Raw genomic sequence first — 251,889 nt, 5'->3', positions numbered from 1 at the left:
TGGACCCACCGCGACCCTGAGTTGGATGAGCGGTTACAGATAATGAATGAATGAATGAATGAACAATTAATCTGGGCTCACTTTCTGATTGATAGATGCATATAAATGGTCCAAAGGTGTTTAATAAAATCTATTTTGTTGCTCATTCCAAGTTCTACTGTATTGTCTGTGGGTTTAGAAAAGCACTGTGTTTTTGCAGTGACTCTTTGAATATGTGACTAAAGTAGTTTTTTATAGTAGTAGTAGTATATTTTATCTTCTGATAATTCTAATCACTAGTGTGTGTGTGTGTGTGTGTTCTCTGACCATAATCACTAGTGTGTGTGTGTGTTCACTGACCCTAATCACTAGTGTGTGTGTGTTTGTGTGTGTGTTTGTGTGTGTGTGTGTGTGTGTGTGTGTGTTTGTGTTCACTGACCCTAATCACTAGTGTGTGTGTGTCCACTGACCCTAATCACTAGTGTGTGTGTGTGTGTTTGTGTTCACTGACCCTAATCACTAGTGTGTGTGTTTGTGTGTGTGTTGACTGATCCAAATCACTAGTGTGTGTGTGTTCACTGACCCTAATCACTAGTGTGTGTGTGTGTTGACTGATCCAAATCACTAGTGTGTGTGTGTGTGTCCACTGATGCTAATCACTAGTGTGTGTGTGTGTGTTTGTGTTCACTGACCCTAATCACTAGTGTGTGTGTTTGTGTGTGTGTTGACTGATCCAAATCACTAGTGTGTGTGTGTGTGTCCACTGACCCTAATCACTCTTGTGTGTCTGTTCACTGACCCTGATCACTAGTGTGTGTGTGTTCACTGCCATGGATGGGTAAAATTTGCATAAAACATGTCACTTATTCACTTCATCAGAGTCACTTTAAGAACCCCTGATCTACAGGATTTAATCCCATAGTATTTCCATTACACAGATACTTTCACAGTAGCTGCAGAACAAGCACAAACACAAGCTGAATCAGGTTTCTCTGAAGTAATGAAGCACAATACTATTACTACTACAACTGAATTAAAATAATAATATAATCTATTAAAATAAAATCCTACATATTTAGAAATTAAGGAAGTTCTATTATATTGATTGCTTGTCTGTGACAGTTCCAGGTTTACTTTTATCCAGAAGAAGCAGGAACAGGATCCAGAACCTGAGCCCAGTGAAGCCCAGTGTGTGTTCATATTTAATGCGTTGCTCGTTTTAATTGCTTTCTCATGACCTCTAGTGGACAACTGCTAGAATGCCCAACAAAATGTAATTCATAACTCTGTATAAACATACCAAAAAGAGAAGGCTTTAAAGAATATATCCCATGAAAGATGTTTAGTTTGTGTCATTTGCCAGTACAGATGATATAAACTGTAACAAACAGCAGATTCTCCTCTTTCACTAAAGGATTTAGTCACATCCAGCCTCCCGTCCAATCTCCTCCTGGATACTTTACTGTTTTTGCTCACAATCATTCGTAGGGAAGACAAATCTGTGCAAAAACAAAAGTCAAGTAACGTGCAGTGACTTTTACAACCTGATGGTGTCACAAAACAACTTTACAGCCATTAAAACAGAACCAGAAAGAACAGGTGTGAAGATCTGTCAGTGAATTTAACCACAGTGACCCTGGAGCTGAGAACCCCTGCAAGTCCTGGTGATGTATCTTTGATTCTCATCAAAACTGGTGCAAATGCAGGGGGCAGCTCAGAAGAATCCTGAACAGAACCAGTTCAAGAACCAGATTTAATTTGGTGTAAAAGCGCTATAAAAGACCACTACACTGAATTGTCATGTCGGATCAAATGACAGACTAGAACACAAGCAGGCTTCATGAGTTCTCACCCAGTGTAAACCTCTCAAAACCTCAAACATCTCCAAGACGAATCCACTTCCAGTTTTGATCTGGCGTCTCAAGCCAAATAATTGACTGCCAAAACACGTTTGTTTGAAGTGTCCTCTACTCCTTCACAATTTATGATCAGATATGTCTGTGAAACCTGATGATTTGCCAAGGAGGAGTTCAAAGAATTCATAAAAAAATATGTGAAAAACACACAAAGTCCAAAATGGCTGACTTTCTGCTGGGCGGAGTCATTAGTACTTTACTAATCCTAAAATGTGTGTAATAATGTCAGTTGTGTTCATAACAAATTTCATGACTTTCTACACTACTGTATTGTGATCTGTCAGGGGTTTAGCTTTTTCCCGGTCTTGCACTTGTGAGTCCTGAGCATGTCACATGATCAGGTTCACAAGTGTTCCTAATGTGTTCTTCTTTATAAGCTCCCTTGGTATTCTTAGTGTTTGTTGTTAGTTGGAGTCTTGTGTTCTAGAGTTCATGTGTGTCCATGTCATCATCATCATCATTTTCTTTTCCGCTTTTCCATTTCAGGGTCACGGTTGTCCATGTTATTAAATGTCCAATTCTGTGTATGCCTCCATCCCCTGTGTTGTCCTTCACTCAACTAGCTTAATGTTTCCCTTTGGTTTAGTGTTGCATCACAGATAAACTAATTATCCATCATTACATTATATTTTAAGTAATTGTCTATTCCTATTGCTAAGCTTTTGAACTTTAAACCCCTCAAAACACTATGTGAATTATTTTAATTTGTGCGTTCCAGCCAGACTTGCAGACTTCCTGTGGGAGGCGGAACTGCTAACCTGGTGCTTCCTAGTGCAGCTGCGTCAGAAAGACATATCCCACAGATATAAAATTGCAGGTATGGAGTGTGCCAGATGCTGAGAATGGAGGCAGATAACAGGTCTCAGCAGGTGAGTAGAACCCTCAGTCTTCCCTCAGAGATCCCTGGTCAAAATATCAGGGTTTATTGTCATTTGCACAGTGAGGAATCAGGTTTCTGTGTACAATGAAATTCTTTCTTTGCTTCTCACCAAGAAGAATAAAAAAAAATATATATATATATACACACGTGTGCTACAGTTCAGTGACAGTGGTGTGTAAACATGTAGACAGTAAAGTGCAGGGTTATTTCTGAGGTAGGTTCAGGAGCCTGATAGCAGTGGAGAAGAACCTGGTGTGAAGAGTCCATGCTGGGGGTGGGTGGGGTCTTTAAGGATGGAGGTAGCTCTCCTGTGGACTCTGTGGTAATAGATGCTCTGCAGAGAGGGCAATGGAGTCCTGGTGATCTTCTCAGTGGTCTTCACCACTCTCTGCAGGCATTTACGGTCCATCACAGTCGTGCTGTCGTTCCACATGGTGATGCAGCTGGTCAGCAGGCTTTCAATGACACAGCTGTAAGAATTGATGAGGACTTTGGGAGACATCCCAAACTTACCCAGCCTCCTCAGGAAGTGCAGCTGTGTGGTGTTCAGTGTCCATGTGAAGTCCTCACTGATGTGGACGCCCAGGTATTTAAAGCTGCCCACCCTCTCCACTTCAAGCTCCAGGATGAACAGTGGCTGATGAGGTCTCCTCTCTTTTCTCATGTCCACTATCAGCTCCTTTGTCTTGTCTGTGTTGAGGGTGAGGTTGTTGTCCTCACACCATGACACCAGCCTGGTCACCTCCACCCCATAGGCCGCTTCATCTCTGCCAGGGATGCATCCTATCACTGTGGACAGGGCATAGAGGATGGGCTGAGGACACATTCCTGTGGAGTCCTGGTGTAGGTGGTGACACTGGCTGAAGTCTTGTTTCCAACCCCGACGGACTGGGACCTGCCAGTCAGGAAATCCAAAAGCCAGTGGCAGAGGGTGGGGTGCAGGCAGAGCATGGACAGTTTGTGGGGGCTGACCGTGTTAAAGGTGAAACTATAGTCCACTAAAAACATCCTGATGTAGGAGTCTTTGTTTTCCAGGTGAGAGAGAGAGTAGTGGAGGGCAGCATGTGTGTGTGTCTCTCTCACTACCTGCTGCACCACTGTGCCATATATATAGGCATCAAAATGTGGAATAGGTTTCTTCACAGTGATCGTCAAAAGACCAAATAGATAAACTGATGAACTAATTGAAGATTTCTTGGTGTTGAGATTCCCGCTCTAAGGATGAGACACAGCCTATGGACTCTGGCCAATCACAGGGGACCTTCCTCTAAGCCCAAGGTCCAACCAGAACATCTGTTACTTCTCATAAGGGCGGGGTGAAGGACTGTCCCTTAGAAGTCACAGTCCGGAGCTCAGAATATATTACGCTGGAAATTTCTATGAAAAGTAACGTCACTAAAGCCATTTTGCAACTTAATAAATGTTTGTTTGTTTCTTTATGGCCTCTAAGGGTGAGTGTGTGAAGCTCTCTAACCTCACTGTCCTGTGTAAAATCAATACCTTTGGAAGGGCAGTGTGTTTGTAAACAGTTTATCAGCATTATAGCAGCACGTAAACAAAACATATCACACAATGAGTGTAGTTAGTCTTTTATATCAGCAGTGAATGATGTTTATTCAGAATGCCCCTATTAACAGACTGTTTTTGATGAAGGCAGACCCTCTTACCACATTAGAGTTGAACTACTTTTGTACAGATGTCACAGACAGAACAGGAAAGGGTTTGAGGAAATGAAAGCATTGAGGAACCTCAGAGAAAATATATGTGGTAATCTTGCACAATTGAGAATAAACCAATTCAGAAATTAACCACAGTTTCTCTTTCACACAAACAGTTACATGTGTTATGTATTTTGTAAATATAAACAAATTTATCATAAAAACAAAATTAGATTCATAAAATGGATGATATAAAGATCTGAAAGTCTCATCTTTCTTCTTCAGAAGTGAAAATATTCCGTGATGCATTTCCCCTTTGTTCTGCAGGTGTTTTAAACATCTCTTCTGTTTATTCGGATCATATTGAAACATTATAGCTTTCTTCAGCCTGCTTATGAACTTTTATGTTGATAACTGAGGTCAGATCTATGTTCTGAAAAACACCACCACCCCCAAATAACCCCAGCACTAAAGAGAGCACCGTTACACTGCTCCACAGCCAAAGCTTATATCCTTCCACCTCATGCTTAAAGATCCAGTTTACAGGATGCAAGGTTCATAACATGGAATTTATTAACTTCTTTTTTCTGTGATGTTATACTACTGTCGCTCTGTAAAAACTGGAAGTTCAACTTTCAGAGCTGCTGTGATTGTAAATTGTGGCAAACAACTAAATACAACACTGTTCAGGATTTGAAGAGTCGGCAGAAACCAAGGGAAACAACAAACTCGTCTGTAAAAGTCCCTGCTGCGTCTTAACCACTTTCACCAAGAGAACCAGTGACGGAGCCAGAGTCGTGTTACATCATCAGTGTCTGAGGGAACGTTAATGTCACGATGAGAAGGACAAGGAGGTGAATGTTCACACAGGGAAAGACAAAAGCACAATCTGAAAATAAACGCAGACAGGTCACAGAAACAAAAACTGAAGAGAACTTGGGCAGGAACAGACATCTACAAAAACACACATCTACACACAAGACATTAAACAGGAGACAAAACACTGGATGAGAGACTGAGCAGGAGATAAGAGAAAAGACCAAAGCAGAAACAAGACTGGAGCAGAGACAGGAGATGAAACGGGATTGGACAATGGACAGATGACTGAAAGAAAGGGACTGGACTGGGCAAAGGAACAGAGACCATCACAGGAACAGGGACAGAGACAAAGGTGGGAACAGGCAGAGTGATATAGACAGAGACAGGAACTAAAACAGGAATGGACCAGGTACAAACCTGGTAGACTGATAGGAGTCTGTGACATAGACTGTGAAACCAGCCTGGACACAGCTCTGGAAGATGACCATGGGGATGACACAGGAATACGAGAACCGCAGGAGCCACAGTCACTGGAGCAGAAGCCAACACAGGAGCAGAAGTGGTGGGAACCACAGCCACAGGAGCAGAAGCAGCGGGTGCCGAAGTCACTGGAGCAGAAGTGGCGGGCACTAAGGTCACTGGAGCAGGGACAAGCAGCAGTCCTGCTGCGACTCCTCTAAAACAGGGGCACAGCTGATCGAATGGCAGGTGCTGTAGCTGCTTGAGGAGCAGGTGCTGGAGTTGGTGAGGGATTGGAAGGTCCAATGGGTGCACACATGACCCAGAAATCCCTTGATAAAGGTTCCTTATGATATACGACTGCTGTTAGCCCCACTTCTTCTGCCCCGAGGCTTGAGGTAAATAACACCAACCCTCAATGCCCCCCACAATTTCCATTAGTTACAACAATGAAATTACTTTGTGCAAACGAGTTTAGATTTGAGCTTTTAATGGACAGTTTTACCAAGGAGTGAGTGTTGTATCCTGATTGGTGTGCTTGTTTAATTTTTTGATGTTGTTAAGTATTTTGTGTTGTAAGATGGTCTGGACATGGTTTTGTGTTGTACACGGTCTGGACTAATTCTTTTGTAAGAAAGAATGCAGTAATCAAAAGCTCCTTTATCTTATAATTTATTCCAAAAGAGAATGCAGACAATAGTCATTTATAAGATGAAGAAACATTGCATTGTCACACAACATAATAGGGTTTTCATGTGTGGTATCTGAAATGAAACAAATGCTCATCATACAATTAGTAAACTACTTACTAGCATTCTCAATATATAACACACATTATAAACATGTAACACAACAGGCTACAACACTACACGGGCAAGCGTTCATAAAGTTTGATGCTAGTCACTAATCTGAGAGATACATGTTTTTCATTGGACAGAGACGATATGCAAATTACAGTTTTAAATTAGAGTTGGTGAACTGATAACAGGTGAGTTTATCATGATCATTGTAGGAGCGTCTACTCTCTTACATACTGTTTATTGTAGGAGTATGTAGTTTAGAAGGCAGGCTCTGTCTTCAGTGATTGTGGATGACATGCTCTGACAGGACGAGCAGAAAAAATACATCCCACCGTCACAGGGCACGAGTTCACCTCAGCTGACGTCCAGAAATCCGTGAGAGCTTTGACTACACTGGTGAAAGACAGAAGTCATTTATGCATTGATTATTATTATTTTTCCCCTAAATTCAATCACCAGCATCTCTTTCAGTTTCATGATGCTGCTGCTGTGAGTGTGAAGACAGCTAAGACACGTGACTCTCCACTGCTTCTTTTCAAACTGCTGCTAACATAACTGCACCACAGGAACTCAACACACTTGAAGGAGAACACTAACAGCCCAGATGTGTTGCTCTGATTAACAGACACCCACATATTCCAGCATCATGGTGAATGGTGTGGGGAGAGGGAGGGGCAGGGGCAGGAGTTTTTCCTGATTAAGATATGATTGAATATTAGCTAATGATATAATCAGAGCAGAGACACCACAGGATTATGCAGTACAAGACTGGAGTTGGGAGTCTCTATATTTTTTTTGAAATAGACTTCTGTATTAGTGGTGCCAAATGTTTCTTCTGGTTTAGGCCCTCCCTTGTGTTATGGGCTAAGTATCAAGAGGAAATATATAAATTAAGCAGTCAGGCACCTGCCACATACACAGTAAGAATCTGGAATTTTGTGAGTGGATGTGGGAGTGAAGCAGCACTGTGAACAGCCCTGTCCTCTTCCCTCAATCCACGGCTTGAGCAAGGCACCGAACCCACAACTGCTCCTGCCGCTCTGGGTGTGTTCACAGCCCCTAATGCACTAGTGTGTGTGTGTGTGTGTGTGTGTGTGTGTGTGTGTGTGTTCACTGCCACAGATGGGTTAGATGCAGAAGACACATTTCTTTGTACGTTGTACAGCGACAAATAATCGCACATTAAATTAATCAGGTCATTTCTGCTACTGTTTCTCAGCCAGATTCTTACACTTTTCTACGTCATGAGCAACAGCTTTTGGAGCTTGATGCATGTTCCTTGTAATTTATCTGTTGAGATGATTTTGAGCCGTAAATGATACGAATCACAGGCTTTATCATAGTGTCTCAGTTTTTGCTGACAGTTTTCACAAGAGACTCACATCAGAGAATCAAATGAAGCAACAACCACAGAGCAGAGTGTTTCAGAAAAGTCCCCACTGGGATTAGACCCCCTTCACTGTCAGCCAATGGCAGAGCAAGAGTCCTGATGCATTATCAGTCTCTAGGAAAAATGAAAATGGAGCATGGCATAAAGTAACATTAAGTTTTAGATAGATAGATAGATAGATAGATAGATAGATAGATAGATAGATAGATAGATAGATAGAACTGTATACAGTGTGTTTCATAAACATGTGAATATTGACTTTCAGAAAAAACTTCACAATGTATGAAATCAGAGAAATACTGCTGACAAATCAAAGGTCATTGAAATCAGGAGATTTCATGTGAAGTTCATAGCCCTGGCCCTGTTCTACAAAAAATGTTCTGGGAACTAATTACATGGCACTGGACAGTCATTAATAATGATGTGTTGGTAAATATAATATTTAATATCTTTTAAAGGTAATGTCTGTGATCATGGGGAAACTCAGTTCTAAGCTCAGAGTTTTTAAGGTGGAACAATGTGTTTTTAAGGTGGAACAATGTTTTTGAGGGGAAAAAAAATGACAGTTTATGGTTAAAATGTAAATTATCTGTAAGTTTTTTATTCACAGTTTGAACTCCCACAGAAAGTCATTTGTAACTGGAGTTGTTTTTTTTTGTAGCTCTGTCGCTAATGCAGTTAGCCATCTCCTGAGTCTGGAGACATTTCCACCTTAAGTGAAGACACCTATTACCCCCCTATGGAGCAGGAATAGAGCAACATCCTCATCTTGGTTTGTGCTTTTCAGCGTTTGGAGTCTCACCATTGTCTAAAAAAGTGTTTTTTGATTATAATCATGAACTACACCTTTAATGAAGTCTGCCTTTATTCAGAAGTGGCACTTTTAGGTGCAGATGAAGCAAACTTTACTTGACTGTCTCTAGATAAAGAAACTATTCTGTAAATGTTTCTGATTATTATTAAAAGCAGACAACATTGCTCTAGTGAACATTGTTAACTAATGGTCTGCATGCTGGACATGACCTTGGAATTAAAAGTACAATTTGTAGAAATAGTAATTAAGAAGTGTTTATTGAAATCAGTGAAACACAAATATGTAAAACATTACTTCTTAATGTTGGACAAATAAAACAATAAACATTTTTCTGATCATAGCCTGATTCCTAATAACAGTAAAAAGCTTTAGGCTTAATAATAAAGGAACGGTCTGGTATAATTTCTCAAGAAATAACAAATATATCCGCGTTTAATGATTAAATATAATTATTTTCTAAAATCACACTCAGTCTAGTTTTAGTTTTTGTTCATAAACATAATCAGCTCTAGTGAGAATTTACTGTAAATGATGGTGAATACACTCTCAGAAATAAGATACTGTACAGGTATATTATTGGTCACTAAAGGTACAAACCAATGTACCTTTAAAAGATATAGCAGTGGTTTAGAGTCCAGATGTGTTCCCTCAATGTAATATTTAGAGAAGGTAATCTTTCATTATAGAACTGTGTAAAATAAAAGAACATAATAAAAGTCCTGGAGATGAAATGAGGCGAATGAAATCAACACAATTTTAAAATCTACACTTTAATTGGAATATGGTACAATGATGTTCCCTAATTGAAGGTAATTAAGGGTACAGAATATTTTCTCTTGAGGGTACAATCACAGGGACAGTAACAGGCTCCAGTGTACAATAAAATCTTCTAAAACAGTCCATTAACTCATTAAAATCCTCAGAGTCATTTGCATTGAGCCACCCCCAAAACACACTCACCTTCACGTGAAGAGAAGAAAAATCAAACCCAGACAGAAAATTGTATTTGCTTTTGATGGTTTCATAGCAATAACAGAGTTGATATTATCTCTCTGATACAAGTGATTAAAGCAGTGTAATGGACTCCACTGGTCCTCCACCTCAGTCTCCAGCTCAGCTCCAGAACCTGCAGCAGTTCAGAGAAAACAGCTCAGTGTTACACTCACTTTAACTGATCACTTCAAACTGAAGATTAAAACCACAGTGCAGCTCTTACCAGCTCTTAACTCGGCACCAGGATCCGCCCTGAAACACATTAATAATCACACAGTGAATTATATTAATACATTAAACCTCCAGATTAATGAATATCAGTTAAACTCTGTGTGGTCTCCACTCACCTGAGGATTTCTTCTTGTAGTAGATGAATCCAGCAGCTGAGAGGATGATCCCCAGCACCAGCCCCGACGCTCCGATAGCGATCTTATTCCTGTCAGACTCAGGGAGAGAAGGATCTGAGGAAACACAGATGTTTAATATTTGTATTTAATCTAAACTACTTCTGAAGAAATCAATGTACACAATATTCCCTCATCTGCCTTCGCATGCATATAAACTTGAGTGACGTCCCATTCTTAATCCACAGGGTTTAATATGATGTCGGCTCACCATTTGCAGCTATAACAGCTTCAGCTCCCCTGGGAAGACTTTCTACAAGATTTAAGAGCGTCTTTATGAGAATTATTGACCATTTTTCCAGAAGCGCATTAATGAGGTCAGACACAAAGCATGAAATTGTCCAGAATCTCTTGGTATTGTGAGGCATTAAGAGTTCCTTTCACTGGAACTAAGGGGCCGAGCCCAACTCCTGAATTTGCATTTACTCCTAAATGAAAAGGCTATTTCCAACTTGTGAGTGACTAATAATTCAATAGCTGCAGCTGTAGAGAAGTGTGTAATATTAGGGACATGCCCCAAACACAGGCCAGTAGTTCTACTTAAATGATGCTGTATCACTGCACAGGCCAAAAACAAAGCAGAAACAAGATTTGAAATCAATAATATCAGGAACTGTAGCAAAAGTAATTCATTCATTCATTGTTCTTTGGGTAATAACTTTAATATTGTATTTTTAAACCTTAAAAAATGATTACTGCTCTGGTTCAGATTTTTCATTAACATGCCGTTATATTTACAGTCTACTTCTCACCCAAGCTTTATTTCCACTTTAACCCTTAAACCACAGGTACTCAATATACTCCACCTCAGTGTTCACCTATTTATCTCTAGAAAAGGTCCATCAGAACTTTTCAACGCCAGTGTTTGAGGGTCTATGCCACTTATATAAAATAAAAATAGATTCAGTATTTATCCCAGGAATCTGGTTCCTTCCAATTTTGTTGTACTATGTATACTGTGTATGCTGTGTATAATGACAATAAAGTCTTTCTATTCTATTCTAAGCTTTATATTTTGAAATTATTCGCTCATGAGTGAACTAGTGAAGCTTTGTAAGAATGTTTTGTTTCTAAGTGACAATAAAGAGACAAACCTGCTTTGAGCATCACTGAGTAGCCTCTGGGTGGAGTTTACATGTTCTCCCTGTGTCTGTGTAAATAAATAAAACAGCTGACCTAAGACCATTATGGACCACCAGAGATTATTCAAGTGTGAGAAACCCCTTCGTGAAGCACTTCCTGAACTGTACTATGTATTCAGTAATTGTTCACAAGCACATCCTGGATAAATTGCTGCTCAAACAGCTCATGAGCATGAAGTGGTTCAGTATTAAACAGATTTTAAAAGTTTTTAATAATCTCATTCTGTCCTCACCCCAGTCGTAGACCATAGGTTCTGAGAAGCTGGCATGCTCCACCACACAGGAGATCTTCTCTCCAGATCTGGGGGTGTACTCCAGGTAAGAGTGGACCTGGTAGTACCAGTCTCCATCAGCCAGCTCCTCAGTTGTGGTCACATCAGTGGTAACTTTTTTACCGTCTCTCTGCCAGTACATATCAATGGCTGGAGGGTAGAAGTCATACGCGCTGCACATCAACATGGACATGTGCGCACCACTGGGCTGCTGTTCTGACATGAGTTCCACCCTCGGCCTCACTGCAAGACACCAGAGATATGACCAATACCTTAAGAAGATATTCATATTTGTGTGTTATTATTAGTGCAATCAAACAGAACAGGACTAAATAGACAGGTATTTTCAGCAAGGCGTATTCTCAGATGTCTTTCGTAATCTCAGTGAACCAACTGATGATGTGATTCCTAAAATATATCCACTTTGCACAGTTCACATTCAGACAGTGTTCTATGTGTGTGTTCACATTACAGAACTGTGTAAATTAACCCAAATTCTCACTGGATTTTTCTGATACATTAAGATATCTGATACATTACATTATCCCTTACATTTAATATTTTACACATAATCACTTTTTTTAATGTGACAAATTATATCATTAATGACTCTATGACTGTCTCCTGCTCTATATGCTTTAGTTAGCATTTTAACTCTTCTGATCATTCCTAATTACAGACTGTAACCTGCAATCCCAGAACTAACATCCATGAAGGTCTAATGGGTTAATTAAAGGCATTGTCCATTCATTTTTAAAATCTAATACAAAACTTTTATAAAATATGTTAAATATAAAATCGTGCCACAGAGTAAGTGCTTACCACAGTGTTATATTCAATAAATATTTTCACAGTACAGAACTTTAATAGAGTTTAAGAGCTCTTAAGAATTCATTATAAAAGTCTTATATTAATTAAGTTTGCTCTAAAATGACTGAACAATCAATTGTGTCATAAACAGATCATTTGTCGTTTAGTGTGACTTCATAAATATTTTGAAGAGAAAACATAATAGAATTATTTAAATTCTTTACTCTTGCAGTAATTTGACTAATGGTCCAACAAGGTCTGACGGTGTAATTGAGAAATTTGAGAACCACTGATTTATACTGATGTGATACCACAGCTGGGGTTAGTTGCCTTTAGTTCAATTTAAAGCACAGTTTCAGGAACAGGGTCTTTCTGCTCAATGCTACTACACTGAACTCTACTGAACTGAACGTGTAATTGGCTCATTACGTTTTTCCACATATTTAATTTTATTTTATTTTATTAAAAGGTTAGTGTACAAAATTAATGAGTTCATCTAAGACTGGAAAATTATAAACATAATCTTTAGAGATAGTTATGTTAAAACTACTTATGTGATCTGTTAGTATTTTTATCATCCGCGCCAATGAAATAAAAATTAAAACAGGATGAACAGAAATCTTTTAAGCAACAAAACCAATGATCACATTTAGTGTTATTTGTTTATAATTCATATTAATCTTATTAATTGTATTAATCATCTGGATTTACACAAGTCAAGCTGAAAGAGAGAAAGTGAAATTTTACACTAAACTTATTTTGTAAGATTAAGGAAGAGCAGAGTGGTGTTAAAGTGTGTGTTAAAGCTATGTTCAGAGCTGAGTGTAAATGAACGGGTCAGTGGTGGTTTAGTTGTTTCTGAGCTGCACTGATTCATTCTCACCTGCCTTCATCAGAACAGAGGAGAAATCAAGCCCCAGGTTGTGTTTGCAGTAACTCTCCAGTGTACCTCTCATCTCCTGTAGGTAAGGAAGGCTGTTCCAGTATTTTGCTTGTTTCACTCCGAACTCAGTGAAGCCGACAAACTCCCCCACAGTGCTGTTAAACCGTGCATACGGATCCTTATTGAAATAGCTTGTCCTTATATATTCCACATCGGTCAGATCTGATGAACTGGTGAGACATTCAGATGTCCCATAATGATAATATCCACCTGTCAGCGCTGGAGAGAAAAAATAAATATTTACAGTAACAATTAAGTCTGTGTAAGAAAATCATATAAACATGTATACTGTATTAAAGGCAACATCTACAATAGTGGGAATATGCTGTTCTCTGGTTTGTTTATGTCCAGAAGTCTTTTAAAGTTGAACAACTTGTTTGAGGAGAAAAACGACTGTATCTTGTTGGTGTCTGAAGTGTAAATTGTCTGTAAGTGTTTATTCACTGTCTGAATTCCCACAGAAACTCATGTGTAACTCGAACTGTTTAGTTTTGTAGCACTTTCGCTCTGTGTTTACTTTCATGCAGTTAGTTCTCTCCTGAATTTAGAGTCAGTTCCACCTTAAGTAATGTAACTGTAACAGCAAAAATAAGTCAGTGTTACCCCCCTATGGAGCAGGAAAAGAGCAACATCCTCATCTCTTTTTCATGATTTTCATCATTTGTATTTGCCATTTTTCTTTCGTGAGGAGAGAGAGAGAGAGAGAGAGAGAGAGAGAGAGAGAGAGAGAGGAGAGAGAGAGAGAGAGAGAGAGAGAGAGAGAGAGAGCATGTCTTACAGTGACACTTTTTACCCAAATACAGTGACTGGGACTTCATAAACTCATTAGACCGTTTTCCAGTGTAAACCGACTGGGGAGCAGCACATGGAGAAGAGATGACCTCTTATTTTTACAAAAAGTAGCTTTGATTAAAATTTGTTGATTAAAATCAACAAATCACATTGTGCAGATGAATTTGTTCCCTTTGTGATTCAGAGAACTCTGGGACACATTTACTCAGTCATAAGTAATAGCTACGATTAGCATTATTCTTAAATTTGTTCAGAATTTTTATTAAATGAAAATATCTATAAACTTATAATACATTTTAAACTAATTTAAATTAATCTTTTTTACATCAACACAGTTCCACATTTCAGATTAATTACATTTGCCAGAAATTACTTCTTGAAATATATAATGCATAAATACACCTTTTAAATCCAGTCTTCACCAGTTCACTTCAGTGTGTTCTTCCAGACGCCTCTCCACACACTGATAACTTCACTGATAACTAACCGTTACAACTGTATTCATGTTTATTTTATATGAAGTTTTTAAAAGTTCAGTGCAAAGCACATTTACACTCCAGATAAATGTCTGTGTGTTACACACATATAATTCAAATAAAACTACTCAGATAAGTATAAGTATAAACCCACCTGTTCTGACGGTCAGAGTCAGGAGGAGCAGCAGCTGCAGACTCAGGTTCATTTTCACCTCGATCTGTTTCCAACAACTGAAAGAGTTTCAGAGAGAGAGAGGGTTCCAGTTCATACACACAGCTCAGTTCATCAATCAACCACAGTCTAATACACCACTTCATCACCGGTTACTAGGCAGAAGCAGAAATGCATCTTTCCAGGCAACTTCATAGTTAAGTAATGACAACTGCCAAAGCTGTGCACAAATCTGTGTAATATTGAAAATAAAAAAATCTTCTGTTATATTAGCGTTAACCTATTATGTTAACCTACCTGTTATGTACATGCGTGTGTTTAACATTTTTAGAGCTGTTGACTGTGACTGAGTAATAAACTAATGCAAGGCTGTTCCATTTTTCAAATGACACTTACAGTTAGGAGTCAGATTCAGATTCAATTTATTTGTCACATACAAAAAAGATACACAAGTACAACTTGCAGTGAAATAACATTCAGTCTGTCCACTCACCCAAACAGGGGCTGGGTGTGCGCAAGGAGTCTAGAAATAACTGCATCAACATGGTACTAAACATCAAAGAAAACATTTTTTTGGCAAAGCTAGTTTTCAGTGTTGTTAACTAATTAGTTTGGTCTTTATTTCACACCATACAGCTTGAAATGGGTGTTAGCCTCATTTTGTGTCATGCCCTCATCCCGTCTGGTCTGTTTTATCAGCACATGGTTTGTTTTGTTGTTGTTTTAGTCCCGCCTTTGTTGCGCCTCCTTGTTTCCCTCGTTATTTGTCTCAGGTGCGTCTCGTCTGTGTTTTGTATTTAAGTCCCCTTCCCTCACTTCCTGTTGTCCTGGTAATGTTTTGGCCCATGTTGTTCTTTGTATTGTTTGCTATGTTCAAGTTGTACAGTTTCTATCCATGTTGTTCTCGTGTTTGATTCCAGTTGCTTGGTTTGTTAGAATCCCTAGTTATGTTGTTTCTGGTTCTTGTTCCTAGTGTGGCAGATTGTGTTTTATTTATTTCCATTTGATACTGATGTAAGGGTAATGTCAAGGGTTAATTGGGGGATGTCACTGTAGCCCTATAAGAAGGGGGAGTAGGAGGACTTGGTGATCAGTTTGACCTGCTTGGCTCCCCCCCCTTTTCCGGTGAACTTGACCCTCCTGTTGTTGGCTTGGCGTGGTGGATTCAGGTACAACTGCAACGATTTGTGTGTTTTAATTATTTTAGGTTGGACCATGGGTGTCGGTATATTTTTCCTTATTTGTGTGGGTTTACAATGTGTGGAGTAATGGGGTGACTTCTGTGTATTTAGTAGTGATTGCTGTGGGTGTTGTGCCATGGTCTGAGGCCTTCAATCATTCTCTGCTTCGCATCGTTGCTGTTCTGTGCTTTGCATCTTCGCTATTTTGCTGCTTCACAGCTTAATTACAGGTAGGCATGTTTCCTCTCTAAGAATATTTCCCGTCGTCTTTTGTATTTACATTCTATGTTTCGTTAGAACCATCACACTGCCAGCTGCTCCACCTCTTCTATCGGTTGTCGCACTTCCGTGCTGACAGAGATAGATAAACTCCTTTTAAACGGAGTTTAAACATTCTCCTAGTTGCTCCTCCTCTCGTGGTGCTGCTGTTTTCTCCACGTCTTGGCTAAGTCGTGCTGCTGCGCTGTATAGATTCGTATCACTTGCGGGTCTGTTAAATTGTGTTGTTTGTTTTTGTTTTTTTCTTTTTTTTGTTTTGTTTTCAAGGCGCAGTTTATTCTACGACAGTTGTATTTCTTTTGGAAATTGTTGATTTTCTTGTGTTAAGTTTTCGTTCCTATTGTTAGATTATTTGTCAATTTTTGGGTTTATTTGGCGGGTTATATCCCAATTTCGGGCTTGCCCATTTTCTTTTCTTATTTCTTTTGTTTTATTCTTTAAAGTGTATACTACCCTTATTGATTTTCATTTGTTCATTTTGGTTTTCTTGTAATTGGTTATTCCTTGTGTTTGTCAATTTGTTATTTTTTTTTCTGTTCAGGCCTTCTCTCTTTCTCTCTCTCTCTTTCTCTCTCCCTCTCTCTTCTTTCTAGTTGTGGCAGCTAGTTTATGGCACCTTGTTGTCATTTTAAAATAGTAATTTTGAATGATTTTTAATGAATATTGATGTATTAGTGTAAATGCGGCGGCTGAAGTGTTTTAGGGTAATGTTTGAATGTGTACTGAAATAAATTTTTTATTGTGAAAACAAAATATTGTGTGGACCACGAGCCTCTGTCCCCAACAGACGAACCTGGGTTGCCTGGCTAGTTTACTAGTCTTATTTCCTGAGGTGAAATTCCTCAGGTGGCGTAGTCGGACTATAATCAGAGTATTTTTTTATATATATATAACCCATTCTGTTAGTGGGTATTATCCCTCTTATGACCATTAGGGTGTGGTGATTTAATGGATAGGAGGTAGGCCGCGTCACAAACTGGCGTAGTCGGCAGGATTTGTTGTGTTGACAGACTTGTGGTTCCATTTCCATGCATTTTTATTAATATTTTGTCTTTTTTTTTTTTTCTTAAGTGTATATAGGTGCCGGTGGAGATAAAGCAGCAGCACCACATTAGGATTGCACATCTTGGTTTGTGGGCGTTAGTTTCTTTAACTCTGGTAACTTGGAGTAAGCCCCGTGCTGACTATGGAGGAGGAAATGCAACAGCTTAGGGTACTTGTAGCACAGCTTCAGGCTGATAACCGGCGTCTCCTTCAGGAGAATGGTGCTTCTGTGGCGGGTACTAGCCCACAAACTCCCTTAGTTAACGAGCCTCCTGCAGTGCCTAGTCCTACTATTGAACGACTGGTAGTCGTTCCTAGAGAGAGGAAATGCCCTTTGTTTAATGGTAAATCTGGCATAGGTATAGTTGAGTGGATAGAGGAGGTACAAGTGTGTATGCGTGCTCGACACTTTTCCGTCCTTGAGCAAGCTTATTTTATTTTTGACCATTAAGAGGGAGAAGCACGTAGAGAGATAAAATATCAGAGTAGTGTAGAGCGCAGTGATCCCACTAAAATATTTGAGATTTTAAAAGAATTGTATGGTTGTACCTCATCTTATGTCACACTAGAGCAGGCCTTTTTCTCTAGACGGCAACAGGTGGGCGAGACATTATTGGAATTTTCATTAGCTTTAATGGCTTTGATGGAGCAGGTGAAACAGCAGGCACCTGCTGGCACCCTTGATGTGGGAATATTGCTCCGAGATCAGTTTGCTGAGCATGTTTTGGATGTTTCCCTTTGTCTGGAACTCAAACAATTTATTCGCCAGCGGCCTAGTACTACCTTGTTGGATGTGCGAGCAGAGGCTATGCGCTGGGAGAGAGAGGGTTTACCGGGTGGGGCCAGGGGACGTAGTTTCTCTTTGCCGTCAGCTTATGGGGTACAGTATGGCGTGCAGGGGAGTTCTCCAACCCCAGTAGTTACCCCTCAAGCATCTGAGTTGGGAGAACTGAGGAAGCTTTTGAAGCAACAGCAGGGTCAGATTGATCGGCTAACTCAAGCTTTGACTTCTTTGCAACAATCGTCGAGACCAAATCGGCCCTCTCTTCCTAGTTGTGTTATATGCCGTAGGTGTCAACAGCCAGGCCATTTGGCGAGGGAGTGTGAGGGGGAGCGTGTTAGTTCCCGTACTTATGTCCCTTCTGGTGCTCCCTTTAATAGGGCCAGACCCTCCTCTGCTGCACAGTTGGAAAACTAAAGCCCACTGAGCTGCAGAGCCAAAGCTCAGAGGTGGATAATGTGCACCGGTTGATGTCATCTTGTCCTACTATTAGTGTCGATTGGGGGAGTAGCTGTGATCTGCTTAGTGGATACTGGGTCCATGGTGTCCACCATAACGGAGAGTTTCTTTTTGCAGCAGTTTCAGCCTTGGGGTCCCCTATATTGGTTGCATTGAGCTTGATGTAGTTTTGTGTGGGAAGGTTCTCCCTAAGTGTGGTATTCTGGTGGTTAAGGACCCACCTGGGGCATCTTCTTTAGCTCCTGGTGTTTTGGGCATGAATGTTATCAGTCGCTGCTACCAGGAATTGTTTGTAGTGCATGGTCCCTCTTTGTTTAGTTTGCCTTTGGTGTCTCAGGCCCCAGGTCCTGTTTTAGATGCACTGCAACAATCTCGTCTGCCCTTCAGGGCTCAAGGGATTTCTCTGGCCAGGTCAGGGTTCGTGGTTCCCGAGCGATTCGTGTGCCAGGTGGGGTTATGAAATTGGTCACCAGCACTTGTCCAGAGTAGTTCTTTGGTGAGGTGGCGTTGCTGGAGCCCCCAGTGGGTTGCCAGCAGGGTTGCTGGTCTCTTCCTGTTTGTTACCAGTGGTCCGAGGTACTGTTTATGTTCCTGTGGTCAATGTAGGTAACACAGAGGTATTGTTGTATCCTCGGGTCCTTCTAGGCTCTTTGAGTCTTACATGTGTAATTAGCTTACCTTTTGGGGTTGAGGAAGAGAGGTTTACTACAGCAACTGTGTCTTCGCAGGCAGCTGCTAATTCTGTACAGACACAACTGGAATCGCTGGACTTGTCGATGCTGTCAGAGCAGGAACAGAGTGAGGTTCAATCTTTGTTGCAGAAGTATCAGGCTGTCTTTTCTGTCCATGAGAGTGACTTGGGTTGCACAGATCTCATCTCTCATGATATTCCTTTGTTGGATCCCTGTTCGGCAGCGCTATCGTTGGGTTCCCCCTTCTGAATTCGAGGTAGTGAAAGCCCATCAGTTGCTTGAGGCCCAGATCATACGTGAGAGCAGTAGCCCATACGCATCTCCAATCGTTTTGGTTAAGAAGGATGGGAGCTTGCGTATGTGTGTGGACTATCGCCAGTTAAATAGTAAAACTAGAAAGGATGCTTTCCCTTTGCCTCAGATTGAAGAGAGTTTGGATGCTTTGTCTGGGGCTCGTTGGTTTTCTACCTTGGATTTGGCCAGTGGCTATAATCAGGTGCCGGTGACTGAAGGGGATAAACCCAAAACAGCTTTTTGTACTTCTTTCGGCCTCTTTGAATGGAATTGTATGCCCTTCGGGCTTTGTAATGCCCCAAGCACGTTCCAACGTCTCAAGCAGATGTTTGGTGACCAACAATGTCAGTCCTTACTTTTGTATCTTGATGATATTGTGGTAATTTCCTCTTCTGTTTATCAGCATATTCAGTGGTTGGAGGTTGTCCTTGACCAACTCCAGAGGGAAGGGCTAAAGGTTAAATTAGAGAAGTGTGCCGCCTTTCAGCAGGAGGTTGGGTATTTGGGGCATGTGATTTCGGCCAAGGGGGTTTCCACAGACCCTGCTAAGGTTGAGGCAGTGGCTCAGTGGCGGCAGCCTCAAAACGTGTCAGAGCTGCGTTCTTTTTTGGGGGTTGCCAGCTATTATCGGCGTTTCGTGGAGGGTTTTGCCCAGTTAGCTGGCCCTCTCCATAGGTTGGTGGCAAAATTGGCTGGCACCAAGTCTAAAAAGGGGTCTGGTCCATCTGTGGGTGAGGCATGGACACCTGAATGTGAGCGTAGCTTTGAGGCCTTGAAGGCCAAATTGGTTTCCGCCCCAGTGTTGGCCTATGCAGATTTTTCACGTCCCTTTATCCTGGAGGTTGATGCTAGTTATAGCGGTCTAGGTGCTGTCCTTTCTCAGGAACAGGATGGTTGCCTTAGGCCAGTGGCCTATGCCAGCCGTGTCCTGCGCCCGACTGAGCACAACATGACCAACTTTAGTTCCATGAAATTGGAATTTCTGGCTCTCAAGTGGGTCATGACAGAGAAATTCCGGGAGTATTTGTTGGGTCACCGGTGTGTTGTCTTTACCGATAACAATCCCTTGAGCTATCTTCAGACTGCAAAATTGGGGGCTATGGAACACCGTTGGGCTGCTCAGTTGGCCTCTTTTAATTTTGAAATCAAATATCGGTCAGGTCGAAGTAATTGAAATGCAGATGCCCTTTCTCGGCAGTATGTTTTGGGGTCTAGTTTGACAGAGCAGGGTTTGCCTGGTACCGCTGTTCCTGCTTCTTTGCAGCAGGTGTCGGGTTTGGACAGTAGAGTGCCGGTCAGCCAGACCTTAGTTTCAGTGTTCCCCAGTTTCTCTCCATCAGATCTTTGCCAACTTCAGGTGGCAGATTCAGTGTTGAGGGACATCTGGCATTTCTGGAGGGAACAAAGGCAACCCACTCCAGAAGAGAGCTTTCTCGACCAGTGTTGGCCCTGTTGCGCCAATGGGATAGATTGGTGGAACGAGATGGGGTATTGTTCCATAGAGTGTTCCATCCTGAGGGAGGTGAGGAGAACTTGCAGCTTTTTAGATTTTACAATTTTAGAGCCTACAGCAAATGGGCTGGAGAATGTATTGGTTATGACTGATGTGTTCAGTAAGTACACAGTGGCAATCCCAACTCGGGATCAGCGGGCAACTACAGTGGGGCAGGTTCTCTTGGCCGAATGGTTTTATAAGTTTGGGATACCCAGTCGAATTCACTCTGACCAAGGTAGGAGTTTTGAGAACTCTGTTATCCAGCAGGTTTGTAGTTTATATGGGGTGGATAAATCCCAGACTACCCCATACCACCCAGCTGGAAATGGGCAGTGTGAGCGGTTCAATAGGACTCTTCACAATATTTGTTGCGCACCCTTCCTGTCGCGAGGAAGCGGAATTGGCCTTCTTGTTTACCCCAAGTCCTGTTTTGCTATAATACTACTCCCCATCAGGGTACAGGTGAGTCGCCCTTCTTTTTAATGTTTGGGAGAGAAGCTAGACTCCCGGTGGATTTCCTCCTTGGCAGAGTGTCTGAGCCAGTGTCAGGAGAAGTGCATGATTGGGTGTTAGAGCATCAGGCCCAACTTAAGGTTGCTTTCGATGGTGCCCGGGAGAAATTGTTGCAGGCAGCTGGACGTCGAAAGGAGCGTCATGATCAGAAGGTGCGTGAGGCACCTCTGCAGGTGGGTCAGTTGGTGTACCTGAGGGATAATAGCTGGAGAGGCCGGCATAAAATTCAAGATATTTGGAGTTCTGTTGTCTAACAGGTGTTGAAGGCACCGGCTGGGCAGGGGGCTGTGTATACCATAGCGCCGCTGGAAAATTTGCAGCAAGTAAAACATGTACACTGGAGCATGTTAAAGGCCAGGTTACGTCCAGTGTCTCCACCTTCCCCTTCCAGTGGGTCTTCCCCCGCTCCAGTTGTAGTGGAGGGTGATTCAGTTAGTGATGATGACCTCTGTGTGTGGGTCTCTAAGTTTCCTCATGCTGTTTTAGCTAGCCCTAGTGGGTCCTCGGCAGGTCCCGTGCCGAACATCGATATCGAGGTGGAGTCCACTGGGGAAGATTTTGTGGCGGGGCTCAGGTTGGACCAAGCTTTAGGAGTGATGAGCTCCCACCCAGTGGCTTCATGCTCAGGGGAGCAACCTAGTTCCAGTTTTGGGGATTTGCGGCATACTACACGTATCACAGCTGGACAGCACCCTAACGTTCATCATCTCCCCAGATCTGTTGGTCCACTGGGTATGGGTTCTAGTAATTTGGTAAGAGTGGTGTCTGGTGAGCAGTTTGCTCCTTTTAGGCAATGGGACTAACAGTCAGCACTGTTATTGTGTCTCATCGTTGGGGCGCAGATTTAATAAGTGGGGGCAGAATGTGGCAGATTGTGTTTTATTTATTTCCATTTGATACTGATGTAAGGGTAATGTCAAGGGTTAATTGGGGGATGTCACTGTAGCCCTATAAGAAGGGGGAGTAGGAGGACTTGGTGATCCGTTTGACCTGCTTGGCTCCCCCCCCTTTTCCGGTGAACTTGACCCTCCTGTTGTTGGCTTGGCGTGTGGTTTGGTGTGGTGGATTCAGGTACAACTGCAACGATTTGTGTGTTTTAATTATTTTAGGTTGGACCATGGGTGTCGGTATATTTTTCCTTATTTGTGTGGATTTACAATGTGTGGAGTAACGGGGTGATTTGTGTGTGTTTAGTAGTGATTGTTGTGGGTGTTGTGCCATGGTCTGAGGCCTTCAATCATTCTCTGCTTCGCATCGTTGCTGTTCTGTGCTTTGCATCTTCGCTATTTTGCTGCTTCACAGCTTAATTCCAGGTAGGCATGTTTCCTCTCTCTAAGAATATTTCCCGTCGTCTTTTGTATTTACATTCTATGTTTCGTTAGAACCGTCACACTGCCAGCTGCTCTGCCTCTTCTATCGGTTGTCGCACCTCCGTGCTGACAGAGATAGATAAACTCCTTTAAAAGTTTAAACATTCTCCTAGTTGCTCCTCCTCTCGTGGTGCTGCTGTTTTCTCCACGTCTTGGCTAAGTCGTGCTGCTGCGCTGTATAGATTCGTATCACTTGCGGGTCTGTTAAATTGTTTTGTTTGTTTTTGTTTTTTCTTTTTTTGTTTCGTTTTCAAGGCGCAGTTTATTCTGCGACAGTTGTATTTCTTTTGGAAATTGTTGATTTTCTTTTGTGTTAAGTTTTCGTTCCTATTTTGTTAGATTATTTGTCAATTTTTGGGTTTATTTGGCAGGTTATATCCCAATTTCGGGCTTGCCCATTTTCTTTTCTTATTATTTATTTTGTTTTATTCTTTAAAGTGTATACTACCCTTATTGATTTTCATTTGTTTGTTTTGATTTTCTTGTAATTGGTTATTCCTTGCGTTTGTCAATTTGTTATTTTTTTTTCTGTTCAGGCCTTCTCTCTTTCTCTTCTTTCTAGTTGTGGCAGCTAGTTTATGGCACCTTGTTGTCATTTTAAAATAGTAATTTTGAATGATTTTTAATGAATATTGATGTATTAGTGTAAATGCGGCGGCTGAAGTGTTTTAGGGTAATGTTTGAATGTGTACTGAAATAAAATTTTATTGTGAAAACAAAATATTGTGTGGACCACGAGCCTCTGTCCCCAACAGACGAACCTGGGTTGCCTGGCTAGTTTACTAGTCTTATTTCCTGAGGTGAAATTCCTCAGGTGGCGTAGTCGGACTATAATCAGAGTATTTTTTATATATACATCTCCCATTCTGTTAGTGGGTATTATCCCTCTTATGACCATTAGGGTGTGGTGATTTAATGGGTAGGAGGTAGGCCGCGTCACACTAGTCTTGTTCTTTCTTCGATTCCTGTTTGCCCTAGAGTTCGTTTGTGTTTGTTTTGTATATTTCGTGTAAATCTGTGTTATTAGCGTGTGCGTCCGCTCCAGTCAGTCCGCACCCTGTGATCCCTAACAGAATGAACGACCAAACAAAGGACGCAGCTAGCACGGACTATTTTTTCAAAGAGACGTTCATGACAGTACAGGAGTCTCTAACGGTAAAGGTGGGGAATCAACCTGCTACCCTGCAGTCCTATATGGGAGTTCCCCCCAAGTATGAGGGGACTTCAAAGGTTGAGGGTTTTCTGCTCCAATGCCGCTTGTACTTTACCTACCTGACTGTTCCTGCGCCACATGAATTTATCAAAGTAATGTTTATGAGATCCCTTCTCAAAGGGAGAGCATTGGAGTGGGCTGATCAAGTGCTGGGAGAGGGAGCCCTGCATATTACGGTGGAGACTTTTAGCGAACTATTGAGAGCCAGATTCTCCCGATTGACTCCAGAGGACATCTCCGCAGGACCCTCTGCTCCCGAGGACTACCCCCTCAGGTCCGGGGAAATTTTTGGGGGGGATTAAGGGTAGGGGCTGTTAGCCTCCAACCTCAGGACAACAGAGGTGAGGATAACAGGGGTGCACCTCTGGGGGATCTCATGAGTGCACCCGTCAAACCCCCTAAACCCTTAACAGCTCCATTGCGGGACGTCGTCGCAGGGCCCCCTGCCTCCGTGGACGTCGCTGCAGGGCCTCCAGCCCCTGTGAAAGCGGCTCCCCCAGTCCCTGTGAAGGCGGCGTCCTCAGCCGCACAGGCCCCGGAGAAGGCGGCGTCCTCAGCCGCACAGGCCCCGGAGAAGGCGGCGTCCTCAGCCGCACAGGCCCCGGAGAAGGCGGCGTCCTCAGCCGCACAGGCCCCGGAGAAGGCGGCGTCCTCAGCCGCACAGGCCCCGGAGAAGGCGGCGTCCTCAGCCGCACAGGCCCCGGAGAAGGCGGCGTCCTCAGCCGCACAGGCCCCGGAGAAGGCGGCATCCTCAGCCGCACAGGCCCCGGAGAAGGCGGCGTCCTCAGCCGCACAGGCCCCGGAGAAGGCGGCGTCCTCAGCCGCACAGGCCCCGGAGAAGGCGGCGTCCTCAGCCGCACAGGCCCCGGAGAAGGAGGCGTCCTCAGCCGCACAGGCCCCGGAGAAGGAGGCTTCCTCAGCCGCACAGGCCCCGGAGAAGGAGGTTTCTACGACCGCGTCTGCCCCTATGACTGTGGCTACGGCCGTTTCTGCTCCCGTGACTGTGGCTACGGCCGTTTCTGCTCCCGTGACTGTGGCTTCGGCCGTTTCGGCACCCGTGACTGTGGCCCCGGCGGCTCTTGGTCGTGTCCCAGAACTGTGCCCAGGCTGGTTCCTCAGACTTCCCCTCAGACATTTGCCAGTCCTGGGCACCCCCATGTTATTTTGGTTCCCATGTCAGTCCCTGTCCTAGTTCCTGTCTCTCTCCTTGTCCCTGTACCCATGTCTGCATTTGTCTCTGTCCCAGTCCCTGTCACTGTGTTCATTTCTGTCCCCGTAAACGTTCTGGTCCCTGTTCCACTGCCAAGTCCTGTCCAGTCACATACCCCTGTCCAATCTTCTGTCTCTGGTTCTGTCCTGTCCCCAGTTATGTCCCCTGTTTCGTCACCAGTCATTGCTCCTGTCCGGTCCTAGCACCCAGCCCCAGTCCAGTTACCTGTCTTGTCTCAAGTCCCATCTCCTGTCCAGTCTCATCTCTGCTCCTGTGCTGCATCAGTCCCCGTTTCAACCATCTGTCCTGCCTCTAGCTCAGTCCCAGTACCTGGCCTCAGTCCCGTCATCTGTCCTGTCTCACGTCCAGTCCTTGTTCCCTTCCAGTGCCTTGTTCAATGTTAAGCACCCCGTCCAGTCTCATGTAACCACTCCCGTTCAGTCTAGTCCTTTCCAGTCCCAGGTCCCGTCCCCTGTTAGTTCAGTCTTCTGTCCTCGCTCAAGTTCTGTCTCCAGTCCATTCTCTTCGTTTCAGTGCTTTGCCACCCGTCTATAGTTCTTTTGTGTCTCCGTTTCTAGATTCGTCACCGGTTTCTCCCCTTTGTCAGTCTTCTGTTCTGTCCAGAGTCTAGTCTCTTGTCTCAAGCCTCATTTTCTGTGTCTGTTACTGTCTTGGTTTCCCTGCTCCCTCCTGCGCCAGCTTCTGGGGAATCTAGGTTACATGCCCCGGGAGTTGCCCGTTCGGGAGGGGGCATCTGTCACGCCCTCGTCCCATCTGGTCTGTTTTCTCAGCACATGGCTTTGTTTTGTTGTTGTTTTAGTCACGCCTTTGTTCCGCCTTGTTTGTTACCCTCGTTATTTGTCTCAGGTGCGTCTCGTCTGTGTTTTGTATTTAAGTCCCCTTCCCTCACTTCCTGTTGTCGTTCATTTGTTCTTGGTAATGTTTCGGCCCATGTTGTTCTTTGTATTGTTTGCTATGTTCAAGTTGTACGGTTTCTATCCATGTTGTTCTTGTGTTTGATTCCAGTTGCTCGGTTTGTTAGAATCCCTAGTTATGTTGTTTCTGGTTCTCGTTCCTAATCTTGTTCTTTCTTTGAATCCTCTTTGCCCTAGAGTTTGTTTGTGTTTGTTTTGTATATTTCGTGTAAAATAAAGTCTGTGTTATTAGCGTGTGCGTCCGCCCCAGTCAGTCCACACCCTGTGATCCCTAACAGTTTGTCTGGATTTACTGTGAAGAAAATTAAGTATTTTAAAATCTCTCAGTCAGTTCTGGTACATCACATGACGTCAGTGAATGTTAGTCTGGTCACCTTCAGCTGTATTTGTCACAATAAATTGTTCAGTTTTACATTCATTTTGTTATGTTGAGGCCTTGTGTTAAAATAAAAATAAAATAAAAATGTAATAAGTTTTTTTTTTTTTTTTTTTCCCATAATGACGAAGTGAAAACAGTTTTTTTTTTTGAAAATGTGTTATAAAAGAAAAAAGAAAAATGTGCATGGACATTTAGCTTTGGGGACCTCCCATGTCTCTTGATCATCTTTGAGATATCTCTATGCCATGATTGAGTCCAGCTGTGGTAAATGCAGTGGATTGGACATTATTTGATAAGACACACACTATCTATTTCAAGTGTTTATTTTTTTAAATGTTGATGATTACGGCTCACAGCCAATGAAACCCTAAAGTCATTATTTCATAAAATTAGAATAATTATCAGAAAACACCTGCAATGGTTTCCTAAGCCTTTAAATTGTCCCTTAGTCTGGTTCAATAGGCCACATAATCATGGGGAAGACTGCTGACTGACAGAGGTCAGAACGTAGTCACTGACTCCCTCCTGCTGTATCTGAGCACATGGAGAGTTGAGTGAAAGGAAAAGTGTGGTAGAGAACGGCGCACCAGCAACAGGGAAAGCCTCAGCCTTGAAAGGATTGTGAAGAAAAGGCTGTTCACAAATGTGGGGGAGATTCATGAGGAGTGGACACTGCTGGAGTCAGTGCTTCAAGAGCCACCACACAGACACATTCAGGACACAGGCTACAACTGTCGCAGTCCTTGTGTCGAGCCGCTACTGACCCAGAGACAACGGCAGAAGAGTCTCACCTGGGCAGAGGAGAAAAAGACTGGACTGTGGCTCAGTGTCCAAAGTCTAAGTCTAAAAGAAGTACACAATCCAAGCTGCTGGAGTCTAGTGTGAAGTTTCCACAGTCAGTGGAGCCGTGACGTCTGCTGGTGTTGGTCCACTGTGTTAGATCAAGTCTAAAGTCAGCGCAGCTGTCTACCAAGACATTTTAGAGCACTTCAGGCTTCCCTCTGCTGACAAGTTTTATGGAGATGTGGTTTTCATTTTCCAGCAGGACTTGGCCCCTGTCCACACTGCCACAAGTAACAAGGTAACACTTTAAATTACAGCCCACTAATTACTAGGTAAGTACATAGTAAATTAGTAAAGGGCATGATACTAGAATTATATGGTTATTACTGAGTGTCTTATAAACACTTTACAAATAAAGCACGAATCCATTGTACTTCTGAGCATAATTATAGATTAGAAAATTTAAATTACGGCAGTTTATGTAAGTGACTATTACTGTCTTTTTTTATAAATAAGGAATGCAGCTTCTATTTTGAATTCTCTGTGTTTCTGAATGTAATTATAGCTCCTTTAACATTATTCACAGTGCACCTACAGAGAAGGACAGGGTCAGATACTTTCATTACAGAGACTAGCAGAGTTTCACTGTGCTTTGATTTACCACAGTCGTCATCATCACACACTTCAGAGATATTTTACACTGTTTAGCCGATATGTGATGGGGCATTGTATGAACATCGCTGACTAATTATAATTTACGTTCCTTATTTGTAAAGTATTTGTAAGATACCAGTAATAACCGCATATTTCTGTATCATACCCTTTACTTACCTTTATCTTATGGCTTACTGAACAGGTACATGCTCTGTACTCACCCAGTACTTATTTTATCTTACGGCTTACTGAACAGCTACATACTCTGTAATTAGAGGGCTGTGATTTGAAGTGTTACCAGAATCTATAAGGTATTGTCAAGAGGAAGATGAGAGACACCATACCCAGTGAAGATGAGCTGAAGGTCTCTATAAAAGGAACCTGGGCTTCCATAACACCTCAGCAGTGTCACAGACTGATCACCTCCACACCACGCTGCACTGAAGCAGTGATTCATCAAAAGGAGCCCAGACCAAGTACTGAGTTCATACACTCTACATACTTCTCAATAGAACAACATTTCTCTATTAAAATCAGTTTTAAATTGGTCTTATATAACGTTCTAATTTTCTGAGATAATGGCTTTTGGGTTTTCACTGGCTGTGAGCCATAATCATCAACATTTAAATAAATAAAAATTTGGAATAGATCACTGTGTTTGTACTGAGGGCGGCACGGTGGTGCAGCAGGTAATGTCTCTGTCACAGCTCCAGGGACCTGGAAGTTGTGGGTTCAAGTCCAACTCAGGGTGACTGTCTGTGAGGAGTGTGGTGTGTTCTCTCTGTGTCTGCGTGGGTTTCCTCCGGGTGACTGTCTGTGAGGAGTGTGGTGTGTTCTCCCTGTGTCTGCGTGGGTTTCCTCCGGGTGACTGTCTGTGAGGAGTGTGGTGTGTTCTCCCTGTGTCTGCGTGGGTTTCCTCCGGGTGACTGTCTGTGAGGAGTGTGGTGTGTTCTCCCTGTGTCTGCGTGGGTTTCCTCCGGGTGACTGTCTGTGAGGAGTGTGGTGTGTTCTCCCTGTGTCTGCGTGGGTTTCCTCCGGGTGACTGTCTGTGAGGAGTGTGGTGTGTTCTCCCTGTGTCTGTGTGGGTTTCCTCCGGGTGACTGTCTGTGAGGAGTGTGGTGTGTTCTCCCTGTGTCCGCGTGGGTTTCCTCCGGGTGCTCCGGTTTCCTCCCACAGTCCAAAAACACACGTTGGTAGGTGAATTGGCGACTCAAAAAGTGTCCGTAGGTGTGAGTGTGTGAGTGAATGTGTGAGTATGAGTTTCACTTTTTGAATTAAATTACAGAAAAAAATTAACTTTGTTATATTATAATTTATTGAGAGGTATTTGTATATAAAATGAAAATTATCCCCCTTTTTTATTGAATCAACACTTAAATGTATTTTTTGTCTATTTTACATTTGAATTTAACTGCATATTGAACTGCAGATTTCTTTCCAATCATCAGCTTACAGAAAAACCCTTAGTAAACAAAGACTAATTTAACACAGACACACTATTAGTCTTTTATTTACTTTAGTTAAAATATAAAATAATAATTTTAGCTCATGATATAACATTAAAATATGTAAGAGAAAAACATCATTTAAGTCTCAGTTTACTTTAGTAGGTTTTTAATGTTTGTAGATGTTTGATGACATTAGACTGTAAAACTGAATAAAGATTAATTATAGAACATTTATCAAACTGCAGGGTTCAGAGAAACACACAATCACATCACTGACAGTTTACAGTTTTAGTCTAATTCTCAGTTACAGTTGTTTCCTTTGATGAAGAAGAAAGTTCCCACAGCGACTCCCAGCAGTCCTCCAGCCAACCCCACTCCACAGAACACAGACGCTCCAACACTGGGGAGAGACACCTGTACATCTGTAACACACACACACACACACAGAGTTCAGTTGCAGTGAAGATGATTTCTGGCAAATTAAACATTACAAGAACATTACAGTAAATGCCTGATAGCAAGGACATTACACCTCACATGAACATTTTACATTTTAAGCCAGATTTGAACTCTGAATTTTCTGATACAGAACAGAAATGCTGCAGCGTTAAAGATGAAATGGAAGAATTAAATTGAGGCCTCTGCCACTTTATGGGCATTTTCGACCACTCACACACTGAGCCAGCGTCTGAGGCAGGTCACTCAGGAGGCCGGTTGCAGTTGAAGGAGAAGAAGGAGAGCAGAGCACCGATCTAGAGCGGGTAAGACTGCAGAGCATAGAACAGTCGAAGCGGTTTGCAGGCACGACAACTGCTGAACGTAACTTCAAATACCAGGCAGTCCCATAGCTGTTTAGCCGGAGAAAGGGAAAAACAGGAGGCTTTGTGGGCTTGATAATGGCCGAACACGGCTCCAAATATGGAGATCAGCAGAAATGACCCAGCGCAGAGGAGGAAGCTGACGTAGCGAAGCTGAACCAAATGAAGCAAGTTTGTCCGACGCGGAAATGATGTGAATTTGCGGGGTATATATAGGACTGAGAGGAAGAGTTCTGGCGTGGTTCTACTCCCCAAATTATGTTATTACATAACTTCAATTTGTTTTCTCTCACACACACACACTTTAAAATAAACAAAAAAAGAAAAAGAAAAAAAAGTATAATTTCCAATTGAAAATAATCTTTTGCAATTTGAGCCAAATCACTATGGAGTGAATTTTGTGTCAAAAGTTCTACAAAAGCAAAACTAAATCTGAAAGCACAATTCCTAGAATCAGGAGCAGAAAGTATATGTTGTGAACGCAAAACAGAAAAAATATATCTAAAGAATATTTTTAAAACACACTTGGTTACCTTTTTGCTCTTTGCAGTTATTTGACACTGATTTTTGTTTGTATTTTGCCAGTCTTTACTTTCATTGTTTAGGTTTTTTTAATTGAAGGCTGGCGGGGTGGGGCGTGGTTAAGTCCCAGAGGCGGGTTCAGAGCACCCATCAGTGACCAATGGAGATTCAAGGTGAACGCCTTCCTCTAAGACCCTCCCACACGTGAAATTTGTTTCAGATTTCAGAAGCAAAAAAATTAAACAGAAGCAAAGAAAGACTCCAGAAGGAAATTTAAAAAAAATCCTAAACATTGAAAGCAAAGACTGGGCAAAACAAACAAAAATCAGCATCAAATAACTTCAAAGAGCAAAAAGGTAACCAAGTATCTTTTAAATATACAGCATTCTCAACATATACTTTTTGAAAATTCTCTCCAGAAAACAGTCCCGTCCCAGCTTTATTCCCAGGTCAGGTCTGTGGTCCGTTTCAACACCTGGCTATGGGCACCATCACTGAAATCCACTAACAGACACAGGTTAATAATCAGGTGTAACTCTCACCCCATGTTTTGGTCATTGCTCTGTCCAGGGCTGTGTGCTGCACACTGCAGGTGTAGATGTCCCCCTCCTCTGGAGTGAAGCTCAGGGTGGAGATCAGTTTAAAGGTGCTATCTTCAGTGTTAATGTAATATCTGCTGAGATTGGCTTCATCCGTCACATTCACATTGTTCCTGGTCCAGGACACTTCCACATGTGGAGGGTAGAATCCAGTGATGTGACAGATGAGGGTGTTTTTAGAGCCCAGCTGTACACTGCTCTTGGTGTAGACTGAACTCTGAGGGGCAACTAGGAGTAAAGTTATTCATATAATTATTTACAGAAGTTAAGAATTCCAAATGAATTCAAATAAAAACAAGTTCAATAAAATATAGGCAACATAAAGAATACATCATGCTTGTATTTCAAAAGCGGTTACAATGAATAAATGAATATTTTGCATTTATCAAATTGTATTTATTTATAAATTATAGGTAGGAATCATATAAAAGCTATAACTCTCATCATTCAAAGCAAATCACATTCGCAAATTAAGACATTTAAAGAATATTTTATGTAAAAATATTAATAATTAATCGATATCAAATATGAACATTAAAATTTGTATAAAATATTTTAATATGATTTTAAAATCCCAAGATATGAATACAGTGAAATCTCAGGTTTAAAATAAGCTTGACTTTAATATATGTAAATATATCTGTTTATTTACAGCTTACATACACAAGGTACACATTCTTTTAACAACAAATAAATTCTCATTTTACTTAAAGAAACGCTAAGATTGGTTGGAATTGTTTGATTGATTGTTTTTTGGGGTAATTCATTTTTACAGCACAGTCCTGAAACCAAGAGTGACAGGAGGTGTGGGGTAGGTTCCACCCTCCTCCAAATGTTACATAATGAAGTTTCTGCAGTGCTGAGCCTGTAGTAGCACCAACAGAGGGTCTGTTCTCTCTGTTACAGCATCACAATGATTCTGAAGATGTAATGTTATTATTAAAATATTATGTGTTCCTTAAAACCTTAAAAAACATGTAAAATACAACTAACAGCTATTAGCTTTTTCCTGTTACACATTACATAAATAAAATAGTGTTTGTTTAGACAGATTTGTTAAGCATTATACTCTCTACACTCTATACACCACTTAAGATATGAAAACTATGTAATGCATATTTTTAAACAAATCACTAAATACGAGCAACCCCTCTTTTGTGTCTCTATGAACATTTTAATCATGGTCATTTTATCTCTTTAGTATTTAACAGCTTAAAACCAACAATAAAAATATATATATTATAAAACATGAAGAAAATACCACACAGAATTACACTATGATGTACTTTTGACAGGTTTTAGTTGCTATGTTGTTGTTAGGCTGTTGCTAAGGTGTTGCTAGGTGGCACAGGGCCCCTGATATATGTCTGATTTACTTGTGAGAACATTGTGTGGGGTAGTCACGCTCATGTCTCACCTTTGGGTATTGAGGGGTAATTATAACCTTTTATACAAACACCCAAGTTGTTTCTGCAGATTTCCATAGTATTAAGAGCCATGTCATAGGTTCCTTCTACATAGGAGGAGGTCGGATCTACGAACTGCGGCAGAGTCATCACTCCTTTCTCCAAACTGAAATCAGCGTGCCACTTTTCTTCTCCATCGAGTCCATAGATCCCCTCTCTCTCTGAGTCCGAGCAGAACGTTAATGCGAGATCCCGGTGTTTCACTGGAGAGAGAGAGAGAGAGAGAGAGAGAGAGAGAGAGAGAGAGAAAGAGAGAGAGATATAGGGGCTTTTTGAACAGCGGCAATCTGTCCATGTTTTTCATAAATACTGTATTACCGCTGTACTATTCATTCATTATCTGTAACCCTTATCCAATTCAGGGTCGCGGTGGGTCCAGACCCTACCTGGCATCATTGGGCACAAGGCGGGAATACACCCTGGAGGGGCCACCAGTCCTTCACAGGGCAACACAGACACACACACATTCACGGACACTTTTGAGTCACCAATCCACCTACCAACGTGTGTTTTTGGACTGTGGGAGGAAACCGGAGCACCCAGAGGAAACCCACGCAGACACGGGAAGAACACATCAACTCCTCACAGACAGTCACCCGGAGTGGGAATCGAACCCACAACCTCCAGGACCCTGGAGCTGTGTGACTGCGACACACTACCTGCTGCACCACCGTGCCACCCTCCACTGTACTATATTTTATTAAATTACATTGTCACCTGAAGTGAAAGCATCTTATCGGTTTAAGGTCTAAAAGACAGTCTCATCCTCATTACCATATTTCTTTCATATGTCCAGATGTCTCATTGTTAGTTATGTTAAAACACATCTGCTGCAATTGATTGGCTGTTATGTCCTGTGTTTAAAATAGTCTGCTTATTTAGGACTTCTATATTTGTCTTACACTGTAAGAATAATTTATTCCTGTTATTGTTAATCTTATATGAAATTATCTAATGTGATTTTTATTTATAAAAAATGTATTCGATTGTAAAAGTCAGTCAGCGTTATTTTGATCACAGGTGTGAAGGGAAATGAAGTGTAGTTTCTCCGGACACGGTGCTAAAATAAAGACCTTAAAAAGAGAGCTGTAAGTTCCCAGAGTTTCAGCCGCACAACAAGCCCCTGCAGGAGGGACTGAGACTATGGGAAGCCGAACACCCAGGTCGTGCAGCGCTGTCCAGTTAGTGGCGCGGGTGATTGGTCCTCGCTGCGCCATTCAACTGAGTACGTCGATTTGGACCGACTTTTGAGGTGTTCGGCTTCCCATATGATAAACATGAACTATGATAACCGCGTTCTCTGTTTAAGAGCCGTGGAGCATCTCCTCTGTCTGAGGAAACGAGCGAAGCTGTCTGTCTCTAACATCCGCCTTAACCTCAAAAACACTGGATAAAACGCGTACCGTATCGGTCCAAAACACAACGCAGCTTTTAGAATCTACATGGTTTACAACCCCAGTCCCGTCCCCTCACGCTCATGTATTTGAACTTTATTTGATTGTCGTTTCTAAATTCATTGTTCTTTATTTATTTATTCATTTACATTTTATTTTTTAAATTTAATTCATTTATTTTACATTTTTATTTAAGTTAATTTAGTTCCTACATGTAATATTTCTTCTTTATTTAAACATTTGTTTCTTCATTGTTTTATTTATTGTTCATTTGAAGGTTGTTTCAATTCATTTTTAACTCTGTGTGTAAGTCTACATATTATACTTTATTTATATTAGCGCGAGTTTAAACCGCCTAATGTCCCTGTTCGGGGCTGACGCACAGATAGGAGCCTTACCAATCCTCACAGGAATTATGTAAAATAGCCATGGCTCCTAAGATATAAACAGGACAGTTGTGGGAAATGTAGGGCTCTGAATTGGATCCAGTTAAAATAAGTATTATATTTTGGTGTCGTTCTGTTTAAACGACAGCTATGAGCCGTTTACCTCAACACTTACTCGCTTAATAATCAATATGTACACAGTGTGATCAACACTGGACTGATATCTTTTGTCTTTATGGACTAAATAAGGCCATTTTACTTCATGTGCAGTTACTGTAGTCATTACCAGGGCTGAACATTATAAGAGTTTTGGAAAAAGGCAGCTAGCTTCCACAGAGCCCCCATTGCATTAATTAGTTATTTGTGCGCACGAATTACTGATTGTTTCACTCGAATTAAATAAAACGAATTACCAATTCGTTCACTCGAATTAACTAAAGTGCGCAAAAATTGCAATTCGTTCACTCGAATTATGTTTTATTTTCTTTTACCCACGTCCCCTCCAGGGCTCGGCAATGCGCTGATAAACAACTAAAGAAACAAAAGTCAGTGACAGAGTGACAGCTTTCCAACAGTGGAGGGCATCACAAGTGATGCAGAGGTAGCTGTTTTTCTACTAGACGGGTAATTATATCATTTATCATTAGTTTATCTTTTTGTGATGTGTGTGTGTGTGTAAAAGTCCATTGCCGTTAGCCAAAATAGCTGCTTCTTTGTAACGCTGCTAACTATCTCTCTTTATTTCTCATTAGTAATCTGTACTGTTTGAGAGAGTGTTGGTTGGTCGTGCATTATTCTCTAAGCAAATCTGTCTCATCAGACTTCGAAATATTACCACCTTTGAGTCTGTAGCACTGATTTTTTTTTGCTTCATAATTCTGCATCTGAATATAATTTCTCTTGAATTGAACTCGTGATTTTTCAAAAACACGTTTTCACTGTTATTATTCAAGGTTAATAAATTCAGATAAAAAAATTCAAACAATATATTTCGAAGTTGCTCAAATTTGACAGACGAACTTCAGACGCCAAAATACAAGTTAAAATAATTAGCAATCTCTTCATCGTCAGGACATCAATAGTCTGTTATATTGTGTCTTTAGTGAAACTTTCAGTTTTTTTGAGACACTTTGAAAATAAAGAGATAATATCCACGGAAGGAAGCTAGTTTTTCCACAGTATGAAAGGTGTGTTCGTACAGAATGCAACTACTGCAGCATTTAAGGTGAAAGAGATGCTGCACCTCTAAGGTCTGGATGGTCCTTTTCATCATTAACATGAAAACAAGCTGAAACCTTAAACGCACATTTTATACATTTCATATTCACCTGCTTATAGTATAACGCTTCAAAACAGTTGACATAGTTTCTATAAACTTCTCTCTCTAATGTTGTCCCTGAATTTAGTGTGATTAGTTGATTAGTGTGTGCTGCAGGCTTCATCTTCTAAATATCTTTTATTTACAACACAATGAAGTTGGTCAAATTCGACAGACGAAATTCAGATCCCAAAATACAAGTTACAAAAAAATCAGATACACATCCGAGACGAAGAGTAATCAATTCATTTGGATTTTCTCTCACAGTGGGGGAGGGGGATCAGTGACCATGGCATGGGTGACTCATAAGTGAGAATTTTCCACTGATGTGAAGGCAAACATTAGGTGTTTAGGAGACGTATGCTGCTATCTAGACAATGTCTTATCCTGGTAAGTCCAGGGTTATTTCAGCAGGAAAAAGCCAGGCTTCGCTACAGAAACTTGTCTGTGTAAACACAGAATGTTGTGCAGGACTGACCTGTCTGTGATTTAGATCTGTCTCCTGTGGTCATCGTAAAAAGAAGAATCAGGAAACACAGCCACTGACCGTTGAGCAGCTGACGTCTTGTATCAAGTGAGAATGAGCCAAAAGGAGACTTCAGATAGAGAAACTTTAAAATAGGAATCCTCAATTCCCAAATGATTAAACAGTGTAATAAAAAGGAAAGATGATGTGACACAGTGGTAAATTCACCTCAGTCTCAACTTTCTGGAGTGTGTTTCAGGCTTCAAATTTTAAATGATTTAAAGAGTAAATACTAAGTTACTTTCTGAAATCAAGGTGTTTGGTGAAAACATTGGAAATATGTTCTTTGTGCTGTATCAGTTAAATAAAGCTTTAAGAGAATGAACACATCACAGAGTCATGAATTTGCTGTGTTTTATAAAAATGTCCTTTTCTGGAAAAGGGCTTTGTACTCTCCCTCTGTGCAGTGATCTTCAAAAGGAAGATAGTTCACACTGTTACTGTTTCTCTCATCAAACAGAAATCACTAACACATTCTCTGATAGAAAGAATTATAGAGAGGGTATGTGGGAGAGAGACAAACAGAGAGAGAGAGAGAGAGAGAGAGAGAGACAGAGAGAGAGAGAAAGAGAAGAGAGAGAGAGAGAGAGAGAGAGAGAGAGAGAGAGAGAGAGAGAGACAGACAGAGAGAGAGAGAGTGCACTTTCTCGCTGAATACAGAACATGGCACAATGTTATGTTTTTATGTAAGTAATATTCTATTCAGCACAGTGTTTACATGTTAATGTTTATACTTTAATCCAGGCTCCATCTTTTACTGAAAATAATGTCTATCTATTTATTTATATTAGATGCATGTTAATGTTTTCCTACTTCACTTTTATTTTTATTCTTTTGTCTCTGTTTTAATGTTTGAGTGCAGTTTTATAAGTGTCAGTCTTAATGTGATGGTGATGTACAGTAAAATACAGAGTAATAAACACTACACTCTATAATAATTATAAATAATGAACCAAATCCAGCTCCTTCTAATTACACTCAGCTACAGTAATAACACAGTAATTACACTGTAATAAACTGTTCATTACTGAAGAGTGAAATATTAATGTTCTCACCTGCAGACACAGTGTAGAGCAGAGCTGCGCAGACGAGGATTAAACACAGCTTCATTGTGATCAGCGCAGAGGACACACACTCACACAGGAGAGAGTCCAAACTGAACACAGTCTCTCTCTCTCTATCTCACACAGCTCAGGATCATCAGCCAATAGCAGATTTACTTTGACTCTGACTCTGCAGTCTCCGGGTGATGTTACTTTTCAGCCTCAACTCGAACTCACATGATCATGTTTATATTTCTATACCATGAGCACTACAATTCCTCCAGTGTCACAGTAATAAAGTGCTTTATTTATTTATTTATTTATTTTTTACATAATTAATCTAGGGGCGGCACAGTGATGCAGCAGGTTAGTGTCGCAGTCACACAGCTCCAGGGACCTAGAGGTTGTGGGTTCGATTCCCGCTCCGGGTGACTGTCTGTGAGGAGTGTGGTGTGTTCTCTCTGTGTCTGCGTGGTTTTCTCCGGGTGACTGTCTGTGAGGAGTGTGGTGTGTTCTCCCTGTGTCTGCGTGGGTTTCCTCCGGGTGACTGTCTGTGAGGAGTGTGGTGTGTTCTCCCTGTGTCTGCGTGGGTTTCCTCCGGGTGACTGTCTGTGAGGAGTGTGGTGTGTTCTCCCTGTGTCTGCGTGGGTTTCCTCCGGGTGACTGTCTGTGAGGAGTGTGGTGTGTTCTCCCTGTGTCTGCGTGGGTTTCCTCCAGGTGACTGTCTGTGAGGAGTGTGGTGTGTTCTCTCTGTCTCTGCGTGGGTTTCCTCCGGGTGCTCCAGTTTCCTCCCACAGTCCAAAAACACACGTTGGTAGGTGGATTGGCGACTCAAAAAGTGTCCGTAGGTGTGTGTGTGTGAGTGAATGTGTGTGTGTGTCTGTGTTGCCCTGGAAGGACTAGCACCCCCTCCAGGGTGTATTCCCGCCTTGTGCCCAATGATTCCAGGTAGGCTCTGGACCCACCGCGACCCTGAGTTGGATGAGCGGTTACAGATAATGAATGAATGAATGAATGAACAATTAATCTGGGCTCACTTTCTGATGGATAGATGCATATAAATGGTCCAAAGGTGTTTAATAAAATCTGTTTTGTTGCTCATTCCAAGTTCTACTGGATTGTCTGTGGGTTTAGAGAAGCACTGTGTTTTTGCAGTGACTCTTTGAATATGTGACTATAGTAGTTTGGTATATTTTATCTTCTGTGCAGGTGTAGTCTGTGTAATATTAAGAAAACTTGTCATTAAATCAGACCATAAATACTCTACTAATGAACTTTAAAATATGGTTTAAATTACAGTTAATCCCTTAGCTCTTAATCAACTCCATTGTGTGACATTTATTAGTGCAACCAGTGTTTTATGAGGTCAGTTTGATGAATGGATGGATCTGTGGATGGAGGGATAGGGTTTGAGTTTGTAAAACAGACTGAACAGAAGGACAGTGCGAAGAATAAACACAAAACAAGGAAAACATAGTGAGACTGGTGATTCCCCCTAAAAGTCACATCATTATTATTTAAATATTCTTTTAATAAAAATAAAATGTTAATATTTTTATTAACAGTGGAATGAACAGTGTTGAATACCAATTAATTTAAGCAGTTACAAGTTATTTCTGAGTAATATTAAGAACACACACAGCGAAGTACAGAGGTGGAAGCATCTTCATCTTCTAATCACCCTAATCACTAGTGTGTGTGTGTTCACTGACCATAATCACTAGTGTGTGTGTGTGTGTGTGTGTGTGTGTGTGTGTGTTCACTGAACCTAATCACTAGTGTGTGTGTGTGTGTGTGTGTTCACTGACCCTAATCACTAGTGTGTGTGTGTGTGTTCACTGACCCTAATCACTAGTGTGTGTGTGTGTGTTCACTGACCCTAATCACTAGTGTGTGTGTGTGTGTGTGTGTGTGTGTGTGTTCACTGACCCTAATTACTAGTGTGTGTGTGTTCACTGACGCTAATCACTAGTGTGTGTGTGTGTGTGTGTGTTCACTGACCCTAATCACTAGTGTGTGTGTGTGTTCACTGACCCTAATCACTAGTGTGAGTGTGTGTGTGTGTGTGTTCAGTGACCCTAATCACTAGTGTGTGTGTGTGTGTGTGTGTGTGTGTGTATGTGTGCGTGTTCACTGACGCTAATCACTAGTGTGTGTGTGTTCACCGACCCTAATCACTAGTGTGTGTATGTGTGTGTGTGTTCACTGACGCTAATCACTAGTGTGTGTGTGTGTTCATTGACCCTAATCACTAGTTTGAGTGTGTGTGTGTGTGTGTTCACTGACTCTAATCACTAGTGTGTGTGTGTGTGTGTGTGTTTGTGTGTGTGTGTGTGTGTGTGTGTGTGTGTGTTCACTGACGCTAATCACTAGTGTGTGTGTGTTCACTGACCCCAATCAATAGAGTGTGGCTGTGTGTGTGTGTGTGTGTGTGTTCACTGACCCTAATCACTAGTGTGTGTTTGTGTTCACTGACCCTAATCACTAGTGTGTGTGTGTGTGTGTGTGTTCACTGACCCAAATCACTAGTGTGTGTGTGTTCACTGCCATGGATGGGTAAAATGCAGAGGTCAAAATTTGCATTAAACATGTCACTTATTCACTTCATCAGAGTCACTTTAAGAACCCCTGATCTACAGGATTTAATCCCATAGTATTTCCATTACACAGATAATTTCACAGTAGCTGCAGAACAAGCACAAACACAGTCTGAATCAGGTTTCTCTGAAGTAATGAAGCACAATACTATTACTACTACAACTGAATTTAAATAATAATATAATCTATTAAAATAAAATCCTACATATTTAGAAATTAAGGAAGTTCTATTATATTGATTGCTTGTCTGTGACAGTTCCAGGTTTACTTTTATCTAGAAGAAGCAGGAACAGGATCCAGAACCTGAGCCCAGTGAAGCCCAGTGTGTGTTCACATTTAATGCGTTACTCGTTTTAATTGCTTTCTCATGACCTCTAGTGGACAACTGCTAGAATGCCCAACAAAAAGTAATTCATAACTCTGTATAAACATACCAAAAAGAGAAGGCTTTAAAGAATATATCCCATGAAAGATGTTTAGTTTGTGTCATTTGCCAGTACAGATGATATAAACTGTAACAAACAGCAGATTCTCCTCTTTCACTAAAGGATTTAGTCACATCCAGCCTCCCGTCCAATCTCTTCCTGGATACTTTATTGTTTTTGCTCACAATCATTCGTAGGGAAGACAAATCTGTGCAAAAACAAAAGTCAAGTAACGTGTAGTGCCTTTTACAACCTGATGGTGTCACAAAACAGCTTTACAGACATTAAAACAGAACCAGAATGAACAGGTGTGAAGCTCTGTCAGTGAATTTAACCACAGTGACCCTGGAGCTGAGAACCCCTGCAAGGCCTGGTAATGTATCTTTGATTCCCATCAAAACTGGTGTAAATGCAGGGGGCAGCTCAGAAGAATCCTGAACAGAACCAGTTCAAGAATCAGATTTAATTTGCTGTAAAAGTGCTATAAAAGACCACTACACTGAATTGTGATGTCGGATCAAATGACAGACTAGAACACAAGCAGGTTTCATGAGTTCTCACCCAGTGTAAACCTCTCAAAACCTCAAACATCTCCAAGACGAATCCACTTCCAGTTTTGATCTGGCGTCTCAAGCCAAATAATTGACTGCCAAAACATGTTTGTTTGAAGTGTCCTCTACTCCATCACAATTTATGATCAGATATGTCTGTGAAACCTGATGATTTGCCAAGGAGGAGTTCAAAGAATTCATAAAAAAATATGTGAAAAACACACAAAATCCAAAATGGCTGACTTTCTGCTGGGCGGAGTCATTAGTACTTTACTAATCCTAAAATGTGTGTAATAATGTCAGTTGTGTTCATAACAAATTTCATGACTTTCTACACTACTGTATTGTGATCTGTCAGGGGTTTAGCTTTTTCCCGGTCTTGCACTTGTGAGTCCTGAGCATGTCACATGATCAGGTTCACAAGTGTTCCTAATGTGTTCTTCTTTATAAGCTCCCTTGGTATTCTTAGTGTTTGTTGTTAGTTGGAGTCTTGTGTTCTAGAGTTCATGTGTGTCCATGTCATCATCATCATCATTTTCTTTTCCGCTTTTCCATTTCAGGGTCACGGTTGTCCTTGTCATTAAATGTACAATTCTGTGTATGCCCACGTGCCCCGTGTTGTCCCTCACTCGACTAGCTTAATGTTTCCCTTAGGTTTAGTGTTGCATCACAGATAAACTAATTACATCATCTTTTAAGTAATTGTCTATTCCTAGTTCTAAGCTTTTGAACTTTAAAACCCTCAAAACACTATGTGAATTTTTTGAATTTGTGCGTTCCAGCCGGACTTGCAGACTTCTTGTGGGAGGCGGAGATGCTAACCTGGTGCTTCCTAGTGCAGCTGCGTCAGAAAGACATATCCCACAGATATGAATTTGCAGGTATGGAGTGTGCCAGATGCTGAGAATGGAGGCAGAAAACAGGTCTCAGTTGAGTAGAACCCTCAGTCTTCCCTCAGAGAGCCTTGGTCAAAATATCCTGTTGGATTACAATAGCCCAAAGGGTTTATTGTCATTTGCACAGTGAGGAATCAGGTTTCTGTGTACAATGGAATTCTTTCTTTGTTTCTCACCAAGAATGACAAATATATATATATATACACACGTGTGCTACAGTTCAGTGACAGTGGTGTGTAAACATGTAGACAGTAAAGTGCAGGGTTATTTCTGAGGTAGGTTCAGGAGTCTGATAGCAGTGGAGAAGAACCTGGTGTGAAGAGTCCATGTTGGGGGTGGGTGGGGTCTTTAAGGATGTGGACTCTGTGGTAATAGATGCTCTGCAGAGAGGGCAGTGGTGATCTTCTCAGTGGTCTTCACCACTCTCTGCAGGCATTTACGGTCCATCACAGTCGTGCTGTCGTTCCACATGGTGATGCAGCTGGTCAGCAGGCTTTCAATGACACAGCTGTAAGAATTGATGAGGACTTTGGGAGACATCCCAAACTTACCCAGCCTCCTCAGGAAGTGCAGCTGTGTGGTGTTCAGTGTCCATGTGAAGTCCTCACTGATGTGGACGCCCAGGTATTTAAAGCTGCCCACCCTCTCCACTTCAAGCTCCAGGATGAACAGTGGCTGATGAGGTCTCCTCTCTTTTCTCATGTCCACTATCAGCTCCTTTGTCTTGTCTGTGTTGAGGGTGAGGTTGTTGTCCTCACACCATGACACCAGCCTGGTCACCTCCACCCCATAGGCCGCTTCATCTCTGCCAGGGATGCATCCTATCACTCTGCCACAGTGCATGGACAGGCAGAGCATGGACAGTTTGTGGGTAAGTTTGTGGGGGCTGACCGTGTTAAAGGTGAAACTATAGTCCACTAAAAACATCCTGATGTAGGAGTCTTTGTTTTCCAGGTGAGAGAGAGAGCAGTGGAGGGCAGCATGTGTGTGTGTCTCTCTCACTACCTGCTGCACCACTGTGCCATATATATAGGCATCAAAATATGGAATAGGTTTCTTCACAGTGATCGTCAAAAGGCAAAATAGATAAACTGATGAACTAATTGAAGATTTCTTGGTGTTGAGATTCCCGCTCTAAGGATGAGACACAGCCTTTGGACTCTGGCCAATCACAGGGGACCTATAAGCCCAAGGTCCAACCAGAACATCAGTTACTTCTCATAAGGGCGGGTTGAATGACTGTCCCTAAGAAGTCACAGTCCGGAGCTCAGAATATATTACGCTGGAAACTTCTACGGAAAGTAACGTCACTAAAGCCATTTTGCAACTTAATAAATGTTTGTTTGTTTCTTTATGGCCTCTAAGGGTGAGTGTGTGAAGCTCTCTAACCTCACTGTCCTGTGTAAAATCAATACCTTTGGAAGGGCAGTGTGTTTGTAAACAGTTTATCAGCATTATAGCAGCATGTAAACAAAACATATCACACAATGAGTGTAATTAGTCTTTTATATCAGCAGTGAATGATGTTTATTCAGAATGCCCCTATTAACAGACTGTTTTTGATGAAGGCAGACCCTCTTACCACATTAGAGTTGAACTACTTTTGTACAGATGTCACAGACAGAACAGGAAAGGGTTTGAGGAAATGAAAGTAATGAGGAACCTCAGAGAAAATATATGTGGTAATCTTACACAATTGAGAATAAACCAATTCAGAAATTAACCACAGTCTCTCTTTCACACAAACAGTTACATGTATTATGTATTCTGTAAATATAAACAAATTTAGAATTTTAAACATAGAATTAGATTCATAAAATGGATGATATAAAGATCTGAAAGTCTCATCTTTCTTCTTTAGAAGTGAAAATATTCCGTGATGCATTTCCCCTTTTTTCTGCAGGTGTTTTAAACATCTCTTCTGTTTATTCGGATCATATTGAAACATTATAGCTTTCTTCAGCCTGCTTATGAACTCTTATGTTGATAACTGAGGGCAGATCTGAGTTCTGAAAAACACCACCACCCCCTACTAACCCCAGCACTAAAGAGAACACCGTTACGCTGCTCCACAGCCAAAGCTTATATCCTTCCACCTCATGCTTAAAGATCCAATTTACAGGATGCAAAGTTAATAACATGGAATTAATTAACTTCTTTTTTCTGTGATGTTATACTACTGTCACTCTGTAAAAACTGGAAGTTCAACTTTCAGAGCTGCTGTGATTGTAAATTGTGGCAAACAACTAAATACAACACTGTTCAGGTTTTGAAGAGTCAGCACAAACCAAGGGAAACAACAAACTCTTCTGCAGTCCCTGCTGCGTCTAAACCACTTTCACCAAGAGAACCAGTGACAGAGCCACAGTCGTGTTACATCATCAGTGTCTGGGGGAACGTTAATGTCACGATGAGAAGGACAAGGAGGTGAATGTTCACACAGGGAAAGACAAAAGCACAATCTGAAAATAAACACAGGCAGGTCACAGAAACAAAACCTGAAGAGAACTTGGGCATAAACAGACATCTACAAAAACACACATCTACACACAAGACATTAAACAGGAGACAAAACACTGGACGAGAGACTGAGCAGGAGATAAGAGACAAGACCAGAGCAGAAACAGGACTGGAGCAGAGACAGGAGATGAAACGGGATTGGACAATGGACAGATGACTGAAAGAAAGGGACTGGGCTGGGCAAAGGAACAGAGACCATCACAGGAACAGGGACAGAGACAAAGGTGGGAACAGGCAGAGTGATACAGACAGAGACAGGAACTAAAACAGGAATGGTCCAGGTACAAACCTGGTAGACTGGTAGGAGTTTGTGACATAGACTGTGAAACCAGCCTGGACACAGCTCTGGAAGATGACCATGGGGATGACACAGGAATACGAGAACCGCAGGAGCCACAGTCACTGGAGCAGAAGCCAACACAGGAGCAGAAGTGGTGGGAACCACAGACACAGGAGCAGAAGCAGCGGGCGCCGAAGTCACTGGAGCAGAAGTGGCGGGCACTAAGGTCACTGGAGCAGGGACAGGCAGCAGTCCTGCTGCAACTCCTCTAAAACAGGGGCACAGCTGATCGAATGGCAGGTGCTGTGGCTGCTTGAGGAGCAGGTGCTGGAGTTGGTGAGGAATTGGAAGGTCCAATGGGTGCACACATGACCCAGAAATCCCTTGATAAAGGTTCCTTATGATATACGACTGCTGTTAGCCCCACTTCTTCTGCCCCGAGGCTTGAGGTAAATAACACCAACCCTCAATGCCCCCCACAATTTCCATTAGTTACAACAATGAAATTACTTTGTGCAAACAACTTTAGATTTGAGCTTTTAATGGACAGTTTTACCAATGAGTGAGTGTTGTTTCCTGATTAGAGTGCTTGTTTAATTTTTTGATGTTGTTAAGTATTTTGTGTTGTAAGATGGTCTGGACATGGTTTTGTGTTGTACACGGTCTGGACTAATTCTTTTGTAAGAAAGAATGCAGTAATCCAAAGCTCTTTTAATTTATAATTTATTCCAAAAGAGAATGCAGACAATAGTCATTTATAAGATGAAGAAACATTGCATTGTCACACAACATAATGGGGTTTTCATGTGTGGTATCTGTAATGAAACAAATGCTCATCATACAATTAGTAAACTACTTACTAGCATTCTCAATATATAACACACATTATAAACATGTAACACAACAGGCTACAACACCACACGGGCAAGCGTTCATAAAGTTTGATGCTAGTCACTAATCTGAGAGATACATGTTTTTCATTGGACAGAGACGATATGCAAATTACAGTTTTGAATTAGAGTTGGTGAACTGATAACAGGTGAGTTTATCATGATCATTGTAGGAGCGTCTACTCTCTTACATATTGTTTATTGTGGGAGTATGTAGTTTAGAAGGCAGGCTCTGTCTTCAGTGATTGTGGATGACATGCTCTGACAGGACGAGCAGAAAAAATACATCCCACCGTCACAGACCCACGAGTTCACCTCAGCTGACGTCCAGAAATCCGTGAGAGCTTTGACTACACTGGTGAAAGACAGAAATAATTCATGCATCGATTATTATTATTTTTCCCCTAAATTCACCAATTACCAGCATCTCTTTCAGTTTCATGATGCTGCTGCTGTGAGTGTAAAGACAGGTAAGACATGTGACTCTCCACTGCTTCTTTTCAAACTGCTGCTAACATAACTGCACCACAGGAACTCAACACACTTGATGAAGAACACTAACAGCCCAGATGTGTTGCTCTGGTTAACAGACACCCACATATTCCAGCATCATGGTGAATGTTGTGGGGAGAGGGAGGGGCACATGTGGCACCTCTCAGGAGGTTTGTAAATGACACAAATCACAGGCTTTATCATAGCGTCTCAGTTTTTGCTGACAGTTTTCACAAGGGACTCACATCAGAGAATCAAATGAAGCAACAACCACAGAGCAGAGTGTTTCAGAAAAGTCCCCACTGGGATTAGACCTCCTTCACTGTCAGCCAATGGCAGAGCAAGAGTCCTGATGCATTATCAGTCTCTAGGAAAAATGAAAATGGAGCATGGCATAAAGTAACATTAAGTTTTAAAGTGTTGCTTACAACTGTATACAGTGTGTTTCATAAAAGTGTGTATATTGACTTTCAGAAAAACTTCACAATGTATGAAATCAGAGAAATACTGCTGACAAATCAAAGGTCATTGAAATCAGGGGATTTCATGTGAAGTTCATAGCCCTGGCCCTGTTCTACAAAAAATGTTCTGGGAACTAATTACATGGCACTGGACAGTCATTAATTATGATGTGTTGGTAAGTATATTATTTAATATATTTTAAAGGGAATGTCTGTGATCATGGGGAAACTCAGTTCTAAGCTCAGCATTTTTAAGGTGGAACAATGTGTTTTTAAGGTGGAACAACAGTTGTTTCTGGTTGAAATGTTACTTTTTATTCACTGTTTGAATTCCCACAGAAACTCATTTGTAACTCAAGGTGTTTTGTTTTGTAGCACTGTCGCTAATGCAGTTAGCCGTCTGAGTTTGGAGACATTTCCACCTTAAGTGAAAGTCACCTATTACTCCCCTATGGAGCAGGAATAGAGCAGCATCCTCATCTCGGTTCGTGCTTTTCAGCGTTTGGAGTCTCACCGTTGTCTAAAGAACAATCAAGATACCTCTGCATCTATGAAGAGAGAGAGAGAGAGAGAGAGAGAGAGAGAGAGAGAAAGATACACTCTGGTTTTTTACCCGTTTACAGACACTGTGGCTTCATAAACACATTAGAGTGGTTTCCAGACTGGAGACCAGCAAATGGCAAGGTAACATCTTCTGAATTTTATAAAAAGTGTTTTTTGATTATAATCATGAACTACACCTTTAATGAAGTCTGCCTTTATTCAGAAGTGGCACTTTTAGGTGCAGATGAAGCAGACTTTACTTGACTGTCTCTAGATAAAGATACTATTCTGTAAATGTTTCTGTTTATTAATAAAAGCAGACAACATTGCTCTAGTGAACATTGTTAACTAATGGTCTGCATGCTGGTCATGACCTTGGAATTAAAAGTACAATTTCTAGAAATTATTAAGTATTAAGAAGTGTTTATTGAAATCAGTGAAACACAAATATGTAAAACATTACTTCTTAATGTTGGACAAATAAAACCATAAACATTTTTCAGTTAAGAGAAACCTATATTTCTGATCGTAGCCTGATTCCTAATAAGAGTAAAAAGCTTTAGGCTTAATAAAAAAGGAACGGTCTGGTATAATTTCTTAAGAAATGACAAATATATCCACGTTTAATGATTAAATATAATTATTTTCTAAAATCACACTCAGTCTAGTTTTAGTTTTTGTTCATAAATATAATCAGCTCTAGTGAGAATGTCCTGTAAATGATTGTCAATACACTCTCAGAAATAAGGTACTGTACAGGTATATTATTGGTCACTAAAGGTACAAATCAATGTACCTTTAAAAGATATAGCAGTGGTTTAGAGTCCTGATGTGTTCCCTAAATGTAATATTTAGAGAAGGTAATCTTTCATTATAGAACTGTGTAAAATAAAAGAACATAATAAAAGTCCTGGAGATGAAATGAGGCGAATGAAATCAACACAATTTTGTGGCAACACAATAATGTTCCCTAATTAAAGGTAATTAAAGGTACAGAATATTTTCTCTTGGGAGTACAATCACAGGGACAGCAAAAGGCTCCAGTGTACAATCAAATCTTCTAAAACAGTCCATTACCTCATTAAAATCCTCAGAGTCATTTGCATTGAGCCACCCCCAAAACACACTCACCTTCACATGAAAAGAAAGAAAATCAAACCCAGACAGAAAATTGTATTTGCTTTTGATGGTTTCATAGCAATAACAGAGTTGATAGTATCTCTCAGAGACAGGTGATTAAAGCTGTGTAATGGACTCCACTGCTCCTCCACCTCAGTCTCCAGCTCAGCTCCAGAACCTGCAGCAGTTCAGAGAAAACAGCTCAGTGTTACACTCACTTTAACTGATCACTTCAAACTGAAGATTAAAACCACAGTGCAGCTCTCACCAGCTCTTAACTCGGCACCAGGATCCGCCCTGAAACACATCAATAATCACACAGTGAAATATATTAATACATTCAACCTCCAGATTAATGAATATCAGTTAAACTCTGTGGGGTCTCCACTCACCTGAGGATTTCTTCTTGTAGTAGATGAATCCAGCAGCTGAGAGGATGAGCCCCAGCACCAGCCCCGACGCTCCGATAGCGATCTTATTCCTGTCAGACTCAGGAAGAGAAGGATCTGTGGATAACAATTGTTTAATATTTGTATTTAATCTAAACTACTTCTGAAGAAATCAATGTACACAATATCTGCAAAAGTATTCGCTTGTCTGCCTTCGCATGCATATAAACTTGAGTGACATCCCATTCTTAATCCATGGGGTTTAATATGATGTCAGCCCACCATTTACAGCTCTAACAGCTTTAAAACTTCTGGGAAGGCTACCACAAGGTTTAGTAGAGTGTTTACTGGAAGTTTCCACCCTTCTTTCAGAAGCGCATTAGTGAGGTCAGACACTGCTGTTGGACAAAGCCTGGCCCTCAGTCTCCACTCTGATTCACCCCAGAGGTGTTCTGTCAGGGTGAGGTCAGGACACTGTGCAGATCAGACAAGTTCTTCCACAACAAACCCACTCATCCATGTCTTTATGGACCTTGCTTTGTGCACTGGTGCACAGTCATGTTGGAACAGGAAGGGGCCGTCCCCAAACTGTTTCCACAAAGTTGGGAGGACGAAATTATCCAGAATCTCTTGGAGTGCTGAAGCATTAAGTGTTCCTTTCACTGGAACTAAGGGGTGAGACCAGCTCCTGAAAAACAACCCCACAGCATAGTCCCCCACCCTCCACCAAACTTTACACTTTGCACAGTGCACGACTGAACATGATGCACAGGTGGAATCCTATCACAGAACTATGCTGGAATTCACTGAGCTCCTGAGTTTGAATGTTTGTAGAGGTAGTCTGCATGCCTAGGTGCTTGATTTTATTCACCTGTGGCCATGGAAGTGATTGAAACATTTGAGTTAAATTATTTGGAATACTTTTGAAAAGGATATTTCCAAGTTTTGAGTGAATAATACTTCAATACGTGTAGCTATAGAGAAGTGTGTAATATTAGGGGCGTGTCCCAAACACAGCCCACTACTTCTACTTAAATGATGATGTATATTTTGTTGTAAAACATTCAGACCACTGTGGTTTTTCTGAGCAAACAACCGGCCAACTGTCCGTGTGGACACTGATGGAGGACTGCTGAGCTCCTGCTCCATGCTTCAGACCAGCTGCCTTGGAGCTCGACATTGAAGTTTTCACTGACTCCTAACTATTATCACCAGTAGATTGACCAGAGGATGGTAGGTCCCCCGTGTGAGCCTTGGTTCCTCCTAAGGTTTCTTCCTCATTTCTGAGGGAGTTTCTCTGTGCTACTGTCACCCCCTGACCTCACTCTCCTGGGGGCTTTTACATTCTTTACATTCTTTACATTTCATGTCAAAACGTTGTCTTTACTGGAATTCTGTGAAGCTGCTTTGTAACAACATCAGCTGTAAAAAGCGCTGTACAAATACATTTGATTTGATGACAAGGCGGGACTCAGGCTGGGTTTGGGCGGATACAAGGGAGGAGATAGGAACAAAACAAAAACAGAGCCATGTGCTCCTTAGCATGTGGCAAACAAGGAAACTGAGACTCAGACAGAGCAAGAACACACGAAACAGTGCAAAAGTGTGACATTTACATGTTATTCCTGTGTCTGCGGGGGTTTCCTTCAGGGCCTCCTCTTTCTATCCACAGTCCAAGAACATGTGAACTGGTGACTCCAAAACTGTCCTGGTGAATGAGTGTGAGTGTGAATTAATGTCTGTATGTGTGGATATGGATGGTCACTCTATTCTGGATTATTCCCAGAGTCCCACCTAGTTGAGAGGATGCTGTGCTCATTTGGCAGCTGCTTCTCACCTGTGTGTGTTGACTGAGTGACTGAGTGTTGAGTGGAATGGTGTTCTGTGCAGTGTTGATGGTAAAGTGTCCTTGGGTATTTAGAAAGGTGCTATATAAGTTTAACAATAAATAAAAGAAGTAAATAAATAAAACAGCTGACCTAAGACCATTATGGACCACCAGAGACTATTCAAGGGTGAGAAACCCCTTCTTGAAGCACCTCCTAGACCAGGGGTCGGCAACCCGCGGCTCTTTGATCCCTCTAATGCGGCTCAGCTTTTGAAAATAATGAATGAGTATTTAATTTAAATGTATTTTATTTTGCTTCGTTCATTTTTAAAATGTAATTCTATGAAGATTATGGCGATCTTATAACATCTAAAATATTTTAATATTTAATATTTATTATTATTATTATTTTCATTACTACAAGGACATTGAGTATTTTACTTAACCTTCAACCCATTGTCTTTTTCTTCGGAGTTAAAAATGTTTTGTTGCATGCAGAAATGTTATTTCATTTTCTCTGCTGTCGTTCATTGATTTCATAAATGTAACACAGTATAGTTTGTTTATACAGAGCACAAAGGCAAAAAAAAAAAAACCTGTTATGCGCAGTTTTATTTCATTTAAAATTTCAAAAGGGTTTTGTGGCTCCCAGTATTTTCTTTACTGTGTGAAACAGGTCCAAATGGCTCTTTGAGTGGTAAAGGTTGCCAACCCCTGTCCTAGACTGTACTATGTTAAATGTTTCACAAACACATCCTGGATAAATTGCTGCTCAAACAGCTCATGAGCATGAAGTGGTTCAGTATTAAACAGGTTTTATTGGTGTGTAATAATCTCATTCTGTCCTCACCCCAGTCATAGGTCATAGGTCCTGAGAAGCTGGCGTGCTCCACCACACAGGAGATCTTCTCTCCAGATCTGGGGGTGTACTCCAGGTGAGAGTGGACCTGGTAGTACCAGTCTCCATCAGCCATCTCATCAGTGGCAGTCACATCAGTGGTAACTTTTTTACCGTCTCTCTGCCAGTACACATCGATGGCTGGAGGGTAGAAGTCATATGCGCTGCACATCAACATGGACATGTGCGCGCCTCTGGGCTGCTGTTCTGCCTTGAGTTCCACCCTTGGCCTCACTGCATAACACCAGAGATATGACCAATACTTTAAGAAGATACTCATATTCGTGTGTTATTATTAGTGCAATCAAACAGAACAGGACTAAATAGGCATCGTAATCTTTCGTAATCTCAGTGAACCGACTAATGATGTGATTCCTAAAATATATCCACTTTGCACAGTTCACATTCAGACAGTGTTCTGGGTGTGTGTTCACGTTACAGAACTGTGTAAATTAACCCAAATTCTCACTGGATTTTTCTGATACATTAAAATATCTGATACATTACATTATCCCTTACATTTAATATTTTACACATAATCACTTTTTTTTAATGTGACAAATGATATCATTAATGACTCTATGACCGTGTCCTGCTTTATAAGCATCAGTAAGTATTTTAACTTTTCTGATCATTACTTTCCTTTTGAGTTACAGGTTCATTGTTTCAGCAGCAGAGAGTACTTATGATCATTGGTAATTGAGAAAAATTTGGTGATCCTAAGTTGTTGTTTTAGTACATTAAGCCACGTTAAGCATTTTTATTTTTTTAAATGCTTATTTCCCCCTAGTTTTATATGTTCATAAATGTTTAATTGTGTATAAAACATTCAGTTTAAGACTAATAATTTAGTTAAATATAGTTTTAGAACAACTTTGTGTAATGCACATTACAAATATTCAAGCAAAATATAGGATTGATGTGTTGTACTTGGAGGCTTTGATATGATAATAGAAGGTACTTGGTCTAAAAAGTTTGAGAACCACTACTTAATACTGATATGATACCACAGCTGGGGTTAGTCGCCTTTAGTTTAATTTAAAGCACAGTTTCAGGAACAGGGTCTTTCTGCTCAATGCTACTACACTGAACTCTACTGAACTGAATGTGTAATTGGCTCATTAGGTTTTTCCACATATTTAATTTCATTTTATTTTATTATAAGATTAGTGTACAAAATTAATGAGTTCATCTAAGACTGGAAGAGTATAAACATATAATCTTTAGAGATAGTTATGTTAAAACTACTTATGTGATCTGTTAGTATTTTTATCATCCGCGCCAATGAAATAAAAATTAAAACAGGATGAACAGAAATATTTTAAGCAACAAAACCAATGATCACATTTAGTGTTATTTGTTTATATAATTCATATTAATCTAATGAATCTTATTAATTATTTATATTTACACAAGTCAAACTGAAAGAGAGGGTAACATCATTAAAAAGTGAAATTTTACACCAAACTTAAGCTCTATTTTGTAAGATTAAGGAAGAGCAGAGTGGTGTTAAAGTGTGTGTTAAAGCTGTGTTCAGAGCTGAGTGTAAAGGAACGGGTCAGTGGTGGTTCAGTTGTTTCTGAGCTGCACTGATTCACACTCACCTGCATTCTCCAGAACATCAGAGAAATCAATCTTCAGGTTGTTTCTGCTGTAACTCTCCAGTACTCTCATCTGTTACAGTGTTCTCGCGTCTTTTAATAAGAACAAACTTCAGTGTCACTCACCTGTTTTATCCAGAATATGAGAGTAGAATGTTGGTAGGTTGTATTTGCAGACTCTCTCCACTTCACCTCTCATCTGCTGTACCTCAGGACAGCTTTTCCAGTATTTTGCTTGTTTCACACCCGTACTCACTGAAGCCGACAAACTCCCCCACAGTGCTCTTAAACCATGCATACGGATCCTTATTGAAATAGATTGTCCTAATATATTCCACATCGGTTAGATCTGATGAACTAGAGAGATATTCATCTATACCATATTCATAATATCCACCTGTCAGCGCTGGAGAGAAAAAAGAAATATTTACAGTTACAATTAAGTCTGTGTAAGAAAATCATATAAACATGAATACTGTATTAAAGCAACATCTACAATTGTGGGAAAACACTGTTCTCTGGTTTGTTTATGTTCAGAAGTCTTAAGGTGGAACAGTGTGTTTGAGGAGAAAAACGACTGTTGTTTGTTGGTGTCTGAAGTGTAAATTGTCTGTAAGTGTTTATTCACTGTTTGAATTCCCACAGAAACTCATGTGTAACTCGAGCTGTTTAGTTTTGTAGCACTTTCGCTTTGTGTTTACTTTCATGCAGTAATGTGTCTGCATGGGTTTCCTCCGGGTGACTGTCTGTGAGGAGTGTGGTGTGTTCTCCCCGTGTCTGCGTGGGTTTCCTCCGGGTGACTGTCTGTGAGGAGTGTGGTGTGTTCTTCCTGTGTCTGTGTGGGTTTCCTCCGGGTGACTGTCTGTGAGGAGTGTGGTGTGTTCTCCCTGTGTCTGCGTGGGTTTCCTCCGGGTGACTGTCTGTGAGGAGTGTGGTGTGTTCTCTCTGTGTCTGCGTGGGTTTCCTCCAGGTGACTGTCTGTGAGGAGTGTGGTGTGTTCTCTCTGTGTCTGCGTGGATTTCCTCCGGGTGACTGTCTGTGAGGAGTGTAGTGTGTTCTCCCTGTGTCTGCGTGGGTTTCCTCCGGGTGACTGTCTGTGAGGAGTCTGGTGTGTTCTCCCTGTGTCCGCGTGGGTTTCCTCCGGGTGACTCTCTGTGAGGAGTGTGGTGTGTTCTCCCTGTGTCCGCGTAGGTTTCCTCTGGGTGACTGTCTGTGAGGAGTGTGGTGTGTTCTCTCTGTGTCCGCGTGGGTTTCCTCAGGGTGACTGTCTGTGAGGAGTGTGGTGTGTTCTCTCTGTGTCCGCGTGGGTTTCCTCAGGGTGACTGTCTGTGAGGAGTGTGGTGTGTTCTCCCTGTGTCTGTGTGGGTTTCCGCTGGGTGACTGTCTGTGAGGAGTGTGGTGCGTTCTCTCTGTGTCCGCGTGGGTTTCCTCCGGGTGACTGTCTGTGAGGAGTATGGTGTGTTCTCTCTGTGTCTGCATGGGTTTCCTCCGGGTGCTCCGGTTTCCTCCCACGCTCCAAAAACACACGTTGGTAGGTGGATTGGTGACTCAAAAGTGTCCGTAGGTGTGAGTGTGTGAGTGAATGTGTGTCGCCCTGTGAAGGACTGGCGCCCCCTCCAGGGTGTGTTCCCACCTTGTGCCCAGTGATTCCGGGTAGGCTCTGGACCCAGTGCCGCCCTGAACTTGATATGGGTCACAGACAATGAATGAATGTTTGTACTGAAACTGAATGTTTGCACATTTTGAAATGACTGAAATTTACTTTGTGATAACATTATAAATTATTGAGATGTATTTGTATATAAAATGAAAACTGTCCCCTTTTTTAATTGAATCAACACTTAAATGTATTTATATGTCTATTGTACATTTCAATTTAACTGCATAATGAACTGAAAATTTATTTCCAGTCATCAGCTTACAGAAAAACTCTTAGTAAACAGAGATTAATTTAACACAGACACACTATTAGTTTTTTATTTACTTTAGTTAAAAAAATTATTTTAGCTCATCATGATATAACATTAAAATATGTAACAGAAACATTATTTAAGTCTCAGTTTCCTTTAGTAGACTTTAGATGTTTGTAGATTATTGATGACATTAGGCTGTAAAACAGAATAAAGACTAAATTACAGAACATTTATCAAACTGCAGGGTTTCAGATAAACACACAATCACATCACTGACAGTTTACAGTTAGAGTCTGATTCTGTTACAGTTGTTTCCTTTGATGAAGAAGAAAGTTCCCACAGTGACTCCGAGCAGTCCTCCAGCCAACCCCACTCCACAGAACACACCGGGGAGCTCTACATCAACTTCTGTGAGACACACACACACACACACACACACACACACACACACACACACAGTTCAGTTGCAGTGAAGATGATTTCTGGCAAATTAAACATTACAAGAACATTACAATAAATGACTGATAGCAAGGACATTACACCTCACATGAACATTTTAAATTTCAAGCCAGTTTTGAACTCTGAATTTTCTGATACAGAACAGAAATGCTGCAGCATTAAAGGTGAAATGGAAAAGTTAAATTGAGGCCTCTGGCCTCTGGACATTTTTGACGATTCACACATGGAGCACCAAATCATACTAATTACTGTGAGTAGAGAAGAAATCCAAAGTGAATCAGAATATTTCGTTAACATTAGTATTAGTGACTGTAGAATATCTTCACATGCAGCACACAGTGCTGAGGGTCACTTCCATGTAATAATCTGAGTCTGCTCTACTGCAACTTCTTTCATCTGAGGTGGATTTAACACACACTTTGTTACACACACGCACACACACACACACACACACACACACACACACACACTTTAAATTAGACAAAAATAGAAAAAGAAAAAAAAAGTATGATTTCCCATTGAAAATAAACTTTTGCAATTTGAGCCAAATCACTATGGAGTGAATTTTGTGTCAAAAGTTCTATAAAAAACAAAAATAAATCTGAAAGCACAATTCCTAGATTCAAGAGCAGAAAGTATGTGTTGTGAATGTAGTATATTTAAAAGATACTCTGTTACCTTTTTGCTCTTTGAAGTTATTTGATACTGATTTATTTGTATTTTGCCTTATTTTATCTTTATTTTCATTTTTGTGTATGTTTTTTGGATTGAAAAGGCATGAATGCTGGCGGGGTGGGGCGTGGTTAGGTCCCAGAGGCGGGTTCAGAGCACCCATCAGTGACCAATGGAGATTCAAGGTGAACACCTTCCTTTGTTTCAGAATGTTTATGTTCAGAAAACATAAACATTAAAAGCAAAGACTGGGAAAATACAAACAAAAATCAGTATCAAATAACTTCAAAGAGCAAAAAGGTAATCAAGTATCTTTTAAATGTACTGCATTCACAACATATACTTTCTGCTCTTGATTCTAGGAATTGTGCTTTCAGATTTATATTTGTTTTTATGGAACTTTTGACACAAAATTCTCTCCATAAATCAACACCTGGCTTTGGGCACCATCACTGAAATCCACTAACAGACACAGGTTAATAATCAGGTATAACTCTCCCCCCACGTTCTGGTCAGTGCTCTGTCCAGGGCTGTGTGCTGCACACTGCAGGAGTAGATGTCCCCCTCCTCTGGAGTGAAGCTCAGGGTAGAGACCAGTTTAAAAGTTCCATCCTCAGTGTTTATGTAATATCTGCTGAGACTGGCTTCATCCGTCACATTCACATTGTTCCTGGTCCAGGACACTTCCACATGTGGAGGGTAGAATCCAGTGATGTGACAGATGAGGGTGTTTTTAGAGCCTAGCTGTACACTGCTCTTGGTGTAGACTGAACTCTGAGGGGCAACTAGGAGTAAAGTTATTCATATAATTATTTACAGAAGTTTAGAATTCCAAATGAATTCAAATAAAAACAAGTTCAATAAAATATAGGCAACATAAAGAATACATCATGCTTGTATTTCAAAAAATATTTTTGTAATATCATTTTCATTTAGGGGGCTACACAGTGGAGCAGCATGTAGTGTCTCTGTCAGAGCTCCAGGGTCCTGGAGGGTGTGGGTTCTACTCCCGCTCCGGGTGACTGTCTGTGAGGAGTGTGGTGTTACATAAGCGGTTACAATGAATGAGTGAATAATTGAATAATTTGCATTTATCAGATTTGTTTATTTATAAATTATAGGTAGGAATCATATGAAAGCTATAACTCTTTTCATTCAAAGAAAATCACTTTTGCAAATTGAAACATTTAAAGAATATTTTAGGTAAAAATATTCATAATTCATGGATATCAAATATTTACTCATTCATTCATTATTTGTAACCCTTATCCAGTTCAGGGTTGCGGTGGGTCCAGAGCCTACCTGGAATCATTGGGTGCAAGGTGGGAATACGTATTTTATAATAAAATATTCTAATATGATTTTAAAATCCCAAGATATGAATACAGCGAAATCTCAAGTTTAAAATAAGCTTTACTTCAATATACGTAAATATATCTGTTTATTTACAGCTTACATACACAAGGTACACATTATTTTAACAACAAATAAATTCTCATTTTACTTAAAGGAAGGCTAAGATTTGTTGGAATGAAATCAAGGGCGACAGGAGGGGTAGGGTAGTTTCCACACTCCTCCAAAATTTACATAATGAAGTTTCTGCAGTGCTGAGCCTGTAATATCATCGACAGAGGGTCTGTTCTCTCTGTTACAGCATCACAATGATTCTGAAGATGTAATTTTATTGTAAAAATATTATGTGTTCCTTAAAAGCTTAAAAAACATGTAAAATACAACTAACAGCTATTAGCTTTTTCCTGTTACACATTACATAAATAAAATAGTGTTTGTTTAGACAGATTTGTTAAGCATTACACTCTCTACACTCTATACACCACTTAAGATATGAAAACTATGTAATGCATATTTAAAAAAAATCACAAAATATGACAACCCCTCTTTTGTGTCTCTATGAACATTTTAATCATGGTCATTTTATCTCTTTAGTATTTAACAGCTTAAAATACCAACAATAAAAAAATAAATATTTTGAAACATGAAGGAAATACCACACAGAATTAAACTATGATGTATTTTTTACAGGTTTTAGTTGCTATGTTGTTGTTAGGCTGTTGCTAAGGTGTTGCTAGGTGACACAGGGTCCCTGATATATGTCTGATTTACTTGTGAGAACATTGTGAGGTGTAGTCTTGTTCATGTCTCACCTTTTGGAATTGAGGGGTAATTATAACCTTTTATAGCAGATTTTTATATCAGAAACAGCTCCCTCATAGGCTCCTTCTTCATAGGAGAACGGATCTACGAACTGAGGCAGAGTCATCACTCCTTCCTCCAAACTGAAATCAGCGTGCCACTTTTCTTCTCCATCGACTCCATAGATCTTCTCTCTTTCTGAGTCTGAGCAGAACGTTAATGCGAGATCCTGGTATTTCACTGGAGAGAGAGAGAGAGAGAGAGAGAGAGAGAGAGAGAGAGAGAGAGAGAGAGAGGAAACTATATAGTCACTTCTGGGTCAAAGGAAGGTCTATCCCTACAAAGAGACAAAGGGTAAAAAATGCCACTTATGGAACACACTTTATTTATAAAATGCAGAAAAATACAGCCTCTTTGCCACTTGAACGCTGTAAATGATGCAGAAATGCTGCCTTTTCGGCCGTAACGACACCAGGGTTCAAAACGTCATTTTTAGTGCTTTAGGACGGCATTTTTTATGCCGTTCTTGAGCCACTCTGACCGTTTTAAAAGTAGTGTGTTTTAAAAGCCCATCAATCTGCACACTATTTACCCAAACACTGAGTGAGAAGATCAGCCCTGCTCCATTCACTAAAGCCCTCATTCATCTGCTGATAACCCTTCTGTGGATGGAGTCTGTTATTCTTTAAACATTTCTTTATATATCTTTTAACTTGCATGTTAGAGTGTTTAGATACAATACAAATCCTTCTCAGAGCTTTGAGTACAGGGAAGTGCCTTTAATTTATGCGATCTTTCGTCTTTATATACTTCACTAAACAAGTGGATCACTCTGGATCACTCTGAGGGACAGTGAGTGTAATCAGTGAATGCTCAGGTGTTTTACCTGTAATAAAGCTAGGGTAGGTGATTTGTCTTAAAATATTTTTGTTATATTTCTCAAAATACTCCTAACATCCTGATGGCAGCCAGTAAGGTTAAAGATCTGATGACATAAAGAGAGAGATCTGTTGTGTGTATAAGCCAAAAAATAGCACAAATTTTAAATATTTCATCCAATCATTTCTTTCGGACTGAAGAAAATGATTGAACGACTTCTCGGCCCAAAATCCATGCCCTCACACTGGATTGTGTATTCATTTGCGCATGAGCAGCTACACACATACTAGCACCACTGAGCACTGGAAAATGGTAGAGAAACCAACATGCGCTAGACAACAACTAAGGAAACGAAAGTCAGTGGCAGTGATGGTATTCAATAAAGAGAAGTTGGATAAAGCCAGAGGACAAACCAGAGTAAATATCGGTGAAGCTTTCCAATGGTGGAGAACTGTAGAGCACAGAAAGGCATGGCAAGTGATGCAGAGGCAGCAGTTTTTCTACTAGACAGGTAAATACATCATTCATTCATTCATTATCTGTAACCGCTTATCCAGTTCAGGGTCGCAGTGGGTCCAGAGCCTACCTGGAATCATTGGGCGCAAGGTGGGAATACACCCTTGAGGGGGCGCCAATCCTTCACAGAGCAACACTCAGACCTACGGACACTTTTGAGTCACACCTACCAATGTGTGTTTTTGGAGCGTGGGAGGAAACCGGAGACCCCGGAGGAAACCCACGCAGAAACAGGGAGAACACACCACACTCCTCACAGACAGCCACCCAGAGGAAACCCACACAGACACAGGGAGAACACACCACACTCCTCACAGACAGTCACCAAGAGGAAACCCACGCAGACACGGGGAAAACACACCAACTCCTCACAGACTTATCGAACCCACAACCTCCAGGTTCCTGGAGCTGTGTGACTGCAACACTACCTGTTGCTTCACCGTGCCGCCCGTAATTATATGATTTATGATCAATTTATCATGTGGGATTTGTGTGTGTGTGTGTGTGTGTGTGTAAAAGTTAATTGTAATAGTTATGTAGCCAAAATAGCTGCTTCTTTGCTTTGGGCATGGCATCAAGCATTTCTGGATTTAAATCCAGAATAGAAATAATAAATAATAATAGAAATAAAACTAAAACTGAGCTTCAGGGCTGAAAACAGAGACAAACCTTGGGTGAATCTAAATTTCTCCTTCATTCCACCCCTCCTCTTTCTTTCTCTCTCTACATTTTCTTTCTCTGTTCTGGGTTTGTTCTGTCTGGACTGAAATGTTGATGAGCCGAAGAGAGCTGGAGAGCGAGCGAGAGAGTGCGAGATTGCTAATGCTTTTTGCAGCAGTGATTTTTAGACCAGGTTTCAGGAACCCTGCCAAGTCTTGATTGGTCCTTGGGGCTTGAGGGTTGCCCTGTCCTACTGCTTATTGGACGTTCTTTAGACCAGAAGCTCCCTGGAGTAGTGACATCATATTTTATTTATGACAGTTGACAAGACAAAGACTTAAGGAAGATTCCTGTTGAAGGAGTGTCCAAGATTTCTGAATCATACATACATACATACATTTTCTTTTCCGCTTCTCCATTTCAGGGTCGCGGTGATTTCTGAATCATGCTCATGCAATATAAAAGATTATATGTTAACACGAAGTAATATCATTCAGACAAAATGATGTTTTGCATCATTCTGAAACAAATAACACATATAGCATGTGAAACTCTTGGTGGTTTCTAAATGAAGTTCATACAAAAGGTAATTTTAAACATATGATTATAATTCCAGTTTTGATTGTCCAACTGGAATTAGGTTTTGCAACATTGTTTACCATGTGATAAACTTTTAAGGAAATTAAGGGATTAAGTAATGTTTGATTCATTTAGTTTTAACAGCCTTTATAATGTGTGAGTGGAAATTGAATTAAAGTTGATATCATGTGAATCTTTGCGTCTCTCTGCATTCTACTGAGTGGAGCTGGTCTCATCATAAATAAGCATATTGTCGTTTTTATGATTCTTTGTGAAGATGTTTTGGGGGTGAAAAGAATGACTGAGAGTTATGAGAGCTCACTGATAGTGACCAGACAAAATTTCTGCAGATTAGATCCCAAAAAGTCAGATTTCTTATTAGGAATTAATGCACATTCATCATACTACACTACAATGGTTATTTCAGCAAGAAAAAGCCAGGCCTCATTTTGTACATGCTACAGAAACTCGTCTGTGTAAACACAGAATGCTTCTGCAGGACTGACCTGTCTGTGATTTAGATCTGTCTCCTATGGTCATCATGAAAACCAGAATCAGGAAACAGAGCCACTGACTGTTGAGCAGCTGACGTCTTGTATCAAGTGAGAATGAGCCAAAAGGAGACTTCAGATAGAGAAACTTTAAAATAGGAATCCTCAATTCCCAAATGATTAAACAGTGTAATAAAAAGGAAAAGTGATGTGACACAGTGCTAAACTCACCTCAGTCTCAACTTTCTGGAGTGTGTTTCAGGCTTCAAATTTTAAATGATTTAAAGAGTAAATGTTAAGTTACTTTCTGAAATCAAGGTGTTTGGTGAAAACATTGGAAATATGTTCTTTGTGCTGTATCAGTTAAATAAAGCTTTAAGAGAATGAACACATCACAGAGTCATGATTTTGCTGCATTTTATAAAAATGTCCTTTTCTGGAAAAGGGGTTTGTACTCTCCCTCTGTGCAGTGATCTTCAAAAGGAAGATAGTTCAAACTGTTACTGTTTCTCTCATCAAACAGAAATCACTAACAAATTCTCTGATAGAAAGAATGATAGTGGAAGAGAGAGCGAGAGAGAGAGAGAGAGAGAGAGAGAGAAAGAAAGAGTTGGTGTGACAATGAGAAGAATTGAGAGACTGCACTTTCTCCCTGAATACAGAACATGACACAATGTTATTGTCACATCCTGGCCCTGTCCTGTCTGTTTTCCCCACCATGTGTTCATGTAGCACATGGCTCTGTTGGTTGTTGTTCCTGTCTCCGCCCTAGTCCTGCCTTAGTCCTGCCTCTGTCCAATTGTCTCCAGGTGTTCCTCATTTGTCTTGTCCTTATATACCCATGTGGTTTAACTGCTCCTTTGTCTGGTGTTGTGTGTGTAGATGTGTGTTTCTGTGCCTCTGTGTCTTTCTGTTTACAGGTATCTACCCCAGTTCACGGCTCTTCCCTGTCTGTCTTTGTTTAGTTCGGTTGAGTTTAATCCTGTCTGTATTATGTCTTTGTTAATAAATTCGTCCTCCCTGCTCAGCCGTGACAGAACACCAGACCATTATAATGGACGTAGCAAGGAATACGTGGGTTGTCTGTACCATTCGTCTGACCCCCTTTCGCTCTGGTCCTGGCACACCCATCGGATATGTGGAGAAGGAACCAGCGCCTTCCAAGGCTGCAGAAAGCATGAAGGGCAGCATGCTTGAGTCTCCCCCTCGCGGGAGGACTACCCCCTCAGGTCCAGGGAAAATTTTGGGGGGGCGTTGAGGGTTGGTGCTGTTAGCCTCAAGTCTCAGGGCAAAGGAGGTGAGGCTAACAGGGGTGCATTTCGTGAGGATCCTTGTTCAGGTGACATCTTGGATTTCCTCATGAATGCGCCCTTTGGATCTCTTGAACCCTCAACAGTTCCAGCACCTGCCCCTCGAGCAGCATGTGCCCTTCGAGCAGCCCAAGTTCCTGCCTCTGTGGATGTTGTTGCAGGACCTTCTGCGTCCGTGGAGATCGTTGCAGGACCCACTGCCTCTGTGGACGTCGCTGCAGGACTGCATACTGCTGCTGCTCCAGTGTCCGCGGTGCCTCTAGCCGCTCCTGATCCAGTGAAGGTGGCGAACCACGCTGCTCCTGTTCTCGAGGTGGCAGTATCTGCTGCTGCTGTTCCTGCAAAGGTGGCAGTCCCTGTAAATGTCCTGGTCCCAGTTCCCTTGCCTAGTCCAGTCCAGTCTCCTGTTTTGTCTCGAGCCCAGTCCCTGTTCCCATCCAGTGTCCAGTCAAATGTCCTGTCCCCTGTCCAGTTACATGTTCCTGTCCGTCTAATATTCCTACTCCTGTCCAGTCCCAGTACTTGTCTCCTGTTTTGTCATTAGTCCAGTCTCCTTTGTTGTGTCCAATCCCCATTCCAGTTCAGTGTCTTGCCTCCTTTTTTCCAATCCTGTCTTGTCTCCATTTCAGTCCAGTGTTTCATCTCCTCTTGGTTCCTCTTGTCAGTCATTTGTCCCATCTCCTTCCCAGTTTGGTTCTGTTTGGTCATCTGTTTCTGGTCCTGTCTTGTCCCGTCTCCTGCTCCCCTTTGTCAGTTGCCTGTCCAGTCTCTATTCTAGTCTCTAGTTCAGTCCCCTGTCTGAGTTTCTGTTCTGTCTAGTTTTCCAGGCTCCTCTCCTGCGTCAGCTCCTGGGGGGTCTAGCACTAGAACTACCAAACCGCTGCCATTTGGCAATTATACCTTTAAATCCCAAAGAACTGCCATTTGGCAGGTGTGAATAGCTCTTCTTGCCTCCAGTGTTATGTAAATGAGGCCATTACATTTGCAAGGAGACACTCTACTACAATCTACACTCTTCTCTGCAACAAGTTGGTGAACCCCCACCCCCCAAAAAAGTCAACATTACCAGAAATTTAGATTCAAGGTAGTTTTATTGATATATGCACAGGAAAGAAACATTTTGCTTTGTTTCCCTGTACAATAAAATAGTAATAAAGGAAGTAATAAAAGATAAAAATAAGCATGCAACAATATGATAACAAAAGTATTCATAAATAGAAATGTAAACTATACAGAAATATAAACTATGCTAATAAGCCTATTTACATACAGTCATTGTGCAGTAGTGCACTACATTGCTTGTTGTCAGACTGGTATGAAAATCCAATAGACTCACCACACTTGTAAATTGTCTGAACACACCTGGCACTGCCACAACATCTCCTTTCTGCATTTGCCACATGTGAACCTGTCGGTCTTCCGGCCGAGCAATCGTTTTGCTAGTGGCAATGAGGTGAAAAAAAATTGTCTGTGGTAACGGTTCTTCCTTTGTCCATAAATGGTTCCATAAGCTTCATCACCACATTTTCTGATAGTTTTCCCCCTTGGGATGACTGGAGTCTTTGCCAAGATATGGGATGATGTTACATACATACTTGGATTTCAGGTCACATGCCACCCAGAACTTTATGCCAAACTTGTCAGGTTTTGTTGCAATGTACTGCAGAAAACAGCAATGGGTCTTAGTTGGAAAAAGTTGCTCATCTATGGTGATATGCCTTTCTGGGTTGTAAGAAGTAATGCAGTTGGCAACGAAAGACCCCCAAACATTGGAGACTGCAGCAAACCAGTCATTTGCAACTCGTTCACTGCGTATGTCCTTGTCATTGAAGCGTAGGTGCCGCATGATGTCCTGGAAGGCGGACAATCCCTCGCAGGATGAGGATTGCAATGAACGCCATTAGTTCAGGGAGGGCCATGAACCAGTTTCCATGCTCTGTCTGGCGTGCATGCTGGACAGTCCACTCCTGTATGTTCTGAAGCATTTCCAGAGAGATGAAACAGAGGAAACTCTGTAAGCGACTCGACACTTTTCTTCTGGCAAAAGCAGTTGGCTCTCTATCCATGGGATTGCATTTGATTGGGCTGTGATGCAGAGGTCTTCTGATCTGTTCTTCATGTGTGGTGACATGGATTTTTATCCACATGGAGGTTGATACATACATAATCATTATCATCATCATTCACGTGATCACCCACCACACCCATCCCTGTTCACTGTTACCTCCATTGTGTATATTTGTAATATTGTACTATAGTGAGAAATGTTTATTCTATTTTATTTCACTCAGCATGTAGCCAGATAGGCTATTTACTTTGGTGCAGTTTATTATATAAAGTTTATGCACTTTATTAACAAGTTTTCCTATATCTGCAGTCATCTTTCTCTTTATTCTAAAACTGACACAAAGACATTTGAACTATAATTCCAAAACATCTCAAGTCTGCCTCCTTTGTACTAATTTTGGATTGTTTTCTCACTGATGATTGGTCAAAATAACTAAAGTTCAGATTTTTTAACCATTATTTTAAGTAATTTTGTCTTTTGAAAAACTGCCAATAGGTAAAGATATGTTTACATAAATTTATACAAAAAACAACCCTCAGCTACTTGTAAAAAGCACATTTTTACTTAAACTTTTTAAAACCCAAAGTAAAAGAATCTTATCAGGACATTTTGTCTTGTTTTAAGTCAAATTATCTCACCCCATTAGCATTTTTTTTCTTGACAAGTAAATATGATTCAAATTAAGATAAAATACTATTTTTGAGCAATTTTTACTTAACTGATTTTTTTATTTATATTTTTCAAGGTTTTTGTAAGTTTCACATCAAATAATATTTCATTAGATCAACGAATATAAACTAAAAAGCTTAAATAATTCTTTATTGTGTGTATTCTAAATAAACAAGTTTTATTTCATCATATTTTTAAAAGATTATAATAATAATTGTTATTATTATCAGCAGCTGAGAAAACTGCCAAAGTACCAAAATATTTTTTATTTGTTGAGATATTGTCCATATTTGCCCTGAACTAAACTCCTGAAAGTCTGTGCCTGCTGTGACTGTCAGAAATGTATCAGTCAACATAGTTCACACTATCACCCATCCCCCCCATTTAGCACCTAGCAGTGGCTTAATGTACATAACAAAAGATGGCCTAATGGGATGCAAATTACCCCAGCACTGCCATTTGGCAGCCTCTGGTAGAAAAAGGGGTCATATGAAAATCCTGGTAGTTCTAGTGCTAGGTATACGCACCACGGGAGTTGCACGTTTAGGAAGGGCCATCTGTCACATCCTGGCCCTGTCCTGTCTGTTTTCCCCACCATGTGCTCATGTAGCACATGGCTCTGTTGGTTGTTGTTCCTGTCTCCGCCCTAGTCCCGCCTTAGTCCTGCCTCTGTCCAATTGTCTCCAGGTGTTCCTCATTTGTCTTGTCCTTATATACCCATGTGGTTTAACTGCTCCTTTGTCTGGTGTTGTGTGTGTATATGTGTGTTTCTGTGCCTCTGTGTCTTTCTGTTTACAGGTATCTACCCCAGTTCACGGCTCTTCCCTGTCTGTCTTTGTTTAGTTCGGTTGAGTTTAATCCTGTCTGTATTATGTCTTTTCTGCCCATGTTTATTCTGTTTATATCTTGTTTTCATTTTGTTAATAAATTCCTCGCATTTACATCCGCCTCCTTCGTCCTCCCTGCTCACCTGTGACAGTTATGTTTTTATGTAAGTAATATTCTATTCAGCACAGTGTTTACATGTTAATGTTTATGCTTTAATCCAGGCTCCATCTTTTACTGAAAATAATGTCTATCTATTTATTTATATTAGATGCATGTTAATGTTTTCCTACTTCACTTTTATTTTATTCTTTTTTTCTCTGTTTTAATGTTTGAGTGCAGTTTTATAAGTGTCAGTCTTAATGTGATGGTGATGTACAGTAAAATACAGAGTAATAAACACTACACTCTATAATTATTATAAATAATGAGCCAAATCCAGCTCCTTCTAGTTACACTCAACTACAGTAATAACACAGTAATTACACTGTAACAAACTGTTCATTACTGAAGTGTGAAATATTAATGTTCTCACCTGCAGACACAGTGTAGAGCAGAGCTGCGCAGACGAGGATTAAACACAGCTTCATTGTGATCAGCTCAGAGGCCACACACTCACACAGGAGAGAGTCCAAACTGAACACAGTCTCTCTGTGTCTCTCTCTCTAACTCCCACAGCTCAGGATCATCAGCCAATAGGAGATTTACTTTCACTCTGACTCTGTCATCTCCGGGTGATATTAGTTTTCAGCTTCTCTGAGCCCCTACTCTCAGCAGGACAGTCTCTCAGAGCATTTACTCACATTATCATGTTTATATTTCTATACCGCAAGCGCAATCACTGGGCACAAGCCGGGGTCACACCATGGATGACTGAGCCAGTCTCTTCACCTGAGCCCTGTTCAAATGTGTGGAGTGACCTAATCACTAGTGTGTGTGTGTGTGTGTATTCACTGACCCTAATCACTAGTGTGTGTGTGTGTGTGTGTATTCACTGACCCTAATCACTAGTGTGTGTGTGTGTGTGTTCATTGACCCTAATCACTAGTGTGTGTGTGTTCATTGCCCCTAATCACTAGTATGTGTGTGTTCATTGACCCTAATCACTACTGTGTGTGTGTTCACTACCATGGATGGGTAAAATGTAGAGGGCTAAATTTGCATAAAACATGTCACTTATTCACTTCATCAAAGTCACTTTAAGAACCCCTGATCTACAGGATTTAATCCCAAAGTATTTCCATTACACAGATAATTTCACAGTAGCTGCAGAACAAACACATGCACAAGCTGAATCAGGTTTCTCTGAAGTAATGAAGCACAATACTACTACCACTACAACTGAATTAAAATAATAAAATAATAAAAATAATAAGGGCGGTACGGTGGCGCAGCAGGTAGTGTCGCAGTCACACAGCTCCAGGGGCCTGGAGGTTGTGGGTTCGATTCCCGCTCCGGGTGACTGTCTGTGAGGAGTTGGTGTGTTCTCCCCGTGTCCACATGGGTTTCCTCCCACAGTCCAAAAACACACGTTGCAGGTGGATTGGTTACTCAAAAGTGTCCGTAGGTGTTAGTGTGTGAGTGAATGTGTGTGTGTGTCTGTGTTGCCCTCTCCAGGGTGTATTCCCACCTTGCGCCCAATGATTCCAGGTAGGCTCTGGACCCACCGTGACCCTGAATTGGATAAGCGGTTACAGATAATGAATGAATGAATGAATATAATCTATTAAAATGAAATCCTATATATTTAGAAATGAAAGAAGTTCTATTATATTGATTGCTTGTCTGTGACAGTTCCAGGTTTACTTTTATCCAGAAGAAGCAGGAACAGGATCCTGAAGCTGAGCCCAGTGAAGCCCAGTGTATGTTGATGTTTAATGCGTTACTCGTTAATTTCTTCTTCATGACATCTAGTGGACATCTGCTGTAATGTCCATCAAAAATGTTATTCAAAACTTCTCTGATTTAATGTATTCATAACTCTGTATAAACATACCAAAAAGAGAAGGATTTAAAGAATATATCCCATGAAAGATGTTTAGTTTGTGTCATTTGCTGTTAATCTGGTGCTTCCTAGTGCAGCTGTGTCAGAAAGACATATCCCACAGATATAAAATTGCAGGTATGGAGTGTGGCAGATGCTGGGAATGGAGGCAGAAAACAGGTCTCAGCAGGTGAGTAGAACCTTCAGACGACCAGTCTTCCCTCAGAGATCCCTGGTCAAAATGTCCTGTAGGATTACAATAGTCCAAAGGGTTTGTTGACATTTGCACAGTGAGGAATCAGGTTTCTGTGTACAATGAAATTCTTTCTTGAAGTCTTTTCTTCTCACCAAGAATGGCAAATTATATATATATATATATATATATATATATATATATATATATATATATCAACCTAATATCAAGGCTGAAACGTGCCTATGCTACTAAAAGACCACACCAGCTAAAGCGTACATTTACTACAAACCGGATTCCAAAAAAGTTGGGACACTAAACAAATTGTGAATAAAAACTGAATGCAATGATGTGGAGATGGCAAATGTCAATATTTTATTCATAATAAAACATAGATGACAGATCAAAAGTTTAATCTGAGTAAATGTAACATTTTAAAGGAAAATTATGTTGATTCAAAATTTCACAGTGTCAACAAATCCCAAAAAAGTTGGGACAAGTAGCAATAAGTGGCTGGAAAAAGGAAATTGAGCATATAACGAACAGCTGGAAGACCAATTAACACTAATTAGGTCAATTGACAACATGATTGAGTATAAAAAGAGCTTCTCAGAGTGTCAGCATCTCTCTGAAGTCAAGATGGTAAGAGGATCACCAATTCCACCATTGTTGCGCAGAAAGATAGTGCAGCGATACCAGAATGGTGTTACCCAGCGTAAAATAGCAAAGACTTTTAAGTTATCATCGTCAACCGTGCATAACATCATCAAAAGATTCAGAGAATCTGGAACAATTGCTGTGCGTAAGGGTCAAGGCCGTAAAACTCTACTGGATGCTCATGATCGCCGGGCCCTTAAACGTCACTGCACCTCAAACAGGAACGCCACTGTCAAGGAAATAACAGAATGGGCTCAGGAATACTTCCAGAAAGCACTGTCAGTGAACACAATCCACCGTGCCATCCGCTGTTGCCAGCTGAAACTCTACAGTTCAAAGAGGAAGCCATTTCTAAGCAAGCTCCACAAGCTCAGACGTTTGCACTGGGCCAGGGGTCTTTTAAAATGGAGTGTGGCAAAACGGAAGACTGTTCAGTGGTCAGATGAGTCACGATTTGAAGTTCTTTATGGAACACTGGGACGCCATGTCATCTGGACCAGAGAGGACAAGGATAACCAAAGTTGTTATCAATGCTCCGTTCAGAAGCCTGCATCACTGATGGTATGGGGTTGCATGAGTGCTTGTGGCATGGGCAGCTTGCATGTCTGGAAAGGCAACATTAATGCAGAGAACTATGTTCAGGTTCTAGAACAACATATGCTCCCATCTAGTCGTCATTTTTCAACAAGATAATGCCAGACCACATTCTGCAGCAATCACAACATCATGGCTACGTAGGAGAAGGATCCGGGTACTGAAATGGCCAGCCTGCAGTCCAGATCTTTCACCTATAGAGAACATTTGGTACATCTTAAAGAGGAAGGTGCGACAAAGAAGGCCCAAGATGATTGAACAGTTAGAGGCCTGTATTAGACATAGGAGAGCATTCCTTTTTCTAAACTTGAGAAACTGGTCTCTTCTGTCCCCAGACGTCTGTTGAGTGTTGTATGAAGAAGGGGGGATGCCACACAGTGGTAAAAAAATGGCCTTGTCCCAACTTTTTTGGGATTTGTTGACGCCATGAAATTTTGAAACAACATATTTTTCCCTTATAATGATACATTCTCTCAGTTTAAACTTTTGATCTGTGATTTGTGTTCTATTCTGAATAAAATATTAGATGTTGGCACCTCCACATCATTGCATTCAGTTTTTATTCACAATTTGTTTAGTGTCCCAACTTTTTTGGAATCCGGTTTGTACGTTAAACTTTATATGTGCCCCCTAGCCTCTAAGGCCGCTTGGAAAACGGCATGCTGAACCAAAGCATTCAAGTAGAAGATTATTTAACCTTTTTAGTGGAAAATTGTGTTTAGAAAATTTTTGCAATCAACTGACATGCCACATGTATATAAACACAAATAAATGCAGTATACAAAAGCACACACACACACACACACACACACATATATATATATATATATATATAATCATGCATTCATTCATTATCAGTAACCGCTTATCTAATTCAGGGTCGCGGTGAGTCCAGAGCCTACCTGGAATCATTGGGCGCAACTCCTCACAGACAGTCACCCGGAGGGGGAATCGAACCCACAACCTCTAGGTCCCTAGAGCTGTGTCACTGCGCCACCCTACACATTTTTCCACTAAAAAAAGTGAAATAATCTTGGTTCAGCATGCCGTTTTCCAAGCGGCCTTAGAGGCTAGGGGGTGCATATCAAGTTTAACGTAGTAAATGTACGATTTAGCTGATGTGGACTTTTAGTAGCATAGGCACGTTTCATCCATGATATCAGGTTGCGAATGATGGTGGAATGATGGAGTGATGGAGGTATGGTAGAATAATGGTGGAATGATGGTGGAATGATGGTGGAATTGTGAAATGATGGTGGAATGGTGGAGTGATGGTTGAATGGTGGAATAATGGTGGAATGGTGGAGTGATGGTGGAATGGTGGAATGGTGGAGTGATGGTGGAATGGTGGAATGATGGTAGAATGGTGGAATGATGGAGTGATGGTGGAATGGTGGTGTGATGGTGGGATGGTAGAATGGTGGAGTGATGGTGGAGTGATGGTGCAATGGTGGAATGATGGTGGAATGGTGGAATGATGGTGGAATAATGGAATGATGGTGGAATGATGGAATGATGGTGGAATGGTGAAGTGATGGTGGAATGATGGTAGAATGGTGGAGTGATGGTGGAATGGTGGAATGATGGTGGAATGGTGGAATGATGGTGGTATGGTGGAGTGATGGTGGAATGATGGTGGAATGGTGGAGTGATGGTGGAATGGTGGAATCGCTCGGGTTTTCCTGTTTACTCATTTCCACTGTTATTTCTATATTTATATCTGTTTTTATAACCTACTAACCATTCATAGATCTATCTTTTAGATTGTCTCCACAGGAATATTCATTACAGAGGCACTAAAACTGCCACCGGACCCTGGAGTAACGTTCTTGGTGTAAGTTACTAAAATCAACTAAAAGTGGTAAGTACCTGCAATTCCATGGCTACTACTGGCTTTTTTGCCTGCTCAGAGTGTGGCATGTTTAGTTTAACCCCCTTTTCCACCTCTAGCGATAAAGATAGTGGTTGTGTTTGTACTAAGTGTCAGCTAGTTAGCTCTCTGGTGGATAAAGTGGACCAGTTAGAAGTGCGCATCCGGAGCTTATTATTAAGGGATAAACAGCGAGATTCAGTCTTAGCAACTCCGGGTGCCTTAGGGAGAGTTAGCACCCCCACGACTCCGGCGTTAGAGCCCTCACAGCGGGGTGAATGGGTGACGTCTCGGCGTCATAGCCGGAAAGCTAAGGCTGATGCTAACGCTGAGGCCAAAGCTAGCCCACCGGGACACCACGCTCCTCCGATTCGCGTGTCAAACAGGTTTGCCCTGCTCAGCGAAGCACCTGCTGAGGAGCCTGTTAAGAGTGCTCTGGTTATAGGAGACTCTATTGTTCGACACGTGAAATTAGCTACTCCTTTAGGGGCGCCGGCAGTAACAGTTAGCTGTTTATCGGGAGCCAGAGTGCCGGATATTAGTGGCAACCTTAGACTGTTAGCTAATAGGAGATATTCGAGGGTAGTCATTCATGTAGGGGCCAATGATATTCATCTGCGGCAGTCTGAGGTAACTAAGGGTAATATTACAGAGGTGATTAAACTGGCCCAGACGATGTCCGATGCCGTAATCTGCTCTGGCCCCATACCAATGCGGCGTGGCGACGAAGCTTACAGCAGACTTTGGGCGTTAAACTGCTGGATGTCCAAGTGGTGTTCCGAAAATCAAGTGGGCTTTATAGACAATTGGTTACGTTTTGAGGGCAAGCCTGGTCTTATAGGTAGGGATGGTATCCACCCCACGCGGGAGGGTGCTGCCTTACTTTCTTGCAGCATAGCACATAGTCTTTTAGTTAGTCAGCAGAGTAGTGTAGATAGCTGCTGACAATCCAGAGCCAGGACCAGGCCGCAGACAGACAGGCTAAACCGACCGTCTGCGAACTGTCTTGAGACGTCACCCAGGTTCAACTGTATTGAGACTGTGTCTTTCCCCCGAACTAAATGTAAAAGTAGAAAAACAAAATCAGCCTGTTTCAGCAACCTAATCAATATTAAATCATACACAACACCTAGCAGCAACACCTCAGAAATAAAATTTGGGTTACTCAACATAAGATCACTAAACTCAAAAGCACTCATCGTAAATGATATTATAAGTGATCATAAATTCAATGTTTTCTGTCTCACGGAAACGTGGGTTAGACCAAATGAATATTTAGCACTAAATGAAGCCACCCCCCTAGGCTATAATTATGCACATAGCCCAAGAATATCAGGCAAAGGAGGTGGAGTATGTGTAATTTATCAAAATACCCTAGAAATTAGTCTTAAACAATGTAAAACCTTCTCTCCTTTGAGGTTCTCTCCACTATTATTACAAATCCGGTCACAAAAAAGGACGCATTTTTATTATGCAACATTTACAGGCCACCAGGGCCTTACTTAGAATTTCTGAAAGAATTCAGCGATTTTGCTACAAACCTAGCGGTGTGCAATCTTAAAGTTATAATTGTAGGAGATTTCAATATCCATTTTGAGAAGGAAAGTGACCCACTAAAAAAGGCATTTACCTCAATCTTAGACTCTATTGGTATTACTCAAAATGTAACAGGGCCTACACACTACTGCAGTCACACTTTAGACTTAGTTCTGACACTAGGTCTTAACATTGACAAAATTAATATCTTACCACAATCCTCAGCAATCTCCGATCATTACTTAATTTCATATGAGCTACGTTTTAGCCATAATATATGTAAGAACCCTCGCTATTCTACAAGGCGTATAATAAAACCATCTACCGCCCTACAATTTATAGAAAACCTACCAGAACTATCGACCCCAGTTCCAACTCCATCAGACCCAATGGACCTAGATGTACTAACTGATTACCTAGAAAATACCTGTCGATCTACTTTAGAAAAGGTAGCACCACTTAAACATAAAAGTATAAGACAGAAAAAGCTCGCACCATGGTATAATGATAAGACCCGTACTTTAAAACAAACATTACGAAAACTAGAGCGGAAATGGCGATCAACCAAGCTTGAAGTGTTCCATTCTGCCTGGAAGGACAGCCTTATAGAGTATAGAAATGCCCTCACTAAAGCTCGCTCAGCATATCTGGCCTCGCTGATCTCCCATAATAAAAATAATCCGAGAGCACTGTTTAGTGTGTTTTCTAGAATTACAAAAAATCAAGCAGGTTCTGAACAACTAATTCCAGCAACTCTCACCAGTAAAGATTTTATGGACTTTTTTAATAATAAAATTGAGAATATTAGACAACAAACTCAAGCCACACGATCAAATCCATCCTGGCTGCCACCCGATGTGAATGATATAAAACATAATATGACTGTAAAAGAAAGACTTGAAACCTTTTACCCACTCCCACAATTAGAACTAGAGAAGATTATCACCTCTGCAAACTGTACAACTTGCACACTTGATGCAATTCCCACAAAGTTGCTCAAAGAAGTACTACCAGCTATTATTTGTAACGGGGGTGTGATGAGTAGATTTAGGGAGGCGGACACACTCGCTACAACACGGAATTTAATAAAGAGATAACGAGAAACGAAAACTACGAAAACATTTGGGAAGAGCAGGAAACAGGGCAAGAGACCGAACGAGGCACGAGAAACAAGAAACGAGAAACAAGAAACGAGAAACATGAAACCCAATACACAAAGAAACAAACCCACGAAAACAAAGAAGCAAGCAAGCAAACAAACAACCAAACCACGAAAACAAATGAACAAAATGACCGATACCAGGAAGTGAGGGAAGAGGGCTTAAATACATGAACTTAACAAGAAACAGCTGAAACGGATAACAAGGGAAACTATGAGGAGGCGGAACAAAGGCGGAGCTAGAGTGAACATAAACAAAGCCATGTGCAGAGATAGGAAAACAACAAACAGACAGAGCCACATGGAAGGAGGAAAACAACCAGAAAGTGTCAAGGTGTGACAGACGCCCCCCCCAAGACGCGCAACTCCCAGAGCGCGAAAAACTAGACTCTCCAGGAGCTGGCGCAGGAGGGGGCCAGGAGAACAAGACAAAAATGAAACTAGAAAATTTAGGATGGAACAGGAAAAGGAAATGGTGATACGGGACGGGACTTAAACGGACACTTGACTGAACTAGAGAGAAGAGACGGAGAACGAGAGAAGACAGGAGAAGATAAACGTGACAGGACTTGGGACAAGACGGAAGCGGAAACAGGGTACTGACATTGAGACTGGATAGAGGACTGAAGAGGACTAACAGGGAACTGGACATGAGGCAAGGGAACTGGGACCATGACATTAATAGGGACTGACACGAGTACAGTGACAGGGACTGGAATTGAAAGGAAGGCAGACAAAGGCACAGGGACAAGGACAGAGACAGGAACCAGAACAGGGACAGAGACAGGGACAAAAACAACTGGGTGGTACCCAGGACTGGCATGTGTCTGTGGGACTGTCCAAGGTGCCAGCCTGGGTACAGTTCTGGGGATTGGCCTCGAAGTCCTTGGGGCCGGAGCCACAGTCACAGGTTTAGAAATGGCCGGAGCCACAGTCACTGGCGTAGAAACGGCCGAAGCCAAAGTCACGGAGATAGGAGCGGCTGAGGGAGCCGTACTCACGGAGACTGGAGAAAGTGCGATGACGTCCACGGAGGCAGAGGAATCTGCGACGTCGTCCACGGGGACTGGAGAAAGTGCGACGACGTCCACGGAGGCAGATGAATCTGCGACGTCGTCCACGGGGACTGGAGAAAGTGCGACGACGTCATCCACGGAGGCAGGCGGAACTGCGACGACGTCATCCACGGAGGCAGGCGGAACTGCGACGACGTCATCCACGGAGGCATGCGGAACTGCGACGACGTCATCCACGGAGGCAGGCGGAACTGCGACGACGTCATCCACGGAGGCAGGCCGAACTGCGACGACGTCATCCACGGAGGCAGGCGGAACTGCGACGTCGTCCACGGAGACAGGAGAAACTGTGACGACGTCCATGGAGGCAGAGGAATCTGCGATGTCATCCACGAGGGCAGGAGAGGCGGGCGTCGCTCTCACGAAGACAGGAGAGGCGGACGCCGCCTTCAAGGAGAGCTCCAGGCGTGTCATGAGGCCTGTTAGCTTCTCCTGGAGGTCAGGAGTGAGCGCAGAGCGGTGCTTAGGAACTGGGGTCCTAGCGACGACGTCCACGGAGGCAGAAGAATCTGCGACGTCGTCCATGGAGACAGGCGCGGCCGGAAGCGCCGCGCTGAGGAAGACAGGCGCGGCCGTAGGCACCGCGCTCAGGGAGACAGACGCGGCCGTATGTGCTGCGCTCATGGAGACAGGCGCGGCCGGAGGTGTTGCGCTCAGAGAGACAGGCGCGGCCGGAGGTGCCGCGCTCACGAAGACAGGTGCGGTCGGAGGTGCCGCGGGCACGAAGAGAGGCGCTACCGGAGGTGCCGCTCTTCCAGGAGCCGGAGCGACCGGAGGTGCCGCTTTTACGGGAGCAGGAATTGAAACGCCCAGCGAGGCAGTTGCTCGTGCTGCTCTCCGAGCACGAGTTGTGGATTTAGCGGGTTTGGGCGCACTCTCGAGGGACTTCTTTGAACTTAGTTCCCCCGGAGATGCGCCCCTGTTAACCTCATCTCCCATGTCCTGTGATCTGAGGCTAACAGCCCTTGTCCATAACGCCCCCCCAAAAATCTCCCCGGACCTGAGGGGGAAATTCTCTGGAGCTGGGGTTCCAGCCTGCTTTCTCCTCCGGCTCCGTCGATTCCCACTGGAGCAATCACTCGATTCATGAATCGAGTCTTCTGTTCGGGGAAAAGGAACCGCACCGGAGATGAGCTGCAGCCGTTGGCTCCATTCCGAGGCCGCTCTTAACGCCTCCTCCACGGGATCTTTGGGGCCTGTGCGGAACGGAGTCCGGCGAATTACACCTCTCCTAAATGGGTAGTCCGTGTTAGCTGTGTCCTTATTCAGATCGGTCATTCTGTATCGGGGGTGTGATGAGTAGATTTAGGGAGGCGGACACACTCGCTACAACACGGAATTTAATAAAGAGATAACGAGAAACGAAAACTACGAAAACATTTGGGAAGAGCAGGAAACAGGGCAAGAGACCGAACAAGCCACGAGAAACAAGAAACGAGAAACAAGAAACGAGAAACATGAAACCCAATACACAAAGAAACAAACCCACAAAAACAAAGAAGCAAGCAAGCAAACAAACAACCAAACCACGAAAACAAATGAACAAAATGACCGATACCAGGAAGTGAGGGAAGAGGGCTTAAATACATGAACTTAACAAGAAACAGCTGAAACGGATAACAAGGGAAACGATGAGGAGGCGGAACAAAGGCGGAGCTAGAGTGAACATAAACAAAGCCATGTGCAGAGATAGGAAAACAACAAACAGACAGAGCCACATGGAAGGAGGAAAACAACCAGAAAGTGTCAAGGTGTGACATTATTGATCCTCTTTTAACTATAGTAAACTCATCCCTTAGTCTGGGCCATGTACCCAAAGCTTTTAAACTAGCAGTTATTAAACCTATGATCAAGAAACCAAATCTTGATGCTAGTACACTGTCTAATTACTGCCTATTTCTAATTTGCCATTTCTGTCCAAGATCTTAGAAAGAGCTGTGGCCCAACAACTTAGTTCATATCTACATAAGAATCATATATATCAAAAAATTCCAATCTGGATTCAGGCAACATCATAGTACAGAGACAGCTCTAGTCAAGATAACAAATGATCTTCTTCTTGCCTCTGATCAAGGCCACGTATCCCTGTTCGTGCTTCTTGACCTAAGCGCAGCCTTCGATAAAATAGACCACAATATTCTCATAGAAAGGTTAGAAAACATGGTTGGAATCACAGGGACAGCCCTATTATGGTTGAAATCTTACTTAACGGAACGTTATCAATTCGTAAAAGTAAACAATCTAAATTCAAATTATTCTAATGTAAGATTTGGAATTCCACAAGGCTCTATTTTAGGACCATTGTTGTTTACATTATACATGTTACCGCTAGGCACAGTTATAAGAAACCATGACATAAACTTTCACTGTTATGCAGACGACACACAATTGTATATTTCAGCCAAGCCCGATGACAAACACAGATTAAAGAAAATAGAGGACTGTGTAAAAGACGTGAAAGGCTGGATGTTGCGAAACTTCCTCCTTCTAAACAGCAACAAAACAGAGGTCCTGCTTTTGGGTCCAAAAGTGGCAAGAAATAAATTATCTTGGTGTCATAATTGACCTGGATTTATCATTTGATCAACACATATGTAGTATCACTAGGACAGCTTTTTTACATCTTCGCAATATTGCTAAGATTAGAAATTCCTTATCCCTTCAGGACGCAGAAACATTAGTACATGCCTTTATTACTTCAAGGCTTGACTACTGTAACGCACTACTGTCAGGATGCACCAGCAGCAATTTAAGAAAACTTCAACTAGTTCAAAATGCTGCAGCTAGGGTCCTCACTAAAACTAGAAAATTTGAACAAATCAGCCCAGTTTTATCATCACTTCATTGGCTGCCTGTTAAATTCCGCATTGACTACAAAATTTTGTTATTAACATATAAAGCTCTACATGGGCTTGCTCCTGAATACCTTCAAGATACAATTTCCTATTATGAGCCTCCACGTTCACTCAGATCACAGAATACTGGATTTTTAATTGTTCCCAGAATTCAGAAGGCCTCAGCTGGGGGAAAAGCCTTTTCTTATAAAGCCCCCAGACTCTGGAATGATCTTCCAGAAAATGTTCGGGACTCAGACACGGTCGCAATCTTCAAATCTAGGCTAAAAACACATTTGTTTAGTTTATCTTTTGGTAGCTAATGCTCCCCCATAGATAAAGGCGGCAGATCCGGGGGGTCCATGGACACAGGGAATTATAGTAAACTGAGACGCTGGTGCTGTCGTCCCGCCGCTTCTCGCGATCACTCAGGTTTGTTGACGGTGGAGCGGAGGGATGCCAGTGTTTCAGGATGCTCCCGTGTCTGTGTGTCCTCCTGGTTCTCTCCTTTTAGTTAAAGCTGTCATAGTCAGATCTGCCGGAGTCATTAGCCACACTCTGGAAATGTTCATATTTTCTGCTTTACAAACACAAAACAGTTCAAAACTAATTCCATCCCTTTACATCTTTCCGAGTAAACAACTGCCCACCTGTCTGTCTGGACACTGATGGATGACTGTCGAGATCCTCCTTCACGCTTCAGACCAGCTGCCCATGCTCCAGCAACCACCAAGTGCCTTGAAGCTGTCCCTACACTGAAGTTCTCACGGACTACTAACTATTATCACCAGTAGATTGACCAGAGGAGGATGGGTCACCCCTTGTGAGCCTTGGTTCCTCCCAAGGTTTCTTCTTCAGCTGGGGGAGTTTTTCCTTGCCACTGTCGCCCCTGGCTTGCTCACTTGAGGGTTTTACATTTGTTTTTACATTTCATGTCAAATCTTTGTCTTACGGGAATTCTGTGAAGCTGCTTTGTGACAACATCAGTTGTGAAAAGCGCTATATGAATAAATTTGATTTGATTTGATTTGAATGGAAGAATAATGGTGAAATGTTGGAATGATGGTGGAATAGTGGAATGGTGAAGTGATGGTGGTATGGTGGAGTGATTGTGGCATGGTGGAATGATGGTGGAATGATGGAATGGTGGAATGATGGTGGAATGGTGGAGTGATGGTGGAATGGTGGAATGATGGTGGAATGGTGGAGTGATGGTGGAATGTTGGAGTGATGGTGGAATGGTGGAATGATGGTGGAATGGTGGAGTGATGGTGGAATGGTGGAATGATTGTGGAATGGTGGAGTGATGGTGGAATGGTGGAATGGTGGAATGATGGTGGAATGGTGGAATGGTGGAGTGATGGAATGGTGGAATGATGGTGGAATGTTGGAGTGATGGTGGAATGGTGGAGTGATGGTGGAATGGTGGAATGATGGTGGAATTGTGGAGTGATGGTGGAATGATGGTGGAATTGTGGAATGGTGGAATGATGGTGGAATGGTGGAATGTTGGATTGATGGTGGAATGGTGGAATGATGGTGGTATGGTAGAGTGATGGTGGAATGGTGGAATGTTGGAGTGATGGTGGAATGGTGGAATGATGGTGGTATGGTAGAGTGATGGTGGAATGGTGGAATGATGGTGGAATAGTGGAATGATGGGGGAATTGTGGAATGATGGTGGAATGGTGGAATGGTGGAGTGATTTTGGAATGGTGGAATTATGGTGGAATGATGGAATTGTGGAATGGTGGAATGATGGTGGAATGGTGGAGTGATGGTGGATCGGTGGAATGATGGTGGAATGATGGTGGAATTGTGGAGTGATGGTGGAATGGTGGAATGATGGTGGAATGATGGTGGAATTGTGGAGTGATGGTGGAATGGTGGAATGATGGTGGAATGATGGTGCAATGGTGGAAGGATGGTGGAAGGATGGTAGAATGGTGGAATGATGGTGGAATGGTGGAATGATGGTGGAATGGTGGAGTGATGGTGGAATGGTGGAATGATGGTGGAATGGTGGAGTGATGGTGGAATGGTGGAATGATGGTGGAATGGTGGAGTGATGGTGGAATGGTGGAATGATGGAATGGTGGAATGATGGTGGAATGGTGGAATGATGGTGGAATGGTGGAGTGATAGTGGTATGGTAGAATGATGGTGGAATGATGGAATGGTGGAATGGTGGAATAATGGAATGATGGTGGAATGGTGGAGTAATGGTGGAATGATGGTTGAATTGTGGTGTAATGGTAGAGTGATGGTAGAATTGTGGAATGATGGTGGAATGATGGAGTGATGGTGGAATGGTGGAATGATGGTGGAATGGTGGAATGATGGTGGAATGGTGGAGTGATGGTGGAATGATGGTGGAATGGTGGAAGGATGGTGGAAGGATGGTGGAATGGTGGAATGATGGTGGAATGGTGGAGTGATGGTGGAATGGTGGAATGATGGTGGAATGGTGGAGTGATGGTGGAATGGTGGCATGATGGTGGAATGGTGGAATGATGGTGGAATAGTGGAGTGATGGTGGAATGATGGAATGGTGGAATGATGGTGGAATGGTGGGGTGATGGCGGAATGGTGGAGTGATGGTGGAATGGTGGAATGATGGTGGAATGGTGGAGTGATGGTGGAATGGTGGTGGAGTGATGGTATGATGGTGGAATGGTGGAATGTTGGAATGATGGTGGAATGGTGGAATGATGGTGGGATGGTGGAATGGTGGAATGATGGTGGAGTGATGGTGGAGTGATGGTGGAATGGTGGAATGATGGTGAGTAAGTAAAAGTAAGTATTTATAGAGCACATTTAAAACCAAAGTGCTTCACAATAAACAAAAGAAAAATTTGCACCTTCTAACCACCAGCATCACAGAAAAACATACAGTGACACAGAAAGATATACAATAACACAGCTCCTAATCCAGAGATCCACAGCTGCCAAATGCCAGACAGTAAAAGTGTGTTTAAGCTTGGATTTAAAGACAGTCATAGATGGCGTGTATCTTACATCACTTGGAAGACCATTCCAAAGTCTTGGTGCAGCAACAGTAAATGCACGATCCCCTTTATGTTTAAGACGAGATCTAGGAACGGTCAGATACGATTGAGCTGAAGACCTTAGAGCTCTTGAGGGCACATACAGGCAAAGCATGTCCACAATGTATGCTGGTGCAAGTCCATTTAAGGCTTTAAAAACCCATCAATGCCATTTTATACTGGACTCTGTAACGCACTGGGAGCCAATTTGGTGGAATAGTGGAGTGATGGTGGAATGAACTCGCCGTGTGAACAGTGGACTCTCTTGTGGTCTTCAAACACAGACTGAGACCCATCTCTTTAGGACCCATTGAAGAGAGCACTAATCTAAATGTGCACTATAACAGACTGTTATTGCACTTATACTGCACTCTTTTTAGGTTTGAGCACTGAGTAGACGCTGTGTATTACACTCACTATGTTTAGTTCTTTCTAGGTAAAGGTTCTTTCAGCACTGGCCCTTGTTCTGGCAGCGTCTCTGAGCTCAGGGGAAGATTGGACGCTATTTGTACTAGTGAGGATACACACTCTGTCTGAACACTAAGCATTTTGTGAGTCATGACGTGTATTTCATGCTCATATTATATTAAGTGCAGTGTTAAGAAATATTTCACTGTTCTGAGATCTGAGAATGAAGTATTTGGAGTGAGCAACATTCCTAAAAGTTTCCTGAGAAGACTCTCTCTCCTCAGTCCCAGAACAGGAGACAATGTAAACAAAACCTCTACCATTCACATTCTATAAACAGAACCTGACCATTATAAGTGAGCACTTTCAGACTGAAGGGGGGAGGAGGACGTCCTTGTGGCTGGTAAGATGCTGTTTTTTTGTGAAATAAAAATGTATTTAAAATTCTAGACAATGTCTGGCAGAGAATCTTCTTCATCATCCACATCATCCCAGAAGAAATACACAGTCGTTCTGGACAAGAACATCTGCTAAATGCACTAAAAACACTTTTCTTAGTGACATTTAATGTAATCCTACATTTTAAAACCATTTATCTGTGACAGTTACAGCATGTGACTATAGATCAGATCAGTCTGGAAACTCTACTCTGTCTAAACTTGTTTTATTAGACATCCAATGACAGGGCAGGAATATTACTGCATCATCAGTAATACGGAGGAGAATAAAGTATCTCTGAATAATTCACTGTCAGAAACTTCCAGGTTTGTTTTAACTGTGTTCTTTGGGTTTCTAAAGTGGACAATAATATTTTATTGATATATTCCTTTTATAGAAATCTACATTTCCGTCACCTCTCTCCACACTCAGACTCCCCCAGTGTTTCACCAACCTTCATAAGTCAACAGAGCAAAGTCTACACTGTTAATGTTCAGTGCTGTCTCTGACAGTGAATGTGAGTAAAACTGAAACCCTGTGATAACAAAAGACACTGACAGCGTGTTATTAACTCAGATTAAGAAACTTAAAACACAGAAATTAAGAATTTTTTATTACAAGAAGTAAAGAACGTAAAATTTCAAGAATTAATTCAATTTTCAAATATTTAAATGCACTAATTGCTAATGAAAATAATAAGAAATCTAATTTAGTAGACGCTGATCTCTTTAAACATAACAGTGAAAAGCATTAGATGCCTTAAGAAAAGAAAGATATGCTTTACTCCTCAAGCAGAATTAGAACATTTTAATAAAACAGAGGCTGATCTGTGTTTAAGATCAAAACCTGATTCTTATCATTATTTTATAAAATTACATTCAGTGTAGCTTTAGTTTTGAGAATATGCACAGTGACTGATCACGTCTAAGGTGAGAATGTTCTGTAAATGGTGCGTGTAAAATGTCTGCAGTGGTCAATAATTTCAGATCAGTTCAACTCTTAAACTATTCATTAACTCATAAATGTCCTAATGATATTTTCTACTGAAACACCCCAATCACACCACGCCTCACAGGAAAATGAATTAAAACAGATCAAACACATACTCAGACAGAAATGGGTATTTGCTTGTGATGGATTCATAGAAATAACACAGTGGATATAATTTCTGGGAGTGAGGTGATTAAAGCTGTGTAATGGACTCCACTGCTCCTCCACCTCAGCTCCAGAACCTGCAGCAGTTCAGAGAAAACAGCTCAGTGTTACATCACTTTAACTGATCACTTCAAACTGAAGATTAAAACCACGGTGCAGCTCTCACCAGCTCTTAACTCGGCACCAGGATCCGCCCTGAAGCACATTAATAATCACACAGTGAATTATATTAATACATTAAACCTCCAGATTAATGAATATCATTTAAACTCTGTCTGATCTCCACTCACCTGATGATTTCTTCTTGTAGTAGATGAATCCAGCAACTGAGAGGATGAGCCCCAGCACCAGCCCCGATGCTCCGATAACGATCTTATTCCTGTCAGACTCAGGGAGAGAAGGATCTGAGGGAACACAGATGTTTAATGTTCATATTTAATGTTTAGATTATCTGAAAAAATTATCATAAAAAAGTTATCAAATGTATGATTGTGAACATTGAGCTTTTTTAAATATGTCACTGTTTTACTGATTTATCTTCAACTTATTATATTTACAGTCTGTTTACTTTAAATTGCTGTTGTATTTTTTCTTAAACTGAATCTCCAGTACGTCATGAATGAGAGATAATCAGGTTTCTCTGCATCAGTTTTCATGTTTTTACCTTTATGTGACAGGTAAGAGTAAGTCAATTTGCCCGGAACTATTACCCCAAACACTAAGTGATACAGACAAACCACCCCCCTACATGTACACAATTATTTTATTGGGTACCCTTCCCCACTCACAGGGGCCTCAACTAAATGAGCAGAGACAGCAACGAAGTAGAGGGCAAAATCTCAATTTATTAGAAACAATAAAAGAAATCAGAACGAACGCAATTGCTCAAAACAAAAAAAAATACAAAAAAAAATAAAGGTCCAAGTTACCGTGGTAGTCACGCTGTTCCAGTGGGTGCTAATAATAATAAAAAAGCTATACAATATGAAAATCACTCACACCACACTACCTTCAGCTTGCCAGACCCACGGCAATACAGTGAATTTTTGTAGTGGTATTAAATTTCAATCAGCTTCCCCCCAATGGCAGCCTGGACAAAGAAATACAACATTAATGTAAACAAGCACAAAAGATAAAACGTGCAATTGTTTATTCTATTTAAAACACTAATCTGCCCTCTTTCAGTAACACATGGAATAATAAAAAGAAAAACCATCCAAGGTTATTACAGTGACACAAGGAGCCAGGCACTTCTCACGTGAACCGGTCCTCACAGCGAAGCATAGAGGATCAGAATAGCAAGACAATAATAAAAACAAAACAGCGACTGGTGACAAGGTAACCTAGAGCAATGGAATAAAAAAAGACAAGGTTAGCCTATATCCCATTGCTTCTCCCATGCAGAGTTAGGCTCTCACACATGCTCACAAAGCCCTCCATTACCTTCGACCACTCAGAGGTAAACCTACTAAGCTTTCACTGGGGCTGTTCTGCTTCTGCACATGCTATGCCTCACTCCGCAAATCCCTGAATCTAATAAAAACACAAATCATACCAACATAAATAACCCTACACTTTATGTGCTTAAAATTCCCAAGTACTAATTAAAATAACTCCCGCCCCAGACTTTATTATTGCACAATAAACATCCATTAAAACATTAAACCATTACTACAATACTGACCCAGTCCCACGTCACTATTTTGGCTCCTCAGCAACCAATACCTCGTCGTCACACCACACCAACCACACGCCGTACTTCTGAAGCTCTCAGGTACTACCTTGAATCTATAGAATGTTAAACCCGTGGGTCAGATACCTATGCATAATTTCAATATGCTACGAAATCACTAAGCGTACACTTACACCGCGGAAATCCCGATGCGCTGCCTGACCTGTGCAACTGGTGTCCATGATACCAAACAAACACAAGTGCGCAAGACCGTTTAAATATGATTACCCAGCCAATCAGTGCGTTACACCACCACCGCTATACTACACAAACCCAAATCAATTATGTCACCTTAGCGGTGAGCACTTCACTCTGCCTCACTGGTGCCACCATAAAAAGGGTCCAACAGGAAACCAAACAGGGGTCGACAGGTCTTACCTGTCACATCTATCCCCCCACAAGTTTGTCCACATCACGTGGGCAATCTCACTGCCATGGCCTAAAAACAGCTTGAGTTGACACTACCGCTAGCTGAGCTGTAGCCTCCACCTCTTCCCCAATATTTGGTCTTACCACTGACCTAGGTAGGTGAAAAGGATTTGTGTGCCGGCCTGCTGTACCCCTATGAGACCTTTTAGCTGACTCGGATGGTAACCCTGTTACAGACGTCTCTCAAACTGGCAGTCTAGTTAACTCTGTCCAATTTATCAGTAGTACCATGTTCAATGTCCTTCCCGTTGCACTACTTAACCCTAACAATCCCCCTGGTACCTCTGAAACAACTTCTTGTAATCTTTGGGGTGAGGGGGGCAAGGATCGTTCCACTTGCAGGGCCTGTGTAGAACTTACCTCACTCCCTTGAGGCAAGGGTGCTCGAGTGAGCACCAATGCCTCAGGCAAGTCATAATCTACCTGTACATCTTCCATAGGACTCATCTCCAATAGCCCTGACCACCCACCATTATCAACTGAAGGACTCCTCTGGTTCTGCACTGGTAACGGGAAGGGGGCGCAATTCTGACTGGTGAATATGTAATTCTGTTAGGGGACCATCAATTTGCCTCACCTTATACAATGTTCCTACCTCATCTAAACACTGCACTACCTCAAATATTTCAGGACCCCATTCATCCTGAATTTTTTGACGTCCTTTGGGGTGATTGCGTCAATAAACTCTCGTACCAGGGGAAACAACAGGAAGAGGGCGAGTATGCCGTGCTCTATATGCAGCGGCAGCCTTCAACTGTTTCTTTGCATGAGAGAACACACCAGCCAATCTCTCCCGATGTTCTTGTATCCAATCTCCCAACTCTTCCAAACCAACAAATTCCATTTCCCCCCCAAGCAATGAATCAATTGGAAGATATGGTTCCCGTCCAAACATCAACTCATAGGGTGAATGTTTGGTAGATTGATGCACTGTGGTGTTATAAGCAAACACCACTGTTGACAGGTGCTGCAGCCATCGTCTTTTTTCTCCAGGGGGCAGTGTCCTCAACAAATCATGCAACGTTCTATTGAATCACTCACATTGTCCGTTCCCCTCAGGATAATTAGGACTAGACCGACTTTTCTCAATGCTATATAACAGACACAGCTGTTTCAACAATGCCCCTTCAAAACTCCGCCGGTCTGAGTGAATCATTTTAGGTACTCCGTATGTGTAAAGCCATTTTTCCACCAAGATCTGAACCACTGTGCTTGCCTTTTGATCTCTTGTTGGATAAGCCTGTGCAAACTTTGAAAACACATCCGTGATAATTACCACATTCTCACGGCCATCACTAGACTTTTCCAATACAGTGAAATCAATAGCCACTATAGCTAATGGCTGTGAAGCCAATAGACTTCCCAAAAATGTCCTTACCTTAGGTCGAACTGCTTTAGCAGCTATGCACCGGCCACATTCATTACACTATTTCTCTATATACCTCCGCATCCAAGGCCAATAACACCTAGATTGGACCAAACTCACAGTACAATCTATCCCCTGGTGGCCATGATTATCATGAAGTGCACTGAGCACTTCTGAGTGCAACACCTGAGGTAGCAAAAGTTGTAAGCGCTCTCCCACCCTAACTGGGTTCCTAGATACTCGATATATACTCCTTCCTTCTCCTTAATGCGATCCCACTGATGCATTAACTCTAAAACCTGCCTACCCAACTGATCCCTCCATCTTTGATGGAAACCTTCCCCGCTGCCAATACTGCATAAAACTTTTTATCACTGGGTTTTCCCCTTGCAGTACAGCCAAATCTACTTTACTCCTGGCTGGAACAGCATCCAAAGGCTCCATTGAGGCAACAATCACCCCCAACTCCTGACATTCTTGTGGGACAGTCACCCCGCCGGCCACTCCTTCCATACTATTGAGAGTTGGAGGAAGTGGCATACGTGACAATGCATCAGCAAATGTATCCTTTGCTCCAGCGCGATAAATGATATTAAAATCAAATAATGCCAGCTGAGCAGCCCAACGCTGCTCAACCGCCCCCAGCTTTGCAGTCTGCAGGTAACACAGCAGATTGTTATCAGTATATACAGTAAAAGAGCACCCTAAAAGATATTCCCTAAATTTTTCTGTTATCGCCCACTTCAGTGCTAACAATTCCAGCTTCACGGCTCTGTAATTATTCATATTGCTCTCAGTAGGCCTTAGACCTCGGCTTGCATAAGCAATCGGTCTCCTCCCCTCTGCGCACTTTTGAGACAATACCGCACCTAGACCTAGAGAACTAGCATCCACCTCAAGGACAAATGGTCTGGAAAAATCAGCGTATCCCAACACAGGAGCAGTCACCAACTTAGATTTTAGGGTACTAAAAGCTTGTGCACAATCTGTGTCCCAATGATCCTGGACTGACCCTAAACGGCAATTCAGCCCCTTCTTTGGCTGCAATTTAGCAACCAACCTAGCATGCTTAGCAAATATCTCGACAAAACGACGGTAATATGTTGCAAACTCCAAAAATGAATGAAGCTGAAACAAGGTAGTTGGCACCCTCCACTCAGCTACAGCTGCAGTATGATCTGGATCTGTAGAAACACCTGCTGCTGAAACTACATGTCCTAAATATCTTACCTCTGTCTGAAAAAAAACAACATTTACTTAACTTTAATTTGAGACCATTCTGTTTCAGTCGCTGCAACACAAGCCTTAACCGCTCCATGTGCTCTGAAAAAGTTGAAGAAAACACCACATCATCCAAATATAACAAAAGGGACTGAAATCGCTGATCACCAAAAATCCTCTCCATTAACCTTTGAAAGGTCCCTGGGGCATTACATAAACCAAATGGCATATGTTGGAATTTGAATAATCCAAATGGAGTACAAAAAGCAGTCTTGGCCTGATCCTTAGCAGCTACCGGAACCTGGTTGTATCCAGTAGCCAGATCCAAAGTTGAGAAAAATTTTGCTCCAGCTAGCGCATCCAATGACTCCTCAATCCTAGGGAGAGGAAATGCATCCTTACGAGTCTTTGCATTAAGCTGCCGATAGTCTACACATAAGCGTATAGACCCATCTTTCTTTTGGACAACCACAATCGGAGAAGAGTAGGGGCTACAACTCTGCTTCGCTATTCCACACTCTTGTATCCAATTCTTGTATGTGTGCTTTTACCAAGTCATATTGCGACGGTGGGAGCCTACGATACCGCTGCCGCACTGGAACATCATCCAGTAGTGGGATCTCATGCTCGACAAGGTTTGTGCTCCCCAAATCTCCTGTCTCTTGGCTAAAGACAGTTGCATATTGTTCAAGCAATGCCTTAGCCTCTTGCTGCTCTGCCAAGCTTAAATTAGGCCAGGAAATATCTCTTAAACCTTCCAATGATGAGCTTAGTGCTTCCACAGATTGAACATACACTAGTGAACCATGGCCATCTTCTTGCTCAATAAAAGAAACTGGGTACTGGGCTGAACACACACTGGCCATGCTAAGTTGTCCTAAAGTCACCCTTGACTTTAACCACTGATCTTGATGACCAACATTCACTACTGGAACCATCAGACTACCCTTCTCAACAGGCAGCAACACACTAGGAACCAATAACCCTGGAGGCAGATTCTCTCCTTGGCCCAAAGTTTCCAGTAAAACTGCATGTATACAAGATGCCAGGCCTTCTGCCAGACTGCAGGACCCCTCGGAATAACAGCTAAACCTATATGGGCCCGACTGGATAAATACTCTAAAGTTTGGCACTCAGAAAGGGCTGACCTCCACCCTGGTGCTGCTGTTTGCAGAACCGGGGACTGAAATAGCTGATCCCCATGCTCCTTATAGCAGCTAACCAAGACATTCATGCCCAAAATTCCAGGTACTAAGCTCTTTTTCTGCTGAGTGAATGCATCCCCTGAATCTTTTACTACCAAAATGCCTATATGAGGTAAGAGTTTTCCCAACACCTCTACATCCAACTCCACATAACCACAATATGGAATCTCTAATTCATTTGCAGTTTTAAGACACAATCCCCTACAACACTGAAGCTGCTTTTGTACTCGAGGCTGAAAATATGAAAAAAAAAAGCTTTCTGTAATGGTAGTTACCATTGAGCCTGTGTCCAAAAGAGATGGTACTACTACCCCATCTATTATTACATTAACTATTGGACATTGTCCCACCAGCTTTGGATTAACGCCACAAGTCCTATCTAATCCTGAGCCCCGACAACCCTCATCCAACATGTGGCTCTACATGCTGGTGGGAATTAGTTTCCCTGTGGCTGCCCTTGGGGGTTAGATCTTCCAGCTCCCAATCCCTCTCCCACAGGGGTTACTGGCAGCCCCTCTGACCCAGGACAAAACCTAGCAATATGTCCTGACCTATTACACTGCCTACAAATTGGTCTACCATCAGATTCAAACCTCAACTGCCTCATCTGATGGTTGTTAACCCCCAACCCCTTACTGGTGGATAATTAGCTAACTGTTTAAAAATAGCCTCCAACTGACTTTGCTGTCTACGTAAATACTCCTTTACTTCGGCCATTTCACTAGAATTGGTAGTATTAACCACCGGTGTGTCATGCCCAGCCTCCCATTGGGAATCACATGAGAAAGCCCTGCTACGTGCAGTAGCCCCACAATCCCCTTCTGCTGTCCAGCGCAACGCTTCACCCCAAATTGTCAAAAAGGATGTGTTAGGATCACTACGAACCAAACCTTTTAACTCTCGAAGCATACTATCCCTTACATATTCTATAAACTGATCCTTAACCAAGTTGTCAGCATTAGCGCCAAACCCTGGACTTTTACGCTTTACTACTTCCATCAATGATAACAAAGCATGTGAAAACTCCCGCAAAGTTTCTCCCTCGCGCTGTCACCTTTGAAAAAACTGCTTCTGTGCATCTACATGAGATTGTGCACATCACAATCTCATGTAAAATCACTCACACCACACTGCCTTCAGCTCGCCAGACCCACGGCAATTCAATCAGCTTCCCCACTCGACAGCTTCCCACCAATGGCAGCCTGGACAAAGAAATACAACATTAATGTAAACAAGCACAAAAGATAAAACGTGCAATTGTTTATTCTATTTAAAACACTAATCTGCCCTCTTTCAGTAACACATGGAACAATAAAAAGAAAACCATCCAAGGTTATTACAGTGACACAAGGAGCCAGGCACTTCTCACGTGTACCGGTCCTCACGGATAAGCATAGAGAATCAGAATAGCAAAACAATAGTAAAACCAAAACAGCGACTGGTGACAAGGTAACCTAGAGCAACGGAATAAAAAAAAGACAAGGTTAGCCTATATCCCATTGCTTCTCCCATGCAGAGTTAGGCTCTCACACATGCTCACAAACCCCTCCTTTACTTTCGACCACTCAGAGGTAAACCTACTAAGCTTTCACTGGGGCTGGTCTGCTTCTGCACATGCTATGCCTCCCTCCACAAAATCCCTGAATCTAATAAAAACACAAATCATACCAACATAAATAACCCTACACTTTACCATAGTTATGCGCTTAAAATTCCCAAGTACTAATTAAAATAACTCCTGCCCCAGACTTCAGCTTTATTATTGCACAATAAACATCCATTAAAACATTAAACCATTACTACAATACTGACCCAATCTTGAAAGTCCCACGTCACTATTTTGGCTCCTCAGCACACAATACCTTGTCGTCACACCACACCAACCACACGCCGTACTTCTGAAGCTCTCAGGTACTACCTTGAATCTATAAAATGTTAAACCCGTGGGTCAGATACCTATGCATAACTTCAATATGCTACGAAATCACTAAGCGTACACTTACACCGCAGAAATCCCGACACGCTGCCTGACCTGTGCAACTGGTGTCCACGATACCAAACAAACACCAGTGCGCAAGACCGGTTAAATATGATTACCCAGCCAATCGGTGCATTACACCACCACCGCTATACTACACAAACCCAAATCAATTATGTTGCCTTAGCGGTGTGCACTTCACTCTGCCTCACTGGTGCCACCATAAAAAGGGTCCGGCAGGAAACCAAACAGGGGTCAACAGGTCCTACCTGTCACATTTAGAAAGGATGAAGGCCCATGTTCAGGTGCTCACCACTAAGTAACGCTGCTTGTTTATTGTTACTAAATAATTTTTCATGCCTGGACCACACCCAAAATTGCACTGGAGACAGGGCTGGAGAAGAATGGGGAGGAGCTCTGGGAGGGTTTGCTGTAAACATGGATAAATTACCTCCCTGTCACTCAGCAAGAGCACCGTCAGGGAAGAGAGGGAGGTGTTGAAAGAGTGCCACGTTCATCATTACAGGAAATGGAAGGGAGACAGGAGGATACATAGTGTAAGGAATGTGTAGGAGGATTTTCAGGTGTCGTCCTTCATCCAAATATAAGAAGTTATGTTTTAACTTCATCAGCAGATTAAACTAAAAACCTCAGCATGAAATCATATGGAACACTTACTATGAGCAATACGTTAGCTATGTGTTTTAAAATCAGTAACTCACTGAAGCATTGTGGGAATGGGTTTTGTTTCTTGATACAAGGGGTGTTAATGTTGCAGGACTTGTTTTGAAACTGTTTTAATTCATGATATTTAATTAATGTATTTTTTCCCTAATGTTGTTATAAAGTGCCATGAATAGTAACTACAAACTACTGACCCTAAACCACTTACAGGAGAGACATCCCCTTCTTTAAACACCTCTTGAAGTGTATGAGAATCCTCACATTACCAGAGTCTCTAGAGTCTGGTGGCTTTTGCCACTTAACGTGTCCAATACTTACCTACTACAGCAGGAAAAGAAATTTGACCGAGAAGCAAAAGGACCAAACGCAAGTCTGCAGTTTTGGCCTGACATGTAGACATCATGTCAGACCAGTCCCAGAGCCCATAGAAATACAATACACAAAAGTGCAAATACGCTGAGATACAGCCAATCAGAACGCAGCTGATAGAATCCTGACAGTGAGGCCAGATTAGCAATAACCAGACTCTCTGTCTACTTGTGGGTGGAGCATCTGTGGCATCCTGACAGTGAGGCCAGATTAACAATAACCAGACTCTCTGTCTACTTGTGGGCGGAGCATCTGTGGCTGAGACTGTGAATGAGTAATCAAACACTACACTTCTGGTGGAGTACGACGTGTTTCTGTGTTTTTATGTGTTTTAATGGTGTGTAATAATCAGACTCTGTGTCCTCACCCCAGTCGTAGGTCATGGGTTGTGAGAAGCTGGCATGCTCCACCACACAGGAGATCTTCTCTCCAGATTTGGGGGTGTACTCCAGGTGAGAGTGGAGCTGGTAGTACCAGTCTCCATCAGCCAGCTCCTCTGTGGAAATTGTAGCAGTGGTCTCCCTTTTCCCATCTCTCAGCCAGTACACATCGATGGCTGGGGGGTAGAAGTCATACACACTGCAGACCAACATGGCCGTGTGTCCACCACTGGGCTCCTTTTCTGCCATGAGTTTGACCCTTGGCTTCACTGCAAGACAATAGAGCATTAACAAAACGTTCATATTCATGCATTCATCACATTTTTCACCCAGATACTGCCTGAGAGGTCAGTCCTAGACACACTGAACATGATTAAACACTCCTGGTTTACTGAGCACATATTCTGAAGTGTTTATGATTGTTGATATTTTTGCTGGTTATATGCAAAAGTGTGGGTCCCTCTGGTTAAAAGAGTTTATTTTAATACAATAACTGGACTGAACGACACATTTAACGCATGAACACCATTTATTTGCTGAGATTATTATAATGGACAAAAATGCTTTGGTCTCTCATTGGTTATTATAGTAAGTAAGTAAGTAAAATTTTATTTATAGAGCACATTTAAAACCAAAGTGCTTCACAATAAACAAAGAATAAATAAATAAAAAAAATATTTATTTGTAAAGACTTATTGAGGTCATTAGCCACACTCTGAGTCTGATGCTAATGGTCCCAGAGAGGAATATATAACAACACCCTTAAAATGATGTTCTTAAAATCATACTCTGTGAGGTGACCACAGCGGCCTTAAATGAAATAAATTCAAGTAAAAGTTTTATTTTTCCCAGTGTAATAGTAGTAACAGTAAATCACTACCTGTGTTCTTTGCTAGGAATTAGCACATTGGCCTTGTTATCACTTAACCACTCAAATTGACTGACTGATCTTTTACACAAGTATGTAACCAAGAGTAAACCTGGCAATGATGCTGAACATGGCAGCTGTACAGTCTCTCCTATTTCTGTGTATTCTCTTTATTTGTTGAACTGCTCAGTTCATCCTGTGTAAAATTATGTTTAAACTGCTTCTTTACAGGCCTGATATGCAACAGGTACATACTCGCAGAAAAACAGTAAATTTGGTAAATATTCACTCAAGTGTAAAGTACCTTTAATCAGGGAACTTGGTTGTACCGTTTTCTATATTACATTATATACTCACAGTGATCCGTTCTTACTGATGTTTGCTTTGTTTAGAACTAGGAAACTGAAATCTCATATTTGGGTAATAACAAGTTTTTGCTGTAATACAACACATTACAAACCTATCTATAACACTGCTGTAAGGATAATGATGTGAGATTTTTAGAGCTTAATTCAGAATTATTAATAAGTTTTAATTTAGCTGTGGCTACATTAGCTATTATTAACAAATTGCTACACCATTTTACAATATAACAATACAATATAACTTAATTAAATAAATGCCCAATTTTAATTTAGTACTACATTCTACGTTTACTGTAACTAATCAGTATTCCCTCAGCAGTCCAGTGAATCATTGTATTACTGAAGGGGTTTCTGCTTTGTATTCTGGCTCATCTATAAGCAGTTTTATTTTTATTTCATTATCACCCACATCCAGTCTTTATTTTCACAAACTCTGTTCAATTATAATTCACACTCCTCAAATTAATGCAGAAGTATAATAAACATCTTTTATAATCTTCTTTTCTTTTGGAAGAATCAGTTCCCTTCAGTTTTAGATCTTAAATGTGTAAATCAACAAATAATCTCCTTTACTTCAATTAAGTTAAATTAATTATTTAATTAGAAAGAAATTACTTAAACAGTAGAATAAAATGAAACACTATATGCATTTATGCTCAGTCGGAATAAAGACCTCCATACCCACTACACAATGATCCCACAATGATATATATATATTGTGGGATAGCTGCTGCTATTGTATTTGAGGTAGAACTGCGCAATGACTTCAAGATAAGAAGTATTTAGTGAGTTACGAATGGGTCAGGATACTCTTAATTTATGAATGAGTTTAAGTAATTTGTTAGCTTCGAAGAGTTTGTAAACTCTCATAAATTTAAGAATGTTTTTAAATATGAGGATATGAAATACTTGTTTTGGGAATGTTTTGGGAAACCCACCCCAGATCAGTAAGAGCTGATAAACAGGGTTTGATGCCCTGCTCAGGTGAAGCACAGATCAGAGAGTTGATGGGTATTGTTTAATACTTGTAGCTATTGTGTTGGTTACAGGGTGCAGTCATTTGACAATATCAATTTTATAAAAATATCAAAGGATTTGTAATAATATTGATAATAATTCTACTAATAATAATACAGGTGAGGTGGATTAGGTCAGAGTTTATCTGAGTCAATTAGTATAAACAAGTTAAACTAAAAGAATTAAATTTAAGAATTAAAACTTAATCATTTAATTAATAATTATATATTGATATCACTGAATTAGAATTTATCTTCATTAAAATCAGATCAGTGTTAAAGTGTGTGTTAAAGCTGTGTTCAGTGCTGAGTGTAAATGAACAGGTCAGTGGTGGTTTAGTTGTTTCTGAGCTGCACTGATTCACACTCACCTGTCTTCTCCAGAACAGTGGAGAAATCACTCTTCAGGTTGTCTTTGCAGTATCTGTCCTTATCAGCTCTCAACTGCTGTACATAAGGAAGGCTGTTAAAGTATTTTGCTTGTTTCACTCCGAAGTCTGTGTAGCCGACAAACTCCCCGACAGTGCTGTTAAACCGTACAATTGGGTCCTTATTGAAATGATAAGTGTAAATAAATTCCACATCGGTCAGCTCTGATGAACTGGCGAGGCATTCCCCTGTCTCATAATTATAATATCCACCTGTCAGCGCTGGAGAGAAAAAATAAATATTTATAGTTACAGTTAAGTCTGTTTAAGAAAATCATATAAACAGAAAACTGTTTCTCAAAGAACTGTGCAGAACTTTATTTTTTGCTTTAAATCAAAAATATTTATATCGGCATAAAATATAATGACAAACTCAGTAAAGTGATAACTTTAGATAAACAGATTCACAGTTTAAACAGTTTCATTTTAATTGCTGTAATACAATTTATGTGAAAAATACACATTTAAATCAAATATTTGTGTGTTCAGTTCTGTGTGATGAAGTCGATTCTAAACACACGGTAAATTTACTAAAATCAAGCTCTATTTTAATAATGTTTATCATAGTTTACTGTTGCGATTTAAAGTTTTAATCCACTCCCTCCATGTATCACTGTAATGTTTATAACCTCCTCTTATTTAATTCTAATAATTCTCCTTAAATAAGTGTAAATATAAACACACCTGTTCTGATGGTCAGAGTCAGGAGGAGCAGCAGCTGGATCATTTTCACCTCGATCTGTGTCCAACAACTGAGAGAGTTTCAGAGAGAGTTCCAGTTCATACACACAGCTCAGTTCACCAACCAATCACAGTCTGATACACCACTCCATCGCCTGTTACTAGGCAGAGGCAGAAATGCAACTCACGCTGGATGTGTTCTGAGATTAAAACAAATAATAATTTAAAAAAAAGCAAAGAAAGAAAAAAAAATGCAAATGCCAAACTCAGTGTGTTTTTGTACTGTGGGAGGAAACCGGAGCACCCGGAGGAAACCCACACAGACACAGAGAGAACACACCACACAGACAGTCACCCGGAGAAAACCCACGCGGACACAGGGAGAACACACCAACTCCTCACAGACAGTCACTCAGAGCGGGAACCAAACCCACAACCTCCAGGCCCCTGGAGCTGTGTGACTGTGACACTAACCTGCTGCGCCACTGTGCCGCCCAATAAAAATAATATCAGCTAATAATTAAATAGGCTATAATATAGATAATAAATTACTGGACAATGTCTGTATTTTATATTTTGAAATGTTTTGCATATAATTTCATCCTTAAGTATTTTACCAACTTCTAATAAGTTCTCAGATGTAAAAGAATTTATAGGTATTTGCTACAGATGGTGTTGAATGTGGACTTGCTTTTCCCCTTCTGAACTGGATGGATACTGGATTACTATGGCAAGCCATTTCAGCATTAAATAACTTTCATCTGACTATCTTTAACTAGTAACAATTACCCATTGAGCAAAGACACATCCAAGAGACGTCAAAATAACGTCTTTTTCAAACATTCAAAACACGTCCACACAGAAGCCAGAATTAAAGTTTTTGCAATGTTGTTTTAAAATGTCTTTTAGACGTCTATTACTGATATCCAACTGATGTCAATAATGGACATTTAAAATACATTAAAAAACGCTGTAATATTGATGTCTGTATGGAACGTTTAAAAGACCTCCACAAAGAGTTCAGAAATATAGTTTTTGCAACGTCTTTTTTAAACATTCTTTGTACGTTCTTTATTAACATAATTTGAACATGAGTAATGGATGTCTATAAGATGTTTTAAAAAGATGTCACAAAAACTTTCATTCTGAACTCTCTGGACTCTGTGGACATGTCTTTGCTCAGTGGGATGCAGATGGAAGCGCCGATTCCAGAGGATTAAACACCTTCACTGAAGTGATGGTGCTAAAGCTGTGGTGGACTTTTAAGCAGAAAGCATGAAACTGACAACTGTCTTTTGCTCAGAGGGGTATTTAATTAAGTGTAAAATGAAGAGAAACAGTGGACACTCAGACTATACTCAGGGGTAATAATAATAATAAGTTATAAAGTTATATAAGTTGTAAGTTTATATAGCACCTTTCACAAACCCAAGGACGCTTTACAGAGTGTTGGGGCGGGGTTTGACAAGGATAAAGAGAAGAGGAAAATTTTAAGCAGAGATTTAAGGGAAGACAGTGAAGGACAGAAATGGAGCGATTGAGGCAAAGAGTTCCAAAGACTGGGAGCAGCTGCACTAAAGGATCGGCCACCCATGGTTAAGAGTCTGAGAGACAGTAAGAAGTCCAGTGTTGGTTGATCTAAGTGTGTGAGAGGGACGGTAAGGGTGAATCCGATCAGAAAGATGAACCAGAGCCAAGCCATGTAAAGCTTTAAAGGATAGAACAACAATTTTATATTTTATCAGAGAAATGACATGGAGCCAGTGTAGTTGCTGGAGGACAGGTGTAATATGTGAAGTGTGTTTGGTAGATGTAAGAACCCAAGCTGCAGGGATGTACTGGAGACGGTTAATTAATTTGACAGGAAGACCATAGAAAAGGGAGTTACAGTAATCGATTGGAGAAAATAAAGGCATTGATCAACATTTTAGAGTCAGTATCACTAAGCATGTGGTGTAATTGTGCAATGTTACACAGATAGAAAAACGCAGTTTTAGTGATAGACTTGATATGAGACTCAAAGGAGAGTGTAGAATCAACAAGACAGACAAGGTCTTGAATAACCTGGACTGGCTTGATGGCTGCACCATCAATGTCAACATGTACATGAACAGGTACATGAAACATAGCAGGAACTTTTCTCACATACCATAGGCATATAAAGAAATGTAGGTATACCAACAACCAACGTGAAATATCATGGAAAACACACAAAAAATTACAAAACCTTTCATTAAAAGTTCTGCAGAGAAACACTTATTTTAACTGTTTTACAAATATTAAAATAGCTTGAAATTGTTCAAATGTAATATCTTAACAACAGAGCACACTGTCCAGTTCACAGCTGTTAGATCGTTTTAATCTGACATTCTTTATTCTCTGAGATTCTTTACATTATATATAAGTCATTATTGGTCGTGTGGATCTGGGAGCACACAGGAAATATGAACCAATCTTATATTTCAGTCTCACCTAGGCACCCATGTCATCTCCTACAAAAATACTTTATACCCCCCCAAGTCCTGTGTCATGAACCCTCACAAATATCTGGCGTGAAGAGTTTCAAAGACCATAAGCTGGGTTTCAATGGGCACCAATTTTCTGCTGGACTTCTTTTGCTCCTGCGAGATCTGGACACTTGTGATTTAGTTGTCTTCCAGCAATGTGAACAGTGGACTGGAACCTGTAAAGTGGGAGTTATTCACATAGTTAATCCTGTGACCATCTGTTAAACGAGTCTCTGTTAAACAATGTTTCAGTATAATTTCAAATTCAGGATAGATGTCAATGTTTGGACTGTTATTGCTACTATACTTGTGTGTGTGTGTGTGTGTGTGTGTGTGTGTGTGTGTGTGTGTGTAATGAGACAGAGAGATGACAGCACTTATAAATAACATCCTTACCCAGTCACATGAAAGACCCAGAGGTCTGGGTTAAAGTTTATAGTCTGATTTGCAATAAAAATTCACTCACCAGCATTTTGAAGGGCAGCTGCCTTATATTCAGAGATGTTTGAGCCCCACATTTGGTGCCAGATAAAGTGGTGGATTCATCTGTAAATCTGTAATCTTTGATTATTCAAAAGCTTCTTCTTATCACAAGTTTATTTAAAGCTTTAAATTAGCTTTAACTCATACTAGCAACCATAGACATATAAATGCAGATACTACATTGGTCATTTCTCTGTGGAGTTATGCATAAATAAGGCCATCATATTTGTCAAGACAAGTTGTTGATGCTTATGAATATCACTCAATAAGTAAAATGGCTAACAATAAACCACCGAACTATCAGTCTATTTCCAAGTGATTTTGTTTGTTTCAATTGTCAGACATGAATATAATTATATGGTGCAGCATGTAGTGTTGCAGTCACACAGCTCCAGGGACCTGGAGGTTGTGGGTTCGATTCCCGCTCCGGGTGACTGTCTGTGAGGAGTGTGGTGTGTTCTCTCTGTGTCTGCGTGGGTTTCCTCCGGGTGACTGTCTGTGAGGAGTGTGGTGTGTTCTCTCTGTGTCTGTGTGGGTTTCCTTCGGGTGACTGTCTGTGAGGAGTGTGGTGTGTTCTCTCTGTGTCTGCGTGGGTTTCCTTCGGGTGACTGTCTGTGAGGAGTGTGGTGTGTTCTCTCTGTGTCTGTGTGGGTTTCCTTCGGGTGACTGTCTGTGAGGAGTGTGGTTTGTTCTCCCTGTGTCTGCGTGGGTTTCCTCCGGGTGACTGTCTGTGAGGAGTGTGGTGTGTTCTCTCTGTGTCTGCGTGGGTTTCCTCCGGGTGACTGTCTGTGAGGAGTGTGGTGTGTTCTCCCTGTGTCTGCGTGGGTTTTCTCCGGGTGACTGTCTGTGAGGAGTGTGGTGTGTTCTCCCTGTGTCTGCGTGGGTTTCCTCCGGGTGACTGTCTGTGAGGAGTGTGGTGTGTTCTCCCTGTGTCTGCGTGGGTTTCCTCCGGGTGACTGTCTGTGAGGAGTGTGGTGTGTTCTCTCTGTGTCTGCGTGGGTTTCCTCCGGGTGACTGTCTGTGAGGAGTGTGGTGTGTTCTCCCTGTGTCTGTGTGGGTTTCCTTCGGGTGACTGTCTGTGAGGAGTGTGGTGTGTTCTCCCTGTGTCTGCGTGGGTTTCCTCCGGGTGACTGTCTGTGAGGAGTGTGGTGTGTTCTCCCTGTGTCTGTGTGGGTTTCCTTCGGGTGACTGTCTGTGAGGAGTGTGGTGTGTTCTCCCTGTGTCTGCGTGGGTTTCCTCCGGGTGCTCCGGTTTCCTCCCACGCTCCAAAAACACACGTTGGTAGGTGGATTCTGACTCAATTTCTGACTCAAAAGTGTCCGTAGGTGTGAGTGTGTGAGTGAACGTGTGAGTGAGTGTCGCCCTGTGAAGGACTGGCAGCCCCTCCACTGTGTATTCCCACCTTGCACTCAGTTATTCCGGACCCTCCGCTGCCCTGAACTGGATAAGGGTCACAGATAGTGAATGAATGAATGAAAATACCCAGATTGATTTAGTTATGCAACCTGCCTTGGATGTCTGTAAACCTCCAAAAGTTAGACATCCAGACAAGTCCTGATGTACAAAAGGGGTCCTAGCCAGTTGTTCAGATAGTAAACATGTTTTGCACGTCCACAGACGTTCAGCTGAGGTCCTATAAATGCAGTCACATGATTTAATATTAACACTTTAAATTACAGCCCACTAATTACTAGTACAGAGTACAGTGTATGTACCTGTTAAGTAATATGTACAATAAAATAATTACTGAGTAAGTAAATTGTTAAAGTAAGGTTATTACTGAGTCTCTTACAAATATTTTACAAATAAGGCACATAACTACATTCTGAATCCTCTTATACTTCTGAGCATAATTATAGATTATAAAATTGAATTAAAAGTCTGATAGTTTATGTAAGTGACTTTTACTGTAATTGTTCTAAATATTTTGTTTACAGTGCACCTACAGAGAAGGACATGGTCAGATGGAGAAATGGTCAGAACTGTCATTACAGACACTAGCAGAGTTTCACTGTGCTTGGTGCTCATTAGGTTCAGGATGTGATTTACTATTCTAGATTTAGTTTAGAGTGGGGAGGATGTGTTGTCTTCGTTTTTAATTTGTTCACTTTTTCTTGATTTTTCTTTTTGTAATTAGCTTTTTTTTTTTTGGAGGGTATTCTGTTTGTTGTGGTCTTGATGCACAGTATCTCATGTACTTTTTTGTAGAGTCCTAGCTATGCCTTAATTATTTTACTGTGTCCAGGTGAAGTTGCAGTCATGTTATAATCCAGCTCCTGCATTGGTGAGTCATTGTAATCTTATTAAGTGTCATTGTTTTTGTATTACCACTGCTCTTTTCTCTCTCTCTTTTTTTGTATTTTTTTTGTCAATGTTTATTTAGTGTTATTTAATAAATTGGTGTTTTCATTTAAAATCCTAATCTCACTGTCCTTTTGGTACAGACGAACCAAGGTGTCCAAGTTATTAAAATTCTCTGGGTGCAGTTCTCAGGGTGGCGTAGTTGGCTAGAGTTAAATTAAATTAATGTAAAGTTTAAACCACTTCTATCAGCCACACAGGGAAAGTTAGAGACTCTGCAGGTGCCCACATGATGTGAATCCCAATCATGCCCTTCAAACAACCATAATATCTGCAGGAGCTGCTCTATTAACTACCCCCCCTATTCTATTCTTTATTACCCCCCCCTACCACACCCTCCCACAAAAAAAGTATTGTCTAGAATGATTGTTGTTGCGTGATGCACAAGCGTAAGGACTAAAGTTAGTGAGAGCCTGCTGTGATCAGTTTGGTATTAGTTATCACCATTACTGGAGAATATATCTTTTATTTCTTTTATTTCTACACTCTGGCTTATGTATTTTGTTGTTGTGTTTGTTGTCTGATCACATGGTTTTTAACAGTAACCCCTTTCTGACTACAGTATTTGTACCAACTTAATAGAACTGCACGCGACTCCTACAGGTGTTTCTGGAGAGATATATGATGGGCTCCTCTGTTCCCATACGTTTAAACATAAACATAATTAAAAATGATGATGGCGTCCCAACTTTGTTGGTGTGTGGTGCAGACATCTGTTTTTTAAAGACACTTGAAATCTTTAAGCTTAAAGATGTTAAAAAATTAAACAGAAGAAAAGAAAAGTACAATAATGATCATGATGTATATATTTAAGCTTAACACATTTATCTTACATTTGTTTATTTAACCTTTGAAATTGGGTTCTTTATAATCATCAAGTAGAAAAGCTCTTAGAAAAGTTAAAAAATAAATAAAATAGTATAGTAATAAAATAATAATAGCAATATAACATTGATGCAGTTGGCAGATTCTATCACTGTTTACTAAGTTAATCAAAACATTCTGAATAATCATCATACATCACAACATTAAAGAGAATAACAGCTTTTAAATCTCAGTTTACTGAAGCAGAGGAGCAAATAAAACATGAATACAGAGTATAGAACAATTAAAGATAAAATACAGGGTACAGGATCTCATCAGATTGATCCACACAGATCCTGCAGTGATGAGTTTACAGTTAGAGTCTGATTCTCAGTTACATTTGTTTCCTTTGATGAGGAAGAAAGTTCCCACAGCGACTCCCAGGAGTCCTCCAGCCAACCCCACTCCACAGAACACAGACGCTCCAACACCGGGCAGAGACACTTGTACATCTGTAACACACACACACACACACACAAGTATATTAATTAATTATGTTTATGTACTCCTCTTGTTCTGGCATTTGTTTTTTTTATTTTATTTTATTTTATTTTATTTTTTTTTATTATTATAGAAAGGCACATTGTGTATGTTACGGCAATTGTCTAAGTGCAACCAGGAAGGAAGACCGATTCTCAGGCCCAAGGAAAAATCAGAGTAACAAAGACACAGAGTCAAAGATTCTCTCTAATCACTTCCTTTATTGAACAAAATCAAGTCATATATAGGACCTCAGTCACGTACACCATCAGCATGTCTCATTCCATTAACCAAAACATTCCCTTATTGGTGCCTCATTATCTCCAACTTTATAGTTTGCTAAGGAGAAATGGTGAGAATGTCCTTCTAATCTGCTCAGCGCATTCCTCCCACAGGTCACCGTAACCACACAATGCAATAAGTCCCTTTACCTTCAAGCACTAAGGCCTATATAATTTAGTAAGAATCAACCAAGATTAATCAAACCCCATATATTTTATGTCATTAGTTATTATTAATCATTACTCATTAGTGTTAACCTACATTATTCCATTACATTCCTCCCTTTTTATGATTTAAAAACTTTAATCATAATATTGCTAAAAGAAAATGCAAAAGATAACATCAACCATAGACTAGCTAAGCTTTCAGTCTAGGCATCATAACTCATGCACTTAAAAAAACATATTGAATGATTACATGTGATATGATTACATGTCAGATTATTATTTAAACTTATAAAATCATAAAATCAACCTGAAATCAGCATTAATAAATGAAAAGTGAATAAATAAAAAAATAAATAAATGGAAAAATTTACTCCTCATCAAATGAGGCATGGAGTGACTGGGGCATTTCAAGAGGCATCTCATCCAGTGGATTTTTCTCGGCAGCAGGGTCAAGCTCCATGTACACATCTGCACTCACCATACTGAATTGCATACCAACAGCTCGTTCAATGATTTTGATGATCAGGCTTCTGATACAGGGAGTAATACAACATCCGATTAGTGCTATTACTAATAGAGAAATAATTACCGCGACAGCCAGCTTCGGCACCAATGCTCCCCATTTACCAAAATAGGAATCAAACCATGCCATCCAGTCATTATTTACACCTGAAAATTCATACAACTCCTCAGTAAAAGTTGTTAACTCTTTCATTGCCTCAGTGAATGACCCGTTTGCTGCTGTGTGATTAGGAATGAAAGTGCAGCAGCGATCACCAAACATGTGACAGACACCTCCCTTTTCAGCCAAAACCATATCTAGGGCAATTCGGTTCTGATATGTCATTTTTGAAGTGTAATGCAACTGTTTCCCCAGAATTCTCAGTGTGTCCCGGGTCATATTAGCCAGACGCTGTTGATTATACCATATGGAATTTATCCAATCCACATTTTTGTTCATCGTTACCCTCAAACCGTTACCTGCTGCTATAGGGTTTCCTTACTTTAAATTCATCGGGGACCCCACGTCGTATGCCTATTGCATCTAAGTAAATCAAACGGTCCCCCAAGAAATCTCTCTTCGCCCTGTGAATCACCTTTTTAGTCGGAAGGTTAGACAATTTGGATTCAGGAAAGATAAGTGTTTATCTCCGCCAACATAACCAGAGCACATGTACCTGTCCAGTTTGAAGGAAGGGTCGATCTAAGACAACCTCCGTCACCACACCGCCAAAATATGTCAGCCCTTGGTCTCCATTGAGTCACCAGGAGCGTGTAGTGTGGGGGATAGAGAGTATACATGTTATGAAATGTAGTTGTGTGATCAGACCCCAGTTGAAAAATCTTTAATTTTGATCAACCACCCACATGATGGAGCAATGCCCTGGAAAATGTCCCACTTCTATCGCGCAGGGGCGCAAGCGGTTTGCTACGACACACATTACATCTTTTGACAAGTTTCTAGTGTAACACTCATATGGAGCGTTCAAATTGTCAACATAATCATCTGGGTTTTCAATCATCTCTGTAGGGGACAACTTTAAGAAGGACTTAAGCCATGTGGGACATTCACGATATATAACTGAATAGTTGAACGTTTCGGAGCCAGCTGCTAGAGCACAATCTCTAGGACACAAAGCCCCCCTTTATTGACTGATCTAGGATGTCTTCATCCATACACATTTTACCTTTATTCCCCTGCAGTAAGCATTCTATCTTTAATGGATGTGGATGCATTTTTCTCATGTATTTGGCACAAGTGGAAGCATTGTAAGGAAACGGCATGATAATTGGAATGTCCCATGCCCCCATACAGACATAACATGATGAATTTGTGGCTGTTGTGACAGCGTATTTAGCTTTTTGATACCAAAGATTTGTACCTGACCGTATGGTGCCGCTGGGATAGCCTGAACCTGGAAATGACCCAGCCACTGCCGGTGCCAACAACATCACCCAAATGATTAACAGTTGGTAATCTTTCATTCTTGCTTCACGGTGTCGCTGTCGTCCCTCTGTAAGGTTGGTGCCTTTTTGCAGTGTGACGCGTCAATCCAGGGTGCGCGTCCCTCGACCTTCACCACAGTTTCAGTAGTGAGCAGGACTTGGAAAGGCCCCAACCACCGTTGATTCTTCCCGTGCTTACACCTGTGATTCTTTATCACCACCCAATCTCCTGGTTCTAGAGAGTGTAGCTTCCCCTCCAATTGTTTAGGCTAAGCTGCTGCTGCCTGTGAGTGAACAGAACGCAAAATTGTTAGTAATTTCTTACAATAGGACAACATGTGATCTTCCAAGAGTCTCATGTCGTCCACGTGGCCTGGTGGATCCAAACCCCATCTCGGTGGCCCGCCAAACAAAACTTCAAAAGGTGTTAAACCAGTTTTGGTTCTGGCTCGCATCCGCATATACATCAAAACCAGTGGTAATGCCTGCACCCAATTGAGCCCTGTTTCTACACAACATTTCTGAAGCTTGCTTTTGATTGTTGCATTCTCTCTCTCGACTGCCCCTGCACTCTGTGGATGATATGCACAGTGTAATTTCACATCAATGCCCAATTTCTCTTCTAGCTAAGTGAGTGCTCTGCTGATAAAAGCTTGTCCATTGTCACTCACAATGCGTCGAGGAATACCCCAACGAGGAATAATGTGCTGAATCAAAACTTTGGCCACTGCCTGAGCGTCTTGTTTGCTGGTAGGGAAACATTCAACCCATTTAGAAAACATATCCACTACCACCAGACAATACCTTATCCCCTCACACTGGTTGAGTTCAATGAAATCCATCTGTAAATGTTCAAATGGCTCATTGGGTGGAGGATGTGCCCCTGGTGTTATTTTAATGCCTTGAGCTGCATTGTGCTGGGCGCATATGAGACATTTTTCACAAAACCTTTGTGCAAAAATAGTGAACCCTCTTGTGTACCAGATTCGCTGTACTGCAGATACCATAGTCCCTTTAGATGCATGATCTTTCCCATGAGACAATTTTGCAAAATAGGGAAAATAAGCAGAGGGTAGGCAAGGCCTACCATCTAAAGCTTGCCACATTCCGTCCTTGAAAAATCAGCCTGCTTTGCGCCAAGCAGAACGCTCTGTCTCTGAGGCCTGTGAGGTTAGTTCTGTGTGTGAGAGTGTGAGAGGGTGGGGCTCCGGAACACAGGATTTCTGGAAAAGATAAAACATTAGGTCATTACCAGCTGCTTTTTTTTTTTTTTTGCTGCTTCATCTGCATCAAAAGCATTTCCTTGTGCCACTTCTGAAGTGTCTTTTGTGTGAGCCTGGCATTTAATCACAGCAACAGCTTTTGGTAACAGGAGTGCTTTTAATAATGCTGCCACCAATGTGTGATGTGAAATGTGTTTCCCTGTGGATGTCAGAAAATTCCTGTGGGACCATATCATTCCAAAATCAAACACACAGGAATATGCATATTTTGAGTCAGTCCAAATATTCACAGTCTTACCCTCAGCCAGTTTGCATGCTTCTGTTAGAGCCACCGATTCAGCTGCTTGAGCTGAGAATGACCCTGGCAACCTGCCAGAACACAAACACTCATGCAGAGACACAACAGCCAACTTGGTTCTTTCCACAAGTGTCATAGGACGCTAACCCATCAACAAACAAATTTAGATCAGACTTTAAAACAGATCTCCAGGAGCAGACCTGAGAGATGGCTGTCAAAAATCATGAGGCTCTCCATCATCCTGTGTAAGGAGCAGGCTCTGGAATTGTGCAACACTGAGTAGTAACATTCAGCAGTTAAAGCAACAAAGCAACAAGTAACCAGCGTGCAGCTGACAAATGACATGTTTCCTGTTCTAACAAAAATCATTAACACCTCATGATGAACCACCAACATAATTTTTTTTTTTTAACACCATGATATCTCTGGAAGTTAGGATCGCCAGTTTTGCTGGAGAAATATGCACCTGTGCATATTAATATTAATTATAAATAACCCCATGAGAACACAACAATGCAACATTATCTTCATGACATGCTTCAGCATCAGACAAACACACCAACAAATGTGCACTGCCTCCTGGAAAATAAATCCTTAAATCAGCCTTAAGGGCTGCATTAGAAATGATCCGTGATTCTGCATAACCCTGAGGCAATAGGGTCCATGTCCAATTTACCCTTAAATAAAAATGCAAACCAGTACTGGATTTCTGGGTGCACCGGAATGCTGAAGAACCATTCACTAAATTAATCACAAAAATCACAAAAAACTGCTGTTAACAGGTTTAACAGGTACCTCAGATAAGACTATGTGCTGATTTGGAACTTCTGGGGAGGGTGGATGAATCTCAGGATTAATCTCAGAATTTACTGCCTGCAGGTCTTACACAAATCTCCACTCTCCAGATTCCCCTGAAGCACTAGAGTTTATTATTCTTCACCAAATAAATTAGGATATGAACCACTGATTTAGGGCGGAGAACAATCACACCAGCAGTGACAAGCAAATTGAACACTGATGTGATGCCCTCAATAGTGACGTGCTTGAGCGGCTTTTTCGGTTGATAGTCCCTTTTAGGATTAACTATTACAGGTTGGGCGCATATCATCATCCCCAACTTCATTTGCACTTTGCATATCAGCAGTCTGGGACTGCAGCCAGTTCCTCAGGAGGAACCGAAACCCATACACAGCTCTGGTTTGTGTGTGTGTTCATGTCAATTGAGAAAACAGGAACCACAGCTGTGTATTAGATGCGGAACATTTCAGAATTTTTTCACCCTTTCAGAACTTTTTTATTTTTTTTTCACACCTCCTCCATGATCCCGCCAATCATTCAAGGAGGTGCACTTGCACTGCCATGGACCCAGATTTCTCCACCCATCCTCAAGAAGTTTAGACAGTGATATATGAGGCTCAGAATGCAAAAATATACTTCTCTTTTGAACAAACAGTTTAAACAGTTGCTTTTGTGAGGGTGAGAGGACGATCTGAGCCACGGAGTGACAATTTTCCCCACTAGAGATAAACAAGCTTTAGCTTTTCACTTAAAACCCATCAAATTCCTTTATCAAAATCTTCATCAGGCCCTTCGTGCATGTGCACATTGCGATGAAGGTCCTCTACTGACATGACATCGACTCAGTCTGTAAGGAGGTCAGTGGATTGCAGAAATCTAGACTTAACAGTGGACAGTAAATCTGCTGATAAAGCCAAGCTTAGAAAACAAAAATGCATGTGAGAAAGTTTCCCCTGTTTGTAAAGAACACTTTAAAAGTTCTGTGACAAATTCTGTGGTTTTGGTACCTGATACACCTATTGATGTTATCGCCTTCCATGTAAGCTGAGGCTTTTCGGGGAAGTGTGAAGCTCTAAGAGTGAATGTAGTGGCCCCTGAATCAACTAAAAAACTAAGCTCTCTCCCTGCCACTGTCATGGTTATTCTAGGCATGGCTGTGTAAGCATTAGTTTGTGTTAATAATAAAAGTTCACTTATAGTTTCTGATGTTCGTCCAGGCACTCCATCCCCGTCCAGCTCCTCCACCCCCAAGGCCTCCTCTCAGTCGGAAGGCTCCATTGCTTGCAGGGCTTGTCTCTGGTCTCCATGTCTGTTGGGACACTCTTATGAAGTGATCAGGGCTTCCACAGACGAAACACCCTGCACCTCCACCAGCATTGCCATGGCCTCTTCCGCGTCCTCGTCCTCTGCCTCAGCCTCCGCGCCGTCCCTCACCTCTTTGATTGTGGTCTGATGCCTGCTTCCACAATGCCAGCTGTGCATCAACCAGTTTGCGCTCCTCCTTTTGTCGTTGTTTTTCTTTCTTGGCGTTCAGGAGTTTTTCTGCATGCGCTGCATACTTTTCCACCTCTTTCAATCGACCCACGTACACATCTAAACAGTTGGTTTCAACACAGGCGTAGATCTGTAATCTGTAAAGTCCATGGTCTGAACACCTGTCCGATGGTCTTACCCATCGGAACATCAAGCATCGGCATGCTAAACTGGTTCATGGCCTCGACTAGGCAGGGAATCTCGTCCTCTTCGTCGTTGTCCCATGCTTAGTAACCTCCCTTTTCCTGGCTTTGGTCTTTACGCTTGGCTCTGTGATGCTCTCAAACGTGTTTGGAGAGGAAGAGCCTGGGAACAGTGGCTCTGCTTCCTCATCAGTCTCGTCCTCCTTTGCCCTTATCTCTCGCGCTGCCTGGATGGGAGGGTCCCTTGGCGGAGTCTGCAGCTGTTGTTGAGCGGTTGGTTGTGTCTCGGCGGGTGGAGAGAGTGCAGGTGAATGCGGAGGAGGAGGAGGTGCTGAGGGCTGCACTGGGCGATATGGATTCACGTCCAGGTCCCAGTTGATCTTCGGATATAGGCCGTACTCAGGAGGGGGTGGAAGGGCCAGAACAGGCACAGGAGTACATGGAAGAACAGCACAAACATCACAAACATTTGCACAATGGTTAGATATTGGTGAAATAGCACAAACATTTGATTTAACATCTTCATTAACTTCTCTCTGCTTTGCATTTCTGTTATTTTTTCTGAATTCTTTTATCTGCTTCTCCCTTCCACATTTGTAGCGCCTGCCGGTCTGCTACAAACGGCTCTGGAAGTTTTTTTTTTTTTTTTTTTTTACAACACCCCATAATTGTATTTTAAAATAAATCCCAAGGTAATTGAATTAATTAATCAAAATTGAAAGAAAAAACCCTTATATATATTATTCTATATTTTTATTATACCAACCCCAGGTCTCTTTTTTTTTTTTTTTTTCTGTTTCTCTCATAGAAACTGCTCTTGGTTATCCCATAGAAACAAACCTGACATCACCTGTATGTTCCTCTCTAGCGGACTCTTTCTAAAGGCACCTTACTCAATAGAATGTCCTGCCCTAGGAGCTCGTCAGCTCTGGAAACATAAAATCATCAACACCTTACCAAGGTTCAATCGGTGTTCCCTCCTGGTGTCCCGTTCCAAGTTCAATATCAGCGGTGCCGGTGGACCCGAAACAGAGACACCTCCCCACTCTGGAGGGTTCTGGTGGATGGCTGGATTTGCTCTTTTCAATCCGCCTTTTTTCCCCGCTCGGAAGACACCAGACACACAAGATATCCCGGACAACGAGCCCAGCAATTGCGGCAATTGTCTAAGTGCAACCAGGAAGGAAGACCGATTCTCAGGCCCGAGAAGATATCAGAGAAACAAAGACACAGAGTCAAAGATTCTCTCTAATCTCTCTCCTTATTGAACAAAATCAAGTCATATATAGGACCTCAGTCACATACACCATCAGCATGTCTCATTCAGTTAACCCAAACATTTCCTTATTGGTGCCTCATTATCTCCAACTTTATAGTTGCCAGGGAGAAATGGTGAGAATGTCCTTCTAATCTGCTCAGCGCATTCCTCCCACAGGTCACCGTAACCACACAATGCAATAAGTCCCTTTACCTTCAAGCACTAAGGCCTATATAATTTAGTAAGAATCAACCAAGATTAATCAAACCCCATATATATTATGTCATTAGTTATTATTAATCATTACTCATTAGTGTTAACCTGCATTTTTCCATTACAGTGTACAACACATTAGACATGCCTACTGTGGATATGCATCTTCATCCATCCTGTCTGTAATCATGAATCCAAGCATTGTCTGTAAGTAGATGCTATTCTTAAATGCTAAAGTTATATATTAGTGGACTATTTGTTATTGGAAAGCTTAAGTTGTGAATTTGAGTGTTTATTAACTTCCTGGCTGTGAAGTGTGGCCTCTGCAATTGAGTTTGTACAGTATATTATCTCTATTGTATATTGTGTGTTCACGTCAATTGAACCTTTGTGTGTTGTAGTTTTACTGAGTTCCTGGTGCACTTTTCCACCGAATGGCAACAGCAATAAACTAATTCAAATTTAAGAGTGTTTGGACAAGTTTATCTATCTGCCTAGCTGAAGAGGCTGTTCAAGTGAGGGCAGAATACCCCTAGTCCTGAACATGCAGCAGGGCTTAAAGGAAAACTGTGTAGTATTTCTACCTTGAAATTACAACTTCTAAATGATTGTAATGTTCCACTGAGCTTTAATACGGAGAATTGTTTACTGCACTAAGTAACTTCTGAATCACGGGGTGAAGGACTCTCGCGAGAGAAAGGGGTGATGCTTAACAGCATATAGCTCACAGGTGGATGGTTGCCTAGCTACAAGAAGAATCTAGCTCGGTAATCACAGTGTTTGAGTGAGCGAGAAGTGTGATTGAGAAGTTTGGTGCAAGGCACAGCAACATATCTATTAAGAGGCAAGCTGTGGTGACAGCAGAGAATAACAACAGGTCTGCAGACACAAACTCCAGTCCCAGCTGGCCAAAGGCTGTGTATATGGGTTGAGCAGGTTTTGTTTACTTTGTTTACTTGCTTGCATCATGCTTTTATGGTTCAATGGCAGTATCGCCTGAGATATTATTATTACATTACTTGAGAAAGAAAAGTTGTGGCATGTGATCAGCCACTGGGGTAAAGTGCCATGAATATCACTTGTCTTATTTGGGTGCATATGGTAAATGTGTCCTTCGAGCCCAACCATAACAGCTGTTTGGTGGGATTGGACTTTCTGCTAGCTGGGCGTGGCAGGTACACTCTTAGAAAAAAGATTACAGTAGAGATATATTATTGGTCATTTAAAGGTACAGCAGTGGTGTTAAAGTCCAGTTGTTTTCCCTAAAGGTTCAATACATTCTCTTCTCCAGAAGGAGAGGGGGGTCTCTGTAATCTTTCATTATACAACTGTGGAGAATAAAAGAACACAATAAAATCCTGGAGATGAAACGGGGCGTATGAAATCAACACATATTATGATCTACAATTACTATATAATATAAATATGTACCTTTGACACTACCACCACAACAACAGCCAATGGGTACCACCCTGACAGAGTACTTTTTCTGAGAGGGTACAGAGGAGACCTCGCTTTCCCCGATTTTAGGAAATGGATGAGACTTTGCCCTGAGGATTGTGTCACTGAGAAGCTGGGCTCCTGGAGGGGAAGCTACATATCCTCTTTTGCAGTAGTCATAAACATGGAGTGGGCCTTTAGGGAGCCTAGGACTGATGTTTTGCCCTTCCCTCGCGGAAAGGGACCAGCTTCTACCTGGTCTACTGAAGTGTTGGTTAGCTTTTGCTGTTTGTTTCTGTTTAATTTAAAGTAAAATAATGTACTCACCTGTTTTGCCAACGCCACAACATTGATTCATTTAGAATTTATTTATGTTTTCATTGTATTAACTATCAGTTTTTAAATTATTTTTGCTATTCGTGTTGCTGTGTGGATTATGCAGCTATAAGCATACACTAACATCAACCAATAAACTTCCTCTAACCATGATAATTCATATAAAATTAAGACTAACTGGGACAAAGGACCTGTGAAAACATTTGTGGGCATATCAGGGTGCACTGGGTTTAGAAAGTTCTTAATCCATAAGATTTGCTGAAGATATTATAAACATGAACACAATCCCTGACTGGGTCTAATATTAGATTCTCTCCACACCTGGCAGACACAGCTGGAATAGTTCTGATTAAACATTCCCCAGTTGAGCTGCACAATCCATAAGTGCCCTCCACCTGGTTCACATGCTTTATAATGATTTACTTATGAAACATATAAGGATCAAAATCACCTTCACTTCCACATGTATTGTTAAACAGTCAGTGCTGGGAAGTGAAGAGTCTACAGTTATCAAACCTACAGTTAAAATTATTGTTCTTTTGCAAAGGAAGCAGTGTTAGTAACTTTATTTTGGGGTTGTTTCCTGAACCCTTCTCATCACAGTGTTAATTACTCACCATGTCTCCTCCACATCCCCAGCAGTAAACATGGTCTAAACATGCTTTTTGTAATTTATTTTAGGTAGTTTAAGGTTCTGTATGAACTCCTCCTGCAGCTCCCTGACGTCTGTTTCATTCACCAAAACGCATTAACTGTCTGTTTTCTGTGATTTTCTCGATTAATGTGTTACAGTTAGATCTGCTGCAGTCACTGACCACATTCTGAAAATGTTGACATTCTCTGAACTCTGTAAATCCAAATACACAACTAATTACATCTCTCTACTCTTCTCTGAGTAAATGACTGCCCACCTGTCCTACCTGACACTGATGGAGGAGTGACTGTAGTAGTCTCATGCTACCCACCCCAGACCAGTCGTTCACACTTCATCTACTGTATCCATTACAAACTACATTAAAGTTTATATGGACTGTCATTAGAAACCCTCAAATTAATGCTATTATTACCTATTATTATGATTATTATTATTAGTAGTAGTATTGCCATTAACTAGTATGCTTATATCAGTACACCTGAGTATAACAGACATATGCAGTGGCATTGTGAGGTTTTATTAATAATCTATAAGTAGTTTTGACCAGAGGAGGATGGATTCATGTGCGTCATTTAAATATATATATATATATATATATATATATATATATATATATATATATATATATATATACACACACACAGGTGTAAATCTCACCCCATGTTTTGGTCAGTGCTCTGTCCAGGGCTGTGTGCTGCACACTGCAGGAGTAGATGTCCCCCTCCTCTGGAGTGAAGCTCAGATGAGAGATCAGGTTAAAGGTGTCATCACTGTTAATGTAATATCTGCTGAGACTGGCTTCATTCGTCACATTCACATTGTTCCTGGTCCAGGACACTTCCACATGTGGAGGATAGAATCCAGTGATGAAACAGAGGAGAGTGTTTTTAGAGCCCGGCTCCACTTCATCCTTGGGGTAGATGGAGCTCTGAGGGGCAACTAGAAATAAAGTTATTCATGAATAATTCATCAACATTTAGATTTCCAAATTAAAAACACAACATAGGTGTAATCTTCAAACCTCTTTACAGAGTTATCATTAACTCTTTTCATTCAATTGCTTATTATTCAAGAATATGAACCATGTCTATAATTATTCAATATTGGGCTTATTTTCAGTTAAAACCCAAATCATAATAAAAAATGTAAGGTTTGAAAACAAATTTATGGTAATAGTTTCTATGAATACTATGTCTAAGAATCTATAAACGCATCCAAAAAGAGTTATGATCTTTTAAAGAAGGCATAATGTTCATGACCACATTTATAATGCATAGCTAATTTATAAATACATCAAATGTAATAGAAATTGCACTATGAACTGTTAACATAATTCAGTCATACAATTTGTATTCTAAATAAAAGCACAATGCAGTGATGTGTAAATCTAAACCCAATATTAATTATAAATATTACAAAAAAAAAGACTATTTTAAATGTTGAAACTCAGAAAGTTAATTGATTTTTAAAAAATGTATGCAAATTTTGAATTTAATGTCAGCAACCCTTTTGGGGGAAAAAAGTTGGAACAGGGTTGTCTTTTCACTGTGTTCCTCAGCTCCTCTTTAACAGCACTCTGTGAGCATTTGGGAACTGAGGAGACCATGTGCTGTAGTTTGGAAAGTGAACTCTTTTCTGATTCTTGTTTGTTACAGGATTTCAGCTGCTACACAGCTCAGGGCTCCGTTGCAGTGTTTCTGTTTCATAAACACCCAGTTATACTCAGCAGGGGACAGGACTGGATAAGTTTAGCTCCCGGACTCTTTTACTAATTAGCCATGCTGTTGTGATCCATGCAGAATGTGCACTGACCTCATCTTACTGAAACAAACAAACAAGGCCTTCCCTGAAAAAGACTATGTCTGGATGGCAGCATGTTGCAGAAAAAGCTTTGTGTATTGTTTATTATTATATATGTTTTTTCCTTTCACATTTCACCAAATCCACATTCAAATGTAGCTGACCATCCACAAATGTGGTAAGCATGCGAACAAGCCACCAGTAGGTGGAACTGTGGTTTTTGTAGGTGTGGGGCCCAATCTCACAAATTAGGGTGAATCCCATTTCAGTGGTGACTGCTTCTGGTCTGCAGTGATATCAGAGAAGTGCTTCTGGACTTTAAGGTAGTTAATTTAGGGCATCATACACCTTCAAACAGTCTTATATTATCTTCCACTCTCATCTGTAATCTCTCTGTAATAAGACGCTAAAAAAGCTTCTTATTCATCAGCTTTTTGTTCAAAAGGTACAAATTAAATTTAAGATTTTAAGACCTTTTTAACACCTCTTAGAGACAAAATTAAGACAACTTCAGCATATGGCAAAAAGCACACAACACCAGTGCTGTGTTTACCGAATTTGCTGTATGTAATTCCTGTGTTTTCTGATGAACCAATTTTTTAAACAAACACACTTTGTACTGATTGCCTTGAACTTTATGGAAGTATTTTACTGACAAAAGTAAATTAAAATAACTGAATGAAAAATATTGAATTAAAGCTTACTGAATTACTATGCCTTACATTTTTATGTGTGCAATTTTCATATTAATTCATTTATTTCATATTTATAATTCAGTTGACATATTTCATTTTAGAATTTAGACTTTTAAAAATTTCAACCTGTAAAATTCGACCTTTAAAATTGTACATTTGCATCCAGTACCTAAAGGAACAGTGGATGCCATCTAAATGGATGGCACAGAAGAGAAGATTCCCTCACACATCGGCTTTTTCCGTTTAACCGCCTTAACTGAAAACTGTGACGCAGCCTCGTTATCCAGTATTCAGTTTCTCAGTTTTGTTGAATTTTAATTGTCAAATTTTAAAGGTTGAATATTAAAAGTTCATTCATTCATTCATTCATTATCTGTAACCCTTATCCAGTTCAGGGTCACGGTGGGTTCAGAGCCTACCTTGAATCATTGGGCGCAAGGCCAAAGTGTGTTTTTGGAGTGTGGGAGGAAACCGAAGCACCCGAAGGAAACCCACGCAGACACAGAGAGAACACACCACACTCCTCACAGACAATCCCCGGAGGAAACCCACGCAGACACAGGGAGAACACACCACACTCCTCTCAGACAGTCACCCGGAGGAAACCCATGCAGACACAGAGAACACACCACACTCCTCACAGACAATCACCCGGAGGAAACCCACGCAGACACAGAGAGAACACACCACACTCCTCACAGACAATCACCCGGAGGAAACCCACGCAGACACAGGGAGAACACACCACACTCCTCACAGACAATCACCCGGAGGAAACCCACGCAGACACAGGGAGAACACACCACACTCCTCACAGACAATCACCCAGAGCGGGAATCAAACCCACAACCTCAAGGATCCTGGAGCTGTGTGACTGCAACACTCCCTGCTGCACCACTGTGCCACCTGAACATTAAAAGTTGAATTTTAAAAGCACTGGAATAATGTCAATTGAATTATAAGTATGAAAATAAATGAATTAATATGAAAAATGTACACAAAAATGTAAGACATGGTAATTCAGTAAGCCTTCATTCAATGTTTTTTTTAATTCAACCCTGTTATTTTATCTAAAATACATTTGTTAGTAAAATACTTCCATAAAAACTTTTGGATTGGATTGGAAAACTTGGATTTACCAGGGTGTGCAAAATTGATGTCAGGAGCGAGGGGCGGATTGAGGGAGGCGGACGCACTCGCTAAAACACAGTATATTTAATAAAGGATTATAACAAAACGAGACTTAAACAGAACGAAAACAAACGGAGCAAAGCAGGCTAAATTAAACACGGGTAACTAGACAGGGTAAGCGTGACAGACGGACAAAAAGCGAAAACAACGACAAAGGAAAAGAGACGGGGAGAAGCTGTGGAGACAGACGGACAGACAAGAAAACACGACCGACTAGAGACATGAGAAATGTGAAATGAGAAATGTACGACCAAGAGGACGTGACACAATAGGGCTTAAATACAGACACAAACGAGACACACCTGGACAGATAATGAGGACGGGTTAACACATGACACGGACGAGGAGGCGGGACGAGGGCGGAGACAAGGACATAAACAAAACATAGCCATGTGCTCTCTCTCTCAGCACATGGCCGGAAAAACAGATGACATGACGAAGGCATGACATGACAGATGCCCCCCCCATGAACGCACAACTCCCGGGGCGCGTACACCTAAACCCCCCAGGAGTTGGCACAGGAGAGGGCACGGAAAACAAGACAGACTAAGACAAGACAAGGAACCAAGGGAGACAGGACTCAGGACAGGACGGGAACAGACACAGGAGCTGGGGACACGACAGGACCGAATATACGAGACGGGACATGGGACATGACAGGAGACTGACAAAGGGGGGCAACAAGAGATGAGAACGGACTGGACAGGACAGGAGTGGACACATGGGAATTGACGGGAGACTGGACTGGAGACAAGACAGGGGACTGAACGTGGGACGGATACGGAGACTGGACACGTTTGGGGACAGAAGGCTGGACATGGACAGGTGACAGAACAGGGGACTGAACATGAGACAAGACAGGGGGTTGAAACAGAGACTGAACAGGGCTGACAGGGGACTGGACTGGACTTGGCAGGGGAACAGGTACAAGAACATTTACAGGGACTGACACAAACACAGTGACCGGGACAGGGACAGAGACAAAGGCTGACACGGGCACAGGAACAAGGACAGAGACAGGAACCAGGACAGGGACAGACAGGGGAACCAATATAACAGGGGGGTGCCCCGGACTGGCTAATGTCTGTGGGGCAGTCTGAGGAACCAGCCTGGGCACAGTTCTGGGGATCGGCCCTGAAGTCCTTCGGGCCGACCTACGGACATGGACAGGAGCGGCCGTAGCCACAGTCACGGGGACAGGAGCGGCCGTAGCCACAGTCACGGGGACAGGAGCGGCCGTAGCCACAGTCACGGGGACAGGAGCGGCGGGTGCCGCCATTACGGAGACAGAAGGCCCTGCGACGTCTTTCACGGAGGCAGGGGGACCTGCGACGTTGTCCACGGAGGCAGGGGGACCTGCGACGTCGTCCACGGAGGCAGGGGGACCTGCGACGTCGTCCACGGAGGCAGGGGGACCTGCGACGTCGTCCACGGAGGCAGGGGGACCTGCGACGTCGTCCACGGAGGCAGGGGGACCTGCGACGTCGTCCACGGAGGCAGGGGGACCTGCGACGTCGTCCACGGAGGCAGGGAAGCCTGCAGTGACGTCGTCCATGGAGGCAGGGGAAACTGTGACGTCGTCCACGGAGGCAAGGGAACCTGCGACGTCGTCCACGGAGGCAGGGGAACCTGCGACGTCGTCCACGGAGGCAGGAGAAACTGCGACGTCGTCCACTGAGGCAGGAGAAACTGCGACGTCGTCCACTGAGGCAGAGGAGTCTGCGACGTCGTCCACGGAGACTGGAGAAAGTGCGACGACGTCCACGGAGGCAGAGGAGTCTGCGACGTCGTCCACAGAGACTGGAGAAAGTGCGACGACGTCCACGGAGGCAGAGGAATCTGCGACGTCGTTCACAAAGCTAGGCGCGGCCGGAGGCGCCGCGTTAATGAAGACAGGCGCGGCCGTTGGCGCGGCGTTCATTAAGACAGGAGCGGCAGGAGGCGCCGCGTTAACGAAGACAGGCGCGGCAGGAGGCGCCGCGTTAACGAAGACAGGCGCGGCAGGAGGAGCCGCGTTTACGAAGACAGAAGCGGCTGGAGACGCCGCTTTCAAGGAGACCGGAACGGCCGTTGACGCCGCGCTCTCGGAGAAAGGCACGGCTGGAGGTGCCGCGCTCTCGAGGACAGGCGCGGCTGGAGGCGCCGCGTTAATGAAGACAGGCGCGGCCGTTGGCGCCGCTTTTACAAGGACAGGAGTTTGTGCTGCTCGCCGGGCTCGCGCTGGAGCTGTAAAGGGTTTAGGGGGTTTCACAGGCGCACCCATTAGATCCCCTCGAGGTGCGCCCCTGTTAGCCTCTGACCTCAGAGCTACGGAGGTGAGGCTAACAGCCCCTACCCTTAACGCCCCCCCAAAAATTTCCCCGGACCTGAGGGGGTAATCCTCCAGCGAGGGGGGGGGCTCCAGCACGCTTCTTCCGCCGACTCTTATGACTCGCGCTGGCGTAATCACTCGATTCATGAGCTGCCTCCTCCTGTAGGCGTTGATTAACGCTGGCGTGTATCTGCCGGAGCCGGCTACTCCATATTGCAGCCCTGTCGAACATATTTTCTGTGCTAGCTGCGTCCTGGTGGTCGTACATTCTGTCAGGAGCGAGTGGCGGATTGAGGGAGGCGGACGCACTCGCTAAAACACAGTATATTTAATAAAGGATTATAACAAAACGAGACTTAAACAGAACGAAAACAAACGGAGCAAAGCAGGCTAAATAAACACGGGTAACTAGACAGGGTAAGCGTGACAGACGGACAAAAAGCGAAAACAACGACAAAGGAAAAGAGACGGGGAGAAGCTGTGGAGACAGACGGACAGACAAGAAAACACGACCGACTAGAGACATGAGAAATGTGAAATGAGAAATGTACGAACAAGAGGATGTGACACAATAGGGCTTAAATACAGACACAAACGAGACACACCTGGACAGATAATGAGGACGGGTTAACACATGACACGGACGAGGAGGCGGGACGAGGGCGGAGACAAGGACATAAACAAAACATAGCCATGTGCTCTCTCTCTCAGCACATGGCCGGAAAAACAGATGACATGACGAAGGTGTGACAATTGAGTTCTCCAAACAGTTTTCGTTAAATATACACTTTATGGAGTTAAATCAATGACATAAGTATTTGAATCTGAATATATTATATTTTAATTATTTTTGTATGTCATTTGATAAACTTTACATTTTGAGGTGGTGAAATATTCAGATTAGAAAAATTTAAATAAAAAATCTGATTATAAAAATTCTAAGTCTAAAAAATTCATATCGCAAAAATACGAATCTAGGCCAGAGGACAACCAGCGGGTTTCTCAGGAAAGTAAACTCCCACAGAGAGTGAACGCAGTGTTAAACTGGATAAATACTGACTCAGCGTCACAGCGTCTCTGTTTAACTTTAACTTTACATCAAATCAGGGCAAATCTGGATGATAAAGCCACAAGTGCATTTTTTATGTTTCACTAATTTTAGACAAGACACCTTGGCCTCCACTACACACTGCATCGTTTTATAATCAGATGCTTACAGAAATGTATTTCTACATAAATGATGGGTTCCCCACTGTACCCTGTACCACATTATTCTGGTTCATAAATATACAAAGGTATTTGTGTTTAGTAACGTTAAAAAATAACCTGTTCTGTTTAAATACGTTTTATTCATGATCTGACCGTTTTCTCATGTAAACAAGTGTCATTTCGGTACAGTGTTTTTTTTTTTAAAACATGCTGAAGTTCTGGAAAAAGCTCTTTTTAACTTAACGTAGAGATAAATGTCATCCAGTTCATGATAATAATTAAATAATTAATATAGTAATAATATAATATTTCATATGATCATTAATATTTTGAGTATGATCATGGAAAGCCCCTCTGTTCATAACAAACTACAAAACTGAAGACACTGCTGAATGACACTCAATCCTTTTGCACAAAACTTTTTTTTTTTAATGGTGACGTCTCTTTAAACACAAGTATTTACATTTATTTAACCAAAAGTAATATATACTTGATTAAAGACAGGGCGTTTTAGTAGAAATGTTTACATTTCCATAAAGGTCTTATTGAAAAACAGTGCTGTGTGTAATGGAGATTTGGTTAAAATATTGATCAAACCACTCACTCTCTGGTGGTTGTGGCTGGTGGTTTGGAGATCTCTCCTGTTTCTGTGTAAAGAGAAAAGCTGCGATGAACTGGTCAGAAATGCAGTACCAGTCTGTGTTGTGTTGTGTGGCTTACGGACAGCAGACCTCATTTTCAGTCAGAAAGAGACTTTCAAAGAAACACTTATGAATAAAGAAACAAATACAAAGAAGCCACATATGAATAAGAGATTATGGTAAGATCTCAACAATTTTCAAAATAAAATTGAAAAAAAAAATCAGTAAAACACTGTAATATTGAGCAGGGCTCGGCGAAACAAAATAAAAGCTTTTTATTTTAAATTGCAGCATGCAAATAATGTGACAAAATTAAAATAAAAAAATAAAAGTCAAAGTGACGGTTTAAGATTCAGTTTTCAACTGTGAGGCATTTTCACTGACGAATAGAAAATGAAAACGAAAAACCTACTGCCAATTCCTTTTTCATTTTCCACTTTACCTTTTCAAAGTCCGCTTTACATTTTCAGGCTAAACAACATGCAAATATATGCTGATTAGCTATGGAATCAGATTTGTGCCAAAAAAATTAATCACAATAAAAATTAATCTCAAAAGTAAAACTTATAACTTGAAAACAAAATATCTAGCTCTGGAGTTTGTGCTCCTTGACTGTAGTGCGTGAGCTCTGAGTTCTGCGTGGGCGCTCTCAGTTTTATGCGCCTGATCCTTGAGTTTTGCAAGCAGTTTTAGCACAAAGCTCTCGCGTAGGCGGGTTTTCTCAGAGGTGCCTTCCCATTGGCTCATCATAAATGTTAGTTTAACCTCCACAAGATAGAGTCATTTGTGCACATCATAGCAGCAGTTTCTCATTCCGTCCAAAACAAACTGCCAATGCTTTTGGACATGCATCAATTGCTTCCAGACAATTCTCTACTGTTTTATAACATTATCATTTACTTATATCAGTCAGAATGAACTATACTTGTGAATGCTGAATAGTCTTTCCCTGTGACTCTAACAGTCCTCATTTCACTGTTTGAATCATTACATACAACAATGTTGAACTAGTCGTCAAAAGCCATCGTGCAAATCAATTGCATTTTTTTTTATCATTTTTATCTGAAGATGTCTTCCAAATTGAACAATTCCTCTCAGATGAACCTCAGCATTTCACTGATGAGGAGTGTTTGTAACCAATGATAAGCCACTTCTCCACAGTCACTCAAAGCTGAATCCCATGAACCCTCAATTGGCAAGCATATATGAACCAAGCAGGACACAGTGTGTACTATTTTGTCAACACAGTGACACAGAAATGGAAGGTCAGCGTCGTGGAAGAGGAGTGAGGATGTGTGGAGGAAGGGGAAGGGGACAAACCAGGGGAAGAGGAAGAAGAGGCCAAGTACATAGGCAGATTCCTGATGAAATTAGGGCTACAGAAAACAACATCCTCACCCATATCCCTCATCTTGGTCCATACAACACACAACATTTGCTGACTTTTTTAGACACACTTTACAGGAACATAATCCCTGAGAATGAGAGGGGTCTAAATGGAGACCATCTGAACAACTTTGTTGGGATAATGTGCGTTTTCACCACTCAGATTTGGACAGACAGTGGTTTGCAGCACATGAAAGGATTCTGGTGGAATATCTCCCTCCCTACTCCCCATTCCTTAATCCAATAGAGGAGCTGTTCTCTGCCTGGAGGTGGAAGGTATATGACCGGCATTCACAGACCCAAATGGCCCTGATAGTGGCCATGGATGCAGCATGTGATGACATCGCAGCAGAGTCCTGCAGAGGGTGGATTCACCACTCAAGGAAATACATTCCTTGCTGCGTTGCCAGGGATGATATTCACTGTGATGTCGATGCAAACATGTGGCCAGACAGACAGGAACGTATGGATGTGTGAGAATGATTTACAGTACTGTGTATGTTCCTATTCAGTTCCAGTACGTAACTCAATATTGTTTACAGTTGTGCACAACCCTATGTTTCTTATTTTTGTTGTAAATAAGTTTGTACTTTGCTTTTGCACAATGCTGTGAAGAAATTAGAATTTCAAAGAGCATATGCAGTAAAAATGTGAAACATACATAGTGTCTAGTACTCATTTACCACTAAATAATTAAATAAAAAAATAAATAATCTAAATAATAATAAATAATAATCATCAGCTAAATTAATCATATAATTACAAATAAAGAAGCAGATTTACACTGGCGCAGAGAGGTGTAATACTCCACACACCGTGCTTATTTTTTATGGTTTTGTTCATTTGTTTAAAACATTCATTATTGGGGAAAACTTGACAATAGCGGATCAATCGGATTTTATTGAATCATTTGCTTGAGAATGAGATGTGATTTTGGCCGCAGCTCAAACACACGCACAGCACGAGCCCAGAGTCCCGTCTCCAGATGAATTCACTGCGCCTTCGCTCAGATAAAAACGAATGGAGTCCCTTCGGATTCAAAACTGTGCCTATATTCAGTCCCTCCTCCACCAGAGCTGTTAATGTTTTAGTCTAAAAACGTGGCTGTAACGTGTAAATAAGGAATGAAAGCGAGAGATCAAACACGTGTCCTCATAGCCTCTTAAATAGAATCTCTAAATAATATATTTTTAAGTGTTTGATAATTACGGTTACTGTAGATTGCAGAAGCTCCAGAACAACATCAGTGAAGTGGAGAAAGCCTCTTACACAGGGATTTCTGGTATTTTTAAAGATATTAATTTTAGATATCTACTTGGCACAGGGTCCCTGGTGTATTTCGCTCAGTTGTGAGTGCACTGTGTTGTAGTCGTGCTCATTTCTCACCTTTTGGTATCGCGGGGTTTTTAGTAGCTTTTAAAATAATATCCAAGTTGCCTCTGCAGGCTTCTGTATCAGCAACAGCCGCCTCATAGGTTCCTTCTACATAGGAGGACGGATCTGCGAACTGCGGCAGAGTGTCCACTCCTTTCCCCAAACTGAAATCAGCGTGCCACACTTCTTCTCCATCGAGTCCATAGATATACTCTCTCTCTGAGTCCGAGCAGAGCTTTAATGCGAGATCCCGGTGTTTCACTAGAGAGAGAGAGAGAGAGAGAGAGAGAGAGAGAGAGAAAATACAGGAAATAAATCACGCAGTAATATATGTATTTTTTAAAAAACCCGCTTCTTTTCCCGCCATTACAACAATGGGGTTCAAAAGGCCATATGTAGTGTTTTAGGGACGAAGTATTTTACGTCGCTCTGCAGTCACTCTGACGCTGTTAAAAGTGACGTTTCATAATAAAGTAATAAGCGCCTCCTGCCGGTGTTTAAACAACACGAGTCTGATCTCGATTCACCCGGTCACTGACTGTCGGCATCTGTACCTCTGCCTTTCCCCGCTGCATTTCGACAGATGAGAATAAAGCTGCTTTGTGACAACATTCATTATTAAAGGTGTTATACATTACACTGGAATAAACCTGAATATAAACATAGGGCATTTGATTGAATCATATATGGCTCTAAACTGATTAAAGAATATAAAATCTTATCACATTAATGAGTCAGTGGTTTATTTACTTTGAGAGTGGATTATATGTTTTTATTTTGTTTTAATAAACATTCATTTAAAAGTTTGTACATAAACAGGATTTTAAATTTAGATAAACACATGAAAAACTAAAACACACACCCGCTATCTTCTAAGGTTCATTGTTTGTACAACCCCTGTGTAATCACTGTGTAAGGTGTAAATAAAGTTAAAATGGGGTAGTATCATCCCCACAGACCTAAAGTTTGGCCTACTCAATATAAGAGCACTTAACTCTAAAGCAGTCATTATACATGAAATAATAATGGATCAGAAACTTGATGTTTTATGCCTTAGTGAAACTTGGGTCAGAAATGATGAATATTTAGCACTAAATCAAGCCACTCCTACAGGCTATAAATATGTACACAGCCCCAGAATGACAGGCAAAGGGGGTGGATTATGTATAATTTACAAAAATAATTTAATTATTAACCAAAAACATGGTTACAACTGTACTTCCTTCGAAGTTATGTACATTAACATAATTAACCTCGCCACAAATAAGAACACTATCTCCTTATTAAACATTTATAGACCACCAGGGCCCTATTCAGAATTTATAAAAGATTTTGGTGAACTAGCTGCTAATTTAGCAGTGTCCTGTGATAAGTTAATAATTGTAGGAGACTTTAACATTCATTTTGAGAAAAGTGATGATCCCCTAAAAAAGGCGTTCACATCAATCATAGATTCTGTTGGTTTCACACAAAATGTATCAGGTCCTACTCATTATTGTAATCACACACTAGACTTGGTTTTGACCCTGGGCACGAACATAAAAAACCTAAATATTCTCCCTCAGTCTTCCACAGTCTCAGACCACTACCTAATTTCATATGAATTGAGTTTAGATATTAAAAAATGTGCATGCCCACATTATTATATAAAGCGCTCACTAACCCCATCTACAGCCCCTAAATTTACTGAAAACATCACTGATTTATTGACCTCAGTCAGTAGTCCAGCAGACCCACTGGAGCTGGACAGACTAACGGACTACTTAGATAACACTCTTCTATCAACTTTAGATAGTGTAGCACCGCTTAAGCGTAAAAAGCTACAACAGAAAAAACTCGCTCCCTGGTATAATGAAGAAACACTCACCCTAAAACAAACCGTAAGGAAATTAGAGCGTAAATGGCGGTCGACTAAACTGGAAGTATTTCACTGTGCCTGGAAAGACAGCCTTATCCAATATAGAAGGGCACTCGTCAATGCACATTCAGCACATCTGTCCTCACTGATTGAAAATAATAAACACAATCCTAGAGCACTCTTTAATGTAATCTCTAAACTTACAAACAATCGGGCAGCTACTGATCCACAGATCCCAGCCATTCACACCAGCAAAGCTTTTATGGACTTTTTTAACAATAAGATTGAAAATATTAGACAAACAATAAATACCATATTACTAAATCCAGCCTGTCTGTCATCTGGTGTGGATGATATAGAACAAAACATAGAAGAAAGACTAGAGGACTTTGACCCACTACCACAGCTAGAACTGGAGAAAATCATCTACTCGTCAAATTGTACGACCTGCACACTTGATGCAATACCAACAAAACTATTTAAAGAAGTATTACCAGTCATAATCAATCCCATCTTAACAATCATAAATTCGTCCCTTAGACTGGGTCACATACCCAAAGCATTTAAACTAGCAGTTATTAAACCCCTGATCAAAAAACCGAATCTTGATCCTAGTGTACTATCCAATTACAGACCCATCTCTAACCTTCCCTTCATATCTAAGATCTTAGAAAAAGTTGTGGCCCAACAACTTAGTTCATACTTGCATAAGAATAACATATATGAAAAATTTCAATCTGGTTTTAGGCCACACCATAGCACCGAAACAGCTTTAGTTAAGATAACAAACGACCTTCTTCTCGCCTCTGATCGAGGCTGCGTATCCATGCTAGTTCTACTAGACCTCAGTGCAGCTTTCGATACAATTGATCATACTATTCTGCTAGAACGATTAAAAAACATGGTTGGAATAACAGGAACAGCCCTATCATGGTTTAAGTCTTACCTCACAGATCGCAATCAGTTTGTAAACGTAAATAATGTTTCTTCTACTCATACAAAAATGAGATTTGGAGTTCCCCAAGGCTCCATTTTAGGACCTTTACTATTCATATTATACATGCTGCCACTGGGCAGAGTTATTAGCAGGCATGGCATTACCTTCCACAGTTACGCAGATGACACACAGTTATACATATCAGCCAAACCAGATGACAAACCTACACTAAAGAAAATGGAGGACTGTGTTAAAGAAGTGAAGCATTGGATGTCATACAATTTCCTTCTGCTAAACAGCGACAAAACCGAGGTTCTCCTTCTAGGTCCAAAACCTGCTATAAATAAGGTATCATTTGACTTCCCTGTTCTCCCGAGCTCATCAGCTAAAAATCTGGGTGTTATAATTGATTCAGATCTATCATTTGATCAGCATATAGGTAACATTACAAGAACAGCTTTCCTACATCTTCGGAACCTCGCTAAGTTCAGAAATTCCTTATCCCTCCCAGATGCGGAAAAATTAGTTCACGCTTTTATTACATCAAGATTAGATTATTGCAATGCACTTTTATCAGGATGCTCCAGCAGAAACTTGAGTAAACTCCAGTTAATTCAAAATGCTGCAGCCAGGGTCCTCACTAAAACTAGAAAATTTGATCATATCAGCCCAGTCTTATCGGCCCTTCACTGGCTTCCAGTTAAATTCCGTATTGATTACAAAATTCTTTTACTCACGTATAAATCCATACATGGTCTCGCCCCTGAATACTTGCAAGACCTCATCACACACTATGAACCACCAAGATTACTCAGATCTCAGGGCGCCGGCCTCTTACTAGTACTCAGAATTCATAAGACTTCAGCGGGGGGGAAAGCTCTGGAACAATCTTCCAGCTAGTGTTCGGGACGCATACACAGTCGCTATGTTTAAGTCTAGGCTCAAAACACACTTGTTCAGTTTAGCCTTTGGCAACTAACCTCTGTCTAGTTTAAGGTTGTCATTTCAGGAACTCATAGACATGGAGAATCAGGGTAAACCTGGATGATGTGCTCACAATTTCTCTTGCTTGGAGCGAAAGGATGTCTTTGCCTGAGCTCCTTCTGGTTTCCCCTACTCCCAGTCTGTTACAGTCTGATCTGTCACTACACTAAAGAAAATATTCACATGCTCTTATTCTCTGCTGCACTCAACTAAACTAACTGCTTCCCTTTACTGTTTTACTGTTTTCTGAGAGAATGGTGGCCTACTGATGGAAGATTGTTTGCTGGATTCTCCTGCAGACCAGACCAGACCAGACCAGACCAGACCAGCTGCTCACCTTATTATTATTATTATTATTATTATGTAGCATAATGACATTTCATTACTGATCATTTAAAATTCAATCTATAGTTTGATCAGAGGAGGATGGGTCCCCTTTGTGAGTCTTGGTTCCTCCCAAGGTTTCTTCCTCCAGCCTCGAGGGAGTTTTTCCTTGCCACTGTCGCCTTCGGCTTGCTTGCATTGGGCTTTGATTTAAATGTTCTGTTCTGAAACTGTGAAGCTGCTTTGTGACAACGTCAGTTGTAAAAGGCGCTATACAAATAAATTTGATTTGATTTGATTTGATCTATAGAGGGTTCTATAGAGTACCTTGTAGAAAACGCTTCTGTACGGCACCATAAACAGTTCCTTTATTGTAACAAGCTTGAAATCATAGTAATAGAAGAACACTTTTTTGTGCCGCATAGAAACCTTTCCAAATGTTGCCATATAGAACTATCTACAGTACATTATAAAATTAATTGAAATCTAAACATTATAAACATTAATAATAATAATAATAATATTTAATTTAGGTGTAGGCTATTTTTTTATTTAAAAGTTTAAAACTGCCCTAATTTCTGTATTAAATCTTATGTAAACATTATATTATTTTATTTATGATTTGTGTGCGTGTGTATATATATATATATATATATATATATATATATATATATATATATATATATATATATATATATACACACACACACACTATACAGTACTCTAATTCTACTTTGTCTTCCATCATCAATGACGTAGTCACCAAGCTTCTAAGCTTCTAACCAACAACTTAACGACAGTGTTGTGAACGTGTGGTGGAACTACGATTTTGAGAAAGACCTGTGTCATTTAACGATGGTTCGGACTATGTTACCAACTAAGTTACTCTGAGAGTTCCAACGACTGTTTTGAGAAACACTTGCGTCGCAACTGCATCGTTCCAACTATGTAAGCTGCTAACGTAGTTAGAAACTATGCTTTTGGGAAACGAACCCCTGGTAAGTCCAGGGTTATTTCAGCAGGAAAAAGCCAGGCCTCATTTTGTACATGCTACAAAAACCTGTTACAAAAATGTTGTGCAGGACTGACCTGTCTGTGATTTAGATCTGTCTCCTATGGTCATCATGAAAACAAGAATCAGGAAACACAGCCACTGACTGTTGAGCAGCTGACATCTTGTATCAAGTGAGAATGAGCCAAAAGGAGACTTCAGATAGAGAAACTTTAAAATAGGAATCCTCAATTCTCAAATGACTAAACAGTGTAATAAAAAGGAAAGGTGAGGTAACACAGTGGTAAACTCACCTCAGTCTCAACTTTCTGGAGTGTGTTTCAGGCTTCAAATTTTAAATGATTTAAAGAGTAAATACTAAGTTACTTTCTGAAATCAAGGTGTTTGGTGAAATATTGGAAATATTTTATTTGTGCTGTATCAGTTAAATAAAGCTTTAAGAGAATGAACACATCACAGAGTCATGAATTTGCTGCGTTTCTAAAAAATGTTGTGACTTTTCTGGAAAAGGGTTCTTCAAAAGGAAGATAGTTCACTTTCTCCCTGAATACAGAAAATGGCACAATGTAAGTCTATATTCTATTCAGCACAGTGTTTACATGTTAATGTTTATTTTCAGTAAAAGATGGAGCCTGGATTAAAATATAATGTCTACAATAAATAAATAAATCTATTTATTTATATTAGATGCATGTTAATGTTTTCCTACTTCACTTTTATTTTTATTCTTTTTTCTCTGTTTTAATGTTTGAGTGCAGTTTTATAAGTGTCAGTCTTAATGTGATGGTGATGTACAGTAAAATACAGAGAAATAAACACTACACTCTATAATAATTATAAATAATGAGCCAAATCCAGCTCCTTCTAGTTACACTCAACTACAGTAATTACACTGTAACAAATATTATATAAATAATATTAATGTTCTCACCTGCAGACACAGTGTAGAGCAGAGCTGCGCAGACGAGGATTAAACACAGCTTCATTGTGATCAGCGCAGAGGACACACACTCACAGGAGAGAGTCCAAACTTAACACAGTCTCTCTGTGTCTCTCTCTCTAACTCACACAGCTCAGGATGATCAGCCAATAGGAGATTTACTTTCACTCTGACTCTGCAGTCTCTGGGTGATATTAGTTTTCAGCTTCTCTGACCCCCTACTCTCAGCAGGACAGTCACTCAGAGCATTTACTCACATTATCATGTCTATATTTCTATACCTTGAGCGATACCATTCCCCCAGTGTTACAGCAATAAAGTGGGTTTTTTTTATTTATTTATTTTTACATAATTAAACTGGGCCCATTTTCTGATGGATAGATTCATATAAATGTGATTTGTGGATGGAGGGATAGGGTTTGATTTTGTAAAACAGACTGAACTGAAGGACAGTGTGAATAATAAACACAAAACAAGTAAAACATAGTGAGACTGGTGATTCCCCCTAAAAGTCACATCATTATTATTTAAAATTCTTTTTAATCAAAATAAAAGGTTCATATTTTTATTAACAATGGAATGAACAGTGTTGGATACCAATTAATTTAAGCAGTTACAAGTTATTTCTGTGTAATCAATAATCAATCATCAGAGTCTTACCAGCAAACAATGCATCACTGCTGCTTTAGTTCAAAATCTACCAGTGTTTTTTGCACGGATGTCCACGGCTGAAGTGCCATTCGAGCAAGGCACCTAACCCCCAAAACACTCCTCAGGCACCAAGGATAACTAACCACTGCTCTGGGTGTGTGTTCACTGACCCTAATCACTAGTGTGTGTGTGTGTGTGTGTGTGTGTGTGTGTGTGTGTGTGTGTGTGTTTGTGTTCACTGATCCTAATGACTAGTGTCCGTAGGTGTGAGTGTGTGAGTGAATGTGTGTGTGTCTGTGTTGCCCTGTGAAGGACTGGCGCCCCCTCCAGGGTGTATTCCCGCCTTGCGCCCATTGATTCCAGGTAGGCTCTGGACCCACCGCGACCCTGAATTGGATAAGCGGTTACAGATAATGAATGAATGAATGAATATAATCTATTAAAATGAAATCTTATATATTTAGAAATGAAAGAAGTTCTATTATATTGATTGCTTGTCTGTGACAGTTCCAGGTTTACTTTTATCCAGAAGAAGCAGGAACAGGATCCAGAAGCTGAGCTCAGTGAAGCCCAGTGTGTGTTCATGTTTAATGCCATTACTCGTTAATTTCTTCTTCATGCTATCTAGTGGACAACTGCTAGACTGCCCAACAAAATGTTATTCAAAATTTATTTGGTTTAATTAATTCATAACTCTGTGTAAACATACCAAAAAGAGAAGGATTTAAAGAATGTATCCCATGAAAGATGTTTAGTTTGTGTCATTTGCCAGTACAGATGATATAAACTGTAACAAACAGCAGATTCTCCTGTTTCACTAAAGGATTTAGTCACATCCAGCCTCCCGTCCAATCTCCTCCTGGATACTTTACTGTTTTTGCTCACAATAATTCTTAGGGAAGACAAATCTGTGCAAAAACAAAAGTCAAGTAACGTGTAGTGCCTTTTACAACCTGATGGTGTCACAAAACAACTTTACAGCCATTAAAACAGAAACAGAATGAACAGGTGTGAAGCTCTGTCAGTGAATTTAACCACAGTGACCCTGGAGCTGAGAACCCCTGCAAGGCCTGGTGATGTATCTTTGATTCCCATCAAAACTAGCGGAAATGCAGGGGGCAGCTCACTGGAGGGACCCGAAGTTCCAAGAATTCTAAAAGGAATCAGTTCAAGAATCAGAGCTTGAACTTTGTAAGCCCCACAAAACACCATGTGAATGGTTCCAGCCAAACTTGCAGACTTCATGTTGGAGGTGGAGCTGTTAACCTGGTGCTTCCTAGTGCAGCTGCGCCAGAAAGACATATCCCACAGATATGAAATTGCAGGCATGGAGTGTGGCAGATGCTGAGAATGGAGGCAGAAAACAGGTCTCAGCAGGTGAGTAGAACCCTCAGAGAGCCCTGGTCAAAATATCCTGTTGGATTACAATAGTCCAAAGAGTTTATTGTCATTTGCACAGTGAGGAATCAGGTTTCTGTGTACAATGAAATTCTTTCTTTGCTTGTCCCCAAGAATGCCAAATATATATAAGTATATAAGTGCAAGTGAACATGTGTTACAGTACAGTGACTGCGGCGTGTAAACATGTAGACAGTAAAGTGCAGATTTATTTCTGAGGTAGGTTCAGGAGTCTGATAGCAGTGGAGAAGAACATGGTGGTCTTCCATTTGACATTTCTGTACCTCCGGCCTGAAGGCAGAAGTGTGAACAGTCCATGCTGGGGGTGGAAGAGGTCTTTAAAGATGGAGGCAGCTCCCCTGTGGACTCTCTGGTGGTGGATGCTCTGCAGAGAAGGCAGTGGGGTCCTTCTCAACAGTCTTCACCACTCTCTGCAAGAGTTTTCTGTCCATCACAGTTGTGCTGCCTTACCACCATTGCTGAGGACTTTGGGAGACATCCCAAACTTTCCCAGCCTCCTCAGGAAGTGCAGCTGTGTGGTGTTCAGTGTCCATGTGAAGTCCTCACTGATGTGGACGCCCATGTATTTAAAGCTGCTCACCCTCTTCACTTCAAGCTCCCGAATGAACAGTGGCTGATGAGGTCTCCTCTCTTTCCTCACGTCCAATATCAGCTCCTCCATCTTGTCTGTGTTGAGGGTGAGGTTGTTGTCCTCACACCATGACACCAGCCTGGTCACCTCCCTCATATAGGATGCTTCATCTGTGCCAGTGATGCGTCCTATTACTGTGGTGTCGTCTGTGAACTTCAGGATGATGTTACTTTGTGGTAGGCAACACAGTCATGGGTGAAGAGGGCATAGAGGATGGGGCTGAGGACACATTCCTGTGGAGTCCCAGTGTAGGTGGTGATACTGGCTGAAGTCCTGTTGCCAACCCTGACAGACTGGGGCCTGCCAGTCAGGAAGTCCAAAAGCCAGTGGCAGAGGAGTCTTTGTTTTCCACGTGAGAGAGAGAGTAGTGGAGGGCAGCATGTGTGTGTGTCTTTCACTACCTGCTGCACCACCGTGCCATATATATAGCCACCAACATATGAAATATGTTTTCTTCACAATTATCATCACAAGACAAAATGGATAAATTGATGAATTAATTGGGGTGGCACGGAGGCGCAGCAGGTAGTGTCGCAGTCACACAGCTCCAGGGACCTGGAGGTTGTGGGTTCGATTCCCGCTCCAGGTGACTGTCTGTGAGGACTTGGTGTGTTCTCCCCGTGTCCACGTGGGTTTCCTCCGGGTGCTCTGGTTTCCTCCCACAGTCCAAAAATACACATTGCAGGTGGATTGGCGACTCAAAAGTGTCCGTGTCCATAGGTGTGAATGTGTGAGTGAATGTGTGTGTGTGTCTGTGTTGCCCTGTGAAGGACTGGCACCCCCTCCAGGTTGTATTCCTGCCTTGCGCCCAATGATTCCAGGTAGGCTCTGGACCCACCGCAACCCTGAATTGGATAAGCGGTTACAGATAATGAATGAATGAACTAATTGATGGTTTCTTGGTGTTGAGATTCACGCTCTAAGGATGAGACACAGCCTATGGACTCTGGCCAATCACAGGGGACCTAATATTTCCTCTAAGCCCAAGGTCCAACCAGAACATCAGTTACTTCTCATAAGGGTGGGGTGAACTGTTCCTAAGAAGCCACAGTCCTGAGCTCAGAATATATTACGCTGGAAACTTCTACGGAAAGCCAGTTTTCAACTTAATAAATATTTGTTTGTTTCTTTCTTCATTGCCTCTAAGGGTGAGTGTGTGAAGCTCTCTACCCTCACTGTCCTGTGTACACTCAATAACTTTGGAAGGGCAGTGTGTTTGTAAACAGTCTATCAGCATTATAGCAGCACGTAAACAAAACATATCACACAATGAGTGTAATTAGTCTTTTATATCAGCAGTGAATGATGTTTATTCAGACGTTCCATATTAACAGACTGTTTTTGATGAAGGCAGACCCTCTTATCACTTTAGAGTTGAACTACTTTTGTTGAGATCTGTCATCAACAGCAGGAAAGGGTTTGAGGAAATGAAAGCAATGAGGAACCTCAGAGAAAATATATGTGGTAATCTTTCACAAATTAAACCAATGCAAAAATTAAACCAATTCAGAAATTAACCACAGTTTCTCTTTCACACAAACAGTTACATGTATTATGTATTCTGTAAATATAAACAAATTTAGAATTTTAAACATAGAATTAGATTCATAAAATGGATGATATAAAGATCTGAAAGTCTCATCTTTTTTCTTTAGAAGTGAAAATATTCTGTGATGCATTTCCCCTTTTTTCTGCAGGTGTTTTAAACAGCTCTTCTGTTTATTCAGACCATTTTGAAAAATTATAGCTTTCTTCAGCCTTTCCTTCAACTCTTATGCTCATAACTGAAGTCAGAGTTCTGAAAAACACCACCACCCCCAACTAACCCCAGCACTAAAGAGAACAATGTTACACTGCTCCACAGCCAAAGCTTATATCCTTCCACCTCATGCTTAAACATCCAATTTACAGGATGCAAGGTTCATAACATGGAATTAATTAACTTATTTTTTCTGTGATGTTATACTACTGTCACTCTGTAAAAACTGGAAGTTCAACTTTCAGAGCTGCTGTGATTGTAAACTGTGGCAAACAACTAAATACAACACTGTTTAGGTTTTGAAGAGTCGGCACAAACCAAGGGAAACAACAAACTCGTCTGTAAATGTCCCTGCTGCATCTAAACCACTTTCACCAAGAGAACCAGTGATGGAGCCACAGTCGTGTTACATCATCAGTGTCTGGGGGAACGCTAATGTCACGATGAGAAGGACAAGGGGGCAAATGTTCACACAGGGAAAGACAAAAGCACAATCTGAAAATAAACACAGGCAGGCCACTGAAACAAAACAAATCAAAAAAGCTGAAGAGAACTTGAGCAGGAACAGACATCTACAAAAGCACACATCTACACACAAGAAATTAAACAGGAGACAAAACACTGGACAAGAGACTGAGCAGGAGATAAGAGACAAGACCAGAGCAGAAACAAGACTGGAGCAGAGACAGGAGATGGGACTCTGGAAAGATGGGAACAGAAACAAGAGATGAATCAGGGGATATGACTGGTAGAAAGATGGGACTGGACTGAGCAAAGGAACAAGGACCGTCATAGAAACAGAGACAAAGGTGGAAACAGGCAAAGTGATACAGTCAGAGACAGGAAGTAAAGACAAGGTCACAGGTACAAAAACAAACACAGACAAGGGCCCAGGACTAGTACTCTGTGACATAGACTGTGAAACCAGCCTGGACACAGCTCTGGAAGATGCCCTTGGGGTGAACACAGGAATACGAGAAACCGCAGGAGCCACAGTCACTGGCGTAGAAGCTGCAGGATCCACAGGAACAGAAGCAGTGGGAACCACAGACACAGAAACAGAAGCAATGGGAACTACAGACACAGAAACAGAAGCAGTGGGAACCACAGACACAGAAACAGAAGCAGTGGGAACCACAGACACAGCAACAGAAGTGGTGGGAACCACAGACACAGGGACAGAAGTGGTGGGGATGAGACACAGCCTATGGACTCTGGCCAATCACAGGGGACCTAATGTTTCCTCTAAGCCCAACGTCCAACCAGAACATCAGTTACTTCTCATAAGGGTGGGGTGAAGGACTGTTCCTAAGAAGCCACAGTCCTGAGCTCAGAATATATTACGCTGGAAACTTCTACGAAAAGCCAGTTTTCAACTTAATAAATATTTGTTTGTTTCTTTCTTCATTGCCTCTAAGGGTGAGTGTGTGAAGCTCTCTACCCTCACTGTCCTGTGTAAAATCAATACCTTTGGAAGAGCAGTGTGTTTGTAAACAGTTTATCAGCATTATAGCAGCACGTAAACAAAACATATCACACAATGAGTGTAATTAGTCTTTTATATCAGCAGTGAATGATGTTTATTCAGACGTCCCATATTAACAGACTGTTTTTGATGAAGGCAGACCACATTAGAGTTGAAATACTTTTGTTGAGATGTGTCATCGACAGCAGGAAAGGGTTTGAGGAAATGAAAGCAATGAGGAACCTCAGAGAAAATATATGTGGTAATCTTGCACAATTGAGAATAAACCAATTTGGAAATTCACTGCAGTTTCTCTTTCACACAAACAGTTACATGTATTATGTATTCTGTAAATATAAACAAATTTAGAATTTTAAACATAGAATTAGATTCATAAAATGGATGATATAAACATCTGAAAATCTCATCTTTCTGCTTCAGAAGTGAAAATATACTGTGACACATTTCCCCTTTTTTCTGCAGGTGTTTTAAACATCTCTTCTGTTTATTCAGAACATTTTGAAAAATTATAGCTTTCTTCAGCCTGCTTATGAACTCTTATGTTGATAACTGAGGTCAGATCTGAGTTCTGAAAAACACCACCACCCCCAACTAACCCCAGCACTAAAGAGAACACTGTTACACTGCTCCACAGCCAAAGCTTATATCCTTCCACCTCATGCTTAAAGATCCAACTTACAGGACACAAGGTTCATAACATGGAATTAATTAACTTCTCTTTTTTTCTGTGATGTTATACTACTGTCACTCTGTAAAAACTGGAAGTTCAACTTTCAGAGCTGCTGTGATTGTAAATCGTGGCAAACAACTAAATACTACACTGTTTGGGTTTTGAAGAGTCGGCACAAACCAAGGGAAACAACAAACTCGTCTGTAAAAGTCCCTGCTGCGTCTTAACCACTTTCACCAAGAGAACCAGTGATGGAGCCAGAGTCATGTTACATCATCAGTGTCTGGGGGAACGTTAATGTTACGATGAGAAGGACAAGGGGGCAAATGTTCACACAGGGAAAGACAAAAGCACAATCTGAAAATAAACACAGGCAGGTCACAGAAACAACAACAACAAAAAAAACTGAAGCCAACTTGGGCAGGAACAGACATCTACAAAAGCACACATCTACACACAAGAAATTAAACAGGAGACAAAACACTGGACGAGAGACTGAGCAGGAGATAAGAGACAAGACCAAAAGAGAAACAAGACTGGAGTAGAGACAGGAGACTGGACTCAGGACAAGATGGGACCAGAAACAGGAGATGAAACGGGATTGGACAATGGACAGATGACTGAAAGAAAGGGATTGGACTGGGCAAAGGAACAGGGACCATCACAGGAACAGGGACAGAAACAAAGGTGGAAACACGCAGAGTGATACAGACAGAGACAGGAACTAAAGACTAAACATGGACACAGGTATAAAAACAATCACAGGCAAGGGCCCATAGGGTTCTGTAACATAGACTGTGAAACCAGCCTGGACACAGCTCTGGAAGATGACCTTGGGGATGGCACAGGAATACGAGAAACCGCAGGAGCCACAGTCACAGGAACAGAAGCGGTGGGAACCACAGGCACAGGAACAGAAACGGTGGGAAGCACAGACAGAGGAGCAGAAGTGATGGGAACCACAGACACAGGAGCAGAAGCGGTGGGAACCACAGACACAGGAACAGAAGTGGTGAGAACCACAAACACAGGAACAGAGATGGTGAGAACCACAGACACAGGAACAGAAGTGGTGGGGACCACAGACACAGGAGCAGAAGCGGTGGGAACCACAGACACAGGAGCAGAAGCGGTGGGAACCACAGACACAGGAGCAGAAGCGGTGGGAACCACAGACACAGGAGCAGAAGAGGTGGGAATCACAGACACGGGAGCAGAAGCGGTGGGAACCACAGACACAGGAACAGAAGCGGTGGGAACCACAGACACAGGAACAGAACCGGTGGGAACCACAGACACAGGAGCAGAAGCGGTGGGAACCACAGACACAGGAGCAGAAGCGGTAGGAACCACAGACACAGGAACAGAAGCGGTGGGAACCACAGACACAGGAGCAGAAGCGGTGGGAACCACAGACACAGGAGCAGAAATGGTGGGAGCCACAGACACAGAAGCAGAAATGGTGGGAGCCACAGACACAGGAGCAGAAGCGGTGGGAACCACAGACACAGGAGCAGAAGCGGTGGGAACCACAGACACAGGAACAGAAGCGGTGGGAACCACAGACACAGGAGCAGAAATGGTGGGAGCCACAGACACAGGAGCAGAAGTAGTGGGAACCACAGACACGGGAGCAGAAGCGGTGGGAACCACAGACACGGGAGCAGAAGCGGTGGGAACCACAGACACGGGAACAGAAGCGGTGGGAACCACAGACACGGGAACAGAAGCGGTGGGAACCACAGACACAGGAGCAGAAGCGATGGGAACCACAGACACAGGAGCAGAAGCGGTGGGAACCACAGACACAGGAACAGAAGCGGTGGGAACCACAGACACAGGAGCAGAAGCGGTGGGAACCACAGACACAGGAACAGAAGCGGTGGGAACCACATACACAGGAGCAGAAGTGGTGGGAACCACAGACACAGGAACAGAAATGTTGGGAACCAAAGACACAGGAACAGAAGCAGAGGGAACCACAGACACAGGAGCAGAAGTGGTGGGAATCACAGAAACAGGAGCAGAAGCGGTGGGAACCACAGACACAGGAACAGAAGCGGTGGGAACCACAGACACAGGAGCAGAAGCGGTGGGAACCACAGACACAGGAACAGAAGCGGTGGGAACCACATACACAGGAGCAGAAGTGGTGGGAACCACAGACACAGGAACAGAAATGTTGGGAACCAAAGACACAGGAACAGAAGCAGAGGGAACCACAGACACAGGAGCAGAAGTGGTGGGAATCACAGACACAGGAACAGAAGCGGTGGGGGCCACAGACACAGGAACAGAAGCGGTGAGAACCACAGCCACAGGAACAGAAGCGGTGGGAACCACAGACACAGGAACAGAAGCGGTGGGAACCACAGCCACAGAAACAGAAGCGGTGGGAACCACAGACACAGGAACAGAAGCGGTGGGAACCACAGCCACAGAAACAGAAGCGGTGGGAACCACAGACACAGGAGCAGAAGTGGTGGGCATCACAGACACAGGAACAGAAGCGGTGGGGGCCACAGACACAGGAACAGAAGCGGTGAGAACCACAGCCACAGGAACAGAAGCGGTGGGAACCACAGACACAGGAACAGAAGCGGTGGGAACCACAGCCACAGGAACAGAAGCGGTGGGAACCACAGACACAGGAACAGAAGCGGTGGGAACCACAGACACAGCAATAGAAGTGGCGGGCGCTGAGGTCACTGGAGCAGGGACAGGCAGCAATCCTGTCTGACGTCCTCTGAAACAGGGGCACAGCTGTTCGAATGGCAGGTGCTGTGGTTGCTTGAGGAGCAGGTGCTGGAGTTGTTGAGGGTTCGGAAGGTCCAATGGGTGCACACCTGAGAAAATCCCAGAAGTCCTTTTATCAAGGTTCCTCATGATATATGACCACTGTTGGCCTCAGCTCTTCTGCCCTGAGGCTTGAGGTTAATAACACAAACCCTCAACGCCACCCACTATTTCCATTAGTTAGAACCATGAAATTACTTTGCTCATTCTAAACTTGTTTGCACAAATGAGTTTAGATTTCAACTTTCCACCAATGAGTGAGTGCTGTATCCTGATTGATGCACGTGCTTGTTTGCTTTTTTTCTTTCTTTGTTGTTAAATATTTTGTGTTGTAAGATGCTGGTGTCTGGACTAATTCTGTCAGAAAGACTGCACCAATCCAAAGCTTTGAGTCTCCTTTAAATTATAATTTATTCCAAAAGAGAATGCAGACAATAAGCAAACAGAGTCATTTATAAGATGAAGAATCATTGCATTGTCCCACAACATAATGGGGTTTTCATGTGTGGTATCTGTAATGAAACAAATAATCATCATACAATTAGTAAACTACTTACTAGCATTCTCAATATATAACACACATTATAAACATGTAACACAACAGGCTACAACACTACACAGGCAAGCGATCATAAAGTTTGATGTTATATTCTCTGCTTCATAAGTGACAATAATTGTTGAGAGAAAATAAAAACATGGCCATGTGAAATAATGAAACAGCAGGTATAGACAAACTTTAAATACAATAAATTATGTTCTATGTCGTCATGACTGTCCTATGAAACACACACACACACACTGTGTGAAAATGTCATGATGAATGGACCAGTAGAAATGCTTCAAATTTACTCTGAATAAAATCTCTTTACACTGACTTCCATTGAAAGATTAGAATGGTTTATTCTTCTTCTGTAAATTTACTGTTTTAGAGATATGTGCTTTTCATTGGACAGAGACGATGTACAGATCTGTAAACTGTGTAATATTTACAGTATATTTCAGCTCTGAGTTAGTGCTGACTCTGATACAGTGGAATACCAACACTGTATGGATAATGTTGTTAATTCACAACATGAATTCCAAAAACTGAAATGTGATTGTTCCAGCCTCATGCACACACACAACTGTTAATAAAATAACTTGGTTGTCTGGTATTATTTGGGTTTAGGTGGAGATTCATTAAGTTTCACTTGTCTTAGGGCTCCAACTGTGTCCGTCTATCTCCTAGCAGCGGTACCGCTGTGTCTCAGAGACGAAGTGCGGATAACTGTGTAGAGCAGGGACTTTTCTTCAGATGTTACGCTTTAATGCACACATGAGCCAAAAGTAAAAAAGTAAAAGTAAAGATATTTGACTTTGAAATGAAGTGGAAGTGGAGTTGAAGTAAAAAGTCGCCCAAAATTAACATAGTTCTAGTTCGGTAAAGTACAGATACAAGAAAAACTACTTAATTACAATAAGGAAATACATTGTTATTACTTCTTTACTGTCCTCCACTGTAGAAGCAGCAGTCTTTCACACTGTGTGAATACGTTATGATGAATGGACCAATAGAAAAGCTTCAAAATTACTGTGAATAAAATCTTTTTACACTGACTTCCATTTAAAGTTAAGAAGGTTTTTTCCTCTTTCTGTGAAGTCACTAATCTGAGAGATACATGTTTTTCATTGGACAGAGATGATATGCAAATTGCAGTTTTGAATTAGAGTTGGTGAACTGATAACAGGTGAGTTTATGATGATCATTGTAGGAGTGTCTACTCCCTTACATACTGTTTATTGTGGGAGTATGTAGTTCAGAAGGCAGCCTCTGTCTTCAGTGTTTGTTAATGTCACGCTCTGACAGAAAGGGCAGAAAAAACAATGTCTCACGACATCAGGTCTCTACACTAGCACCCCCAACAAGTTCTGATAGCTCTGCACACCCCATGTGAAAAGATCTCATATTTTATTTTTAGTGAGTGAATGCAAGAGCCATTCTGCTCATTTTTTTTATTGAGCTCTCAAAAGGGCATAGTGAACAAGGTAACAGAGCAGAGATTTAAGCTTTTGGGTTCAGGAGAACTTCCCCTTGTTAAGTCCCACTGCATTATCTTGGGAAGCACCTGTAAAGATCTGCTTTACTCTCTCCTTAATATTACGAAACTGGTTAGTTTTATTATTTCCCAGAATTGTTATAAATTTCCCATTCCACTTTAAAATGGTACAGGCTCCCAAATGAATGTGGCCCCATTTAAGGTGGAATAAGAAAGTTTGAACAAAAAGTTGGGAAATAATTACTTAACAATTGGCAAAAGGTCTCCCTTATGGTAATTAAATGAAGAAAGATGAGGAGACGTGATCAGCTTCTTACTGGAATCTTCCAGTTCCACCTTAAATGGTGACACTTACATTTTTCCACCTGCACCATTTAGTGTGGAACAGGAAAATTAGAACAAAAGCTGGGATTAGAAACTGACCAGCTTCGTAATGTTAAGGAAAGTAAGACAGATCTTTACTAGAGCTTCCAGACATATGCCACCGGGGCTTACTTATGGGAAGCTTTCTGATTGGCAGAACTTGGATGGTTTTCTGATGGTTAGTGAGTAAGTAGTGTACTGATTGGCTGGTCAGGTCAAGCGTCAAAACAGGGTCAAAAATCTGCGGTTGCAAAAAGACGTTCACACAAACAGAAGTGGAGCTGTGTGCAGATTTGTACCATCACAACTGAACTTTAAAATAAAATCTATATATTAAATGTTTTTTACACGTTTGTGTATTTGAATTATTACTATTTTATGTTTGTTCCATATTTGCACATTTCAGTTTATTTGTGGATCTGGATTTTACATGTACGTATTTTTGTTATTATGATGCTGCAAGTCTGTGTTCATGAGTTGCGGTTATTATTAATTTGTTGTTTGCCCCGAGGCAGGCAAATCAAAGTCTTCCACCACAACTATAAGGGACAGCCGTGGCCTCGGCGTGTGACCAGAATGTTACAAGCTTTGATCCCCAGAGCCAGCAGGTCATGACTGAAGGGCCCTTGAGCAAGGCACCTAACCCCCAACTGCTCCCCAGGCGCCGTGTCTAGGGCTGCCCACTGCTCCGAACACTGCTCACTGCCCCCTAGTGTTCACTAGCGTGTGTAAAATGTGTGTTTCATTGCACAGATTGGGTTATTGAAAACAGGTGTGTATCATGAGAATACTCTGGTGATGAGGACCTCTGGTGGCCAGGTTGTGTGTTGCACATGACAGTATACAATCAATTCCAAATTTTTTGGTTTTAGCTCGAAAGCTATAGGAGCAGGTAGTATTTGTATTTAATATATGTGCAGAAGTCCTGAGAGAAGAGGTAGGTCTTTAACTGAGATTTAAAAGAAGATGAAGAGCAGAGGTAAAGACATTGTGGTAAACACTTCCAGAGCTTGGGCCCATACCACGGACTGATCTACCACCAGCAGGAGCTCATCTGAATTTGGGTTCTGACAGAAAACCGCTCTCAGTGGACCTCAGTGACCCTGCAGGCCGGGGGGGGGGGGGGGGTCAGAAAGGTCGGCTGGTGCCAGACCATACAGAGCTGTGTATGTGAGCAGGAGAACTTTAAACTGAACACAGAGCGAGAGATGGGTCCCCAGTGAAACTGAAGAATAACAGGGGAGATATGAGCTCCTCTTATTCATCTTCTGTAAGTGCTTCATCCTCATCAGGGCCACTGTGGGTCCGGAGCCTGTCTGAAATCAGTGGACATTAAGGCAGATACACACCCCAGACCGGGCACCAGTCCTTCACACACTCACACAGTCACACAACAACCTCTTCACACACAGTGACCTGAGGAGAGGGTTGTACCCAAGACCCCACTGAGACCCCAGAGCTGTACAGCAGTGACACCTCCCCCAGCAGAGTGACCCCCATTCAGTGCACATTCAGATGTTAACATTACAACCTGCAGCTAAGGATGAGGGCTGAACCATTCCTGAGGTTTGTGAAGTTAATCTGTAGCTCAGTTACAGACTCAGGCCTCTGTGTGTGTAGCTCTGCTTTATCTAAAATGAAAACTGGTGGGTCACATGCTGCGTATCATGAATTTATTCAGTCATCTGCTGATCAGAGAGTTTTTACACAGTGCTGTTTACAGACTCCAGCTCTGACAACTATTCAAATAAAATGAAAACAATGAGGAACGTGAGTTGAAAAATGTGTGTGTGTGTGTGTGTGTGTGTGTGTGGTGTTGTCGGTAAACTGAGTATGCTCAGGTAAAACAAGTTCAGAAAAGTCCTGAGATGCCCAGTGTCAAAACAACACGACTATGAACAAGCTCACCTTCAAACCAGAGCCCAGGGGAACCAGAGGAACCAGGAAACAATGATGTGCTCCTCATCAGACTTTATTTAAAAAAGCTCTGCTTCTGAAAAAACACAATAATCACATCATTTATTTTCAGAGGATCATGGATGGGGGGCGTCACGGTGGTGCAGCAGGTAGTGTCTCTGTCACAGCTCCAGTGTCCTGGAGGTTGTGGGTTCGAGTCCTGCTCCGGGTGACTGTCTGTGAGGAGTGTGGTGTGTTCTCCCTGTGTCAGCGTGGGTTTCCTCCGGGTGACTGTCTGTGAGGAGTGTGGTGTGTTCTCCCTGTGTCTGCGTGGGTTTCCTCCGGGTGACTGTCTGTGAGGAGTGTGGTGTGTTCTCTCTGTGTCTGTGTGGGTTTCCTCCGGGTGACTGTCTGTGAGGAGTGTAGTGTGTTCTCCCTGTGTCTGCGTGGGTTTCCTCCGGGTGCTCCGGTTTCCTTCCATGCTCCAAAAACACACGTTGGTAGGTGGATTGGAGGCTCAAAATTGTGCCTAGGTGTGAGTGTGTGAGTAACTGTGTGAGTGTCTGTCGCCCTGTGAAGGACTGGCACCCCCTCCAGGGTGTGTTCCCGCCTTGCGCCCAGTGATTCCATGTAGGCTCCGGACCCACCGCTGCCCTGAAATTAATTGTAGATGATCATCTGACCTTTATTTACAGATACATACAGCGCCCCAATGATTATGGAGCATCATTATCATCCCCCTGAAATTTGACCTTGTAACATTTAGGGTTTGGAGAACTGTAATAACACTCTCTGAAGTCATGTAGCTGTATCCAGTGTAATCAAATCTCCACAGCCATGTTCCCCATATTGTGCAGATATCTGAGAAGAGTAGATGCTGTAACTGCACCATAGAGACACGAACTCCTAATAATCCACTTCATTTCACAAGAAATGCTGCATGAGCAGGTGTCTACAAAACCATGTAGTGTTTTCCTTTTATGTAACTGTTTTAAATGCATTAGAGATTGTACTGTTAATGGTATGAACCTAATGGTATATTGATAAAAGCTTTCTATGCTTTACAGACTACTCTATTACAGTTCTGTTAGACTTACACCATGCCGTGCATGGTCAATGATTTATTTAAATATGATCTGTGATAATATTTCAGCTTCTCAGCGAAAAAGGGAAGCGTCAAACTTTCAGAAGTGCTGCGTGAGACGGCTGCGGTTCACAAACAGAACACGACTCTGTGTTGGCTGTAGTTTGGAAAATATTTCACAAATCAAAAAAAAAAAAAAAAAAACCACAACCTGAGTCAATCAAACCCCTCTGGAAAAGTCCCCACTGCATCCACAACACTGTCTCCACGAACCAATGACGGAGCAGGATTAGTGTTACATCATCAGTCTCTGGGGGAAAGGTAATATCAAGGATCAAAGACAAGACATTAACAGGAATTAGTTAATGACAATAATACACCCTTCTCCAGACAGGTGCCAAAAACTCATTATAATCTCAAACACCAGTCAGTAAATTAAACACTTATTGAACAGCGTCTAAGAAGTGTACACACATTAATGCCTTTAATCCCATCTTTAATTAAACCATGTGCTGAATATGAACATCTTACTGAATGAACACAGGCCTGTTTTATCATCACTTTCATTTCACTGCTCAGTAAAAGACAAACCAGCTATAATTAATCAGATTTTAAACACTTTATAAACAGTCCGTAACTCCTGGACATTCCCATCCTTTAGAGCCAGGTTGGGACTGTTTCTGATAAAGGACCTGGACACTGCCAGGTAAAGCCCCAGCACACACCTCCCTCAAATCCATATCAATAAAAAAATAACAATTTTAATTTATTTTTACAGAATGATGACCACATAGAGTTTATGTAAAACTAATAAATATAAGGTCATTTTAATAATAAACACCACCAAACAACCTTGTGGATCTTTCATATGTAATATATTCACCTGCCCCTAGGTGGCACGTTTCCTTTCCTTCACACAGAGCATGACCTCTGAGATCTTTTATCTGTTTCTTTAATTTTAACCAGGAGTGTAAAATGTGACCAACTCATGAATTCACCATAATTCATGAGCGTCACGGCTGAGCAGGGAGGACGAGGGAGGTGGATGTACATGCAAGGAATTTTATTTACAACAAAAGACAGAATCAAAATAAACACGGGTAGATACAGGGAAACTACACATGACTAAACTATGAACTAAACAAAGACAGGCAGGAAAGAGCCATGAACTCCAGACACAACACCAGACAAAGGAGCACGCAAACCACATGGGTATATAAGGACAAGACAAACGAGGAACACCTGGAGACAATTGGACAGAGGCAGGACTAAGGCAGGACTAGGGCAGAGACAGGAACAACACCCAACAGAGCCATGTGCTACATGGTGGGGAAAACAGACAGGACAGGGCCAGGATGTGACAATGAGGTGGTTACATTTTACACTTCAGGTTAAAATTAAAGAAACAACATATGCTATCTAAATGTCTTACATGCTACAAATGTCTGTTAATAGATTTACCATAAGCAGTATTAAACTCAGTGTGGCTAAACGAATGTGTGACTCTGTCCAGATGTTACTTCATAGATTTTCATCATTTATTATAAATGTTTAATGTCCAAAAACAACCTGCACATAAAATCACATCTGCATAATCCACACCACACCACAGCTCTGGATACGGGAGGAACCCAGAGCGTACATTTTTACATCAGTTCCAACGTTAGTAAATGTTCTAAAATTAAAAACTTCAAAAGCAAATAGCACAGTGTAAATCAGTATAATATGCTGTTCACTTTTGAGGCTTTCCTTTATGATCAGCACAACCCTTTTTTAAAAGCTAAAAACAGAGAACACATCTATGAACATTTCATTACTTTATGACACAGTTTATGGCACAGTTCCTCTTTTCTTGTTCCTCTGCAGAGGTTTTAAGAGGCATCATGCTGTTTATCCACATAATATGCAAATATGCAGCAACAACTGAATCTGATCAATATAAATGTTCAAATAAAACAAATACAAAAAGTTGTTTTTGAATAAATAAATAACTATACCAGTGATTTCTAATCAGTTGGGCCTATATTAAATTGAAAAAGTAGAAAAACACATTTCTTACTGTCTTTCGGAACTTGCTTGTAACATATTCTCTCATTCACAAACAATCATTCATATACACTCACTCACATTCACACACTAATGATCTTTTCACTCACACACGTTTCCACAAAGGGGCACTATAGTCAGTGCTTTGCATCGTTGACACTAAGTGTCCTGAATAAACACTCTTTGTAATGTGAAGCCTCCAGCACGGTTCACAAAGTTTAGGACTGTTCTTTTTCCACTTGGTCCATCACTTTTCATTTGAACTAAGCTTAATGATAAATCAGGTACTGAAGCCATTGTCTCATCCAGTTCTGAACCTGAATTTTTGAGTTTGTTTCTGCACATTATTGGAACTGAGATTGGTGTAAATTTTTTCTGGACATCAAACTTCCAAAGAGCAATATCTGAATACAGAGCAACAGACTGGTGCTGCAGGGGCTCAAGGTCTTGGGTGGGATCCTCTTCTCGGTTCACTGTCTGTGAGGCATGTGGTGTGTTCTTCCTGTGTCTGTGTGGGCTTCCTCCCACAGTCCTAACACATGTTTGTAGGTGAATTGGCTGCGTGAGATTTTCCACAGGTGTGAATGTGTGAGTGATTGTGTGAGTGTGTGAAACTGTCTACAGGTGTGTGTGTGTGTGTGTGTGTGAGAGAGAGAGAGAGAGAGAGAAATGTGACTGGGTGAGTGTGTGATGTCCTGTGCGACCTTGCAGCCCAGATCAGGATGAGATTACAGAAGAGGAATGAATGAATTAACTAATAAATTATTGAATGACAATATGAAGAAAGATATGAAAGACTCACAGACAGTCACCCGGAGGAAACCCATGCAGACACAGAGAGAACACACCACACTCCTTACAGACAGTCACCCGGAGGAAACCCACGCAGACACAGGGAGAACACATCACACTCCTCACAGACAGTCACCCGAAGGAAACCCACGCAGACACAGGGAGAACACAAAGACACAGACTTTCCATATTAACATGCTTAAAGCTTGGAAGGAAGCAGATTACAGTCTGACAGAGCAGCTGTGGGTGCGAGCCATCAATGAGCAGGAGGGACTGAGGACAATCATTCCAGCAGGACTCTTCAGAGCAGAGCTTGGCAATACAGAGCTGATCCAGCATAACATCAGGCTGCTGAATAGTGAGCCACCCTGCCAGACTAACTGTAGTGTTCCAGCGCGTCTAATACCAGAGCTGAGTGGAGCTGAGCTGAGTGGAGAGTATGCTTAAAATTGGGATAATTGCACCTCCAACAAGTGAACAATTTTCTAAATTGAAGTCAAATTGTTTCAGCTTTCGATGCCCAGGGTGGACAAGCTAATCAAGAGTCTGGGAAAAGCTAAATACATTTAAACACTGGACCTTCGCAAGGGTTATTGGCAAGTTCTATTGAATCTACAAGTTAAAGAGCTTACAGCTTGCCACCTATATTCAGGCCTATACCATTTTACTGCAATGCCATTTGGCCTTCACTGCGTGGCTGCCTCATTTCAATGACTAATGGACAATGTATTAACAGGTACAGAAACATTTGCAGCAGCTTACATAGATGACATGGTCATCAATAGCTAGTCATGAAGAGCATCTGGGGCATATGGATGAGGTGCTTCAGAGAATCAGCAAGGCAAAGGGATCTGTCTCCAATTTGGGGTACATGCTAGGAGGTGGAGTTATTCGCCCACGGGTCGACAAGGTGGACACAGTGAAGATGAGTCCAGAACCCAACATGAAAAGTAGGGTACGATTTTTTTAGGACTAGTTAGGTGGTACCATCATTTTATCCCCAAGTTTTCTAAAGGAGCAGCAGTCTTAACAGACTTGGTGAAAAAGGACATGCCAAATAAAGGAAATTGGACTGACGAGTGTGAGACAGCATTTCAGTACCTCAAAAACTATTTGTGTACAGAACCAGTTTTGCACAGCCCAGGCTTCACCAAACCATTTGTGGTGCATCAGGTTATGGGCTTGGGGTAGTTTTGTTGCAGGACTATGAGGGGATTTAAAGCCTGTCTTGTATATCAGCAGGAAGTTGTTTCCGAGTTGAATTACCCCCCTGTTGAGAAAGAGGCATTAGCCGTAAAGTGGGCATTAGACTCTCCTAGGTACAGACTTTATTTTAGAGACAGATCACAGGTCTTTACAGTGGATGGCTAATATGAAAGACACTAATGCAAAAATAATGAGATGGTATGTGTCACTACAGCCCTTTCAATTTTAGTTACATTACCGGAAGGGTGTACAGAACACTACAGCAGCCTTCCAGTCTTGTCACAATGAGTAGTGACAATGATAATTACCATTATGTACATGTGCTGTTATACTTATCTGTTGTATTCACCTGAGATTCACCTTACCTGTTGTCCATGTCCTATGTCCAAAAGAAGCAGAGCAGGTTAGACTCTCTCTTGAGTGTGCAGACGAGCCCACGACTAACTTTCCACTCTTGTATGATAGGCACATCTCTGTCTGGTGAAGTGGTTGGGTCCAGGTAAGAGGGCAGGGCTAAGCCTATAAGATGAAGGGAAAAGGGTTAATCACTTTATGTAAATTATGTAAATAATGTTATATATTGCACTTCTGGTTAGATGCTAACTACATTTCATTGGCCCTGTACTTGTACTCTGCACAATGACAATAAAGTTGAATCTAATCTAATCTAAAAATGTATATATATCTCACCTGATTTTTGTGTGTCTCTTTTTTTTGCAAAGCGATTGTGTCATGTATGTGCCTATGTGTGATGCATTTAACAGTACCTTAAACTAGACTAATGTAATGTGTATGTGCTGTTGTATTGCAGCTAGATAGGAAAGGCATAAGAATGTAAACACTTCTATTCTGGCTTCTCAGGGTCCCCCTTTTGGTTGCTGCAATCCCTGGAAACCTGGGCAGAAAAGTTTTGACAGACAGGACAAACAAACACTTAACACAGATTAGGCCCAGTACTCCTGATCCTCCTCATCTCTCACATTTAACTCAGCTTCAGGGTTAGGCTCATCAGCCATCATCAGGAGCACAGTTTCTGGGTGTCTCCTACTGCTGCCCACTTTTGAATCACCGTATTAATAAACTTGACCATAAGGGCCTTAATACATGGCACACAACAACATCCACAGACTACCAAAATAGCCAATCTTACACATACTGCCATTGCCAATTGAGTGATTACTCTTTTCCAAGAGCCAAAGAAACCTCCACTCATCGCAGCGAGGCTTTTTACAGGGAATAACGTTGTTCTAACTGGGGAGTCTGGACAAGGAATAATTACCCCTGCTTTTAGTAGAAATTTGAAAACCAGTTTTATACCCTCTATGGCTTCAGGCTCCAAAGGGTATTGATGTTGTTTAGGCCTATAAGAGCTCTTTGGGGTGATTGTTATGGGTGCACACCATTTAATTAACCCCATATCATCCTTAGTTTTAGCCCACAGTGTTTCAGGGACCCCAGCTAGCTCCTCCTCAGAGGGGTGTTCCAGCAGAGGTGTCTGAAAGTCCCATTGGTGTTCTGATACCAGCTGGACTGCACAGTGCATGAGCATATTACAACGCAGATGTTTTCTCCATGCCTTATAACGGGCACAATATTCAACCCCCGGTGTAGTCACGGGTTCCCATTGGGGACTCCGGGTGACTCTGAGCATTCATGGCTCCGCCTCCTTCCATTGAGCTGAGTTGGATGCCTTTCCCAATAAAATGTGGGGTACTGACTCATCCACATTAAAAAATGCATTTTGTTTAGAATTTAGTGAGACACTGGCAGCCACCCACTCCTCACTCCAAAAGAGGTGAGTGCTGTGGAGGGTTTCGCCAGGAGAGTTTCATTCCAGGAACTCTTTTTCATATTCCTGGTTAGGCCCTTCATGCACATACAAAGTACAGTGAAGGTGGTCAGAACACATGTAATCTGGAAGTCGGTCACAACCTGGGCCTGCCGAAGCAGGTGTCCAGCTGGGTCAGATGTTCCCTTTATCAGCTGCCATTGATAAGCATACAATGGGGTGTAGGCATTACACTGTACTAATTGAAGATAACTCATTTCCATTCGAACTCCTTCTGGGGTGCTAGTAAATACACATACCAATTTGCACATTAAATCTCGTGCTAGTAAGTTTATAGGGCACACATCGGACATTAGAAAGGAGTGAGTGATCTGTTTGTCTGCTATATTACACTGTACAGGTATGGAATATTGTTCTATAGTAACAGGGCCCCCCTTCTTTGCTTCTGTCTGTTTTTGTTTTTCTTCCCTGGAGTGGGCTTCAATTAACCACATCTCCACCGCCGCCAACATTTCATTTTTACACTTTTCCCATAACTTCCTGGTTTTCTTACCCTTAGGGGTCTCTGTTAATTTCTTTTTAAAGGCATACAACCTTTTTACAATTAATGTTCCCAACTCAGGAAACCCATAACAATTGATTCATATTTCCATATACCATAATGCTTTTGCATATCTAAACACTACTTGGGGATTCCATAATCAGTTCTCTCAAAGACCGTTTACTTCAGTGTAATTTAGTTCCCCTAGTGCATAAGCACCTCACAGTTTTCATTACACACACTTTGTTCTCGCGGAACCTAGAGGCCTCTGTGTTATTCTAACATACGTCTAATACTACTGTTGTTAAAAGGTGGTCTGCCCCACTCAGATATACCGTCATATACCAAACTGTCCACTTGACAGTTGCTGTTATGCCCACACAGCCCACACTATAATTCCGCTGAAATACTTTGAAAACTGAGGGGGAGAAAATTTTCTACTCACTGTTTTTAGGTCGGAGGATGGATCCTCGGGTGCATCAGGAAAAGAGCCCACTGTTCAGCGGTACTTTCCTGCTCGAGCTGTGTTCCCTCCTGATTCAGGGTTTATCCTGAAGAGCATCCTCCCCGTGGCTCGGTCCCTTCAGCATCTGAGGGTTGTAGTCATCCTGTTTGTGACTCCAAGTTTGTCATGGAAATTATCAACTAATAATAAATGAGACTGAAAGTGGTCTTTGAGTAACCTTTATTTAGAGCAGCTAAAAGCATGGACTAACCCTCTACTCTATTCTGCTCTGCTCTGACAAAAGGAAAAACTCTTTTTATACCTGCACACACACATAAGCACTTCATTGCCATAAGCGGTTATTTTGTAACTGAGCCACCTATAAGGGAAGAAAGAGATGGCATTTTTTTGTGCAGAAACTGAATTCTAAAAATCAGCTACATCCCGTGCTCGTTAGAATGAAAAATGTAATTGATCTTCTAGATAGATAGATAGATAGATAGATAGATACTTTATTGATCCCCAGTGGAAATTCAAGAAAAAAAATATTGTCAGGGGAGAGCGCGAACGCAGTCCCCCACTACCAGAAATTATGCAGTCGAGATTCCCACATTTGGGGAATTCGCAAGGGTCAGCACAGCCCGAGTGCAATGGCTGAGCCTCGCCTTGGGTGAACCACCTTTGTGATCATGATGTCGCCCCTGCTAGGTAAGTATATCTGTATTCTGTATGCAGAAGTGTAACTCTTTCAAGTTTCACTCCCATATCATCCTATCACATTCCTTTTCCACAAAAGACTCAGTTAGTGTAACACTTAGAAAAACAGAATAGTGCAACATACATTTTATAAAACTGCTCATCCTTATATAAAACAAACACTTCTACTAATTATCAGTAATTGCTACTAATAGTTTAGTGATTACCATTAAATACTAGTGATTCAATTAGCACTCATATAGGTTAAAGAAGCATGCAATTAAAAATTCCCTTTACAATTTCCCCTTTAATCATTGATCACTAGTCTCTATCCACCTTGGTTTATCCCACTTCCTCTTGTGGAGCTTGGTTCTTACCCAATCACCAACTGTTGCCTTTGCTGGTTCCTTCTTCAACCTTTCCCCCTCTGTCAACCTGTTGAGTAATGCTGGAGATAAGATTTGTTAAAGCACTCATATAGTTGTCTAATTCTTCATCCCACAAGTCTAGGGCTTTTCCCACTACCCTATCTCTGGGAGGACCCAGCATCAGTCTCCCAGTTAACAATTGGTATGGGGAATAATGTGTGTCTCCCCGTGGTGAGGCCCTCATGGACATTAATACCAGAGGCAGTGCTTCAACCCAAGTCATTTTGGTGCCTTGGCATGTTTTGTCTAGTTTAGTCTTGATTGTCTGATTCGCTCTTTCCACCAGCCCTTGTGACTCAGGGTGGTAGACTGATCCAAATTTGTGTGTGATCCCCAAAACTTCCTCCACTTCTCTTCAATGTTTTACATTGTTAAAATGCACCCCATTGTCGGATCTGATTACTGTTGGGACCCCATATCTAAGGATCAGTTCTGTTTTTAGCCATTTGATCATCGTCTTGGCATTTTCTCTTTTTGTTGGTATGGCCTCTACCCACCTGGTAAACCTATTCACCATCACCAGCAAATATCTGAATCCAATCACACGATGCTCGACTCCCATATCGGTGAAACCGATGCAAATTTCTTTAAAGAGTCCCTCGGGTACTGGAGATTGACCCACGTTAGTCTTGTAACCTGGTATTGTGTTGTGTGCTTGGCAAATGTTGCATTCATTAACATACTGTTTGACCATGCTTTTCATGTACAGGTGCCACCAATTGAGTTCCAGGCTGCTAAGTATTACAGGAACTCCAACATGAGTTGGTCCAAGTGCTTCTTTCATTAACAATGTCAATAAATTATTGGAAGCTACTACAAGGCCCTCTGAATTTCTCCACACACCATCTGTCTCCTTAGCTCCTCTAGCCAACCATACATTCTTTTCATAAGTTCCTGCCTTGTCCTAAATCTCTTTGACGTGATTTTTCGTTAGTTGTGGTAGTTGTCCTGATCCTAAATCCTTATTTGATTCACTGAAGACTGAATTATAAAACTGTTATTTGATTCACTGAATACCCTCAGCTAATTTAGCTGCTTCATCAGCAGCATCATTTCCTGCTACCACAAAATCTGTCCTTCTGAAATGTCCCTTACACTTCACTACTGCTACTCTAGCTGGTAGCTTGATGGCCTCTATTAGCTGATGTATTTGTGTGCTGTGTTTTATCGGTGTTCCCTGTGCAGTCATAAGTCCTCTTCTCAGCCATCGAGGTCCATCTATGTGTAGAGCTGAATGTGCATAGGCTGAATCAGTGTAGATGTTAACCACTTGTCCTTTTGTTAATTCTAAAGCTATTGTCAGGGCTACAATTTCTGCAAGCTGTGCAGATGCTGGCTGTGGTAGTAAACCTGAATCTACTGTCACAAAACTCTTTTCTACAGGCGTCACCGAATCTGATTTGTAACAACACCCGTCAGGTCAGGATTGTCAGTTGGGTCATCTTGTAGGTCCTCTCTACAATTTATCAGTCTCTGAGTGAGTTGTTCACAGCAATGAGGTTCAGTGTCTTCTGGTTGGGTCAAACCCTTTGTCATGTTAACAACTTTGTGAGAGGTCACATAAGTAATGTGTGGTTGTGTTAGTGTGCTGTTAATTTTGTCTTTCCTAGCTCTAGACAAGGTGAAAGCTGTCAAGGGCAATCACTCCATGCGTAGTGTTCACGATTAATGGATGGCATATCACTAGGTGAGCTGTTTTGGTCAGAGCTATCGCTAGTGCAGCAAATATTTCTAGTGCACCCAGGCTGTCCACAGACTACAGAATCCAATTTTGTGCTGTGAAAAAGTAAAACAGCCCTTTGTCTGCCAGTCCCCCTTTTCTGAAACAGGACTGCATTTACAATGCCATACTTTTCAGAAACATCTAAGTAGAAAGGCAAGGAAAAGTCTGAAGACTCAAGGTTAGATGCATTGGCAAGGGATTGTTTAAGCTCAATGAACGCCCTCTCCAGGATAGGTCAAGCCGGAATAGTTTGGAATGTAATTTCTGGAATTAGCCTGTTAGGCTCAGAAAAGACAACATGTGACTAACAGTGACTGGTTTGGAAAAGTCAAGAATGGAAGACCTTGTATGTTTATATTTACATTTGAGCTCAGAATTATCAATACCCAAAACCAGAATGTTGTTACTCTCAGTCTATGTGTGAGTGTGTGAAGCTATCAAATCAGGTAGAGTGAGTGTGGCTGACACAACAGGAGCGGTGGGGACTGCGATGAAATGAGTGTGTGTCTCCCCGGCCCTTCCCTGTTAGATCGGAAGATTGTATGGCAGTGGCTGTTGTACTTCCTGCTTTAGCTCTGTATGCTCATCTTTCTCGGATGTATTAGATCTCTCAGTTCTGCAAACATTGTTCATGTGCTGCACCATGAGTTTAATCAGTGATAAAGAGTTATCTGCTTTGGTGAGAGCAGGTTTTAGTATATTTGCTTCATCATATCTTTTTTTCTCCTTTTCATAATTCAGAGCGGCAGTCTCCTTTACCTTACCTGCAGTGAGTATGCTCATTCTGAGGAATTTTTGCAAATTATTTCAATAATACACAGTTCAAACACAGTTATCAACAAACAAAATGAGCAATTATGGTTCACAATGTGCACAAAATGACATAGAGAAATGACAGAAAACCCAACATCTCGAATCTCACTGCTATTCTCATAATTTTGAATTTTGCAACTTATCGTGGTAAGGACACCACAATCACAGGCAACGTTGTTCTGTGGAACACCCGTCCCCTAACAGGTATTTGTCACTTTCAAAAGGATTAACCTAGTGTCTCTGACTTTACTAGTCAATTGCAGATTTTCCAACACCCTTTGTTTGACTAATTATGGACTTAGCGAGACAATGATCAGTAGTCTAGTGCCTTACATTAGACAATGTTCGTCTTACATGTACTAGTTGGAATTACATTCAGGACTGACTACTCAGAGTCAGAGTTCTAGTCTCCGTGACAAATATCATAGTTATGTCAATTCTTCCCTATATATATATATATATATATATATAGGATTTTCACATACATACATAGGAGAACTTCTGGCCTCCCTTATAATCCTTATTGGACCAAATTTTCACAAAACACTATTCTACCTAGAGGCAGGGATACCGCCCTCCTCACCGCTCGCCAGCGGTCAGAGTGTGTCCTTATCTCAACCAATATTTCAAATTCTTTTATACACTCTGTCGTTGGCCAACTTTCTAAGTGAGATTCAGAATAACCCAGTGTAAATTTTCAAGCATATAGGAAGACCACAATATTATCACAACACTGTTTTATGATGTAATATTTTAAATATTTCAAAATCTGTCCCCAGTGAATATCTTACCAACCACACTTGCCCTAACTAATATGTGCAACTAAATATAAGGACTAAGTGTCCTTACCTTTTCAGTGGGCCCAGCGAGTGCAGATGGTCGTCTATTCACGTGGTTACCAGTTCCTTTGGTCCAAATAGAATTCTGAAGTAAATCAATAACCAACAATTGATCAATCTCTAACCACCCTCTGCTACCAAATATTGAATGACAGATCTTTTATAGGGATTGATTAAACACCCAATAAGTTGTTTCATTACTCAAAGATTTAATGTATATATGTTACGTCTAGTCACTTATTTGTGTGTTTTGTGTTTCTCTACTCTCTGAGTAAATGCTTCAGGTGCTGCTGCTGATTTGCTGCTGGAACCGTGCTCTGGTTGGCTGACAGGATTAAGGCGGAACAGATATAAAGCCGTGCTGGTTGACTGAAAGAAGCGCCTCCTCTTCCTCCTTACCATTGCTTCTTCCTGCCAGACTAAGGATTGTGTGTGTATGTTGACATGCTACTGTGTGATTCAGCTACCTAATATAGTGTTAACTCAATAGTTATCCTACTAAATTGGAAGGTGTAGGGTGTGTAGCCTTGTTTCTTTTCCTTAAATGGGTTGAATTGTTTCTGTTTATGTTAGGGAGTTTGGATATGTTTTTGTATTTTCTTTCTTAATTATTTTTGGTTAGGTACGTTATGTATGTTGGGTGGAAAGGTGTTTCGATTATTTTGGGCCTAGATCACTCCTGACGCTTTGCTTCCATTATAGCCTTGCAGTCAATAAAACATTTGGAGACTGGAGTCTTGTGCCATTGTGTGGTTCTCTTGGTCTGGTGGGATTGAAGTGGGAGGAGTTGGGGGAGACATTTTTTTTTCATTATTATTATTTATGTTGCAGCTTACCTAGACAGGCTGTATCAATATGAAAATAGGTCTTCCTTCTGGCTGACATTGAGTGCTGGGTTCTGTGATCTTTTATACAAACTTGATTACGCCCCTCTTTAACAGGGTTTCTTTGTATTCAAATTAGTGTTTTTTTACTGTGTGTGTGTGACTAAAGAACGGAATGTGCTTATCTCAGCATGCTTGCAGAGCAGAGTTACACTTTAGTTATTTTATTTTCTAACACTGCTGCTTGTGTTTGGAGACTGACTTCTATCGCAGTTTCTGTCCAGCGGGTGCTGCTGAGCCCCTCCGCCATCACAAAGCACTCACAGGCGGACACATATGGCCATCCTAGACGATCTCACAGAGCAGCTACATCAGCGTTTTGCAAATTTGGAAAGTCTGCGCTTCTTGGAATTGGTCAATCCAGGGAAATTTGATGAGATGAGACAAGTGTCCAGAGGAGGCATTTCAGAGTGTCCTGAAAAGTTTTGGCCAGTTCTTTGATTCAGGGAGACTGAGGTCTGAACTTCAAGTCCTATATTCAAACTAGGACTTGCAGGGCAACAGGGGAAAGCTATGTGATTTCTTGCTGTTTCTGAAAGACATGGAGTTGGACAGTGCAATGCCTCAGGTGTACAAACTATTGGCATTAGTGGCAACGATTGGAGCTACATCTGCAGGTGTAGAGAGGAGCTTCTCCTGTTTAAAGCGGCTCAAGTCTTACACCCGCAACACCATGGGCCAAGGCCGTTTAAGCAGCCTAGTTCTGCTGGCCATTGAGAGGACACTAGTCAAGTCCCTGGAAAAGACACCTTGTTGGTACGACAGGGTCACAGATCATTTTCTTGAAAAGGAACAGAGGGTAGAATTTACGTATAAATAAACCAACACATTTTATGATGTAGGCCAAAATTGAGCTTCCCCTCCTTGAAAGACCAGCATCCGCCATTGCTTTACATAACCCCCTTCGGCCAGTGCACATGCCCGAAAACTGCTGACTTAAAACAATCTTCTTTTTATCTACACACTGTAGGGTGTTTGTACAGAACTATATCCAGGAGTTTCGTTATAAAAGGTCTTCTTTAATAAAGTTACTTTGCCTCTACAGTTACTGAATAAACAACTGTGATCATGAACAAATAAATTTAGTTGCACTCACAAATGTTCACCAGATTTGTCAATACTCAAAATTCTATACATTTTGAGTATTTTATTTTAGGTGCAGGAGTTCCAGAATAAAGAGTATTGTGAAGTTTACAGAAGTCGTACTGACCAGATCGCTAGCTGCTCTCGGCTCTGGATTTCTGTACCTGGTCATGCCTGAAATTAATCAGTTCCATATTCACTACATAGTGAGCAATGTAGGGTATATACTAGGGGACCATTTGGAACATGCCTCACATTGTGTATGACTAAAGTACATTGGGGTGAGCTCCTGGAACCCACTGAGAATGTACTGAAGGCTCTGCAGCTCGAAAAAAAGAGCCTTAACCTGAGATTCTATAAGAGGAGTCATGGCGATATTCCTCCATCTTAAAATCGCCCAAAAAGAGGCGGGACTGTATGGAACAACCTAACACTGAGTGGATGGTGATACTCAGAGGAGGGACAAACCGTCTGGCAGAGCTTGGTTAATACAGAGCCATCGGTTAATACTGTGGTAGAATAAGAGTTTAAAAATTTCCTCTCTTTTCCTTGTGGCGGTGTGTCTCCCCTTCGCCCTAATCAATGAACCGCCCCTGGTATCAAGACTGTAATAGTATATTATTGCAGAATTTACTATAATAATCTTCATTTTATTCACAAAGCAAAATTTCATTTTTTCAGTGTATCTTAATGACTTTTTACTTGTTGTTGTGTCCCCTCAAGTAAAGTTTATTAGAAATGATTTTACTAAATAAACTAAACAGGAATTTGGGGGAATAAAATTTTTATAAAGCAAAAAAGAGGAAAATATGAAATTATTTCATCCAGTTTCTTTGTAACCTTCAAAATACAAAATTACATGCTTGCTCAGTGGGGAAACATTAGTCTGACATTATCAAAAAAATAAATAAATAAATAATCACACAAAGTCATATAAATATGCAATATAATAAATTAATTGCTGAAATGCAGACATACCAGACATTAGTTTGATTGGAATTTTCATTGGAATTCATTTTTGGAATGAATATAAGCACTAGTGAGTAATCTCATTAATTATTTTAATAAGTACACATATTTATGTTAATGTTATGTTAACAGTTAGTGATTAAATAAGCTATGAACCAATGAAATTCTAAACTATCAATTAATATATTTTATTACTGATTTATCCTAACTTATTAATAACTAAATAATAGTTAATGCTCAATGAACAGTAAAGTGTAGGAAAATAATGAATAATTAATTTTTGTAAAGTGTTACCATAATATTTTCACCATATTCTAATTTTCTGAAATGCAGTAGTATATTGATGTATAACTAATTAATGTTACAACACTAAAACAACCAAAATAAAACAAAAAACAAACAAACAAAAAAATCTTTAGGCCCATTAAAAAGGAAAAGGTAAAATTATTCAGAAATCAAGACCAAGAGAAGAACTGTAATGTTAAACCAATTCTGACTTTAATTTAAATGTATTTCTTTGATGTCATCACACTTATCACATTGTATATTATTAATGGTCTCTTTTACAAAGTATATAGGAGGCTTCAGTGAAAGTCTTCCACCACAGCTATTACATAAATATCTAGCTATATGAATTATACTGACACAAATCTAACATGTTCACTCAGTCGTACATAAAAAACAAACAGAAAAATATTGAGCTCATTCTTTTACATTTTGAAGGATTTTTAAAAATAAGACATCTTCAAAATTAGTTCTGTAAACCCGATACCGGTAAAAGATTCCACTACTTCACATCTACAGGTAAATTTATTCCTCCACATCAGCCCGAGAACCTGCAGATATTCAAAAAATGCATAAGACCATATTTAACAGAAGGAACACAACATTTAATGCTACAGGAAGCCAGCTCATGGATTCAAAAAGAAATAGTATACTACTGTGCAACATACCATCTCTTTATTTTACAGGACCCCTGTGGAAAAAATCAATAATCATATGGTAAATTAAATTAACACATGAACCTTCCAGATTAATGAATATCAGTTAAACTCTGATCTCCACCCACCTGAGGATTTCTTCTTGTAGTAGATGAATCCAGCAGCTGAGAGGATGATCCCCAGCACCAGCCCCGACGCTCCGATAGCGATCTTATTCCTCTCAGACTCAGGAAGAGAAGGATCTGAGAGACAGAAGGACTTTTTTTTAAAGAAAAGCTTTGTTTTAGTAATATTAAGAACCTACAATGAAAAATGTGGTTTTATTATTTAAAACAATGGTAACACTATAAAACTGGTGCACAAATAAGCATATATTAATACATAATTAATGACTTCTACATAGTGAATTCATAGCTAAATTAATTCTGGAAGTAGTAGGAAATAATGAAGCATATACATTAATGACCAAGCGCGTCTATTATTAAACAGATATTAATAATGGTAAATTTTAAGTAACAACATCCAGTTAATTCATTCTTTTTATTTAACACTTTGACTTGACGTATTAATTAATATTCTTTGCATAATGAAGGATCTTTATGAATGCTATGTGTGTTTTTTGTGTACATTTATTTTTGCACTGATGTAGAAAAATTACGGTCCTGGGTCATCAGCAGTCAGTAAGATCATTATGCTTTAAGAGTTTTGGAACTATTTTCATGATGTCACCAGATGATAGGGGTGCTTCTGGCCTCATTAATTACCATAATTAATTAACTTACATCTCTTTTCACAGGACTACTAATACATTTCCCATGTGTTTTAGACTTTTTGGTTATGCTTACTGAGAGGTCTATGTTGATGTTTGTTTTCTCGTGAACCTGGATTTTCTCGTTTTGTCTCTGCCTTCAGGATTTACACTTTCTACTTTTTTTCTTGTGCTATGACCTTGGAATGTTTACTCATTTTTGCTCTGTAAATTCCCTGAACATAAAAGCCTTTTGGTTGCTTATAACCTGCAGCCGGCTGGATATTAATGAAGTTATACACAGGACAGCAGCCACTGTCACAGAAATGTATAATTACATCTTAACTGTGGGTAGCATCATAAGTTATTGATTAAGCAATTTTTTTTTCACTAACATGGCTTTCAGTAGCACTTCTAAAGTCAAGAACAATCTGAAAAAAAATTGTCTGAAATGGCGCTCTTGTCATTGTTATACACCAAATATTATTTGGCTGATGGACAGTTCTCAGCATGGCAGTGATACTTTTAAAACACTGATAGTTTATGAAGGTTTATATCAGTGGTTCCCGTCCCTGGTCCCTCTGCCCTGCACTTTTAACTGTTTTCCCTGTTTTGAACACACACCTGGTCCAACCAGCTCATTACCAGAATTGGGAATCTGTGGGTTAGTGGATGACTGACACAAATTCAGCATGGGGAAAAAATGAGCTACAATTTCTACCTGTACACCAGAAATTTACCAACAAGGTAGATGTGTAAAATGGAAACCAGACTAGAACTAAGATAGTATACGAAATAGTACCACCTGATTCAGAAAATGTTACATTTCAATATGAGTTTATGAGTATGCTGTGGGTTTATGCACAATTTTAAATAGAAATAATTCTCTGTATCCATTTTTTCATTTTTCTTTTTTTTATGTTTTATTTTTGAAAGTAACATATGAATGATACTATATGACACACTGGGACCAAATTTAGAGCTATTTTTGTTAAACAGTAATACACTTGTGTGTTTTTTATTGTCTTTTTTTCTATTATTGTACTGTATTTGGGTGTAGGTAATTTAAGAAATGGGTTAATTAATGTAGCATCCCTAAAGTCAAGAGTAGCCTCTGGAAAATAGTCCTAAACTCATAATCGTAGTAAACACTACTGATGATCCAGGACTGTAATTTCTCCTACATCAGAGCTAAACTATATGTAACTCACATAGCATCCGAATTATCCGAATTATCTGGTGCCTTATCCTCACCCCAGTTGTAGGTCATAGGTTTTGAGAAGCTGGCGTGCTCCACCACACAGGAGATCCTCTCTCCAGATCTGGGGGTGTACTCCAGGTGAGAGTGGACCTGGTAGTACCAGTCTCCATCAGCCAACTCCTCAGTGGAGATCACATCAGAGGTCACTTTTTTCCCGTCTCTCTGCCAGTACACATCGATGGCTGCAGGGTAGAAGTGATACGCGCTGCACATCAACATGGCCGTGTGTCCACCACTGTATTGCTTTTCTGACCTGAGACGGATCTTGGGTTCCACCACAGTGAAAATTTTAATATTTTATTACTGCATTCATGAATAACAACCACAACAACAACAACAACAATAATAATAATAATAATAATAATAATAATAACAATAATAATAATAATAATAATTAATAATAATAATAACCCATTGCATCACACAACTAATACTGATGAAAGATTCAGTTTACCATAGACCCTTATTATGTGTATACACTCAGGCAAAAAAAGTAGGGGGGGCAAGCACCAATTGGCAAAACATTAAGTTTTTCATGTTCTTAACAACACATAATTGAACAAACAGATAAAGTCACTGAATATGAGACAGTTTTTCTCTATAATTTCTTTAAAATCTGAAGTTTTGCAGGAAAACCGAGAAGGCCTGCGCTGCAAAACCAAACATCCATAGGATCTGGTCCATCATCATGCTTTTCATTGGATTAAACTAAAAATGACTCCTCACAGTGGGAGACACAACCTAACGCTAAACCTAAGCCTAACCCTAACCTCCTACGTGGGTGAAGTTGGATGTTGTCGGACTTTTTCTGGGTTTGCAGTGATGAGTAGTTGTGTGGGTGAAATCTGCAGACTATGGGTGTGTCACAAACCCTAGTGAGCTGACTAGGTAGGCACTGACTCCATAGACAGCTGTTTATGTAAACAGCGCTCTAACGGTCGTCCGTCCTCATGAGGCAGATTATTGAGACTGTAGCTTGTGGGCTTGGGTTTTAAAGGGACAGTAACGTTGCTAAATATACGAAGAAAGTTCGGGGGTTTTCAATGCTTTATTTACAGATACAGATGTCTGGGGATTAGTTTAAAAAACATTAGAATTTTACTTTAATTCATTTATTATTGTGCAAAATATGTCTTCTGCATGTAACTCAACTATGGCAGTGAACACACATTAATGCACTAGAGGCGGTGAGCAGTGCTTAATTTGTAAATCACGAGGTAAGGGCACACGGAGACTGGGCTGATCCAGGGAGTGCACATGAAGTGTGAAAGGAACGCAAAAAATCAAAAAGTTAATTCAAAGTTGTTGTTTTTTTTTGTTTTGTTTTTTTAGTATTTATTTAATAAAATTAGTTCAGACCTTATTGTGGTAGCAGTAAAAAAAACAAAAACAAAAAACAACACTGACTGACGTTTGATAAAGTCCACATTGTCACACTGTGGAACACCCATACCTCTCAGTAAGAGCTTTTAGCGGATTAATGAGCTGCATCCGTTCTCACTGAACCTGAACTCACTGGGAGAAGAACCACTGTTCCGGCCTCAAGCTGAATAGAAGATTCTGATTGGTTGTGCTGAGGAGTGTGACTCTCCAGTTCACACAGTTTAAGGGACAGTGGGTTCCTTTTAATCCGAGCCTGCTTTTAATAAGCGACTGAACTCAATTATACACCTGAGAACAGTGCTGGATCCAGGTGAATAGGTTCTGGAACACATGCACTACAAATCTGAGAGGTGCCGGATCTTGTTTCAGGCAGGATCTGGCTCAAATTAAACACTGACAGTGAGCACACACACCTGGAGTTATAACCATATACAGCACGTACAATCAATGTGAAATGATCATTGGGTAACATTAAATATAGAAACATTGCTAGTTTAGAATGAGTAATGTCTGCATTGTGTAGTCACTAATCTGACACAGTTTCACCTTTAAGTTTTCTCCACCAATGAGAAGCCATTTTCCGACATATCTGCCAATGAAAGATAAGCGATAAAAGATAATTTACAGAAACACCTTTCCTTGCAGTTGGACTGTATTATGTGTGGTATGTGGTGGTGGTGGGGGGCATGTTTAAAAAATTCAGATGTCTTAGTAGACAGCATAATGAGGTGTGTATGAATTGGGACAGCCTACGTGTCGGGAGCGCACACACTGTGACGTAAATTGCTCTCTAGTTAGACAGCTCACTTGATTTTGGTACACACCCCATGTTTTACGGCAGTGGTTCTCAAACCTTTTCTATCATTCCCCACCTCAGACGAAGGGGAATTTCCACACCCCACCTGTACCATAGCGCCCCAAAAACATGGTAATAAAATATACATGCAAGTTTATTTAAGTGACATCAACTTCTAAGTATAGTTTGTGCTATTTCTGCAATTCTGAGACATCTGGTTCTTAAGCAGGCTGCGGTTTTGATTTTCTGACTTTTTGCCTGATAACTGTTTTTGTCTTTTGAACATGTACTGTACTGATTTTGGGGTTTTGGAATATTTCTTCTGGTTTTGACCTAATAAACCTCCAACTAAGGTCAACCTCTTGCCCTCGGTGAATGATTTGTGACATCTACAGATCCGTAAACCGCGTTTATGAATGAATAGTAGTTACGGATGACTCAGCCAAATGCTAAACGGTACACATCATTTTGTTAATTAATAACGGTTCTAAGAACTGCAAGTGATTACTTACTGTGTCAAATTCGCACAACACTTGATACTGTTCATCTCCTAGCAACGGAGCTGCTGTGTGTCGCGCGGAGAGCTGTGTGGAGCAGGGAGATTTGTTCAGGTGCGTTACGGTTTTATTCACACATAAACCAAAGATTTTAATAATGTAGTGGACTAAAAAAGATATTTTACTTTGAAATGTAGTGGAGTTAAAGTAAAAAGTCACTCAAAATAGAAATACTTCAGTAAAGTACAGATACACAAAAAAGTACTTAAGTACAGTAACAAATTAAATTTATTTCATATCTGTCCACCACTGCTAACGAATGCTAGAAGAACATTAGATCAGCAAATTTTCACACCTCAGAACAATCAATAATCTTGACTTATATAAAAGTAGAATATAAAATAAATAATAAACAAATTGTAATAAATAATTTAAAAAACCTAACAGTTCTAAATAAGCCGCTTCCTGTTTTGCTCTCCTTACTGACCTCAAGCCCAGAGCTGGTAAAAACCAATTTTATAAACAGTGAAGCTGATGATTAGAGCAGAATTATATTTGAACAGGCGCATTAACCAAGGCTGAAAGAAAGGTCAGTGTACACAATGAAAGAATGACTAAGTCTAACATCCATGCTGCACTCACAAGGATAATTAGAACAGACAGTAATGTAAATCCAAAATATACAAAATCAAGAATAAAAACACCTCATATATTTCAATAAAAACGTACATAAGAAAAAAAAAACGATAAGACAAAAATAAAACCAATTCATTTATTGTCTGTAACCCTTATCCAGTTCAGGGTCGTGGTGGGTCCAGAGTCTACCCAGAATCACAGGGTGCAAGGTGGGAACAAACCCTGGAGGGGGCGCCAGTCCTTCACAGGGCAACACACACACACACACATTCTCTCACACACTCACACCTGCAGACACATTGTTTGAGTCACCAATCTACCTACCAACTTTTATTTTAACTGCTCAAGAACAGGTCATCGTTCAGACGGACCAATGAAGTGAAAGTAGTGCTTTAAGCCTGCCCACACTTCAAAATCAAAATAATGAATAATATATTCATTTTGGAGACAGAAACGAATGTCTTGGTGTGTTCAAATGGAAAATGAATAAACAAGCCATTTTTTCGTTTTTCTCATTCTACATTCAGTCTAAGAATCAAACTAATTAAATGTACAGGGACCTAAGAAGACCGACCTTATCTGACGCACTGCCAAAACGTGTTAATCTCTGTGGCGCATTTTCAAAATAAAAGTTTGCAAAAAAAATTCTAGCGAGGGTAAAGAGCTGGTCCTGTGTTCCACGACCGGGGCGGAATCCGCATTGTTCCTCCTGAATCTGATGTTCAACTATCAGTCTGACTCTCTTCTCCAGTACCCCCCGCATAGACATTACCGGGGAGGCTGAGGAGTGTGATCCCCCTATAGTTGGAGCACACCCTCCGGTCCCCCTTCTTAAAAAGGGGAACCACCACCCCAGTCTGCCAGTCCAGAGGCACTGCCCCTGATGTCCACGCGATGTTGTAGAGACGTGTCAGTCAGGACAGCCCCACAACATCCAGAGCCTTGAGGAGCTCAGGGCGGACATCATCCACCCCCGGGGCCCTACTGCCAAAGAGTTTTCTGACCACCTCAGCCACCTCGGCCCGGGTGATAGATGAGCCCTGATAGAGGAGCTGGAAGCAGTGGCTGGGGAGAGGGAGGTCTGGGTTTCTTTGCTCCAACTGCTTCCCCCGCAACCCGGACCCGAATGTCCCTGTTCTCTTGTTTTTTTGCCTCATTTTCTCCTTGTTCTCTTGTGATTTGATTAGGTTTCCTGCTCCTTTTGTCTCTTTAGCCACACCCCTTCACCTGTGAGCCCTCAGTGTGAGGCAACCCCTTACTTGTTCCCTTTATAAGCTCTGTCTTTGTGTTTGTACGTTGGCGTTCATTGTATTGTAATGAATTATGTTGACCTAGTGTGTGTGTTTGTGTGTTCACTGCCATGGGTCGTGAACTTTCCTTATACTGCAGTGCAATGACAATAAAATCATGTTTCACATTTTCATGTATTCCCTGTTCATTAAATCAGTAAATTATATTAATATATTAGTAACATATTAGTTTAAAATCCAATCAAATTTGTACCACATACTTTTATTTTGTCAGCTCTTTAACCCTATAACCAAGTGTAAAATACACCATTCAGCAGAACCGATCAGAGCTTAATAAAATATACCACAGATCTGTAAATAATAATAGTAGTGTTTACAGTTAACCTTTAAAAGTGAATAAATTTGCTTTCTTCAGATTATTTTGTTATATATATGCACCAATTTTGTCTTCCTTACTGAACATTGGTTTCATTATTAATACTGATGAACATCTAAGTTTGTGATGAATTAGCTTATATTTCACATTTGTAGAAAGTGTTGGTAATGCATTGTATAAACACTTTATATCTGTACTTTTAAAACCACAGAGAAATTTTCTTTTGATCTGAACACACTGCTGTGTCACGTACCTGTTTTATCCAGAATAGTAGAGGTTAATATTGGTATGTTGCCTTTGCAGTATCTCTCCAGTCCAGCTCTCTCCTGCTCTAAGTGGAGGCTGTTCCAGTTCTCCGCAGTCCTCACTCCATACTCAGTGAAGCCTACAAACTTCCCCACAGTGCTGTTAAACTGCACCCATAAACCCTTATTGAAATAAAATGTATCAATGGATTCCACATCAGTCAGATCCGATGAACTCCAGATGCATTCTCCTACTCTGTACATGTCCTAGCCGTCTGGACATTAAAAGAAAAAGAAAAACATAGTTTTTAGTGTCTAACAGTGTCAAATATAATAATAAATACATTAGAAATGCCTTCAACATCAAACTTTAATTGGTATTAACATTAATTTAATTTAACATTAAAATTAATTTTGGAGCAGTTTGTGTGTCATCTTTGACTTACACGTCAAGTAACAAGAGGTTAATACTTAGTGTGTGAAATAATATGTGCTCCAACTTCTACTGTATAATTACAGACTGAAACCAAGACAAGAGAAAATCTTTTTAAATCCATTGGAAAACCTAAACACACCTGTTCTGACCAGTCAGGAGTCAGGAGAAGGAGCAGCTGCACATTCAGGATCATTTCTGTCTCAATCTGTGTCTGACAACTGAGAGAGTTTCAGTGACTGAGAGAGTTCATACACACAGTTCGGTTCACCAATCAATCACAGACTGATACACCCCTCCATCACCTGTTACTAGGCAGAGGCAGAAATGCATCTCTAGTTAAAAGATGTTAAGTCTTTGAACACATCATTTATTTAAAGCCTGCTAGACTAATGTCCTGCTCCTGTGGCTCACTGCTGCACTTTTCTGGACTCTTTTCTGGTGTTTGTTCCTGTTGATAAAAAGAGTTTTGAATTTTGCCAGTGCAATAATGACCATTCATTTGTTTCATTTATTCATTCATTCATTCATTCATTCATTCATTATCTGTAACCGTTTATCCAGTTCAGGGTCGCGGTGGGTCCAGAGCCTACCTGGAATCATTGGGCGCAAGGCGAGAATACACCTCAAAAACCAAAATACCAAAAACTAAAAATACTAAAAAAATACTATCACTTACACACACTCACATACACTCAAACAGTCATACCTGTAAACTTTACATTGTACAAGTTTTATGTTAAAGTACTGGGTGCAGAATTTATGTGCAGTAGTGGCAAAGTGACAAGGGCAAGTGAGAAAAGATCCTGAAGATGAAGTATTTGGAGAGTTTAAGTTCAGAGGATGGAGTGTATAGTTTGTATTGTGTTATACATAAATAATTTTAAATTGCAGAAAAAATAAATAAGAGATCAGAAGATATAGTGTTTTGTGTAAGAGTAATGTCAACCGTTCAGGAGTGTGATGGCATGTAGGAAGAAGCTTCTCTGTAGCCTGGTTTTCCTGATACTCATTTGGCTAAAGCGCCAGCCTGAGGGAAGGTGCTGGAACAGCTGGTGTTCATGGTGTGAGGGATCGGAGATGATTTTCTCAGCACACTTTTGGTTCTGGAGCTGTGCAGATCCAGCAGTGTGGACAGCTTAACACCAATGGTCTTCTCCGCAGACCTGATGATGCCCTGCAGTCTGTGAATGTCATGTTTGGTGGCTCAGCTGCCCCGCACTGTGATGGACATGGTGATGACACTCTATGATGACTGTGTAGAGCTGCACCATCAGCTCCTGGGGCAGGTTGAACTTCCCCAGCTGATACAGGAAGTACATCCTCTGCTGAGCTCGCTTGACAATGGAGCTGATGTCGTTGTCCCACTTCAGGTCCCTGGTGATCACTGTGCTCAGGAACTTGCAGGACTCCAGAGTCATCACTGTTCTGTCAAAGACGGTGAGTGCTGGCAGGGTTGAGGGGCTTCTCCTGAAGTCCACTATCATCTCCACTGTTTTAGCTGTGTTCAGCTCAAGATTGTTATGGCTGCTCCAGTGGACTTTTTACCAATAAATCTGAATCCTGTTTTTATTGTCATTGCACAGCTGTTATTTGAGCACAGCATTTAACCCATCCATGGCAGTGAAAACACTAGTGATTAGGGGCAGTGATCACAAAACACCCGGACCAGCGGGCAGCCACCTGGACACCCAGCAAGCAACTGAGGTGAGTTGAGAGATGGCACACCTCAGACCAGCATCTCTGCATCACTGGGATGTAAACAACAGCCCATACCAAGTTTTCAGCCTGAAAATTCCACTGCCGTAACATAACCTTTTTATTGTGAAAATTCTACACAACACTAACAAACTACACTTCAGAAGTTTGGAATCACTGTTGAAAAGTTTGGAACCACTTCGTTGCAGAAAAAAAGTATACACTTTATTATAATAGCACACACTAAAGATCTGGAGAATGTTACAATTCACGTACTATGCTATGTTCAAACTTAGATGGTGTTGCACAAATCAAAATATTTCATCCCTAACAGAAAACAACAAAAACAACCCTAGATTGATTTTTAACACTGTGTCCATACTGACTGGTAGCAATAAAGAAATCAAAACCATTATCCCATTATTTTTGTACTAATAATTTCATGACATTCTTTTGTGATAAAAACAGCATTGGGTTGAAAAGCCAAAATCAATCCAAACAGTGCAACAGGGAACATAAAACTCTGCTGATCTGTCTGATCAGATGCACAGAGCAGTGTTCAGCATGCTTGCTATAATCAACTTGTCCCTTGGCATTGGATACATACCTACATTTCTGAAATTAGCAGCCAACAAACAAATTATCAAAAAAAAAAAACACCCCCTTGACCCCCTTGAACTCACAAACTGCAGGCCAATATTTAACCTCACTTTTATTGCAAAGATTTTAGAAAAGGTAGTGTCACAGCATCTACACACCTACCTCCCAATAAATATATTTGCCCTCTCCTGGGTCAGATCCTATTTGTCTGACCACTATCAATTTATTTATCTGAATAATAAATGGGGCGGCACAGTGGTGCAGCAGGTAGTGTCTCTGTCACAGCTCCAGGCACCTGGAGGTTGTGGGTTTGAGTCCCACTTCGGGTGACTGTCTGTGAGGAGTGTGGTGTGTTCTCCCTGTGTCAGCGTGGGTTTCCTCCGGGTGACTGTCTGTGTGGTGTGTTCTCTAATATTTAATTTCACTGACACTAACATACTCAATATATATTCTTAATATTTAGATCTACATAATGAAAATTAATTCATATAATACTAAATATTTATAAGACAATTGAATTGAAACTTTTTAATGGAAATGTATGGGGAATGGTAAAAAAAGGTTTTTCATTTCAATACACAAGACTTCTCTTAAATTATCATCTGAAAATTATTCATCAGGCAGATTTCTGGACATTGGTAGCTGTGGATTAAACCAGGCCTCATGAGGCAGGAGAGAACGTGAAGACAAACAAATAAAATCCTGGATTATGACAAAAAGAATAATAAAAGTAAAATCATAAACGAGCTTTAATCTTTAGTCTTTAGTCTTTAATCTCTAGCAATGTTTTGAGTTTTCTGTAAAGTTTAGAGTCTGATTCTCAGTTACAGTGGTTTCCTTTGATGAGGAAGAAAGCTCCCACAGCGACTCCCAGCAGTCCTCCAGCCAACCCCACTCCACAGAACACAGACGCTCCAACACCGGGCAGCTCTACATCAACCTCTGTGAGACACACACACACACATCAGTTCAATATAATAAATATATCTACTACTAAAAACGGTTCAGTGTTTACAGTCTTTTTGTATATATTTTGTTTACAGCCATGAGCAGCATTCATTGTTATACTTGAAGAATCCTAACTGAAATCCATTAACAGACTTAATAATCAGTTAATAATCAGGTGTAACTCTCACCCCATGTTTTGGTCAGTGCTCTGTCCAGGGCTGTGTGCTGCACACTGCATGAGTAGATGTCCCCCTCCTCTGGAGTGAAGCTCAGGGTAGAGACCAGATTAAAGGTTCCATCCTCAGTGTTTGGGTAATATCTACTGAGACTGACTCCATCCGTCACATTCACATTGTTCCTGGTCCAGGACACTTCAATTTGTGAGGGGTAGAACCCAGTGATGTAACAGATGAGGGTGTTTTTAGAGCCCAGCTCCACATCCTCCTTGGAATAAATGGAGCTCTGAGGAGCATCTGTGAAAAACACATTTGTACATAAGTCATCAAAAATTACTGAAATTTCATAAAGTTAATTAGTTCCTTTCAGAAGAATTTAGAAATGGGTTTTAAAAAGCACATAATGAAAATAGCCAGAGACAGCAACTAATATACATTCTATAAATTATTAAAGTAAATTTGCTTTTCAGGGTGGCACGGTGGCGCAGCAGGTAGCGTCGCAGTCACACAGCTCCAGGGCCCTGGAGGTTGTGGGTTCGATTCCTGCTCCGGGTGACTGTCTGTGAGGAGTTGGTGTGTTCTCCCTGTGTCTGCGTGGGTTTCCTCCGGGTGACTGTCTGTAAGGAGTGTGGTGTGTTCTCTCTGTATCTGCGTGGGTTTCCTCCGGGTGACTGTCTGTAAGGAGTGTGGTGTGTTTTCTCTGTGTCTGCGTGGGTTTCCTCCGGGTGCTCTGGTTTCCTCCCACAGTCCAAAAACACACGTTGGTAGGTGGATTGACGACTTAAAAGTATCCGTAGGTGTGTGTGTGTGTTGCCCTGTGAAGGACTGGTGCCCCCTCCAGGGTGTGTTCCCGCCTTGCGCCCAATGATTCCAGGTAGGCTCTGGACCCACCGCGACCCTGAATTGGATAAGTGTTACAGATAATGAATGAATGAATTTGTTTTTCATTTTGAACTGACTCATGACCCAATGATAACAAGCATGTTTCTTTTACTTGGCATTAATCATATTACAGTGAGATTTTACCTTTTGGTTCTGCAGGGTAATTATAAGCTTTTGCACAATGACCCAAGGTGGCTCTGCAGACTTCTATATCATTAACAGCCTGCCCATAGGTTCCTTTTTCATAGGAGAACAGATCTGCGAACTGCGGCAGAGTCATCACTCCTTTCCCCAAACTGAAATCAGCGTGCCACACTTCTTCTCCATCGAGTCCAAAGATAACCAGGGGTTTGTCAGAGCATAGGGTTAATTTGGTGTCCCTGTGCACAACTAATGAGAAAAGGAAAGAGATCAATATGTTTCACACACACAAAAAAAATTATTGGACAGATAAGAAATACCAAGAAACCTGTCAGTGTTTTCTCTTTCAATATTGCAATTTATACTTATATCACAAAAGGGTTTTAACCCACACTGACGTTTTTGGTGTGTGTGTGTGTGTGTGTGTGTGTGTGTGTGTGTGTGTGTGTGTGTGTGTGTGTGTGTTTGAAAGAGAGGGAGTGTCTGAGAAGGATACAGAGAGAGAGAGAGCAGACAGTGGGTGAGAGACACTGCACTTTCTCCTGGACTACACAACGCTATTTGTTTTAGCTACTCTTCATCTATAACTCATTTTTACCTGCCATACACAGCTGAATATTCTATTTTATTTTAGACTATGTTTATTCCAGACAGGAAATAAGTCTTTGGCCTGAAGTTTAAGAGACACGTTAAGAGAACATTTCTCAGTGAGAGATCTCACAAAGTTTAAGTGTTTCACCGTCTACCGTCCACAACACTGCGGAAGATTCAGGAACTCCAGAGGAATCTCAGTCCGTGTCGGACAAGGCCAGACACCACGGCTGAATGAGCTTTGTGCACTGCATAAAAATGGAGAATCTGATAAATATAACCACACAGGTTCAGGAGGACTTCAGAACCCATCGTCACTGAACACAGTCGACCGAGGAAACAAGAAAGGCCTGCAGCCCGTATCTGTCCGTCTACGGTCATCATGAAGAGGACAATCAGGCGGCGGTGACCACAGACTGTCAAGCTGCTGAAGTCTTGTATCAAGTGAAAATGGGAAAAAAATCTCCTCGGTTTCCAAACAGAATATCAGTAAAAGGAAAGGTGATTGAACACAGTGGGGAACTCGCATCCATCCCAACTTTATATGAATTCTAAATGTGTTTATATTTACCAACAACGTTCTTTCTTCTTTAGTCATTGAATACATTTATAAAATGTCCCAACTTTTCCAACAACTGAGTTCATTCTTCTGTCTATAGATCTTTCTTTTATATGTATATATGTACAGGGGTTGGACAATGAAAGTGAAGCACCTGGTTTTAGACCACAGTAATTTATTAGTACGGTGTAGGGCCTCCTTTTGCGGCCGATACAGCGTCAGTTCGTCTTGGGAATGACATATACAAGTCCTGCACAGTGGTCAGAGGGATTTGAAGCCATTCTTCTTGCAGGATAGTGGCCAGGTCTCTACGTGATGCTGGTGGAGGAAAACGTTTCCTGACTCGCTCCTCCAAAACACCCCAAAGTGGCTCAATAATATTTAGATCTGGTGACTGTTGCAGGCCATGGGAGATGTTCAACTTCACTTTCATGTTCATCAAACCAGTCTTTCACCAGTCTTGCTGTGTGTATTGGTGCATTGTCGTCCTGATACACGGCACCGCCTTCAGGACACAATGTTTGAACCATTGGATGCACATGGTCTTACTGGTGCAATGTGAAGTTAATGAAGATCGTCCACCAGGCTGCTCCAGTTTAGCCATGAAACCTCCCACACTACAATGACAGATGTTTCACTTTCATTGTCCAACCCCTGTATAATATCACATATTAAATATGGTCAGCGAATACACAGTAAAGAATAGAGAGAAAAACATTGAATGTTCATGTAATTCATGCTTTAATTATTTATCACCCTTAAACCTAATGATTTTAATAATAAAAGAATTTAAATAATTATTTATAGAGTACTTTTCAAACATTAAGCAGCTCAAGATGCTTTACAGACTGGATGTCCTTTAAATAATTAAAAATAAGTACCTAATAAGAACTTAATTAATCAGTACTGAAGATGAATCCATATATTCAATTATATATATCTAATATCTGAATCTATAATTGTGACTGCACTCTGGAACACAGAGAGATAATGTAAGCTTAACAGTAGCAAGACCATTTATTGCTTTAAATGCCAAGAAAAATCACTTAAAAATGTATTGTAAAAGATACAGGCATCCAAATCAGTCAGAAGTACTGTAATAATATTCCAGAATTTCAGTTCATTACTGAGCACAGAAACATCCACATATTCTCACCTTTAGCTTCAGCAGGAAGCAGAGCTGCGCAGATGAGGATTAAACACAGCTTCATTGTGATCAGTGCAGAGGACACACACTCACACAGGAGAGAGTCCAAACTGAACTCAGTCTCTCTGTGTCTCTCTCTCTAACTCACACAGCTCAGGATCATCAGCCAATAGGAGATTTACTTTCACTCTGACTCTGCAGTCTCTGGGTGAAGTTAGTTATCAGCTTCTTTGACCCCCTACTCTCAGCAGGACGGCTGCACAGAACGTTTACTCACATTATTGTTCTCCTTTTTTTTTTTAGAGTAAGCGTTACATTTCCTTTAGTATTACATTACAGTATTTTCTTAAGTATTACCACAAACTTCACTTTTCATTTATACACATTATTTGATGTCTACTGCTATTAACATTGAACTTTGCATGATGAATTGATTGAAATAATTAGAATAAAATGTTTTTGTTTTCTTAGGATTGCTAATCATTATTCTCTTGAATTCAAGATAACAGATGTTGTTCCCTAGTAATAACAAAAGTTGTTTTCTCAAGATCAGTGTCATCATTTGAACAACCCACCCACAGGACACCTGCTGGACCCAATAAAGTCTACAGGTCAGTTGATGATGGGACTGCACTACATCACCCTTACAGCCCTGAGACATACGCAAGGATTGTGTTTGTGGATTTCTGCTCAGCACTCAACACTAGCGTCCCAGAAACCATCTCCTCCAAACTCTCCCAGCTCAGTTTCTCCCACCATCTAATGGGTGATCGCCAGCTTCCTGAGCGGCAGGGAACAGCATGAGCGGCTGGGGGAGGTCACTTCCAGTACACTGACAGTAAGCACAGGCGCTCCTCAAAGGTGTGTGGTCTCCCTACTGCTCTTCTCTCTCTCTCTACACCAGCGACTGCACTTCCAAAGACCCAGCTGTTCGCACATGAGATGACAACTCTGACTCGTCCAAGAGGGTGATGAGTCTGCGTATCAACAGGAGCCTGGAAGGCTGGTGCAGTCAGAACACCTTTGAGTCGTAAACGCTCAAGACTGTGTAGATGGCAGTGGACTTTTTAAGAGAACACCCTCAGCGCTGGTCCTGTTTACAATGTCCAACAGCCCTGTGGAGTCCTTCAAGGACTGGGGACTCATCATTCCCAAGACCAAGCACCAGGAGCTGCTGGTGCAGTTTAACAGCAGTCACTGACTCCATCCAATGTACAACCATCATGGTGTGGTTCAGAACAGCCAGGAAACAGGACAGGAACAGAGCACAGCGAACAGTAAATACAGCAGAAAAACAAACACCTGGGTTCCCCTGCCCACCTTCTAGAACTAGTACTGCTCAAGAATCAGAAAACAGGCAGAGAAAATCATTAGACCCCTCTCACCCTGGACACAATCTGATTTATCTCTTGCCCTGCGGCAGGTGCTACAGAGCCATGTACCTATATACTACCAGACATGGAAACAGTTTTTATCCTCATGTCATCACTGGCTTAACCCCATGGAGTCTGAGGGGTTTTCAGACACTCTGGTGTAGTGTGGCATGCCTTGACTTTCTTACAAATTACACCCATCTCAAAGAGCTACACATGCTTTTCTTCAGAAGAATCTCTGCAACAACAATGTTGAATCAGTAAAAGTGTCATATCTATATTTTGATTAAATTTACTCTAAACTTAGACTTTCCAAAAACCTATTTTCAGAAGTGCTGATATAGTGTGAAAAAACACGTTCTAAACATTTCTCGCCAAGACTTTTGAGGTCAGAACTTTGTAAACACGGGTGTTGGCAACACACTGCTGATTCAGTTTTTTTATAAATTGTATGTGGTTTTATTCTTAGAGCATAACAAATGTGAGGTTTTTCTCAGTCACCGGTTCCTACATTGAATATGTATGAGATAGGTGCGAAAACTCAGGTGAGAGGTACCCTTCCCATTGTCAAGGTAATGGCCCATTACCTGTCATCCCCCCACAGCTGTCAAAAGAGAAGAGACCAGAGGCAGAAGTCTTATCACAGTTTATTGTAAAAAAAATAAAATAAAATAGAATAAAAAATGAACAAAAATCTAAACAAGCAAAACCAACAAAAACATCTGGCATAAATAAAGATAAATAGAAACTGAACATGTAAAGATAGTCATACTATACTAAAGATAGTCGTACTATATGTCCTTGTGTGTATATATTTATGAGTCAATTCTGCAAAAGATGCCAAGCTCTAAAACAGTTTGTCTGATTGCATGCAAATGTAGACATCACATTTACTTTGGTTTTCAGCTGTAAACCAGCAATTAAACCAACAACACCATCTGTAATTACAGCAATTCACTTATGTCACCTACCTCCTGCTAATCTGGGTTGTTTGTTTAGTGTGTACTGTATGTAATAATGTGTACGTTGTCTGTCCTATAGTTTGTGTGTTTTTTCTGATTTTGATGATAGCTCATTTTTCTTCTGGTGTGTACACACTCGCAGCACATAAGCAGCCTCCTGCTGTTTCTAATGTTTTGGCATGGAGTCACAAACACAGAGGCAGCGGTGATGATATCAGAAAACAGAGCCTGAACCCATAAAGCCAAAAAAGGGTGAGGTTAATTACAAACAATCGAAAATACAGCAAAGATATGACAATATTTCAGATCAGACTAAAAAACAACCAGGATTAAGTAGAACAAAGATAAAAACTTCCACAAATGCCCTCTGAGGAGGGTGACCTCTTGTGTAGAACTGAATGAGGCAGCCATGACATTGCCTCTTTAACATCATTAAAAAGTGTAAATCACTGGGGATTTGTTCCACATCGTAAGACGTGGGACTTAAATAAATAAATAAATAAATAAATAAATAAATAAATAAATATATTCATAACAGAACTAAAAAGAGTTTGAAGTGTAGAACAAAGTAAAGTTTAAGCACATGCTGCAACATATCGGTAAAGGTGGCACAGCTGTACTATACATATACTACAATACCTTGGGAAATGCCCAAACACCAGTGTAATACCCAGAAAATTACCCAAATGAAACCCAATAAAAATAAAATATTGTGGCAATGTTACATAATTAAATGATTAAAGAAATCATTCGTTTAAAGAAGAATTAATATATTAAATGTTTCATTTAATTATTACATTTTTAAATAAAAGCTTTGGCGGCGTAGTGCAGCAGCAGGTAGAGTCACAGTTACATAGCTCCAGTTACTGTGTTACGACCCAGTCTAGGGTTGAGCCGTAACAGAATGAGGTGTTTGTTATTAATTAATGTATGGGAAAGTTATAACTGCAACAGAGATGTGAATGTGGACAAAAATGTGGAGAAAAGGACACAAAAACACAGAAAGGATAATGAATAGAATATATATATTGTAGATGTGATATTTACAATGACACAAACACCAGTGAACTTCAGGATGGCCTTATGCCGACAAAAATAACAAACAAACACCCCTCCTAACTGACCCACAGACAGCTCTAACTTACCTAAGTGAAAACAAATGGAAACAAAAGACAATGTCTTACCTCACTCCCTAGATATATACAAAAACACACACAAAACCCACTCCCAAAACAAACGGCAGCCAAACCCTACTCTGGTGAAATATATACACAGTGTTTAGAATATTTACAAATATAAATCTAATGTCAGTAACCAAAAGGGGCAAAAACAAACTCATAGTCGAAGAAAGAAAGTCACAAAGTCAAAACCAGGCAAACACACAATTCAATATACACAACACAATCACCGAGCACAAAACACAAACACGGCTGACTAGAAGCGTACACACGACGCTGAACAAACACATGAACTGGAATCTGGAATGAACTCTAGACGAATGAAAAAGCACACGGACTGGAACAGACTGCAGAACCTAGGACTTTTAAAGAGACAGAGAGGGAGAGAGAGAGAGAAAACATACACGTACACAGCACAGCGTAACAACTGTCTGTGTTTCCTCCGGGCGCTCCGGTTTCCTCCGACACTCCAAAAGGGTTGGTGACTCAAGTGTCTGTAGCTATTAGTGTGTGTGTGAGTGAGGACTGGACCCTTCCAGGGTGTGTTCCCACCTTGCGCACAGTGATTCTGGGTAGGCTCTGGGCCCACCGCGACCCTGAACACACCACACTCCTCACAGACAGTCACCCGAAGGAAACCCACGCAGACACAGGGAGAACACACCACACTCCTCACGGACAGTCACCCGGAGGAAACCCACGCAGACACAGGGAGAACACACCACACTCCTCACAGACAGTCACCTGAAGGAAACCCACACAGACACAGAGAGAACACACCACACTCCTCACAGACAGTCACCCGGAGGAAACCCACGCAGACAGAGAGAACACACCACACTCCTCACAGACAGTCACCCGAAGGAAACCTACGCAGACACAGGGAGAACACACCACACTCCTCACAGACAGTCACCCGAAGGAAACCCACGCAGACACAGGGAGAACACACCACACTCCTTACAGACAGTCACCCGGAGGAAACCCACACAGACACAGAGAGAACACACCACACTCCTCACAGACAGTCACCCGGAGGAAACCCACGCAGACAGAGAGAACACACCACACTCCTCACAGACAGTCACCCGAAGGAAACCCACGCAGACACAGGGAGAACACACCACACTCCTCACAGACAGTCACCCGGAGGAAACCCACACACAGGGAGAACACACCACACTCCTCACAGACAGTCACCCGGAGGAAACCCACGCAGACACAGGGAGAACACACCACACTCCTCACAGACAGTCACCCGGAGGAAACCCACGCAGACACAGGGAGAACACACCACACTCCTTACAGACAGTCACCCGAAGAAAACCCACGCAGACACAGGGAGAACACACCACACTCCTCACAGACAGTCACCCGGAGGAAACCCACGCAGACACAGGGAGAACACACCACAGTCCTCACAAACAGTCACCTGGAGGAAACCCACGCAGACACAGGGAGAACACACCACACTCTTCACAGACAGTCACCCGGAGGAAACCCACGCAGACACAGGGAGAACACACCACACTCCTCACAGACAGTCACCCGGAGGAAACCCACGCAGACACAGGGAGAACACACCACACTACTCACAGACAGTCACCCGGAGGAAACCCACGCAGACACAGAGAGAACACACCACACTCCTCACAGACAGTCACCCAGAGGACACCCACACAGACACAGGGAGAACACACCACACTCCTCACAGACAGTCACCCAGAGGAAACCCACACAGACACAGGGAGAACACACCACACTCCTCACAGACAGTCACCCGGAGGAAACCCACGCAGACACAGGGAGAACACACCACACTCCTTACAGACAGTCACCCGAAGGAAACCCACGCAGACACAGGGAGAACACACCACACTCCTCACAGACAGTCACCCGGAGGAAACCCACACAGACACAAGCAGAACACACCACACTCCTCACAGACAGTCACCCGGAGGAAACCCACGCAGACACAGGGAGAACACACCACACTCCTCACAGACAGTCACCCGGAGGAAACCCACGCAGACACAGGGAGAACACACCACACTCCTTACAGACAGTCACCCGGAGGAAACCCACGCAGACACAGAGAGAACACACCACACTCCTCACAGACAGTCACCCGGAGGAAACCCACGCAGACACAGAGAGAACACACCACACTCCTCACAGACAGTCACCCGGAGCAGGACTCAAACCCACAACCTCCAGGCCCCTGGAGCTGTGACAGAGACACTACCTGCTGCGTTCTGCCCTAAAAGTTAATTAATTAAGTAGCTAAAATAATACAATTAATGAAATATTTAATATGCACATTTAAAACAATTAAATAAATCACAAATTTATTTAAGCTTTTTGTTCAAAAAGTAATAATTAAACAGATGTAATTAATGAATGCTCTTTTTAGTTAATGATTTCTTTATTAATTGAATTATATAACATTGTCATTAAAAAACCTCCAGACACGAGACCCAGTGAAACACACTGTAAATGACTGAGATGGGACCTGTTTAACCTTAAGGAAGTTACCCAGATGAGACCAGTAAAATACCCTGGAAATCACCCCAAGAGATCCAGTATATCACCTAATCCTTTACCCACATTAGAACCAGAACAATACCTGAAAACCCCCATGAATCAAATTATTTCTAATGAAGGAGAACTGGTTTGTAACTTTGGCCACTTTAGTTAAAAAAAAAGAATCTCATCTTTACTGATACTGTCTAAAACATCATACAGTAACTACTGTGCTGAATTATTTTGGGACTAACTGTGTAATGAGGTGATGTTAGTCTTACCCCGTGGCTCAGGTTTATTGTGTCCTGCTGCGTAACTCTTCAAACGGTCTTTGCAGATGTCCATTCTAACAACACTCCTCTCATATGCTCTGGGATAAGAGAGAAGGTCTGAAAACGGTGGCAGTGTAAACACCCCTTTCCCTGTGCTAAAGTCAACATGGTACATCTCGTGAAGGCCAAGGAGCGAAATAATATTCAAGCAATGCTTCGCTGTGTGTGTGAGTTGAAGTTTAAGTAGAGGAATTGATGAGGTTAATGAAGGCCATGTTGGGTGTTGCACATGTTGTGGCCAAAGGAACTCTACAGCAGGGTAGACCCCAAGGTCTGGGAGCAGTCCGGTCAGGATGAGCATGATGAAGTCTGCAACAAGAGGACCATAGATAAAACAACGAGCTGGCCGTCACCCTGAGTCTAGCAGGGAACTGACAGCTTAGTCCAGGCTACCATCAACAACAAAGGGTGGTGGCGGCTGCGCTAACTGAGGTTGGGGAACCTGGCCTGGGAGAAATAAAGGTTTCAGTAAGGAGACATGGAAAGTGGGAGAAACATGACAGGAGGCGGTAGCTGGAGGGTGCAGGAAACTGAGTTTTCTAACTTGTCTACTTTAAAAGGTCCTATGTACCGTGGACTGATCTTCTTACCTGGCAGACAGATACCTCCTGCCCAGGGAGGTCAGTGGGATGAACCCTCCAGTGATGATCAGCCTGAACTCTATCTGTGGAGAGGCCCTTGGAGGCGTACATGAGCAGACTCCCAGGTTTGTTCACTGCGTCACATCCAGTTGTCTAAAGGGGTGAGTCCTGTGGAGGCATTGGTCAATGAATGTTGTGTATACTCAGCCCAAGGCAAAAAACAGCTCCAGTCGTATTGGGAGTCACCACAATACGAACGTAAAAACCAACCCACCTCTCTCGAGTCTCTCAACTTGCCCAATAGACTGTGGGTGACATCCAGACTCTCAGAGATGTTCAGGAGGCAGCAGAATGTCTTCCAAACTCTTGAGGTGAACTGGGCCTTGATCTGACACAATATCTTCTGGACAGCTTCCGGAGAGGAATCAAGTGGCAGGCTTTTGAGAAACGATCGATGATAGTAAAGACAGTGGTATTGCTTTGTGACACTGGTAAATCAGTAATAAAACTGAAACTGTCTCTAAAAGAGCTGGTGAGGGTGGTACAGGGGGAGAAGGCGTGGTAGAAGCCGGTGTGGTTGCAGGAGTAACTGCTGTTCAGGAGCCAAGGAGTCTGGACTGATTCGCTACAGAGGTTTGTATCTGCTGTAACCCGCTGGATCCGTGTTAGACGAAGCATTCTGTAACAATGCTGAGGCAGACATGTTTGTAGGGTCCATATGCAGTCTTCATGCATGCAGTAGGGTGTTTAACTTTAAACTGAACACAGAACGAGAGACGGGTCCCCAGTGAAACTGAAGAACAACAGGGGAGATATGAGCTGATTTTTTAGAACAAGAGAAAACACTATCAGCAGAGTCCTGACCATAGTGAGTGTATGGTTTTAATAACACACTTTATAAGTATACAATTAATAATTATATATTTTGGTATCAATTACAACGGTGTCTTGGGAAATTTGTCTTTAATATTTTCTTAAAAATAAAGTCAGTATTTCAAGATAAATGGTATTTTCTGTAGAGCAGGTCTTTCAGATGGAGCTCTGTTCTATTGAAGTCACCATTTAAACAGAAGGAGAAATGTCGCCGGTTCGATTCCGGCTCCGGGTGACTGTGAGGAGTTGGTGTGTTCTCTCTGTGTCTGTGTGGGTTTCCTCCGGGTGACTGTCTGTGAGGAGTTGGTGTGTTCTCCCCATGTCTGCGTGGGTTTCCTCTGGGTGACTGTCTGTGAGGAGTTGGTGTGTTCTCCCCGTGTCTGCGTGGGTTTCCTCCGGGTGACTGTCTGTGAGGAGTTGGTGTGTTCTCCCCGTGTCTGCGTGGGTTTCCTCCGGGTGACTGTCTGTGAGGAGTGTGGTGTGTTCTCCCTGTGTTTGCGTGGGTTTCCTCCGGGTGACTGTCTGTGAGGAGTTGGTGTGTTCTCCCCGTGTCTGTGTGGGTTTCCTCCGGGTGACTGTCTGTGAGGAGTGCGGTGTGTTCTCCCTGTGTTTGCGTGGGTTTCCTCCGGGTGACTGTCTGTGAGGAGTGTGGTGTGTTCTCCCTGTGTTTGCGTGGGTTTCCTCCGGGTGCTCCGGTTTCCTCCCACAGTCCAAAAACACACATTGGTAGGTGGATTGACGACTCAAAAGTGTCCGTAGGTGTGAGTGTGTGAATGAATGGGTGTGTGTGTCTGTGTTGCCCTGTGAAGGACTGGCGCCCCCTCCAGGGTGTATTCCCGCCTTGCGCCCAATGATTCCATGTAGGCTCTGGACCCACCGCGACCTTGACTTGGATAAGGGTTACAGATAATGGATGGATGGATGGAGAAATGTCGCCCTCTTGTGGTAAATGTTTTGTGAATCGAATATTTCCGTGTCTTTCTGGGTTAATTAAAGCCTTTTAATTAAAGTCAGATTTATGTATTTATTTGTTTATTTAAGGCCCGTGGGCTGCTAAAGCGTTGATCGTAAAATAGAAAAGAAAAACAAAGTCGAGCCAGTGCAATGTTCAGTGTGAACACTGGGTGGCAGTGTTGTATAACAGTTATGAACTTGATGAAGCTCTGAATCCTGACACTGAGAATAAATAGTGCATTTGTACATAATAACAGTGTTTGTTTAATTGTTGGTTTAGATGTGTGTTTGAGCAGAGATCAGTGAACGGAGCCAGACACTGACCCCCGAGGAGTGGAATTACATTTACATTATGTTTATATTACATTTATATTCTTGGAGGTTCAGACTTATAATTGTAATAATGTTAGAGGATTACATTTGACCTGAAGTGATTCTTACTGGTGTAGGATGGTACTCCTGCCCGAGCTGAGAGTCAAACCCCTGCCTGGGAAACCACTCTCCACTGAGATGAGATCTGAATCGATAATGAAACAGAGTTCAGTTAACAGTCTGCAGATGAGGAAGGGAACACCACAGAGGACAGAGGCAGACATTGGGTTATTGGGGTTCTCCTCATTCCCTGTTTACCTCTTTAATTCTCCTGGTTTCCCCCAGTTTCCCTCAGCATGTTAGTGGCAGCCAATCAGAGGAAGTTCCGTGCTCCTGCACGGAAGAAAACAGATGCAGTGAACAGGACTGTGTTTGATGAGCTTGCTCTCTTTAATGTAGAGGTGTAGTCCTCATCTGGGTCACTCTCTACCCAGTCAGCACTTCATACTGAGTCCCCACAGGTTGATCACTGGGGTCAGGGAAGGCATGGACCCTGTGTGGGTTGGTACAAGCTCTATTAGTGACACCCTGGTAGGCTTCTTATGTCAGGATATTATGTGTTGTACTTCCCAGATAGGCCCTGTACATTTATCCCACCCTCATACCATTAACATCACTGTCCCTGGAGGGCTTTAATATGTGGAGACAACTTTTAACTCATGGACAAACATGTTCATACCCCTCTGGGCTTATTTAGGTGGAGTTCGGTGTTTTCTCCCTGTGTTCACCCAGCTGCTGTCATAAATACTCTGGCACTGCTATAAACCAGTATGTTCATGTTCATAAAACGTGTTTGCTTTAATAAAACAGAAGATTTAATTTTAATTCTCCTCCTTGGATCACCACCTTAACGTGGTGGAGGGGTTTGCGTGCCTGCGTGAGCCTAGGAGCTATGTTGTCGGGGGCAATAGCCCCTGGTAGGGTCTCCCAAGGCAAATTGGTCCTAGGTGATGGGCCAGACAAAGAGTGATCCATAAAGACACAGATGAAAAAGACAACGAGGACACAGCCTCCCTTGCCCGGAGCAGGGTTACCGGGGCCTCACCCTGGAGCCAGGCCTGGGGGAGGGGCTCCTTGGCGAGCGCCTGGTGGCCGGACTTTCACCTATGGAGTCCGGCCGGGCTTAGCCCGAAGGGGATACATGGGTCCACTCTCCCATGGGCCCACCACCTGTGGGAGAGGTAGAAATCCGGGTCTGGTGCATTGTGGATCGGGTGGTGGTCGGGGTCGGGGGCCCTGGCGTTCCGATCCTCGGTTACTGAAACTGGCTTTTGGAACATGGAACGTAACCTCTCTGGTGGGAAAAGAGCCTGAGCTGGTGAGCGAGGTTGAGAGGTACCGACTAGATATAGTTGGGCTCACCTCGACACACAGTATGGGCTCTGGAACCAATCTCCTCGAGAGGGGCTGGATGCTCTTTCACTCTGGAGTTGCCCAGGGTGAGAGGCGTAAGGCAGGTGTGGGCTTACTCATAGCCCCCCGGCTTAGCGCCTGTACGTTGGGGTTTACCCCAGTGGACGAGAGGGTAATTTCCCTGCGCCTTCGGGTTGGGGAAAGGGCTCTGACTGTTGTTTGTGCTTATGCACCGAACAGCAGTTCAGAGTACCATGCCTTCTTGGGGACCCTAGAGGGAGTGCTGGAGAACACTCATTCTGGGGACTCCATTGTTCTGCTGGGGGACTTCAATGCTCACGTGGGTAATGACAGTGAGACCTGGAGGGGCGTGATTGGGAGGAACGGCCCCGCTGATCTGAACCCGAGTGGTGTTCAGTTATTGGATTTCTGTGCTCGTCACAGTTTGTCCATTACGAACACCATGTTCGAACATAAGGGTGTCCACAAGTACACCTGGCATCAGGACACCCTAGGCCGCATTTCGATGATCGATTTTATAGTCGTATCATCTGACCTGCGGCCATATGTTCTGGACACTCGGGTGAAGAGAGGCGCTGAGCTGTCAACTGATCACTACCTTGTGGTGTGTTGGATCAGATGGCGGGGGAGGATGCCGGACAGACCTGGCAGGCCCAAACGTGTGTTGAGGGTTTGCTGGGAACGTTTGGCAGAGGAACCTGTCAGAAAGATCTTCAACTCCCACATCCGGCAGAGCTTCGACTGCATCCCGGGGGAGGCTGGTAACATTGAGTCCGAGTGGGCCATGTTCCGGACCTCCATTGTTGAGGCGGCTGAACGGAGCTGTGGCTGCAAGGTTGTCGGTGCCTGTCGGGGTGGCAATCCCCGCACTCGGTGGTGGACACCCCGGGTGAGGGGGGCTGTCAAGCTGAAGAAAGAGTCCTATCGAGCCTGGTTGGCTCAGGGGACTCCGGAGGCAGCCGACAGATACCGAGGAGCCAAGCGGCTCGCAGCCTCGGCGGTCGCTGAGGCAAAAACTCGGGTGTGGGAGGAGTTCGGTGAGAACATGGAAAACGACTTTCGGTCGGCTCCGAGAAGTTTCTGGCAAACCGTCAGGCGACTCAGGAGGGGAAAGCAGTTTTCCACCAACACTGTATATGGTGGGGGTGGGGAACTGTTGACCTCGACTGGGGACGTCACCAGACGGTGGAAGGAATACTTCGAGGATCTTCTCAATCCCACCGGCACGTCTTCCGCAGAGGAAGCAGAGCTTGGGGACCCCGGGGGGGGCTCGTCTATCACTGGGGCTGAAGTGGCCAAGGTGGTAGGGAAACTCCTTGGCGGTAGGGCCCCGGGGGTGGATGAGGTTCACCCCGGGTTCCTCAAGGCTCTGGATGTTGTGGGGCTGTCCTGGTTGACACGTCTTTGCAACATCGCGTGGACATCGGGGGCAGTGCCTCTGGACTGGCAGACTGGGGTGGTGGTTCCCCTTTTTAAAAAGGGGGATCGGAGGGTGTGTTCCAACTATAGGGGGATCACACTCCTCAGCCTCCCCGGTAAGGTCTATGCGGGGGTACTGGAGAAGAGAGTCCGACCGATAGTTGAACCTCGGATCCAGGAGGAACAATGCGGATTCCGCCCCGGTCGTGGAACACAGGACCAGCTCTTTACCCTCGCTAGGATCCTGGAGGGTGCATGGGAGTTTGCTCAACCAGTCTACATGTGTTTTGTGGATCTGGAGAAGGCATTCGACCGTGTCCCTCGGGGTATTCTGTGGGGGGTGCTCAGGGAGTATGGGGTACTGGGCTCTTTGTTACGAGCTATCCAGTCCCTGTACAAACAGAGCAGGAGTCTGGTTCGTATGGCTGGCAGTAAGTCCGACTGGTTTCCAGTCGGAGTTGGACTCCGTCAGGGCTGCCCGTTGTCACCGGTTCTGTTCACAATTTTTATGGACAGAATTTCTCGGCGTAGCCAAGTGGCGGAGGGTGTCCGGTTTGGTGGTCTCAGGATCCCATGTCTGCTTTTTGCAGATGATGTGGTCTTGTTGGCTTCATCGAGCCGGGACCTCCAGCTCTTGCTGGACCAGTTTGCAGCCGAGTATGAAGCGGTAGGGATGAGGATCAGTACCTCCAAGTCCGAGTCCATGGTACTCAGTCGGAAAAGGGTGGAGTGCTCTCTCCAGGTTGGAAGTGAGATCCTGCCTCAAGTGGAGGAGTTTAAATACCTCGGGGTCTTGTTCACGAGTGAGGGAAAGATGGAGCGTGAGATGGACAGGCGGATCGGTGCAGCGTCAGCAGTAATGCGGGCTCTGTACCGGTCCGTTGTGGTGAAGAAAGAGCTGAGCAGAAAAGCAAAGCTCTCGATTTACCGGTCAATCTACGTCCCAACCCTCACCTATGGTCACGAGCTTTGGGTAGTGACCGAAAGAACAAGATCGCGGGTACAAGCGGCTGAAATGAGTTTTCTCCGCAGGATGTCTGGACTCTCCCTTAGAGACAGGGTTAGGAGCTCGGACATCCGGGAGAGACTCGGAGTGGAGCCGCTGCTCCTCCACGTCGAGAGGAGCCAGTTGAGATGGTTCGGGCATCTGGTTCGGATGCCTCCTGGACGCCTTCCTGGAGAGGTGTTCCGGGCATGTCCAACGGGGAGGAGGCCCCGGGGCAGACCAAGAACACGCTGGAGAGACTATATGTCTCGACTGGCCTGGGAACGCCTCGGTATACCCCCGGAGGAGCTGGCGTCGGTGGCTGGGGAGAGGGAGGTCTGGGTTTCTTTGCTCCGACTGCTTCCCCCGCGACCCGGACCCGGATAAGCGGTGGATAATGGATGGATGGATGGAAGATTTAATTTGGAAATTCCTTAAACTCCTCAGTTGATGGAAGTCCTCGGCTCTGAGTGAGGAATAAATGGATCAATAAACAGCTTTGACTAAGATTCAGAGGCACATTTCCTCTTTTTTCTTCTGCTGCAGATGTTTTAAAGGCACTGTTCTGTTTATTCAGACAATAAAATATATACAGAACAACACCTGACAATATTCAGCATTAAAGACAAGTTACAGTATGTATGTATACACACACACACACACACACACACACACAGACCGACCTGCAAAGTACTTTATTAATTTGTAACAGTACAGATGTTTAACTTTTATTTTTATCTCTGAATGTATCTACTCACTCATTTTGAAGAACTCTGTAAATGTATCAATATAAATGGAGTACTGCTGTTTGAGTTACAGTGTTGTGTCAAACGTAATGGACACTTGCTCATCCAGTATATTGTTTGAGATGAAGGTTATCAATAAACAGTTTGTTCTCCGTCGCTGCAGTAACAGTCTCTACTCATCTGTGATGGCTTTACACTGGACACGGGAACATTGAGGCAGATACACACACAGATGTTAACATTACAACGTGCAGCTGAAGATCAGGGCTGTTTTGTCGTCTGAACCATTCCTGAGGTTTGTGAAGTTAATCTGGACCTCAGTTACAGACTCAGGCCTCTGTGTGTGTTGCTCTGATTAATCTAAAATGGAAACTGGTGGGTCACGTGCTGCGTATCATACATTTCTTCAGTCAGCAGCTGATCAGCTGGGAGTTTTTACACAGTGCTGTTTACAGACTCTGACGACTACTCAAATAAAATGAAAACAATGAGGAACTTGAGTTGAAAAATCTCTGTGTGTGTGTGTGTGTGTGTGTGTGTGTGTGTGTGTGTGTGTGTGTGTGTGGTGTGGTGTGGTGTTGTCGGTAAACTGAGCACACTCAGGTAAAACCAGTTTGGAAAAGTCCTAAGACGCCCAGTGTAATTAAAATGCCAAAACAACACGCCTTTGAACAAGCTCACCTTCAAACCAGAGCCCAGAGGAACCAGTAAACAATCATATGCTTCTCATCAGAGTTTAAATAAAGTTCCCTAAAACTCTACTTCTGAAAAACCATAGTAATCACATCATTTATTTTCAGAGGATCATGGATGGGGGGGCGTCACGGTGTTGCAGCAAGTAGTGTCTCTGTCACAGCTCCAGGGTCCTGTAGGTTGTGGGTTTGAGTCCCGCTCCGGATGACTGTCTGTGAGGAGTGTGGTGTGTTCTCTCTGTGTCTGCGTGGGTTTCCTCCAAGTGACTGTCTATGAGGAGTGTGGTGTGTTCTCCCTGTGTCTGTGTGGGTTTCCTCTGGGTGACTGTCTGTGAGGAGTGTGGTGTGTTCTCTCTGTGTCTGCGTGGGTTTCCTACGGGTGACTGTCTGTGAGTAGTGTGGTGTGTTCTCCCTGTGTCTGTGTGGGTTTCCTCTGGGTGACTGTCTGTGAGGAGTGTGGTGTGTTCTCTCTGTGTCTGTGTGGGTTTCCTCCGGGTGACTGTTTGTGAGTAGTGTGGTGTGTTCTCCCTGTGTCTGCGTGGGTTTCCTCCGGGTGACTGTCTGTGAGGAGTGTGGTGTGTTCTCCCTGTGTCTGCGTGGGTTTCCTCCAAGTGACTGTCTATGAGGAGTGTGGTGTGTTCTCCCTGTGTCTGTGTGGGTTTCCTCTGGGTGACTGTCTGTGAGGAGTGTGGTGTGTTCTCTCTGTGTCTGCGTGGGTTTCCTCCGGGTGACTGTCTGTGAGTAGTGTGGTGTGTTCTCCCTGTGTCTGCGTGGGTTTCCTCCGGGTGACTGTTTGTGAGGAGTGTGGTGTGTTCTCCCTGTGTCTGCGTGGGTTTCCTCCGGGTGACTGTTTGTGAGGAGTGTGGTGTGTTCTCTCTGTGTCTGTGTGGGTTTCCTCCGGGTGACTGTCTGTGAGGAGTGTGGTGTGTTCTCCCTGTGTCTGCGTGGGTTTCCTCCGGGTGACTGTCTGTGAGGAGTGTGGTGTGTTCTCCCTGTGTCTGCGTGGGTTTCCTCCGGATGACTGTCTGTGAGGAGTGTGGTGTGTTCTCCCTGTGTCTGCGTGGGTTTCCTCCGGGTGACTGTCTGTGAGGAGTGTGGTGTGTTCTCCCTGTGTCTGTGTGGGTTTCCTCCGGGTGACTGTTTGTGAGGCGTGTGGTGTGTTCTCCCTGTGTCTGTGTGGGTTTCCTCTGGGTGACTGTCTGTGAGGAGTGTGGTGTGTTCTCCCTGTGTCTGCGTGGGTTTCCTCCGGGTGACTGTTTGTGAGGAGTGTGGTGTGTTCTCAGTGTGTCTGTGTGGGTTTCCTCTGGGTGACTGTCTGTGAGGAGTGTGGTGTGTTCTCTCTGTGTCTGTGTGGGTTTCCTCCGGGTGACTGTTTGTGAGTAGTGTGGTGTGTTCTCCCTGTGTCTGCGTGGGTTTCCTCCGGGTGACTGTCTGTGAGGAGTGTGGTGTGTTCTCCCTGTGTCTGCGTGGGTTTCCTCCGGGTGACTGTTTGTGAGACGTGTAGTGTGTTCTCCCTGTGTCTGTGTGGGTTTCCTCTGGGTGACTGTCTGTGAGGAGTGTGGTGTGTTCTCCCTGTGTCTGCGTGGGTTTCCTCCGGGTGACTGTTTGTGAGGCGTGTGGTGTGTTCTCCCTGTGTCTGTGTGGGTTTCCTCTGGGTGACTGTCTGTGAGGAGTGTGGTGTGTTCTCCCTGTGTCTGCGTGGGTTTCCTCCGGGTGACTGTTTGTGAGGAGTGTGGTGTGTTCTCTGTGTGTCTGTGTGGTTTTCCTCTGGGTGACTGTCTGTGAGGAGTGTGGTGTGTTCTCTCTGTGTCTGTGTGGGTTTCCTCCGGGTGACTGTCTGTGAGGAGTGTGGTGTGTTCTCCCTGTGTCTGTGTGGGTTTCCTCTGGGTGACTGTCTGTGAGGAGTGTGGTGTGTTCTCTCTGTGTCTGTGTGGGTTTCCTCCGGGTGACTGTTTGTGAGTAGTGTGGTGTGTTCTCCCTGTGTCTGCGTGGGTTTCCTCCGGGTGACTGTCTGTGAGGAGTGTGGTGTTTTCTCCCTGTGTCTGTGTGGGTTTCCTCTGGGTGACTGTCTGTGAGGAGTGTGGTGTGTTCTCCCTGTGTCTGTGTGGGTTTCCTCTGGGTGACTGTGTGTGAGGAGTGTGGTGTGTTCTCTCTGTGTCGGTGTGGGTTTCCTCCGGGTGACTGTTTGTGAGTAGTGTGGTGTGTTCTCCCTGTGTCTGCATGGGTTTCCTCCGGGTGACTGTCTGTGAGGAGTGTGGTGTGTTCTCCCTGTGTCTGCGTGGGTTTCCTCCAAGTGACTGTCTATGAGGAGTGTGGTGTGTTCTCCCTGTGTCTGTGTGGGTTTCCTCTGGGTGACTGTCTGTGAGGAGTGTGGTGTGTTCTCTCTGTGTCTGCGTGGGTTTCCTCCGGGTGACTGTCTGTGAGTAGTGCGGTGTGTTCTCCCTGTGTCTGCGTGGGTTTCCTCCGGGTGACTGTTTGTGAGGAGTGTGGTGTGTTCTCCCTGTGTCTGCGTGGGTTTCCTCCGGGTGACTGTTTGTGAGGAGTGTGGTGTGTTCTCTCTGTGTCTGTGTGGGTTTCCTCCGGGTGACTGTTTGTGAGTAGTGTGGTGTGTTCTCCCTGTGTCTGCGTGGGTTTCCTCCGGGTGACTGTCTGTGAGGAGTGTGGTGTGTTCTCCATGTGTCTGCGTGGGTTTCCTCCGGGTGACTGTCTGTGAGGAGTGTGGTGTGTTCTCCCTGTGTCTGCGTAGGTTTCCTCCGGGTGACTGTTTGTGAGGACTGTGGTGTGTTCTCCCTGTGTCTGCGTGGGTTTCCTCCGGGTGACTGTCTGTGAGGAGTGTGGTGTGTTCTCCCTGTGTCTGCGTGGGTTTCCTCCGGGTGACTGTTTGTGAGGACTGTGGTGTGTTCTCCCTGTGTCTGCGTGGGTTTCCTCCGGGTGACTGTCTGTGAGGAGTGTGGTGTGTTCTCCCTGTGTCTGCGTGGGTTTCTTCCGGGTGACTGTATGTGAGGAGTGTGGTGTGTTCTCCCTGTGTCTGCGCGGGTTTCCTCCGGGTGACTGTCTGTGAGGAGTGTGGTGTGTTCTCCCTGTGACTGCATGGGTGTCCTCCGGATGACTGTCTGTGAGGAGTGTGGTGTGTTCTCCCTGTGTCTGCGTGGGTTTCCTCCGGATGACTGTCTGTGAGGAGTGTGGTGTGTTCTCCCTGTGTCTGCATGGGTTTCCTCCGGGTGACTGTCTGTGAGGAGTGTGGTGTGTTCTCCCTGTGTCTGCGTGGGTTTCCTCCGGGTGACTGTTTGTGAGGCGTGTGGTGTGTTCTCCCTGTGTCTGTGTAGGTTTCCTCTGGGCGACTGTCTGTGAGGAGTGTGGTGTGTTCTCTCTGTGTCTGTGTGGGTTTCCTCTGGGTGACTGTCTGTGAGGAGTGTGGTGTGTTCTCTCTGTGTCTGTGTGGGTTTCCTCCGGGTGACTGATTGTGAGTAGTGTGGTGTGTTCTCCCTGTGTCTGCGTGGGTTTCCTCCGGGTGACTGTCTGTGAGGAGTGTGGTGTGTTCTCTCTGTGTCTGTGTGGGTTTCCTCCGGGTGACTGTCTGTGAGGAGTGTGGTGTGTTCTCCCTGTGTCTGCGTGGGTTTCCTCCGGGTGACTGTTTGTGAGGAGTGTGGTGTGTTCTCAGTGTGTCTGTGTGGGTTTCCTCTGGGTGACTGTCTGTGAGGAGTGTGGTGTGTTCTCTCTGTGTCTGTGTGGGTTTCCTCCGGGTGACTGTTTGTGAGTAGTGTGGTGTGTTCTCCCTGTGTCTGCGTGGGTTTCCTCCGGGTGACTGTCTGTGAGGAGTGTGGTGTGTTCTCCCTGTGTCTGCGTGGGTTTCCTCCGGGTGACTGGTTGTGAGACGTGTAGTGTGTTCTCCCTGTGTCTGTGTGGGTTTCCTCTGGGTGACTGTCTGTGAGGAGTGTGGTGAGTTCTCCCTGTGTCTGCGTGGGTTTCTTCCGGGTGACTGTTTGTGAGGCGTGTGGTGTGTTCTCCCTGTGTCTGTGTGGGTTTCCTCTGGGTGACTGTCTGTGAGGAGTGTGGTGTGTTCTCCCTGTGTCTGCGTGGGTTTCCTCCGGGTGACTGTTTGTGAGGAGTGTGGTGTGTTCTCTGTGTGTCTGTGTGGTTTTCCTCTGGGTGACTGTCTGTGAGGAGTGTGGTGTTTTCTCTCTGTGTCTGTGTGGGTTTCCTCCGGGTGACTGTCTGTGAGGAGTGTGGTGTGTTCTCCCTGTGTCTGTGTGGGTTTCCTCTGGGTGACTGTCTGTGAGGAGTGTGGTGTGTTCTCTCTGTGTCTGTGTGGGTTTCCTCCGGGTGACTGTTTGTGAGTAGTGTGGTGTGTTCTCCCTGTGTCTGCGTGGGTTTCCTCCGGGTGACTGTCTGTGAGGAGTGTGGTGTTTTCTCCCTGTGTCTGTGTGGGTTTCCTCTGGGTGACTGTCTGTGAGGAGTGTGGTGTGTTCTCCCTGTGTCTGTGTGGGTTTCCTCTGGGTGACTGTGTGTGAGGAGTGTGGTGTGTTCTCTCTGTGTCGGTGTGGGTTTCCTCCGGGTGACTGTTTGTGAGTAGTGTGGTGTGTTCTCCCTGTGTCTGCATGGGTTTCCTCCGGGTGACTGTCTGTGAGGAGTGTGGTGTGTTCTCCCTGTGTCTGCGTGGGTTTCCTCCAAGTGACTGTCTATGAGGAGTGTGGTGTGTTCTCCCTGTGTCTGTGTGGGTTTCCTCTGGGTGACTGTCTGTGAGGAGTGTGGTGTGTTCTCTCTGTGTCTGCGTGGGTTTCCTCCGGGTGACTGTCTGTGAGTAGTGTGGTGTGTTCTCCCTGTGTCTGCGTGGGTTTCCTCCGGGTGACTGTTTGTGAGGAGTGTGGTGTGTTCTCCCTGTGTCTGCGTGGGTTTCCTCCGGGTGACTGTTTGTGAGGAGTGTGGTGTGTTCTCTCTGTGTCTGTGTGGGTTTCCTCCGGGTGACTGTTTGTGAGTAGTGTGGTGTGTTCTCCCTGTGTCTGCGTGGGTTTCCTCCGGGTGACTGTCTGTGAGGAGTGTGGTGTGTTCTCCATGTGTCTGCGTGGGTTTCCTCCGGGTGACTGTCTGTGAGGAGTGTGGTGTGTTCTCTCTGTGTCTGCGTAGGTTTCCTCCGGGTGACTGTTTGTGAGGACTGTGGTGTGTTCTCCCTGTGTCTGCGTGGGTTTCCTCCGGGTGACTGTCTGTGAGGAGTGTGGTGTGTTCTCCCTGTGTCTGCGTGGGTTTCCTCCGGGTGACTGTTTGTGAGGACTGTGGTGTGTTCTCCCTGTGTCTGCGTGGGTTTCCTCCGGGTGACTGTCTGTGAGGAGTGTGGTGTGTTCTCCCTGTGTCTGCGTGGGTTTCCTCCGGGTGACTGTATGTGAGGAGTGTGGTGTGTTCTCCCTGTGTCTGCGCGGGTTTTCTCCGGGTGACTGTCTGTGAGGAGTGTGGTGTGTTCTCCCTGTGTCTGCGTGGGTGTCCTCCGGATGACTGTCTGTGAGGAGTGTGGTGTGTTCTCCCTGTGTCTGCGTGGGTTTCCTCCGGATGACTGTCTGTGAGGAGTGTGGTGTGTTCTCCCTGTGGCTGCATGGGTTTCCTCCGGGTGACTGTCTGTGAGGAGTGTGGTGTGTTCTCCCTGTGTCTGCGTGGGTTTCCTCCGGGTGACTGTTTGTGAGGCGTGTGGTGTGTTCTCCCTGTGTCTGTGTGGGTTTCCTCTGGGCGACTGTCTGTGAGCACTGTGGTGTGTTCTCTCTGTGTCTGTGTGGGTTTCCTCTGGGTGACTGTCTGTGAGGAGTGTGGTGTGTTCTCTCTGTGTCTGTGTGGGTTTCCTCCGGGTGACTGATTGTGAGTAGTGTGGTGTGTTCTCCCTGTGTCTGCGTGGGTTTCCTCCGGGTGACTGTCTGTGAGGAGTGTGGTGTGTTCTCCCTGTTTCTGTGTGGGTTTCCTTTGGGTGACTGTCTGTGAGGAGTGTGGTGTGTTCTCTCTGTGTCTGCGTGGGTTTCCTCCGGGTGACTGTCTGTGAGTAGTGTGGTGTGTTCTCCCTGTGTCTGTGTGGGTTTCCTCTGGGCGACTGTCTGTGAGGAGTGTGGTGTGTTCTCCCTGTGTCTGCGTGGGTTTCCTCCGGGTGACTGTTTGTGAGGAGTGTGGTGTGTTCTCTCTGTGTCTGTGTGGGTTTCCTCCGGGTGACTGTCTGTGAGGAGTGTGGTGTGTTCTCCCTGTGTCTGTGTGGGTTTCCTCTGGGTGACTGTCTGTGAAGAGTGTGGTGTGTTCTCTCTGTGTCTGTGTGGGTTTCCTCCGGGTGACTGATTGTGAGTAGTGTGGTGTGATCTCCCTGTGTCTGCGTGGGTTTCCTCCGGGTGACTGTCTGTGAGGAGTGTGGTGTGTTCTCCCTGTGTCTGTGTGGGTTTCCTTTGGGTGACTGTCTGTGAGGAGTGTGGTGTGTTCTCTCTGTGTCTGCGTGGGTTTCCTCCGGGTGACTGTCTGTGAGTAGTGTGGTGTGTTCTCCCTGTGTCTGCGTGGGTTTCCTCCGGGTGACTGTTTGTGAGGAGTGTGGTGTGTTCTCTCTGTGTCTGTGTGGGTTTCCTCCGGGTGACTGTCTGTGAGGAGTGTGGTGTGCTCTCCCTGTGTCTGCGTGGGTTTCCTCCGGGTGACTGTCTGTGAGGAGTGTGGTGTGTTCTCCCTGTGTCTGTGTGGGTTTCCTCTGGGCGACTGTCTGTGAGGAGTGTGGTGTGTTCACCCTGTGTCTGCGTGGGTTTCCTCCGGGTGACTGTTTGTGAGGAGTGTGGTGTGTTCTCCCTGTGTCTTCGTGGGTGTGTTCTCCCTGTGTCTGCGTGGGTTTCCTCCGGGTGACTGTTTGTGAGGAGTGTGGTGTGTTCTCCCTGTGTCTGCGTGGGTTTCCTCCGGGTGACTGTCTGTGAGGAGTGTGGTGTGTTCTCCCTGTGTCTGCGTGGGTTTCCTCCGGATGACTGTCTGTGAGGAGTGTGGTGCGTTCTCCCTGTGTCTGCGTGGGTTTCCTCCGGGTGACTGTCTGTGAGGAGTGTGGTGTGTTCTCCCTGTGTCTGCGTGGGTTTCCTCCGGGTGACTGTTTGTGAGGCGTGTGGTGTGTTCTCCATGTGTCTGCGTGGGTTTCCTCCGGGTGACTGTCTGTGAGGAGTGTGGTGTGTTCTCTCTGTGTCTGCGTAGGTTTCCTCCGGGTGACTGTTTGTGAGGACTGTGGTGTGTTCTCCCTGTGTCTGCGTGGGTTTCCTCCGGGTGACTGTCTGTGAGGAGTGTGGTGTGTTCTCCCTGTGTCTGCGTGGGTTTCCTCCGGGTGACTGTTTGTGAGGACTGTGGTGTGTTCTCCCTGTGTCTGCGTGGGTTTCCTCCGGGTGACTGTCTGTGAGGAGTGTGGTGTGTTCTCCCTGTGTCTGCGTGGGTTTCCTCCGAGTGACTGTATGTGAGGAGTGTGGTGTGTTCTCCCTGTGTCTGCGCGGGTTTTCTCCGGGTGACTGTCTGTGAGGAGTGTGGTGTGTTCTCCCTGTGTCTGCGTGGGTGTCCTCCGGATGACTGTCTGTGAGGAGTGTGGTGTGTTCTCCCTGTGTCTGCGTGGGTTTCCTCCGGATGACTGTCTGTGAGGAGTGTGGTGTGTTCTCCCTGTGGCTGCATGGGTTTCCTCCGGGTGACTGTCTGTGAGGAGTGTGGTGTGTTCTCCCTGTGTCTGCGTGGGTTTCCTCCGGGTGACTGTTTGTGAGGCGTGTGGTGTGTTCTCCCTGTGTCTGTGTGGGTTTCCTCTGGGCGACTGTCTGTGAGCACTGTGGTGTGTTCTCTCTGTGTCTGTGTGGGTTTCCTCTGGGTGACTGTCTGTGAGGAGTGTGGTGTGTTCTCTCTGTGTCTGTGTGGGTTTCCTCCGGGTGACTGATTGTGAGTAGTGTGGTGTGTTCTCCCTGTGTCTGCGTGGGTTTCCTCCGGGTGACTGTCTGTGAGGAGTGTGGTGTGTTCTCCCTGTTTCTGTGTGGGTTTCCTTTGGGTGACTGTCTGTGAGGAGTGTGGTGTGTTCTCTCTGTGTCTGCGTGGGTTTCCTCCGGGTGACTGTCTGTGAGTAGTGTGGTGTGTTCTCCCTGTGTCTGTGTGGGTTTCCTCTGGGCGACTGTCTGTGAGGAGTGTGGTGTGTTCTCCCTGTGTCTGCGTGGGTTTCCTCCGGGTGACTGTTTGTGAGGAGTGTGGTGTGTTCTCTCTGTGTCTGTGTGGGTTTCCTCCGGGTGACTGTCTGTGAGGAGTGTGGTGTGTTCTCCCTGTGTCTGTGTGGGTTTCCTCTGGGTGACTGTCTGTGAAGAGTGTGGTGTGTTCTCTCTGTGTCTGTGTGGGTTTCCTCCGGGTGACTGATTGTGAGTAGTGTGGTGTGATCTCCCTGTGTCTGCGTGGGTTTCCTCCGGGTGACTGTCTGTGAGGAGTGTGGTGTGTTCTCCCTGTGTCTGTGTGGGTTTCCTTTGGGTGACTGTCTGTGAGGAGTGTGGTGTGTTCTCTCTGTGTCTGCGTGGGTTTCCTCCGGGTGACTGTCTGTGAGTAGTGTGGTGTGTTCTCCCTGTGTCTGCGTGGGTTTCCTCCGGGTGACTGTTTGTGAGGAGTGTGGTGTGTTCTCTCTGTGTCTGTGTGGGTTTCCTCCGGGTGACTGTCTGTGAGGAGTGTGGTGTGCTCTCCCTGTGTCTGCGTGGGTTTCCTCCGGGTGACTGTCTGTGAGGAGTGTGGTGTGTTCTCCCTGTGTCTGTGTGGGTTTCCTCTGGGCGACTGTCTGTGAGGAGTGTGGTGTGTTCTCCCTGTGTCTGCGTGGGTTTCCTCCGGGTGACTGTTTGTGAGGAGTGTGGTGTGTTCTCCCTGTGTCTTCGTGGGTGTGTTCTCCCTGTGTCTGCGTGGGTTTCCTCCGGGTGACTGTTTGTGAGGAGTGTGGTGTGTTCTCCCTGTGTCTGCGTGGGTTTCCTCCGGGTGACTGTCTGTGAGGAGTGTGGTGTGTTCTCCCTGTGTCTGCGTGGGTTTCCTCCGGATGACTGTCTGTGAGGAGTGTGGTGTGTTCTCCCTGTGTCTGCGTGGGTTTCCTCCGGGTGACTGTCTGTGAGGAGTGTGGTGTGTTCTCCCTGTGTCTGCGTGGGTTTCCTCCGGGTGACTGTTTGTGAGGCGTGTGGTGTGTTCTCCCTGTGTCTGTGTGGGTTTCCTCTGGGCGACTGTCTGTGAGCACTGTGGTGTGTTCTCTCTGTGTCTGTGTGGGTTTCCTCTGGGTGACTGTCTGTGAGGAGTGTGGTGTGTTCTCTCTGTGTCTGTGTGGGTTTCCTCCGGGTGACTGGTTGTGAGTAGTGTGGTGTGTTCTCCCTGTGTCTGCGTGGGTTTCCTCCGGGTGACTGTCTGTGAGGAGTGTGGTGTGTTCTCACTGTTTCTGCGTGGGTTTCCTTTGGGTGACTGTCTGTGAGGAGTGTGATGTGTTCTCTCTGTGTCTGCGTGGGTTTCCTCCGGGTGACTGTCTGTGAGTAGTGTGGTGTGTTCTCCCTGTGTCTGCGTGGGTTTCCTCCGGGTGACTGTTTGTGAGGAGTGTGGTGTGTTCTCCCTGTGTCTGTGTGGGTTTCCTCTGGGTGACTGTCTGGGAGGAGTGTGGTGTGTTCTCCCTGTGTCTGCGTGGGTTTCCTCCAAGTGACTGTCTATGAGGAGTGTAGTGTGTTCTCCCTGTGTCTGTGTGGGTTTCCTCCGGGTGACTGTCTGTGAGGAGTGTGGTGTGTTCTCTCTGTGTCTGCCTGGGTTTCCTCCGGGTGACTGTCTGTGAGTAGTGTGGTGTGTTCTCCCTGTGTCTGCGTGGGTTTCCTCCGGGTGACTGTTTGTGAGGAGTGTGGTGTGTTCTCCATGTGTCTGCATGGGTTTCCTCCGGGTGACTGTTTGTGAGGAGTGTGGTGTGTTCTCTCTGTGTCTGTGTGGGTTTCCTCCGGGTGACTGTTTGTGAGTAGTGTGGTGTGTTATCCCTGTGTCTGCGTGGGTTTCCTCCGGGTGACTGTCTGTGAGGAGTGTGGTGTGTTCTCCCTGTGTCTGCGTGGGTTTCCTCCGGGTGACTGTCTGTGAGGAGTGTGGTGTGTTCTCCCTGTGTCTGCGTAGGTTTCCTCCGGGTGACTGTTTGTGAGGACTGTGGTGTGTTCTCCCTGTGTCTGCGTGGGTTTCCTCCGGGTGACTGTCTGTGAGGAGTGTGGTGTGTTCTCCCTGTGTCTGCGTGGGTTTCCTCCGGGTGACTGTTTGTGAGGACTGTGGTGTGTTCTCCCTGTGTCTGCGTGGGTTTCCTCTGGGTGACTGTCTGTGAGGAGTGTGGTGTGTTCTCCCTGTGTCTGCGTGGGTTTCCTCCGGGTGACTGTATGTGAGGAGTGTGGTGTGTTCTCCCTGTGTCTGCGCGGGTTTCCTCCGGGTGACTGTCTGTGAGGAGTGTGGTGTGTTCTCCCTGTGTCTGCGTGGGTGTCGTCCAGATGACTGTCTGTGAGGAGTGTGGTGTGTTCTCCCTGTGTCTGCGTGGGTTTCCTCCGGATGACTGTCTGTGAGGAGTGTGGTGTGTTCTCCCTGTGTCTGCGTGGGTTTCCTCCGGGTGACTGTCTGTGAGGAGTGTGGTGTGTTCTCCCTGTGTCTGCGTGGGTTTCCTCCGGGTGACTGTTTGTGAGGCGTGTGGTGTGTTCTCCCTGTGCCTGTGTGGGTTTCCTCTGGGCGACTGTCTGTGAGGAGTGTGGTGTGTTCTCTCTGTGTCTGTGTGGGTTTCCTCTGGGTGACTGTCTGTGAGGAGTGTGGTGTGTTCTCTCTGTGTCTGTGTGGGTTTCCTCCGGGTGACTGATTGTGAGTAGTGTGGTGTGTTCTCCCTGTGTCTGCGTGGGTGTCCTCCGGATGACTGTCTGTGAGGAGTGTGGTGTGTTCTCCCTGTGTCTGCGTGGGTTTCCTCCGGATGACTGTCTGTGAGGAGTGTGGTGTGTTCTCCCTGCGTCTGCGTGGGTTTCCTCCGGGTGACTGTCTGTGAGGAGTGTGGTGTGTTCTCCCTGTGTCTGCGTGGGTTTCCTCCGGGTGACTGTTTGTGAGGCGTGTGGTGTGTTCTCCCTGTGCCTGTGTGGGTTTCCTCTGGGCGACTGTCTGTGAGGAGTGTGGTGTGTTCTCTCTGTGTCTGTGTGGGTTTCCTCTGGGTGACTGTCTGTGAGGAGTGTGGTGTGTTCTCTCTGTGTCTGTGTGGGTTTCCTCCGGGTGACTGATTGTGAGTAGTGTGGTGTGTTCTCCCTGTGTCTGCGTGGGTTTCCTCCGGGTGACTGTCTGTGAGGAGTGTGGTGTGTTCTCCCTGTTTCTGCGTGGGTTTCCTTTGGGTGACTGTCTGTGAGGAGTGTGGTGTGTTCTCTCTGTGTCTGTGTGGGTTTCCTTCGGGTGACTGTCTGTGAGGAGTGTGGTGTGTTCTCCCTGTGTCTGTGTGGGTTTCCTCTGGGTGACTGTCTGTGAGGAGTGTGGTGTGTTCTCTCTGTGTCTGTGTGGGTTTCCTCCGGGTGACTGATTGTGAGTAGTGTGGTGTGTTCTCCCTGTGTCTGCGTGGGTTTCCTCCGGGTGACTGTCTGTGAGGAGTGTGGTGTGTTCTCCCTGTGTCTGTGTGGGTTTCCTTTGGGTGACTGTCTGTGAGGAGTGTGGTGTGTTCTCTCTGTGTCTGCGTGGGTTTCCTCCGGGTGACTGTCTGTGAGTAGTGTGGTGTGTTCTCCCTGTGTCTGCGTGGGTTTCCTCCGGGTGACTGTTTGTGAGGAGTGGGGTGTGTTCTCCCTGTGTCTGCGTGGGTTTCCTCCGGGTGACTGTTTGTGAGGAGTGTGGTGTGTTCTCTCTGTGTCTGTGTGGGTTTCCTCCGGGTGACTGTCTGTGAGGAGTGTGGTGTGCTCTCCCTGTGTCTGCGTGGGTTTCCTCCGGGTGACTGTCTGTGAGGAGTGTGGTGTGTTCTCCCTGTGTCTGCGTGGGTTTCCTCTGGGTGACTGTCTGTGAGGAGTGTGGTGTGTTCTCTCTGTGTCTGTGTGGGTTTCCTCCGGGTGACTGATTGTGAGTAGTGTGGTGTGTTCTCCCTGTGTCTGCGTGGGTTTCCTCCGGGTGACTGTCTGTGAGGAGTGTGGTGTGTTCTCCCTGTGTCTGTGTGGGTTTCCTTTGGGTGACTGTCTGTGAGGAGTGTGGTGTGTTCTCTCTGTGTCTGCGTGGGTTTCCTCCGGGTGACTGTCTGTGAGTAGTGTGGTGTGTTCTCCCTGTGTCTGCGTGGGTTTCCTCCGGGTGACTGTTTGTGAGGAGTGGGGTGTGTTCTCCCTGTGTCTGTGTGGGTTTCCTCCGGGTGACTGTTTGTGAGGAGTGTGGTGTGTTCTCTCTGTGTCTGTGTGGGTTTCCTCCGGGTGACTGTCTGTGAGGAGTGTGGTGTGCTCTCCCTGTGTCTGCGTGGGTTTCCTCCGGGTGACTGTCTGTGAGGAGTGTGGTGTGTTCTCCCTGTGTCTGCGTGGGTTTCCTCCGGGTGACTGTTTCTGAGGACTGTGGTGTGTTCTCCCTGTGTCTGCGTGGGTTTCCTCCGGGTGACTGTCTGTGAGGAGTGTGGTGTGTTCTCCCTGTGTCTGCGTAGGTTTCCTCCGGGTGACTGTTTGTGAGGACTGTGGTGTGTTCTCCCTGTGTCTGCGTGGGTTTCCTCCGGGTGACTGTCTGTGAGGAGTGTGGTGTGTTCTCCCTGTGTCTGCGTGGGTTTCCTCCGGGTGACTGTTTGTGAGGACTGTGGTGTGTTCTCCCTGTGTCTGCGTGGGTTTCCTCCGGGTGACTGTCTTTGAGGAGTGTGGTGTGTTCTCCCTGTGTCTGCGTGGGTTTCCTCCGGGTGACTGTATGTGAGGAGTGTGGTGTGTTCTCCCTGTGTCTGCGCGGGTTTCCTCCGGGTGACTGTCTGTGAGGAGTGTGTTGTGTTCTCCCTGTGTCTGCGTGGGTGTCCTCCGGATGACTGTCTGTGAGGAGTGTGGTGTGTTCTCCCTGTGTCTGCGTGGGTTTCCTTCGGATGACTGTCTGTGAGGAGTGTGGTGTGTTCTCCCTGTGTCTGCGTGGGTTTCCTCCGGGTGACTGTCTGTGAGGAGTGTGGTGTGTTCTCCCTGTGTCTGCGTGGGTTTCCTCCGGGTGACTGTTTGTGAGGCGTGTGGTGTGTTCTCCCTGTGTCTGTGTGGGTTTCCTCTGGGCGACTGTCTGTGAGGAGTGTGGTGTGTTCTCTCTGTGTCTGTGTGGGTTTCCTCTGGGTGACTGTCTGTGAGGAGTGTGGTGTGTTCTCTCTGTGTCTGTGTGGGTTTCCTCTGGGTGACTGTCTGTGAGGAGTGTGGTGTGTTCTCTCTGTGTCTGTGTGGGTTTCCTCCGGGTGACTGATTGTGAGTAGTGTGGTGTGTTCTCCCTGTGTCTGCGTGGGTTTCCTCCGGGTGACTGTCTGTGAGGAGTGTGGTATGTTCTCCCTGTTTCTGTGTGGGTTTCCTTTGGGTGACTGTCTGTGAGGAGTGTGGTGTGTTCTCTCTGTGTCTGTGTGGGTTTCCTTCGGGTGACTGTCTGTGAGGAGTGTGGTGTGTTCTCCCTGTGTCTGTGTGGGTTTCCTCTGGGTGACTGTCTGTGAGGAGTGTGGTGTGTTCTCTCTGTGTCTGCGTGGGTTTCCTCCGGGTGACTGATTGTGAGTAGTGTGGTGTGTTCTCCCTGTGTCTGCGTGGGTTTCCTCCGGGTGACTGTCTGTGAGGAGTGTGGTGTGTTCTCCCTGTGTCTGTGTGGGTTTCCTTTGGGTGACTGTCTGTGAGGAGTGTGGTGTTTTCTCTCTGTGTCTGCGTGGGTTTCCTCCGGGTGTCTGTCTGTGAGTAGTGTGGTGTGTTCTCCCTGTGTCTGCGTGGGTTTCCTCCGGGTGACTGTTTGTGAGGAGTGGGGTGTGTTCTCCCTGTGTCTGCGTGGGTTTCCTCCGGGTGACTGTTTGTGAGGAGTGTGGTGTGTTCTCTCTGTGTCTGTGTGGGTTTCCTCCGGGTGACTGTCTGTGAGGAGTGTGGTGTGCTCTCCCTGTGTCTGCATGGGTTTCCTCCGGGTGACTGTCTGTGAGGAGTGTGGTGTGTTCTCCCTGTGTCTGCGTGGGTTTCCTCTGGGTGACTGTCTGTGAGGAGTGTGGTGTGTTCTCTCTGTGTCTGTGTGGGTTTCCTCCGGGTGACTGATTGTGAGTAGTGTGGTGTGTTCTCCCTGTGTCTGCGTGGGTTTCCTCCGGGTGACTGTCTGTGAGGAGTGTGGTGTGTTCTCCCTGTGTCTGTGTGGGTTTCCTTTGGGTGACTGTCTGTGAGGAGTGTGGTGTGTTCTCTCTGTGTCTGCGTGGGTTTCCTCCGGGTGACTGTCTGTGAGTAGTGTGGTGTGTTCTCCCTGTATCTGCGTGGGTTTCCTCCGGGTGACTGTTTGTGAGGAGTGGGGTGTGTTCTCCCTGTGTCTGTGTGGGTTTCCTCCGGGTGACTGTTTGTGAGGAGTGTGGTGTGTTCTCTCTGTGTCTGTGTGGGTTTCCTCCGGGTGACTGTCTGTGAGGAGTGTGGTGTGCTCTCCCTGTGTCTGCGTGGGTTTCCTCCGGGTGACTGTCTGTGAGGAGTGTGGTGTGTTCTCCCTGTGTCTGCGTGGGTTTCCTCCGGGTGACTGTTTCTGAGGACTGTGGTGTGTTCTCCCTGTGTCTGCGTGGGTTTCCTCCGGGTGACTGTCTGTGAGGAGTGTGGTGTGTTCTCCCTGTGTCTGCGTAGGTTTCCTCCGGGTGACTGTTTGTGAGGACTGTGGTGTGTTCTCCCTGTGTCTGCGTGGGTTTCCTCCGGGTGACTGTCTGTGAGGAGTGTGGTGTGTTCTCCCTGTGTCTGCGTGGGTTTCCTCCAGGTGACTGTTTGTGAGGACTGTGGTGTGTTCTCCCTGTGTCTGCGTGGGTTTCCTCCGGGTGACTGTCTGTGAGGAGTGTGGTGTGTTCTCCCTGTGTCTGCGTGGGTTTCCTCCGGGTGACTGTATGTGAGGAGTGTGGTGTGTTCTCCCTGTGTCTGCGCGGGTTTCCTCCGGGTGACTGTCTGTGAGGAGTGTGTTGTGTTCTCCCTGTGGCTGCGTGGGTGTCCTCCGGATGACTGTCTGTGAGGAGTGTGGTGTGTTCTCCCTGTGTCTGCGTGGGTTTCCTCCGGATGACTGTCTGTGAGGAGTGTGGTGTGTTCTCCCTGTGTCTGCGTGGGTTTCCTCCGGGTGACTGTCTGTGAGGAGTGTGGTGTGTTCTCTCTGTGTCTGTGTGGGTTTCCTCCGGGTGACTGATTGTGAGTAGTGTGGTGTGTTCTCCCTGTGTCTGCGTGGGTTTCCTCCGGGTGACTGTTTGTGAGGAGTGTGGTGTGTTCTCCCTGTTTCTGTGTGGGTTTCCTTTGGGTGACTGTCTGTAAGGAGTGTGGTGTGTTCTCTCTGTGTCTGCGTGGGTTTCCTCCGGGTGACTGTCTGTGAGTAGTGTGGTGTGTTCTCCCTGTGTCTGTGTGGGTTTCCTCTGGGCGACTGTCTGTGAGGAGTGTGGTGTGTTCTCCCTGTGTCTGCGTGGGTTTCCTCCGGGTGACTGTTTGTGAGGAGTGTGGTGTGTTCTCTCTGTGTCTGTGTGGGTTTCCTCCGGGTGACTGTCTGTGAGGAGTGTGGTGTGTTCTCCCTGTGTCTGTGTGGGTTTCCTCTGGGTGACTGTCTGTGAGGAGTGTGGTGTGTTCTCTCTGTGTCTGTGTGGGTTTCCTCCGGGTGACTGATTGTGAGTAGTGTGGTGTGTTCCCCCTGTGTCTGCGTGGGTTTCCTCCGGGTGACTGTCTGTGAGGAGTGTGGTGTGTTCTCCCTGTGTCTGTGTGGGTTTCCTTTGGGTGACTGTCTGTGAGGAGTGTGGTGTGTTCTCTCTGTGTCTGCGTGGGTTTCCTCCGGGTGACTGTCTGTGAGTAGTGTGGTGTGTTCTCCCTGTGTCTGCGTGGGTTTCCTCCGGGTGACTGTTTGTGAGGAGTGGGGTGTGTTCTCCCTGTGTCTGTGTGGGTTTCCTCCGGGTGACTGTTTGTGAGGAGTGTGGTGTGTTCTCTCTGTGTCTGTGTGGGTTTCCTCCGGGTGACTGTCTGTGAGGAGTGTGGTGTGCTCTCCCTGTGTCTGCGTGGGTTTCCTCCGGGTGACTGTCTGTGAGGAGTGTGGTGTGTTCTCCCTGTGTCTGCGTGGGTTTCCTCCGGGTGACTGTCTGTGAGGAGTGTGGTGTGCTCTCCCTGTGTCTGCGTGGGTTTCCTCCGGGTGACTGTTTCTGAGGACTGTGGTGTGTTCTCCCTGTGTCTGCGTGGGTTTCCTCCGGGTGACTGTCTGTGAGGAGTGTGGTGTGTTCTCCCTGTGTCTTCGTGGGTTTCCTCCGGGTTACTGTTTGTGAGGACTGTGGTGTGTTCTCCCTGTGTCTGCGTGGGTTTCCTCCGGGTGACTGTCTGTGAGGAGTGTGGTGTGTTCTCCCTGTGTCTGCGTGGGTTTCCTCCGGGTGACTGTTTGTGAGGAGTGTGGTGTGTTCTCCCTGTGTCTGCGTGGGTTTCCTCCGGGTGACTGTCTGTGAGGAGTGTGGTGTGTTCTCCCTGTGTCTGCGTGGGTTTCCTCCGGATGACTGTCTGTGAGGAGTGTGGTGTGTTCTCCCTGTGTCTGCGTGGGTTTCCTCCGGGTAACTGTCTGTGAGGAGTGTGGTGTGTTCTCCCTGTGTCTGCGTGGGTTTCCTCCGGGTGACTGTTTGTGAGGCGTGTGGTGTGTTCTCCCTGTGTCTGTGTGGGTTTCCTCTGGGCGACTGTCTGTGAGCAGTGTGGTGTGTTCTCTCTGTGTCTGTGTGGGTTTCCTCTGGGTGACTGTCTTTGAGGAGTGTGGTGTGTTCTCTCTGTGTCTGTGTGGGTTTCCTCCGGGTGACTGGTTGTGAGTAGTGTGGTGTCTTCTCCCTGTGTCTGCGTGGGTTTCCTCCGGGTGACTGTCTGTGAGGAGTGTGGTGTGTTCTCCCTGTTTCTGTGTGGGTTTCCTTTGGGTGACTGTCTGTGAGGAGTGTGGTGTGTTCTCCCTGTGTCTTCGTGGGTTTCCTCCGGGTTACTGTTTGTGAGGACTGTGGTGTGTTCTCCCTGTGTCTGCGTGGGTTTCCTCCGGGTGACTGTCTGTGAGGAGTGTGGTGTGTTCTCCCTGTGTCTGCGTGGGTTTCCTCCGGGTGACTGTTTGTGAGGAGTGTGGTGTGTTCTCCCTGTGTCTGCGTGGGTTTCCTCCGGGTGACTGTCTGTGAGGAGTGTGGTGTGTTCTCCCTGTGTCTGCGTGGGTTTCCTCCGGATGACTGTCTGTGAGGAGTGTGGTGTGTTCTCCCTGTGTCTGCGTGGGTTTCCTCCGGGTGACTGTCTGTGAGGAGTGTGGTGTGTTCTCCCTGTGTCTGCGTGGGTTTCCTCCGGGTGACTGTTTGTGAGGCGTGTGGTGTGTTCTCCCTGTGTCTGTGTGGGTTTCCTCTGGGCGACTGTCTGTGAGCAGTGTGGTGTGTTCTCTCTGTGTCTGTGTGGGTTTCCTCTGGGTGACTGTCTGTGAGGAGTGTGGTGTGTTCTCTCTGTGTCTGTGTGGGTTTCCTCCGGGTGACTGGTTGTGAGTAGTGTGGTGTGTTCTCCCTGTGTCTGCGTGGGTTTCCTCCGGGTGACTGTCTGTGAGGAGTGTGGTGTGTTGTCCCTGTGTCTGTGTGGGTTTCCTCTGGGTGACTGTCTGGGAGGAGTGTGGTGTGTTCTCCCTGTGTCTGCGTGGGTTTCCTCCAAGTGACTGTCTATGAGGAGTGTAGTGTGTTCTCCCTGTGTCTGTGTGGGTTTCCTCCGGGTGACTGTCTGTAAGGAGTGTGGTGTGTTCTCTCTGTGTCTGCCTGGGTTTCCTCCGGGTGACTGTCTGTGAGTAGTGTGGTGTGTTCTCCCTGTGTCTGCGTGGGTTTCCTCTGGGTGACTGATTGTGAGTAGTGTGGTGTGTTCTCGCTGTGTCTGCGTGGGTTTCCTCTGGGTGACTGTCTGTGAGGAGTGTGGTGTGTTCTCCCTGTGTCTGTGTGGGTGTCCTCTGGGTGACTGTCTGTGAGGAGTGTGGTGTGTTCTCCCTGTGTCTGCGTGGGTTTCCTCCGGGTGACTGTCTGTGAGGAGTGTGGTGTGTTCTCCCTGTGTCTGCGTGGGTTTCCTTCGGGTGACTGTTTGTGAGGACTGTGGTGTGTTCTCCCTGTGTCTGCGTGGGTTTCCTCCGGGTGACTGTCTGTGAGGAGTGTGGTGTGTTCTCCCTGTGTCTGCGTGGGTTTCCTCCGGGTGACTGTTTGTGAGGAGTGTGGTGTGTTCTCCCTGTGTCTGCGTGGGTTTCCTCCGGGTGACTGTCTGTGAGGAGTGTGGTGTGTTCTCCCTGTGTCTGCGTGGGTTTCCTCCGGGTGACTGTTTGTGAGGACTGTGGTGTGTTCTCCCTGTGTCTGCGTGGGTTTCCTCCGGGTGACTGTCTGTGAGGAGTGTGGTGTGTTCTCCCTGTTTCTGTGTGGGTTTCTCTTGGGTGACTGTCTGTGAGGAGTGTGGTGTGTTATCTCTGTGTCTGTGTGGGTTTCCTCCGGGTGACTGTCTGTGAGTAGTGTGGTGTGTTCTCCCTGTGTCTGCGTGGGTTTCCTCCGGGTGACTGTTTGTGAGGAGTGTGGTGTGTTCTCCCTGTGTCTGTGTGGGTTTCCTCCGGGTGACTGTTTGTGAGGAGTGTGGTGTGTTCTCTCTGTGTCTGTGTGGGTTTCCTCCGGGTGACTGTCTGTGAGGAGTGTGGTGTGCTCTCCCTGTGTCTGTGTGGGTTTCCTCTGGGTGACTGTCTGTGAGGAGTTTGGTGTGTTCTCTCTGTGTCTGTGTGGGTTTCCTCCGGGTGACTGTCTGTGAGGAGTGTAGTGTGTTCTCCCTGTGTCTGCGTGGGTTTCCTCCGGGTGACTGTCTGTGAGGAGTGTGGTGTGTTTTCCCTGTGTCTGCGTGGGTTTCCTCCGGGTGACTGTCTGTGAGGAGTGTGGTGTGTTCTCCCTGTGTCTGTGTGGGTTTCCTCTGGGTGACTGTCTGGGAGGAGTGTGGTGTGTTCTCCCTGTGTCTGCGTGGGTTTCCTCCAAGTGACTGTCTATGAGGAGTGTAGTGTGTTCTCCCTGTGTCTGTGTGGGTTTCCTCCGGATGACTGTCTGTGAGGAGTGTGGTGTGTTCTCTCTGTGTCTGCCTGGGTTTCCTCCGGGTGACTGTCTGTGAGTAGTGTGGTGTGTTCTCCCTGTGTCTGCGTGGGTTTCCTCCGGGTGACTGTTTGTGAGTAGTGTGGTGTGTTCTCCCTGTGTCTGCGTGGGTTTCCTCCGGGTGACTGTCTGTGAGGAGTGTGGTGTGTTCTCCCTGTGTCTGCGTGGGTTTCCTCCGGGTGACTGTCGGTGAGGAGCGCGGTGTGTTCTCCCTGTGTCTGTGTGGGTTTCCTCCGGGTGATTGTTTGTGAGGCGTGTGGTGTGTTCTCCCTGTGTCTGTGTGGGTTTCCTCTGGGTGATTGTCTGTGAGGAGTGTGGTGTGTTCTCCCTGTGTCTGCGTGGGTTTCCTCCGGGTGACTGTTTGTGAGGAGTGTGGTGTGTTCTCCCTGTGTCTGTGTGGGTTTCCTCCGGGTGACTGTTTGTGAGTAGTGTGGTGTGTTCTCCCTGTGTCTGCGGGGGTTTCCTCCGGGTGATTGTCTGTGAGGAGTGTGGTGTGTTCTCCCTGTGTCTGTGTGGGTTTCCTCTGGGTGACTGTCTGTGAGGAGTGTGGTGTGTTCTCCCTGTGTCTGTGTGGGTTTCCTCCGGGTGACTGTCTGTGAGTAGTGTGGTGTGTTCTCCCTGTGTCTGCGTGGGTTTCCTCCGGGTGACTGTTTGTGAGGAGTGTGGTGTGTTCTCCCTGTGTCTGTGTGGGTTTCCTCCGGGTGACTGTTTGTGAGGAGTGTGGTGTGTTCTCTCTGTGTCTGTGTGGGTTTCCTCCGGGTGACTGTCTGTGAGGAGTGTGGTGTGCTCTCCCTGTGTCTGTGTGGGTTTCCTCTGGGTGACTGTCTGTGAGGAGTTTGGTGTGTTCTCTCTGTGTCTGTGTGGGTTTCCTCCGGGTGACTGTCTGTGAGGAGTGTAGTGTGTTCTCCCTGTGTCTGCGTGGGTTTCCTCCGGGTGACTGTCTGTGAGGAGTGTGGTGTGTTCTCCCTGTGTCTGCGTGGGTTTCCTCCGGGTGACTGTCTGTGAGGAGTGTGGTGTGTTCTCCCTGTGTCTGTGTGGGTTTCCTCTGGGTGACTGTCTGGGAGGAGTGTGGTGTGTTCTCCCTGTGTCTGCGTGGGTTTCCTCCAAGTGACTGTCTATGAGGAGTGTAGTGTGTTCTCCCTGTGTCTGTGTGGGTTTCCTCCGGATGACTGTCTGTGAGGAGTGTGGTGTGTTCTCTCTGTGTCTGCCTGGGTTTCCTCCGGGTGACTGTCTGTGAGTAGTGTGGTGTGTTCTCCCTGTGTCTGCGTGGGTTTCCTCCGGGTGACTGTTTGTGAGTAGTGTGGTGTGTTCTCCCTGTGTCTGCGTGGGTTTCCTCCGGGTGACTGTCTGTGAGGAGTGTGGTGTGTTCTCCCTGTGTCTGCGTGGGTTTCCTCCGGGTGACTGTCGGTGAGGAGCGCGGTGTGTTCTCCCTGTGTCTGTGTGGGTTTCCTCCGGGTGACTGTTTGTGAGGCGTGTGGTGTGTTCTCCCTGTGTCTGTGTGGGTTTCCTCTGGGTGATTGTCTGTGAGGAGTGTGGTGTGTTCTCCCTGTGTCTGCGTGGGTTTCCTCCGGGTGACTGTTTGTGAGGAGTGTGGTGTGTTCTCCCTGTGTCTGTGTGGGTTTCCTCCGGGTGACTGTTTGTGAGTAGTGTGGTGTGTTCTCCCTGTGTCTGCGGGGGTTTCCTCCGGGTGATTGTCTGTGAGGAGTGTGGTGTGTTCTCCCTGTGTCTGTGTGGGTTTCCTCTGGGTGACTGTCTGTGAGGAGTGTGGTGTGTTCTCCCTGTGTCTGTGTGGGTGTCCTCTGGGTGACTGTCTGTGAGGAGTGTGGTGAGTTCTCTCTGTGTCTGCGTGGGTTTCCTCCGGGTGACTGTCTGTGAGTAGTGTGGTGTGTTCTCCCTGTGTCTGTGTGGGTTTCCTCTGGGTGACTGTCTGTGAGGAGTGTGGTGTGTTTTCTCTGTGTCTGTGTGGGTTTCCTCCAGGTGACTGTTTGTGAGTAGTGTGGTGTGTTCTCCCTGTGTCTGCGTGGGTTTCCTCTGGGTGACTGTCTGTGAGGAGTGTGGTGTGTTCTCTCTGTGTCTGTGTGGGTTTCCTCCGGGTGACTGATTGTGAGTAGTGTGGTGTGTTCTCCCTGTGTCTGCGTGGGTTTCCTCCGGGTGACTGTCTGTGAGGAGTGTGGTGTGTTCTCCCTGTGTCTGTGTGGGTTTCCTTTGGGTGACTGTCTGTGAGGAGTGTGGTGTGTTCTCTCTGTGTCTGCGTGGGTTTCCTCCGGGTGACTGTCTGTGAGTAGTGTGGTGTGTTCTCCCTGTATCTGCGTGGGTTTCCTCCGGGTGACTGTTTGTGAGGAGTGGGGTGTGTTCTCCCTGTGTCTGTGTGGGTTTCCTCCGGGTGACTGTTTGTGAGGAGTGTGGTGTGTTCTCTCTGTGTCTGTGTGGGTTTCCTCCGGGTGACTGTCTGTGAGGAGTGTGGTGTGCTCTCCCTGTGTCTGCGTGGGTTTCCTCCGGGTGACTGTCTGTGAGGAGTGTGGTGTGTTCTCCCTGTGTCTGCGTGGGTTTCCTCCGGGTGACTGTTTCTGAGGACTGTGGTGTGTTCTCCCTGTGTCTGCGTGGGTTTCCTCCGGGTGACTGTCTGTGAGGAGTGTGGTGTGTTCTCCATGTGTCTGCGTAGGTTTCCTCCGGGTGACTGTTTGTGAGGACTGTGGTGTGTTCTCCCTGTGTCTGCGTGGGTTTCCTCCGGGTGACTGTCTGTGAGGAGTGTGGTGTGTTCTCCCTGTGTCTGCGTGGGTTTCCTCCGGGTGACTGTTTGTGAGGACTGTGGTGTGTTCTCCCTGTGTCTGCGTGGGTTTCCTCCGGGTGACTGTCTGTGAGGAGTGTGGTGTGTTCTCCCTGTGTCTGCGTGGGTTTCCTCCGGGTGACTGTATGTGAGGAGTGTGGTGTGTTCTCCCTGTGTCTGCGCGGGTTTCCTCCGGGTGACTGTCTGTGAGGAGTGTGTTGTGTTCTCCCTGTGTCTGCGTGGGTGTCCTCCGGATGACTGTCTGTGAGGAGTGTGGTGTGTTCTCCCTGTGTCTGCGTGGGTTTCCTCCGGATGACTGTCTGTGAGGAGTGTGGTGTGTTCTCCCTGTGTCTGCGTGGGTTTCCTCCGGGTGACTGTCTGTGAGGAGTGTGGTGTGTTCTCCCTGTGTCTGCGTGGGTTTCCTCCGGGTGACTGTCTGTGAGGAGTGTGGTGTGCTCTCCCTGTGTCTGCGTGGGTTTCCTCCGGGTGACTGTTTCTGAGGACTGTGGTGTGTTCTCCCTGTGTCTGCGTGGGTTTCCTCCGGGTGACTGTCTGTGAGGAGTGTGGTGTGTTCTCCCTGTGTCTTCGTGGGTTTCCTCCGGGTTACTGTTTGTGAGGACTGTGGTGTGTTCTCCCTGTGTCTGCCTGGGTTTCCTCCGGGTGACTGTCTGTGAGGAGTGTGGTGTGTTCTCCCTGTGTCTGCGTGGGTTTCCTCCGGGTGACTGTTTGTGAGGAGTGTGGTGTGTTCTCCCTGTGTCTGCGTGGGTTTCCTCCGGGTGACTGTCTGTGAGGAGTGTGGTGTGTTCTCCCTGTGTCTGCGTGGGTTTCCTCCGGATGACTGTCTGTGAGGAGTGTGGTGTGTTCTCCCTGTGTCTGCGTGGGTTTCCTCCGGGTAACTGTCTGTGAGGAGTGTGGTGTGTTCTCCCTGTGTCTGTGTGGGTTTCCTCCGGGTGACTGTTTGTGAGGCGTGTGGTGTGTTCTCCCTGTGTCTGTGTGGGTTTCCTCTGGGCGACTGTCTGTGAGCAGTGTGGTGTGTTCTCTCTGTGTCTGTGTGGGTTTCCTCTGGGTGACTGTCTTTGAGGAGTGTGGTGTGTTCTCTCTGTGTCTGTGTGGGTTTCCTCCGGGTGACTGGTTGTGAGTAGTGTGGTGTGTTCTCCCTGTGTCTGCGTGGGTTTCCTCCGGGTGACTGTCTGTGAGGAGTGTGGTGTGTTCTCCCTGTTTCTGTGTGGGTTTCCTTTGGGTGACTGTCTGTGAGGAGTGTGGTGTGTTCTCCCTGTGTCTTCGTGGGTTTCCTCCGGGTTACTGTTTGTGAGGACTGTGGTGTGTTCTCCCTGTGTCTGCGTGGGTTTCCTCCGGGTGACTGTCTGTGAGGAGTGTGGTGTGTTCTCCCTGTGTCTGCGTGGGTTTCCTCCGGGTGACTGTTTGTGAGGAGTGTGGTGTGTTCTCCCTGTGTCTGCGTGGGTTTCCTCCGGGTGACTGTCTGTGAGGAGTGTGGTGTGTTCTCCCTGTGTCTGCGTGGGTTTCCTCCGGATGACTGTCTGTGAGGAGTGTGGTGTGTTCTCCCTGTGTCTGCGTGGGTTTCCTCCGGATGACTGTCTGTGAGGAGTGTGGTGTGTTCTCCCTGTGTCTGTGTGGGTTTCCTCCGGGTGACTGTTTGTGAGGCGTGTGGTGTGTTCTCCCTGTGTCTGTGTGGGTTTCCTCTGGGCGACTGTCTGTGAGCAGTGTGGTGTGTTCTCTCTGTGTCTGTGTGGGTTTCCTCTGGGTGACTGTCTTTGAGGAGTGTGGTGTGTTCTCTCTGTGTCTGTGTGGGTTTCCTCCGGGTGACTGGTTGTGAGTAGTGTGGTGTGTTCTCCCTGTGTCTGCGTGGGTTTCCTCCGGGTGACTGTCTGTGAGGAGTGTGGTGTGTTCTCCCTGTTTCTGTGTGGGTTTCCTTTGGGTGACTGTCTGTGAGGAGTGTGGTGTGTTCTCCCTGTGTCTTCGTGGGTTTCCTCCGGGTTACTGTTTGTGAGGACTGTGGTGTGTTCTCCCTGTGTCTGCGTGGGTTTCCTCCGGGTGACTGTCTGTGAGGAGTGTGGTGTGTTCTCCCTGTGTCTGCGTGGGTTTCCTCCGGGTGACTGTTTGTGAGGAGTGTGGTGTGTTCTCCCTGTGTCTGCGTGGGTTTCCTCCGGGTGACTGTCTGTGAGGAGTGTGGTGTGTTCTCCCTGTGTCTGCGTGGGTTTCCTCCGGATGACTGTCTGTGAGGAGTGTGGTGTGTTCTCCCTGTGTCTGCGTGGGTTTCCTCCGGGTGACTGTCTGTGAGGAGTGTGGTGTGTTCTCCCTGTGTCTGCGTGGGTTTCCTCCGGGTGACTGTTTGTGAGGCGTGTGGTGTGTTCTCCCTGTGTCTGTGTGGGTTTCCTCTGGGCGACTGCCTGTGAGCAGTGTGGTGTGTTCTCTCTGTGTCTGTGTGGGTTTCCTCTGGGTGACTGTCTGTGAGGAGTGTGGTGTGTTCTCTCTGTGTCTGTGTGGGTTTCCTCCGGGTGACTGGTTGTGAGTAGTGTGGTGTGTTCTCCCTGTGTCTGCGTGGGTTTCCTCCGGGTGACTGTCTGTGAGGAGTGTGGTGTGTTCTCCCTGTTTCTGTGTGGGTTTCCTTTGGGTGACTGTCTGTGAGGAGTGTGATGTGTTCTCTCTGTGTCTGCGTGGGTTTCCTCCGGGTGACTGTCTGTGAGTAGTGTGGTGTGTTCTCCCTGTGTCTGCGTGGGTTTCCTCCGGGTGACTGTTTGTGAGGAGTGTGGTGTGTTCTCCCTGTGTCTGTGTGGGTTTCCTCCGGGTGACTGTTTGTGAGGAGTGTGGTGTGTTCTCTCTGTGTCTGTGTGGGTTTCCTCCGGGTGACTGTCTGTGAGGAGTGTGGTGTGCTCTCCCTGTGTCTGTGTGGGTTTCCTCTGGGTGACTGTCTGTGAGGAGTTTGGTGTGTTCTCTCTGTGTCTGTGTGGGTTTCCTCCGGGTGACTGTCTGTGAGGAGTGTGGTGTGTTCTCCCTGTGTCTGCGTGGGTTTCCTCTGGGTGACTGTCTGGGAGGAGTGTGGTGTGTTCTCCCTGTGTCTGCGTGGGTTTCCTCTGGGTGACTGTCTGGGAGGAGTGTGGTGTGTTCTCCCTGTGTCTGCGTGGGTTTCCTCCAAGTGACTGTCTATGAGGAGTGTAGTGTGTTCTCCCTGTGTCTGTGTGGGTTTCCTCCGGGTGACTGTCTGTGAGGAGTGTGGTGTGTTCTCTCTGTGTCTGCCTGGGTTTCCTCCGGGTGACTGTCTGTGAGTAGTGTGGTGTGTTCTCCCTGTGTCTGCGTGGGTTTCCTCTGGGTGACTGATTGTGAGTAGTGTGGTGTGTTCTCGCTGTGTCTGCGTGGGTTTCCTCCGGGTGACTGTCTGTGAGGAGTGTGGTGTGTTCTCCCTGTGTCTGTGTGGGTTTCCTCTGGGTGACTGTCTGTGAGGAGTGTGGTGTGTTCTCCCTGTGTCTGTGTGGGTGTCCTCTGGGTGACTGTCTGTGAGGAGTGTGGTGTGTTCTCCCTGTGTCTGCGTGGGTTTCCTCCGGGTGACTGTCTGTGAGGAGTGTGGTGTGTTCTCCCTGTGTCTGCGTGGGTTTCCTCCGGGTGACTGTTTGTGAGGACTGTGGTGTGTTCTCCCTGTGTCTGCGTGGGTTTCCTCCGGGTGACTGTCTGTGAGGAGTGTGGTGTGTTCTCCCTGTGTCTGCGTGGGTTTCCTCCGGGTGACTGTTTGTGAGGAGTGTGGTGTGTTCTCCCTGTGTCTGCGTGGGTTTCCTCCGGGTGACTGTCTGTGAGGAGTGTGGTGTGTTCTCCCTGTGTCTGCGTGGGTTTCCTCCGGGTGACTGTTTGTGAGGACTGTGGTGTGTTCTCCCTGTGTCTGCGTGGGTTTCCTCCGGGTGACTGTCTGTGAGGAGTGTGGTGTGTTCTCCCTGTTTCTGTGTGGGTTTCTCTTGGGTGACTGTCTGTGAGGAGTGTGGTGTGTTCTCCCTGTGTCTGTGTGGGTTTCCTCCGGGTGACTGTTTGTGAGGAGTGTGGTGTGTTCTCTCTGTGTCTGTGTGGGTTTCCTCCGGGTGACTGTCTGTGAGGAGTGTGGTGTGCTCTCCCTGTGTCTGTGTGGGTTTCCTCTGGGTGACTGTCTGTGAGGAGTTTGGTGTGTTCTCTCTGTGTCTGTGTGGGTTTCCTCCGGGTGACTGTCTGTGAGGAGTGTAGTGTGTTCTCCCTGTGTCTGCGTGGGTTTCCTCCGGGTGACTGTCTGTGAGGAGTGTGGTGTGTTCTCCCTGTGTCTGCGTGGGTTTCCTCCGGGTGACTGTCTGTGAGGAGTGTGGTGTGTTCTCCCTGTGTCTGTGTGGGTTTCCTCTGGGTGACTGTCTGGGAGGAGTGTGGTGTGTTCTCCCTGTGTCTGCGTGGGTTTCCTCCAAGTGACTGTCTATGAGGAGTGTAGTGTGTTCTCCCTGTGTCTGTGTGGGTTTCCTCCGGGTGACTGTCTGTGAGGAGTGTGGTGTGTTCTCTCTGTGTCTGCCTGGGTTTCCTCCGGGTGACTGTCTGTGAGTAGTGTGGTGTGTTCTCCCTGTGTCTGCGTGGGTTTCCTCCGGGTGACTGTTTGTGAGTAGTGTGGTGTGTTCTCCCTGTGTCTGCGTGGGTTTCCTCCGGGTGACTGTCTGTGAGGAGTGTGGTGTGTTCTCCCTGTGTCTGCGTGGGTTTCCTCCGGGTGACTGTCGGTGAGGAGCGCGGTGTGTTCTCCCTGTGTCTGTGTGGGTTTCCTCCGGGTGACTGTTTGTGAGGCGTGTGGTGTGTTCTCCCTGTGTCTGTGTGGGTTTCCTCTGGGTGATTGTCTGTGAGGAGTGTGGTGTGTTCTCCCTGTGTCTGCGTGGGTTTCCTCCGGGTGACTGTTTGTGAGGAGTGTGGTGTGTTCTCCCTGTGTCTGTGTGGGTTTCCTCCGGGTGACTGTTTGTGAGTAGTGTGGTGTGTTCTCCCTGTGTCTGCGGGGGTTTCCTCCGGGTGATTGTCTGTGAGGAGTGTGGTGTGTTCTCCCTGTGTCTGTGTGGGTTTCCTCTGGGTGACTGTCTGTGAGGAGTGTGGTGTGTTCTCCCTGTGTCTGTGTGGGTGTCCTCTGGGTGACTGTCTGTGAGGAGTGTGGTGAGTTCTCTCTGTGTCTGCGTGGGTTTCCTCCGGGTGACTGTCTGTGAGTAGTGTGGTGTGTTCTCCCTGTGTCTGTGTGGGTTTCCTCTGGGTGACTGTCTGTGAGGAGTGTGGTGTGTTCTCTCTGTGTCTGTGTGGGTTTCCTCCAGGTGACTGTTTGTGAGTAGTGTGGTGTGTTCTCCCTGTGTCTGCGTGGGTTTCCTCCGGGTGATTGTCTGTGAGGAGTGTGGTGTGTTCTCCCTGTGTCTGTGTGGGTTTCCTCTGGGTGACTGTCTGTGAGGAGTGTGTTGTGTTCTCCCTGTGTCTGTGTGGGTGTCCTCTGGGTAACTGTCTTTGAGGAGTGTGGTGTGTTCTCTCTGTGTCTGCGTGGGTTTCCTCCGGGTGACTGTCTATGAGTAGTGTGGTGTGTTCTCCCTGTGTCTGCGTGGGTTTCCTCCGGGTGACTGTTTGTGAGGACTGTGGTGTGTTCTCCCTGTGTCTGTGTGGGTTTCCTCCGGGTGACTGTTTGTGAGGAGTGTGGTGTGTTCTCTCTGTGTCTGTGTGGGTTTCCTCCGGGTGACTGTCTGTGAGGAGTGTGGTGTGTTCTCCCTGTGTCTGTGTGGGTTTCTTCTGGGTGACTGTCTGTGAGGAGTGTGGTGTGTTCTCTCTGTGTCTGTGTGGGTTTCCTCCGGGTGACTGTTTGTGAGTAGTGTGGTGTGTTCTCCCTGTGTCTGCGTGGGTTTCCTCCGGGTGACTGTCTGTGAGGAATGTGGTGTGTTCTCCCTGTGTCTGCGTGGGTTTCCTCCGGGTGACTGTCTGTGAGGAGTGTGGTGTGTTCTCTCTGTGTCTGTGTGGGTTTCTTCCGGGTGACTGTTTGTGAGTAGTGTGGTGTGTTCTCCCTGTGTCTGCGTGGGTTTCCTCCGGGTGACTGTCTGTGAGGAGTGTGGTGTGTTCTCCCTGTGTCTGCGTGGGTTTCCTCCGGGTGACTGTCTGTGAGGAGTGTGGTGTGTTCTCCCTGTGTCTGCGTGGGTTTCCTCCGGGTGACTGTTTGTGAGGACTATGGTGTGTTCTCCCTGTGTCTGCGTGGGTTTCCTCCGGGTGACTGTTTGTGAGGACTGTGGTGTGTTCTCCCTGTGTCTGCGTGGGTTTCCTCCGGGTGACTGTCTGTGAGGAGTGTGGTGTGTTCTCCCTGTGTCTGCGTGGGTTTCCTCCGGGTGACTGTTTGTGAGGAGTGTGGTGTGTTCTCCCTGTGTCTGCGTGGGTTTCCTCCGGGTGACTGTCTGTGAGGAGTGTGGTGTGTTCTCCCTGTGTCTGCGTGGGTTTCCTCCGGGTGACTGTTTGTGAGGCGTGTGGTGTGTTCTCCCTGTGTCTGCGTGGGTTTCCTCCAGGTTCTCCAGTTTCCTCCCACGCTCCAAAAACACACGTTGGTAGGTGGATTGGAGACTCAAAAGTGTCCGTAGGTTTGAGTGTGTGAGTGAATGTGTGAGTGTGTGTTACCCTCAGAATGAAGGGCGCCCCCTCCAGGGTGTGTTCCCGCCTTGCGCCCAGTGATTCTGGGTAGGCTCCGGACCCACCGCTGCCCTGAAATTAATTGTGGATGATCATCTGACCTTTATTTACAGATACATACTGCGCCCCAATGATTATGGAGCATCATTATCATTCCCTTGAAATTTGACCTTGTAACATTTAGGGTTTGGAGAACTGTAATAACACTCTCTGAAGTGATGGAGCTGTATCCAGTGGAATCAAATCTCCACAGCCATGTTCCCTGTATCTATTTTGCAGATATCTGAGAAGAGTAGATGCTGTAACTGCACCACAGAGGCACACACTCCTAATAATACACTTCATTTCACAAGAAATGCTGCATGAGCAGGTGTCTACAAAGTCCATGTAGTGTTTTCCTGTTATGTAACTGTTTTAAATGCATTAGAGATTGTACTGTTAATGGTATGAACCTAATGGTATATTAATAAAAGCTTTCTATGCTTTACAGACTACTCTATTACAGTTCTGTTAGACTTACACCATGTTGTGCATGGTCAATGATTTATTTAAATATGATCTGTGATAATATTTCAGCTTCTCAGCGAAAAGGGAAGCGTCAAACTTTCAGAAGTGCTGCGTGAGACGGCTGCGGTTCACAAACAGAACACGACTCTGTGTTGGCTGTAGTTTGGAAAATATTTCACAAACCAAAAGAAACCACAACCTGAACCAATCAAACCGGTCTGGAAAAGTCCCCACTGCATCCACAACACTGTCTCCACAAACCAATGACGGACAGGATTATTGTTACATCATCAGCCTCTGGGGGAAAGGTAATATCAAGAGATCAAAGATAAGACATGAACAGGAATTATTTAATGACAATAATACACCCTTCTCCAGACAGGTGCCAAAAACTAGTTATAATCTCAAACACCAGGCAGTAAATTAAACATTATTTGAACTGTGTATAAGACATATACGCAGGCAATGCTTTTTATTCCATCTTAATTAATCCAGGTGCTGAATGTAAACAACCCACCTGAAGGAATACAGGCCTGTTTTTATAATATATACCAATATACTTTCATTTCACTGATCAGTAAATGAAAAACAACAATATTTTATTTGTTGATTTAAAACACTTTATAAACCGTCTGTACTTCAGAGACATTCCCGTCTTTTAGAGCCAGGTTGGGAGTGTTTCTGATTAAGGACCTGGACACTGCCAGGTAAAAACAGTTTAAGAAAAGCCCCAGCACACACCTCCCTCAAAGCCATATCAACAAAACAACAACATCTTTTTAGTTAGTTTTTTACATAAACATAAAGACTGTGACCCAAACACAACCAAACAACCTTCAGGATCTTTCATGTGTAATATTTCTTTTACCTGCCGCTAGGTGGCACATATTTCCTTCACATTTCAGAGAGTGACCTTTGTCTATGCCACAGTCATTAGTGTCCTGTAAAGCAATGTGTGAATAAAGAAAGTACATTTAAAAACAACTTATATAACACTGGATTATGAGAGCAGCCCTGAGATAAATGAAAAAGAAGCAGAGTCCAAGCTTAACTTGCTGACATTTAGGTAACAGACTAAATCGCCCCTCAGTCTTAAATGTCTGTTATATATCACTCTTTAAGTAGTTTTAAACCCAGTGTGGAATACAAATGCTTCCAGCTGTTGTATCTTAGCTTTTTACTGTGTATCCCAACCTGTCTGTCATTATAAAGTCCTAACATCCAGAAACAACACATGCACATGAATCAGTTTTCTATTTTAATATGAGGCCCCCTCTCAGTCAGGAAAAAACATTCGATGTCTGGGATCTGTACATTTTTCACATCAGGCCCAGCATTAGTGAATGTTCAGAGAAAAAACACTCAACATTGAATGGCAGGACATGTTGTTTTCTTGGTGTGAAGACAAAGGACATATCTAAGGGATGAAAAAAAAGTAATTTCATCTTGTCACCACAACTGGGTCTCTAAAGGCACAGTTCCTCTTTACTCGTTCCTCTGCAAAGGTTTCAAGAGGCATGCAGTTTATCCTGATACTAAAGTATTCAAGAATATCTGAACACATCTGAACACTTCACATGTTGTCTGATAAATATTTACCCAATAAGAATATGATGAATTAATGTTCAGTTTATAAAGCCGTGATATGTAAATGCAGTCTGAGTTGTAATGAATAGAAAACTCACTCATTCACTTACAGAAAATGAAATTAATCTTTCTTTATGTAATCAGCTGTTTCCTGAATTATAAACAAGGGCATGAAATGTTATGTTGTTAAAGACAGAACAATTTAAACTACCAGAGAGAAAACCCACGCAGACACAGGGAGAACACACCACACTCCTCACAGACAGTCACCTGGAGGAAACCCACGCAGACACAGGGAGAACACACCACACTCCTCACAGACAGTCATCCGGAGGAAACCCACACAGACACAGAGAGAACACACCACACTCCTCACAGAGAGTCACCCGGAGGAAGCCCATGCAGACACAGAGAGAGCACACCACCCTCCTCACAGACAGTCACCTGGAGGAAACCCACGCAGACACAGGGAAAACAAACCACACTCCTGTCTTGACCTGGTCTAGGGCAGACTGCAACACAAAAATGAAATAACAGACAGTGTGATGATTACAAAAAAAAAACTACAACTTAGGACAGTTTTTGTGAAATGTATTAAATGTGATTGATACTGTCACGGTGGTGTGATGAGTAGATTCAGGGAGGCGGACACACTCGCTACAACACAGATTTTAATAATGAAATAACAAAACAAACGAACTAGACGAGAAACAAGAAATAACATTAATGAGCAGGAACGAGAAACCTCAAACGAGAAACACTACGGAGAAACGTGAGCGTGAAACAAACACAATGAACCCATGAAACAAATGAACAAAAAACAACGAAGCAACGAGAACAAACAAACTCAAACAAAGAAAATGACCGATCCCAGGAAGTGAGGGAAGAGGGCTTAAATACATGAACTAACTAGACACACCTGACACAGATAACGAGGGACAATGACAAAAGAGGCGGAGGTTAAAGTGAAACGAGGGCGGGGCTAGGAATGACAACAAACAGACAGAGCCACATGGAAGAGGAAAACAAAGCCATGTGCAGAGACAGGAAAACCGCGAAGAGACAGCCCAAAGGAAAGGAGAAAACAAACCAGAAAGTGTCAAGATGTGACAGACGCCCCCCCCAAGACGCGCAACTCCTGGAGCGCGAAAAACTAGATACCCCAGGAGCTGGCACAGGAGGGGGCCCAGAAGAAACAAAACAAACGTGAAACCAAAAGACTCAGGACAAGACAGGAAATGGAACTGGTGACAAGGGACTGGACTTAAATGGGCACTTGACTGAACTAGAGAGAAGAGACTGATAACGAGAGAAGACAGGAGAAAACACACGTGACTGGACCTTAGATTGAAAACTAAACGGGGACTGAGACGGAACAGGAGCAGATGCACGTGACAAGACCGGTGATGGGACTGGGAACTGGACATGGGTCTGGACAGAGGGTTTAAACTGTGACTGGACAGGGATTCTAACTGGTGACTGGACAGGGGGTCTAATTTGTGACTGGAGAGGACTAACAGGGAACTGGACTGGACTAGGCAGGGGAACAGGAACCAAGACATTCAGAGGGACAGACACGAATACAGTGACAGGGACTGGAACGGAGACCAAGGCTGACACGGGCACAGGAACAAGGACAGAGACAGGAACCAGAACAGGAACAGATACAGGAACAAATACAACTGCAGGGGTCCCAGGACTGGCAAAAGTCTGAGGGACTGTCCAAGGTGCCAGCCTGGGTACAGTTCTGGGGATTGGCCTCGAGGTCCTTGGGGCCGGAGCCACAGTCACAGGTTCAGGAGTGGCCGGAGCCACAGTCACTGGCTTAGAAACGGCCGGAGCCACAGTCACTGGATTAGAAACGGCCGGAGCCACAGTCACTGGCTTAGAAACGGCCGGAACCACAGTCACTGGCTTAGAAACGGCCGGAGCCACAGTCACTGGCTTAGAAACGGCCGATGCCACAGTCTCAGGAGCAGAAACGGCCTTAGCCACAGTCTCAGGGGTAGAAACGGCCGTAGCCACAGTCTCGGAGATAGGATCAGCTGAGGGAGCCGTACTCACGGAGAGTGGAGACCCTGCGACGACGTCCACGGAGGCAGGCGGAACTGCGACGACGTCATCCACGGAGGCAGACGGAACTGCGACGACGTCATCCACGGAGGCAGACGGAACTGCGACGACGTCATCCACGGAGGCAGACGGAACTGCGACGACGTCATCCACGGAGGCAGACGGAACTGCGACGACGTCCACTGAGGCAGGCGGAACTGCGACGACGTCCACTGAGGCAGGCGGAACTGCGACGACGTCCACTGAGGCAGGCGGAACTGCGACGACGTCATCCACGGAGGCAGACGGAACTGCGACGACGTCATCCACGGAGGCAGACGGAACTGCGACGACGTCATCCACGGAGGCAGACGGAACTGCGACGACGTCATCCACGGAGGGAGAAGGATGTGCGACGTCATCCAAGGAGTCAGGAGGATGTGCGACGACATCTACGAAGGCAGAGGAATCTGCGACGTCGTCCACGGAGACTGGAGAAAGTGCGACGACGTCCACGGAGGCAGAGGAATCTGCGCCGTCGTCCACGGAGACTGGAGAACGTGCGACGACGCCCACGGAGGCAGAAGAATCTGCGCCGTCGTCCACGGAGACTGGAGAACGTGCGACGACGTCCACGGAGGCAGAGGAATCTGCGCCGTCGTCCACGGAGACTGAAGAACGTGCGACGATGTCCATGGAGGCAGAGGAATCTGCACCGTCGTCCACGGAGACTGGAGAACGTGAGACGACGTCCTCGGAGGCAGAGGAATCTGCGACATCGTCCACGGAAACAGAAGAGGCGGGCGTCGCTCTTTCGAAGACAGGAGAGGCGGACGCCGCCTTCAAGGAGAGCTCCAGGCGTGCCATGAGGCCTGTAAGCTTCTCCTGGAGGTCAGGAGTGAGAGCAGAGTGTTGCTTAGGAACTGGGGTCCTAGCGACGACGTCCATGGAAACAGGAGGACCTGCAGCGACGTCGTCCATGGAGACAGGCGCGGCCGTAGGCGCCGCGCTGAGGAAGACAGGCGCGGCCGTAGGCGCTGCGCTCAGGGAGTCAGGCGCGGCCGTAGGCGCTGCGCTCAGGGAGTCAGGCGCGGCCGTAGGCGCTGCGCTCAGGGAGTCAGGCGCGGCCGTAGGCGTTGCGCTCAGGGAGACAGGCGCGGCCGTAGGCGTTGCGCTCAGGGAGACAGGCGCGGCCGGAGGTGTTGCGCTCAGGGAGACAGGTGCGGCCGGAGGTGCCACGGGCACGAAGAGAGGCGTGGCCGGAGGTGCCGCTCTTCCAGGAACCGGAGCGGCCGGAGGTGCCGCTTTTACGGGAGCAGGAGTTGAAACGCCCAGCGAGGCAGGTGCTCGTGCTGCTCGCCGAGCACGAGTTGTAGATTTAGCGGGTTTGGGCGCACTCTCGAGGGACTTCTTTGAACTTAGTTCCCCTGGAGATGCGCCCCTGTTAGCCTCATTTCCCATGTCCTGTGATCTGAGGCTAACAGCCCTTGTCCATAACGCCCCCCCAAAAATCTCCCCGGACCTGAGGGGGTAATTCTCTGGAGCTGGGGTTTCAGCCTGCTTTCTCCTCCGGCTCCGTCGATTCCCGCTGGAAGAATCACTCGATTCCTGAATCGAGTCTTCTGTTCGGGGAAAAGGAATCGCACCGGACATGCGCTGAAGCCGTTGACTCCACTCCGAAGCCGCTCTCAACGCCTCCTCCACGGGATCTTTGCGGAACGGAGTCCGGCGAATCACACATCTCCTAAATGGGTAGTCCGTGCTAGCTGTGTCCATTTTTGGATCGGTCATTCTGTCACGGTGGTGTGATGAGTAGATTCAGGGAGGCGGACACACTCGCTACAACACAGACTTTAATAATGAAATAACAAAACAAACGAACTAGACGAGAAACAAGAAATAACATTAATGAGCAGGAACGAGAAACCACAAACGAGAAACGTGAGCGTGAAACAAACACAATGAACCCATGAAACAAATGAACAAAAAACAACGAAGCAACGAGAACAAACAAACTCAAACTCAAACAAAGAAAATGACCGATCCCAGGAAGTGAGGGAAGAGGGCTTAAATACATGAACTAACTAGACACACCTGACACAGATAACGAGGGACAATGACAAAAGAGGCGGAGGTTAAAGTGAAACGAGGGCGGGGCTAGGAATGACAACAAACAGACAGAGCCACATGGAAGAGGAAAACAAAGCCATGTGCAGAGACAGGAAAACCGCGAAGAGACAGCCCAAAGGAAAGGAGAAAACAAACCAGAAAGTGTCAAGATGTGACAGATACAGTTTAGTGAACCAGAAAATTTACTTCAGGTGTGACCCAGGCCAAAACAACAAACAAACCCCACACTAACTACTTTTAGGTTACTAACTAACCTGTGCAGGACGACAAAAACAAAGACAATGTGCTAACCTTACTCCCTTGCTATGTATAAACAGAGACAAGCCCCAGTTCCCAAAACAAAAACGGCAGTCACTCCCTACAACTGGTACAAGTTTACAAATATGTACAACTTACAGACAGGCAACACTCACAAAAAAACATTCAACAATTAACAATTCAACACGAAGCGAGTACAATAGCGCAAAAGGTAAACAGTCGAGTGAGGAAGCATTCCTCCCGTGTGTGCTGTAACCCTCTCTTTTATAGCAGATGGTTGAAGCCAAACTCTGGACACAGATTCCGGCATCCAGCATGCAGTCACTCAGGAACCCAGGACTGGACCCTAGAACATATGGACAGGACAGAATAGAGAAACAAGAAAAACATCCATGCCCATAACACTCCTCACACACAGTCACCCGGAGGAAACCCACGCAGACACAGGGAAAACACACCACACTCCTCACAGACAGTCACCTGGAGGAAACCCACGCAGACACAGGGAGAACACACCGCACTCCTCACAGACAGTCACCCGGAGGAAACCCATGCAGACACAGGGAGAACACAACAAACTCCTCAGAGACAGTCACCCGGAGGAAACCCACGCAGACACAGGGAGAACACACCACACTCCTCACAGACAGTCACCCGGAGGAAACCCACACAGACACAGGGAGAACACACCACACACCTCACAGACAGTCACCCTTAGGAAACCCACGCAGACACAGGGAGAACACACCACACTCCTCACAGACAGTCACCCGGAGGAAACCCACGCAGACACACCACACTCCTCACAGACAGTCACCCTTAGGAAACCCACGCAGACACAGGGAGAACACACCACACTCCTCACAGACAGTCACCCGGAGGAAACCCACGCAGACACAGTGAGAACACACCACACTCCTCACAGACAGTCACCCGGAGGAAACCCTCGCAGACACAGGGAGAACACACCACACTCCTCACAGACAGTCACCCGGAGGAAACCCTCGCAGACACAAGGAGAACACACCACACTCCTCACAGACAGTCACCCGGAGGAAACCCACGTAGACACAGGGAGAACACACCACACTCCTCACAGACAGTCACCCGGAGGAAACCCACACAGACACAGGGAGAACACACCACACTCCTCACAGACAGTCACCCGGAGGAAACCCACACAGACACAGAGAGAACACACCACACTCCTCACAAACAGTCACCCGGAGGAAACCCACACAGACACAGGGAGAACACACCACACTCCTCACAAACAGTCACCTGGAGGAAACCTACGCAGACACAGGGAGAACACACCACAGTCCTCACAGACAGTCACCCGGAGGAAACCCACGCAGACACAGGAAGAACACACCACACTCCTCACAGACAGTCACCTGGAGCGGGACTCACACTCTAAACAGAAACATACAAAGACACATCAGTGTTTGCAGTAATCATTCATATAAAATATTGACTACAGGACAAATATAATAATAATAATAATAACAATAATAATAATAATAATAATAATTCTTATTTAATAAAGATTTTTAAAAAATAGGTGGAATCAGTAGTTCCACTGCAATACTGCTGCAGGGCCTCGGAGTCCTGGGTGGGATCCTCTCTCTGTGGAGTGTGTGGTGTGTTCTCCCTGTGTCTGTGTGGGGTGAGTGTGTGGGTGACTGGGTGAGTGTGTGACAGTGTCCACGGGGGTGAGTGTGTGAGTGACTGGGTGAGTGTGTGATGACTGTTGATGGACTGATGTTCTGTCCAGGGTGGGTTCCTGCCTTGCATCCAATGATTGCTGGTAGGAGCTGGGCCCACCATGACACATCAGGAAGAAAGATGAATGAATGAAATATAGCTCCAGTGTGAGGTAAATATAAATGTGTCCCTATATGAAAGGTCTGTGAAAAACATAATAAACTAGTATTTATATCATTTAACCAGATAGTGTGAACATTTCTGTTTTGAGACGTTTAAGCAATGGAATGGAGTTACGGACAGAATATTACAGAGCACAGTCACAAAAATAGATAAACATCCAGTTATTGGCTCACAATTCTTGTCAACACATTTTATTTTAATGTACCGTGGCCACCATTTTGCAGGACACAAGGTTTTATAATATGGATTATTTACACTCACATCCATTTTTTATGTCTCTCATATGATATTTTAGCCTCTCGCTAAAAACTGGAAGCTTCAAACTTTCAGAACTGATGTTTGTTTGTAGCTAACAAACAAAACATGACTTTTGAGTTTTAGTTCTAGATTTGAAATGTTGGTAAAAACCAAACAAAACCACAACCTGAACCGATCAAACCAGTCTGGGCAAGTCCCTGCTGCGTCCAAACACCTCCACCATGAGAATCAATGAAAGAAGAGGAAGAGTGTTACATCATCAGTCTTTGGGGAAAAGCTAATACAGAGGGTTCAAATTGTTGTGAGTTATGGGATCAATAAACAATGTGCCACAAGTAAAGGAGCCTGAACACTACCTCATTTCTGGTGAACTGGGATTGTGATTTGTTAATTCTCTTGAAGCTTTATTTAACTGACAAAAGCACCAACATTTCCAGTGTCACTAAACAACTTCATTATAAACACATATTTACAAATAATGCCTGGATTAAATGCAACAGAAATTGGGACAGAGGTGATTGAAGGGCTGTTACATCACATACATGTTTTAATCATTTAGAAACTGAAGATAATAGTTGTTGCCATTCTGCAAAAGGCATTTTTGCCCATTCTTGCTTAATACAAGACTTCAGCTGCTGAACTGTCTGTGTTCACTTTTGCCTGATTCTTCTCTTCATGATGCAAAATAAGAGAGAGATCTGGACACATAATCTGTTTCTATGCAGCCATGGTGTTGTAGCGTGTGCATAAAACATACCCAATATTTCTCCTTTTGTAGTAGTGTTTAAGTTTCCATTTCTTAATGCAGCAGCGAACTGTGTTAAATGATTGTTTTACTCTGAAATACTCCTGAGCCCATGTGTAATGCAGCGCTGTCTGAGGGCTCAAAGTTCATGCTTATTCAGCAGTGATGTCTGGCATACACGGTCTGAGTTCTGGGTCCTTTAATCTCCTACACTGTTATGAATAGTAGGCGATGTTCCTTAGGTACTGTTGGAAATTTTTCTCACTTTCCCCCTCTTCGCTGCTGAGACAGAGCCGTTTAAAACAAATGTTTGTCTTTTATATTCACCTGTTGACAGTAGACATTTTCAAAACTTGAATGTTCTATAAATATTTCACTCTTGTTTGCTTCTGTCCTGACTATTCTGTGTTACCTTTATATTTATAGAACATCTCTTTTTATTCTTTAATGAAATAAAGCTTCAAGAGAATTCACACATCACAGGTTCTTGTTTGAATTGTCTTTTTATTGGACATTTCTGGGAATTGGGTTTGTAATATATGAACCAACATTGTTTAAAATAAATAATCAATACAGGCCTGAAGGTCTTTTATTTCAGCTTTAATACGACATGTTTAGTGTCAAGCCACATTCAAGAAATGGAAGTGTAGGGGACAAAGGTGTATTTTTTCATAAATATAGCACCAGTTTAGATTCTAGAATAAATTATTATTATTATTGTTATTATTATGGAGGCACGGTTGCGCCGCACGTAGTGTCGCAGTCACACAGCTCCAGGGGCCAGGAGGTTGTGGCTTCGATTCCCTCTCCGGGTGACTGTCTGTGAGGAGTGTGGTGTGTTCTCCCTGTTTCTGCGTAGGTTTCCTCCAGGTGACTGTCTGTGAGGAGTGTGGTGTGTTCTCTCTGTGTCTGCGTGGGTTTCCTCCGGGTGACTGTCTGTGAGGAGTGTGGTGTATTCTCCCCATGTCTGCGCATTATCTTGTTATCAGTCTGACGATTTCTTGTTGCCTACTTCCTGCCTGTTTTCCCGGTTTACGTCTCCTGCCTTGTCCCTTTTGGTACTGTCTGTATTCTTCGGTTTTTGAACTTTGCCTGATTTTCAACTACAGTTTTCGCTTATCCTCTGAGGTACTGTTGTGATTACTCTTTTGGATAACGTCATTAAAAAACTGTTTACTGTGTTCCGCGATTGTCAGCTTTCTGTTTTGTCCTGACACAGCACATGGAGAGGAGACATCATCTGAATTTTATAAAAAGTGTATTTTGATTACAATCATGAACTATACCTTTAATGAAGTCTGCCTTTATTCAGAAGTGGCACTTTTAGGTGCAGAGAAAGCAGATTTTACTTGTCTCTAGATAAAGATACTATTCTGTAAATGTTTCTGTTTATTATTAAAAACATTTCTCTAGTGAACATTGTTAACTAATGGTCTGCATGCTGGTCATGACCTTGGAATTAAAAATACAATTTCTAGAAATAATAATTAAGAAGTGTTTATTGAAATCAGTGAAACACAAATATGTAAAACTTTACTTTTTAAAGTTAGACAAATAAAACAATAAACATTTTTCAGTTAATAGAAACCTATATTTCTAGCCTGATTCCTAATAACAGTAAAAAGCTTTAGGCTTAATAAAAAAGGAACGGTCTGGTATAATTTCTCAAGAAATGACAAATATATCAACGCTTAATGATTAAATATAATTCTTTTCTAAAATCACACTCAGTCTAGTTTTAGTTTTTGTTCATAAACATAATCAGCTCTAGTGAGAATGTCCTGTAAATGATGGTGAATACACTCTCAGAAATAAGGTACTGTACAGGTATATTATTGGTCACTAAAGGTACAAACCAATGTACCTTTAAAAGATATAGCAGTGGTTTAGAGTCCGGATGTGTTCCCTAAATGTAATATTTAGAAAGGTAATCTTTCATTATAGAACTGTGTAAAATAAAAGAACATAATAAAAGTCCTGGAGATGAAACGGGGCGAATCAAATCAACACAATTTTAAAATCTACACTTTTAATGGAATATGGTACAATGATGTTCCCTAATAAAAGGTAATTAAAGGTACAGTACATGTTCTTTTGAGGGTACAACCACAGTGATATCAAAAGGTTCCAGTGTACAGCTAAATCTTCTAAAACAATCCATTTACTTATTAATATTCTAAGAGTCATTTGTATTGAGCCACCCCCAAAACACACTCACCTTCACATGCAAAGAAAAATCAGACCCAGACAGAAAATTGTAATTGTTTTTGATGGATTCATAGCAACAACAGAGTTGATAGTATCTCTGGGAGACAGGTGATTAAAGCTGTGTAATGGACTCCACTGCTCCTCCACCTCAGTCTCCAGCTCAGCTCCAGAACCTGCAGCAGTTCAGAGAAAACAGCTCAGTGTTACACTCACTTTAACTGATCACTTCAAACTGAAGATTAAAACCACAGTGCAGCTCTCACCAGCTCTTAACTCGGCACCAGGATCCGCCCTGAAACACATTAATAATCACACAGTGAATTATATTAATACATTAAACCTCCAGATCAATGAATATCAGTTAAACTCTGTGTGGTCTCCACTCACCTGAGGATTTCTTCTTGTAGTAGATGAATCCAGCAGCTGAGAGTATGATCCCCAGCACCAGCCCCGACGCTCCGATAGCGATCTTATTTCTCTCAGAATCAGGAAGAGAAGGATCTGAGGAAACACAGATGTTTAATATTTGTATTTATTCTAAACTACTTCTGAAGAAATCAAGGTACACAATATTTGCTCGTCTGCATTCGCATGCATATAAACTTGAGTGACATCCCATTCTTCCATCTCTGCAGTGATAACAGCTTTGGGTCTACTGGGAAGACTTTCCACAAGGTTTAGGAGCGTGTTTATGAGAATCTTTGACTGTTTTTCCAGAAGCTCATTAGTGAAGTCACACACTGATGTTGGACGAGGCCTGGCCCTCAGTCTCCGCTCTGATTCATCCCAAAAGTGTTCTCTCAGGGTGAGGTCAGGACACTGTGCAGGTCAGTCATGTTCTTCCACGCCAAACTCGCTCATACATGTCTTTATGGACCTTGCTTTGTGCACTAGTGCACAGTCATGTTGGAACAGGAAGGGGCTGTCCCCAAACTGTTCCCACAAAGTTGGGAGCATGAAAATGTCCAGAATCTCTTGGGGCATTAAGGGTTCCTATCACTGGAACTAAGTGGCCAAGACCAACTCCTGAAAAACAACCACACACCATAATACCCACCCCACACCCCGGTAACCGCCAAACCCAAACTCGTCCATCAGATCACCAGACAGAGGAGCGTGGTTCATCACTGCAGAGAACACATCTCCACTGCTCTAAAGTCCAGTGGCGCTGTACTTTACACCATTCCATTTAAACTTTTGCATTGCACTTGGTAATGTAAGGCTTGGATGCAGCTGCTCCGCCGTGGAAACCCATTTCATGAAGCTCTCTATGCACTGTTTTTGAGGGAATCTGCAGGCCCTATGAAGTTTGGAGGTCTGTAGCGATTGACTACAGAAAGTATGAGAACTCTGTGCACTATGCCCCTCAGCATCCACTGACCCTTCTCTGTCACTTTATGTGCCTACCACTTTGTGGCTGAGTTTCTGTGGTTCCAAATTCCTCCACTTTTTTGTAATACCACTGACAGATGACTGTGGAAAATGTAGTAGCGAGAAAATTTCATGGACTTGTTGCACAGGTGACATCCTGTACCATGCTGGAATTCACTGAGCTCCTTAGAGTGACCCAATCTTTCACAAATGTTTGTAGAAGCAGTCTGCCTAGGTGCTTGATTTTATTCACCTGTGGCTATGGAAGTGATCGGAACTGATGATTTGGAATACTTTTGGCAATATAGTGTAGCACTATGCAGATCATTAATAAGTGTGTATTCACGTAGTAATATGATTGTAACAATTAAAATTTACCCCTGAATGAAAAGGCTATTTCCAAGTTGTGAGTGACTAATAATTAAATAGCTGTAGCTGTAGAGAAGTGTGTAATATTAGGGTCATGCCCCAAACACAGGCCAGTAGTTCTACTTAAATTATGCTGTATCGCTGCACAGGCCAAAAACAAAGCAAAAACAAGATTTTAAATCAATAATATCAGGAACTGTAGCAAAAGTAATTCATTTATTCATTGTTCTTTGGGTAATAACCTTAATATTGCATTTTTAAGCCTTAAAAAATTATTACTGCTCTGGTTCAGATTTTTCATTAACATGCAGTTATATTTACAATCTACTTCTCACTCAAGCTTTATTTCCACTTTAACCCTTAAACCACAGGTACTCAATATTCTCCACTTCAGTGTTCACCTATTTATCTCTAGAAAAGGTCCATCAGAACTTTTCAACGCCAGTGTTTGAGGGTCTATGCCTGTGTTACGCCACTTATATAAAATAAAAATAGATTCAGTATTTATCCCAGGAACTGTATGGAATACTAACTAAGCTTTATATTTTGAAATTCTTCGCTCATGAGTGAACTAGTGAAGCTTTGTAAGAATGTTTTGTTTCTAGAGACTAAGTGACAATAAATAGAAAAACCTGCTTTGAGCATCACTCAGCATCATCTGGGTGGAGTTTACATGTTCTCCCTGTGTCTGTGTAAATAAATAAAACAGCTGACCTAAGACCATTATGGACCACCAGAGACTATTCATGGGTGAGAAACCCCTTCTTGAAGCACCTCCTGGACTGTACTATGTATTCAGCAATTTTTCACAAGCACATCCTGGATGAATTGCTGCTCAAACAGCTCATGAACATGAAGTGGTTCAGTATTAAACAGGTTTTAAAGGTGTGTGATAATCTCATTCTGTCCTCACCCCAGTCGTAGACCATAGGTTCTGAGAAGCTGGCGTGCTCCACCACACAGGAGATCCTCTCTCCAGATCTGGGGGTGTACTCCAGGTGAGAGTGGACCTGGTAGTACCAGTCTCCATCAGCCAGCTCCTCAGTGGCGGTCACATCAGTGGTAACTTTTTTACCATCTCTCTGCCAGTACACATCGATGGCTTGAGGGTAGAAGTCATACGCGCTGCACATCAACATGGCCGTGTGTCCACCACTGTACTGCTGTTCTGCCTTGAGTTCCACCCTTGGCCTCACTGCAAAACAACAGAGATATGACCAATACTTTAAGAAGATATTCATATTCGTGTGTTATTATTAGTGCAACCAAACAGAATAGGACTAAATAGACATCCATTTTTAGCAAGGCGTATTCTCGGATGTCTTTCATAATCTCAGTGAACCAACTGATGATGTGATTCCTAAAATATATCCACTTTGCACAGTTCACATTCAGACAGTGTTCTATGTGTGTGTTCACGTTACAGAACTGTGTAAATTAACCCAAATTCTCACTGGATTTTTCTGATAAATGAAGATATCTGATACATTACATTATCCCTTACATTTAATATTTTACATATAGTCACTTTTTTTTAATGTGACAAATGATATCATTAATAACTCTATGACTGTCTCCTGCTCTATACGCTTTAGTTAGCATTTTAACTCTTCTGATCATTCCTAATTACAGACTGTAACCTGCAATCCAAGAACTAACATCCATGAAGGTCTAATGGGTTAATTAAAGGCATTGTCCATTCATTTTTAAAATCTAATACAAAACTTTTATAAAATATGTTAAATATAAAATCATGCCACAGAGTATGTGTTTACCACAGTGTTATATTCAATAAATATTTACACAGTACAGCACTTTAATAGAGTTTAAGAGCTCTTAAGAATTAATTATAAAAGTCTTATATTAATAAGTTACTTTGCTCATAAACAGATCATTTGTTGTTTAGTGTGACTTCATAAATATTTTAAAGAGAGAAAAAACAGCTTTATTATTAATCATATAAAATTCTGTAAATTCTTTATTCTTGCAGTAATTTGACTAGTGATCTTTCAAGGTCTGACGGTGTAGTTGAATTTAAAGAGCACATGTCCTTGGATGACTGACCAGATTGAAAAATAGTTATTGATAGCACCTGATTAGCTCAGCTTAGATGACAGGGATGAGCTAATCAGGCACTATAAATTACTATGTAAAAATTGTTCTTCTGTTTCCTTGTTGTGCGCCATGTGTACCTAAGCACATGGCTTTTTTGTTTGTTTGTTCTTTTCTCTTCCCTTGTCTCAGTCCATGCCCCTCCTATTCCTGTTCCCACTTATGACTACTTTGTGGACCTGCCCTGTCATTATGTTCCCCAGGTGTTCCTTGACTGTGTATATATACTCCTGTTTTTTTCAGCTTCCCTGTGTCAAGTCTTATATGTACGTGTTTGTCTCCACAGATCAGTGCATGTCTGGTTCATGTTAGTTCATATCTATGGAATCAGATTAGTGCCAAAAAGAATCTGACAAAAAAATCATCTCAAACATATAACTTGCAAAAGCTCTGATGTTTGTGCTCCATGACTTTTGGGCGTGAGCTCTGAGTTCTGCGTGTGCTCTCTCAGTTCTGTGCGTGAGTTTTGCGCAACTGATCCCTGAGTTTTGTGAGCAGTTTTGTATGGAATCAAATTTGTGCCAAAAAGAATCGCACAAAAAAAAAATTCATAAAATCTTAAACGTAAATGTTATAACTTGCAAACAAAATATCCAGCTCTGACGTTTCTGCTCCATCACTTTTGTGCGTGAACTCTGAGTTCAGTGCGTGCTCTGAGTTTTCTGCGCGTGCTCTGAGTTTTCTGCGACTGATCCCTGACTATTGCGAGCAGTTTGGGCACAAAGCTCTCTTAATAGCAGGTTAACTGTGATCTTCAAAATAAAATTTGGGCATTTAAACCATCTAACAGTGATTATGGAAAAGGGAAGACCCACTATGTTAGTACACGATAGGTGTCAGGGAAATGTGAAGGGCGGACTGACGGAGGCGGACGCACACGCTACAACACAGATGCAAGACGCGCAACTCCCGGGGCGCGAAAAGCTAGACTCCCCAGGAGCTGGTGCAGGAGGGGCCAGGAAAAACAAAACAGAACGAACCCACAAGACTCAGGACAAGACAAGAAATGGATCTGGGGACAAGAGACTCGACTGAAACGGACACTGGACAGGACTAGAAAGAAGAGACGGGAATCGTGAGAAGACAGAGGACAGATTCAGAGACAGGGCAGGAGCAGACACGTGACTGGACAGGGTGCTGGACATTTGACGGAACACTGGACGGAAATGGAGACAGGACAGGTGATGGGACTGAGGCTGGGTACTGAGCCTGTACAGGTGACGAAACGGGGAACTGGGACTGGGCTTGATTAACAGGGGACTGGGCTTGATACAGGACAGAGGGTTGAAATGGGGACTGGACAGGACTAACAAGGGACTGGACAGGACTTGGCAGGGGAACAGGGACCAGGATGTTCACGGGAACAGACACGAACACAGTGAGAGGGACAGGAACAGAGACCAAGGCAGACACAGGTACAGGGATGAGGACAGAGACAGGAACTATGACAGGAACAGACACAGGAACCAAAACAACTGGAGGGTGCCCAGGACTGGCAAAAGTCTGTGGGGCTGTCTGAGGTACCAGCCTGGGCACAGTTCTGGGGATCAGCCTAGAAGTCCATGGGGCCGATTAATGGACATGAACTGAAGCGGCCGGGGCCACAGTCACGGGTGCAGAAGCGGCTGAGGAAGCCGCCTTCGCTGGGACAGGAGCGGCCGAGGAAGCCGCCCTCTCTGGGACAGGAGCAGCCGAGGAAGCCGCCTCCGCTGGGACAGGAGCAGACGAGGAAGCCGCCTACGCTGGAGCAGGTGCGGCCGTGGAAGCCGCCTTTGCTGGAGCAGGTGCGGCCATGGAAGCCGCCTTCGCTGGAGCAGGTGCGGCCGTGGAAGCCGCCTTCGCTGGAGCAGGTGCGGCCGTGGAAGCCGCCTTCGCTGGAGCAGGTGCGGCTGGAGGCACCGCTTTCATGGGGACAGGAGCAGCTGGAGGCGCCGCTTTCACGGAGACAGGAGCGGCCGTGGAAGACGCCTTCTCAGGGACAGGAGCGGCTGTGGAAGGCGCCTTCTCTGAGACATGAGCAGCGGGGTTCGTCGCCATCTCAGGAACTGGAGCAGAGACGTCCACCGAGGCAGGGGCTCGTGCTGCTTGCCGGGCACATGCTGTAGTTTTAGCGGGTTTCTTCGAGCATAGTTCCCCCGGAGATGCGCCCCTGTTAGCCTCACCTCCCATGTCCAGTGGTTTGAGGCTAACAGCCCCTACCCTCAAACCCCCCCCCCCCCCCCCCCCGTCTCAGGGGTTCCTGCTGAGACGTCCTCGGGAGCAGGGGTTCCTGCAGAGATGTCCTCGGGAGCAGTTCATGAGAATCTCTCGTTTAAGAGTTCTAAAAATGTCTCTACAGTCAGTTCAAGAGCCTTTTCTTTAATTAATTGTTCTGCCCACTGCAATGCCTCTCATCTGAGAAGAGATCTAATAAAGATGACCTGGACAATGTCAGCAGGAGCAGGACAGGTCAAAAATTGAAAATAAAGTCTGCACTGTAATACAAATCCCTTACAGTTGGGACCTCCTTCAAATTCACTGGGTACTTCCATAACGGATTGCAAAATAGCTGGTTGATCACCCGCCCCATATGGCCAGTAAATCCTCTGCTATTTTCATGATTTTCTCTTGTGATATGGCTGTGTTAGCTGAGTCCTTTAGTGGATCGGTCATTCTGTCAGGGAGACGCGAAGGGCGGACTGACGGAGGCGGACGCACACGCTATAATACAGACGTTTATTTAGAGCAAAATAACAAAACCAACACACATACTTAAAGGTAAACATGAACCAAGGAACAGATGAGAAACAACATGATTAGAGATGGGAATGAAATGACATAACATGGACTAGGAACAAAACAATACGAGGAACTGGAAACAAAATGACTAGGAATTGGAAAAACACGAACAACACAACTTGCAATGGGAACCACACAAAACAAATGACAGGAAGTGACACAAGGGAACTTAAATACATGAACAAACGAGACACACCTGAAACAGATAACGAGGGTAAAGGACAAAGAGGCGGAACAAAGGCGGGACAAGGGCGGACACATGGACGATATCAGACAGGGCCATGTGCTGAGAGAGCACATGGCAGGGAAAACAAACAGGACTGGGCCAGGATGTGACAATAGGTTTTTGAACAGAGGCTCAAGCGTTCATGAATAACAATTTACAAATAAACAAATAAACGCTCATTTATTTTGTTTCATCCTGAGTAAACAGACATCGTGTGCATTTACCTCAGATCAGTATATGGTAACGAAAGACAAACAGGTTTGTACTTACAGTAAAATCTTTAATGTTTCGTTTTAGACAGAACATTACCTCAATATCTACATTGATTTTCGGGGTTTGCAGGTATTTCATCGTTTTAAAACAGTAAAGTCCAAAGAGAATTCGGTTTTGTGTAAAATTACTAACTCGTTAATGTTGAAATCTTTCCTGTCTCTCCGCTGCAGCGCTGCAACGAATGCCTTGGGCACTGAGTTGTCTCTCAAAAACTAATTAGCCAATGGGAAAGGCACTCCTGAGAAGTCCCGCCCACGCGAGAACTATGTGCCAAAACTGTGCGCAAAACTCGGGGATCAGGCGCACAAAACTCAAGAGAGCACGCGCACAAAACTCGAGAGCACGAGCTCAAAACTCAGAGAGCAGCGCACAAAACTCAAGAGAGCACGTGCCCAAAACTCAGAGAGCAACACAAAACTCAGAGAGCTCGCACACAGAACTCGTGCAGCTGGCGCACAAAACTCAGAGAGCTTGCAGAAAACTCAAGAGAGCACGCGCACAAAACTCAAGAGAGCACGCGCACAAAACTCAAGAGAGCACGCGCACAAAACTCGAGAGCACGAGCTCAAAACTCAAAGAGCAGCGCACAAAACTCAAGAGAGCACGTGCCCAAAACTTAGAGAGCAGCACAAAACTCAAGAGAGCACGTGCCCAAAACTTAGAGAGCAGCACAAAACTCAGAGAGCTCGCGCACAGAACTCGTGTAGCTGGCGCACAAAACTCAGAGAGCTTGCGCAGAAAACTCAAGAGAGCACGCGCAGAAAACTCAAGAGAGCACGCTCACAAAACTCAGAGAGCTCGCGCACAGAACTCATGCAGCTGGCACACACAAATCAGAGAGCTCGCTCTGTGTGTCTGTCCCTTCTCTTGGGGAGGGCATAACAATTGTATAGAGGTCTAAAGTTTCATGTGCATGCATGGCTGTCCCGAGACTGAAGACAAGGAGCTGAGGATAAAACAACACTGTGGGTATATGTCCTCTTTCTCTGCTCAGTGTATATGTTTACATTGAAATTGTAATTGAAAGTGTTACTGTCTCTCCTCCCCCACTGAACAAAAATTTTGTGTCATCCTTGACCCAACTCTCTTTCTTAGTACTCACATCAATTATGTAGTTCATCTCTGTAACATTACTAAAATTATATAATCTCTGTCACCCTTGTTCTGTCTTGTCTGTTGTCCCTGCCATGTGCTCACTTAGCACATGGCTTTGTTTGTTATTGTTCATGTCTCCGCCCTAGTCCTGCCTTTGTTCCTCATCCATGTCTCATTTGTTACCCTGCCCTCTCATTCGCTGTCCCAGGTGTTTCGTGTCTGTTGTGTGCATTTAAGTTCCCTTGTCTCTGTGTGTGTTTGTTGGACATTCCGTGTTTGCCTGTCTGTCTTGTCGGTTCTTTGATTCGGTCCACATTTGCTCCTCTGTCTCTGGTCTGTTTGTCTTGTCGGTTCCCCATTCTCATCCCTATCAAGTCGGTTTGTGTCTCTAGTCTGTTTCTCTGGTCTGTTTCCCTTTTCCTTGGTATGTCTGTCTGTTTCCTTGTTTCCTGTTTTCTTGTGTTATAGCGAGTGTGTCCGCCTCCACCAGTCCGCGCGATCCTGACAATCTCTCTCTTTCACTCTGCTGTGAAAGTGTTTAATTTCTAGATGGTCCAAAATCCAGATTGTCCAAAACACTGCCGCTCAACTCTTTACTCTTACACACTCTCACCAACATAGTACACCTATTCTTCAGCATCATCACTGGCTACTAATAAAATATTGCATTTCTACATTTGGTCCCAGACACTGCAAGTAATTTCCTCCTCCAATTAAGCTGTCTCTCTCTCTATGTATTAATTCAAATATAATCTAAAAACATATCTCTTAATGCCTGCATATAATCGTTCAAAAGCCTGAAATGTTCCATCAAGATATTTGTTTATATCCAGGACTGTCCTTCTGTATTACTTACTGTTATTCCTGTTGTCTGTAATCATACATGTAACAGCAAGTGTAAGTATATTGGGTCCATGAAAAGCTCTGTATCAGTATTGTTATTATTATCATTTTTATTATTCATTCATTCATTATCTGTAACCCTTATCCAGTTCAGGGTCGCAGTGGGTCCAGAGCCTACCTGGAATCATTGGGCGCAAGGCAGGAACACACCCTGGAGGGGGCGCCAGTCCTTCACAGGGCAACACACACACTCAGACATTAACTCACACACTCACACCTACGGACACTTTTGAGTCGCCAATCCACCGACCAACATGTGTTTTTGGAGCGTGGAAGGAAACCGGAGCACGGGAAGGAAACCCACGCAGACACAGGGAGAACACACCACACTCCTCACAGACAGTCACCCGGAGGAAACCCACACAGACACAGAGAGAACACACCACACTCCTCACAGACAGTCACCCGGAGGAAACCCACGCAGACACAGTGAGAACACACCACACTCTTCACAGACAGTCACCCAGAGGAAACCCACACAGACACAGGGAGAACACACCACACTCCTCACAGACAGTCACCCAGAGGAAACCCACACAGACACAGGGAGAAAACACCACACTCCTCACAGACAGTCACCCGGAGGAAACCCACGCAGACACAGTGAGAACACACCACACTCTTCACAGACAGTCACCCGGAGGAAACCCACACAGACACAGAGAGAACACACCACACTCCTCACAGACAGTCACCCGGAGGAAACCTACGCAGACACAGAGAGAACACACCATACTCCTCACAGACAGTCACCTGGAGCGGGACTCAACTCAAACCCACCGTGCCGCCCACTGTGGTAGAATGTACACTGTTAAAAATTGTTAAAAGGTGCTACAAAGGGTTCTTTGAGCAATGCCATAGAAGAGCCACTTTTGGTTCCATAAAGAATGTGTTTGCTTAAGATTTGTGTTAGTGTGAAGAACATTTTAATTGTTTAAAAATCCATCTCTCGAGCTGGAGACAGTGTAATTGTTGTAATTTTGTTTTTTGAAATAGGTTAGTTAGTTGATTTTGTTTTTTTAGTTGTTTTGGAATTTTGTTTTGTCTCACCCCTGAAATTATTACTTGTTTTCTACCACCACTGAATAGCTGACGCAAACTGTCGTTGGAAAATCAGTTTTATTCAAAAATGTGTAAAAGAAATAACATCAAAATAACATCATTTTGCCGTGTTTTGGTCTGGAGGTTGGGATGGCTTTGGCCTTATTTTTTTAAACATAATTTTTCTGTTGTTTATGTAAGCGCTTATTTTCCCCTAGGCACTTTGGGGTCGTAACACCTGGCAAAATTGTACATAAGCTTGAGATATGATCATTACTTTTCTGAAAAGCTCACAAATGTAAATGTAGTATTCTATTTACACTAACTGACACAGATTGGAAAAATGACAGCATTAAGAATGTGACACATTTATATTAGCTTTGACAGTATATTTAATTAAATTAAAATGGCTTCCTGAGGCCTACAACAACATTATAACATATTAACAGTTTACAGGAGAACAATAATAACGTGTGGAAGTGAGGACGAGCATAAATTCCTATCTCTGTAAAACAGCGTCTCAGATTCAAAATAAGATTCAGTGTCATTTACACTGGCAGTGCGCCATCTAGTGGCGGGGATATTTAATTTACCACAGCTGGGTTTAGTCTCGTTTAGTTTAAAGCACAGTTTCAGGAACAGTGTCTGCTTAATGCTACTACACTGAACTCTACTGCACTGAACGTGTAAATGGCTCATTACGTTTTTCTACCTACTTAATTTCATTTTATTTTATTATAAGTTTAGTGTACAAAATTAATGAGTTTATCTAAGACTGGAAAATTATAAACATAATCTTAAGAGATAGTTATGTTAAAACTACTTATGTGATCCATGCCAATGAAATAATTTGTAAAAAAAAAAAGCGTTCTGAAGAGAACAGATAGAAATCTTTTAAGGAACAAAACAAAACAAAAAACAAAAAACACCATATGTGTTGCTTGTTTATATAATTCATATTAATCTAATGACTCTTATTATCTGTATTTACACAAGTCAAACTGAAAGAGAGGGTAACATCATTATAAAGTGAAATTTTACAGTAAACTTATTTTGTAAGATTAAGGAAGAGCAGAGTGGTGTTAAAGTGTGTGTTAAAGCTGTGTTCAGAGCTGAGTGTAAATGAACAGGTCAGTGGTGGTTTAGTTGTTTCTGAGCTGCACTGATTAACACTCACCTGCCTTCTCCAGAACAACGGAGAAATCATTCCTCAGGTTGTTTTTACAGTAACTCTCCAGCGCACCTCTCATCTGCTGTAGGTAAGGAAGGCTGTTCCAATATTTTGCTTGATTCACTCCATACTCACTGAAGCCGACAAACTCCCCCACAGTGCTGTTAAACCGTGCATACGGATCCTTATTGAAATAGATTGTCCTAATGTATTCCACATCGGTCAGGGCTGATGAACTGGAGAGACATTCATCTACCCAGTATTCATAATATCCACCGGTCAGCACTGGAGAGAAAAAATAAATATTTACAATAAAAATTAAGTCATATAATAATAAGTCAGAAAATCATATAAACATGTATACTGTATATAAGCAACATCTTGTGGGAAAACGCTGTTCTCTGGTTTGTTTATGTCCAGAAGTCTTTTAAGGTGGAGCAGTGTGTGTGAGTAAGAAGCAACTGTATCTTTTAATGTGAAGCGGTGTGTGTGAGTAAGAAGCGACTGTATCTTTTAATGTGGAGCGGCGTGTGTGAGTAAGAAGCGACTGTATCTTTTAATGTGGAGCGGCGTGTGTGAGTAAGAAGCGACTATCTTTTAAGGTGGAGCGGTGTGTGTGAGTAAGAAACGACTGTATCTTTTAATGTGGAGCGGCGTGTGTGAGTAAGAAGCGACTGTATCTTTTAAGGTGGAGCAGTGTGTGTGAGTAAGAAGCGACTGTATCTTTTAAGGTGGAGCGGTGTGTGTAAGAAGCGACTGTATCTTTTAAGGTGGAGCGGTGTGTGTAAGAAGCGACTGTATCTTTTAAGGTGGAGTGGTGTGTGTGTGTAAGAAGCGACTGTATCTTTTAATGTGGAGCGGTGTGTGTGAGAAAGAAGCGACTGTATCTTTTAATGTGGAGCAGTGTGTGTGAGTAAGAAGCGACTGTATCTTTTAAGGTGGAGCGGTGTGTGTGAGTAAGAAGCAACTGTATCTTTTAATGTGAAGCGGTGTGTGTGAGTAAGAAGCGACTGTATCTTTTAATGTGGAGCGGCGTGTGTGAGTAAGAAGCGACTGTATCTTTTAATGTGGAGCGGTGTGTGTGAGAAAGAAGCGACTGTATCTTTTAATGTGGAGCAGTGTGTGTGAGTAAGAAGCAACTGTATCTTTTAAGGTGGAGCGGTGTGTGTGAGTAAGAAGCAACTGTATCTTTTAATGTGAAGCGGTGTGTGTGAGTAAGAAGCGACTGTATCTTTTAAGGTGGAGCGGTGTGTGTGAGTAAGAAGCGACTGTATCTTTTAATGTGGAGCGGCGTGTGTGAGTAAGAAGCGACTGTATCTTTTAATGTGGAGCGGCGTGTGTGAGTAAGAAGCGACTATCTTTTAAGGTGGAGCGGTGTGTGTGAGTAAGAAACGACTGTATCTTTTAATGTGGAGCGGCGTGTGTGAGTAAGAAGCGACTGTATCTTTTAAGGTGGAGCAGTGTGTGTGAGTAAGAAGCGACTGTATCTTTTAAGGTGGAGCGGTGTGTGTAAGAAGCGACTGTATCTTTTAAGGTGGAGCGGTGTGTGTGTGTAAGAAGCGACTGTATCTTTTAATGTGGAGCGGTGTGTGTGAGAAAGAAGCGACTGTATCTTTTAATGTGGAGCAGTGTGTGTGAGTAAGAAGCGACTGTATCTTTTAAGGTGGAGCGGTGTGTGTGAGTAAGAAGCGACTGTATCTTTTAAGGTGGAGCGGTGTGTGTGAGTAAGAAGCGACTGTATCTTTTAATGTGGAGCGGCGTGTGTGAGTAAGAAGCGACTATCTTTTAAGGTGGAGCTGTGTGTGTGAGTAAGAAGCAACTGTATCTTTTAATGTGGAGCGGCGTGTGTGAGTAAGAAGCGACTGTATCTTTTAAGGTGGAGCAGTGTGTGTGAGTAAGAAGCGACTGTATCTTTTAATGTGGAGCGGCGTGTGTGAGTAAGAAGTGATTGTATCTTTTAATGTGGAGCGGTGTGTGTGAGTAAGAAGCGACTGTAACTTTTAAGGTGGAGCAGTGTGTGTGAGTAAGAAGCGACTGTATCTTTTAAGGTGGAGCGGTGTGTGTAAGAAGCGACTGTATCTTTTAAGGTGGAGCGGTGTGTGTGTGTAAGAAGCGACTGTATCTTTTAAGGTGGAGCGGTGTGTGTGAGTAAGAAGCGACTGTATCTTTTAAGGTGGAGCGGTGTGTGTGAGTAAGAAGCGACTGTATCTTTTAATGTGGAGCGGCGTGTGTGAGTAAGAAGCGACTATCTTTTAAGGTGGAGCGGTGTGTGTGTGAGTAAGAAGCGACTGTATCTTTTAATGTGGAGCGGCGTGTGTGAGTAAGAAGCGACTATCTTTTAAGGTGGAGCGGTGTGTGAGTAAGAAGCGACTGTATCTTTTAATGTGGAGCGGCGTGTGTGAGTAAGAAGCGACTATCTTTTAAGGTGGAGCGGTGTGTGAGTAAGAAGCGACTGTATCTTTTAATGTGGAGCGGCGTGTGTGAGTAAGAAGCGACTATCTTTTAAGGTGGAGCGGTGTGTGTGTGAGTAAGAAGCGACTGTATCTTTTAATGTGGAGCGGCGTGTGTGAGTAAGAAGCAACTGTATCTTTTAAGGTGGAGCAGTGTGTGTGAGTAAGAAGCGACTGTATCTTTTAATGTGGAGCGGTGTGTGTGAGTAAGAAGCGACTGTATCTTTTAATGTGGAGCGGTGTGTGTGAGTAAGAAGCGACTGTATCTTTTAATGTGGAGCGGTGTGTGTGAGTAAGAAGCGACTGTATCTTTTAATGTGGAGCGGCGTGTGTGAGTAAGAAGCGACTGTATCTTTTAATGTGGAGCGGCGTGTGTGAGTAAGAAGCGACTGTATCTTTTAAGGTGGAGCGGTGTGTGTGAGTAAGAAGCGACTGTATCTTTTAATGTGGAGCGGCGTGTGTGAGTAAGAAGCGACTATCTTTTAAGGTGGAGCTGTGTGTGTGAGTAAGAAGCAACTGTATCTTTTAATGTGGAGCGGCGTGTGTGAGAAAGAAGCGACTGTATCTTTTAAGGTGGAGCAGTGTGTGTGAGTAAGAAGCGACTGTATCTTTTAAGGTGGAGCGGTGTTTGTGAGTAAGAAGCGACTGTATCTTTTAATGTGGAGCGGTGTGTGTGAGTAAGAAGCGACTGTATCTTTTAATGTGGAGCAGTGTTTGTGAGTAAGAAGCGACTGTATCTTTTAATGTGGAGCGGTGTGTGTGAGTAAGAAGCGACTGTATCTTTTAATGTGGAGCGGTGTGTGTGAGTAAGAAGCGACTGTATCTTTTAATGTGGAGCAGTGTTTGTGAGTAAGAAGCGACTGTATCTTTTAATGTGGAGCGGTGTGTGTGAGTAAGAAGCGACTGTATCTTTTAAGGTGGAGCGGTGTGTGTGAGTAAGAAGCGACTGTATCTTTTAATGTGGAGCGGCGTGTGTGAGTAAGAAGCGACTATCTTTTAAGGTGGAGCGGTGTGTGTGTGAGTAAGAAGCGACTGTATCTTTTAATGTGGAGCGGCGTGTGTGAGTAAGAAGCGACTATCTTTTAAGGTGGAGCGGTGTGTGAGTAAGAAGCGACTGTATCTTTTAATGTGGAGCGGCGTGTGTGAGTAAGAAGCGACTATCTTTTAAGGTGGAGCGGTGTGTGAGTAAGAAGCGACTGTATCTTTTAATGTGGAGCGGCGTGTGTGAGTAAGAAGCGACTATCTTTTAAGGTGGAGCGGTGTGTGTGTGAGTAAGAAGCGACTGTATCTTTTAATGTGGAGCGGCGTGTGTGAGTAAGAAGCAACTGTATCTTTTAAGGTGGAGCAGTGTGTGTGAGTAAGAAGCGACTGTATCTTTTAATGTGGAGCGGTGTGTGTGAGTAAGAAGCGACTGTATCTTTTAATGTGGAGCGGTGTGTGTGAGTAAGAAGCGACTGTATCTTTTAATGTGGAGCGGTGTGTGTGAGTAAGAAGCGACTGTATCTTTTAATGTGGAGCGGCGTGTGTGAGTAAGAAGCGACTGTATCTTTTAATGTGGAGCGGCGTGTGTGAGTAAGAAGCGACTGTATCTTTTAAGGTGGAGCGGTGTGTGTGAGTAAGAAGCGACTGTATCTTTTAATGTGGAGCGGCGTGTGTGAGTAAGAAGCGACTATCTTTTAAGGTGGAGCTGTGTGTGTGAGTAAGAAGCAACTGTATCTTTTAATGTGGAGCGGCGTGTGTGAGAAAGAAGCGACTGTATCTTTTAAGGTGGAGCAGTGTGTGTGAGTAAGAAGCGACTGTATCTTTTAAGGTGGAGCGGTGTTTGTGAGTAAGAAGCGACTGTATCTTTTAATGTGGAGCGGTGTGTGTGAGTAAGAAGCGACTGTATCTTTTAATGTGGAGCAGTGTTTGTGAGTAAGAAGCGACTGTATCTTTTAATGTGGAGCGGTGTGTGTGAGTAAGAAGCGACTGTATCTTTTAATGTGGAGCGGTGTGTGTGAGTAAGAAGCGACTGTATCTTTTAATGTGGAGCAGTGTTTGTGAGTAAGAAGCGACTGTATCTTTTAATGTGGAGCGGTGTGTGTGAGTAAGAAGCGACTGTATCTTTTAATGTGGAGCGGTGTGTGTGAGTAAGAAGCGACTGTAACTTTTAAGGTGGAGCAGTGTGTGTGAGTAAGAAGCGACTGTATCTTTTAAGGTGGAGCGGTGTGTGTAAGAAGCGACTGTATCTTTTAAGGTGGAGCGGTGTGTGTGTGTAAGAAGCGACTGTATCTTTTAAGGTGGAGCGGTGTGTGTGAGTAAGAAGCGACTGTATCTTTTAAGGTGGAGCGGTGTGTGTGAGTAAGAAGCGACTGTATCTTTTAATGTGGAGCGGCGTGTGTGAGTAAGAAGCGACTGTATCTTTTAATGTGGAGCGGCGTGTGTGAGTAAGAAGCGACTATCTTTTAAGGTGGAGCTGTGTGTGTGAGTAAGAAGCGACTGTATCTTTTAATGTGGAGCGGCGTGTGTGAGTAAGAAGCGACTGTATCTTTTAAGGTGGAGCAGTGTGTGTGAGTAAGAAGCGACTGTATCTTTTAATGTGGAGCGGTGTGTGTGAGTAAGAAGCGACTGTATCTTTTAATGTGGAGCGGCGTGTGTGAGTAAGAAGCGACTGTATCTTTTAAGGTGGAGCAGTGTGTGTGAGTAAGAAGCGACTGTATCTTTTAATGTGGAGCGGTGTGTGTGAGTAAGAAGCGACTGTATCTTTTAATGTGGAGCGGCGTGTGTGAGTAAGAAGCGACTGTATCTTTTAAGGTGGAGCGGTGTGTGTGAGTAAGAAGCGACTGTATCTTTTAATGTGGAGCGGCGTGTGTGAGTAAGAAGCGACTATCTTTTAAGGTGGAGCTGTGTGTGTGAGTAAGAAGCAACTGTATCTTTTAATGTGGAGCGGCGTGTGTGAGTAAGAAGCGACTGTATCTTTTAAGGTGGAGCGGTGTGTGTGTGTAAGAAGCGACTGTATCTTTTAAGGTGGAGCGGTGTTTGTGAGTAAGAAGCGACTGTATCTTTTAATGTGGAGCGGCGTGTGTGAGTAAGAAGCGACTGTATCTTTTAAGGTGAAGTGCTGTGTGTGAGTAAGAAGCGACTGTATCTTTTAATGTGGAGCGGTGTGTGTGAGTAAGAAGCGACTGTATCTTTTAAGGTGGAGTGGTGTGTGTGAGTAAGAAGCAACTGTATCTTTTAATGTGGAGCGGCGTGTGTGAGTAAGAAGTGATTGTATCTTTTAAGGTGGAGCGGTGTGTGTGAGTAAGAAGCGACTGTATCTTTTAATATGGAGCGGCGTGTGTGAGTAAGAAGCGACTGTATCTTTTAATGTGGAGCGGCGTGTGTGAGTAAGAAGCGACTGTATCTTTTAATGTGGAGCGGTGTTTGTGAGTAAGAAGTGATTGTATCTTTTAAGGTGGAGCGGTGTGTGTGAGTAAGAAGCGACTGTATCTTTTAATATGGAGCGGCGTGTGTGAGTAAGAAGCGACTGTATCTTTTAATGTGGAGCGGCATGTGTGAGTAAGAAGCGATTGTATCTTTTAAGGTGGAGCGGTGTGTCTGAGTAAGAAGCGACTGTATCTTTTAATGTGGAGCGGCATGTGTGTGTAAGAAGCGACTGTATCTTTTAAGGTGGAGTGGTGTGTGTGAGTAAGAAGCGACTGTATCTTTTAAGGTGGAGCGGTGTGTGTGAGTAAGAAGCGACTGTATCTTTTAATGTGGAGCGGCGTGTGTGAGTAAGAAGCGACTGTATCTTTTAATGTGGAGCGGCGTGTGTGAGTAAGAAGCGACTATCTTTTAAGGTGGAGCTGTGTGTGTGAGTAAGAAGCGACTGTATCTTTTAAGGTGGAGCAGTGTGTGTGAGTAAGAAGCGACTGTATCTTTTAATGTGGAGCGGTGTGTGTGAGTAAGAAGCGACTGTATCTTTTAATGTGGAGTGGTGTGTGTGAGTAAGAAGCGACTGTATCTTTTAATGTGGAGCGGTGTGTGTGAGTAAGAAGCGACTGTATCTTTTAATGTGGAGCGGCGTGTGTGAGTAAGAAGCGACTATCTTTTAAGGTGGAGCTGTGTGTGTGATTAAGAAGCAACTGTATCTTTTAATGTGGAGCGGCGTGTGTGAGTAAGAAGCGACTGTATCTTTTAAGGTGGAGCAGTGTGTGTGAGTAAGAAGCGACTGTATCTTTTAAGGTGGAGCGGTGTTTGTGAGTAAGAAGCGACTGTATCTTTTAATGTGGAGAGGTGTGTGTGAGTAAGAAGCGACTGTATCTTTTAAGGTGAAGTGCTGTGTGTGAGTAAGAAGCGACTGTATCTTTTAATGTGGAGCGGTGTGTGTGAGTAAGAAGCGACTGTATCTTTTAAGGTGGAGTGGTGTGTGTGAGTAAGAAGCAACTGTATCTTTTAATGTGGAGCGGCGTGTGTGAGTAAGAAGTGATTGTATCTTTTAAGGTGGAGCGGTGTGTGTGAGTAAGAAGCGACTGTATCTTTTAATATGGAGCGGCGTGTGTGAGTAAGAAGCGACTGTATCTTTTAATGTGGAGCGGCGTGTGTGAGTAAGAAGTGATTGTATCTTTTAAGGTGGAGCGGTGTGTGTGAGTAAGAAGCGACTGTATCTTTTAATATGGAGCGGCGTGTGTGAGTAAGAAGCGACTGTATCTTTTAATGTGGAGCGGCGTGTGTGAGTAAGAAGCGACTGTATCTTTTAATGTGGAGCGGTGTTTGTGAGTAAGAAGTGATTGTATCTTTTAAGGTGGAGCGGTGTGTGTGAGTAAGAAGCGACTGTATCTTTTAATATGGAGCGGCGTGTGTGAGTAAGAAGCGACTGTATCTTTTAATGTGGAGCGGCGTGTGTGAGTAAGAAGTGATTGTATCTTTTAAGGTGGAGCGGTGTGTGTGAGTAAGAAGCGACTGTATCTTTTAATATGGAGCGGCGTGTGTGAGTAAGAAGCGACTGTATCTTTTAATGTGGAGCGGCGTGTGTGAGTAAGAAGCGACTGTATCTTTTAATGTGGAGCGGTGTTTGTGAGTAAGAAGTGATTGTATCTTTTAAGGTGGAGCGGTGTGTGTGAGTAAGAAGCGACTGTATCTTTTAATATGGAGCGGCGTGTGTGAGTAAGAAGCGACTGTATCTTTTAATGTGGAGCGGCATGTGTGAGTAAGAAGCGATTGTATCTTTTAAGGTGGAGCGGTGTGTCTGAGTAAGAAGCGACTGTATCTTTTAATGTGGAGCGGCATGTGTGAGTAAGAAGCGACTGTATCTTTTAAGGTGGAGCGGTGTGTCTGAGTAAGAAGCGACTGTATCTTTTAAGGTGGAGCGGTGTGTGAGTAAGAAGCGACTGTATCTTTTAAGGTGGAGCGGTGTGTGAGTAAGAAGCGACTGTATCTTTTAATGTGGAGCGGTGTGTGTGAGTAAGAAGCGTCTGTATCTTTTAAGGTGGAGCGGTGTGTGTGAGTAAGAAGCGACTGTATCTTTTAAGGTGGAGCGGTGTGTGTGTGTAAGAAGGGACTGTATCTTTTAATGTGGAGCGGTGTGTGTGAGTAAGAAGTGACTGTATCTTTTAAGGTGGAGCTGTGTGTGTGAGTAAGAAGCAACTGTATCTTTTAATGTGGAGCGGCGTGTGTGAGTAAGAAGCGACTGTATCTTTTAAGGTGGAGCAGTGTGTGTGAGTAAGAAGTGACTGTATCTTTTAAGGTGGAGCAGTGTGTGTGAGTAAGAAGCGACTGTATCTTTTAAGGTGGAGTGGTGTGTGTGAGTAAGAAGTGACTGTATCTTGTTCGTGTCTGAAGTGTAAATTGTCTGTAAGTGTTTATTCACATTTTTGATTTCCCACAGAAACTCATGTGTAATTCGAGCTGTTTAGTTTTGTAGCACTTTCCCTCTGTGCTTACTTTCATGCAGTTAGCGCTCTCCTGAATTTAGAGTCAGTTCCACCTTAAGTAATGTAACTGTAACAGCAAAAATAAGTCAGTGTTACCCCCCTATGGAGCAGGAAAACAGCAACATCCTCATCTCTCTTCATGATTTTCAATATCTGTATTTGCCAGAGAGAGAGAGAGAGAGAGAGAGAGAGAGAGAGAGAGAGAGAGGAAACCTAGCATGTCTGACAGTGACACTTTTTTTTTACCCATTTACAGTCACTGGAGCTTCATAAACACATTAGACCGTTTTCCAGCATCATAAGTAATAGCTATGAAAAGCATTATTCTTGAATTTGTTTTGACTTTCTATTGAATAAAAAATTCTATAAATATTATAAATATAAAATACATTTTGAGTTATTTAAATCAAAATGATTTTACATCAACACAGTTCCACCTTTCAGATTAATTACAGTTGCCAGGAATAACTCCTTTAAATATATAATGCATAAATACACATTTTAAATCCAGTCTTCACGAGTTCACTTCAGTGTGTTCTTCCAGACACCTCTCAACACACTGATAACTTCACTGATAACAAAACATTACTACTGTATTCATGTTTATTTTATATGAAGTCTATAAAAGTTCAGTACAAATCACATTTATATTCCAGATAAAAGTCTGTGTGTTACACGCATATAATTCAAATAAAACTACTCAGATAAGTATAAATGTAAACACACCTGTTCTGACAGTCAGAGTCAGGAGGAGCAGCAGCTGCAGACTCAGGTTCATTTTCACCTCGATCTGTGTCCAACAACTGAGAGAGTTTCAGAGCGAGAGGGGGAGAGAGAGAGAGGGTTCCAGTTCACACACACAGCTCAGTTCACCAGCCAATCACAGTCTGATAGGCCACTTCATCCCCTGTTACTAGGCAGAGGCAGAAATGCATCTTTCCAGGTGACTTTGTACACTTTCAGAAGGAGAGGGGGTTCTCTGTAATCTTTCATTATACGACTGTGGAGAATTAAAATTATATAATATATAATTATAATAAAATAAGTTACATTTATGTTCCCTAACTAAAGGTACAAATATGTTCCCTTGATGGTACCACCTCAGTGACAACATTTCTGACAGTGTAATGTTAGATTATGAGAGATTAAAAAATTTTAAGTTGGTGCCAAATTTGTGTCCTGTGACTGAGTGATAAATTAATGCAAGGCTGTTCCATTATGCAAATGCCACTTAGAGTTAGACATCTAGGAATAACAGCATCAACACGGTACTAAAACTTCAAAGAAAATATTTTTTTTATGGTAAAGCTAGTTTTCAGTGTGGTCTTTATTTCACACCACAGAGCTCGAAGTGAGTGGTAAGAAAATGTTATGTGAGAAACAATATTCTCTGGTCTGATAGCAACAAGACTGAACTATTTGTCCTCAGTTCTAAGCATTATTTCTGGAGGAAACCAAGCACTGCTCATCACCTGTATAATACCCATTATGGTGGCAGTATAATTCAGTGGGGGTGTTGTTCAGTGGCTGGGAGAAGACCCTAATATCACACACCTCTACAGCTGCAGCTACAGAATTTATTCATTCATTATATCATTAGCATTTAGTTATACTGTGTACCCCCGTACTTATATAATGACAATAAAGTTGAAGTTGAATTGAATCACTCACAACAAGGACACTGCCATTTTATTTAGGGCCAAACACAATGAATACTGTATTGCTTTATAATTACACACATTTACTATTTACAAATGAAATGTTCAAAGTGATGAAACCTCTCAAATGGGGTTTAAACCTGAGGAAATTGAGTTTTAAAATAAGAAATTTTAAAAAATATGCGACAAACATGGCACCAAGTTAATTTTTAATCTCTCATAATCTAACATTACACTGTCAGAAATGTTGTCTCTCTGGTGGTACCCTCAAGGGAACATATTTGTACCTTTAATTAGGGAACATAATTGTACCTTATTCTATTAAAAGTGTCATGTTGATTCATTCACCCCATTTCAACTCCAGGACTTTTATTAAGGATTTTTATATGACACATATCTATACTGAAAGATTACAAACATCTATCTCTTCTTCTGGAGAAAGGAATGTAATGTAAAGAACAAAACTGGACTTTTAAATACTGCTGTACTTTTAAAGATACATTTACACAGTTTGTAGATTTAGTAAATAACACTGTACCTCTATTGTACCTTTTTTTACCTGAGAGTGTAGGAATGCCACTTAATCTACTTCTAACTCAAGTGAAAATACATTACTGGAAATTAAATCTGATGAACACACTGTAAATATAGAAGAACCTGAGAGTGAACAAAACACTGCAAACTGTGTGTGTGTGTGTACAGGTGCATCTCAGTAAATTAGAATATCACCAAAAGGTTAATTTATTTCTGTAATTCAATTCAAAAAGTGAAACTCATCTATAGATTCATTACAAACAGAGTAATCTATTCCAAGTGTTTACTTCTTTAAATGTTGATGATTATGGCTCACAGCGAACGAAAACCCAAAAGTCTCAGAAAATTAGAATAATTAACACAAAACACCTGCAAAGTTTTCCTAAGCCTTTAAATGGTCCTTTAGTCTGGTTCAATAGGCCACATAATCATGGGGAAGACTGCTGACTGACAGAGGTCCAGAACATAGTCACTGACTCCCTCCTGCTGTATCTGAGCACATTAATGGAGAGTTAAGTGGAAGGAAAAGTGTGGTAGAGAACGGCGCACCAGCAACAGGGAAAACCTCAGCCTTGAAAGGATTGTGAAGAAAAGGCTGTTCACAAATGGGGGGGAGATTCATGAGGAGTGGACGCTGCTGGAGTCAGTGCTTCAAGATCCACCACACAGACGCATCCAGGACATGGGCTACAACTGTCGCAGTCCTTGTGTCAAGCCGCTACTGACCCAGAGACAATGGCAGACGAGTCTCACCTGGACCGAGGAGAAAAAGACTGGACTGTGGCTCAGTGTCCAAAGTCTAAGTCTAAAAGAAGTACACAATCCAAGCTGCTGGAGTCTAGTGTGAAGTTTCCACAGTCAGTGATGGTGTGGGGAGCCGTGTCGTCTGCTGGTGTTGGTCCACTGTGTTAAATCAAGTCTAAAGTCAGCGCAGCTGTCTACCAAGACATTTTAGAGCACTTCAGGCTTTCCTCTGCTGACGACCTTTATTTAGATATGGATTTCATTTTCCAGCAGGACTTGGCCCCTGTTCACACTGCCATAAGTAACAAGGTAACACTTTAAATTACAGCCCACTAATTACTAGGTAAGTACAGAGTAAGTACCTATTAAGTAAGGTGTAAGATAAAATAAGTACTGAGTAAGTAAAGGGTATGATACAGAAATATGTGGTTATTACTGAGTCTCTTACAAACACTGAGGCATGTGACTATGTTCTGAATCCATTATACTTCTGAGCATAATTATAGATTATTAAAAGTATAACTTTTGATTATAACTTACTGTCATTTTTTATAAATAAGGAATGCAGCTACTATTTTGAATTCTCTGTGTTTCTGAATGTAATTATAGATCCTTTAAAATTATTTACAGTGCACCTACAGAGAAGGACAGGGTCAGATACTTTCATTACAGACACTAGCAGAGTTTCACTGTGCTTTGTGCTCATTAGGTTCAGTGTAATTTACCACAGTCATCATCACACACTTCAGAGATATTTTACACTGTT

At 43.6% G+C, this 251,889-nt stretch overlaps 9 protein-coding genes, 1 non-coding gene and 1 pseudogene across 23 annotated transcripts; 1 reads left to right on the top strand and 10 right to left on the bottom strand.

Moving 5' to 3' along the window:
* Nucleotides 1–9,063: 9,063 nt before the first annotated feature.
* On the bottom strand, nucleotides 9,064–95,951 carry LOC136666338 (H-2 class II histocompatibility antigen, I-E beta chain-like). 5 transcript variants are annotated; one of them, XM_066644452.1, is made up of 6 exons: nucleotides 14,702–14,770; nucleotides 13,220–13,498; nucleotides 11,488–11,769; nucleotides 10,056–10,169; nucleotides 9,932–9,960; nucleotides 9,064–9,841 (listed from the first exon to the last, which is right to left on the bottom strand). In XM_066644452.1, exons 1-5 carry the CDS (start codon nucleotides 14,751–14,753, stop codon nucleotides 9,938–9,940), a joined length of 750 nt encoding a protein of 249 aa, XP_066500549.1. In that variant the 5' UTR covers nucleotides 14,754–14,770; the 3' UTR covers nucleotides 9,064–9,841; nucleotides 9,932–9,937. The 5 variants fall into 5 exon arrangements, 4 of the variants coding, with proteins under 4 accessions (XP_066500549.1, XP_066500548.1, XP_066500550.1 ...); XR_010795356.1 differs by having other exon boundaries at nucleotides 9,932–10,169; XM_066644451.1 differs by adding an exon at nucleotides 95,933–95,951 and having other exon boundaries at nucleotides 9,064–10,169; nucleotides 14,702–14,759.
* LOC136666343 (H-2 class II histocompatibility antigen, A-Q alpha chain-like) lies at nucleotides 29,573–37,644 on the bottom strand. Of its 3 annotated transcripts, XM_066644461.1 has the most exons (5): nucleotides 37,534–37,621; nucleotides 36,431–36,548; nucleotides 32,806–33,057; nucleotides 31,332–31,616; nucleotides 29,573–29,871 (listed from the first exon to the last, which is right to left on the bottom strand). In XM_066644461.1, the coding sequence occupies exons 2-5, from the start codon at nucleotides 36,462–36,464 to the stop codon at nucleotides 29,750–29,752; spliced, it is 693 nt and encodes a 230-aa protein (XP_066500558.1). In that variant the 5' UTR covers nucleotides 36,465–36,548; nucleotides 37,534–37,621; the 3' UTR covers nucleotides 29,573–29,749. The 3 variants fall into 3 exon arrangements, with proteins under 3 accessions (XP_066500558.1, XP_066500556.1, XP_066500557.1); XM_066644459.1 differs by lacking the exon at nucleotides 36,431–36,548 and having other exon boundaries at nucleotides 37,534–37,644; XM_066644460.1 differs by lacking the exon at nucleotides 37,534–37,621 and having other exon boundaries at nucleotides 36,431–36,579.
* On the bottom strand, nucleotides 48,192–51,640 carry LOC136666346 (H-2 class II histocompatibility antigen, E-S beta chain-like). The gene is made up of 3 exons (XM_066644466.1): nucleotides 51,364–51,640; nucleotides 48,689–48,802; nucleotides 48,192–48,593 (listed from the first exon to the last, which is right to left on the bottom strand). Exons 1-3 carry the CDS (start codon nucleotides 51,593–51,595, stop codon nucleotides 48,571–48,573), a joined length of 369 nt encoding a protein of 122 aa, XP_066500563.1. The 5' UTR covers nucleotides 51,596–51,640; the 3' UTR covers nucleotides 48,192–48,570.
* On the bottom strand, nucleotides 55,025–66,818 carry LOC136666216 (H-2 class II histocompatibility antigen, A-K alpha chain-like). The gene is made up of 4 exons (XM_066644298.1): nucleotides 66,743–66,818; nucleotides 58,244–58,450; nucleotides 56,551–56,841; nucleotides 55,025–55,333 (listed from the first exon to the last, which is right to left on the bottom strand). The coding sequence occupies exons 1-4, from the start codon at nucleotides 66,795–66,797 to the stop codon at nucleotides 55,212–55,214; spliced, it is 675 nt and encodes a 224-aa protein (XP_066500395.1). The 5' UTR covers nucleotides 66,798–66,818; the 3' UTR covers nucleotides 55,025–55,211.
* Nucleotides 82,583–95,983, bottom strand: LOC136666337 (H-2 class II histocompatibility antigen, E-S beta chain-like; annotated as a pseudogene).
* A 6,073-nt stretch (nucleotides 95,984–102,056) lies between these two features.
* On the bottom strand, nucleotides 102,057–129,609 carry LOC136666344 (H-2 class II histocompatibility antigen, A-U alpha chain-like). 3 transcript variants are annotated; one of them, XR_010795358.1, is made up of 5 exons: nucleotides 129,522–129,609; nucleotides 123,488–123,736; nucleotides 113,526–113,807; nucleotides 104,908–105,255; nucleotides 102,413–102,547 (listed from the first exon to the last, which is right to left on the bottom strand). XR_010795358.1 is itself a non-coding variant. In XM_066644462.1 (4 exons), exons 1-4 carry the CDS (start codon nucleotides 129,574–129,576, stop codon nucleotides 102,426–102,428), a joined length of 708 nt encoding a protein of 235 aa, XP_066500559.1. In that variant the 5' UTR covers nucleotides 129,577–129,609; the 3' UTR covers nucleotides 102,057–102,425. The 3 variants fall into 3 exon arrangements, 2 of the variants coding, with proteins under 2 accessions (XP_066500559.1, XP_066500561.1); XM_066644462.1 differs by lacking the exon at nucleotides 104,908–105,255 and having other exon boundaries at nucleotides 102,057–102,547; XM_066644464.1 differs by lacking the exon at nucleotides 102,413–102,547 and having other exon boundaries at nucleotides 104,349–105,255.
* Nucleotides 129,610–137,098: 7,489 nt separating this feature from the next.
* Nucleotides 137,099–138,886, top strand: LOC136666215 (mucin-22-like). Its single transcript, XM_066644297.1, has one exon. It carries the CDS (start codon nucleotides 137,099–137,101, stop codon nucleotides 138,884–138,886), a length of 1,788 nt encoding a protein of 595 aa, XP_066500394.1.
* Nucleotides 138,887–151,692: 12,806 nt separating this feature from the next.
* On the bottom strand, nucleotides 151,693–151,856 carry LOC136666648 (U1 spliceosomal RNA). Its single transcript, XR_010795407.1, has one exon. It is a non-coding gene; the product is annotated as a U1 spliceosomal RNA (small nuclear RNA).
* A 7,217-nt stretch (nucleotides 151,857–159,073) lies between these two features.
* Nucleotides 159,074–167,351, bottom strand: LOC136665715 (rano class II histocompatibility antigen, A beta chain-like). Of its 5 annotated transcripts, XM_066643403.1 has the most exons (6): nucleotides 167,284–167,351; nucleotides 166,717–166,983; nucleotides 161,519–161,707; nucleotides 159,645–159,758; nucleotides 159,529–159,551; nucleotides 159,074–159,411 (listed from the first exon to the last, which is right to left on the bottom strand). In XM_066643403.1, the coding sequence occupies exons 2-5, from the start codon at nucleotides 166,970–166,972 to the stop codon at nucleotides 159,541–159,543; spliced, it is 570 nt and encodes a 189-aa protein (XP_066499500.1). In that variant the 5' UTR covers nucleotides 166,973–166,983; nucleotides 167,284–167,351; the 3' UTR covers nucleotides 159,074–159,411; nucleotides 159,529–159,540. The 5 variants fall into 5 exon arrangements, with proteins under 5 accessions (XP_066499500.1, XP_066499499.1, XP_066499497.1 ...); XM_066643402.1 differs by having other exon boundaries at nucleotides 159,074–159,551; XM_066643400.1 differs by having other exon boundaries at nucleotides 159,074–159,758.
* Nucleotides 167,352–169,073: 1,722 nt separating this feature from the next.
* LOC136665716 (H-2 class II histocompatibility antigen, A-Q alpha chain-like) lies at nucleotides 169,074–173,974 on the bottom strand. Its single transcript, XM_066643406.1, has 4 exons — nucleotides 173,893–173,974; nucleotides 171,590–171,835; nucleotides 170,576–170,860; nucleotides 169,074–170,381 (listed from the first exon to the last, which is right to left on the bottom strand). Exons 1-4 carry the CDS (start codon nucleotides 173,945–173,947, stop codon nucleotides 170,260–170,262), a joined length of 708 nt encoding a protein of 235 aa, XP_066499503.1. The 5' UTR covers nucleotides 173,948–173,974; the 3' UTR covers nucleotides 169,074–170,259.
* A 52,875-nt stretch (nucleotides 173,975–226,849) lies between these two features.
* On the bottom strand, nucleotides 226,850–249,020 carry LOC136665712 (H-2 class II histocompatibility antigen, I-E beta chain-like). 2 transcript variants are annotated; one of them, XM_066643397.1, is made up of 7 exons: nucleotides 248,914–248,996; nucleotides 248,198–248,254; nucleotides 239,850–240,128; nucleotides 231,158–231,439; nucleotides 228,892–229,005; nucleotides 228,768–228,796; nucleotides 226,850–228,677 (listed from the first exon to the last, which is right to left on the bottom strand). In XM_066643397.1, coding segments are annotated over exons 2-6 (699 nt in total). In that variant the 5' UTR covers nucleotides 248,199–248,254; nucleotides 248,914–248,996; the 3' UTR covers nucleotides 226,850–228,677; nucleotides 228,768–228,773. The 2 variants fall into 2 exon arrangements, with proteins under 2 accessions (XP_066499494.1, XP_066499493.1); XM_066643396.1 differs by lacking the exon at nucleotides 248,198–248,254 and having other exon boundaries at nucleotides 227,698–228,677; nucleotides 248,914–249,020.
* Nucleotides 249,021–251,889: the final 2,869 nt, after the last annotated feature.

This window comes from Hoplias malabaricus, chromosome 14 (assembly GCF_029633855.1).
Source record: "Hoplias malabaricus isolate fHopMal1 chromosome 14, fHopMal1.hap1, whole genome shotgun sequence".
NCBI lineage: Eukaryota > Metazoa > Chordata > Actinopteri > Characiformes > Erythrinidae > Hoplias > Hoplias malabaricus.
This window is presented reverse-complemented; position numbering and strand designations above follow the sequence as displayed.

Bases quoted from the DNA above. Each gene is read 5' to 3' on its own strand.
- LOC136666338 (XM_066644451.1), bottom strand. From the start codon at position 14,753: ATGAACCTGAGTCTGCAGCTGCTGCTCCTCCTGACTCTGACCGTCAGA. The intron at 13,499-14,701 runs GTGGGTTTATAC...TTTTCTCTCCAG, and splicing joins GACTCTGACCGTCAGAACAG to CGCTGACAGGTGGATATTAT. The intron at 10,170-11,487 runs GTGAGGACAGAA...GTGTTTCCTCAG, and splicing joins ACCTATGGTCTACGACTGGG to ATCCTTCTCTCCCTGAGTCT.
- LOC136666343 (XM_066644459.1), bottom strand. From the start codon at position 37,588: ATGAAGCTGTGTTTAATCCTCGTCTGCGCAGCTCTGCTCTACACTGTG. The intron at 33,058-37,533 runs GTGAGAACATTA...CTCTCTCTCCAG, and splicing joins GCTCTACACTGTGTCTGCAG to TGAAACACCGGGATCTCGCA. The intron at 31,617-32,805 runs GTGAGACATGAG...CTTTACTCCTAG, and splicing joins TTACCCCTCAATACCCAAAG to TTGCCCCTCAGAGTTCAGTC.
- LOC136666346 (XM_066644466.1), bottom strand. From the start codon at position 51,595: ATGTCCATGTTGATGTGCAGCGCATATGACTTCTACCCTCCAGCCATC. The intron at 48,803-51,363 runs GTGAGGACAGAA...TGTTATCCACAG, and splicing joins ACCTATGACCTATGACTGGG to ATCCTTCTCTTCCTGAGTCT. The intron at 48,594-48,688 runs GTGAGTGGAGAC...GATGTGTTTCAG, and splicing joins CTACAAGAAGAAATCCTCAG to GGCGGATCCTGGTGCCGAGT.
- LOC136666216 (XM_066644298.1), bottom strand. From the start codon at position 66,797: ATGAAGCTGTGTTTAATCCTCGTCTGCGCAGCTCTGCTCTACACTGTG. The intron at 58,451-66,742 runs GTGAGAACATTA...CTCTCTCTCCAG, and splicing joins GCTCTACACTGTGTCTGCAG to TGAAATACCAGGATCTCGCA. The intron at 56,842-58,243 runs AATTACCCCTCA...CTTTACTCCTAG, and splicing joins AATCTGCTATAAAAGGTTAT to TTGCCCCTCAGAGTTCAGTC.
- LOC136666344 (XM_066644462.1), bottom strand. From the start codon at position 129,576: ATGAAGCTGTGTTTAATCCTCGTCTGCGCAGCTCTGCTCTACACTGTG. The intron at 123,737-129,521 runs GTGAGAACATTA...CTCTCTCTCTAG, and splicing joins GCTCTACACTGTGTCTGCAG to TGAAACACCGGGATCTCGCA. The intron at 102,548-113,525 runs GTGAGATTTACA...TGTGTGTTACAG, and splicing joins AGCACTGACCAAAACATGGG to ATGTACAAGTGTCTCTGCCC.
- LOC136666215 (XM_066644297.1), top strand. From the start codon at position 137,099: ATGGGAACCACAGACACAGGAGCAGAAGCGGTGGGAACCACAGACACA.
- LOC136665715 (XM_066643400.1), bottom strand. From the start codon at position 166,972: ATGTACAGAGTAGGAGAATGCATCTGGAGTTCATCGGATCTGACTGAT. The intron at 161,708-166,716 runs GTACGTGACACA...TCTACCCTGCAG, and splicing joins TACTATTCTGGATAAAACAG to CCATCGATGTGTACTGGCAG. The intron at 159,759-161,518 runs GTGAGGATAAGG...TCTGTCTCTCAG, and splicing joins ACCTATGACCTACAACTGGG to ATCCTTCTCTTCCTGAGTCT.
- LOC136665716 (XM_066643406.1), bottom strand. From the start codon at position 173,947: ATGAAGCTGTGTTTAATCCTCATCTGCGCAGCTCTGCTTCCTGCTGAA. The intron at 171,836-173,892 runs GTGAGAATATGT...TTTTCTCATTAG, and splicing joins GCTTCCTGCTGAAGCTAAAG to TTGTGCACAGGGACACCAAA. The intron at 170,382-170,575 runs GTGAGAGTTACA...TGTGTCTCACAG, and splicing joins AGCACTGACCAAAACATGGG to AGGTTGATGTAGAGCTGCCC.
- LOC136665712 (XM_066643396.1), bottom strand. From the start codon at position 248,965: ATGAACCTGAGTCTGCAGCTGCTGCTCCTCCTGACTCTGACTGTCAGA. The intron at 231,440-239,849 runs GTGAGTGTTAAT...GTTGTTTTGCAG, and splicing joins CGTTGTTCTGGAGAAGGCAG to TGAGGCCAAGGGTGGAACTC. The intron at 228,797-228,891 runs GTGAGTGGAGAC...AATGTGTTTCAG, and splicing joins CTACAAGAAGAAATCCTCAG to GGCGGATCCTGGTGCCGAGT.